General features: G+C 31.8%; 22 protein-coding genes and 2 non-coding genes across 46 annotated transcripts; 10 read left to right on the forward strand and 14 right to left on the reverse strand.

The window, feature by feature from the left end:
• Positions 1-7,861: 7,861 nt before the first annotated feature.
• LOC109799824 (tobamovirus multiplication protein 2A) lies at positions 7,862-12,807 on the reverse strand. Its single transcript, XM_020360459.3, has 7 exons — positions 12,651-12,807; positions 11,924-12,242; positions 10,850-10,949; positions 10,621-10,701; positions 10,438-10,542; positions 9,165-9,374; positions 7,862-8,273 (listed from the first exon to the last, which is right to left on the reverse strand). The coding sequence occupies exons 2-7, from the start codon at positions 12,163-12,165 to the stop codon at positions 8,166-8,168; spliced, it is 846 nt and encodes a 281-aa protein (XP_020216048.1). The 5' UTR covers positions 12,166-12,242; positions 12,651-12,807; the 3' UTR covers positions 7,862-8,165.
• A 3,098-nt stretch (positions 12,808-15,905) lies between these two features.
• Positions 15,906-22,705, reverse strand: LOC109800124 (two-component response regulator-like APRR2). Of its 2 annotated transcripts, none has more exons than XM_020360828.3 (12): positions 22,480-22,705; positions 21,607-21,810; positions 20,769-20,848; positions 20,332-20,398; positions 19,853-19,899; positions 19,660-19,737; positions 19,027-19,569; positions 18,125-18,265; positions 17,705-17,974; positions 17,508-17,576; positions 17,287-17,364; positions 15,906-16,820 (listed from the first exon to the last, which is right to left on the reverse strand). In XM_020360828.3, the coding sequence occupies exons 2-12, from the start codon at positions 21,734-21,736 to the stop codon at positions 16,647-16,649; spliced, it is 1,677 nt and encodes a 558-aa protein (XP_020216417.1). In that variant the 5' UTR covers positions 21,737-21,810; positions 22,480-22,705; the 3' UTR covers positions 15,906-16,646. The 2 variants fall into 2 exon arrangements, with proteins under 2 accessions (XP_020216417.1, XP_020216418.1); XM_020360829.3 differs by lacking the exon at positions 22,480-22,705 and adding an exon at positions 21,954-22,424.
• A 12,661-nt stretch (positions 22,706-35,366) lies between these two features.
• LOC109799826 (Man1-Src1p-carboxy-terminal domain protein) lies at positions 35,367-40,198 on the reverse strand. The gene is made up of 10 exons (XM_020360461.3): positions 39,873-40,198; positions 38,871-38,998; positions 38,679-38,750; positions 38,403-38,542; positions 38,193-38,307; positions 38,028-38,108; positions 37,335-37,472; positions 36,515-36,602; positions 36,193-36,303; positions 35,367-35,793 (listed from the first exon to the last, which is right to left on the reverse strand). Exons 1-10 carry the CDS (start codon positions 40,117-40,119, stop codon positions 35,771-35,773), a joined length of 1,143 nt encoding a protein of 380 aa, XP_020216050.1. The 5' UTR covers positions 40,120-40,198; the 3' UTR covers positions 35,367-35,770.
• A 2,282-nt stretch (positions 40,199-42,480) lies between these two features.
• LOC109800734 (vacuolar protein sorting-associated protein 55 homolog) lies at positions 42,481-45,222 on the forward strand. 2 transcript variants are annotated; one of them, XM_020361589.3, is made up of 5 exons: positions 42,481-42,641; positions 43,846-43,980; positions 44,083-44,122; positions 44,230-44,311; positions 44,744-45,222. In XM_020361589.3, the coding sequence occupies exons 2-5, from the start codon at positions 43,882-43,884 to the stop codon at positions 44,934-44,936; spliced, it is 414 nt and encodes a 137-aa protein (XP_020217178.1). In that variant the 5' UTR covers positions 42,481-42,641; positions 43,846-43,881; the 3' UTR covers positions 44,937-45,222. The 2 variants fall into 2 exon arrangements, with proteins under 2 accessions (XP_020217178.1, XP_020217177.1); XM_020361588.3 differs by having other exon boundaries at positions 42,482-42,641; positions 43,819-43,980.
• Positions 45,223-46,515: 1,293 nt separating this feature from the next.
• LOC109801400 (allyl alcohol dehydrogenase-like protein) lies at positions 46,516-47,055 on the reverse strand. Its single transcript, XM_020362456.3, has one exon. The coding sequence runs from the start codon at positions 46,953-46,955 to the stop codon at positions 46,623-46,625; it is 333 nt and encodes a 110-aa protein (XP_020218045.1). The 5' UTR covers positions 46,956-47,055; the 3' UTR covers positions 46,516-46,622.
• A 410-nt stretch (positions 47,056-47,465) lies between these two features.
• On the forward strand, positions 47,466-52,015 carry DRT101 (phosphoglucosamine mutase-like protein). The gene is made up of 8 exons (XM_020361388.3): positions 47,466-47,854; positions 47,954-48,073; positions 48,541-48,683; positions 48,798-49,049; positions 49,605-50,008; positions 50,104-50,279; positions 50,955-51,051; positions 51,650-52,015. The coding sequence occupies exons 1-8, from the start codon at positions 47,525-47,527 to the stop codon at positions 51,802-51,804; spliced, it is 1,677 nt and encodes a 558-aa protein (XP_020216977.1). The 5' UTR covers positions 47,466-47,524; the 3' UTR covers positions 51,805-52,015.
• A 2,822-nt stretch (positions 52,016-54,837) lies between these two features.
• Positions 54,838-59,180, forward strand: LOC109800143 (pentatricopeptide (PPR) repeat-containing protein). The gene has a single exon (XM_020360858.3). It carries the CDS (start codon positions 54,979-54,981, stop codon positions 57,175-57,177), a length of 2,199 nt encoding a protein of 732 aa, XP_020216447.1. The 5' UTR covers positions 54,838-54,978; the 3' UTR covers positions 57,178-59,180.
• LOC109800144 (haloacid dehalogenase-like hydrolase domain-containing protein Sgpp) lies at positions 57,606-59,771 on the reverse strand. 13 transcript variants are annotated; one of them, XM_020360861.3, is made up of 7 exons: positions 59,661-59,765; positions 59,389-59,547; positions 59,074-59,114; positions 58,685-58,799; positions 58,368-58,519; positions 58,027-58,288; positions 57,606-57,945 (listed from the first exon to the last, which is right to left on the reverse strand). In XM_020360861.3, the coding sequence occupies exons 1-7, from the start codon at positions 59,736-59,738 to the stop codon at positions 57,769-57,771; spliced, it is 984 nt and encodes a 327-aa protein (XP_020216450.1). In that variant the 5' UTR covers positions 59,739-59,765; the 3' UTR covers positions 57,606-57,768. The 13 variants fall into 13 exon arrangements, with proteins under 13 accessions (XP_020216450.1, XP_020216449.1, XP_020216454.1 ...); XM_020360860.3 differs by having other exon boundaries at positions 58,685-58,802; XM_020360865.3 differs by lacking the exon at positions 59,074-59,114 and having other exon boundaries at positions 58,685-58,863; positions 59,453-59,547; positions 59,661-59,771.
• A 1,102-nt stretch (positions 59,772-60,873) lies between these two features.
• LOC109801038 (Haloacid dehalogenase-like hydrolase (HAD) superfamily protein) lies at positions 60,874-64,055 on the reverse strand. 2 transcript variants are annotated; one of them, XM_020362008.3, is made up of 5 exons: positions 63,925-64,055; positions 62,064-62,178; positions 61,750-61,901; positions 61,391-61,652; positions 60,874-61,304 (listed from the first exon to the last, which is right to left on the reverse strand). In XM_020362008.3, the coding sequence occupies exons 1-5, from the start codon at positions 63,954-63,956 to the stop codon at positions 61,122-61,124; spliced, it is 744 nt and encodes a 247-aa protein (XP_020217597.1). In that variant the 5' UTR covers positions 63,957-64,055; the 3' UTR covers positions 60,874-61,121. The 2 variants fall into 2 exon arrangements, with proteins under 2 accessions (XP_020217597.1, XP_020217596.1); XM_020362007.3 differs by having other exon boundaries at positions 62,064-62,181; positions 63,925-64,054.
• A 6,046-nt stretch (positions 64,056-70,101) lies between these two features.
• On the forward strand, positions 70,102-71,984 carry LOC109799868 (expansin-like B1). The gene is made up of 5 exons (XM_020360509.3): positions 70,102-70,319; positions 70,415-70,521; positions 71,000-71,181; positions 71,279-71,411; positions 71,539-71,984. The coding sequence occupies exons 1-5, from the start codon at positions 70,118-70,120 to the stop codon at positions 71,743-71,745; spliced, it is 831 nt and encodes a 276-aa protein (XP_020216098.2). The 5' UTR covers positions 70,102-70,117; the 3' UTR covers positions 71,746-71,984.
• On the forward strand, positions 70,737-70,859 carry LOC114916062 (U6atac minor spliceosomal RNA). Its single transcript, XR_003804364.1, has one exon. It is a non-coding gene; the product is annotated as a U6atac minor spliceosomal RNA (small nuclear RNA).
• Positions 71,985-74,285: 2,301 nt separating the features above from the next.
• LOC109801305 (BON1-associated protein 2) lies at positions 74,286-75,139 on the reverse strand. The gene has a single exon (XM_020362344.3). It carries the CDS (start codon positions 75,055-75,057, stop codon positions 74,542-74,544), a length of 516 nt encoding a protein of 171 aa, XP_020217933.1. The 5' UTR covers positions 75,058-75,139; the 3' UTR covers positions 74,286-74,541.
• Positions 75,140-77,458: 2,319 nt separating this feature from the next.
• LOC114916061 (U6atac minor spliceosomal RNA) lies at positions 77,459-77,581 on the forward strand. Its single transcript, XR_003804363.1, has one exon. It is a non-coding gene; the product is annotated as a U6atac minor spliceosomal RNA (small nuclear RNA).
• Positions 77,582-79,889: 2,308 nt separating this feature from the next.
• LOC109800983 (GTP-binding protein Obg/CgtA) lies at positions 79,890-82,986 on the reverse strand. Of its 2 annotated transcripts, XM_020361930.3 has the most exons (7): positions 82,962-82,986; positions 82,733-82,831; positions 82,262-82,481; positions 82,060-82,150; positions 81,566-81,648; positions 81,406-81,468; positions 79,890-81,284 (listed from the first exon to the last, which is right to left on the reverse strand). In XM_020361930.3, exons 3-7 carry the CDS (start codon positions 82,394-82,396, stop codon positions 80,142-80,144), a joined length of 1,515 nt encoding a protein of 504 aa, XP_020217519.1. In that variant the 5' UTR covers positions 82,397-82,481; positions 82,733-82,831; positions 82,962-82,986; the 3' UTR covers positions 79,890-80,141. The 2 variants fall into 2 exon arrangements, with proteins under 2 accessions (XP_020217519.1, XP_082922332.1); XM_083066206.1 differs by lacking the exon at positions 82,962-82,986 and having other exon boundaries at positions 82,733-82,943.
• Positions 82,987-84,050: 1,064 nt separating this feature from the next.
• LOC109800055 (ras-related protein RABH1b-like) lies at positions 84,051-89,254 on the reverse strand. The gene is made up of 6 exons (XM_020360736.3): positions 88,984-89,254; positions 87,862-87,932; positions 86,996-87,084; positions 86,439-86,550; positions 85,648-85,738; positions 84,051-84,412 (listed from the first exon to the last, which is right to left on the reverse strand). Exons 1-6 carry the CDS (start codon positions 89,098-89,100, stop codon positions 84,272-84,274), a joined length of 621 nt encoding a protein of 206 aa, XP_020216325.1. The 5' UTR covers positions 89,101-89,254; the 3' UTR covers positions 84,051-84,271.
• Positions 89,255-90,687: 1,433 nt separating this feature from the next.
• Positions 90,688-94,748, reverse strand: LOC109800054 (ras-related protein RABH1b). The gene is made up of 6 exons (XM_029271794.2): positions 94,514-94,748; positions 93,824-93,894; positions 92,839-92,927; positions 92,304-92,415; positions 91,476-91,566; positions 90,688-91,149 (listed from the first exon to the last, which is right to left on the reverse strand). Exons 1-6 carry the CDS (start codon positions 94,628-94,630, stop codon positions 91,006-91,008), a joined length of 624 nt encoding a protein of 207 aa, XP_029127627.1. The 5' UTR covers positions 94,631-94,748; the 3' UTR covers positions 90,688-91,005.
• A 3,729-nt stretch (positions 94,749-98,477) lies between these two features.
• Positions 98,478-99,464, forward strand: LOC109800056 (Cytochrome c oxidase, subunit Vib family protein). Its single transcript, XM_020360737.3, has 4 exons — positions 98,478-98,711; positions 98,827-98,915; positions 98,996-99,077; positions 99,237-99,464. Exons 1-4 carry the CDS (start codon positions 98,568-98,570, stop codon positions 99,288-99,290), a joined length of 369 nt encoding a protein of 122 aa, XP_020216326.1. The 5' UTR covers positions 98,478-98,567; the 3' UTR covers positions 99,291-99,464.
• A 3,424-nt stretch (positions 99,465-102,888) lies between these two features.
• On the forward strand, positions 102,889-115,846 carry LBA1 (RNA helicase). The gene is made up of 29 exons (XM_020360734.3): positions 102,889-103,622; positions 106,663-106,914; positions 106,998-107,168; positions 107,288-107,338; positions 107,507-107,599; positions 107,708-107,803; positions 108,291-108,341; positions 108,427-108,545; positions 109,014-109,122; positions 109,854-109,976; positions 110,068-110,139; positions 110,221-110,292; positions 110,406-110,472; positions 110,946-111,088; positions 111,207-111,278; positions 111,351-111,479; positions 111,655-111,810; positions 111,995-112,108; positions 112,200-112,298; positions 112,378-112,455; positions 112,585-112,719; positions 112,975-113,049; positions 113,199-113,319; positions 113,548-113,921; positions 114,019-114,081; positions 114,168-114,239; positions 114,411-114,542; positions 114,636-114,755; positions 115,025-115,846. Exons 1-29 carry the CDS (start codon positions 103,107-103,109, stop codon positions 115,145-115,147), a joined length of 3,798 nt encoding a protein of 1,265 aa, XP_020216323.2. The 5' UTR covers positions 102,889-103,106; the 3' UTR covers positions 115,148-115,846.
• A 7,578-nt stretch (positions 115,847-123,424) lies between these two features.
• On the forward strand, positions 123,425-141,859 carry LOC109800778 (MraZ). Of its 5 annotated transcripts, none has more exons than XM_020361650.3 (24): positions 123,425-123,600; positions 124,995-125,046; positions 125,139-125,986; positions 126,546-126,661; positions 127,729-127,937; positions 129,235-129,354; positions 129,499-129,627; positions 129,743-129,862; positions 131,419-131,474; positions 131,583-131,682; positions 132,116-132,233; positions 132,378-132,587; positions 132,795-133,119; positions 133,400-133,493; positions 134,498-134,606; positions 134,690-134,955; positions 135,074-135,198; positions 135,853-136,087; positions 137,000-137,188; positions 137,308-137,591; positions 138,491-138,698; positions 138,779-139,018; positions 140,075-140,160; positions 141,413-141,859. In XM_020361650.3, exons 2-24 carry the CDS (start codon positions 125,041-125,043, stop codon positions 141,570-141,572), a joined length of 4,353 nt encoding a protein of 1,450 aa, XP_020217239.1. In that variant the 5' UTR covers positions 123,425-123,600; positions 124,995-125,040; the 3' UTR covers positions 141,573-141,859. The 5 variants fall into 5 exon arrangements, with proteins under 5 accessions (XP_020217239.1, XP_020217236.1, XP_020217235.1 ...); XM_020361647.3 differs by having other exon boundaries at positions 123,426-123,718; positions 129,743-129,868; XM_020361646.3 differs by having other exon boundaries at positions 123,426-123,600; positions 129,743-129,868.
• Positions 141,860-142,893: 1,034 nt separating this feature from the next.
• LON2 (lon protease 2) lies at positions 142,894-153,031 on the reverse strand. The gene is made up of 17 exons (XM_083066444.1): positions 152,694-153,031; positions 152,294-152,406; positions 152,085-152,193; positions 151,607-151,776; positions 150,320-150,411; positions 149,809-149,988; positions 149,641-149,724; positions 149,104-149,231; positions 148,763-148,964; positions 148,466-148,672; positions 147,483-147,613; positions 146,782-146,995; positions 146,017-146,316; positions 145,430-145,624; positions 143,999-144,244; positions 143,628-143,729; positions 142,894-143,351 (listed from the first exon to the last, which is right to left on the reverse strand). Exons 1-17 carry the CDS (start codon positions 152,798-152,800, stop codon positions 143,268-143,270), a joined length of 2,664 nt encoding a protein of 887 aa, XP_082922570.1. The 5' UTR covers positions 152,801-153,031; the 3' UTR covers positions 142,894-143,267.
• A 6,466-nt stretch (positions 153,032-159,497) lies between these two features.
• LOC109800004 (pleckstrin homology (PH) domain-containing protein) lies at positions 159,498-237,287 on the reverse strand. 3 transcript variants are annotated; one of them, XM_020360679.3, is made up of 63 exons: positions 236,973-237,285; positions 235,749-235,852; positions 234,120-234,254; positions 233,971-234,021; positions 232,974-233,068; positions 232,759-232,876; positions 232,246-232,347; positions 231,279-231,467; positions 231,033-231,193; positions 223,267-223,437; positions 222,391-222,483; positions 221,961-222,282; positions 221,750-221,854; positions 221,569-221,664; positions 220,605-220,672; positions 219,527-219,647; positions 219,250-219,444; positions 218,970-219,173; positions 218,748-218,857; positions 216,900-216,996; positions 216,699-216,797; positions 215,816-215,977; positions 215,665-215,739; positions 215,097-215,591; positions 214,543-215,016; positions 213,390-213,503; positions 213,126-213,310; positions 212,817-212,925; positions 212,488-212,631; positions 212,032-212,322; positions 204,302-204,946; positions 204,005-204,196; positions 201,769-201,872; positions 195,257-195,546; positions 195,080-195,164; positions 194,660-194,989; positions 194,010-194,369; positions 193,409-193,898; positions 192,083-192,246; positions 184,487-184,649; positions 184,117-184,386; positions 183,779-183,976; positions 182,486-182,528; positions 182,135-182,259; positions 181,539-182,036; positions 180,007-180,777; positions 179,825-179,898; positions 179,320-179,668; positions 179,140-179,238; positions 178,905-179,060; positions 174,315-174,496; positions 172,290-172,802; positions 170,181-170,358; positions 169,923-170,059; positions 168,161-168,287; positions 167,006-167,227; positions 166,584-166,943; positions 165,339-165,497; positions 164,970-165,254; positions 164,681-164,899; positions 164,510-164,562; positions 162,958-163,066; positions 159,498-160,428 (listed from the first exon to the last, which is right to left on the reverse strand). In XM_020360679.3, the coding sequence occupies exons 1-63, from the start codon at positions 237,067-237,069 to the stop codon at positions 160,090-160,092; spliced, it is 13,071 nt and encodes a 4,356-aa protein (XP_020216268.2). In that variant the 5' UTR covers positions 237,070-237,285; the 3' UTR covers positions 159,498-160,089. The 3 variants fall into 3 exon arrangements, with proteins under 3 accessions (XP_020216268.2, XP_082922567.1, XP_082922568.1); XM_083066441.1 differs by having other exon boundaries at positions 204,005-204,946; positions 236,973-237,286; XM_083066442.1 differs by lacking the exon at positions 178,905-179,060 and having other exon boundaries at positions 204,005-204,946; positions 236,973-237,287.
• Positions 237,288-246,436: 9,149 nt separating this feature from the next.
• On the reverse strand, positions 246,437-247,927 carry LOC109800901 (FCS-Like Zinc finger 2). The gene is made up of 2 exons (XM_020361817.2): positions 247,428-247,927; positions 246,437-247,033 (listed from the first exon to the last, which is right to left on the reverse strand). Exons 1-2 carry the CDS (start codon positions 247,712-247,714, stop codon positions 246,847-246,849), a joined length of 474 nt encoding a protein of 157 aa, XP_020217406.1. The 5' UTR covers positions 247,715-247,927; the 3' UTR covers positions 246,437-246,846.
• A 12,356-nt stretch (positions 247,928-260,283) lies between these two features.
• LOC145953554 (serine/threonine-protein phosphatase 7 long form homolog) lies at positions 260,284-262,294 on the forward strand. The gene is made up of 6 exons (XM_083067530.1): positions 260,284-260,698; positions 260,789-261,215; positions 261,300-261,384; positions 261,587-261,682; positions 261,773-261,868; positions 261,950-262,294. Exons 1-6 carry the CDS (start codon positions 260,284-260,286, stop codon positions 262,292-262,294), a joined length of 1,464 nt encoding a protein of 487 aa, XP_082923656.1.
• A 20,993-nt stretch (positions 262,295-283,287) lies between these two features.
• On the reverse strand, positions 283,288-285,585 carry LOC109800722 (BOI-related E3 ubiquitin-protein ligase 1). The gene is made up of 4 exons (XM_020361574.3): positions 284,903-285,585; positions 284,719-284,813; positions 284,316-284,611; positions 283,288-284,121 (listed from the first exon to the last, which is right to left on the reverse strand). The coding sequence occupies exons 1-4, from the start codon at positions 284,947-284,949 to the stop codon at positions 283,624-283,626; spliced, it is 936 nt and encodes a 311-aa protein (XP_020217163.1). The 5' UTR covers positions 284,950-285,585; the 3' UTR covers positions 283,288-283,623.
• Positions 285,586-288,358: the final 2,773 nt, after the last annotated feature.

Raw genomic sequence — 288,358 nt, forward strand, 5'->3', positions numbered from 1 at the left:
TAAAATTCTTCAAAAATAAATGTAAAGATGTACAAAACGCCTCTTTTCTTAGTGATAATGATAAAAGCAGGAAACATAAGAGGTAGAGGCATTATGTAGGTGGTTTTCAACCATTGGAATTGGACCCACCGACAATACACGCGAAAGAAAAAATGAAAAATAGAATTCAATAGCTTTCATTACTCAAGAAGGACAAATATCTTAAATCATTTTTAAAATATAAAGTTGTTAATTTTTAAATTTATTTGGATCATATCAACTTCTTTTATATATCGATTTCGTTTGATGTATAATTATATTAAAATATAAAATTATATTGACTTAAATATATATTTACTTCTCATAAAATAAATAATTTTTTATTTTAATTCTTGTAAAAAAAAATTATCTTAAAAAATTTATAAACTTTGTTTTAATTATTGTAAAATGAATAAATTTTGATTTTCATTATTTAATATATTTTTCTTTGATTTTTATCTTTTTTAAATTTAAAATCGTTATTTTTTATTTTTACCGAACATTTTACCTTTTAAAGATTATAAATATATAATAGTTATTTTAAAGAGAAATTTTTTTTAAAAATTTCAATAGTTCCAATAATATTGTATGTGATAGATTGAGTAAGTATACTCATAATCTGAATGATGATTATTGAAAAGTATTTTTTATTATCAAAATTTTAATTAAAAATTGTGATATGTAAAATGTTAGAAAAATCTTATAGATCCTTTCATAAAAGGATTACCAAGAAAAATGTTCTAAATATGTCGAGGGGATGATTTTAAATCCATGAGTAGAGGAAAGTATGATAGACACCTAATTAATGATCAAACAAAGTCCTATGGACACTCTAACACACTATATTTTTCATCCCTATGATGTGATAGTGCTTAATGTAAGGTTAAGTTACGAACTTTTAATAGATGTACAATCCTTGATATGGGTGGTGTTATAGAGATGCACTTGAAGTATCTACCTACATAAATGTGATTGTATAGACTACCTCTATGAAAGACTTTGACTATCTTTCTATAGTACTCATGAACAACCCAAGGTAAATATACATATAAATGCTTAAAATATTATGAAAAATTTTAATGGTAAAATTGTCACATTTTTAAAGGTAAAAGTGTGTATTGTGGGAGTTTCATCTTAAATTCATTAAGTTCAAGAATAATTCATTTTGAATATAAGTTGTTGTTTCAATGCACCATGTGTTAATTTAATCTTATAGACATTAATACTTAAGCACAAAAATCTTTTCTCACTCGAAATTTGTTTTTATCTCTCTTTCACTTATATCTCATTAGGGAGAAATTATGAAAATAATGACATATATTAATTATTTTAATATTACAATTAACATATTAATTATTTTTGTTATTGTTAGTATAAAAAATATATCTTTATTATTTATCAATAGACTAATTTCTTTTATATTATATAAAAAAGAGAGTAAATCTTAAAAGAGAGATGATTATCTATTTTTTTTTTATATTTTCTTTCATACTCTATTGTTGAGAACATGCTTAATCTTGAATATATAAATTTGAACATGTCATTATCTAAATCTTGAAGAAACAAGCCGATAATTAAATTACATTAGAAATATGTCAAAAATTTGCTTTCAAAATAATAATTTTTAGCGTGACACAATTTTATCTTTCATTCTTTTTTCTAATATTTTGTAAAATACACATCATCTACAAAAGTTACCCAATGCTATATTGAATTGTTCAGTCCAGAGATCATATCCTTGGATCTCGACATAAAAAGGTTATCGTAGGAAGGTTAGCCCAAAGATATCGATGGGTAAAAAGTTTAGCTTAAAACCTTAGAGAATATAATTTTCAAAAACAATGTAATGTTGTTCTTTTTGTCGACGTTGATAGAGATGTATTACATTGGAAAATAGTTGTTATTTTTTTTAGTGTCATGTATTCAAACAGTGAATGCCATGTCTCTCAGCTGGATGAGAAAACAATATTACATTGTTTTGGAAAATTAAAAGATCAAACTGATTTTTTAAAAGAAAAAATAAACTATATTTCAATAATATAAAATAGTATTGTATCATCATTTAATCTATTACTATTATATATAATGAGTGAGTTTATTAATTGTTTTTATTAAAATGTAATAAGATTCAAATATGTAAATCTCTAAATTTTTTTATGGTGACATTATTGAGATTTATCTTTTTTTTTTTTTTTCTTTCTTGATCTCCTTTGATTTCAATCTCCTTTTTTAAGTATTTTTTGGAAGAAAAAAAATAGTTAGATACTTGTAAAGTAGACTCCAACTATCAAGTCTAACAATAATTTATTAAAATTTGAGATTCTAAACTGAAAATTAGTTCATACCTCTTGAATCTCTTTATTTATAATAGTCTTATTTTATTTTAGTGAGAAAGATAATTATCTATTAAGAAGGCAATTATTCTTATGAAATTAACAGTTAATCAATTATTAATACATTAACTTTTATGATAAATAATTAAAAATTCATATGAAAAATGATTTGTAATTGATTGATAACTGGTTCATAGCTATTAATCTATTTTATTAATATAATTATTATATTAAACCAATTAAATAAAAAGAAATAGAAAGTAATTTAGGCATTAAGTGACTTTCATCTCAAAACTACACATTAATTAGTGGGTTATGAATGAGGGGTAGGTGAGGAAAAATCAAAGTTGTGATGTGATTCTTTGGATAATAGCAATAGCATTTGGCATTTAGCATCTTAGTTGTCAAGTATAAAGACCTCTCATTAAAATCTGCATTGACTCAGTGCTCAACCTTCCTTTTTCCTTTTTTTAAATCTTAGTCCGTTTTAGAGATTGCAATTTGTGGAGAGCCGTTCTAGTATCACCTTTTTTTTTCTTCTTTTTTTTAATTATCAAATAATATTGAGTACACGGATAATTTTCCTCAAAAGATTTAATAAATATAAAATAGGTGAGTATCTCCTTTTAACTTGAATTTTTTCTTATAAAAACTGAAAATTGAACTTTGATGATTTAGTTAAGTGACATCTCTTGCTACTTGTATCAATTCACGTTAATATATGTGTAGAAGTACATACATATACTAATTAATGAACCCTCAAATACTCTATTGAAAGTGGAAGCCGCTGCGTTGGCTTCATTTGATTAAGTACATAGATAACGAAAATTCATGCATATTAAATATCGTTTTTAAAATTATTCATGGAACAATTTTTGAAGTAACTAATTAAAACATAATTCAACTTAAATGTAAATATTATGTTATTATTTCAAAATATTCATCAATTTTGTCAACTGATTTCTATAAAAAAATATATATGTTAATCATATTTTTTTTATATAAACAGAAATCGAATTTAATATTAAGGGCTATAATAGCTCACGTAAAGTGTTTAATTAAATAAATTAAATCTCTTTTGTTGTTGACTTTTTTAGTAAAATTTCTCTTTTCAATTATTTTTTTTATTCATAAAACTCAAACTTAATATGTTGTCTAAAAGAATTAAGTCAATCAACGATTTGACCATAAAAGTAAATATTAATATAATATTAATTTAAATATGTTTAAATTATTTTGAATTAGCTCGATTTTCAGATTATTATTTTTTAATTTTTTTTTTAAATTATTTGATTTTTTTTTTAATTTAGTACTTGACGTTAGTTTTCTCTGTTAAATGATGACGTGACAGTCTGTCTGGCACGTCATCACTTAATAGAAGGGGACCAATGTTAGGTACTAAATTGAAGAGAGAAAAAAATAATCATGTATTTAAAATAAAAAAATAATAAATTAATAGATAGTAATCTGAAAACTGACCTAATTAGATGTAATAATCTGAAAACCGACCCAATTGAAGGTAATAATCTGAAAACCAACCTAATTGAAGGTAGTTTGAACATATTTAAGCCGTACTTAAATTTTTTTTTGAAAGTATCTTAATTCATGGCACAATATAAAGCATTTGTTGCTTTTGTTTCTAGTTACAGGTGTTTTATGTCTTCATCTTATTAATCTTCACTTTTCTCCACTTCTTCATTGTTTACTATCTTTGTTGGAATTTTTGGTCCATTTTTTATGACAAACCAAGGTTTGAAGTCGATGAATTGTATGAATATTCGCATACGCTCCTTTCACTCAGTGTAATTTATGCAATCGAAATATGGTGGCCTCAAAATAGGTTGTCCTTTAGTGACAATTTTCAGATTACTACCTTTAATTAGGTCGGTTTTCAGATTACTACCTCTAATTAGGTCGGTTTTCAGATTACTACCTATTAATTTATTATTTTTTATTTTAAATACTTGATAATTTTTTTTCTCTTCAATTTAGTACTTGACGTTGGTCTCCCTCTATCAAGTAATGACGTGGCAGATGGACTACCATGTCATCATTTAACAGAGAAAACTAACGTCAGGTACTAAATTGAAAAAAAAATTGTCAGGTAATTTTAACAATTTTTTTTTATAAAAAAGTAGTAATCTGAAAATCGAGCTAATTCGAGGTAGTTTAAACATTTTTAAGCCTATAATATTTAATGTGGTTATTATAATATTTATATTTAATTTTTCTTATCATATTTTATTTTTTTAAAATCATATGTGATTTCTATCATATTGTGTGTTATTAAAGTAATTTGCTAATTTTTTTTCTACCTAAATTAAGGCACTTTAGACAATGATCAATTTTTCTTTAGTTTTTTTTTTCTCATTATTTAATATATTGTACTCCTATTTATCTTTATTATTACACCCGTAATTATATCATAATCACATATATCAATAAATAATATATATATATATATATATATATATATATATATATATATATATATATATTACTTTTTTGGAGATGTAAAATTACGATACAATTAATAGAAAGTTGCCCACAATTAGTAAATGTTTGAAAATAAGGGATGCAGGAATCCAATCAAGATATTTATATAACCACAATTTAATATTGAAAAAGTATAGTCAAGCATCATTAGAAATATTAAACTTAATTCATCTTCTATTTTTCTTCTCTGTTAAGTTTTCCTATATATTTTCTTTTTCTTTTGAAAATATTGTCTTCCACTTGATTACGGTTTTGGATGCTAGCTAGCAACCTACACATAAAGAATACTGGGATGGGTTTCAGAGATAAAATTCTCCTCTAAAATAAATTTAAAATTATTCCAAAGATGCAACAAAATATGGACTTAATGCAAGTATTATTCAAACCACATAAATTAAGGGAGTTTTCACCGTTACACACCTAATAAAAAGTGAGCATCTGTCATCCTCTAACTCTTAGAAGGAAGAATCCAATAACATAATTAAAGAAGCTTAAAGAAAAATTAACTAGAAAATAAATATATTGTTTCCATGTGATTCGTAGCTTGAGTTACGTGAATGAGTTTATTAGTTACATAGTAATAAATATTAATGTATTATGCATGCCATGGGACATATGATGCATGTTTCGCACAAAAATAATTAAAAATGTGACAACGCAATCGTTCAGCATGATTGATAATATCTAAACGAAGTGCAATTATCTATATTTTTGTGCATTAAATTGACGTACGCAGAAAGAGACAAGACCGAGATGTTTAGAATAATAACCAAATAACGTTCCAGAGCCTTCTCAGACATATTTAATTTAGATTGTGTTTGGATAAATTTAATAATAAACATTTACAATACAAATAGAATAAGCTTTTTCTTTGTGAAGTAAAGTCAAACTTATGCATAACTTAAAATCAATTTTATAAAAGTTTAACTTTTCTAAAAAAATAAATAAAATTAATTATTTTTAGGTTATAAAAAAAAAGTTTATTTATTTTATTTTTTATTATTTTTCCTAGAGAAACTTGTCCAAACAAAGCCTAATTTATAATTAAAAAAACCTATCTGATGCCAAAATGTCTAACAAATTTGCTTCTCTTTATGGGCAGTCATTTTCAACCTCATATTATTAATAATATTTTCTTTTGACTTACTTTTGTATTTTGAGATTCTTGCCTTTTGAGGTTATTTCAAAAAGATTTGGTTTCACATTATTTGATTTTGGATGCTTCTAATTCTTATATATATATATATATATATATATATATATATATATATATATATATATATATATATTATTTCTTTATTTTTATCTTTGAATGTTATGTATCAAAAGCCAAGTATAGTTCCAACCATTTCTTTTTTCACGCTGACAAAAATCTCCTTCTACAAGTTCATCAGATCTCAACCTAATAAATTAAATATTGACCCAGAAGTTGCCGAGAGTTTGTTTAGATTAAAAAATAAAATAAAATTGATAAGCACTTGTAAAAAAAAATAAGATGAAAAATAAAAATTGATTTATGTATAAATTAATTTGTAATTTAAATATTTTTTAATTCTTTAAATTTAGGGTAATTTTATTTTTGGTTTCTCGAATTTAAAATTGGTCTTTTTAGTTCCTGTAATTTTAAAATATCTTATTTTAGTCTTTATATTCAAATTTTACAAGAAAATCTGTTAAATATTATCGCATTAAATCTACTTATTAGTGTTCTATTAATGAAAATATTACATTAAACTCATGATATTGTATAACTATCCCAATTTATCACTTTCATATGTTATTGGTGACATGAAGGATTAAACTAAAATTTTTGAAAATTATAAGGACTAAAAATAACAATTTTAAATTTGAGGAATTGAAAAAAATAATATTACATATTTGAAGCGTTAAAAATATATTTAAGTTTTAATTTGTATAAATTTTTTCATATCACATTTAAAAAAAAAAATTATGTTTAACTTGTACATATGCTAATTTATCTAAATTTTCTCTTTAACTTTTCTAAAAATTTACTTTTAACTTGTGAAAATTTTATTTCATTTTTTACCTTCTATAAATAATTACAGGGAAGTTTATTTAAACATGCCCCTAATCTCCTAAGAGTCGATCATATTGCATTGCAATGAAATTCAAGGCCAGATTATGACGGAGGAAAGCTGTGGCTTAGTTCACTCCAAATTAAGATGCTATAAAACAGAAGATACACAACAAAAAAGAAAATGCAACCACTTATAAGGTTAGATTTCACAACAAAAAAGCAAATGAACAAAAAATGTAATCATTTCAAGGTTAGATTTTACATAATTTAAAGTCTATCAAGACCAGCATGGTAGTGAAATATTGAACAATTTGCACAAAGTCTTAGATTTAAACTATTGTTATTTTTATAATTCTTATTAATAAAAGATTTTATTGCTATCATTGTAATCCTACTGATTAAAAATAACATTCAATCACTCTTATCAGGTGAGAAGAACTATATATTTGTTATGAAAAATTTAATGTCATGTATGAAAACCTAACCGTGTGAGGCCTATTTTATCCCTTATAAAAATCGATCATTATCACAAACAATTAGCATTTGCTTCATCAACAGCTTTGTACTACATATTATATTTGTAAGCATGTTAACGTGAATTTTTTTTTAAACGTCATCCTAAACTAGACTTTTTGTGACAACACGCAAATATGAAAAAGCCATCCAGGTGGCATATTAGCAAATAGCCCCTCAAAAAATAACTAACCAGAACTAAACATTCATTCTACTTTTGAAAAGATTGGATTATCACTTCTCGTCTTTTAAAAATTAAAAGATAGATGACATCAATTAAGTCCATAATAGAAAAAGACTTCATGAACACCATTATCGGTACAAATTGAGATTGAAAAACAAAATAATTTCAATTTTCTACAGTTAGGGGACTAAACTAAATTGATGTTAATTTTTTATTATTAAAAGACTGAAGTGACGTCAAATTTTTTTTTAGAAAATTAAATCGATGTTAATGATCATGTAGGAATCAAATTAATGACGATCAAATCTTTTAAGGACCAAATCATAGTTTTCCCAACTGGCCAGTGATGGCCAAGGGCCACTTCAAATCAAGGGAGACGAAAGACATTGGCTTTGAAAGCAGCAACATGGGCATCTAATGACTTCACTTCTCCCCCTAACTATGAACATAAGCAACGCCACAGTAAACTTTGACGTCTCATCACAATATTACACACTAACACGAAGATGATGTTGGTCATGTTATGGAGTGATCCAGAACAGAGTGAGTTAGTTGTATGTATACACAAACTCAGCAAAAGAGATCACATTATGGTGCAGCGGCTCTTTTCCTCAGTTTGCTGTGAATTTACTTGCTGGAACCTGTGTGACTCAGATGGGTTGTATGTAAATTCCGAAGTATCAAGCCCATACTGAGAAAGAACAGCAATAGTGTCAGACAGTAAAAACCACATAAAAAGCTATAATTGTCTTACAAAACTAATAATAATGTGTGCTGGCGTTTGTGTATTTTTGAATGATTCCTAGTACAAAGATTTGACAGTCAAAAATATAAAAAATAATTGAATATTAAAGCAAAAAGCAACAAGATGCTATTCGCTAACCGACGGAGTTGATTGCATGTAAGAAAATGTCCTGCTTTGTGCTTTGTGGGACATCAGAAAAACATTAGATAGACAGGTTTAGCCAATCTTATAAGACATGAATTCAACAGAATGATCTAGATTGAAAATTTCAAATGGACTTCAATATTCTTCTAAAAAATGGAATAACATTGGAAACTTATTAAATTAAAATGCTCAACCGAAGAAACTACTATATATATGTGCGTGTGTGTGTAAGTGGATGGTCAAAATTAAAAATAAATTAATAATCACATGACTACTTGATCAAAATATGTATATTTATCTTTTAATATTGACCATTTAAATTAGATCTAATTAATAGTCATACTTTGTTTTCATTTCTTATAATAAACTAGTATTATTACCTAAATAACACCTATATGTGCATGCATGTGTGTGTACAAGTATTTATGTATAAACATCTTGAGTAATGATATCTATTGGCTCTTAAGACCTCAAGCCAGGAAGCCAAAAGTCAAAGCCAAATATCTGTTTTTGTATGTAGGAAAATGTTTGGTAACCACATGGCTAAGAGGCCTGGATTGCACCAGACCCACACTAGTATGGTACTATTCAGGAGCACTCAAGTGTGCACACATACCTGTTAAGACAAAAAGACAAACAAAAAAACTGCATAACAGAATTAGATAAAGTCAACTGATGAGAAAAAGATTGCACCTTCTCCCTCATCCGTGTACTCCATGCATCATTTCTGCTTGGACGCTGGTCAACTGTCCCAGCAACCGGTACCCCCGTTGCTGTGCCTGCTGGTCTGTTGAGCAATGGTTGCCGTGCTTGCTGCCTTGGATTAATGAACTCCTCATCACTATCATAATCTGCTGGCCTATTTGCAGCCCTAACAATAAGGGCTAACAGGAAAAGAATGGCCTGCAATTTCATACACATTCCTTAGATAATATATGATACCAAATTTTAAGTTCTACAAACATAACAATGGGTACATTACATCACGGACATGTATAAAGCTTTCATTACTATAGGGCCCATCCCCTCTTGTTCTGTTGGTAGGCAAGTCTGGATAGAACAGTAAGGTACTCAACTACATTTGAGAACTAGAAAACAAAGAAAGTGAGGCTTCTCAGGGGAAAATTGTTTCCAAAATGTAATGCTAAAAACAGACTATTTTGAGAACACTAAAGGTTGAATATTATTAAAAACCACAAAATTTTGTAGGTCTCACACACTATTTAATGAACTTCACTAATGATTTTGTAGTTTTCAATAAATTTTAACCAATAGAAGAGAGTGTGTTAGAGAGTATATTGCTAACACTCGTTTTAAGTTCCTAAATTTCAAAGTTGATTGTTACTTAACTAGCATATTTCAAACCTCTCAATCCTTGATATTCTCTTTACTTTGTCTCTTCCAGATTTCTCTTTGTCATCTAAATATCTATATCAATCAGTATCAAAACTGCTTTTTTTTTTTTGTGTCAAGAAATTAAGCACCCCAGGTATACCACTTCTCATCAATGAAGAAGCATTACAAAAAAGCTCACTAATGAGTACTAGGCCAGATCCTAAAATCCAAGTATCCAAGAAAGGGGGAGATAGCCAGGGGAATCCTATCATTGATGATAGTTGACAAGTGACTCCCATGAAATTGTTAGCAGGATGGAGGTAATAATCAATTCATTTTCCTTGTCTACCTGGTCTCTAGAATCTAGATGTTTCTATCAAAAACAAAAACAGTGTATTCCCCTCATCAGGATTACAATATTACTTTTAGTTCTCAAATGAAATTGTTGAAAATTACTTCAAGAGTTCAAGTTTTCTCAATCTTTTATTGGCCCAATCTAAATTAAATTCTTTACAAAATGGATAGATTGATTATAATCCTAGAGATTATGTGGGTACATGCACAAAAACAAACATAACTGCAAAACAGTATGGCTTTCTTTCAAATGCCAATCATAAAACTTCTTGCTTACCTGAAAGATAACAATTCCAAGAGCAAACCATTTCACAATATTCCAATTCTCTCTCAGAAATCCATATATCACATCAAAATCTCCAGTTTTGTCTGTTGGAATTTCCTGATTGAAATATAATTATAAGATGGCAAATATATCTTTAATTTCATATCACAAATTACCATAGGAAATTTTACTTACTTCTTTCCAGTTTTTGTCAAAGAATATAAAGGCTGCACATCCCAGCTCTACCAAGATCAACAATACCACCAAAATTGAATACTTTTTTGAGTTAAGGATATTAATAACAATTCCTTTGATTAGCATGGATTAATGCATGTATATATGCACACATAGCTGCACATATAGACAGAAATTTATGAGACCATGAAATTTTTTTATTGTAGCATAATACATTCTGATAGGATACACAGCTCAGGCAGCATCCATTTCGTGTTGCAGCTCCAATACAACCAAAACAAGAAATAACAAAGAGAACTACTCCAATGCCAATAAATAAGTAAATAAACCTGCCAAACATGAAATGAAGAATTAGAGTGAGGTTGGTCTTTGTCATCTTCATCGAAAAGTAATGATATGTGTAGTGTACTAACTGTACTGAGCGAAAAGTGGGACAGTTTATTATATAAATGTAAAATATCAGCCATGACTCAACAATGAACTAAAAGCCAAGCATTGGGATACAAAGCTCCATCAATTTACAACAATAATAGGAAATACAAATAAAAATAAAAGGGCAAAATACGACGTGTGGTATTTTATTGGTGATTTTCTATTTCTTACACAAATACATTAGTCAGTAAAAAAACACTACACCAGATAAAATAAAAGTTAATTCAAATTTACATTTTGTGCACCATTCTATAAAGCGCATAAAAGTAAAGTTTATTAAAGTTTCTTCACTTGATCAATAGCAAGAGTAATCAAAGATGGATCAATTATACCATCAAATGAAGGTGCTTAGCCTTAAATTTTACCTTCTGAAGCTCTAACTATTTCATAACCACAAGCTCACGATCTATTGACCAGCAATTCCAAAAGTTCCACCATGTAGATCTCACTAAACGTGACCAAAATCAAACAAAATGGCATAGTAAGCACCTAAAACTAGAGGCTATGTCCTAGATTCTAATAGGGAGGTTAATTCCAACTCTAAAACCCTATTTATGCAATTCCAACTCTGCCATAAAGTACTGAATGCATTTGACCCATAATTTTTATAAAGCAAGTTAAATTGTTTTTCAACTTAGCTATCCATTTCATACAATATTGATTATATTATAGTTACGCGCCATTGAAGCAAAACTGCCCCAAGCCCCCAACCCATCAGGTAAAAAAGCTTTGTCAGCATGAATATAACCTGCGGCAAAACTAGATAACAGATAGCAAACTGATGCACCAAAATATTACCAAACCTTTGGAAAGTCAAGAATAAACATAAATTATGCCCCAAAAGTGGGAAGAAAAGAAACAATACACATACCATGCATTGGGTAAGTTATCAAAGAAGCTGTTGGATAGAGACACGGCCAGAAGCATAGGCCGGCCAAGTTGAATCAGAGAAGAATCATCACTGACAGGAGAAATATCCGGAATGTCATCATCCGCAGCTTTAGAGAATTCCACAAAAAGATAGATTCCATAGCCCACAATGCCCAGACCAGCCAGGGTCAGTATGAAGTTCAAAAGCTTCAAAAGGCACTCCCAGCATCCCCTACATGCCATCCTCTCTACCTATAACTCTACTTCAATCCCTCAACCACAATTCAAAAACAACACCAATAATGCCCTGTATATATTTTCTGCACAAACACACAAACACTTCCTTATAGCACCAGATAAGAAATACATAAAAACCATCACAACAACGATAACACATGCACTTCAGTTAGAATTTTATGCTAATTTCAACTTGTCCATTAAACCTTACTGTCTCAGAAACAAAAAGACAGAAATTAATAACAAGTCAACAATAATAACTTAATCGATTGATTTACATAAGACAGAAAAGCATTTCCAAAACGAAAAAAGTGAAACGTTCTAGCCAATTTTAAAAACAATAAACGCAAATTTATATCCCTAATTATTATTATAAAAAAAAAATGGCGATGTTGCTTAGAATGCAATTGAGCCCTATTCGCAGTAAAGTGAAGCTTCGATGATTTATCAAACGAAAAATAAATAAATAATAATAAATGAGGGGAACTTACGAAAGGAATCGACGATTTGGAGTTGCAGATTGCGAAAGTTGGCTTCCAAATTGAAATTGAAATCAGCCACAGAGAAGAGAAACGAAGACACAGAAAAAGTGAAAAATGCCACTCTGGCATGGACAGTATCGTCTACAGCCACCATAAAATTATGGATGATCCACACCTTTAATTGTTTTAATTTTACGAAAAAAATAATTAATAAATAGTGCTTAAAATTTTTGGACCATACGATCTATTTGGACTGCGCGATTCGTCCTGGCACTGGTTGCAGCCAGCCAGCCCCCGAAGTTGCGCTGAGATGGACATCTAACGAAATGACAACTATGCCCTTCTCTCTGTCCTTTATTCCTATTCCTATAAGAGCAATTTTATTTGAAATGACATCTTTGCCCTTTTCTATAAATGGAATTTTAATAATGGACTTAAAATATATTTTGGTCAATTTTTAGTCTTTTAAGAATATTTTTTTAAGAAAATTACAAAAACTGTTTTGATCTTTATTAATTTATTTTAGTTGAATTTTAATATTATTTTAAATTATTTAAAAATAAAATAATCCAAAAATTATACATATATATATATATATATATATATATATATAAAGAATCACTTTTATATATTGATATAAATTTAAAAATAAAATAAAAAAAACTAACTCAACGACCAAAATATCATAACGTTTACAAATGATATTTCCATTTTTTTTTTCTCTTGGCTCGCAAAGAATGTTATCATTAAAAATGATTTAATTAATAATTTAGTCAGCTTTCATGATTATGTTCCATTACTTTTTCTAGTTTTACAAAATCTTTATAATACTGTTTAGATATAAAATAATTATTTGACAAGATTAAAGTCTATCAACTTCTAAAGTTCAAATTCTTTATTATTGAAATCAATTATGTATTTAGGGCTTAAGCTGTGGCTTTGACTAGTAAAGTTACGCATGCAGTCATGACATTGTCAACATTCATTTTTATTATTTAGATTGATTTGTACCTTCTTACATCCTTGTAGTTCTTTTGATTGATAACATCAAATCTCCATCCAACAAAATATTTAAAAGCAAAATAAATATAAATGAAAAGCTTTATCACACGTGTAAGAGACATTATATAACAGGATGATAATACAAAGTACAAACACTTAAAATAGGATTTTTATTTTTTTATTTTCAAGAACTCGTTTCATGATCAAACTAACGAAAATTATGTACTTTTAGCTTTTAAGAAACGAAAAAAAAAACTCATTATGACTTAATATGTAATTAATTTTTTTTTTTAAAAAGCAGTGAATTAACCTACTAATTTGTGATGATTGAATCAGATTAAAATATTTCTAATTCATCATAAAGTGAGTCAAATTAGGGAAACAAAATGTCTGTTTTATTAAATTATCCTGACTTATTTTAATATGAGTTATTATATATACAATAATTTGTATAATATCATTCTTGTATTAATTTATTTCTTCATTTTATTTATTACATTTATTGATGATGAAGAAAGATAGACATAAATTATATAAGATGTACGTATAATCTTTTTAGTATTGGTACATGCTTAACCCTAATCGAAAAATGTAACACATGCATCATGCATGATTTGTGATTGATGAAATAAAAAAAGTTGCTGCAACTTCAAATATGTTTTGTCAATAAAGCAGGGAAATTCCCAGCCCAAAGCCCAAAGGATGAAGCCCAAAAGAAAATATCTTGTACATGATAGCAAAGTCCAATATATGTATATGCGTGAGAAACTTTTTTTTGGTCTTGTAAACCCAAAATTATTTATTGCAATTTTTTTTAAAGAAATATGGTTACAAGAAAAAATAAATAGTTATATCGTTCATATGTGTTATGGTGAAAATTAAATGTTTGAATATCTTAATTTGAAATGGTTATTTTTTTTCTTTCCAAACACTTCTATTTGAAATGTTATGGTGTACAAAGTTATTTTTCCTGAAATTACAGTATTAAATTTTAGATAATTATTATTATTTTATAAACGACGAATAAAATAGATCAACGCTTTAAAAGAAATTAGTATCAAACGAACATGACACCCACAACGGAGCCAGGATTTCAATACTGGGGGGCCGAGAATTGGAATGATCAAATGAGGCGCTACATTTTTTTTAAAAAAAAAAAATTCCAAAGTGATACCACATAGCAGGCCGTACCAGAAGTCCAAAAGTTGAATAAAAAAATAAATTTGGGTTATTCATTTAATTATACATATGAGTTTATATTAAAAATAGGGGGTGCCATATAGTAATATATATGTATATAAAAAAAAATTAAAATTGTTGGGGGGCCGTGGCACCCGTAGGTCCCCCCTTGGCTCCGTCCTTGACAAGCACAACCATTTTGTGACGATGTTAGCCTCCGGCATTGGGTTTCTCTCACATTCTTTTCAACGCAAGCTTTGCTAGAGCAAGTTGATTTTAAACTTATTAAATCTTCCAATTCATCAAAACCAACATAAAATAAATTTATATAATTAATAATAAAGAGTATGTCATTATATTTTCTCATGCAAAAAAATCGACCGTAGAAATCTCCAAGGCTTAAAATCTTAGGTTCAAGTTCCTAAAAAATACTAATTTAAGGACTTAAGAGAATGCAATCATAGATTTCATATAATAAAAGATTATTAATTTTTATAGTTACTTTACAAGTCATATTGAAAATGATTTTTATTATCAAATAAATTCATTTCAATTGATTGAATAATTGAACATATAAATAATAGAATATAATAGAATAGAGTATTCAAATTTTTATATTTCATTTTTTTATAGGTTATTCGATTTATTATATTATTTGAATTTCATTGTTTTTTTTAGCTTCACAATATTCCATCATATAAGTACAAGATGTAAACTTTTTCCAATAGAAGAAGTTTGACCCCTCTCTAATGTGTTATAGGAGTTACTATAAACTGGATGACAATCAAAATGCGCTACCTACCAAGAATTTGGTTTGGTTTAATTGGCTGAAGTGTGTCTAAATCGATGACATGCATGTTTAGTTCCACCTCTACGATTTAGGATTAGACAAAAATTACATCAAAATTAATGCAAAAACAATTAATTGTTGCTTCCATCAATCCATATTTAACTAAAATTAATATGAATCCAAATATGCACCTAAATTGTAAATTCTTTGGTATTGAATTCTATTATGATGTATTAAAAAAAAGGAGAAAAAAAAAAAACTGACCAAAGTGAGTGTTGTTCTGAATTCTGAACTGAGCTGAAGAAATTGAATTGAAAAAAAAAGTTAGCATCCACCAAAGCCTGGACTCATCTTTATTCACAACATTATCCTGTGTTCCTAAGTATTACCTTTCCATTATTAAACACCCCACCTGGGCTAGGCCCCCTCCCCAACAATACCAACAGAACCAGAGTCCCTACCATGCAATGCAATTCTTACATGGACCCCAAAGCTTCCCACTAACAACCCAAAACCCCCACCACCACAACCATCATCAAAAGTCCACATTATTATCTATTTTCAGCCACAACATTTTGCATAATTCTTCACAAAAGGAGCCATGTACTGCATTGAAACTGCTCACTGCTGAATCTGAGTAGCTTTAACTTATTTTTTAATGTTATTTTTAGCCTTTTGTTTTGGCTAGTGGCAATAGGATCATTGCTTTGTCCATTTGTGTTGCATCATGGTGGTGTATGACCTGACCTGACTCAACCTGATATCATATCATGTCAAGTTTATCAACCATCAAGACTCAGCAGCTTGAGGAGAGACATCATGAGTGGTGGATGGTGTAGCGGTGGGGGACACGAGGCAAAGTAAATGGCCCCAACTTCCAGCTAAATCTACAACTGTAGTTGTAACCTGAGGGAAATTTGAAAAACAAAATAATTACAAGAGTCAACAGGTAGTTGATATGTGACTGGCCAACACCATCATCATCATCAAAACTATTATTATGTGGGACTTGGCGGTGGAGCCGGTCGCACACATCAGCGCGGTTTAGAAGGGGAATAACCCTTGTTTCCAAGAGGGATGCTGGATATGCCTTGTTTGGAGAGCTCAGCCAACACACTATCCATGGAAGGAGGTTTGAGTCCTAAGGGCAATGGTAGCCATGGCTTGCTCATTGCTTCCTTCACAACCTTGTCTACCACCTCCTCTGCCTGCATGCATGCATGGAACCAAGGCATTAGACTAGTCCATTCCCATGCAAATTCAGTTACAACAATCATGTGATTCAGCACTCAAAGAACATTGATCAAAATCTAATACATGTCCAATTAAGCACGATTGGTCACCTGGTACTCTAAAGAGTTTAAAAGAGCTTTCAAGAGTTTTTTTATTGAAAAAAAGGCTCTTTATTTTTTATCCTCAAAATTTCTTTTAAACTTGTATTCAAACAGACTCATAGTACTTTGACAAAAAAATTATATGACTATGGTTATTTTAAGATTACACATACTTGATACAAAATACTTGAAATATTTTCTCATCTATGTACCTTGCTAGGTATTGCAATTCTGTCAAGTAAAGAGCACTAAAATTTTCTTAATATTTTTCAACTTGTGAAACAATTTGATGATGACATGGTAGAAGGAAACTCAAACTGAAAAGAATGTACAGCATTACCGGATGATGCTCAAAGGAACTTCGTGGCATACCAAATCTATAATCCACAGCTTTAGGATTGTGCAATCCAGGTATATTCTGCAGTTTGATGAGAACATTTAGTTAGCATTACTCTGGCAAATAATTTAATTAACTAGAAAAGAAATAAACACAAGTGGTTATGTTAACATATAGAAATAGCATTGAAACGGAGTTCAAATGTTCAATTCGGTGATACATACTTGATTGTAAGGAAAACAAGGAGCTTGAGGAGGTGGAAACATTGGGCATCCCCAAGCATCCACATGCACCTGAAACATTAAGTTACTAAATATCAAATTGCATAAAATAATTTCCACATAACAGACCACAAAGCAACTTTGTTAATAGTAATACAAAGGAACTTATATCCTGCTTTGATTCCGAATAAAAAGATTACCCCTGGATAAGGCTTCCAGTGCCAACTTTCTGTAGGATGCCACAAGGGATAACTAGGAGGGCCCCAAATTTGTACACCAGCTGTTTGACTGCCAGGTTGTCCCCACATAGGATATATAGGAGCTGGAGAAAGGGTGTGATTTGTATGATATGGAGGGTAAGCCATTATTGGTCTTTGCATATAATAGCTCCTTTGCATAGCATCTCTTTGATTAGGCCATTTTCGATCATCATCTCCAGGTGCACTTTGTCGCTTGTGTATTCTATATTTCTGTTCAACATTAAGCTGTTACTAAATCATATTATGAGGACATATTATGGTTTTTCTTTACTATCAGAAAGGTGTTGAAAATAAAATAGTTGTTCTACTTGTAGCATCGGGATAAAAACTGATATCTATAACCAGCAAGAGAATGAGGACCTGGAGATGGCTCGCCACATTGTGCCTTGTCAAGCCGTCCACTTTCATGATCTCCAATATTCTAGAAGGAATGGCTTGATCAATACCTAGTTGTTCAACAGCCTTCACAAATTTTTTATGCAGCTCAGGCGTCCAGTCTACCTGAAACCAAAACCGAGTACCATAACTGTATTTAGATAATCATACCAGTGGGTGATTTGTACAGCCTTAAAAAAATGGAAAAATAAGGATAAGCAACAAATAATGCAAAAATATATGATTTTACAGAAATTACTGAAACTGAGACAGATTGAAGTCTCTCAGGTGAAATAAGAGTTATGGATAAGATGCGGTTGAAAATTTTAAAAAGTTCAATAACTATGCCATTTTCAAGTTTAGTAATCATTATGGATACGTAGATTATAAGTTAATGATCCAAGCTGCAGAATTTTGATCTAACCAAACAACGCATTCTATTTAAAACTGAATAATAGGAAAGGTGGTGAAGATCAGATACATGCTGCTTTATCAAGCTATTTCAGTAGGAAAGTCCATTGGAATTGTCCATTTAAGACTGACAATCATAAACCCTAATATTTGACAATTTCATTATAAAATTTCCTTTGCTCACTTTGTAATGAAGGAGAGATGTCCGGTAGATATGCTTTCATTAATAATTCAAAAGCATGCAGATACATCATGTTTGGAAGATTGATGGGTTAACCAAAATTTTGAAATAATTTGTAGTTGCATGTGCCAAACAAGTGCCAGTGACATCAACTTTATGAGAATGCATAAGAAAATTGCATAGGGCAAGGAGGGCAAGGGTAATGTCAGTGTCGGTATTTTGTAACTCCAAGGAAAGAGGTTTACATCATATAGTCTCGTATATGATAAGAACTAATAGTCATGATTCAACTTACTTTCATCTTCTTCCGATTAGCTTTAATCTCACACGAATCATTAAGTACACCCGTCTTATTTGGAGATGTATTGTGATCGGCATTGTTGAGAAGCTCTTTATTATGCGGATTCAGTGGAACAGTGTTTTCACTCTTGGAACCATTGGCAAAATCCTCTTCCTCCTTAATCAGAGTCTTATCAGGTTCCCTTGGTTGAGGAGAACTTTCAGCATTCAAATTGTCACATGAAGTTTCGACAGATTTACATTCACCATCATGCTCTCCACTTTCTTTTTCTGTTGAGCAATTAGTCTGCTCATGGCAATCTCCATCATCCAGTAACCTTGTCCCATGTTTTAATTGTGGGGTCGAAGGAGCCGGATATTTATCGCATACAGCAGACTGCTCATGGTCATTATCACTAAACCTGGACACATTCTCTAAATCAATTAGTTTCATGCTTTTATCTTGTTCACTGTCTGCTTGGTGCTGCAGCATGGATTCTACAGATTCTTTGACAGGTTTTAGTGATTCAGACAGGACATTTGCCCCAGCATTAAATGCCTGCTTGAAATTCAACCACATTAGGATCTACTTTATTCATAGTATTTTTTAATAATAAATGACATCATAAAGTTGTCAATACTGACAAACCTTGTGAACAACATGCTGCCAAATATTTTTGAGCTTGTCCTCAGAAAGTGGTTTACTGAGGAACTCAACTGCACCAAGCTAAAAGAAAAGAAAATGGATCACAGATTGAAGAGGTATGCATCAACAATGAGGAGTATATTATATAATCAGATATTAACCACATATATTTGGGATGACTAAACCAAAATCTTACCGCAATGCACTTCATCATGGTATTCAGGCACTGGTCCTTTGAAGTCACTACATGAAGAATAGAGAGTATCACTGGTTAGAAAATTTACACCAAGAATATGATAGCCTTAAAGTAAGCTTCTCATATTTCCTATGTCATGCTCCCTAGTAGATCATTCATCCATTTCAATTGATTAAGCTTAAATGGAGAAAAGAAGTTGCCAAATTATATGAAACAAAAACAATCAACATTCACAAAACAAACAAAAGAGTTAAAAAAATTGCAAGTATTACTATTTCTCTAATAAGTAAGAATTAAAATTGGATTTGAAAGAAACAATGATTTTCCTTCTTTTAAGAAGTAAATTTAGGTTGGCCTGCATACTAGACTGTTGACTTGTAAACACCATAAAAATGGAATTGTCCTTTTTTTATAGGAGAGGAGGGTGGTCATGAAAAATACAAGATAAAACTGCCAAGTTAGGCTGGTTCTGCACTTACTAATGGTAGGCAAGTCCTTTGCATTTTCAAGAAATTTGAAACCCCCAAGGCTACTGCTTGAACTCACCTACAATTCAGATAAATGCGCGTGGTTACAAATCACATCATCAAAAGCTAAATTATTTTAACAATGTAAAAGAGATTAATTGCAAGTTTAAGATATGACAACAGTAAGACAAAAAGTGTCATGATGATAAAAGTTTTCACTAATTATTAGCATTTTACAAATTGCAAGATAAATGACTCCTCTAATGAATGTATGTTTTACATTCTAAAGTTTGGAAGCACCTAACCATAATCAAGAAGAGATCTATCAACTTCTCAATATTCACCCATAAACTAGCATACTGACAACATCTAATTTTGTTTATTTTCTGTCCAAGTTTTAAAACTATAACATATGGTTTGTCATATATGCTGAAAATAATGTTCATTACCTCCACTATGGCAACATGGAAGCCTTCAGGACTACTCGAGATTGCTGACAAGGCTTCATTCTCATCGAAGAAAGTAGAAACTGTACAGAAATTCTGAGGTTTACTTAACAAATTAAAGGAATAAACAAGAATGTACAGTAAACAAGGCTGTGGTAGTAGACAAAATGAATTCTGTGGATTTAATTATATTACAGTCAAATTATACTCGGGATGGTTCTTGAGATTTAATTTCAATTACACTTGGATTTGTGGAAACTTTGGTTCTTGAGATTGAATTTCAATTACACTTGGATTTGTGGAAACTTTGGTTTTCCATAATAAATGGCCCATCTTAAGCAGCCAACTAATTCAGATTCGCTTGGAGATTAGGAGCCCATCAAAATCCAAATGCACCAAAAATAGAATAGATTCAGTAGTTGATAAAGTAAGATAATTGGCCATTCTTTTATCCTCAATACCTTTAGAATTTGGACCACTTCCAGTTTTCAAAACACTTAGGGGCATATAGCCTAAAGCACAAATGAAAAGTTTTACACCTTAATAAACCATCTAAAGAAAATACCACTTATGATAACATCAAGCATTGAGAAAGGGCGCAAAATCTAGAAATTTTTCTGACCTTCAATGAAATAAAATCCCAGGCCACAATTTTTCCCAAAGAACCAAATAAGGGCTATCTAAAGCAGTGCCACTTTACTAGATGCCATTCTACAAGATGGGGGACCAACTTTACCCACTAATTAAGGAAAGTGAGATCAGCTAGGCCGTAATGTCAAGTGGATGAGGAATTGAAGCATGCCAAAAAAACAAAATTAAGAGGGGATCCAAAACTTCTCACCATTATAGTCCATGGCCTCAAGTTGTTCTTTTATCTCAGCAGCAGAACTACTATCTCCTTCAAGCAGAAGAACCCTAAGTCCTTTTGGGAAATCTTTCCATCCTTGTAAATCATTGGCAGTGCAAACCATAGCTGGTTTGGCATCGTCACTCAGTCCCCCACTGATGTAACAGATCAATATTGCCTATCAGCACCGAATTCCTTCTGCAAGATCCATGAGATCACAAGCTTGAATTTTGTCTCTTCCACAGAACCCAGAAAAAACAAAGAAAAAAGAGAAGCAGAAAATACACAGAAACTTAAACTTGTTCAGATAGTAACAAAGCTTTCAAATGTGGAATGCTAACATTAACATGACATCTAAACTCAGAAGTTAAACCCAAAGGAGGTTCAGTTTGAAAATCATAACTTCTGATCATTCTTGAAACAACTCCTAAATCAAAAAAACAACAGATTCCCACTCAATTTTCCAGCACATTTCCTCCAAAAAAAGAAAACCAAAACTTGTACTTCTGCTTTATAAAGATCTCATCTGCAAATGAAATGAAACCTTCACACAACAGTTAGCAAACAAAGACAAACGGTAAGATCTTCAATTATCACTGGAAAACTTGACAAAAACCGCGTCAGGTAGCAATACAAAACCGTGAACTAACCCAGAAAAGAAGTAAACAACCCAAAGTGACAAACATGACATGCCATGCATATATTATAATCCAAAAAAGGCAAAGAGAAAAGAACACAAAACCAAACCAAACCAAACCAACCAAGTGAATTCTCAAAAAAAAAAAAAAAATGAACACATGAACCGAGGGAGAATCAACATGCACACAAAAGTGGTTCTTTTCCAAGCCTTTTTTCTCGTTGTACTACCTTGGTTTAAAAGAAAATGCCCCACCAACTACTCTGGGCAAAGTTGTTTTCTTTCTCCTCGTATTTCATTGAAGACAAACAAAGCAAATAGAGAGAGGAAGAGAGTAAGGAGGTTTAACTACGGTCGTTGAAGGGGGTCTGTGACTACTGAACAGTTGCCATCGGTGCTTAACAACCACATAATATGCAGAAAATGAGTCTCTCACAAAGGTCAATAAACCATTCTGCCACTGTTTAAAGCTTCATATTCCAAATCTACCCTATTTTTTTGCCATTTTTTCTATCAAAACAAAATCATGTCATTTCCTATTTTCAGTTCAAAATAATACATTGTTTTCACAAAATTTGAGACTTCTTATGTTTTAAGTTTTAACTCAAAACGCTCTTTTCTTAAATTATGAAATTTAATACTGTTTTTGTTTCTTTAAATTTTGACGCAGAAATACTTTGTTCCTGCATGTGCAATAAATTTTGTCTATCTACCTCTTTCTGCCTTGCATCATTACGACATAACCATTAACATATATTTTTCTTTCATTTTCTAATAATAATAGATGTATGAATTACAAGTAATAGGTTACTCTTGGAATTTTGTTCGAGTGCATTTTGTCCTTTATGTCATCAACAACAGGTATATTCAAAACTTAGTTTTTCGAGGAATACGATCAAAATGAATTGTAGTTAAAAAATCAAAAGGAATCAGAATAACACTGAAAGATTTATATAATGATTAATGAGAGAATAAAGCTTAATATAACTTTCATACTTAAAAATTAATTACACGATAGATACATTTTTTTTTATTACATCTTCCGGCCATTTAAATAACTAATTATTATGAAGCGGGGAAAATAAGGCAAACAATTTTTTTTTATAATTACTTTTAAACTTTGTACAAGTTTTTCAATTTTATCTTGCATTTTCCTTTTAATTTTATTCTTCCTAGAAAAAACTTTTTTTTTTCTTCATAGTTTTTTAAATATAATTTTCATTATTAATGTTTTTTTTTCTACTGCATTAATGTTTAGCTGTTTAACTGGCATTAGAAAATTGGTGAAAGCTATATCAAAGGGCTTTGTGGTATCAATATGCAAAGCAGGGCGAGAAAATAATACTGTAAAATGTTATAGCACAGACAAAAAGTTTTCAAGTCAAAATTTTATAACACAGAGAGATATGGTGTATTTGGAAAAAATCAACACATTGTTAACTGAAAGTTAAAATCTAGATAAAGCTCAAAGTTAATATGTTAATTTTTTTTTAACATAAGAAGAATGAAGAATAATTCTGTGTCAAAGACATCTAAATAATTTTTAGCTGGTTTTATAGCCAAATAACAATAAGGTAAAATGTCAAATTTCATGACATATGTATAGAGAGAGTATGTGGGGGTGCGATAAGCTTAGGCTAAAAACGGTAAAAATAAATAAATAAATAAATAAAGATAAATTAATTGAAAAATGATTTTAAAATATTTAATTTCATTTAGATATAATATAAAAAACAGTTTTTATATAGTAAAAAAATCATTAAGAAATTATGAGTAATGTTACACATACTGCATTTATCTCTCTCCGTCATTAATAATATTTTTCTCTAAAGAAAGATGGACACAAAAAATAATATTATATAAATTATTATACAGTTTTTTTTATTAAAAATAATCATAAATTTCAAAATTTTAACTTCATGAAAACAGATTAATTTTCAAGAAAAAAATTATTTACAAATTTAAATTATTATCCTAAACATACGATTTTTTTAAAATAACTTTTATCTTAAAAAAAAAAAGAAAAAAAAAAAGAGCTTATTCCTCCCAAACACCCTTTTAGTGGATAAGAATTATGATTTATGAGTCGTTTAATTGTGAATCTAGGTAAGGTGATTTGCGAAACTTGGAAGTTTGGGGAATTTAGTCCGCAAGTTTGAGGATTTGCATATTAAACTATTTATTTGCATTAAAAAATTAAAAATTTGCTATTAGTTTTTAACTTAAAGATAAAAAGTAGTTTTAAATTTTGGATCAACACGCAAGTAAGATACTTTACAGGAAATAATAGGGGGGAAGTATACAAATTAAACTACAAGTTAACCATGTACAAAAAAGAAAATACAACTTAACCCGTTTAAATTCAAGTAATATTTTTATCTTAGCAATTTGAAATGAAAAATGGCAATGATGCAAATTCAAGTACAAGATACATAATGCCCAGCATTTCTAGCAATCCAAATTAAGAATTTTATACAAAATATTCAAACTTTTTTTTTTTAAATCATGATATTCTTAGTAAACAATTAAAGATTGACTAATCTCTTAAAATATTAAATTCATTTAAAAGATTGACTTCTTATAATAAATATTTTTTCATACATCTTTCATCACATTCTTTAGGAGTAAAATAAATTTATTTATCAATTAATACAAAAAACTTGTTCATCACCCAATACACATGATTCTTCTTTTTTTCTTTTACATGGTTAATTACCTAAAAGCAACGTACATTACACAGCATTAAGTTTCGTTGTTTAGCCATTGATGTAAGGTGTTTAATTACCAACTCCCAAATTGAATTTGCCCCACCCCCCAGAAAGGTGCAAAAAAAAGATAATATTTTTAGCTGGGTACAGTGTTGTCCTCAAAAGGCAATAATCACTAATTTGTTTCCACTAAATGGATGAAACAATAATTGCAAAAAGAAAAGAAAAAATGATATGACTTTTGACCCAACTTAACAGTGTTTTGCTATCCTATTTCGTCCCATGTGAGCATCATGTGAAATTTCTAGCAAGGGACCTTTCCCCACAAAACACCAGCAGACTTTTCTTGAAATCCAATAAAACTAATCACGTCTCATAGACCAATATCAATGTACAAATTTGACTCTCAGGTGCACATGTTATTAATCTTGAAATTGATGGATATGACACATGATAAGTTGTGGATAAATGTTATATCAGGAATTCGAATCCTGCTTTATTTTGTGTATACAGTCGTGTTAAATTTTGGGGTCAGCTATCTCATCCTTTAAGGTGTTCCCAACCTAATAAGAAGATTATTCATTGTTATCGGAGTAGATACTCTAGGAACGAACCAAAAAAAATAATATGATATTGTAAGTCAATTAATTAGGGAAATACGGGACAAACATAAACCTGTTTTAATGTAATTTGTAGTTTAATTACAAGCTTACTTGTCAATTGTCATGGGTAGAATAAGGGCATTTTGGTAATTGAACGAATGGCTGCTACTTGCTAACCCAAACTTGAAGAGTTGCTTAAGCATGTCTAATGAGTTAGTTCGTTAATTAGAATATACGTTAATTGTAGTAATCACATGCACCGGCTTCCACTTCACTTATAGAAACCAATCACAATAAGTTTGTAGTTGAAAGTTGAAGGTTGAAAGTTGTAAGTTGTATCCATCAAAAAAATTTAATGTAGAGATTATAATTATGTGACTTTGTTACCCTATTTTTTTTATTAACAATAAAGTCACTAAATTGAGGGGTTTAGCTTCTATGATATAAAGTTGATTTTCATAGGTAAAAAAATATATAAAAAAGTCTTTCTAAATTTCATGATTTTGTTAGTATCAAATGATGATGTAATAATTCATGTGGTGCTTACATTATGGTATTGTGATAATGACGTGACATGTTGAGGTGATGCGCAAAAATAGAAAAGAAATTCATAAAGTAGATGATTTTGTTGTCTCAAATTTTTGTGATCAGTTTAAAATCAAGTTCATCCAAATTTAATAGATGTTATCAAAATTACTTAATGATACGATAATATATATATATATATATATATATATATATATGCTGTTTATTTAAATTTAAAAATCTGTTTAAATTAGTGTTTAAAAAAAATCTTTAAGTGACAAATAGAAGTTGTTTCTTATAAAAAACAGAAAATTTCTTAATTTAAAAAGAAAATAAACAAAAACATAAAAAATAATTATTAATTTTATATTTTATTAAAAAAAATTAGAGAAATCTTTTTAAACAAATAAATTCATAAAAGAGACATATCATAGAAAAATAATTTTTTAAAGTAAAGATAATAATGTTCAATCTTAACCTTTAAATTAAAAAAAGTATATCATAATTATTTTTATTATTATTACTAATACTATTATAATAATTAACACATCATTATCATTATCGTTATTATTATTATCATTAATATAAATATTTTTACCGTGATTGATAGTATTAATAATAATGAAAATATTTAATAATTATAATCATATTTTTTTTTTTATCAAAATATGGTTGTAGAAATTATTTTTTGAAATGCACAATTGTTTTCTAAAAATATTTTTAAATATTACAAAAAATTTTAAATTCTTATTTATATATGTGGACATGAAATATCATACAAGAAAGAAGGGATTGCGTGGGAGGGATGGGTGAATAAAAAAGAAAGAAAAAGACTTATATTTGAAAAGAAAGCACAGAATGTGATTCATTGTCCTTGAAATAGATGATGAAACAAAAAGAGAAGCATGATTTTTCTGGTTTGATATAGAAATTGGCAATAGCAATATGAAGCTACGTGTTCATGATCCAAGTCACAAACAGTCATGCCAATTGAGGCACATCCATTGTCGGTATCACATAGACGTACAACAAAACCAGAAAAAGATAAATGCTGAACCATGACTCAGTCATCGCCCACAGTTTGCAAGGGTACATCAAAACAAAGGGTTTTCCTTTTTATCTTCTAGGTAGTGCAAGTCCCACATACATGATCATTCATAGATTTTTGTCTCCTCCACCTCCCATTGCCTTTCTTCAAAAACATTGTCAATGCCTCAATCATTTTCTCTGTTTTAAGAATCCACACCATTCTAGGACAATAGCCCAACACCCACAATTCAAATTCCTGCCCAATTAAGGAACGTGTCCTTCTCCTCCCACATGCTTCATTAATAGAATTTCAATACTTTATCCTTTCATAAATATTTATCAAATAAATTATTATTAATAAGTTTTTTATTTAAAAAATAATATTTGATTTCATGTCTCTAAAATAATATTTCATTAATAAAAATTACTCTTTATGAATAGATATTAAACTTTTTTGTAACATACTTCATAAATTATGTTGATGAAAAAAAGTATCATAGTAATAATTTAACGTCTAGTAGATTGATTTTGTTGGCAAATCATTACTCTGCTTTTACTGGGCTCTTAATTTCAACTTCTTTTTCCACTTTGCTTGAGAACCACATTTGACATTGCCTACGGGGATTTTTTATCTCATGTTTGGTTTCCCTTTTGTTTGTTTCTATGAGGAAACAATCTCACGGATCAAACCAGTCATTATTGGTTTAATACTGATTCAGTTGATGATGTTAGTAATATATAATGTACAATTAGTCTAGTTTTTTAAAATTGATGATTTAAAATGGATTAAGATCAATTTGGATAAAAAAAATTATAATGCAAAAAAAAATTAAAATAATTTTTTATAAAGTAAAACTAACATATACATGAATAACATTTTGAAGAAATTAACAAGAGAGTGTTTTCACTAGCTTGTGAGCAAACTAATTTTGACTTATGAGAAAATTATTTAATTTTTTTTATTTTTCTTCTAAAAGTATTTTTAGAGAAGTTTAATTGAATAGATCTATAATTAAAAACTCTTACCTTAGGGAAATGAAAATATATGAATTGTTTTAGGGAAAATTGTTATAATATCTCTTTTGAAGTTTGTCAAAATGACATCAACCTCCTTTTTATTTTATTAGTTGACATCTACCTTCTTTATTTTATATTTTAACTTTCATATATCACTTATTTTTATAATGTTATTTTATTTACATATTAAAGTTTATTCTTTTTTTTTTATAATTGAAAAAGTGTATAGGATTATTAATGCATATTATTATTTTTGTCTTCGTTCTATTGTGACATAGTACAAATATAAAAAGAATGTTATTTATTAGTGGACTGCACAAAAATATAAATGCTTAATTATTCTCATTTAAAAATCTTATCAATGATATTGATCATTCACAATTAAATTTAAGAAGCTTGAATAACTCTAGATGTATCTATTAATTAAGGATGTGACTTTATAGTTCCAATAATATTTTTTTTGTTAAATATCAAAATCACCATAAGAACAATTATGCAATATTTACGAAAGATTTAAATATGTTTTTAGTATCTTAAATTTAAGATAAATTTATTTTTAGAATTTAAAATTATTATTTTTAGTTCTTATAATTTAAAAAAAAATTATTTTAATCTTTATACTCAAATTTTGTTAAGAAAACTGTCGAATACTATCACATAAAATTTATTTATTAATGTCATTGTTAGTAAAAACATCATATTAAATCTAGTTGATATTACATAACTATCTCAATCCATCACTTTCAAATATGTTATTGATGACTTAAGGGATTAAAATAATATTTTTAAAAATTACAGAGATTAAAAACAAGATATTTAAATTTGAGGGATAAAAAAAATTTACTTTAAATTTAAAGAACTAAAAATATATTTAAATTTTTACAAACAACTAAAAAAAACCTATAAAAAAATTGCTTAAATTTAAGAAACTTAAATAACTCTAGATGTATGTATTAATTAAGGATGTGACTTTATAGTTCCAACAATATATTTTTGCCAAATATCAAAATCACCATAACAACAATTATGCAATATAGGTTTAAATATGTTTTTAGTCCCTTAAATTTAGGATAGATTTTTTTTTTGGTCCCTTAAATTTAAAATTAAGGTTTTTAGTTCTTATAATTTTTTAAAAAATTATTTTAGTCTTTATACTAAAAAAATTTAGGAAACGGTCAAATATTGTCACATAAAATATATTTATTGGTATCCTTGTTAGTGAAAACATCACATTTATTCCAGTTGATATTACATAATTGTCCCAATCTATCACTTATAAATATGTTATTAGTAATTTAAGAGATTAAAATAATATTTTAAAAAATTACAGGGACTAAAAATAAGAAATTTAATTTTGAAGAATTAAAAATAAATTTACTTTAAATTTAAAAAACTTAAAATATATTTAAATTTGTACAAATAAATAAAAAAAATAACTTAAAAAAATTGTTTAAATAAACACACTGAAAAGAAAAAATAATAGCAAAGAAGAAGTATGTTAATAAATAAAAGAAAAAAGTCATGCACATATTTTTTACCTAGACAATTTTATAGTTTTATTTATAATTTAAGAAATTATGATAATCTTTGTTTTCCAAAAAATTAGAAGAAAAGACAATGCAATTTCTCCATTGTTTTATGTTTTAACAAACTTATTATAGAGAAATCATTATGGCAGCTTCTATTTTGTGCAATCATTAACCGTTTAGATATAAATTTAAGTATTTTTGTGAGATTTTTTTTTTAAATTTTTAAAAAACACCTCTACCTTTATATCCGAATAAAGTTTAGGTTTGTGTAGTTTTGTGTCTACAGGAGTAGAAGTTAAGCAGTTGGATGTGCGTTTCTCCTCATTTCTTTTTTATATTTTGAAGAAATGTTTTTTTTATTCTGCTTATTGATAGGGACGTTTGTTTCGAATTATTTTTTCCTATTTTTAAGAATATGAAAATGAATATTTTTATTCTCACATTTGTTAAAAAATCATATAATAATTTTTTTTAATATCTTTTATTCTTGATAAAATAATATTTTTATGAGTAGGAAGGTTTTATTTTCTCGGTGAAATGGTGGATAAGTGATATTTTCATAAAAATATTAGAAATTATTTTTTTTATAATTTTTATTTAAACTATAATATTAATATGAATTAAGCATCTTCTCTTATATTTCTACGTAAAAATAATATTTTAAGTTATATTATTCTTAGGAATATAATTTCTAAGAATATAAACTCTTAGAAAAAAAAAAAAAAAGAGTAAACAGGTAAGTTGAGTGTCTCTAGTCAAACCAGCTGAAACTTATAAACTCTTGGTGAGTTGAAAAACGAAAATTTATAAGTTAACTGAATTGAAAGTATTTAGTTGATTAAGTGAAAAATTAGTTAATGAATATAAAATAATATAAAATAGCATATTTAGTTATTTTGGATAAAATAATGTTTCAAATAAATTAATAATTTTTTTTTTAAACATAGTAACATATAAACCAACTTATTTTAATAAATTATTCAAATTTAAATAAGGTAAATGCTAATAAAATAAACATGTGTACTAAACAAACTTATTTTTATCAAAGTAGCTTATAAACTAATCAAATTAACTTATTAAAATCATCAAATGTTTTGTCAAATACATTCAAATAATGGAGAAAAAAATAGTTTTTAAACGTATTTGGATTGAAAAAAGTAGAAAAAAAATGTCTATTATAAAGACATATTTGTCTTAAAAAATATATTTATATATTTCAAATTAAAAAAGTGGTGCATTACTCTTTGGTTTATAGTTTATGATTTTTTTTAGAAACTTTTACTTTGATTCTTGAATTAAAAAATTTGTAATTAAATTCCTCATCTTTTTATATTTTTTGTAATATAATCTTGTAGTTAGAAATTCATTTAAAATTCATGAAATTTCATTAAATATTTTTAACATGTGCGTTATTATTCAATGTTATCATCTAAATGCATAAAAAATATTTTTGTAAATTTTCATATATTGTTAAAAAAAATTCTAACTCCAATAACTAAATTATAAAAAAAATAAAAATAGATGTTCTAATTACAATTTTTTTTTTTACTTTAAGACCTAGTTGAAAAATTATAAAAAAAAAATTCAAAAACCAAGTATTAAATATTATTTTAATATTAATAAAAATTATAATAATAAAAAAATACATTACTTTGTGCTTACTATTTACTAATTCCAACTCCTACCACTATTTTATTTTTTTGTTTCTGGACTTTTTCTGCCAAATCTCTTCACTTTGGGATATTCTTCAATACTTTCCCTTCTCAAATAATAGAAATTCTGACGTACGGTGGTTTACAGACATGCACACATTAGGAAAATGTGCACAACAAAAGTGGAATTTCATATTTGAGTGAAGATTCTATCAATGTTTCAAAATTCAAATTAGGTTTCTTGACGCTAGTTAGCACTTTTTAGGTTCATGCGACTTGCAATTGCGAGTTGTTTAGAAACACGGCACCACTTGAGACAGACACAGTGCATGCATGTGGTAGTAAGAATATCATTTAAAACTCAAAAACAATTATCAAAGATGAACCACGTAAAAGTCAATAAAAAAAATACTAAATCCTCCAAACTGAATTTTAAAATACCTTCCGAATTGTTAACTTTTTTGAAAAGTCAAATGTGTAAGCTAATCAACGTGAATCTTTCAAGTGTTTGAAAAATTTTTCGAGCGATTATTTCGAAAGATATAACATTACTCAAAATCAATACATGACTTATATACCAAATAGATAAACTAATTGATTATAACTATTAATTAATGTAAAAAAAACATTATTTATAAATTAAATATGTATAACTCCATCTATAAACTAATAACTAACCCAATTATTCTATAACATTTTTTAGGGTAATTATAATATAACATTAGTTTGATTTTGTTTAAGTATTTATAATTGGTGATTCATAATAATAGATATAATTAATGGTTATTGGGTGGGAAAACTTAGTGATAGGAAAGATTATAAAAATAATAATAAAGTTTAAATTTGAAATTTAGTACTTATTACATCAACATCTATCCATAAATATATATTCCTTGATTTTTCATCTTATTTTCTAAAATTGATGCAGAAGCTAAACACACTTTCTTCTAAATATTCACATCATATTGTGTTTAAAATAGTTACCAAACATAAGTAATCTTGATGGTTCAATCCAGCTCTATATTGAGTTAACAAGTCAAATTAAACTTAGATAAAATTAAACATATTTCATAAACTCTTCTACCCTCTTTATAAAATTCAATTACCTAATATACTATAATTAAAAAAATTGGTTAATTTAATTGATAGCATTAAATTTGTTTTAAATTTATAATTTTGTAAGGAAAATGCTAACTAGTGTCTTTAAGATATTGGTTAATAAATCAAAAGTAAAAAATAAAAATAAAAAATTATGGTAGCTTCTCCCTTCTGCATGCAACAGAGTTTATCTTGTTTTGTGTCCTAATGGATAAAAGATTGATGATGTGTGTTTGGAACTGTTACAAAACCAAGCTAAGGTGTCATGGAAGCTACAATGTTGTACATGTAAATTAAAGTATTAATTGACATTTTTTTTTTGGATAAGAAGGTCATTTATTAAGCCGAAAGCTTACCCTCTCTCATGTCCCAACACTAAGGTCACGACACAAATTTAATATGATATCAAATTTCATCTCTAATTAAGAAAAAATCTGAAGTCTAAAACAAAAAAGAAAAGAAAAGAAAATCTAAAAAGGCCTAAAGTAAGGGGGGAAAGTCAGGCAAAAATAAAGGAACACATGGGACTTTTGTTGCCTTGGCTTTGAAATTCAAATCAATAATCATAAAAGTGGGTTCATAAGTAGTAAGTGCAGTGTTGGCTTTCAAATTCAGTAATATCTAAAAAAGCCCACAAGGTCAAGAGCTTGTCAACTTGTCATTTTTTTAATTCAAATATTTATATTTAATCGTGTAACTTAATCTATTCATGTTATAGTGTTGCGATTTACTACAATATAAATTATGTTTATATTAAATGTCGGCATAGCTCAATTACCATTAAATTAGTGTGACAATTTTTTTGGTTAATTAATTGTAGTTTTTTTAAAACTATTTTAGGATTTTTAATGTAACAAGACTTTCTGTTAAAAAAAAAAAAAGTTGTAATTTGGTCGGAAAAGATACAAAATATTTTCTATTGGATTCTTAATTAGACTTGTATGTTCCGACTAAGTAGATGAACTTAATTGAAAATGTTAAAATAGCTCACGGACTAATAGCTCAAAGATATTTAAAATATTGTAATTAAGAACATCATTTAATTGAAAGAAATATATATATATATATATATATATATATATATATATATATGTTGGAGATGGACCATGAATAAGAGTATGTTTAGATAATTTTCTTCAAAAATATTTTTATGGGAAAAAAATGAAAAAAAACCCAAATATTTTATCTATATTAAAATTAAAACTAGTTTATGTATGATTAAAATAAGATTTTAAAGAAATCAATAGGAGATAACTAACACATTAGTTATAAAAAAAATTTATTTTATTATTTTTTTATAAAACTGTTTCTGAAAAAAATTATCCAAAAATATTTTAAATGAAATAAATTTTCTATGAATCACGTAATAAATAAGTGAGTGAGAAAATTTCGTCTGTTTAATTTTGAACTATGTCTAAAAATGTTAGATTGTTTTTTTTAGAATACCTCTTCTAAATGATAGTAATCACAGACTCGGTGTCAAGATCGAACTTATGCTCTAATAGTTCGGGAAGATGTCTATTAACTACAAAGCTATGCGACAAAGTGACAATACTATATGCAATGAATTTTTTTGTTTTATTCTTTATAAAACTATATAAAATAATATATATATATATATATTGTAAGGATAAAAAAGAAATTAAACTGCGCTTTTTTAGTTAAATGCGCAATTTTTTTCTCAATCCATTATTTAGTTGTACAACTCGTATTTTAACCTATATAATGCTTATGTTAAATATTTATTATATATAATTAAAATTTAAAATAAATTATAAATAAAAATAAATATTATGTTTGAATATATTAATTATATATAAAATTTAAATAAATAGATATTTTTAAATATATAAATTATATTTTAGTTTTACAATAAATAATTTATATTATAACACAAAATTATTTTTATTTATTGATATTTTTTAAAATTATTAAAATATAATTCATAAATAATTATGATAAATAAAAATTGAATTATATATGATTTTTAAAAAAATCTATAAAAGCTCTCTCTTCAAAAAAAAAAACCTGTAAAAATGTTTTCGTGTAATATAATCATTTATGATATATATATATATATATATATATATTGATTACATCATTGTAAATTAGAGGATGTCAAATTGCGATCATTTTCATCAAAACATTTATATTTAATTGTTTAACTTACTTTATTCATGTAATTCATGTTCTATTGATTGGCTTAAATTCTTTACTTCGAAATGGGCCTTTTACATTTTCCACATACGTTGTAAAGAAGTAAAATAATTTTCACTTCGTCCAATCGTGGCACAAGTTTGGCTTCAAAATAATTATATTTGGTTTAGTTTGAAATACATGTTTCATTACATAAATATATTTGATATAATATTACTTTAATAATAAAAAAATGACTTAATTACATTTTTATCCTTCCAATATTACAATTGGATGATTTTGGTTCTTAATATTTTTAATTGAATAATTTTAATCTCATTTATCACAATTATGTAATTTTAATCCTCCTATATTTTAATTAAATAATTTTAATTTCTCAAATATCATAATTATACGATTTTAGTCTCTAAATATTGCAATTATACAATTTTTAACTTATATAAGTTAGGTATATAACAATTTTTATTCATGTATTACATAATATATATTTATTATTACTAAAACTACTCATATATGTAACTTAAATAGATAAAAATTTGTATAATTGCTATACTTAAAAAAACTAAAATCACACAAATGCAGTATTTTAAAAGTTAAAACTGTCAATTAAAAATTTAAGAACACACAATTGTAATATTTAAAAAATTAAAATTACTCAATTAAAATATGATGAACTAAAATCACACAATCGTTGATGAATGATCGAGTTAATATAAAATTAACAGGCAGAATACTACACAGGTTAGATTATTAGATTATGTTAAGGGGCCGAATTCATGTACAATCTAATCACATCCATATGCCTCAACTTCACTACAATATATTTATACCATTCTTTGTATGCTTTAATGTATTAGATTGTCTTTCAAAAGAAAAAAAAAATGCTTAATTAACTTTAGTTAGCTCTACTACATACCTAGTTTGTTAGCCGTCAATCGAGATCCATGGATTTAAGGAGTTTCAAGGACATGATTTTCCTACCTAAGGAATCTACACTTATTTTGGTGAAAAATGCTTAATAAAAAATGCAGGCCACACTTACAACCGATGCCGCTCATATTGCCCTCTGCTGCTGTAAACATAGACAAGATAAGTTTATCCACGCTTAATGCGAACGAGATAAGACCGCACTATAGCTGTGACACGAGTTTAGGACGCCATAAATTACAAGAGAAAGTAGTTACTGTTCGGAGGAGTCTCCAGATCAAAAAACTGGTTCCACAGACTCTGCATCAAATTGATACCACAACAAATCAATTTTAGTACATCACAAAACAAGCATGATGTAAAGCATATATTATTAAGGATTGAACATCTTTTTCGTCCATATAAATATGCAAAAGCTTCTTTTTAGCCTTATTTTTAACATGTGTCACATTTTATCTTTGTCACCAACTTTACTCTATTTAACAATGATGTTCAGTCAACACTACAGTTTTTAAGCCTTTAAATTAGCATACATGTATGATGTGTTTGGTGACTCATCGTTATTCGTTACTATTAAAATAGATTAAGAGAATTTGCAACGAGAACAAAATTGTTATACTTGAGGGACTACAAACCAACTTTTACATATTTATAGACACGAAAAAGATATTTAACCCTATTATTAATATAATCACTGACCTGTTTTCATTGCAGGGCGTTGTTGATGATTCAGGTCCATGCTTTCATTGACACTCGTTTGGCTCGCATCTTTTCTTTTCTTCATCTTTGAGGCGCTCAGAGAGCCTTCAACTGTAGAGTATAGGGTAAGAAAAATAAATAAATCACTAGTAATACTTATATATATATATAATATAAATCCTAGTAATACTTAAGACAAGTAATCGGAATGTTAGATGAAAAGACTGACTAGCAGCAATTCATAAGAATCTTGTCAGTATTTTAATTGCACATATTACTCGATGGAATAGAATTTCATTATATTGCCAGGACAGCCATGTACCTTGCCATTCCCATACTACTTTTGATTCACCCTTCACCAACTTCGGATAGCGATCTATTCGAGAATCTTCTTGAACCAAATCTTCTACCTGTAATCCCAAACAGTTATTACAAAAGCAACCATCCGTTGGTAAATTTAAAATTATCCATTGAAATATTTAACTGTAATTACAGAACAAAAGTGATTTCATCAACAGCACCTCTACAAATAGTTGAAGTCAAAGATACCCTTCATCAATCATAAGTGGAATGAAAAAAAAAAGAAAGAATAACCAACTATGTTGATTTACAAGGATGTGCCATAAGAAAGTATGACTTTGTCCTTACTGAAATCCAATGACTATTTTCCGGTGAAAGGTTAAACAAAGGACAAATCAAAACCAATGTCCTAAGGGAGGTCACTAGTTAAGGAAACAAACGTAGAAAGTATTTAATGAAAATGAAAGTAGTAAAGCACTTATTGCATTGAAAACATGAAAATCATTTTTAATATTTTTTAAGTAATTGAAAACATTTAATAGGATATATTAGATATTCCTTAAAAAGTTCCCCTAGGGCACTCATTAGCAGAATCCTAAACAAAAAGTGGGTGAGCATAGAGAATGAGAAAGCAGGATCTCAGCACATAAAAATCCCATGCTTAAACTTAATTCTAAAATCAGCCAATGAACAAGTGTAACTTCTGCAGAAGCCCAACTGAAGCATAAAGTCAACTAATACAGACAAAATGAATCATTTTGTTTTGCTTTGGTGCTTGATTAATTACTATTATGATAAAAGGTAATATAGTGCAATGAATTTCAAAATAACTTTGAAACTACCTTTTTCCATAATAAAGGGTTTTTCCGCTCTCTTGGCAAAAGCAAGTGATCTCGTAACCTAGAAGCAACAACCCAGGGTTCACATTCACCATTTGCACTCTTTGATGTCAACGCATTATCTTCGAGTATTTCACAGACCTAAAACATCAGCAGCAAAGAAGTTTTAAACACAGATGGAATCCACATAAAGATACAATTAGTTTGAAAGAACCTATGCACAACAGTTGGAAATGTAATTGTAGTTAACAGGAGACAAAAGTCACAAATTTATTTATCTATTTATTCAAAGAAAAACACACATAATAGCCTTACTTTACCATCTGAATTATCAGCCCACACCGCATTGATCAGAATCCTAGTTTAACCAAACACCACTAATAAAAATTAGGGATTACTTCACAAGTCTAGGTCTAAAGAACTGTAATACATATCAAATTGTACAAGTGGGGCATATGAACCATATGGTCACTGCACACAGAACTTCCCTCTAACAGATGTCATACTATTTTATGAACTCTAACTAACATACGTATTTTATCAGAATATATTTATGATTTTTTAAGCATCCACACATTCTTAATCAAAGGCATTTCTCATCACAAGTTAAAATCACACTTGTGGAAAATCATTAACGAAATGCATAATAATCACTTGTGCCTGTGACTCTTAGTGTGTATCCCACTCCTACTATACCTTATCATAAAGCTCCTCAACTCGTCTTGACATGGATAGTTTCTTTCGTATGTTCCAGAACAAAGCTGTGCATCCAAAAAGCTGTTAAATCTGAACACAATTAACATGTTTACTCATTGATGACAGAAATATATGCATTACAGTATGCCTTTAGGAAAGGGATACCATGACACAAATAGGCAAAACAATTAGAATATGCTGTGAGATCCACTGACGAATACAGCAGGCGTATGACTTGTAATGCTCTGCCAGCAGATCTGGACACTTAAACTCCTTCATCCTGTATAAGACATAGGCAGAAGTTTTAGCCTCTCAAAAAACATGTAACTAAAAGCCACTATTGACTTGATTAAAAATCAAGAGAAAATGATATACCCACGGGAGTTGTTGAACCTTGTCTCCAGTAATTTATCCATTGTCTCAACCGCCCGTTGTTTTGTATAATTATAAAGAGTATTGTCCACTTTGACATTTCCCGCTGGCTCAAAATAATTCCACAAATCATCCTCACAAACCTGAGACGTGAATACACAAAGGAAGTTGACACCAACAACACTAAGTAAGAACAACTGGGCAATAATATATACAGCCAAGCGTTCAATAAATACATGTAAATTGCATAATCCAAGGGTTAAAAGGGAGAAAACTAACCCAAACTGTTCCAATCCCAGTGCACAAAAGTTTAGCATATTCTTCACAAAGGTGTTGTTCCACTCTCTCCACCTGTGGTCAAATGCCAATAAAAAAGATATAAACAAAATACAAAGAAGATCAAGGAAAAGATAAGAGAGTAATTATTTCTAGAACTAGTAAACCACAACAAATCAAGTTTTAGGGACACACAGTCTTTCGAGCTGATTCATTAATATCTCCATCTTCTACACATAAGTTTCCATGCCTTTGGTAACCCTGAAGACATTGCAACTTGCCATCATTGCATTCTCCATTACTTGGACAAGGTTCACAGACATCTGTAACAATTCCCAGTCATGAGAAATTACACAACAAACAAAAATTTGCAGAAACATACACGTTGAGACTACAATATTTGATTGATAATACAAGGCAGGGAATGAACTTACAAAAAAAAAAATATTAGAGATAATATGAAGCAGACAAACATCAAGGGGGGAAGGACTTGCATTAGAGAGTCATCTGTATCCCACCAAATTAAATAAGAGAACAAAATGTATAACAATTCAAAATAAATACCAAATACATAAGAAATGGAACGCCCATGCGCATGCACAAAGCCATAATATAATTCAAAGAAAAAAGGAAAACAGATGAAATTGTTGGTCTTTGTTCTGCATCAGCTATCAACTTCTTTATCCTTACACTATTAAGTCCTGAAAGAAGGATATGTTACTCTCATTTTCCTCTCCTTTTTGGCGGTATTCATTCCCTCTTTCAAACATATTTTCCTCTTTAACAGAAAAAATAAATAAAAATAGAACAAAATTTCACTTTGATGAGTAATATTGAAATAGACCTCAACCTCATTACCAGAAAATTCAAATGCACAAAACCGCCAACGAGAAACAAATAAACAAAATAGAGATAATGAAATAAAATCATCCTGAGAATGCAAGGAGACTAGGCATGTTTGATTAATCGTTCAGCGGCACGAGAAATTTGCTAAATCAAAGTTGAATTGAACAAGCTAGACCTAGTGGCTTGTTGAGTTGTAACATTACTTGGAAAAATATCACAAATCAAAACATGGAACAATAAGTCACCACACAACTAGGCATAACACAGTCATATCAAATGTATAACACTCACAGCAACAAAAAAAAAAAAAAAAAAAGTGAAGAAAAGTATAGAAGCAAATGAAATAGTGACCGGAAAAGTAATCGAGAGAGTGGAAGTTGGTATCGCAAAAGGGTTTGGAAGGAGGATTGAGGAGAGAGGTGTAGAGGAAGTTGCAGGTCCAAGCAACAAGCGATGCGAGTGCAAGCACCGCCACCAGTCTGGGGAAGTCGTGTTTGGAGGGTAACAAATTCTGAGGGGGTTCTCTTCCCACCATTGATTTCGCCCAACCTTCTGAATTCGAATTAGACAAACACTCCCTTCGCCGATTCTGCTTCATCTTTCCACACACACGACTCTACAAACAAACTTGTACCTCTTCTTCCCTTTCTTCTTTCTTTTACGGTTAACTTAACATTGTATCATTGTTTATTTCATTTATATGATTTGCATTGCGTAAATGTTAATCCCTTGTCATGACATAATTTTAATTTATATAATTATATATAAAATAATAAAGAGTTCTATCTCTAATAATTATAAATAGATATAATATTAAAAAATTATTTATAATTATTTAGATAAAATATTAAAAAAAAATACATATAAGAGATATAATAATTTATTAAAAAATAAAAATAAAAAGTGATTATATAGATATAGATGATTCTATTTTTATTATATTATTATTTATAATGTAATAAGATGAGTTAGGTATAAACAAAATATCGTATATTAACTGTGATATCAGAATTGTGTAAAAAAAAAGTGATATGTGAAATCAATTAGAATGTTTGAAAAAAAAAAACTTAAATTATAAAAATTTCAGCTTTTTTTAATAAAAAAAAACCTTGTATGTTTAGAGCAAAAGTTTAAATTTGAAGTTTGCATTAAATTGATTTACTATATAAAATAATATTTGATTAACATAATTTACGTATAATAAATAAGTATAACAAAAATCATATATCATAAACATAATTTGTGATTTTCAAATTTTAAAACACGACACAGATTATGTTTATGAAAAAAAAAGTAAATTTACAACATAAAAAAATATTTATTTATTATGTTGAAATGAAATTAAATATCTTAAAACTGTTTGTTGTCAAAATTATATAAATAAAAACTTATTATATTTATAATCAATTATACACTTAATCATTTATATTATTCAATAACTTTTACGATTATTTTCCAACACATCATATGTATGGTAAATATGTGATTCTACTTTGTTCACAAATCTTCGAATTATATTTATAATTATGTTATCTTTATTAAATATTAAAAATATTGGTGAAAAATAGTTGAAAACTTTTTTAAAATATCATTTTTTTAAAATTATCAACCAAATAAAAGAAATTTCCTCGTCAATAATATATTAAAGAAGTTTTTAGGGTCAAATTTTGCATCAATTTATATGATTTAATCAATCTTATGAATTATTTGTTTTTTTTTATTATTTTGCATTAAGTCTGCCAACTTATTATGTTTTATCTTTACCTATTTTTTTATATTATGTTTTATCCTTTAACATTTTCTATGTATGTTATAAAAAGTTTTATATTTAATAATTTTATAATATATGTAAACATAAATAATAAATACTTATAAAAAATAATTATTTATTTCATGATTTTCAAAAAGATCTTTGATTTCTTCTTTTAATAAATGAACATTCAGATATTTAGAGATGACAAGTAAAATTTTAATTATAAATAATATTTGAACTCGCCTCAACTTTAATTAGAAATAGTTATTTTGATTAAACACAATCACAGATGATATCCAATTTTTTAAGTTAGTACAAAAATGAGAATATATACTTACTTACCCATCGTTATCCTCACTTTAAATTTCTTGAGATTTAATTTATTTTAAAAAAAAATTTACTTAATATTTATGTAATTTATAATGTATTTTAAATTATGTCAAATAAAACTTAATTGTTATCACTTTATAATTTAAATTTAATAATGTTATAATACAATTTTTATTTTGCATTTATTATGAGTTATAATGTGTCAACCTTTTATTGAATAGAAAATTTCTTATTATCATTAGTTAAAAAAAATTATTTTAAAAAGCATAACACTTATTAATCGATTCTATAATTATATATGACTAAATTTATCTATAATTATCAAATAATTTTTGTATTTTAAACATATAGTCATAAGCCCAATTCTTAATAGATGTATATATAAAAATTTGTTAAGAGATTAACCTCTCAAATAAATGTTAGTACGATTACACTAAAAGATATCTTAATTTTTCAAAAAAAGAAATTAAGAAAATATTTTAAAACACTTTTATAAAAGGAAATAAGGTAAAAAGGCTTTGGTTAAAAATAAACTAAAAATATTATTATTTAAAATAAATATTTTAATTTATATAATAAAAAATAGCATTCTTTATAAAAAAAATTAAAAATTAAAAATTAATTAAAATGCATAAAACATTATTATTAGTATGGATTGAATCCCTTAAACAAGATTTTAGATCCTAGCATATATATATATATATATATATATAAAATATAACTATTTTTTATCGAAAAATTAAAATAATTAATCAAATTTTTTTAACTAAAATTAATTATCGAAAAAGTCACTTCTTACTAATAACATAATTAAAAAAAATTATATTATTACGATATTAAAAAATGAAAAAGAAAAAGGAAAGAAAAGGAGAGAAGGAAGATGCTAGGTCTGTATATGAGGCCTGAGTGGCAGATCCGCGCCGATGGTGTGACCCTCTGCTGGTTACAAAATATAAATTTAAAATAGAATTAAAATTTAAATCTTGAGTTTGAGCGAAAGCGTTCCAGTTCCAAGGGCACAAATCAAAACCATAGAGGTACAATTTTTTCAACCAATTCTCAATTCGATTCAACTTTTCCTATCTCTCTCTTCGTTCAATACCATCCCTACGCTCTCCGTTGCTTTATCCCAATCCAATTTCTTCGTTTGTTTATAATATTAGAGAAATTAGCATGTTTTTTCTGTTTACCCTCACACTAGTTATCTGTACGCTTGGATGAGTCATGAGCTTCTAGTTCAGGGCCTTGCATCTCTCATTGAATTCATCATTTATCAAATTAATTGTTTGATCTATTAATTTCTTAATTTACTTACGTATAGTATAAGGCGAGCGTTGCTGCTGGTGCTGGTTATAGTCTAATAGAGCATTGTATGATAAATATATTTTTTGTCGTCTATTATCCAATTAATCAAACTGGGGAGATTTTTTTTGATTCTGGATATGATTATGTAAAACACTGTTATGCTGGCAACTGGCAAACATATGCAATATTGTGTACGTTTTGGTTTGAGCCTTTTAGGTCATTTGATAATTTCTGTCGGGTCTTTTAAAATTTTCAGTCTCAGATATGCTCAGGCTTGTACAAAAAATGGTTAAATGCAATTGGATTATCTAATAGGGGTGGTATCTTGTATGCCAAATTATGGTTGAATCCATGTGTTTCTTACACAAATTGGGACTGCTTTTACTGATGTTGGTTCGTAACAAAATATGGCTTTAGTTTTCTCTTTTTTATTAGTTTACTTCTTGTTGTTGTCGTCGTCGTCTAACATGGTGTTTGACTAGCTTGTTCTTGATCTTAAGTTGTGTACTCAATATGATCGATTTGTGAATTGATTGTGATATTATAAAGACAAACTTTTTGAGTTCGTGTTTACAAAATTGATTATACTTAAAATTGATTTTGAAGTGTAATGATATTTATGTTTGAATGTTTTTATTCAGAAAGCACATTAGTGGTAAAACACTATAAATGTAAAAGTTACTTAAAGTTGTTTCAAATCAAAATCATTTTTTCAACATGAAACTAAACTAAACATACGAACATTTATTTAAAATTTCGTTGGCTAGTATTTCAATGTGTATTTAAAACATATGAACATGAATCCAAACATGCACCTTGTCATTTTTATTTGACTCCATCACATTTATCGTGTATTTGTTAGAATTGCTTCTTCATTTAGTATTTTCTTCTGATCTAATGCCCTTGTAGCTTTGTGTCAACGAATTTTGGATTCAGTTATTACTCCCTATAACATGAGGAGGTGACTTGGAGATGGCAGACTTACCAGGGCATATACGTGCCTGTTTGAACACAGGGAAGCTTGCCTCCTTGGCAATTTTGGTCTCTGGAGGAATCGTCTTGCAGATTTTGGTCCGTACTTCCTTTTTTGTTCTTGATTTGTACTTGCATAAATAGATGACAACTTATTGGTAAAAAATTTAAGTGTTTACTTACATCTGTGTTATGTGTCAGGCATGTGCCTTGTATAATAATTGGTGGCCGATGCTAAGCGGTGAGATAAAGCACCATTGAAATTTGATTTCTGTACTTTATGGCATTCTTTTCATTGATTGGATTGTTATGTGACAAGAACATCCCCATGGTTCTTTTCTCTTGCAGTGTTAACGTATGTGCTTCTTCCAATGCCTTTGCTGTTCTTTGCTGGGTCTGATGGTTCTGTATTTTCTGAATCTGATAATAGGTAAACTGTTATGCTTTAGTCTAAAGTAAAAAGTAAGATTATTCAACTTTTATGATATGACTTGTTAACTTAGTTTGATCTTCATTTAAGTAAGATCTAAATGTTATTAGGAAAGAAAAAAAATAGTTACTATATAGTACCTTTATAAATTGAGATGTTCTGTAACAACCGATTTATAGACCAATAAAAATAAAACGAGTATTGTATCTGAGGCAAAAACCAAAAGATTATCATTTAAAGCAGCGAAATCCTTTACAATAGGATCCTTCTCCACCAGTCCCATTGCTTTTTTCATTCTTACTTTCAAAATCCCTTTCCACAAACTTGATTCATATTTTGTTAAAACTCATACAATGAACAAACGCTTTCTCATTTCATCTCAAGATGGGGGATTAACTATTTGTCTTTGTGGTCTTATGAATGATGGAACAGCTGGGTGAATTTTACCAAGTTCTTGACCGGAGCCTCAACCGTTGGAGGCATTGCCATTCCGAGCATATTAAAGCATGCTGGGGTTATCTGTTGGGGAGCCTTTGCAATGGAACTGTCGTCCTACTTTGTGTTTGGATTATCTGTATTATGTTTCCTTTGGATGAGTGATGATGATGATTACGGTATGCTATGAGAAGGGAACTTTACTTTAGCGGGGCTTGCTTCTTCATTGCGAAAATGGATTTATTCCTTTCATGTGCTATTGATTTCCTTGCTTTTGTGTGCTTCACCTCAGCATATTTCTTTTCCCATTTTAAATATTGGCAGCCTCGACTAATTGTGTTTAACAATGATTTCTCGAGGCTCTCAATTGTGAAGGAGCTTTCAGACATTATACGGAAATTGTATGTAACTGGACTTTATTACTTTAATATCTATTCTGGAATGAAAAGGCTTTATTGCTTATTGTGTAAAATAAATTTGATCTTATTTAAGTATTTTGGTAGCATTGGTGTTCTTTTGTATACTAGGAAGGAAGTGAAAAATTTCAAATACTTCTCAAAATTTCGAATTGAATTAGTGTTTTTTTTCAGATAAATAAAAATTATCATAAAATTTTTCAAACGTGCACCTACATTTAATAAATAAAAGGTTCAGTTGACAAAATTATTCTTCTTGGATACTTTTTTTTTTTATAATAAACTTTAACGTTGTATTCTCAAATCCATTTCATTAAAAAAAAATAATAAATAAAGGAAATCGGATTAGCAGAGTTCAGTCAGTCTTGCAGCGCTTACAATTTCAGATCAATAAAAATATGCAAACTTAGTATTTGTTTATTGTTTGCTTATCTCGTTAGTCTCAAGAAATCATTGGTCCTAGTCATGGATATCGTCAATGACTTGTATTAAAATAAACAAAAATAAGTTATAAGAAAACCATCAACTGCTTTAATTTTAGTTCTGATGTTTATTTGTTATGATAAGCCTAAATAAGTTCTGAAGACTAAAAACTCTTTCACACATCCTCTCCCCGCTGCAAGAAATTTAATAAATTTCTGGTAGGTGCATACAAAGGACTTGTATACTAAATTTAACATGCTAATCCCTGATCTGGTAGGTGAAAGATACAAAAGAAAGTTGAATACTTTTTTTTAACATACTAATCCATTTCAGCGTGTATGTCTCTTCTACCGGAAGGATCCAAACATCTAGAACCCAAGAACTTTGTTGGTTTGGTAAAAATAAATATATTTTTATTTTATAATTTACTAACTTTATATTTTCAAAGAATTTGAAGTTAACGACAAAAACAACAGACAAAAAATACAGAAAATGGTTTCCTAGTGCAAGTGTGCAACGATTGCCTAAATCTAAACATCATCTGTTGCTAGTTTGATGTGTTTGCTACAAAATGAATTTCAAGAACTGGTATTCCATTTTCCAGCCACAGTAAATCTAGAAATCAGAAAATGAACTCGATTATTAAGTTTTGACACGAAAAAATCATTCATTTCCAACCAACCATCAATTATGTTCTCCATTTAAAGGCAGAATCCGTTGTTCATCACACAACCAAACTATTATTGAGATTTTTTTTGGCAAGAGATTTTTTTTTCCCCAAACGAGATAGAGCAATTCGAACCCGTGTCATAGGTATTTTGGGATCCTAATTCCATTGGGAGCGTGGTAAAAAAATGTTAACCCAAATGAGAATGCATAATATCCCGGTTATGCATCAATGTTAATTGTTTAGAAAATGAAGAGAAAAGATAAATAACAACAATAAGAAATAGGGGAATTTGGCTTAAACGTCATACAGGAAAAAGTAGATAAAAATAAATGCTATAAACGGCATAAAAGAGAGATGAAATGGGGTATCAGAAGACTACGCGAAACTGGGGCGCGTTAGACTGAACCGCGGGGAGAATCTCCCAGCGGCAGGGCTCGAGGTCTTCAGAGACAGGGCAGTAGCCGGCGAGCGTGACCCTGTCGTTGGAAGCCGCCACGGAGCCGAACTCGAAAATCGAGACGGTGGCGTTTGCTGGCCGGGGAACCTCCACGGCGCCGTTCATCCCTGGGGCCTCCACCACGGGCTTCGTCGTGTCTGCGCCGTTCATCGACGACGATGATGCTGACGGTGACTTTGCTTCGGGTTGAGGCTGAGGCTGAGGCTGAGGTTTGTTCCCCTTTCGCCACCACAGTAGACCCATAGCTTTGGTTTTGGTTTTGTTGTTGTTGGCTAAGGTTGTCTTGTGTTATGCCTTCTCTCTTTCTCCTAACTCCTAAGCTAGGGATTTCTCTCAACCCGCCACATAACATTATGTTTATGTAACACCAAATGACTTCATTGCCCTTTTACTAACTTGTCCTTTTCCCAGTAACCTTATTTTATACACAGGACTTATTTTATTATTTTTTCTGACTTAAATAACTCCAATATATAAAAAAAAAAGTGTCGATTAAAAAACACTTAATTTTATTTTTTAATAAATTCTTAAATTTTTTATTAAAATATTATATAAAATAAAATACTAAAATCAAAAAATCAATTAAATAATATGTTTTAAAAATAATATTACACTTGAATATCAATTTAAAATTGCGCTTTAAAAAAATACACATAAAAAAAATAAAAATTTGTAAGTGTATTTCATTTTTTTTTTTTTTAATTTCAAGTCACACCTGAAAAAAAAAAAAAAAAAGACATAAACATTGGTAAAATGGAAAGGGAGGCATTGAGAAAGATCTAACAATCTGTGTCTGTTCGGTTCCTTCCGCCATGACCATGAATGAAGAACAACACTCTCTGCTTCTCAACTCGTCCTCTCGCTTCATACCCCCACAAGGAGTCAAACTATCGTACGGCACCGCCGGCTTCAGAGCCGATGCCTCGCTTCTGCCATCGACGGTCTTCAGAGTCGGAATCCTCGCCGCCCTCCGATCGCTCAAGACCCGTTCCGTCACCGGCCTCATGATCACCGCCTCGCACAACCAGGTTTCCGATAACGGCGTCAAAGTCGCTGACCCCAACGGCGGCATGCTCTCTCAGCACTGGGAGCCCTTCGCCGACGCCCTCGCCAATGCCCCTTCTCCCCAACACCTCATACTGGTTGGTTAGCACAGTTATTTTCTTCCCGCGTTACCCTTTTTCGTTTTTGAAATCGTGTTTGGTCAATGTGGTTGTGTGTGTGTGTGTGTGTGGTCACAGTTGATAAATGAGTTTGTGGAGAAAGAAGGGATCTCGATGGATGGAGCTGGGACGCTGGAAGTGCTTTTGGGGAGAGACACGAGGCCAAGTGGAGATGCATTGCTTCAAGCTGCTAAACAGGTATGAGAGTTCTAAATTACTGTGCATCTTTTGAGGTTTGTTTGGATAAGCTTTAATAAGAAAATAAGGACATAAAATTGATTGAACTTTGGCTCTGATTGAATAAACTTCTCTTGAAGAAGTTCTAGGAGAAAAAGACTAAGACGAAAAAAATGAAATAAGTTTATTCACAGTTGTGTATAAGCTAATTTGTGGAAGTTTTCATGTGGGCTTCTTAACTCGTGCATTTAGCTTATAGAGAAACTTGTTATAGTTTTCTTTCTTATTTTTTGTTCTTCTTGATGTGTTTATGGAGAAGTTTATCCAAAAAGATCCTTATTCAATAAGCTAAAAGCTGAGATGCATAAGTTGATTTTAGTTTAACAAAGAAGCTCAATTTATTTACCTTCTTATTTTTATAGAGAAGTTTCTCGAAACCTTGTTGTGTTTAGCTGATTTTAGTTACATAAAATTGGATGAAAATGAAGGGGGTCACTTCAATTGTTGGAGCTGTTGCGACAGACTTGGGGATCTTGACAACTCCGCAATTGCATTGGATGGTTCGTGCTAGAAATAAGGGCATGAAAGCCTCGGAGCAGGATTACTTTGAACAGCTTTCAAGTTCATTCAGGTTAGTCTAATCCAGATATTGTTATGGTCATTGCTTCGTGTTTTTCTTTTCTTTTCTTGATGTTTAAGTCTTCTTTGAACACATCCTTTTAGGATCATTATGTGATTGGATCAGGTGTTTGGTGGATTTGATCCCAACTGAAAAAAGTAAGTTCAATGGGGTGAATGACAAAGTGGTTGTGGATGGAGCCAATGGGGTTGGTGGAGTAAAACTTAAAGATTTAGGGAAATTATTGAATGCTTTGGCTATTGAGGTTCGGAACAGCAGTGAAGATGGAGGTGTACTGAATGATGGAGTGGGTGCTGATTATGTGCAGAAAGAGAAGGTTGTTCCACATGGCTTTGGTTCGAAAGATGCTGGGATAAGGTTAGTCTGCTGATCATCTTGTGTTAGAGGTGAAGGCCACACAAGCATGTTGCTTGAAATTTCTAAACTATTATGAACTTATGAAATTTATATCTACATCCCTGTAATTTTCCAATCAAAAAGTTGTGATTATCTTTCTAACCAAAAAATGTGCACTTTTTATTTACTCTGTCTGCATGGTCACTGCAAGTGTTTCCAACCATGATTGTAAAATGGAAAGATTGTCATTCATTGAAACTTACAAATTTGTAACTGTGAATTGTAGTTGTTAACATGATCCTTGAAATAACATCACTTAAAAAAATAATGAACAAAAAGTATTCAGCTTAAAATAGCTAGGTTTCTCGTCAGTAAGCCGTCCCCCCCCTTTTTAATTGGTGAATGGCGTCTGTGACGTGGGTGGGTTAGGGAAAGTTGCAGTCAGGTCTTACTGAAAACTGGAAACTTAGCCCTACCATTTGATTTAATAGATGTATTCTTTTAGCATTGCCATATTGGTGCTATTTATTATGGTCTTTTTTTTTTTTTCCTGATGGAGCTAGTTCTAGTTTGTAGGTGTGCTAGTTTGGACGGAGATGCTGATCGGCTTGTTTATTTTATTGTACCACCGGAAAGCAGTGGTAGGATTGACCTTGTTGATGGGGACAAGATACTATCCCTGTTTGCCTTATTTATTAGGGAGCAACTAAGCTTTCTTAATGAGAAAGAAGACATAAACCAAGCCCGTCTTGGTGTTGTGCAGACTGCTTATGCAAATGGGGCTTCTACTAATTATCTTAAACAGTTGGGACTTGAAGTCAATTTTACTCCAACTGGAGTGAAATACCTGCATGAAAAAGCTGCTGAATTTGATATTGGCATCTACTTTGAGGCAAATGGCCATGGAACTGTCTTATTTTCAGAATCATTCGTAGGGGGTTTGGAGGCTAGAACTAACAAGATTGCTTCAGGATCCAAAGGTTTATTCAGTGGTTTATGACTATTCAACCTTCACTTACAAGTTGCAAGATTCAACTGCTGAACAAAGCAGAAATTGTTTGATTGTTTGTTTCAGGTTCAGAACGGGAAAAGGCTGCTTTGAGATTATTGGCAGTCAGTAAGCTAATCAACCAAGCTGTTGGAGATGCATTGAGTGGATTGCTCTTGGTGGAAGTCATATTACAGCACATGGGATGGTCAATACATAGATGGAATGATCTTTATCATGATTTACCCAGCAGGCAGCTCAAGGTCAATCATTTTTATCATTTATCTTTTCTGTAACTAGAATTTTTGTCCTGCTGCTAGGAGCTTCATCTGGGGTCCATAATATTTTCCTATTTAAGATGATAATTTCTTTGCATAGTGGGGTCCTACTATACCTGAAATGTTGATTATAATTTCGATTATGCTAATTAAATGTTTAAACTTGACTACCTTTTAAGTCTTTGTTTTAAGAGAAATACTAATAATACACTCTCTAACACACTCTTTTAAATACATTCTTTTTAATTGACTGAAATTTTATTGGAAAGCATAAATTTTGGTGGGTCTCACACCCTATTTAATGTTTCTCTTTCTTGATTTTGTAAATTTTAATCAATGAGAGTGGGTGTGTTAAGAGGAGTGTGTTGTTAGCACTCTTCTTGTTTTAAACATGGATTTGGTTCAATTCATGCATTATCTTTTTTGGTCTCAGTTGCCAGCATTTGCAATTTGATGACTCTTCTTTTAATGCAAAATTTCACATTTCACCTTGGTTGTGAAGTTACTGTTCAATTAAAATATTTTAATCTTCCCTCCCTTCTTAACATATGCCAACTTTTGTTGTATATATGATTATCTTTCTAGTGTCAATTTATTTGTTCTAATTAATTCTTGACAATTCTGAAATGAATGCTTGTCTTGGCTTTTTTCAACTGTCAGGTTAAAGTTGCCGACAGAACTGCCGTGGTTACAACAAATGCAGAAACTGTGGTTGTGAGCCCTCCTGGTCTACAAGAAGCCATCAATGAAGAAACTGGTATCTTTTTCTCTTCCTTTTTTTTTTTTAATTTTTATTTTTGGTATTGTTTGTTTGAATTACCAATGTGTTTTACCAACTTTCACATCGAAGTGAACAAGTTTCTAAGGTTGGTGAAAACAAAGATGTTGAAACTTAGTATGGCACCACTCCTTCTGATACTGGGGCCAGTTGCACTCCCTACCGATTGAAGGCGGAGGGAGGCGAGTTTGAGGCATTTAGCCACACACCAATTTTGCAAGATTTGTTTGAGGCTTATTTTCACATATGCGTATATATTGCATTGTTTTACTCCAAAAGCCTAGTGCATTATTTTTTGTTTCACCATTGGTTGCTTGCTTTTATCTGTGAAACCATAAACCGCTTATTGTTTCCTTTTTTACCAAAGGAATAATGGGCAGAGTGAGGGAGGGGAGCTAAGAAAAACAGAAGAATGTTAGCATAGATAATTCCTGAAAAGTTGGTGTCCTGTTGTTTATGTTTATCTTATGGCATTTTCATCCATCCATTAAATGCTTTTTAGTGCGTAGATTAAAGTGAAGAATTTCAGTTTACTAATATTGCATCTTGGTACTCTTTTCACCTCTGGGTTTTACAGCTAGGTACCCCCAAGGAAGATGCTTTGTGCGACCATCTGGCACTGAGGACGTTGTTCGTGTATATGCCGAAGCATCCACACAGGAAACAGCTGATACACTTGCCAACTCTGTGGCTAGGCTTGTGGACCAATTCTTAGGCTCCAACAGCTCCTGACACCTTCTGCGTCATCTTTTTGATTTCCATTTGGCATTACAACAGAATGGACCTAGCTTTTAAAGTTATCTAACCATCGAGATTTTTGAATAAAATTTCTCTTGCATTTTACTTTTAACTTTTTAAGATGGTGGACCTGTATTCTATTCCTATTCAGATGTACTTCTGTATATTAACATCTTAAAATTGTGAAAACAATTAGCTTATTGTACTCGTCATCCCACCAATATCTGAAATGTTTCCATTTGAATGCTTATGTTAGTATCAAGCAGGACTAGTCCATAAATAAGCTATCATATTGATGGGTCAAGAAGTATCTCGAGATATTCTACTTCCACGCGTCTTTTACAACCTTGTAGAGATGCAAAGGGAATCATAGAAGTGTGGGATCAAGATAGAACAAAAATTATACAAGTCTTGATATTTATAAATTCTAGTATATTTAGAATTTTTACTTTAATACGTGTTTTTTTTTTTTTTTTTTTACAGTTGTTTAAGTACAAGATTGAAGAGTGATACAATAGAAAGTGATAAAGATTATATATATATATATATATATATATATATATATATATATATTAAAAGTATAGTAAAAAAAAAAAGAATAATATAACTCATCCATATATGATTTTTTATTTTCATTTTATAATATACTGTATTCAATTAAAATGAACCGTTAAAAGTGGGTTATTTATTTATTTTTTATTTTTTATATTTTCATTTCATTATAAAGTATTATATATATCATAAATTTATTAATTTTCATAATAATTTTAAATTTTATATAGAATATGAGTTATGATTAAATTTTTACCAGAATTATGCATTTATTTTAGTTTATAAAAATTATAATGTCAGACAACAACATATTTTAAATTTATAATTTTATACATATTATTCTAACTTTTAATTGCATCAGACTCAACTAGTGCATGACTATATTCACATATGATCATTCAAAATCATGTGAAATTACTGGCATAATGTTGAATAAATATATTCACATATTTTATTTTGCATTCAACATTGACAATGAATAATTTTATCATAAATAAAAAAAGGCTAAAACCCTATTTTGGTCCCTTATAATCTTTTTTTGTTTCAATTTAGTCCTTCATTAATTTTTTGTCTCAAATTGATCCCAAATTAATTAATTGGTTTCAATTTAGTCCCAAATTAATTAATTAGTTTCAATGTGGGACTTCCGTCTAAATTATTTAAACGGAGTTAACTTTTGGCTACGTGAATGCCACGTAGATGCATACGTGGCATCCACGTGGATGAGAAAATTCTTTTTAAGACACCTGGACCCGGAACGGCCCGTTCTGAAACCGGAACGAGCCGTTCTGGTTGCAAAAATTAAAACACCACCAGTGAAGCAGAACGGGCCGTTCTGAAATCAGAACGCGCCGTTCTGCTTTCAAAACGGGCCGTTCTAAAATCAGAACGGGCCGTTCTGAAACCAGAACGGCCCGTTCCAGAACTGTGAATAAAATATTCTTTACTTAATTGTGTTTTTGATATTATAATTATGCAATTTTAATCTCTAAGGTTTTAATTGAGTAATTCTAGTCCTTAAAAGATTATAATTGTGTAATTTTAGTCTCACAATTTTTAATTGAACAATTTTAATCTCTCAAATATCATAATTGTGGAATTTTAGTCTTTCTCATTAAAAATTTAATAATTTTAAAATTTTAATATATATATATATATAATGTTTTAAAACTATATAATTGTTTGTTTATTTAAATTAACGTATATTTTTTTTTAATGTATCAAATGATATATATTTACTATTACTAAATAAATAAAATTTATATATTATTAGTATTTTAATATTACTGATAAATTAATATCAATAATATTTTTACCCTTTTTATAAATAAACTAATAATTTGATAAATATAACTTAATATATATTAATATACTTTTACAAAAATATAAATATATAAGATCAGATATATATTTCTAATTAATATACTTATATTTTTGTAAAAGTATATTAATATATAACAAGTTATATTTATCAAATTATTAGTTTATCTATAAATATATTAATAATATTATTGATATAATATCGAAAATTATAATATACGTTAATTTGAATAGATAAATAATTATTTAATTTTAAAACATTATATATATATATATATTAAAATTATTAATTTTTAATGGGAGAAACAAAACTCATACTATTATGATATTTGAGGGACTAAAATTGTTCAATTAAAAATTGAAGGACCACAATCGCGCAATTGCAATTCTTTAAGAACTAAAATTATGCAATTAAAATCTTGGAGATCACAAAACTGCACAATTGTAATACTTGAGGGATAAAAAATGCAATTAAACCAATATTCTTAATTAATTTTATTAAAAAATATAATAATTAGTAAGATAAAAGGAATATCACTTTATAATTTTTTGCAACTTATTTAAGATTAAAGGAATAAAATGATAAAAATTAATAAGATAAACATAATAAAATAAAATATAAAAAAATATTAATATATTTATTTTATTAGATATAATAACATAATTAAAATATAATTAATAATATATATTTTATAAAATTATTAATATTTTATATATAAAAAAATAAAATAAAACCGGAACGGCCCGTTCTGAAAGTGGAACGGGCCGTTCTGGTGCATTTTGGGTGTGTTAATTTTGCACTTGGAACGGGACGTTCCGGATGCAAAATTAACACACCAAAAGTGCACCCAAAACGGCCTGTTCGTTCTGGGTCTAGGTGTTTTAAAAAAATTCTCATCCACGTGGATGCCACGTATGCATCTACGTGGCGTCCACGTGACCAAAAGTTAACACCGTTAAAGCAATTTGGACGGAAAGTCCTACATTGAAACCAATTAATTAATTTAGGACTAAATTGAAACCAATTAATTAATTTGGAACGAAATTGAGACAAAAAATTAATCAAAGACTAAATTGAAACAAAAAAAAATTATAAGGAACCAAAATAAAATTTTAGCCATAAGAAAATTTATACTAAAATTTAACTTCTAAAATATAAATATTCAAACACATGTTAGCCGAATTCTTAACAAGAATCAATAGAACAATTTTTTCAATCGCGTAGCCTTATAATCTTCTTGTGTGATGAATAAGTAAAGTGGAATAGAATGAGAAAGTGCGTGCGGTTTCTGGGGCATGCTTCGTCACCACCATTCACCAATCTTCCCGCGGATTTTGAACTCCTCATTTGGCAGCGTGCAGCATCAACATGTTCACCGCAGCAACCATCCCCAACCCCAGAAGCCCCAATTTCCGTTTCCTCCAAAACCCGAATGCGACGAGTCTCTGCTCCTCCACTACCTCTCCAACGGGTTGCACCACGAGGCCCAAAACCTCCTCCAAAACTCCTCCGAAGGGGACCTTCACACGCGCGTCGTTCGCTGGACCTCCCTACTCTCCAGCTTCTCCCGCCACGGTCATGTGCCCCAAGCACGCGCACTGTTCGACATAATGCCCCACAGAAACCTCGTCACTTTCAATGCCATGTTGTCCGCGTACCTCGGCTCCGGCATGCTCCACGAGGCTTTCCGCTTCTTCCGGGCCATGCCGGAGAAGAACGTCGTATCCTGGACCGCCATGCTCGGTGGGTTAGCCAACGCGGGCCGGATCGACGATGCGAGGAAGGTGTTTGATGAAATGCCTGAGAGGAATGTCGTTTCGTGGAACACCATGGTGGCGGCGTTGGTTAGGAGTGGGGAATTGGAGGAAGCGAGGGTGGTTTTTGAAGAGATTCCTTTTAAGAATGTGGTTTCTTGGAATGCTATGATTGCAGGGTATGTTGAGAGTGGGAGAATGGATGAGGCAAGAGCCTTGTTTGAGAAAATGGAATTTAGGAATGTGGTTACTTGGACTAGCATGATATCTGGTTATTGCCGTGAGGGGGATGTGGAGGAGGCTTATTGTTTGTTCCGGGCTATGCCCGAGAGAAATGTTGTTTCTTGGACTGCTTTGATTGGTGGGTTTGCTTGGAATGGGTTTTATGGAGAGGCATTGTTGCTTTTTCTTGAGATGGTGAGAGTTTCTGATGCGAAACCCAATGGCGAGACCTTTGTTTCACTTGTTTATGCTTGTGGTGGTTTGGGTTTTTCTTGGCTTGGTAAGCAGGTGCATGCTCAGGTGATTGTTAACAGCTGGGGGGTTGATGATTATGATGGTAGGTTGCGTAGAGGTCTTGTTAGGATGTACTCTGGGTTTGGTCTTATGGACTCTGCGCGCAATGTGCTTGAAGGTAATCTGAAAGACTGTGATGATCAGTGTTTCAATTCCATGATAGATGGTTATGTTAGAGCCGGTCAGCTGGAAAGAGCTCAAGAGTTGTTTGACATGGTACCTGTTAGGAGGAACAAGGTTGCGTCGACTTGCATGATTGCTGGCTATCTTAGTGCTGGGCAAGTATTGAATGCTTGGAATTTGTTTAAGATGTCTGATAGGGATTCCATTGCGTGGACTACGATGATTTACGGGTACGTGCAGAATGAGCTCATTGCTGAAGCGATCTGCTTATTTGCTGAGATGATGGCTCATGGTGCTTCTCCTTTGAATTCTACATATGCTGTTATATTCGGAGCCATGGGTTCAATTGCATATCTTGATCAGGGCCGGCAATTACATGGTATGCAGTTGAAGACAGTGTATGAATATGATTTGATTCTTGAGAACTCTCTAATTGCAATGTATGCAAAATGTGGGGAGATAGACGATGCATATAGGATATTCTCTAAGATGACTTACCGGGACAACATTTCTTGGAACACCATGATCATGTGCCTTTCAGATCATGGGAGAGCCAGTGAAGCTTTAAAAGTGTATGAAAATATGCTTGAATTTGGAATTTACCCGGATAGCCTTACTTTCCTGGGTGTCCTGACAGCATGTGCTCATGCGGGTCTTGTTGATAAAGGGTGGGAGTTATTTATTGCCATGGTTGATACTTATGATATTCAACCTGGCTTGGAGCATTATATTAGTATTATCAATCTTCTGGGTCGAGCAGGAAAGGTGAAAGATGCAGAGGAGTTTGTCTTGAGGCTACCTGTTGAACCAAATCATGCCATTTGGGGGGCACTAATTGGAGTGTGTGGATTGAGTAAAACTGATGCAGATGTTGCTAGGCGTGCAGCCAAACGACTATTTGAGTTGGATCCTTTAAATGCACCCGGCCATGTGACCCTCTGTAACATATATGCCGCAAATGATAGGAACATAGAGGAGACATGTTTAAGAAAAGAAATGAGGATGAAAGGTGTGAGGAAGGCACCTGGATGTAGTTGGATATTGGTGAAGGGGACAGTTCATGTTTTCTCATCTGATGATAAATTACTTCTGACAGTCTAAGTTAATGAAGAAAATTAGGCATGAAGACTTGTTAATTGTTATTTAGTTCTGGTGCATTTGGTAAAAGAATTAGGCTATCATTGCGTTAGAATTGGGTATATAGAGTATAAACTATATTCCACTTAGTATTGTAATCTTTATGGCCAACATTACATTATTGTCATCGATAATCTTCTATGTAGACCTCTGCTAGCGGTCTCAGCATGTCATTTTGGTAATATTGAGAATGTCTTTCTGTCCTATTGTTTTTATGTACAAAAAGTACAAATAAAATAAGAGTATTTGTCATTTGTTCTAAAGCAAGATTTTTTTTTTATCCATAGGAATCACAATGATGATAATAGGACTCAAACTTAGTATCACATGTATATTATCTCAACCACCATCATTAAGGTAAATCCTAATAATGGTTCCCAAAGCAAGATTGATTGTGGATTAATATATTTTTTTTTATTTATTCAAGGACTAGTATTATAATGCCCCCCAGAACAAAATTATTTTAGGGAAGCCGGGAATTTAATATGAAACTCCTTGCTACATATTTTTATAATTTTATGAAGAAATTCTGTCAGTCACACTAGTAATTCAAATTTAACGCGCACCAGCTTTGTCAAGTTCTTCCAAAGCTGCCCACAGTTTTGGATCCTCATAATCCTTAATCAGAAAGGCAGGCTTTGCTTCCATCAGCAAATGCTCTGGGTTTCGAGTAGCTAAACCTATAACAGGCATCCCAGCTGCTACCCCGGCTTTGATCCCTGAAACAGAATCCTAAGACAGAAAAACAGAAAGTAGGTCAAAAGCAGATCTAGAGCAAGTTATTCTCTATTTAGGCATCACAAAAATGCAGACCTCAAATACAAATGCATGATCCTTTGATGCCTTCAGAACTTCAAGAGCTTTCAGGTAGGGGTCTGGGTGAGGTTTGGCATGTTCACATTCATCACCAATAATTACGGCATCAAAGAAATCTAAGAGACCAAGTTTTGAGATCATGAGTTCTGCATTTGCTCTTGGAGCATTTGTAACTGCAGCTCTCTTCAGACCATGATTTTCAACCCATTTCCTCACTTTATCAAGGCCTTTCAAAGGATTCAGTTGATCTGCTGCCACTCTGTATAGTCCATCATGGAATTATCGTCTGAAGCTTCAAATGGATAACATGAGAGAGAGAGAGAGAGAGCATGGTTTACCTCCGGAACATGTCTTCCTTATCTTCTACGAACTTCAAACCTCGTTCCAGATCACCAGGAAAGACAATCAAGGCAGTATCATCGCTGTGTTTGCCAGAAAAAGTCTCAATAAAATACTCCTCTGTTATTGGAGCACCACCATTAAAACCAATCTGACAACCACCAAGTTTCTTGTCAGTTTACCAAGAGCCATTCATCATGTGATTATTAATGTTGTTTTGTAAATACAACTGAAGAAATATTGCAACAAAATAGCTATAATTATTTTTCTAAATATTTAAGCATTACAACTTTTCTAATAAGAAAAGAAACTGTACCTGTTGGAGCATTTCACGCAAAGCATAGTAGTGGAGTGGATCAGAATCACAAAGAGTTCCATCTACATCAAAGAGCACTGCCTCGAGTGGAGCCAGTCTAGTCAGAGAACTCATGCTGCTGGCACAACATGATGGTAATGAGAGACAAGTTCAGCAAATGATCAGGATTTGCCTGTGCCCTGCATACTAAATTTTCCCTTTTGAATTGAAACATAGACAGCATATTAAAGACCTACCTTCTGCTGAAGTTCAGCTTCTATTTAGAAGAATGGGGATAACAAGGATAGGACTTTAAATTACATGGTTATAAAAGCTCCAATACATTGTCATTAACCAACTATTCAAAAGCTTAAGTTAATGGGAGAAGGCACATAAAGTAGTTCATATACCTTTTGTTTGGGCACAAAATCCAACCTCGTTTTCCCTTGTTCTACATGATTTTTATCTCGACCAGAATATAAAAGTAAAAAAAAAAAAAAAAAAAAAAAAAAAAAAATCCATTATTTTGCTTAAAACAAAATAGGGTGGGCGTGTTGATGCATCCATCAAACATGAAAGGATCATAAACTAAGCTCTTAGTGTATTGGAAATAATTGATACAATGTGTACGAAAACTAATGGAGGTTTCTGAATTATGGGTGGTAGCAACTAGCAACCTTAGCATATACGAAAACGAACATACAAGATATAATACGATGAAGAACCTTGAAATTCGAAAACTTCTCCCAGCTGCTATAAAATAAACAACGTTGCAAATGATGTAAGCACCTTTCGACGCAATTCTGAGAACAAGCCTTCGTGACTGTTTGTTTAAAATTTGTTTTGACGCAAGCGAGGTGAATTTGTGGAGGACAAAGTTTTACCTGCCACGACACGTTGTTAGGGGAGGAAGGGAATCTTGACAAGAAGCTAGTCATGGAGATGGGTAACGAAGGGAGTGGTGTAGAGAAAAAACAAAGAGAGATGAGAGAGTTACTTCACGAGAAGAAGCATAGTACTTATCGAATCTGCCAAAATGAATCTCACTGGCTACCATCCGTTGTTTCAAGCTCATGAAAAGGTACCACCATTGCTCTCTTAATCAAAATATTTAGTGTTTAAATTTTGATTTTGATATGACAGATTATGTTGAGATTTTTAACATTAATTTAATTTTATCTTCTTATTGTTAAATTGTTTAATTTTAAAAATGATATAATATTACCTTCTTCTTTTTTTTTTATCTAAATGAGATTCATAATACATGATACAACTAAATATTTATTATAAATATTAGAAATTAACAATTTTAGTGTCAACTACAAAAATGACAATATTATGTCATTTTTAAAAATTAAGAACTAAATTAATTCTTTTAATAATAATACAAATAAATTGAAATAATTAAATGATAAGAGGGAAAAAAAGTAATTTAACATTTTCTTAATATAGTTAGAGAAGCCAAAATTATTTAGAAATCTTTTATTAGTTCACTACACTAAAAAATAGAAATTGATTTCTTATTGTTTAATAATTTTTTAATTAGTTTATTACGGTTTCAAACTGTAAGAAAAATAACAATTTTTGGTGATTTTATTAAATAGAAAATTGTAATTGAACCTTTAGTCTTCTACAATTTTTGTGGTTAGATTTCTAGAGTTAGCAAAATCATTACAAAATGTTATTTTTTACCACTTCAAGCCACCTTAATTAACTCAAGAAACCCAATTACAAAATTGTAGAACGTTAAGTATCTAATTACATTTTTTTTAATACAGAAATCTAATTAAAAGTTCTCCCAAAAAAATTAGGAACTTATAAATGTTTTTTTTTTTATGATGGACCAAATATAATTAAAGAAACTTTAGTTTTTTCTTCCTTTAGTTTTTTTATTTTATAAAACATTCATTTTAATTTTATATAAAATAATAAAAATAAAATAAAAATTAAATTAAATGGATTATTTAAAAAAAATTTATTAAATTAAGAGTTAAAATAACCAACATTTACCATCTGGACAATTAAAATCCAAGTAACAATACATCCAAAAGAAGGGGGAAAAAGCAAATAAGAATATCATTTCATACTTTTTGCATTGCTAACTAATGTAAGGAGTCCTCTTATTTCACTGCACTCTCGTCTAACAAATATGAGCACTTAATGTAAATTATATACTCTAAATTATTTGCGAGGGATTGGATTCTGTAAAGTATAAAAATGTTACACTCGGACACTGCAATTTCATTGGCTAGACCCACGGGTTCATAACTAAACAATGACATTATTACAAATACAAATAGAATATAACTGTTTGCTCTCGGTTGCAAAGCAACAACAATTATGGACTAATATTATAATGTGGCCCACCTACAACAAAATTATGCAGGCGAACCTGTGAATTTAATATGAATCCTTCTACTTGTTTTTATCATGAAATTCTGTCAGTTGCACTAATAATTCAAACCGAAGGGGCACCAGCCTTGTCAAGTTCTTCCAAAGCAGCCCACAATTTTGGATCATCATAATCCTTAATCAGAAAGGCAGGCTTTGCTTCCATCAATAAGCTTTCTGGGTTTCGAGTAGCTAAACCAATAACGGGCATCCCAGCTGCAACTCCAGCTTTGATCCCTGAAACAGAATCCTATGACCAAAGAAACAAATAATGTGTCAAAAGCAGATCCAGAAAAAAAAAAATATTCTTCAAAAAGGCATTATAAAAATGCAGACCTCAAATACAAATGTGTGATCCTTTGATGCCTTCAGAGCTTCAAGACCTTTCAGGTAGGGGTCTGGGTGAGGCTTGGCATGTTCACATTCACCACCAATAATAATAGCCTCAAAGAAATCTGAGAGACCAAGTAGTGAGATCATGAGTTCTGCATTTGCTCTTGGAGCATTGGTAACTGCAGCTCTCTTCAACCCATGATTTTCAATCCATTTCTTCACTTTGTCAAGGCCATTTAAAGGCTTCAATTGCTCTGCTGCCAATCTGCATAATCCATCAGGGAATTATCTTCTGAAGCTTCAAATGGACCACATGGGTAAAGGGTGGAGACAGAAAATTAAATAAAGTAAGCATGGTTTACCTCCGGAACATGGCTTCCTTATCATCTACAAACTTTAAACCTCGTTCAAGATCACCAGGAAAGAGAGCCAAGGCTATATCATCATTGTGTTTACCAGCTACAGTCTCAATAAAGAATTCCTCATCTATAGGAACACCTCCATTAAACCCAATCTGATAACCATAAAAGCTTTAGATTTTTAATAGCTATTTATCATGTGCTTAGTTATAGTGATTTATAGATACTAAAAAAGGAATATTGCAACAAAAAGAAGATAATATTTTTCTTCTTCAATATTTTGCCTTGAAACTTTTCAATAAGAAAAGGCATACTACCTCTAGAAGCATTTCACGGAAGGCATAGTAGTGGAGCGGATCAGAATCACAAAGTGTTCCATCTATATCAAAGAGCACTGCTTCAAGTGGAGCGAGTTTGGTAAGAGAACTCTGGCTGCTGGCACAACAAGAAGGTAATGAGTGAGTGACAAGTACAGCTAATGATAAAATAGAATATGCCTATATGCTAAAATTTCTATCACGAAGCATGTCAAGAACCAAGTAAGAACTAAGCCAAAAGCATAATCTATTGGGTAATATCTGACATATCCCTGAAAGAGTCCTTTTGATTTAAGACATAGTTAATACACTGTTACGACTTGGGATAAAGAATAAACGGAATCAGAGTAGTTACTACTATTTAGCATTTAGGATTTAAAATTTAGAAAAGTTGGTTAATTAGAGGGTATCATAGACTAGGCCCATCATATCTATAAATAGGAGGATACTATGGTAGAGAGGGGAAATTCAGATCAGTAAACCTTTGTAAAAATAGAGCAGTGGCTCAGTTGTAAAAGGGGAAACTCTTGAAGGAAAGATTTTTCTCCTATTCCTTATCTTTTCATCCTATTTAATAAAATTGTTATTTTCTTTTCAATTCCTATTCTTGGTTCCTAACAAGCACAGACTACAGAAGCATTCTATGTAGAAGAATAAATATAACAAGGATTGAAGAGGCTTTAATACATGCCATAGGCTAACTGTTTCAAAATCATAAACTGTTGGGTGAAGGCACATAACGTTTTTTATGTCTAACAATGCAAGCCATATCTAATCTATAAAGTATGCCAGCCCTTTGTGGGGCTGGTCAGGTAAACAAAAAAGACAGCAATGTGAAAATAATAACAAAGAACTTGACATATCACACAGGATACATTCACTAGTTTGGGCATTAAGTGTTAATTCTCACAGATGTAACAGTAAAGGCATGTAAACGAATGCAACAGATAATCCAGTAATTGATAATTCAATACATCTTTGAAAACAAAACTTAGATACAATATCATAGGCACTAAAGGTGGCTATTGGTATTCTAGCAAGCCACCACAGCTCAAATCTGCTGCTGTGGCTGACTCTAACCAGATCACCACATTGCAAAACTACCTAAAACAGGATGTAGCAAACAACTTGGACTTTGTCCATGTTAATGACATATGGCCTCTTCACCTCGTATGGGTATCCAACATCCAGACAGCCACATGCTCCTTTGCATAACCCATGAGGCCAGTTCAAGGCAGACCAAACTGGATTCAGACATTAGGGGTAGCAAACTTGCTCTAGGTTTACCCTTCTAAGGTTACATTACTAGTAGAGTTTGTCAGATCCTAACATCAATGGACTTTCTGCACCTGCCACGCAGGGAATTGGGGCAGTGAAGTATCTTACCACCTCTTAATATTACAGCAGCAGTGCAGCACCTTAGTTAAGTTGTTGGCACTTAGCACCTATGTGATAAATCCAACATTTATGGTTTTTTCTTGAGGTTCAAAATTATGAACAATCTTAAAAAAAGGCTCTTGTTTTAACTTTCAAGATGGGAAAAGGTAAATACTCAAAAAGCATCTAAATTTTTGGGTGAAAAATCCAACCTCCTCTCCCCTTTGCTCTATATGATTTTATCTCAACCAGAAAAATGACCACAAATCCATCCATCCATCAAATATATTTATTTGTAAGAAAGGATCGATCCATCTGAACTACTGATACAATTTACAACAGAGTAAAACCGAAGTGTGAATAACAATTGCTTATGACAGAACGATAAGTGATTCAAAAAACAAGTTAGGTTTCTGAAACACATAGGATTGGGACATAAAATGTCACAAACATTGCAATAAAAGAAAAATAAAACGATGGGTACCTTGAGATGCAATTTTCAGAAGAAGCCGTCATAGATTTATTGGTGAAGGCCGTGCCTGTGGTATAGAGAGAAAGAAAAAAAGAAGAGGCATATATATTTACATAACATCACTCCTCATGTTATTCTTAATGGAATCGAATCTCCCAAAAAGCATCAAAAAAGTACATGGCCAATATGCCACGTGCCAAAACCTTAACCAATAAATCAGAAAAAGAAAAAAATAAGAATGCAAAAACTTTAATTTTGAAAAACAAATTTAAATAAATGTTTAAAATTATTAAAACAATTAATTTGATCATTAATTTGAACCTTGACTTAAAAATAAACTAACAACTAAAAGCACCACTTTTTTTTTATTGGAGTTAAAAATAAATAAAACGTATATGAGTAAATTTGTAAGACTAAAATCTTAAACTTACTTATTTTTCAAGACATCTTTAAAATTGATATGAAAATATATTAATTTTTTATGGTATACAATATAAATATAATTGAAATATATACTAAATTATATTTTGTTATTTTTTATTTTTAAGATTTATTATGATTTTTTTGTTTTTCAAAGGATTCATTTTTATCTTTTTATATTTTAATTTGTCAATTTGATCGTGTAATTTTAAGATAATTTTTTGATTGAAGACATAAAACTTGTCTAATTAAATTTATTTAATTAATTTTCAAACTGAAAGAAATTATAAGTATATTAAAAATTAGATTTTTTTTACTAAATTATATTTTATTATTATCATATTACTTAATTATTCTATTTTTATTATATTATTAGTCAAATTGACATATTCTTCACATAAAGATAAAGAATCTCAAATATAAAATTTAAATAAAATATATATGAATAATCTAATAACAATAAAATAATAAGTGATTCAATTAGATTAATAATAATCATTAGAATAAATTTAAATATTATATAAAGAATATGAAATTTGGACGTAATTTAACTTACAAAATTGATTTAGAAAATGAAAATTAATCTCTCTTATATATTAAATATTTATCATACAACCTATTAATGTAAGATTCGACAATAATTATTTTAAAAGTTAAATTATTATGTAATCATTTATGATTTAATAATAATTTGATTTTTTATATATTATCCGTGTACAAAATATTTGCTCTGTTGTGAAGAAAACTGTCGGGAATTTTATTTTTGTTATTCTAAAAAGGTGTTTATAAAACAAAATTTCATCAAAAGATGACCCCACTTTCTTGGTAAGCAAAGAAGGTGTTTGCTTAGTCTTTTATTTCATAAAAAGTGGATGGTGGATGTTTTTTTTGAGTTAATTACTTATATATTATTAGTATAAAATTTTTTCATATTAATAATTAATCATATTTTTTAATAATGTTATATCAGTTGTTTATTTAATGAAATAAAAATAAAATAAAATAATTTAAAAAAATTAATTAATCTCCAGCGGTCAATTTCGTGCGCCAAATGCCATTTTTATATTTTAGTAACGAAGTCTTTGTTTTCCGCCACAAACTAACACTATTCAATATATAAAGAAAGCAAACTAAAAAGTCATTTTCTCTGTATCCTTCAACTTCCAACTCAGCTTGCACTAATCAAATTCAAATTGGCCACGTTTTCACATGATATATAATAATAAAAAATTATACTTATATCATTTATATAACATGCGAAATCAGTAATCTAATTTTTAAATTATTTAATATTATTTACATGATTAATAATATTAAATACAAAATCAATCTATCTAATCAAATATGGCGAACAACTGGTTTTTTGATTCGCAAGAAATTTATAAACTTTATTTAATTTATAACAACTTTCAATAACTTTATTTAATTTATAAAAACTTGCAATTCAGTAGTTTTATTGATCAGTTTTATCAGAAAATATGTGATGCCTTGTTTAACAACATTATTTAATAACAGGCTATCATTTAAGGTAATATGTTAATTTTTTTATTTTTCAAGTATGATAATTATATAATTTTAGATCTTTAAGTTTAATTTAAACAAATTAAGATTTTAAATATAATAATTGTGTTCTTTTGATCTCTTTGTCAAATTTTGTTAAAAATCTAGTAATTTTAATTGATTTGACACCGATTAAGTAAATGATACAATGGTTAACATAACACAATGATATGTCATGTAAAAATAAATTTTTATTTTCTTATAAATATCATTTTATTCTTATAAAGGATAACCTTATGTAAAAATGTTATATCAACTCATTAAACAAAATAAATTTTAAAAATTGTCAAAATGTAGAAGATGAGAATTGAACTCTACATATTTACCTATAATAATAACATTTAACTAGTACACTAATAAATTTATTTAATATATAATTAAAAATTATGATATATATATATATAATAATTTTTATCAAATTGTATTATTCAATAACTTTTAATTAAATATAAATTTTTAAAATCTTACATTTAAATTAAAAGTTTTTTATTCTTAGATCATATATACAAAAATTTATTTTAATCTAAGATGATTTGATATCTCGTTCTTATAGAATAGTATATATATATATATATATATATATATATATATATATATATATATATATATATATATATACTATAATATGAAAATTTTGATTAATTCAAATTATTGTTAAATTTCAATAAAATTTGATATACACATACAATATGATATGAAATTATAAAAATCAACAAAATTCATATTTAATTAAAAGTTATTGAGTGGTATAATAATTGATAAAAATTACATTAATGTCATTTAAATAATTCTTATACATACATACATACACGCACATAACACACACACACATATATATATATATATATATATATATATAAGGAGGGTTCAAACGACACTTTGATTAAATATATATATAAATAATCAAACCATTAGATTGCACATATATATATATATATATATATATATATATATATATATATATATATATAAAAGGAGGGTTCAAACGACACTTTGATTAAATGTATACATAAATAATCAAACCATTAGATTGAAAGTTCATATCTCTTAGATCATATATATCAAATTTTATATTAATCTAAGATGATTTGATACTTCATTCTCATAAAACAAAATTGACGTAATATATACATTTTAAAATATACTAAAATATGAACATTTTGATTACCTTCAAGTTGTTGTTCAATTTTAACAAAATTTGACATATATGATCTAAGAGATATAAACTTTCCATCTAACGGTTAGATTTTTAAAATTCACATTTAATATAAAGTTATTGAGCGGTGTAACACTTAGTAAAAGTTACACCGGTGTTGTTTGAACCCTTCTCTCTCTATATATATATATATTTATATATACTAATAATATTTTATAGACAAATTAATATTGTATTAAATATAAATGAATGTATATAAATGTATTATATATGATATAAATATCAATTAAACTAAATTTTGAGATTTTTTTAATAAATTTTTATATTTTATTTGCATTCTTGTTATAATTTTGTTATCAATATCTATGGTTATTAGTATATACGAGATTCAACATTTGTACTCATTATTCAATAAATTCTATCCTTGACTTTGGTATAAAGTTATAATTGAAATATCACTTTACTTTTACAGGAATCCATATAGTGAAAAGGAATTATATCTCTTTATTGAAAAAAAAATAAAATCATGATCACATAAACACTTCTAAATTTATGCTTCTAATATTTATTAAGCATAAAACACATTAATGGAAGGGATACTTAGATACACACAATTCGGTCAAACGAGAAATATAATATAAGTGTCTTAATACTTTTATTTATTTTTCCACTATAACTTTTTTATGGTCATGTTAATATTAAGTGCATTTGACAAAATATTTGAGAAATTTATTTATTTTTAATTAATTTATAAGCAAACTTGACTGACATAAACTTGTTTGATACTTGAGTGTATTTTATGAGCTTATAACTTATTTTTCATAATAAAGTGACTTATAACTTATAATTATTCTCTTCTTTTCTTTCCTTTTTTTTAATCTTTATTAATTTAATTTAAATTATTTTCACCCTATGTAATTTAGAAACCATCTTACTTAAATATTATTCTCTCATTATCAAATAAATAAATATGTTATTAATTTAACATTGAGTAATTAATTTTATCAAACATTTTAAATTTAATTAGTTAATTTATAAATTTTGAACTTTTCAACTCTTAACTTATTATCTTATAATTTTTTATAGTTTATAAATAAATTTTACCAAATACACCATTATAACATTATTATTCATCCTTTGTTTGGGAATAATTTGAAGTATATTTTTCATATATTATATTCCTTTTTTTTTAGAGAACATATATTATATTCCTGAAACGTGTTTTATTCGTAGCTTAACTATTTTTTTTTTGTCTGTATGGGTATCATATTTTTTTAACAGAAACATGTAGCAAAAAATTTACTGTTGTCTTGAGGTCTACATTTTGCGTATAGAAAACAATAAAATAAATAAATAATTCACATTTAAAATAATTTTATACAGTTAAATAATCACAATTCATATATGATAATTTGTAACCAATACTATTAAAATCACGCGCACACAATCTTAAATAAAACCTACCTCATCGGTAGTCTTAAATTTGAGTCACGTGTGTTCTTAAATGTTTAGAGAGCTTTGCCACAGTGAAAAAACGCTTCACTCTTCAATGGTTGTCTATTTGGTTAGGGTCATGTGGAAAATGGAAATGGTATAATCAAGTGGGACTCTTTTGCCTATCACTAGGAATAATAAGATATTCATAATAGTTGTATGCTACATTTTCATTTTTTTTCATTAGAGATGACCTGGGTGGAATCATGAGTTATTTAATTTTAAGTAACCATATCTTATATAAAATATTATTTATGTGAGTTGCTTATAATAAAAATAATATGAAAATATGAATATTTTTTAAATTGTATAAAATTGCATTATGAAAATAAAATATAATAAATTACTTAATTATATAATGTGATAATATGTGACTCGATAAAATAAGAGTTAATCATTTATACACTACTAGTATAAAGATAATTAATTATATTTTTAATTATATTATATTACTATAAATATATTTATTTTTAACAGTGACATGGCATAATTAAATAATATAATTAATTATTAGTGTAATTTTTTTTTAATATTAATAATATATAGGTGATTAACTTATAAAATAAAGTATATGATGTGAATATAAAAGAAATAAATAATTTTAAGTCGGTGATAATTGCCACGCAGGTCTAAAGCCTCAAAGTGGTTTCCATGTCAAAGTGATTTCCATGTCATAGCCGATGTGGGTCAACTGGTCAAGAAATATTTCTCGTACCAATCTTTGTGTGGACACAGAGCATGCATCTTTTTAATTCACCAATACACAGTTAATATGATTTTATACTTAACAAGTTTCCATTTTCACAACATCATTCTCTCTTTAATGAAAAACTAATGAAGACGAACCTCAGCAATGTTGTTTTTCCCGTCATTTCAAGAAAGTTTGTTCCTTTTGCATTGTGCAAGTTAGATCGATATTTCTCATGCTCTTTCTACATAGTTCCTTCCATCATGTCCTCTCATTATGTGGCCAAGTGGGAACACTAGAATATGCCATGTAGGGTTACTATATCAAAGTGCAGAAGGGCCTAACTTTTCTGCTATTACTACATATTCTCACATTCTGAACAATTGAGTCTTTGGTTTTACCCACCTCATCATGTAGTTAGGTGTGCAAACTTCAACTCCCTCTTCTTACAGTCAAACATCTCTACCTTTGGCTAATGCCATTTTAATAGCATTAGAGTTTCTTAAGCATTTTCCTTTCAAATTTTAAAATAAGCCACCCGAAGCAGCTTTATTTTGTTAGCTTATCCACTTGGGTGAGTTGAGTCTATACCAGGATTTCACCTTAACAAACAATGTGGAAACGGAAATATCATTTCTAATTTGTCAACCAAAACTAAATAGATCATATAAAAATACTGATAATTAATATTCCGGTTTTGAAAGGTCAGAAAGTGGTTTCAACTTCGTATACTCGAGTATGTATCTCGTAGTCTAATTAAGCAGGTAGCTGAGAAACAATTACATTTCTCATTCAGAATTCAGAATGTGAATTGTTTTTCTTATTGTAATTTCAAAGTTGGTAAGCTGACCAGATTCTCTATAAATACTAGAAATGTTGCTGTCTCCATGCATCACCTAAATATATCCATAATCTCTACTTGTTCATTTGCTTCTTCCCATTCTACACGTATGGCTCTTTATCTATTCTGTTGTCTTTTTGCTATTACTTTGATTTTCATGCAAACTCTCGCGGACACTTCATGCACAGATTGTTTCATTCATTCTCGGGCAGCATATTATCCGAATTCTGAAGAACACGGGACAGATGGTAAGAAGTTAAACTGATAATAAGATAACATAAAAAATAAAAATAAAAAAACACTAAAACTATTGTCTCACATGTTGTTGTTGAATTCATTTCAGTAGGTGCATGTGGTTTTGGTTCCTTTGGTGCTACAGTCAATGGCGGGGATGTATCAGCTGCATCTTCTCTTTATCGAAATGGTGTTGGCTGTGGAGCCTGTTACCAGGTGAGTACCCTATGATTAGTGCATTAAGTTTGAAGAGAACTAAACTAATGCGATGAAATTCAATTATGTAGCTCTACATTGTGATTCTGGGCGTAAAATTATATGCATGTTAATTATCAAAAGAGAGGGAAAAAAAAAATTCTTCATAAAGTCCCACATCGCTTAATAAACAAAACATTTTAGTCTTTATAAGTGATTTTTGGCGCTAATACAATGTGTTCGTGAAAAGGAGAGATGGTTGGCATCTCCCCTAACAGGGACGGAAACAGCCTTCGGGCTTTCCTATACACATCCTGTTAAGGCTTCCCACTTCGGTGGATCTATAACCCAATTTTTTTCTTACCCTCTAATTTTTAGTACATTAACACATCTTTTGGAACCATTTCATTTTCTGCACAATTCTCGCAGTATTTTTTTTTGGTTACTTGTGAAAAGTACTTGAAGTTTGAAACTGATTTATTATCTTACTACTAAACAGGTGAGGTGTACCAACAGTGCCTATTGCTCAGAAAATGGTGTAACTGCAGTCATAACTGACCAAGGTTCAAGTGATAACACTGATTTCATTCTTAGCAAACATGCCTTTAGCCGGATGGCTCAAACCACTGATGCAGCTGCTTCTCTATTAGCCCTTGGCGTGGTTGATATTGAATATAGACGGTAACATTAAGAAGATCATTTCTTAACACATGCATAGAGTATCAATATTATTTGGCTTTTTACCTTAACTGAGCCTTTTACTTTCATCTCTCTTCAGTGTTGCATGCAGCTACCCATCTAAGAACATAACATTCAAGATAGATGAGAGCAGCAACAACCCTTATTACTTGGCTTTTGTCATTTGGTATCAACAAGGAAAGAGAGACATAACTGCTGTGCAGCTCTGTGAGGTAGTAATCTGACAATTTTTAACTCCTTGTCTTGTGAACACTAAACTAAAGATGATTTACTTATCAACAATGAAATAATCATATTTTCAACTACATAACAATTGCTTGTGATAATATACTTGCGCAGACTAAAAACTTAGTGTGCAAGTTACTGGATCGGAGCCATGGAGCGGTGTGGACTAGTGCCTCTCCACCAAGTGGACCTTTGTCTATAAGGATGTTGTTTAGTGATGAAGAAGAGGGAGAAGAAACATGGGTTGTTCCTGTTAATAACATACCCGAAGATTGGAAGGGAGGAGAAACATACGATTCAGGAGTACAAGTGAATCAATAGAGAAGGCAGCATAAGCATGCAATGAGAGAAACATTACATCAAGTTGATAATTTGATTAATTTATTATCCCCCACCCTTCCCTTATGGTATTATTTTTCTCCGAATAAGAAGTGATGGCATACTATGGACAACACATACTATGCATGTCACCCGATTCCATTGTATTGATGTTATTATTTCATTTTTACATTTGTACTCGTACAAACTTAATAACAATGTTGAAATGTCTTGACAGATCACTTGTTTTCTCATGTAGCATTCATTTGATACTGAGCCTCTAGCCTCTAGCCTCATCATAGTATGATTACCAAGAGAAACGAAATGAGTGTCCATTATCTTCAGATTAAAACTAACCTCCGCAACGAGAATTGGTGAAAAATTAATGAAAGGCAAGGTTTTTTCTTTTTGTTTATAAAAGTTTAAAAATATATAGCTCAGTCCTAAGGAGTTACGAATATTGGAAGCTCAAGTAATTAATAATTTATATCTTATATCAAATTTTAATGATTCAACTATTCAATTTAAAATTTTTAATATATAAATTAAATCTATAAATTTTTAAAATTTGAAAATCATTCAATATTTCTTTTTATTAACTCAAATCAATATATAAAATATTTTTATAATTATCTATCAATTTAAATTAATAAAATAAAATATTAAATAAATTTTAAATTTTTTAAAGTTTATATACTTAATTTATATATTAATAATCTTAAATTTAATTGTTAAATCGTTGAGATTTAATGTAAAACATAAATTATTGGATAAAATAAATTTATATTAATTTATTGTTGAAGTAAACATATATATATATATATATATATATATATATATATATTATTTTCTATCTAGATTACATGTATCCTCAACCGGAGATAATCCTATCTGAGCCAGATATTAAATTATGTGAATTTAATTCAGATGAATTAGTGGGTGTTTGGTCTCCCCTACCTATCAAACGCGCGTTACTTTTGCTCTAACTATATCGTTGCACATGTTTGTTTTCAATTCTCTTAATTGATTCAGTCCCCAAAATCAAGTCTGGGTTGCTTTTACATCAAAGAGAATCTATTTTTCTTTTTAGCTTTGGCAATTTTTCATCTTTGCCCTTTCTATGATGTCTATTATCTAATTTTTACGTTAGCATAAAAGGTGCACTCAAACTATTTGTGAAAATGATTATACCAGTGGGATTTCCGGCTCTAATTGTTTGACTCAAAAAAACAAAATCCCAGTGTTTCCCTTTGCCAACAACTGTTTATCAGCCATAAACAATTGCAGGTTCCTCGAAATAACAGTGCCAACAGTGGTCTATACCATCATTTATAATTTCCAGTTGTGTTGCATCTTCAGATGCATGTACGGGCATCTCTAGCTGGCTTTAACAATCATGATGAAGAAAGTGAATTTGCTAATGTTTATAATTCAAATATAAAATAATAATAATGAATAGCCAACTAAACAACCAACTGTATCAATAATTCAATATTAGTTCTTCTATTTGTTTTCCCATAAAATGCTGTTTAAATTATAAAACACAGAGAACCTTTACAAATCTTAAAAATGCACATTTCAAAACAAATAGCACGGAGCAAAAAAGATGCAGAACTTCAAGATAAGTCACATTCAGGAAGCACATCCCCCCAATTCAGGTTGAGATAGATGACCACCAGAAGATCTTTAGTTCACATCAACCATTTCTTCTTGTTTTGTGGAAGATAGTATTTCCATTCCAGGTTATGCAAACAGCGATTTTTTGAAAGAGGGAGGGCCTAAATATTGGTTTGACATGTCAATACACAATAAGTCAAAACCAGGAAATATGTTAAATCATGCATGCAAATGAAGGTAATCTGATAACTTTCCATTTCTCTGTAAAGACTTGCCTATAAACTCGCCCAAATAATATTGCTCGTAAATAAAAGGTCACACCAGAAATGAACATCTGAATGGAAATTTAAAAGAACACTACATGCCATCAGAGCAGCAGCATAAAGTAAACATGGAACATCTCAAGTGTCAAACAATTCAAGCAATCAAATCCTAGGAGCAAATCTAGCCGCCATCTCCTTCAAAGGACAATCACATAATCAAAGGATATAGTAAAAGTGACTAGCTGACACATTTTTAAAATGTAAGCAACATTCTTAGAACACTGGTTAGGACTTGGGAGAATGAAGCATTTTCCAATTTCACCAAGTCAGGAAACAACATTTTAACAAATCTTTCCAGGAAATTGAAGCAACCACACTCAAATGAGAAGAGGCCATTTTAGATAAAAATATGTTAAAAAAAATTTTACTGTCCTTTTTCCATATTCCCCTAGCTAAATCTCTCTCATGTGCATATATATCTGATAATAAATATACTGAAGAGAGGAAGAGACTACTACAGGTAAATTTCTTTTCTCTGTTTATGTATATTTAAAATAATATAAATAACATTAACTTCACATACAATTTTATTATATAATTTTTTAATTCTTATTATAATCAAATATTAAAAACACATTTAATCCATTAACTTATACACACATATATAGTGACAGTTTTAGTTAATAAAAAAAAAAACATCGCAATTTATTCCCTTATCTTCACACTGTATATATATACTACTAGAAAAATCATAAGTAGTAAGCAATTGAGCTAATAGTTTGCCAATACTTGCTCAACATTTATTTGAATTATTCTTTTGTGAATCCCTCTTCAATCTTAATGCTATTGGTCAAATTTTTTCCACAGCAAATGGAGAAGGAAAACCAATGACTTCTTCTTTTTTTACAAATCAAAGCCTTCAAATATTTGTTTGGTAGTTTAACCACAGAGCTGGAACCCCTCTAACAACCCCAGTGGAGCCATTAGCAGCCACGGGCACCCCAGTCACTGGCATAGAAGAATTCGCATTACAAGAATGTTCCACTACTTTGACCCTCACCGAAATATTTATAACCCCGTTTCTCCTAACTTTACCGTCCCACAATCTATAGCTCAAGAAATGCAACTGATTTTCGGGCACGTAGCCTCCAATAAAATCGGAAACGGGTATTCGCGCCACGCCAACGCTGTTAGACCCCGACGACGACGTTTTGCACCTCACCTCAACGGTTATGAACCTTGCATGCAATGGCACGTCCATCACAACCTTCTCATTCCACGAAGGGTAACTTCCACCCTCCGAGTCCACTCTCGTGGCACTCGTTTCGCTGCTAGCGTCGGATTGAACCGTCACAAACGTGTTCCCTCTAACGGGCCTTCTGTTCATTTGGAGGTTTTCGGCGGACAAAATTGTCATCTCCACAGCTCTCGACATGGTACTGTGTTTCTTAAAACAAATGTGTTATGTGTTTTGTTATGTGTGAATGTTTGAGTTTGAAACGTTGAGATGAGAAGGAGAAAGAGGGAGAGAGTTAAATACGAGGTTTTGGGAAGCGTGAGAGAAAGAAGAGAGAAAGAGAGAGGTTGTTTCTTTTAATGGTTGAAGTAGTTTCGCGTGTTTTGAATATCAGCCGTTATGGCGCGTGCGTGGTTTGGAAGGTTGACGGAGTTTGACAGCGCCAACGTTATAAAAAGCCTGTCCGCTTCTACCACGAACTTTCACTCCTGTTGGCACCATTTTTCAACATAGTTCCCATATTTTTTAGTTATATTATATTAATTAATTATTATATTTTACTACACCTCAAGGTTGAAGGTTGCTTTATTCTTTATTTAGCTCAAGAATAAAGTAAAATTCTAAGGTTGGTAAGACTTGATTGAAATTTATTAAATAATGTTTTTAATTTAAGCAACTGCGTATGATTGTGTAACTTTTATTTTTATGTTATTTACTATATGATTATGCGATTCATGTGCTGTTTTTTTTTTTAATTATTAATTTTGATACTCTCAAATAATTTTTTTATATAGAAAACATCGTAAAGAAAAATATGATAGTGAACTAACAATATTTATTTTTAATTATAATATGCTTTTTGAAGATGGGTGAGTTTTTAAGGAATAGTCCAAAACCGTTGATAATTCATATGGTGGCAGAGCACTTGTTTTTAATATAGTCCAAAATCCCCTTGCTAAGTAAATTCCAAGGGAGAAAGTTCCAGGTTTTCGTTTTCCTTTAATATGGGAAGTTTCTTTTGAGTAAGGGTTGTTCCAGACCAAGTCAACTAATCCTGTTGTTAGGAAACACAACAGGCTTGACCTTTTCTTTTTATTTTTCTTTGTGGACAAACGAGGGATAGGTAGACAGAAATACCCGGAACCTTACTTTGGAGCATGATTTCCATTTTCAAGGGATTGGGAGAGAATCTGCAATTGCTGTACCCAGCAAGAATGAGTGGAGAATTTAAGTAGAGAGATGCTTAAATATTTGTGATATTACAGAAAAACTTTTCTCTTCCATTCCACCGAGAATAACTAGTAGTATTAAATTTTTTGGGTGCTAGAAACCAAATCTATATAATAATTAGATAATAATTATTATCCCATTGTAAGAAAAAAAAAAAACTAAAAATTTCTCCTTTACATGACCTATAGCAAATTAAAGGTGCTGTATGGACACATGGAGAGGAACCTCAGCAATTAGCAATCGTGTTCCCGTGTGATGTATCTGGAAACAAATGATCTAAATTTCATTCATATTTCTTATGCAATTTCTACACTGTTCTATGTCCTCTATGTCATTAGTGCAGAAGGGCCTAACTTTCCTCACATTCAAAACAATTGAATCTTTGGTTTTACTCACCTGATAGGTGTGCAAATATCAACTGGTTTTCGTAGTCAAAAGTTTCTAGCTTTGGCATATGCCATTTGAAATGGCACTAGAGTTGCTTGTCAAATTTAATAACAAGCCACCCGAAGCTGCATCATCGTCATTTTGTTAAGTTAGCTTATCAACTTCCATGAATTGAGTCTATACCAGGATTTGACCTTAAAAAACTACGTGGAAATGGAAATGTCTACTTCTATTTTGTCAACTAAATATAAATAAATCATGTATCGAAGATGAAAAATGTTGTTTTGAAAAGTCAGAAAGTGCCAAATTGCTTTTGGTCATATAAACAAGTATATATTTGTAGTCTAAGCGGGGTAGCTGAGAAACAATTATATCTCTCTAAATGTGATTTTTCTTTAATTTGTAAAAGTTGGTATAAAATTGACTAATTTCTCTACAAATATAGTAGAAATGTGGTCTGTTCCATGCATCACTAAGTGTCCTTAATCTCCACTTGATCACTTGCTTCTTCCCATTCTACATACAAGACTATCTTTTCTATCATCTTACTATCACCTTGATTTTCATGCAAATACTTCGTGCACTGATCAGCATATTATCCAAATTTTGAAGAACCCTGCACAAATTGTAAGAAAAGATAAAAATTAAAACTGTCATCTCATATGTTCTTGTTGAATTCCTTGTAACTTTAGTATGTGGGTTTGGTTCCTTTGGTGCTACAGTTAATGGCGATGATGTATCAGCTGCATCTTCTCTTTATCCAAATGGTGATTGCTGATTTAGCTAGACAATTAAGTTTGAAGAGAACTAATGCCATAAAATTCATTTATGTCCTTAGCTATACATAGTGGTTCTAGGCCGTAAGATTATATGCATGTTGATTATCAAAAGAGAAAAAAATTGACATCCTTCATTAAGTCCCACATCGATTAATTATAGTAATATTTTACTCTTTATAAAGATTGTTTGGTGGCAACAGGATGTGTTCGTGAAAAGGAGAGATGGTTGGCATCTCCCCTGACAGGGACGGGAACAGCCTTCGGGCTTTCCTATACACATCCGGTTAAGGCTTCCCACTTCTGTGGATCTATAACCCAATTTTTTTTTCCATACTCCACCATCATTTTCATACATTATTACATTAGCATCTTTTGGAGTTATTTTATTTTCTGCCTAAATATACTTGATCATCCTCAACTTATACATGTTTTAGTTTCTCTGTTTTATTCAAAGCAGACTTTGTATTCTCCAACACTTTTTCTCCCTTTAATTAGGTTGGTTTGTTTGTTATTTTTTTTATTGTTTAAATTTATTATTCATATTGAGCTTTTTCTCAAGTCTGATTTTAATTTTTTAGTTTGTCTGCACTTAGGTTTCTTAAGTTTCGAAGACCTCATTCATTTTTTTTCCAGTTAAATATATTGCTAGGCCATTAGAGTTTGATTCAATTAATATAATATTAATTAGTATCTAGAGACGTACAGTAAAAAAATTTAAATAATTTCAAGTTCTTCTATAATAAATGACATTTGATTTTAGTCCTATAATTTTTTTTCATCTTTCTGAAATTAAAAATCTTTTTTCTTCTTCTTATAATTATGTAACATTTATTAAACATTTATTAGCTAGTTTGGGAAATCGTCTAATACTAGTTAAACAGATTTTTTCATCTTTTCAATGTAAAAATATCAAAACAACTAGTATGTTACTTTTGGGTTACATTGAACGTAACTCTAAAATAAACTTACACTTGGTGTTTTATTTTGAGTAATATTTGTCGGTATATATATATATATATATATATATGACCACTAGGGTTAGTCTAGTGGTTGGGTGGGGAGAGATTAAGGTAGTTAGAAGCACGAGGACCTACGTTCAATCTTAAAAAAATGTAAGATTATATTATGTGACACTTAAAAAAATTCATATTGTCTATGATTTATGTTATTGATTCATCTTAAAATAAATATTAAAAATTTAAATTAGTAAATTTTAATTTTGAAGGATAAAAAAAAGTTACAAAAATCAATTTCATTTTTTTATATAGAAAATTAAAAATTTTAAAAATATTTTATAGAAACTAGAATTTAAACCCATTTATCTTATTAAAATTAAAAACATATGTTAGTCGAAAAAATATTACCGACAGTAATAATTTTTTTTGTTACTATTTTTCAACCTATTCGGATTTCGATCCCCTACAGTTAGGAAAATAACAGCATGTGTTGCAGTTCCATCCTTCACCAAACATTTCCTTTTAATTTGAGACACTTCATACATTTATTTATTTTTATAAAAAATAATAACTTTAAAAACAATTGTGTAATGTTCAGTTACTGAATGAAAGTTTTCATTTGTAATAGAATATAACATACAATTGTTAAAAGACAATGGTAATTATTTTTAAAAAAAAATTAATAATAAAAAGATAAAATGGTCTACCAAATATGAAGATAAAAAATAATTATTAAAAAAAATATTTCTTTATATATTACTATAAATATATAATTTTTTATCAAAAAAATTATTAATTAAAATATTAATTGATGCCTGAGATTGATGCAGTTAATTTGGAACCGGAAGAGATGTTTAGAATTTCTAGATATTTGTCTCAATTATAATACTGCCTATTGCTCAGATTACGGTGTCACCATAACTAAGGTTCAAGTGATAACACTAACTTCATTCTTGAGTCTTGACAAACATGCCTGATATGAATATTGACAGTTAGATAAAACTCGGTATAAACAATGCATAGTTAGAACATCCTTCCTCAACATATTAATATTTGACTTGTCAATGTGTCATATTTTTAACTAAATAACAATGTCTTGTCATATTGAAATCACTAGAGATTCTTAATCAGTGAACTATTTACAAACAATTCGACTCTATTCCTTTCTTTTATTACAAGTACAAAATGTACGTCAGTTCTAGTATTCATTTGATAGTAAAATTATATAATAGTGGATGATTATTAAAAATGTAGATGATTATAAAGTGAAATTTACAAAAAAAATAAATAAATTGTAATTTATAAAAAAAAAACTCCTTTATTAATAATATAGATAACACAGAAAGTAGACCACTGAGAAAGGAGGTCATTGCTTGAAATACTTTTCAATGTCATTTACCAAAAGAAACAAATAGAATCCTATCGGGAAAAATTAATGGGAGAGACTAGACTCTAAATTTCCTGTCAGTTCATTCAATCATTCTCGTAGATTTTGCCCTTGCTCATTGTGCTATCACACTGGTTATGATCGACAATTAAGGACATCAATAAAATCTCATTGCATTCAAGTTTCTTATCCAATTTCTATCAATCTCCAACATACAAGAAACTGTTTATCAGAAAATTTTAACTTGACTAGCAGAAACAACCAACTCTAGTCGACCTTATCAACATCTCATTAGAAAATGACACCTACCACAATAGCTTATATGGATGAGAGCTACAATCACATTCAAACCATATACAGCATCTATCCCATGAGATCATGACAATACAGGAACTTGGGGACATCACATCACGCATAAATCACATTTTTCCATTCTATATTTCCTCGCCTTAGGACATCTTGACTAACAGTTACAAGAATTCTTCAGAAAATAAAAAAAGGACTTACAGTTACAAAAGGAGTTCTAAATAATGAATTAATAATCTAAGCAAGCAAAATCTGATCTAGGGAAAGTCTATATGACGTTTCAGCATTGACAAGCATTTTAAGGCCTGCTTTAAGATCTGCTATCCCTTCCTCCAAAACAGCACACACAGGAAAGATGGGAACACCCTGGACCCTCCTCTTTAACTCTTTATACACTTCATCTGCACCCTCCTCATCAATCTTATTAGCAACTATCAAGGATGGTCGATTGGATAAACCATCTTGATGGTACTCAAGCTCAAGAATTAAGTCTTTCAGTTGTTCCCATGGTGGAATTCCCTTTCTTCCATTTAAAGCAGCAGCCAGGTCTACCACATAAGCAAGAACCTTTGTGCGTTCTATGTGGCGCAGAAATGCATGTCCGAGTCCACGATTTTGGTGTGCACCTTTTATAAGTCCAGGAATATCAGCCACGGTTATTGAGAGATCATCAAAGTTTAGATTTCCCAAATTTGGCCTAAGAGTAGTGAAGGCATAGTCACCAGTAGCAGGCTTTGCCCTTGATATAGCCCCAAGTAAAGTGCTTTTACCAGCATTAGGCATTCCCACAAAGCTCACATCAGCAATACTCTTGAGTTCTAATATAAGAACAGTCTCAGAACCTGGTGAACCTTCATGCAGAGAGGAGTGAACACTGTCAGGGTCCTGAAGATTAGATACGTGTTGACATGCCCCTGCCTTCATACTCACAGGCTTCCTTGAATCTTTGGAACAATATGCATTGCCCAGACCACCCTCTCCTCCCCGAGCAATGACAATTTGTTGACCTTCTTCTGTTAACTCGGCAACATTGTATAGTATCTCTTGTTTCTCCCCTATTTCCTCTGTACCAAATTCAGGAGCTCCATTAGAAGTGGAGAGTTTAGAAAATACATCTGTTGATGCAACTTGTCTTGATTTTTCAGATTTCTCAACATTTGTTTCTTCGGCTTGTGATGAGGAACAGCTAGTAGAATGTATTGCTTTGACTTCCCCACTTGTAATACTTGAGGTTGAACCATTGGCAGGGTAGGGAAGATCTTCAACAAGTGCTCCAGGAATCTCCCAAGGGTCTACATCTGTTGAGGATTGAATTTTAACAATAGAAGGAATATCACCGTTAACAAGATGAAGTACAGTGCCAATTGGTACGCGGGCAACCTGTTAAATAAAGCATATGATTTTGGAACGAGCTTAGTTCTGTATTACAAACATGTCCAGATAAGAGAAAAGAAAACTATGAATTGTTTTAAAAGAAGAAAGACAAGTAAATACCGATTACCTTATCAGCACCCGTGGTGCCTATCATCTTTTTTGATGATCCAGGTCCTCCTTTCTCAGCTATCTATGGGACACCATTAATGATTAGTGTGACCAATCATTTAGAAATGAAAATTTCCATCATTTCACAAAATATTTTGGCAGAAGATACAAGAGCATACCAAGTGACGCTGCAAACCACTGAAGTCCCAAACTCTGGGAGAGCATTCCAGAATCACATCACCGCCTCTCCCCCCATTGCCACCTACATTAAACACAGACACCAAAGTATCATTGTCATCAGCTTCATTGCATCCCATCCACATTTCTTAACATCAATCTGATAATAGCACTCAAGATAGCACATTTCAAACAGCTGAACAAATACATTATCATAAAATGATGAAAACAACAAATCTGATACCACAAAACTCTCATAATTAAAAATAAAAAATTAAACTTTGAACAAACAATTATGCTAAACACATAGTTTCAAATTGTGGTCTCCAACCACAATTACAGCTGCAATATTTCAGTTTTGAAAGTCTCTACTACCTATCTGTAATCCACAATTGCAGTTGCATTGGACCGCAAGTTCTGTAATCACAACGCAACTGCATCTGAAATTCAAAACCTTGGCTATACATCATAATAAAGAAAAGTAGAGAGAACACACCATCAGGTCTTCCCTTGCGTAAGCTGGAGCAACCATTACCTCCATCACCTGCTTTTGCAAATACCTTACACTGGTCTATCATTCTTCTCTCCTAAAAACAAATGCCAAAAACCCCAATGCAGTTCTCAGAAACTTAAAATAAATTACAATATGTCCATTTTGTGAACTAATCAAGTAGTAGAAAAAAGAGTTAAGGATCAACCTGCAAAGGTGCAAGCTTAGACTTCTTATGAGGAGTATCAGAATAACGAGCATAAAATGTAGTGGACCATCTAGATATAAACCTCTGAGTAACAGCTTCCATGCGTTTAATGCATTTTGCTTGAAATACCAACATTTGTGAATGTTGAGTTATATTTGCACAAACTAGTAACTTCTAAGAGTGGAACCAGGTTGGTCCTCTGTGTTTTGAAGCTTCACACCTTAAAATATGCGCAAGATTAACGTTAGAGCAATAGCACTCAGTGAAGAAAGTTATTTCGCATAACATTAGTTAGTCGACAAGATTTAATTAGTTAAATTTATGGGATTTCTCGTTGCGGAGTTTTGTCAAGCAAGTTTCGTGCATGCTTCGGCGCGTAACAAAAAGATGGAGTATTGATGATAATTGCATAGTTTACTAACTCGGTGTCAGTTATTTTGAGAATGTAAAACGTGATTGAGATGACGAAACCTTAATTGAGAATGATGCAGTGCAGAAGGATTTGAGACTGCCTTCAAAGAACGAACGCCAATATCTTCGCCAACAACACTCTTCTCAGTTCGGTAGATGCTGTCATGGGGATCCAAGGGAAAAGTATATTGAAATCGATAATGATACTAATTATTCTAAATATCACATTAAAATTAATTTTAATTACTTGATAGCTTAGAATATATATTCTTTAAAGTTTAAACTCTACCTATCATTCCTTCATGATCCATGAGATCATTAATTCATAGTGTTCACTGAAACATATTATATGTTAATTTAAATTTCTATAATTAAGTACCAAAATATTTTCAAATTATATTAAAAAAATTGTATATTAGATATATAATAAAAAAATTTAATTTAATGATTAAATCATTAAAATTAAATACATACTATGAATTATTAAGTAAAATAATTTTATTAAGTAAATAATATTATTCATATTTTCAAATAAAGAAAAATAATTTATAATTTTTTATGTTTAATAATGTCCAAGTTCAAGAAACATGTTGTTAATCAGGATATACAGTAATTATATATTTATTAATTTTGATATATATTAAAAAAAGTAAATATCAATGATGTTGTAGTTATAAAAGATATAATAATATATATGCAACAATTCACTGTAATATTATTATTTTTATTTATTTGTTTCTCATCATTAACAAATAAGGTGTTAAAAATATAGATACGAAAATAATAATATACGATTTGTTATACAAATATTAATTTCCTTTCTAGAACTACCGTCATAGGGATTGAGATAGAAATACGAGAATTTAGGTTTCATTTCCGTTGTATGAAAAATAAATAAAAAAGACTCTTTCTAAATACATGCATAGAATATCAATGTTTGGTTGTTTGTTTTTTTTACATGACTGAGGTTTTTATCTTTCTATCTCCATTTTTGCATGCATGTAACAACATAACATTCAAGATAGACAAGATCATTATAATTGGTAGAGCAGAGAGAAATGTGGTCATCGATCACTTGAAATACATGTCAACATCATTACTAAATAGAGTCCTATTAGTGGAAAATTAATGGGAGCAACAATTTATTTATAAAGGTTAAAAAATATATATCTAAGGAGTTCCAAATATAGGAAGCTCAAGTAACGTATAAGAATAATGATTTAGTTTCTTTCACAGAAGCATAAGTGATTCTGGAATAAATATCTAATGTGCCTATAATTGTTCGAATATTAGATTATTTAACTCAGCTGACTTCTTCAATAGTTCTTTGCATCTTCAGATGCATTTATGGGCATCTCTAGCTGGCTTTAAGCAATCATGAAGAAGAAAGTGAATCTGTCAATGTTTATATTTCAAATTACAATCATATTAAAATAATAATGAATAGTGAACTAAACAATCACCCGATTGTATCGATATTAGTTCTTCTCTAACTTTTTATCATAGAATGCTGTTAAAAGTCAAACATAATGAACCTTTACAGATTTGAGAAACGTACATTTCAAAATAAATAGCACAAAGCAAAAAGATAAGGCAAATTCAGCAAGCACATCCGCCAGACTCAGGTTGAGATTGATGGCCACCAGAAGATCTTAGGTTCACGTCAACCATATCTTCTTGTTTTGTGGAAGATAGTGTTTCCATTCCAGGTAATGCAGCAGCAATTTTTCGAAAGAGGGCCTAAATGTAGGTTTTACAAGTCAATACACAATAAGTCAAAACCAGAAAATATGTAAAATCATGCATGCAAATGAAGGTAATCTGATAACTGAAGCAGTTAGCCTTTTAAAATTTATGACAACCAAAACAAATATATCTCTGTTGGGATGGGAAGGGCCCTGTTAGTTAGGTCTTGTCAGTTGAGAGAAGGCCTTAAAATCTGTTAGAATAGGTCATGTAGTTAGGTTGTTATAAATAGAGGTAGAAGATGATGATGGGGTGTTTTGTATTTGTTTTGTAGAAATATATTTTTTTAAGAAGATCGCTATATAATTTATTCTTATAGAGAAGTTATAATACAAAAGTCAAATATTGATATCATCATATTCTTAAAAATAAGGAAATAAATTTTAAAATAATTCAAACAAATTAAATTTAAACATTTAAAATATAATTAATAGATTTCTAACAAAACTAATTTATTCTTTTCTTTTTAAAAATTAAAGATATATAAGCATATTTTCGATAGATGATAGGGGAGGGAGTAAGGTCTTAGTTGGATGAACTTTTCAAATAAACACTTATAGTAGAAGAAATTAAGGTGGTAAAATGAATTAAGCTTATATGCATAAATTAAAATCCGCTTTGGAAAAGTTAAATGAAATAACTTTTATGAATTAACTTATGCATAATTTTAACTTATAGGAGATTAATTCATTTTACCTTCTCATTTTCTTTTCTTATAAGTACCTATTGAGAAGTTTATACAATTAAAATCTTAGTGAGTGAGGATTAGTTTTGGATGGAGAGTCATTCTTGTAGATTTTTCCCTTGCCCATTCTGCTATCACACCGGTTAAGAGTGACAATTAGGTATTTGATTGATAAAATCTCGTTTGATTTAGTTTCTGACCCAGTTTCCATCAATCTCAACATAAAGGAAGGTAAATTTTGGAAAAGTCTATGTCTAGTAGAAATAACCAACTGTTGTCAGCACTGTTCAACATCTCACTAGAAAACGACACCCAGTCACTTACCACAATAGTTTATATGAATGTTATCTTCAATCCCACATTTGAACCATATCCAATATATATCCCAAGACAATGCAAGAGCTATAAAGTTAATGGTACGAGAAAAATAATTTCCAAGTATTTTTCCAAGGTTAATCGGAAAGAAAGTACATGTGTGCAGGGTTCAATGAGGCTAGACAAGCAAATTATTGCAAAATTATCATAAAAGAAGGGGGAGGCTTACCTTTATATTAAAGCCAGCTTTGGCACTAGCTTCAATGAACATGACATTTAGTTCACGAGACTTAGCTTCTCCTTCCTCTGTAGAGACTTGCCTATAGACTCGTGAAATAAAAGGTGACACCAGAAATGAGAAGCAGAATGGGTATTTAAATGAACCCTCTTAGGAGACATCAAAACAGCATCGTAAAGCAAACATGGAACATCTGAAGAACAAAACAATTCAAGCAACTAAAGCCAAGTAGCAAATCTATACCTTTCCTATGATATGACAATCACATGATATAGGGCTGTGCTAATTTCTAAGACTTTAGCTTATATGGTATAGTAGCAGTAACCTGCTGATATATTTTTGAAATGTAAGCAACATTCTTAGAGCACTGGTTAAAATTTAGGAGAATGAAGCACTTTCTTAGTTCACCAAGTCAGGAAACAACATTTATTTTGAAACTTGTGTTCAGCTAGAATTAAAAAAAAATCACATTTTAACAAGGTTTCCATGCAATTGAAGCAACCACACTGAAATGAGAGAAGGTCATTTGGGATAAAATATGTTGATAATTTTTTTACTGTCCCTCTTCCATATTTCCCCAGCCCCATCTCTCTCATATGCATACATATCTGATGAAAAATATACTTAAGAAAAACAAAAGACAAAATACCCAGAAAATGATGAACTAATAATTAGTCAAAATTGAAGAGGTACTAGTTAATAGAAAAACAAAAGAACCAGGCCATGAAACAGCCCATAATAAACCATATGATGAAGTCATTCTACATTTCTACCATTATTACCTCTTATCCACGAGATCAGTTTTGTTCCCAACAAGAACAATAATAACATCACTGCCTCTCTCACTGCGCACCTCTTCAATCCACTTTGATGTGTTTAGGAAAGTTTGACGGCCTATTTCATAAGAAAAATGAAAATTATAATGCAACCTTCTAAGTCTTCTAGAAAATGCAGAAAAATTTTATGCACAGATGATTGAAATCATGTAGAGAGATCCAAGAAGGTGACACTGGATAGTAGGCTGAAGCTGTCAGAGAAGGTTAATTTTCTAAAGAGTTTAGGTTCTTTACAATGTTTCAGTTAATTGACACAAGTAACTTCAGACTCTGAGGAACATGTCTTGTTCAATTGTGTTCCAGGTTTTAGGAGTCCTAGTATAGTTAAAGAAACCAGGAGGAGAGGGATTCTGCTTCCTTGGATGTTGAAAACTAGCATTTGGCTTCTTTCCAAAATAATGATGTTTCGGACACATATTCCCTTGAGAAACTTAAGTACTATTGTAATGCAAAAGCAGCAAAAAGAAAGGAATAGGTGAAGAGAAACACCCTAAATAGCATACTTGCAACATCATAAGCAATGACTGCAACAGATGAGTCCCTGATGTAGCTTGGAATAAGACTTCTAAATCTTTCCTGTCCAGCTGTATCCCTGTTGTCACACATCACACATGAAGAAAAAAAATAAAGGTTTTGTGGGGAAAAAAGATTAAAAATAAAATATTAAATGATGAAGGAATCCTGTAGTGCTAATATATGTAAATGCAATTAAACACATGAAACTTCATGAACCCTCACTCTGATTAACCAATACGCAGCAATTTTTAACACTTGAAGTAACAAAGCTAAACAAGATACAAATAGTAAGTGATACTTGAATTCTTTAGACTGCCTGCGAGAATTCCTGTCAACCCCTAAGAATTTATACTGATTACAAGTCAATTACCTAATTAAAGATAACTCCTAAACTGTAGGGATATGATATCAGGATATTATCCGTATACCAGAAAGTTATAAGCACCAAATGTTTCTGATTCAAAGACATTTGAATCGTGTTTAGCATTGAATCTATCAAGTTGAAAAAGGCATTTAACCAATGCATGTTGGTACAAGTGGCAAGGATCTTAATTCCACTTAAACAAGATCTTGAATTTAAGCCTTGCGTAAGAATTAAACAGACATTGCCTTCTTAAGTGAGTCTACCTAGCTTGCTTATGAAGTCTTTCCAAAATTTAGCATGGAAAAATTATATTGTTACGAAATAACATTGACACTCCCCTACCTCTTTCATTTAAAATAAGTAACCAAACAATGGGAGAGATTGAGAAAAGCTACCCCACGGTCCCCACCCCTCTTTGCCCTTCCATTTTATTCCCTAATATCACTATTTCCCCCATCCTGGTGGAATTTCCAACATGCCACATCTTACCATAGCTGCAGCCGAACAGTTCGATCTTCAAGATACATAGTTTTGGATAAAAAATCAATACCAATCGTAGCCTGTTTGAAAAGATAATAATAAGTTTAAGTACAAGAAAAAGACATAGCGACTAAATGTATAATCCATTTCAAAAATGTATACGGTGCAAAAAAACATTCAAGCACATTATGCTTATGAGACAACCTAGGTGAATGATAACCTTATTGAGAAGACATGCACATACACAAATGAGGAAACAGTTAACAAAAAGGTGTTTAATAACGCAGATTAATTGAAACATGTTCTGTATACTATGATCAAGTTGAATAACTGGATCACGCTGACATATATAACATCTAAATATATATTGCTAGTGGAAAAGAAAGTAGAAGTAGGAGAATACATGTATTATTTTGCATCATTATAAGACGAAGTGAAGAGAAAGAACCAAAATTTTCAAGTGAATCCTTTTCTTATATCCTCATATAGGCATTAAGAAAAGACAACCCAGACAAAAATAGGTAATTTATTGATAAATTATAAACACTTAAGATTGAGTTTCATGATATAAATGTTCACGTTACTGCCTTACTAAAATACAAAAATCAAAAACACAAGTCTTAGACATAAAGTCGTTCATGGGCTTCTACGGTTCTACCTAACAAACTTGAGCTTTTATGAGAGTTATTTAACATGGTATCAGAACCGCTCAGCAGCTATAAAGTTGAATTTTGGCATATTAGAGATATAAAACCAGCCATTCATGGGTAATTCTACCTACCACCTTAAGGATTTATTCATTGACAAAGAAAAAGGTCACATTTTCCATCCAGTTAGATACCATAATTGAAATTATTCTCTCCCTAAAACTCTCAATTATTTCACTTTTCTGTCCTTGCATTACCCTATAAATTAGCAATATCTATAGAATATCATCAATTATGATATATCTACATCATAATTGATCCCACAGGAAAACCGTGATCTATTAAAACTACTTTCAATACCAAAAACACGTATGATATATACATTCAGATCAATGATGATAATGGTAATTCAATGATGAGGTGCAGCATTTTATTTTTCATGATCATAGCAATGACATTGAAAGTAAAAAGTGGATCTGATGACCTGATAAGTGTTGTCAAATTTGTCATACATGAAGCGAGTGATGATGCTGGTTTTGCCCACAGACTGATCACCCAAGAACACCAGCTTGTACTTTGCAAGAGCCGACACTGGCGCCATTTTCACAACACAACACAACACAACACACCTCAATTCAACAAAACGCCCTTCTCATTCAGATTTCCTCCTTTCTCTCCATCATGCTCAACATTTTGTGTTACTCAAATTTAACCAAAAATATACTTTATAGGTGCACTACTACAAGTAAATTAATGTATTTTTTTCCAAGTGTGGATTTATTATATAAAGTAAAATTTATAATAAATTATATATAAATAAATAATACAAGTGAATATATAAATTATATTTTAAATTAGTAGAAATAGATATTTTAAATATATAAATTATATTTTAGATTTATAATAAATAAATAAGTTATTTTTAGTAATCTTTTCTTACCAAAATAAAACTTATTTTAAAAGAGTTAGAATCGTTGACATCAAACATTATAGAACTCGAGACGTTAATACGGAATTCGAATTTTCTACACTCAATTTATTAACCTGTTGATTGTCTGTCCAATTTTACATGATACAGGTAATCATTTTAAGGAAAATTAAATTATTATTAGATAAATTAATAATTTATTATATCATTTATATTTAATCATTAGTGCTGCAAATACATATAGATAATTGTATAATTATTTTCATTTATTTTTAACCACTTACGAGATAAATATATAAAATGTAATTTCCTCTATAAAATATATAAACCCTAAACCCTAAACCCTAAACCCTAAACCCTAAACATGTTCAATAACTAATTTGATGGATTTTTCAATAAGGTTACCTGTTAGGATTTCTAATACTTGAAATATTAGTTATGTAATTTTCTTATTTTAAAGACTATTTAAGAGGGAGAATAATACTTTAGAAGGAAATAAAAGGTGTTTTCAATAAATTTAAGAGTATTAATTTTAGAAGAACATTTGTAAATTTAGAATGCTCGTCGGGAGCTTTTGAATAATACTAGTTTGAGTAATTTCAATTTATAGAGTATTTGATATTGAACTAAAGGAGTACTGCTCTCCATAAAAGATGTATTTAGATTGCTTTCCACCTCTTTCTCATCATTTGTCACTAATAAACAGTATTTTTCACAATTTTTTTTCTTAGCAAACTACTATTTGAAATCTTGTTTAAATTTGGTATTTGTCTAATCTTTTGTTTTATTTTGGCCTTTCATTATGTATTTCAATTTATTTGGTGTTTCAATTTGGTCTTTTTATTAATTCCGGTGATTTTTTACTATCATAAATTTTCCTAATTTTTAGGACACAGTAAAATCATATTAAGGTATAGCACAACCAATACAAGAAAATCCATTTGCAAATTGTTAGAACACAAGTGCACAAACTCAACTGAGAAGCGTGATGATAACCGAAGGTTTTCCGAACATAAAATGTTACCATGTTCGCCAAATATGCAACTACAATTTGGCAGAATACTTGATAGACATTCAATGAAAATTGTTTTGGTTATGTATTTCCATATTTTGCAGAGGGGCTAATTGCTAAGAACATAATAGATCTAAAACTACTAGACTCGGTCTTCCCCGGCCACCATTGTCAGAATTATCATTATTGTTGTGGACACTTGGCTAGAAAGCCCTAGCAAGATGGAAAATCATGGTACCATGAACAAGTAAATCCAAATGAACAAGTTAAACAGAAACATATGTCACAATCCAAATGAACAAGTTAACTTCTAATCTTATCACACGTTTTATAGGGTACAATGAACATAATTCAATTCTTGGTTGGCCAGCTTTACTACTCTCTAGTACATTATCGCAGGCATAATCAACTAACAACAACATTCTAGACAGAACTTGTATCAACCCCTACCCTGCACCACTTGTATATTCTTTCATCTTTCATATAATGCTGTAGAAGACTAAAGTAAAACCTGCATAAAACAAAGGCATGACACAAAAAGGTGCACCGCACAATATAAGGCATATTTAACAAGAACATCCACTTGACTGGGGTTGAGATTGAGAACTGCCACTTGTAGACTTTAAGTTTACATCAACCATGTCTTCTTGTTTTGCAGAAGATAATGTTTCCATTCCGGGTAATGCTGCTGCAATTTTTCGAAAAAGGGCCTGTACAGATATCCAATAACAAAATACATGGTAAGTTGTAAGCAAGAAAAATATTAGAACCATATAAGGATCTCAGAAGTTATTTTCAAAAGAGAGGGGGAGGGAGACCATGCAGAAACCCCACGGGTTTAAACAAAATTCATATATGCAAGCAATTTGAAGCATATGATTAAACAGTAAAAAGTAGTTCATCATGTTGATATTCGAAGGTCCAAATACGTGTGTAGAGTCCAATCATCACATTTTTTATGATTCATTTGACTCTGGTCAGAAACAGAGCATTCAATGAAAATGTAGAGAAAGAGAAAAAGTTGGCAGTCAGTTACCTTTATGTTAAACCCAGCCTTAGCACTAGTTTCAATGAACATGACATTGAGCTCACGTGCTTTTGCTTCCCCTTCCTCTATAGAGACTTGTCTGCAGATTCACACAAAGATGGTTGGTAAAACAAAACAGTTAATTTCAAAGTGTGACACTAGCAAATCTCCAGAACTATATAGCAAGAACATACTATGCCTATGGAACATCTTTAAGGTCAAACTAACCATGCAGCTAGAGCCTGAAAAAACCTTAAATTTCTTTTATACATCCAAAACTAGATAAAGGCCAAGACTTGTCTTCTATGGTAGGTTTAACCTGCATGCAGCACATATTTAAGACTTTTAACTAGTAAGCAATATCTTAATTCTTAATCGTAAGCATTCCTACATCCCACACGTTGTCATCTTCCTACCCCAGACCAATAATTTATTCCTTCCCTACAACTTTATGTATGCAGTTGTAAGCACTTAATCCGTATATCAAATGGGTAACGGGATAATAAATCAGATAAAAGAAGGGATAAGGAAACAAATAGGTAATTGCCTAATGGAATTGTATATTGGACAAAAAAGGAGGTAATAATAGGAAAGAAATAAGATAAATAAGCCACTGTAACCAGATTGATAATGTCCTAAGTGATTCATATTACAAATTTACAATTTAATATTCTAGGTAGAAACAGTTACAGTTTAAGAACAATTAGCTAAAGTGGTCAGTTAAGTCAGTATGTGTGGTTTGGTTAATTGTTCTTGACTGAAATTAATTTTGCCAACAGTTCCCAATTTGATTCTCCCTAAAATCAATCTGACATTCTTCTCTTCATTACTCATTACCTTTTTTCAACAAGATCAGTTTTGTTCCCAACAAGAACAATAATGACATCACTGCCTCTCTCTGTTCGCACCTCTTCAATCCACTTTGATGTATTTAAGAAAGTCTGCCGACCTATACAACAAGTATATGAACTTTATCAGAAAGCGTTCTTGACAGAGCTCTCAACAGACATTTCATCCAACAAAATATTCAAATCATGTAGAGAGATTACAAATGGAATTTGGATGGCATGGTTTGCTATAAAAGGCTATTAAGCAAGAGTTGGAGCTAAATTACTATATCATTCTGCTACTTCCTATGGCCTAAACAAAAAATAAAATGACATCCTGCTTCAACAGCACATAGTATTTAAAATAATGTGAAGTCCATAAGTTAACAGTCAAACTCAAAGTTATTCGATAAGTAAACAATAAGAAGCTATATTAGCAGCTTCGATCAGATTAACTACAATTAAAAGGCACAAGCCATGTAAGAAGGCATAAAACAACGGGCAACAATAAAAAGTGAATAGAAAGCAAATCCCAAATTACGTACTTGCAACGTCAAATACAATAACAGCTACAGATGAGTCCCTGATGTAGCTTGGAATAAGACTTCTAAATCTTTCCTGTCCAGCTGTATCCCTGTCAGAACACATGAAAAGATGAGCATTTGGAAAGTGGAAAGCATCCACGCTGAGGAAACAATCACATAAGCACGAGATAGAAAACCATGAAGTATGCATGATATCTCAGGTTTAGAAATAGAAATATACTCGACTAAATAAAAAATATTTTATTTCTGTAGAATGTAGATATAAATTTTGTAAAAACTCAAGAACAAGGTAAGTTAAAAGTTAATAACAAAAAAAATACATAATGAGATGCAACAGGATATACAATATGAAGGATAACACTCAGCACATGATGTGAAACATTGAAGGCAGATTGATTGTAAACTAAAGAAACAAAGAGAAATCTCAAGAATTCATGCATGTATAAATTCAGTAATCTAAAGAGAAGTAAACTCTTTTGTACAATGGTCCTATTAATCATTATATAATTTCCAGGGAGAGAAGAAACTGATGAAAGACTACTTAATCTCTCCCTATATGCCCACAAATTTAAAATAAGTTATTTTTGCTCCTATTTGGGATGAACAGAAGTAAACTTAATTCATGTCAGCAGAAGCAAAATATGAGCATTGAGATCTACTGGAAAGTGAACCCTCGCATTCAGGTGAAATTTAATTATAATGTCATTATTATAAAGTAATTCCGCTCATCCTATTATCGCCTGTATAATAAAATTGGGGGAACTGTCCCATCCATGCTTTCCCTCCTCTTCCAATCCTTTCCTAAAAACCCAGTCGTTTCCTAACCATTTTAGAGCTTGTTTGTATATAAGCTAAAAGTGATTTTAAGAGTTTCTCTAGAAAAAAACTCTTTATTTTCATGTTTTTAGTAGAGAAATTCTCAAAAGGTCTTCTAAGTTTGTATCCAAATAGACTTATATTGTGACACATTAGTCCTGGATCTTACCACAATTGCAGTCGAACAGTCCGGTCTTCAAGATACATAGTTTTTGATAGAAAATCAATACCAATTGTAGCCTGCACGAAGGCAAAAATCAAAATCAATTAGCATTCAACAAAAATATACTAGTAAGATCAAGTTAAGGAGATGAAAATACATACATCCAAAGAAGCGGCATGCCTATTACACTTAGAAAGTAATCTAAGCCTAAACTCAACCAGATTACAAGCACACAACGAAAACACAAGTATGCATATTATAATCCTCGTGACGAAAATTGAGCGCAACAAGTCAGTAACAAGATCAAACTAAATGACAGACTAAGTAAAGATATATGGCCGAAATAGACCGCTAACTCATTTTCTTATTGAATCACTTTAAACTAAGATTTATAATCAAATCTATAACACAGAGTTGAGTTCTTCTACCTTATTATTTTAAATAAAATATTAATTATAATAATCACTCAGCATAGCAGTTTGATGGATAGACTATACCGAAAGGAAAGGCAAATCCCATTCAGAAGCAGGTATAAATCTAAATCCAAGCAAGCTAACATCGATTTTCTTTTAATATGCATAAAAAAAACAAATAATCAAATCAAACACCGAAGAATGAAGGTTTAAGAAGTGGTTTTAGGCTTAAGGAACTAAGTTGAGAGTTTTTGACGATTGGATCTGACGGTTAGGGACGAACCTGATAGGTGTTGTCGAATTTATCGTACATGAAACGAGTGATGATGCTGGTCTTGCCGACGGATTGGTCACCCAAGAACACAAGCTTGTACTTGGCCAAAGCTGAAACTGGCGCCATTTCGAAGCGAAAGAGGAATCAGAAGAAGCCGAGAAAAACCCCGACGAAGGCAGGGGTTGATCTCGGATTCTCGGCGAAAGGAACAAGAAGACGCGGAGAGATTTAACTATTGCACTTTATGTCTTATTTAATGGGATTGCATCCACGCAGCACCAAAATATTAAATAAAATGAAATTCAAGCCTATCTCAACAATATTTTAAAATAGAGTTAGTTAATAATCATCCTACACATGTTAATGTAAAGTTTTACATCAATCATATTTTTTAAAATTGTTTATTTTATTATTATTTTATCAAATAAGTAACTGACATGTCACTATTAAAATATATGATTGGTTGTCAGTGTAAAAAAATTTTACACTGACAGTATATAGGTGATTAACTCTTTAAAATATATATATATATATAGACAGTAGAGTTCAAACGATACTGATGTAATTTATATTAAATATTTTTAAATTCAATCATTGAATTATAATTTCATATCATTTTATATGTTTATATCAAATTTTGTTAAAATTAAACAATAACTTAAAAATAATCAAAATGTTCATATTTTATTATATTTTAAAATATATATTATGTTAATTTTTTTTTGTAAAAATAAAGTATCAAATCATTTTTTATTAATATAAAATTTTATATATATGATTTAAGAGTAAAAAAACTTCAAATTTAACGGTTGAATTTATAAATATCCTTATATAGGACTTCCAAGTTGTTTTAAACTATGTTTGATACAAAGTGGTCACACATAAGATTGTTACTTCATGTGAAAGGCATTACACATCACACAACTAATCTTGAAAAGTGTTTTATTAGGAATGACAATGGGGTAGGTCAGGACAAGTTTTGTTCTCCCCGTTCTCACCCCCATAAAAGACGAGTTTGAGTATAAATTTTAAAGAGTTAAGCTTATATTTTTAAAACAACTTGGAAGTTCTATATAAAGATATTTATAAAAATAAACAAATTTCAATCTAACAGTTGAATTTATAAATATCATTATATATGACTTTTAAGTTGTTTTAGATTATGTTTGATATAAAGTGGTTTAGGGTTTATGGTTTAGGGTTTAGGGTTCAGGGTTTAGGGTTTAGGGTTTAGGGTTTATACATAGATTGTTACTTCATGTGAAAGGCATTACACATCTCACAACTAGTCTTGAAAATAATTTTATTAGGAATGACAATGGTGTGGATCAAGATAAATTTTGCTCTCATCATCCCCACCTCCATAAAAGGCAAGTTTGAGTCCAAAATTTAAAGAGTTGAGTTTATATTTTTAAAACTCATTCCCATCTTCATTAGGTTTTGTTAGGTTTAGGTAAACTCATTGGAAACCTATCACTTTTTTAAATGAATTTTAATTTACTTAAACATTTTAAATAAAAATAAATTATAAGTTAATAATTATATTATAATATAAATAGTATAGAAAAAAATAAGAAAAGTTATACATAGAAGATTTAATAATCAAATTATATTTTTAAATAAACATATAATTTTAAGTTTGTTACTTAAATATTTTTATAGCTTAAATTATTTAATTATGAAAAATAAAAAAACTTAACTTTAATATATATATATATATATATATATATATATATAATTAAACACCTATATACTGCTAATGTAAAAATTTTTTGTACTGGTAACTAATTATATTTTTTAATTGTGTCATGTCACTATTAAAAATAAATGTGTTTATAGTGACATGACACAATTAAAAGATATAATTGGTTGTCAGTATAAAATTTTTTTACACTAACAATGTATAGATAATTAACTCATATATATATATATATATATATATATATATATATATATATATATATATATATTATATACATATTTTTTTGCTGTAAAAAAAAAAAAGGTCAGTAGGGCAAGGCGGAGATTTATATACTCGAAATCAAATTTTCAAGTTAGAGAAAATTCGTACCGGATCAAAAATAAGTTTTTCTTATCAAAATCAATCAAAATTAGTTGGATATCTAAATGTACGCAATTAATTTAGTTGTTATGGCTAAGTTTTATCAAAAGAGAAAGTCTTGTAACTAATATATATTTCCTCAATATCATATATTTTTAAAATGTTTCATACTTTTTCTCTTGTTCTAAAATCTTTTAAGTTTTATATATTTCAAGTGATATTAATTATTTTATATATATACTTTTTTTGATAATTAATATTTTATTGCATAATTATAAATTTTTTTATTTTACATACTCAAAGATATTTAATGAGAGTATTTTAGACTCAATATATAAATTATTAAGTATTTCTTAAGAGGTTTGCAAAAGTTTACAAAAAATTTGATTCGGAATGAGTATTTTTTATGTGAGATTTATATTTTACTTATGCACCATTTTGTGTTTGATTTATATTAATTTTGGACTCTACTTTTGAATCGTGTAATATTTGAGTCCCTTGTTTTATTTTTTCAATGATTTTAATTATGTCATTATTTATGTGACAATAATAATCTATAAGTAAAAATTTGCAGCATTTTTAATTAATTCGTGAAGTAAAATATATTTTTTTAAATTAAATTAAAAAATATAAATTTTTAAAAAATTTATTTCTAAAGTGTTGAATATAATCAAATGTACGAATATATTTTTAGAAGAAAAAAGTTTTTTTTTTTTTTAAATACACACAGAGGTGTGTTAGGGAGGAAAATTTGCAAAAAGACTAAGTCACAGACAGGAAAGTTCAATGTATGGCTTTCGGGCCTAACGTTGGTTTTGGCCCAACTTCACCAACTGTCCCCTTAAAGGTTACCGTATTCTACCGTACCTAAAGTTTAGCCTTTTTCTTAAGAGAATAAATTATTCGCATAAATATGTTTTAAATTTAGGATATTTTTTTTATCCTTTAAATTTAAAATTTATTTTTTTAATTCAATTAATTTTTAAAAAATTCTCCTTATACTCTACTTTCACTAATAAACTTGTGAAAAATTATTGCTCAAAATTCACTTACTAACACCTCTATTAACATTTTTATTAGTAAAAAATCACATAAAATTTAACTGAAATTGCATATTTATTTTGATCGATCATTATTAAATATGTTATTTATGTCTCTATGATTAAAATAATATCTTTTGATATTATAAAAATTAAAAGATTAATTTTAATTTAAAAATAAAAGTAAATTTAATCTAAATTTAAAAAATTAAAAATATATTTAAACTTAAATTCAATCCATAGCTATCACCATGCAATGTATTAAGATGACATCAAAATTTTACTTGCCTTGTTTTAAAAAATATTTTAAAACTGGTTTTAATATAAATCATCTAAAGAAAATACATTATTCACCGTACAATAAAGCTATAAAAAGAGATGTACACTATTTTCATGAGCTGATTTTGTTTTCAAAAACAAAAATGCTCAACTCGTCAATTACTTTATTTGAGTAGTGATATTTATCTAAAAGAGAAAAGGAAAAAATATTTTAAAACATAAACACTATTGGGTAGGAAAATGAAGAAAATTAAGATCATGGCAGCCGTCTAACTGTGTGATTGGTTTCACGTTTCCCGGCTTAAATCGCGTAAACAACACCGCTATAAATTTTTACTTTCGCGTCAAATCGGGTTAAAACGTAGATCGGTTACGTGAATCCAGATATGCACTAAGTTATTGTAAAGGCTCAAAGTTACAATAATATTATTCTTGTGTGGTAAAGTAATGGCTGACACTCAGTGTTGAGTGTTGACACGAGTAGCCTGCGAAAAAAGCCAGGTGTCATTACAGTGCCACGTGTCATTATTAGAGAACCTAGAAATTAAGTAGACAAGTTGTGCATTACTTAACACCTATATACGTTAAAGTTGAAGACTAAGGTGCATATGCTTATGCTGTGTTTGTTTAGTTTTATCATTGTTGAAATGCAAAAGCACTAGACAGAGATCATAGAAGAAACATGTCTTCAGCGCAGGTGGATCCGCATGACAAGATGAGAGCCAGGGACGTTAACAAAGTGGCGCGAGGTGAACAAGCTCCAAGGCCAGCTCACCAATACGGCACCGTTTCTCCACCCCCTCCAACCTCTTCAGCCAACAACAAGGTATATTAATGCAACACTTAGTGACTTAGCTTAAAAAATTTATGTGCACCTGTCAGTTTCTAAAATGGATACCAGCTGATACAAAAGTTTTTATGTACAAACTATGTTTGTGCAGAAAGAGGAGGAAAAGCTGCAAACAACAGACAGTAGTAGTAGTGATTATAAAATGCGACATTGTTATGTAAAATATGTGGAGTATGAGAGGTAAGTGAACATGTTTTTGTCACACTTAGAATCATAATTTAAAACCAATTCTAATTCAGTAGATTGTGTGGTGCAATCAGATGCATTACGCAGAAGGGCGAGAAAGCAGCAGAATGCGAAAAACTTGGCATACATTTAAGGTCTTTCTGTCCAACCGAATGGGTGAGTTAGAACAAATCCCAACTAAAAACATTTTTTCTCAACTTATATTAATTAATAAAAACACTTTTTCTTGGATCATTGTGGACTGAGAATCAAAAAACTCTAGTGTTGACACGTATTTTAAGTCATGGCCGGTTAATTTTATTTTATATTTTGCAGATTGCTGAATGGGATAAAGAGAGAGAAGAGGGGAAGTTCCCTGAACAAATATAGGCTGAAAACAAACCCAACCCTTTTCTAATAGGAAAAAACATTGCGAATTGGCCATTAACAAATGAGTTAAATAACTCTACTTAGCCTTTGATGCATTATGTATTTTATTTTCTCTTTTTGTTTCAGGGTAAATGTCTTACTAATACTATAGTATAGTGATGCACAACTTTCTAAGCAAGAGTCTCTTGTGATTAACCGTTTAATTAATTAGATAATGAATAAAGTTTACATCAATTAGATAATGAATAAAGTTTACATCGAGTAACCTTTTTTCTTTTACAAAACAGAATGATACAAATGTTAGGAGAAAATTAAAATGAACAATTAATGTTATCAGGATTGTTTGGCAATCGCCCATAAGTGGAATATCAGTGGGTGATGTACCAAAAGATAATTTTAATGACTTTTTTATTTATAAAATACATGTAATTCACTTATCTAATAATTTTATTAAAATTATTAAAATTTTTCATAATTTTATTTTCTCTCTTTCTCTTCTTCTCTCTTCTCATGTATTTCTTATCATATATATATATATATATATATAATATGTTTGTTTCTCTTATTTATTTATTTTTCTCTTTTTCTTCTTCTTTTTATTTTCTCTTTTTTTTATCAATTAATATCTTTTTTAAAATATCTATCAATATGATTTATTAATATTTATTTTTAATTATTAAATATTTAAAATTTATAAAATATCATATATTGCTAAAATTATTAAATTATTAAAATTTAACAAATACTTGATTTCAATTAAATTTAATATTATGATATCAAAATTTTAAATATATATTAAAAATATATTTTGATTATTTTATTTATTAATAAATATTATAAATTTGAATATATTGTTAAAATTTAATAGTATGAATGAAAAAATATAAATATATAATATAACAATTCGAAAGGTCATTACATTTGTTGCTGATTAAATACTATATAGTAGAAGATTAAACAACGTTGAAATTTATAATATAACAAGTATTAGTATAAACTACATACATATTAAATATAAAATATCGTACTAAGTATAAAATAAATCTAAGTGTCAATCGACGTCTATACAAGACATGATTACATTTGAGTGACCATTAATAAGACTAGTTATTTCTAACATTACTTTTTTTCAATTATCCCGCTAATTTTATCATGTGTTTTATATTAAATATGATTATTATATTAAATATGATTATTACGGTTTTAACCATAAAAAAACACAAGATAAATTTATAAGAAGAATTCAACGTAAGTATCTCATAAACAACATGTCAAATATAACAACTTACAACAAGATAACATCATCGGTATTACAACTTAACATCTTACAACATGTTTAACATATTAACATATACATCACATTAAATGCGTCATCACACATATTAACTATATATATATAGGTATCCTACAATATATATGATAAATAGTTTAAGTAGTTAGACCCTACTAAATTATAACATGTGGTATAAAATATAATTTCATCATTAAAAATAATATGCAACCAAGAAAATCACCAAGTTTTTACCCAAAAACACTTATAAGGAACCAAGTCTTAATGAATAAATTCGTTAGAGGAAAAGAAGTGACTTTGCACATAGCTTGAAGTTCCAATCTCATAACTCGAGTTCTTCACCATCTATACTAGAATCAATTGAGAAAATGGTAGAAGAAATAAGGAATAAAGAAGGAAGAATCTCTCTATAACTTTAGAAAACTTGAATTATGAATTTCTTTTCCAAAACTTTCCTTTTATACTTTCTTAGGCTAACTCTTTTGTCTATTGTCTAGCCTTTTTGAGATAAAATTCTCTTAAGATTTCCCAATCTTAAAGCTCTTAATAGCAACTACCAATGTTACACTTAAAAAATTATATGTAAAAAAAAATGCTACTTAAAAATATATGAAATTACAATTAATTATTTATTAAAATATTGAAAATTTTATTAATTTTATTTTTTTATTCAAACTTTGTCATTTATGTAATTTTTATTATTAATTATATTATTTTCAAAAATCATAGTATTCTTTGAAATCTAATAAAGTTCTTTCAAAATTTATAAATCTTGATTTAAAAAGTCTTTTAAAAAATCTTAAAAGTTATTATATTCTTTCAATTTTCTTTTTAAAAATAAAAGTCATTAAATTTTTATAAAACATTTTAAAATTCAAAAGATTTTTTTGTACTATTTTTTTTTTAATGAAATCCCAATCCAGCACACTTCATTCAAATTTAAGATTGTTTAGTTTTAATAATTTCATGATTGTTTGATGTAATGCAAATAAGGTTATTTTATTTACCGTTAATACTGGTTATTTATTAGCGAATCATGTGAGAAAATATTCTTAAGCATAAGTTGTAGTTAAAATATAATTAGAATTTTGTTAGAAGGAAATGAAATTTAGATTTTTTTTAGGGATTAATTATGGATCTCTTTTTTTAAACTTAAGAAATAAGCGTTCTAAGTAAATGTTAAAAAAAGCACAATTCTTTAAGATGTAGTTGAAAAAAAGTGATTTTTTTTAGTTTTTAAAATTTAAAAGTGATATTGTAGTCTCTTAATTTAAAAATAACTTATTTCGGCGTGATGGTGACTTTGTTAACATTTTTTTTTTCAAACTTATAAACTTTTAATTGTTTGACTGATGAAATTTTCTTTTTCCTTATTTAACAAACAGAAAAATGTTTTGATGATAATAAAATATAAGTTTTAATATTAAAAAATAAATTATAAGTTCTAAGTTCGAAAAAATCTTATGAATATTTCACTTGATGGAATATTATCTTGTGATTTATGAATATTTTATTATTTTTATATTTTTATTATTAACATTAATTCAAAATATTAATTTATATTAAAGAAAAAAGATAAAAGAAAATTTCATCAGTAATTTTTTTTAATAAAAATGGAAAAATTGATTTGATATAAAGTTTAGAATAACAAAAAAAAAACACGAATTTGCATTTATGTGAGTGCAAATATTCATAAATTATCCCATTCTTAAGATTAAATTTTAAATTTTAATAGACATATGGTATATAATAAACACTTTTGCTATAATTGATTTCGATATATTAATTAAATATTAATTGAAAGGGCAAATCGATTAGTGATGGCGACTTTAGGAGTGTATTAATTAACATATATCATAATAAGTAATTTAAGACATGTTTAAATAAATGGCTTAAAATTTTTGTTTAATCAAACTATTGTACGAAAAATTATATCACATAATTTTAATTCAAAGTTTTCATAAGTCTTACCACATTAAATGTGTCACTGTGGAAGTGCATTGAATAAAAAAAATAAGAAAGAATAATGATTACTAGCTAAAAATATATTTTTATTTAATTTATATTAACTTTAAGTTATATCGATACAGTATATTTAACATTAACATTTAAATACATGATGATGTTTATAAATATATATTTTTGAAGGGTTAAATTATATTATTTTGATATATTGTTATAGATAAATTAATGGTGCATAGCACGTGGGAAGTGAAAGGACAGTGGAAAAGTCACGCGAGAAGTGAATTCGTATGACATTGGAATAGGAATAGGAACAGGAATGAATACGTGTGTAGAGTATACGGTAATTTACCCTTGGCTCTCTACTTTCTCAATCTTTCACTCTCTTTCTCTTCTCTCTGCCCCTAACATCTATTTTTCTCTTCTTTCTCCACACCCAACCCTAACCCTAAACACCCAAATTCACAATCCCTTCCACCTTCACCTTCCACATCCCAACGCCCTCGCTTAAAACCCTTACTCAGACACTCCAAAGATCCAACCCCAAAAAACCCTACCCAGCCATGGACTCGCAACAGACCAATCTATTCGACACCGCTTCGCAACCCGACACAGGCAACGACGCCTACACCTTCCTCGAATTCAACACGCAGGGAGAGGATTTCGACTACCCGGAGTACCGCGACCCGATTAGGTCGCCGGCGGCCTGGCCCACGCCGTCCGATTCGCTGGCGGACCCGCCGGAGCGCGGCGGGGGCCCCGGCTCCGATCACCAGTCCGACGCCTCGCCCGTCTCGGCGGCGCCCGGCAGCGCCACCAAGGGGGGGCGGTCCGGGAGCAGCGGCGCGAACAGCCAGATGGTGGATGCACTCGCGGCTGGGATGAGCGGGTTGAATTTTGAGGACACTGGGGATGATGATAACTACGAGTATGGTAAAGGGGATTTCACCGAACACGCGTGCCGCTATTGCGGGGTTTCGAATCCCGCGTGCGTTGTGAGGTGCAATGTGCCTTCGTGTCGTAAGTGGTTCTGTAATTCTCGGGGGAACACTTCGGGATCGCATATCGTGAATCACCTGGTTAGTATTCGTCACTGCATTTGCCGTTTCGTTTTTGTTCTTTCGTTTTTCGGGATTTTCTTGTTGTTCCTTGTGTTTGGGTTAGTGGTGGGCTTGGTGAAATTGAGGAGTAAGGGTGTGTTGAAGTGAAATTGGATGAGGTGTTGTTCTTTTTATGAATCACCTGGCTTAAGGGCATATTTGAAATTTTGAGAATTTATAAGTCATAGATATGTGGTTCTTTTTATGGTTGCATTCAAATTACGGGAAGGGTTGTAGTTGTGGATATTCATGCACTATTCCAAATTAGATTTCTTAGAAGGAATCCTTGATGTTTGGTGACCATATTAGAACTGTGGAACGGTTGGCGTGCATGTTTGTGGAAGTAGGGCTCAATCTTTTGTTTTATTTCATATCCTAATCAAGGCTGATGAAAAAAATGAAGTTGCTGAAAATGGAGAAATTCGGCCTGTGTGGCGTTGGTAACGTACCATGTATGAGGCTTGAGTTGAGAGCTCTTTTCTTACCTATTGGGTTCACAATATGAGCTATGAGCATGGAAAGATGTACCCGCTCCCCAAGTTTAAATGGGTGGTGCTTGCTTGTTTTTGGCATCTAAGGCAATAATTGATGCATGGATCTATTCTGTCCAGATATTGGATAGTTAATTTGAAAACTATGGTTATTTGAGAGGTGCATATCAAATTTTGATCAAACACTACAGATGATTTATTTACTTCCTTTTTTTTTGGGAGGGGGGTTATCAAATTGAGTGATTGGTGTTTGATTATAATCAATTTAGATGAATGAATCAACTTAATAGGTTCGATTAGCACAAATTGAAAAACAACTTGAAGTTTTTCCCAACTTCATGAATTGTGTTAAATTCTTGACATGGTCATTGCTTTGCAGCTAGAGGTTAGTGCTCATTATTTTATATGCAGTTTATCTGTTTTTATTATTATATTCACTTTTGTGCCTTTTTCTATTCTGCTAGACTGTTCTCCTGAGCATAGTTGTCATGTTGAGATATATCATGTCCAGAATTTGAAGGATTTTTTTATCTGGTCATGAATTATCATAATATATATAATAAATGATAAATTAGTTTTACAATATGTAAAATAAGAGATAATACTTTATGCATAGTAGTCAATAGCGGTTGTCGCGGCCGCAATCGCGGCGCGTCGGAGCGGAGCGGCTCCGTGCCGCTTCAAAAAGTTTGTTGCGGAGCGTTTTGAAGGAGCGGTCGGAGCGGCCGCGAAAGCGGCGGAGCGTGGCGGCGCGATCGCGGGTGGGCGACGGAACTTTTCTTCTTTTTCCGGCGGATCTTCGTCGATCTATCTTCTCCGACAGCGGCGCTGTCTTCTCCGACAGCGGCTCTGTCTTCTCCGACAGCGGCGCTGTCTTCTCCGAAAGCGGCTCTGTCTTCTCCGACAGCCGCGCTGTCTTCTCCGATGGTGGCTCTGTCTTCTCCAGCATCTACAGTCTTGTCTTCTTCTAATAGGAGTGGCAACACGTGACGGCTGCTTGAGTCTCACAATTAGAAGGAAGGTGGAAAAATAATTAGGGTTAGGCCAAATGGGCCAAATGGGCCAAGTTTTATTTTATCTTATCTTTTGATTTGATTAAGGACCTTTTACTTCACTATTTTTTTTAGAAAGTAACTTCTCTTTATTATTAATTCAGATAATATTTTAAGTAATAAAAAATTTAATATAAGACTTTAAATATTTTGTTTTCTTAATTTTTTTATTTTGTTTACTTCACTATGAACTTTTAATTATTAAAAATGTTTAATACATGAATTTAAAGTTATTTTTTGTTTTTTTAGCTTTTATATATATATATATATTATTAATTATTTAATATATATAAATTAATATTAAAATAGCGGTTATCCCGCTCCGCGTCATCCCGCTATCCCAGTTTTAGGGTCGACCGCTCTGCTCCGCTATCCGGGATTGACTACTATGACTTTATGTAACATTGTTAATAATGCATGTAATTCTGAATTTATCATTGTTGAATTCAAAATTAATAGGAAGTCATAAATAAATAACAGATCAAAGATTCAATAGATGTAGTTGGACAGTTGGTATTTTAGCATTTTCTAGGTTCAGTTTTCACCCACAAAGATCGATATTTGTAGTAGATTTTCTGTCTTGACCTTTAGTATACCATGCCTAGCAAAATCCCAAAAATTGAGGTATTTTTCATTTGGATCAGCCAGATCCCAACTGGATCTGTTGCAATTCAACATCAAATAACCTGTGAAATAGGTATTTTCCAAATTGGCTGAGTTGTTTTTTGTTATTCAGATGCACTTTTTTGTGTTTTAGGGTTTAGGGTTCAATGTCATTATGCTATTCTCTCTGTAATTAGTATTGCCTGGCAGTTGTATTTGTTGCATTAGTGTGTGATTTCAATAACTTCGGTCTTGAATCATTATTCAAGTTCGTTACTTTTGTAGAAATTTTTATTTTGCAAAAATCAAAGGAAACAACTGTGTAAATGAAAAAAAAGGAAATTAATCTATGCATTTGCTTGTAGTATGCCACTTAACTATCATGTTTCTTTAATTTGTTTTAATGAATGAGGGAAAAAATATGCTCTTACTTATCTTTTTAAATGCTTTTAAGCTTATTTTAGTCTGTCTTAACAGCTAAAAGTATGCTTATGAGTTGAGTATACAGAAAAAGGGGTGGGGGGTGATTGGTGCCCCACTGTGGAAAGCCAGAAAAAACATGAAAGTAAAAATCTGTAGCTGTGTATGTACTATCTCTTTTGGAGTTTCTATTTTTCTCTCATATTCTATTTTATCTATCATCCTGCCTGATTTTCTTAAGTTTGATATTCAAAAGCCTATGGATACTGATTGACAATAAATCACTTTACTTTTAGGGTCTGATATGTTTATGAATTATGGATTCAAACATGATCATTTTTGCTTTCAAACAAATGTATTTATTTGATTGATAATTTTCTTTTGTTGCGTGTAATGACTAGAATATAAATGTTGCTTATGTTTTTTATTTTTTATTTTTATTTTTTAATGTAGGTTCGAGCTAAGCACAAAGAAGTCTGCCTACACAAAGATAGTCCGCTGGGAGAAACAATTCTTGAATGCTACAATTGTGGATGTCGTAATGTGTTTCTCCTAGGATTTATTTCTGCAAAGACAGAAAGTGTTGTTGTCCTTCTTTGTCGTGAACCTTGCTTGAGTGTTAATGCCTTGAAGGACATGAATTGGGACCTTAGTCAGTGGTGCCCCTTGATTGATGATAGGTGTTTCCTGCAGTGGCTTGTCAAGGTTACTACTATGCTCCTTTGTGTTAATTTAATGTTATATGTTTTGTCCATCCATCTTTGATACATCTTGTTTGTTTGCTGCAGATCCCATCTGAACAGGAGCAGTTAAGGGCTCGTCAAATAAGTGCACAGCAAATAAACAAGGTGGAAGAATTGTGGAAGACAAATCCAGATGCTTCTTTTGAGGACCTTGAGAAGCCTGGTGTAGATGATGAACCTCAGTCTGTGGCTTTGAAGTATGAAGATGCATACCAGGTGTGCATTCAGGATGGCTTGTTAATATTTTGGATTTGTAATTTGTAATATGGGGAGGATTTCACAATTTTATGGTTTATAATTGGGTCTTATTTATTACATTTTTTTGTTTGTCTCAGTATCAAAATGTATTTGCACCTCTTATTAAGCTTGAAGCTGATTATGATAAGGTAATATTTCTTCTTTACTCCATTTTAAAACATTCTATCATATTATAGCTACTTTTATTTATTTTTTCCTGTATGTTCTTATGGATCTTCTCCAACCAGAAAAATCTGATTTGTTTATCTTTTGCTCCCGTCATTTGTAATGTTCTGTAACTTGCTATGTTGATGTAGATGATGAAAGAATCACAAAGCAAGGACAATGTCACTATTCGATGGGATATTGGTCTTAATAAGAAGCGTGTTGCATACTTTGTATTCCCAAAGGTACTATATCTTTTGCTTATGTTCTTCATAGTTACTTTGCATTCGGTGTTTTATTTATTATTTATTATTTTTCTATTGAATGATAAACAATGTTGTCACATATTGCAGGAAGATAATGAGTTGCGGCTTGTACCTGGTGATGAATTACGATTGCGTTATTCTGGTGATGCTGCTCATCCTGCATGGCAGTCAGTGGGTCATGTGGTATGTGTGGATCTTATTTTTCTCTATTCTCTAGCATTAAGAAAACAAGCCGCTGATTGTTTTAATCTTCACTTTTTTGTTTCTATGCTATCGCTTTTTATAATTTTGTTATTCTACTTTAAGTAAAAAAATTTCTGATAGAATAAATGTGCCAATAAATATAATGAAGATACTTATTTTCAAACAATGAAACTTGCATTTAATTTGTCTCTCCAATATCCTCTTCTATCTCATACTTAGATCCAATCATCTTTCAAGTTTCAACCTCTGCCCAATGCCCATTATCTCCTTTTTAGAAGTAAAGGATGCACTGTTTGCTGCTGTATGTTATTTTGTTTAATTGTTCACTTGTTTAATTTGTTAATCATTTAATGTATGCCATGCTACTTATATGGAATGATATGTATGATTTTATTAATTTTATGAATATATTCTGTTACCACTTTCCATAATATGCTGTGTAAGATACTTTATATTCTATTTTCAGATTAAGCTAACTGCACAAGAGGAGGTTGCACTGGAGCTACGTGCCAGTCAGGTGAATTTAGCATTAGTTTGTGATGCTTGTATTGTGCCTTCATACTCTATCTGTACCTTGTGCTTATTGCCCTTGTTGGTTGCAGGGGGTTCCAGTTGATGTTAACCATGGTTTCAGTGTTGATTTTGTCTGGAAAAGTACAAGCTTCGATAGGATGCAAGGGGCTATGAAAACATTTGCTGTGGATGAGACAAGTGTCAGTGGGTATGTAGGCCCTAGATTAGTTTTGATGGTATTAGTTGGATGCTTTGAACTTCCTTCTTACCTTTTTCTTTATATATATTTTTTCCAATGTTTTTCACAGATATTGAAGATTTTCATGCTCAGGATTGTATTTCTTTTTATCATACATGACAAGGGACATGACAGTAGTTCTATTAGTTGCTATTATTCAGAGTGTGTTTAGGAGTGGGTGGGTTAAGAGGCTATAAGTAGTATATTTGTCTTTTGTGAAATGTGAGCGAGTGTTGCATGTTTTTTTGGGTGATTTTGGAGCCAATTGAGGTTGAAATTATACTGCAGCATATTGTAAGGGCACATCTCTATAATGGAAATAGTATTGTAGTTTTGTGCCTGGATTATGTTTGTTTCAACTAAGAAGATTTTGATATTGTTGTAAATGTGCTACATTTTGTTTATGTGAAGTTTTGACAACATCTGATTAATATGCAGGTATATTTATCATCACTTGTTGGGTCATGAAGTGGAGGTTCAGATGGTGCGTAATGCCCTGCCTCGTCGCTTTGGTGCACCTGGACTTCCAGAGCTGAATGCATCTCAAGTATGTCATTGTTTTTTCAGATATATTTTACTCATGTATTATGATTTTCTTACTAATATGTTTGATATTGAGCTGTGTTTTCCTGCTGTAGTCGATGGAAGTAGGCAGATTATCTGCTATGCTTTAGGAGTTGTGAGGGGACATTTTTGTGAACAGGGTAGTTTAAATAATGATATTATCTTTTGCCCGTACTTGGATTTTGAATTCAACAATGAAACATTGCCTTAAATAATAGAAAAATAAAATTGTATGATAAATTTCTTACTGATAAACTTTTTTATTAATTATATTTTAACAATGTTTTGTGAAAGATGTATTATGACAATGATACTTATGTAAAACATAAATATTATTTAGGGCATAATAGTTACTTGGTCTCTTCAAAACCTCTCTAATTAGAAAATTTTGGATGGTTAAGTGTAAATATTTTATTTTTCCCTTACCTCCTTTAAAACAAGGTGAAAACATCTCTTCCCTTAATCTCCCAAGCTTCCCTTCCCCTCCATTATCTGATGTGGCTTCAACATCTAAACAAGCCCTCGAATGGGGGAATTTGTTACTTTTGTTTTAGGGAATAATATTGTTTTGCATAACTTCATATTTTGAAGGATCAAAAAACCTGAGTAAAACTGGAGAAATGCCTTATACCTTGCTGTATCATTCTGTATGAGAGATCTAACATTGTACAAAAGATCCTCTGTTCACTGATCACTGATCACCTACGTATGTAGGTTTTTGCTGTCAAGAGTGTTCTTCAGAGGCCTATTAGTTTGATTCAAGGACCACCTGGAACTGGTAAGACTGTAACTTCTGCAGCACTTGTATATCATATGGCCAAACAAGGTCAAGGACAGGTATGTTCTTAAATTTTTTCTGGATATCATCTGTCTTTATCTTGTTCTTCTGTTTATTCACTTATTCCTCATCCTGTCAACTTATTTTCAGGTTTTGGTTTGTGCACCCAGTAATGTAGCTGTGGACCAGTTGGCTGAAAAGATAAGTGCTACTGGATTAAAGGTATAATCACTGTTTATTTTGTTCCGGAGTTGGTTATATATTAAAAAAGAAAACCTGTGTAATACAAATCTTTCATTCAAGGTTGTGAGGCTTTGTGCGAAGTCAAGGGAAGCTGTGAGTTCTCCCGTTGAGCATTTAACTCTCCACTATCAGGTTAGAGTTGCATTTCATTCTACTAATATTCTTTTCATATCATGGCCATTTCCATTTGCAGTATACTTGTCATCTTGCATGATGTGTATGATTGTAAATGGTGTCTCTTGCAGGTTCGACATCTTGACACATCTGACAAGAGTGAACTTCATAAGTTACAACAGCTGAAGGATGAGCAAGGTCTGGATGCCTTTTTTTCTCAAGCTACTCAAATTTAGAAATATTATTTGCTTGACAGACTTCGCATGGTTGATTTGCATGCATTCCATGTTATATCCGTAATCAGTTTAGTTAAATTTTGTTCATCTCTTTTTATCCAAGGAATTCACAAGCCTGTTTAAGCATGGGATTATGAATTTGGTGTTGTCTCTTATCTAGTTTTTGCATAGTACTACATCTCTGTATGTTTATCTAGGACAGAGAGCTGCCATAAATTTATTTACAATTGTTACTTTATCTGTTGTCAAAATATATAGAAATTGTACTTTTACAGCTAGGTAAATGAATAATGATCGAGTTTTATTTTTGTTATCAACTTGTAAAAAAAATTCTCTCTCGACGTTCTATTGTATGATGCAGATTATGCTATGTTTTAACTATTGGGCGATGCTAGTATATATGAGTTAAAAATGATACGTTTTATCATATTTCAGGTGAACTTTCCAGCAGTGATGAGAAAAAATACAAAGCACTTAAGCGAGCAACTGAGAGGGAGATTTCTCAGAGTGCTGATGTTATCTGCTGTACCTGTGTTGGTGCTGGAGATCCTCGGCTTGCAAATTTTAGGTTCCGTCAGGTTGACATATGTGTATATATATATATATATATATATATATATATATACTTGCAATGTTTAATTGCCATATTCTTGACCACTTTTTACACTGTTCATTAATGTTATATTTTTTCCTCAGGTACTCATTGATGAGTCTACTCAAGCAACTGAACCTGAGTGCCTCATACCTTTGGTTCTTGGAGCAAAGCAGGTATTTGTCAAATTCTCATGCAGTTGTATGCTCCTTGATTGTTGATGATTTTAACAAGTTGTTTCTGTTTAGGTTGTTCTTGTTGGTGATCATTGTCAACTTGGTCCTGTTATTATGTGCAAGAAAGCAGCTCGTGCTGGGTTAGCGCAGTCACTTTTTGAACGCCTTGTTCTACTCGGTGTGAAACCAATTAGGTTGCAGGTAAATGATTCTATAGGTTTCGTATGGGAATGAATGATTGTGTTGTGATATCCCTACCTTAGGCTTCTTCATTAATTTTATCGTGGCTTGGAATATCCCATGCTGAGTCTGTTTTGTTTGGCTTACTTTTGCTAATTCTTAGTTTTTTTTTGTTTTGTTTTTATCCAAACATCAGGTTCAGTACCGTATGCATCCATGTCTTTCAGAATTTCCCTCTAACAGCTTTTATGAAGGCACCCTTCAAAATGGAGTCACTGTTAATGAGAGACAATCTTCAGGAATTGATTTTCCATGGCCAGTGCCGAACCGTCCCATGTTTTTCTATGTTCAGGTACTGTTAGCACATGTATAATGTTTGTGAATGTTTTCTTCTGTCGCAGAAATATTTCTTTCAACATCTACTGACAATGTATCAAGTTTTTTGGTTCTTTTTATTTTGGCCCCTTATCCTATTTTTTGTCCCTTGTTCTTTTTACCTCAACTTTCACTTAATTGTTTACCTAACTGTTTTCTAGATGGGACAAGAGGAGATAAGTGCTAGTGGAACATCTTATTTAAATAGGACTGAAGCGGCAAATGTCGAAAAGATTGTTACTACTTTCTTAAAGAGTGGTGTGGTTCCAAGTCAGGTAATCAATTGAACTGTTGATTAAACATGGGTTTACACTAACACTGTTAATGGTCATATTAATATTAATATGCTTTTAAAATGTTTAACAGATTGGTGTGATAACACCTTATGAGGGACAGAGAGCTTATATTGTGAACTATATGTCAAGAAATGGTGCTCTCAGGCAGCAGCTTTACAAGGAGATTGAGGTATGAGACAGATTTCTTGATTTCTATATGCAATCTTTGTCCTTGTCGCAGTTGCTACATATTTTTTTCTTCTCTTCAGGTTGCTAGTGTTGATTCCTTCCAAGGAAGGGAGAAAGACTACATCATTCTGTCTTGTGTTAGAAGTAATGAACATCAGGTTGGTCAACTGATTCTTAGGTTGTTTATGGCTTCTTAAATGTTTGTATGCTTCAAATATCTACATTTTTGCCATTATTAAGAATTTGAGAGATCAATGATTTACTTGACTTCTATACCCCATTTGTAGGGCATTGGATTCCTGAATGATCCTAGGAGGCTCAATGTTGCTTTGACAAGAGCAAGATATGGTATTGTTATTTTGGGAAACCCTAAAGTTTTGAGCAAGCAGCCTCTATGGAATAGTTTATTGACTCACTACAAGGTAGTCTTTGTTTTTTGAAGATTTTACTGCTGGTGGTGTTAATATCTTAAATGTACTTGCCTAAGACCTGGAATTTAATTTGACAAGCCATTGCTAATTGTAGAATTATGATTTTTTTTCTTTCCTTTTATGACATTATTATCTGTCCTCCCATGGTCCCATGTAATATGAGTGATTTGATACTGATTTCCTTTTTCTGTAGGGTTTTTAAGTTTTCTAAATAAGCTGCACTTTTCTTCCCCATTTTCTATACAGGAACACGAGTGCTTAGTTGAAGGGCCTTTAAATAACTTAAAGCAAAGTATGGTTCAGTTTCAGAAACCCAAGAAGGTAGGTGGTGTTAAAGAATTGGATAATGTTGATTTATGTGCTTATGGCAGAGCGCTGTTAATGCATTCAGTGGTGTGCTTTTTTCACGAGTCATTTGTTTGTTGAGAAGATTGCATATCTATGTCATGGTTGGCCTTATTTTGATGCAGATTTACAGTGAACGAAGGCTATTTTATGGGGGTGGACCTGGAATTGCGGCTAATGATAATTTTGGTTCTGTTGGATCTGGAGCTGGCACAAGTTCAGATCGGAGGAGCAGTCGAGGAAGGGGTATGTATTTATAATCAGATAGGGTCTTTTTTTTTTTGTTTCTCCTGAATACGCTTTTAGGTTATGCTTTTGGTCTTGGTGTGTTTTATGTCCCTGTCAAATACCTGTGATGTTGAAAATTTCAAAGGTCTAGTGGTTTGTTTCAAGTTCTTTATATTTTCGTATACCTTCTGGCTTTTGATATTTTTATCACTTAGATTGTATGACATCTTTTTCTGTCAACTATAGGATCTTATATACCTCCTGGACCACCAAATGGAACTCATAAGCCTGGAGTGCATCCTGCTGGATATCCTGTTCCAAGGGTTCCTTTGTCTCCTTTTCATGGTGGTCCCCAGTCGCAACCATATGCCATTCCATCTCGTGGGGCTGTTCATGGACCTGTTGGGGCAGTTCCTCATGTTCCATCCCCAGGAAGTCGAGGTTTTGGTGCTGGGAGAGGCAATTCTGGTGCTCCAATTGGCAATCATCTTCCACACCAACAAGGCACCCAACAGCCTATTGGAAATATTGGATCTACATTTAATTTCTCTGCTCTAGAGAATCCCAACAGCCAGCCATCTGTTGGTGGTCCATTATCTCAACCTGGGTTTGCCAACAATGTACGTACTCTCATTGTGCCAGTTTCATATGTTCAATCTTTCATGTCCTTGTTTTATTTTGTCTTGGTGATGACTATATTTTTCTTGTGGATATTAGATGCCAGTTCAAGGGGCTGGCCAGTCATTTCGTGATCAATTTTCTATGCCTGGAATGTCCCAGGTACTTATTGTGACTTGGTCAAAACTTGATGTTTCAAATGTAAAATTGGCTCATTTTTGTGCATTTTGTTTCAAAATTACCATCAGGACTTCTTGGGTGATGACTTCAAAAGCCAGGGATCTCATGTTCCTTATAATGTCAATGATTTTTCTACACAGGTTTGTGGACTACTGTTAATATTATATAATTATATTATATTTGTTTGATTGAAATTAATCTTATCAATTTGCAAAACAGGGTACAGGGCTTTGTTCTTGTTGATTAATCATATAACTTAGATATTCATGTCTATTTGTTTTTTTCCCTACTGACACTTTGACCACCTCAAGGCTTCTCAAAGTGGATATGCTGTTGATTATGCTACACAAGGAGCACAAGGTGGATTCCCAGGGAATTTCCTTAACCAGAATTCTCAAGCCGGATATTCTCGTTTTGGTTCTGGAAATGACTTTATGTCTCAGGTTGTTAAAGTTGCTAGTAATGAGCATTTTCCCCCTTTGATTTGGGTCGTTTTTTCATTCATGTTCTGATTTTTTCTTTCTTTTAATTGGAAGGACTACATGGGCCATGGATCACAAGGCCTTTTCACCCAGGTGGGATTCAGTGATCCCTTGCAAGATGATGCGACGCAGAGCCATTTCAGTGTGGCGAATGCCAACCCTCTTCAGTCCCAGGTTTCTTGTAGTTCCAGCCTTTTTATTATAATGAAAATATTAAGAGAATTGATACACTTAATTTACAACAATTTGTACAACATTTTTTTTAGTATTTATATCTCTTTTCCTTACATCATTTATTACATCTCAATTTTACAAATTGTTGTACAATTAACATATCTCATTACAAAGGCCGTGATTGTTTTACCACGAGATTTAATGATATATTTGTATTTCATTCCTGTTTGATTTACTCAACACATGCTTTTCTTCTGGGTTCTTGGCAGATGAATTCTCTATACTCCCAACCTTTTGCTCACTACAACACGCAGCCAATTAACATGCAGGCTTCCCAACAGCAGCCTCAGGCTCAGAACTCCCAAAATCAGAAAATCCACTATAACGGTTGAGGAATTTAGGAGTTTAATATGGCTTTGATGGGTTATAGTCTTTGCAATCAGCAACTGGGTTTGTGCCTGTGTTTTGTGCTGAAATACGTTTGCATGAGACATCCGAAGGATTGCCTTGGGATAGCTATACCGAAGGGTTGGTATATATGATTTGAGTTGATGGAATTTTGGGGCACTACGAAGATACAAACAGGCGCATCCCGGGCTGAAAAATGATAAGATAACCCCCTTTACCTTACTGAAGTTTTGTATTGTTTGGGATTAAGATGAAATTGTTCGAGAATGCATTACATGGAATGGTTTTGTCGAAAGGGTTTCGATCTTGAAGCACAAGGGGCGGTTTACAATGTCGGTGAAATACTGAATATAGTAATCCATACGGCACAAATCATCGCCATGGAAGTTATTATTGTACAGAAGGCAGGGATGCGGTGAACCCTTTCAGCTCTTCCTCACATGTAATTTAAACTCGATCTTATAAACACAATGATATGTTGGAAAGTTATATTATGCAACTTGTTGCCACTCCGAATTTTGTGGCATATAAAGGTGTGATAATTGTTTTCCATGTAAATTAGTTCTTATAAGTGCAACATCCAATTCTGAGTGCTGTGCTTTAAGTAGTAATTACGCAAACCGCTGTTGGAAGTTACAAATCTGAGTTCCTTTTAAATGAATGCAAGTTAATTTTCTCGAATACTCCAAGGCTCTGTAGAACAGAATTTCAATTTAGTATGAAATATGATTAGCAGCACCAATAACTGTATGCCAAGTGTTACGAACTTGTGAAATCAATTATGTTTAATGTTCTAAATCACGGCAAAATCAATTTTATCCATCTTTATCGACCATGTACCCAATAAGAGTTTGACTTGGTCAATTTTTTTAATATAATTTTGACCCATGTACATCTATGATTGCTCGAGGTTTAAAGTGTATGAATGATGACCTCCTCTTTTATTTGCTAAGATGTCGTTAATAAAGGTTGTACCTACCAAAGATACCAAGTGTGGCAACTCACCCATCACCTTACAACTTGAAATCTTCTTTCACTTATCTTAAAATTAAAATTAAGATGTTTTGGTGAGTGTAGATAATTTTGTTAAATATTGTTTAACAATAATAAAATAATTGTGTTAATTTTAAATACAGTAAAAGTACTGAGTTATTTTCTCAAGAATGTTATATTAATTTTTTTTTCATCTAATATTTGTTATTTTTATTATCGAGAAAAATATTTTTAAAGTAAAACATTACCTTCACCAAATACTTTCAAAGGATGAGTTGAACCCAAGACGAGAACGTTCAAAGTGTGTGTTCAACCTCTAGATTTTGGCAGCACAGATTTTTACCTATAGCCAACGTGATTTTATTCAATTTGGATATTTGGGAGGTGGTTTTTTAAGAATGTTTCGAACCCTTGAACATGGTAGACGATGTCATCCTTGCTTTATTTTTAGTGAGAGTTAAACATTGAGATCACTTGTGGGGATGTCGAAAAGATAGCCTGGGTCTTGACCATTATAGATAAACCTGGTATAACAAATCACAAGTTTGTGTGAGGTCGGTTATAGTAGATTTATTACATATTTTATGTAAATTTTAGAAATAAAAAGAATTTGTACAAAAATAAGATGATAACAAAATTAAAATAATTTATTTTACACTTTATTAAAAGAGAAAATAGTATATATATACACACAATATAAAATACTTTCACTATTTTTCAATCTTAAGTTGTTATGTATGATAAATTTGTTAATTTTGACTAGTTTATATTTTTAATTAATTGGAATATATAAGTTTTCACACTCACAACGATGTATACTCATTTAATTCTTATTAAAAAATATATATCAACTTTTATATTCATATCAAACTTTTGTCATTTATTTATTTATATTTTTATTACAATGGTTTGAAAAAACATACACGTAGCGGCGCCAAAGGAATAAAATAAATGTGAAAAGAAAAAGAGAAGTAGTTGGGATTTTCTTAAAGAGCTTGTCAAAACAAATAACCATCAATAGTTAATTAAATAAAATTATAGTCTCATTCAGTTACTAAAACACGCAACACAACGCGTGAAACTGTGAGTCTCTGAGAGAGCGTGAGACTATTTGTCTTCCACATCCTTTTCCATCGTGTTTCCACAAAATAGACAAATAATTATTATATTTTTATTATTAAATCTCATTTCAGCACTCATGCTGCTGTCCTACATGCACGTGTAGGCACGTATGCAATGCAAGTAGTAGTTAGTCATCAGGTTACGTTTCCAAAACAAATGGAAAATTTTACATTTCAAAACACCATATTGAGATGGAATTTTTTCTATTCTTTTCATTGAACATAGCTTTCTATCTGAGAACTGAACAAACATCGAGTAGTAACTTCATTTAATAGATTACAAGGATCTTTTTTATAAGAGAGAAACTTGATTGGATTAAGCATTATTATAATGAGTAACAATTTCTCCCCACCAGTATTTTACGAAATTTCATGTAAAAATTCAAACTTTATATTACTTATTAAACTATAACCATCTTGTGTTGGTTGATTCACATGTATGAAACGCACACGCAGATATATAACAAATGCCACATATACTAGTTCTTGAAACTAAGCAAATTTTGAACAAGTTATCAAAATCTCAACATATATTAATATATATATTTTTTAATAACACGTGTTAATATTATTACTCTCATACTTGAATTAACGATTTTATAGAATAAAAAGTGAGGTTAGTCTCTGATTTAGTAGATTATAAATCTTTGTGATTAGACAAAAAAAAAATTACTTACCTCTCATTCATTTTTTATTTATTTATAATTTTGGATCAATGTAATAGGTGGATGCATTTTCAATAACTTATTTAATTTTTAGAGACTAATATGATAAAATTATATATTATTAGTAGGTGTGATAAAACGAGTCACAACTCATGGACTAGTGCGTTAGTCCATCAAAAATTGGTGAATAGGATCAAATATTTTAATTTGTAGCTCGCCAACATTTTTTTTGTTTATTTATTATTTTTAATATAAATTTAAGTAAATTACTTCATATATTTTTTTAAAGAAAATTACTTCATATTTATTTTATATATAATCTATGATTTATTATACAATTTTATTGTGCATTTAATTTATTTTATTATATGTAATTTGGTATTTTTTTATTTATCATTTAGGTATACTAATTTATGTATGTCTTTTAGATATTGGTAAAAAAAACATGTTAGAAAAGCAACTTAAAAAATAAATATATGATTTTTTCCTTTTTTTTTTACTGATTCACGAGGCAAACTAGAACTTATGACCTGTTTTCTTTTGACGAGTCGGCCTAGCTCGATCCATTTTTGGTAAACTAATAACAAATCGAGTCTAAATAGATCAAACCGACATGTTTTACCATATCTAATTACGATACTTTTAATGCTTTTAATACAGATCAAACCGACCTGTTTTGTCATCCCTGATCAACATTAATTAAATAGTACTTTATTATATTTTAATATTTTATATTAAATATTATTTTTGTACTACTGTATATTAAATAAAAAATTACATAATGTTAATAATGTCCTATTATTAAAAATTATTCTATATATAAATTAGAATAATAATCTTTTAAATAAAAATATTTTTAAGGATCATTATTCAATATTTCTTCATATTTTAAGATGATTTAAAATAAAATTTTAGTTTATGATTGCAATTTCTCTTCATACATTCATGAAAAATATTTATTCTCAATTCTCATGTGATATATTATATATATAAAGGTTCTACAATTATGACCGGAAACGTTTTCTTTTCATATACGGTACGTACAAACTATTTAAACTCAAAACTGTTAGTTAAAATAAATAATTTTACGCCAATTTATTTAGGCGCTTGGTTAAGGTTGTCTTAATTTAATAGACTTCATATATATATATCGATCAACATGTATTACGGACATATTATTTTATATGCTGAATTATAATGTATTGTAATTTTTAATCACAATTACCTTTAAAATATTATTTTTATAGTACTAAATACTCAAAATAAATTAAAATACTAATTGTAAATAAGAAACAGAAACAATACAATATACCATAATTGATGAAATATTTAAAGAATTAAAGAAATATTTTACAGCATTACATTAGTAAAAATAAGTTAATTTGATCAATTATTATGTATACATTAAGTTTAATATCAATAAAATTGATTATAAATTACTGCGACTTGGTGGTGGAATTGTGCTGAGGTTCAATTCTTATTATTCTGCTTATAATATTATTTTATTAATAAAAAAAGTTAAACATTTTTTTCTCATAAATTTCTAAAAGTTTAATTTTAGTTTTTCATATTTAAACGTCAAATTTTAGTTCTCTTTTTGTTATAATGTGTCAAAGTTCATTCTTATCACTAACTCGAATTCAATTTAATGATGATGTCTAGTCACACAGACACATCATCATATACTCTAACCCTACTTAAGTCTTAATTTAAAAAAAAAGCCCGTAAATGTTAAATATTGAATTAATGAAATTGGTGATATAATTAAACTTTGACACAATAAAATGAGTACTAATAGCTGACGATTTTAAAAAATGGAGGAATAGAAATGAGCTTTTACATATTTATAGATGAAAAATATGTTTAACAAAAAAATATTATTTTCAGAATTAAATTAACTTTATTTTGACCGAATATATATTAACTATTTTAAATTATATTCTTTTATCATAATAATTAAATTTTCATATACAAATATATCTCAAGTGATATTAATTAATTATTTAAATTATATTCTTAGTTCTTATATTTATTTTTAATATTCAATTTAATTATATTATTTTTAAATGATTCAATTTGATTATTTGATTTTAAAGAAAAAATATACAATGTTATTCTTTCGTCTAAAATCACATTAGCGGTGTTAATAAAATTCATGGAAAGATAATATTAAATATCGTTTAAAAATTAGATGTTCAACTTAAATCATTTAAAATATTCAATTTAGTCATCTATATTTAAAAAAATGTTAAATGTTGTTATTTTATTGAATTTTATTAAAGTCGTTAATATTAATTTGGATAAAAAGATAATAAACATTTTTTTAAAAAATTAAAAGGTCAAATTGAATCTTTTAAAAATAATAAAACTAAATTAAATCCTAAAAATAAACAGAATGTTAAGCATTTTTTAATAACACTTTGATGAATCCTGATTTATATTATCATTATTATTATTTTTTTATGCAATATTTTTCACTTATTTTTGTATTTTTTTGTGAGACCCCCGCAACCCTTTTCTCTTTTTTCTCCTCTCCCTTACTTGCATTCTCTCATATTCTCTTCCTCTCCCGTTGACTTACTTTTCCCCATTCTCTCTTCTGATTTTCTTCTATTCCTTGCTCTCTCAAGGTGTTGAGTAGTGGTGTTGGAGCTTGCTGAGGCGCATACATCCTTTCTCTTCTCCGTCGAGGTAAGGGAAGCTAGGTTTTTGGTTGAATTGGTTGGAAATGAGTTCAAAAACTCAGGTGTGGTTGATTTTCAGAAGATTGATGAGCTGTTTTGATGAAAATCCATTTTTCGGGGTTTCGGGGTATGGTGAAAATTTGGGGTTTTTCTATGTTTATGATTGCATGCTGGAAATGATTTGGTTTTCATGTTGTTGGATGAAAATGTGGTTCTTTGGATGGTTTGTATGTGTTTGGGCTGTTGGATTTTTGCAGGTTTGGGGGAAAATTTTCAAACTTGGAGAGTTGTTGCTTGGTAGCACGCCGGGCCTAGTTCTTGGCACTGGGCGCGTGACCATTAGAGGGCTCTATTGGACAAACCCGCCGGGTGCAAGGTTGTGTGCGCTGGGCAAGCTTGAGAATGGAAGCCCCTGGATGGCTCACGCTGGGCGTGCTTGGACTGCGCTGGGTGCGAGATCAGTCAGAGACTCACCTTTTTGGGGTTCTGGTGTGGCGCCGGGCGTGACTATGTCTCGCCGGGCGTGGAAACTCCTTGGGAGTCTCTGCTAGGGGTGGCGCCGAGCATAATTGGTATTGCGTCGGGTGTGAGACCTTGGGGAAGTCTCTGCCTTCCCTACGCCGAGCGCGGGTTTGGCACGCCGGGCATGTGAAGTTCCTTGGAGTCTCTACCTCTTAGCCTGCTGGGCGCAATTGGATTTGCGCCGGACACGTTTGAGCCTTGGAACTCTTTGGTTGAGCCACGCCGGGCGCAACCATGAATGCGCCGGGCGCGAACATGTACTTTCTTTATATGCTGATATATGTTGATATATGCTGATTTAAGCTGTTAATGGTGAATGTTGTTGAGCTGAGTAATGATTGTGCTGTGCCGTGAGATGTTCATGCTGAATTATGATGTTTGAGCTGTATTGTTGTAAAAGTTGAGCTGTGCCGTATGCTGTATGCTGTTAATGCTGTTATGTTATGCTGTGCTGCATGATGATATAAACTATTATAGGTCGTAAGACTGAGCTGTTGTAGGCCGTAAGGCTGAGCTGTTGTAGGAGATCTCTGAGCTGATATGCGTGACGACGCATTGTTTGTTTAATATTGATTTTGCTGAATAATGTGAGCTGTATATTGATGTGTTATATGCTGATCTTGCTAAACTCAATAATGTGCTGATAAGCTGTAGCTGTTTATAATTTCTGTAATTATATATATATATATATATATATATATATATATATATATGCCGATTCTTTTCACTAGCTTACCCTTGTTGTTTCCATGTGGTTTGGATTGCAATGATCTTACTATGTATGAGAGCAGAGTATGGATAAGTTGGTGTGTTGAGGCAGGTGTACAGCTGACAGATGAAGTTGATGCTTTTGATATTTTAATGTTTTGGCTACTTAGTGTAGCAATTTGGCTATATTTTGTATATTGATTTCTTTTTTAGCTCCAGGCTAGACATATGTGTATATATTCTATTTTATATATGTATGCTCTATTTTGCGTGGTGTTGTATGTTGTGAAGCGACTAGGCAGGTTGTTACATTTTTTCCTTATTGAAAGTTAAAAAAGAACAAACACAATTTTTGAACAAAATAAAAAAAGAACTTACTTTTAAGTGAAAGATTTATTTTTCTAAGAACAAGACTTTTTCAAGTTAAATATTATGTTTCCTTTTTGTATTTATTTATCTGTACAAAATATTTATCAACTTTATCAATGTTTAATTTTGTAATTTTTTGAATCATTTTAATACATTTCTCTCTTCAATAATATTTTTTATTCATAATTCAAAAACATTATTTAAAGATTTCACCTCCATTTCTTTTGGATTCATGTGCTGCATCATTGTTGAAAGCTCTCGTGTTACACTTCTTTGGTGCATTGGAACGAAAATAAACGCAAAGAAAAGCTAAATCAAGTGCCCAAAAAAATTGTTGCTAAACAACAATCAAAGTTATAATAATTATTTTTCGTCTTTCATTTTGTTAATAACGTGCAGTTAAACTTAAAAATGTAGAAGCTCACTTTTGGTGCTTGATTCTTTGTACTAATATATATAATTAAAAAAATGTAGGAGTTAACATATATAATTTAAAATCTACCGAAAAAACTGACCGCCATTTTTATTTCGGAAGCTTCGTTATCAATAATTTCTTTCACCGACGTGACTATTGGATTCTATTGGATGAACTTTTTTGGGACCATAAACGTTTTTTTCTTTTTTTTAATAAAAAGATCATAAACGATAATATAAGTCACTTTAGTGACACTTTTAAGATAGATTGATCTTTGATGTACAATTTACACCTGAAAGTGAATTTTACCAATTAAATAAAAACAAGTGTTGAATGCAACGGATGATATTTTCTTATTTTGTGAAAGACATGTCTGTCCAATGACCAAACCAAAGCCAGCTTCAACACGGAAACGGGAAACAACCGTGAATTCGATTCCATAGGTGAAATAATAATAGAATTTAATCTTAATGTTTAAATCAGCTAACTTATGGATAGATATATAATAGATGAAATACTGAATGGCAGTAAAAGCTTTATTCTTATGGATTCAAACCAAAGAGACTTTTGTTTTAAAAATAGAAGGTGTGGTTTCCAAGAAAAAAGATAGTAAAGCGAAAAAGGGGTAATATGGAAAATAAGAAGAAAAAGGAGGGTAGATGGAGAGAGAGGTGGAATGATTCAGAAAAACTCGCGTGAATCTTTTGATCAGAGGTCAGAATCCAGCTACACACACAATTACAAACGTAGGTTGGAGTCGTAGTACAGACAGACTCCAAACTCATTTCTATTTTTATTTATTTATTTATTTATTCTATTGCCAGCCAGCTTCCATTGTTAATTATTATTAAGCAAAGTAAATATAAAAGCAAAAGAAAATAAAGCGATGCACAGTTGCTTCTTATGACTTAGACCAACACCTCCCAAAGATTCAGCGCATTTTTCACTCTCTACTCTTCGGTTAGTTACTTCACTCCATTTTCCACTCTACCGCTTCCACCATTTTCCTCTTCTCCTTTCTCTTTCTCACACCTATGCCTTTTAATTTTCGCCTCCTTCTTCAATTCATTAATCATTAGTAGGTTTTACGCTTTTTTTCCTTTTTAATTTCTTCCGATAGCATTGCGTGAGAAGTTGTTTCGGAGCTTGTATTTTTTTTTTGTTTCGCATTTTGTGAATGGATTCGCGATCGAGTTGCGGTAGTGTGATCAGTGCAGTTGAATTTCACTGCGTTGATTGAAAGCGGTGTAGGGGACTGTGAAGTGTGAATTATGCGTAATTCGTTGGAATTGTTAGGATTGGGGAGTAAAGGAAAGTGTGCAAGTTAAGAAAATATTATTGTGGCACTGGTGAAGTATTTATGGCTTGAAAAATGAGACGCAAGGTTGTCAGAACAGAACATGCATGCTTGTTATGTAACAAAAGGATTTACTACAAACATGTTGCTGATGATGTTCACTTTTGTATTTTTTTTTATAGAAATTAAACGCCTTATCAGATGTTAACAAAGTGTAGAGCCTCTTGTAAAATCTTTGTGTAGTGTGTTTTATTCTAATTAACGTTGATGACTGACTGTGTTGTTCATACATGGAAACATATTTTTCTTGCTGGAATAATGCAATATGAAGTAATTCATTGCACATATATATGTTGTGATGTAGATAATCTTATGTGAGCTTTTGTGAAAAAAATAAGGTTATTGATAGATTTAACCATACATGACAGACTGGCAGCAAGAGTCATTATTAGGTTGAGATATGTGGCACCTATGCTATAGTTTAAGTTGACAAGTCGCCATTTTTGGGATCAAAATCTTCCAGCTTGAGATAAGGTGTTCAAGAATTTACAATGACTACGGTGGTTAATTTAGATTTTAGTCATTCAACATTATGATATTGTTGTGGATATGTGTATCCATACTACTATTTTGCATTTTATGCATCTTAGGGCAACTTTTCAACCTCTGTCTCTCTCTTTCCCTATGTGTCTTTGTGTGCCTTAAATAATATAATTGGCCTGCACATACTCTTATGAGGCTTGAGTGCAGTGATACCGTTTATCATTTTTCATTAGATATTTAATTCCATGGATTGCTAGCAAATTTCTTTGTTGGAAAAGTTTCTCAGTGAAATTTCTGAAGTATAATATAATTTCCTTTGTGAACATTAAGAATCTAACTACTTTTACTAGCTTCTATATACCACTTTAGCTGCTTCATGATACTTGGCTTCTGTATGTAGATAGAGCTTAATAAGTAATCCCTAATTTAAGCTATGATGTATGTAAAAGTATAAAAGTTAAAGTACTCTATCTTCCTGTTTTCATTATTTATTGATATTTTCTTTGTATTTTAGTTGCAGAATAAATGTATAAAAGTGGCTTCCTCGAGGACCAGTCTCTATGGAGGTAGCGTTGAGAAATAAATTTATTGATAATTTCAGCTGAGCTGATTGAAACTTTACATTTATTCTGATTTCTACTGAATATACTTGGCATAGGTGGTGATGCACTTTGTGGTAATGCATTGGAACCTCTGGTGCTGCATTCTTTTAGGATATCTTCATGTATCTTGTATTTCTCTTAGTTCAGGACATCACTTGAATACGAGTACTGGCTTAGAAAACTGGCTGGGTTATTCTGGGTCACTTGTGGGAGTTGGTTCTCAACTCCATGATTCTGCATTTGTTGAAACATCAACTTCATCATTCCTATTGAATGAGTCAGTTTCTTGTGAGGACTTGGAAGGTGTAGGATCTTTTAATACCACGTGCTTGCTAAGCTCAACTCATTATTTAAAATCTGATATTCACATTTATGGTGTTGGAAACCTGGAGATACTCTCTGATGTTTCACTCTTATGTCCCGTGGAAGGGTGCATGATAACAGTCAATGTGTCTGGCAACATTAAGCTTGGTCAAAATGCATCTATTGTTGCTGGTTCTGTGGTTCTATCTGCAGCCAATCTGACAATGGGATACAATTCTTATATAGACTCATCATCTTTGGGTGGATCACCACCTTCCCAAACTAGTGGCACACCTGTTGGCAACGATGGAGCTGGTGGAGGGCATGGTGGGCGTGGTGCATCATGTTTAAAAAATAACAAGACAAACTGGGGTGGTGATGTTTATGCTTGGTCTACATTGTCTGAACCATGGAGTTATGGGAGCAAGGGTGGTGGAAAATCTACTATCAAGAAATACGGAGGGAATGGTGGGGGGCGTGTTAAGCTTCTAGTGAAGGACACTTTATATGTAAATGGATCAATTACTGCAGAAGGAGGAGATGGAGGGTCTGATGGCGGAGGTGGTTCTGGTGGAAGTATATTGGTTCATGCTTTAAAGCTGTGAGTATGAATTACTTGTTAGTCTGAACTTATACCTGTTTTTCATATGATGGCTGTTAATTGACTGTTAAGGGTGCCTGTAGCTATTAATTGAAGAGTGAAATGCAGTTTTGTTTTTTGGCATATTAAGCCACTTCTATTAACCATATAACTAAAAGTTTTATCACACATTAAATGGTTTTGAAATTTAGATGTTGAGACTGGAGACAATTAGCTGACATTTGTAAGTTTTTTGATGATATTACTGGCAGAGAATTGTGTGTGTGTGTGTGTGTTTATTATTTTTTATTGATGATGACATATTGTCCAATATTCTCTTTACATGGATCTTCTTAGGCATTTGGCCCACTGTCATTTAAATTGCATGGTAGTATTCATTTGCTCTTTGAAGAATGCAGAGGCTTTTGGAAATGTGTTTCTTGAAGGTTTTTGAGTTGTTTATAGTTTTTAAAAGTGCCTTGTCTATATTGAAGGTTTTGTAGGGAACTAATACGTGTTATCTAGTGAATTGTGTTTGTAACTTTTCTTTTCAACTTTATTTTTTTCTTGTTGAGTGTAGGAAGGGATATGGTACCATCAGTGCTGCTGGTGGGACAGGATGGGGTGGAGGAGGTGGAGGAAGAATATCACTTGATTGTTACAGCATACAAGAAGATTTAAACATTACTGTTCACGGTTAGTTCTAATACACTCCATTACATTGGTAGTTAAGCCAATGATGACTCCTTGATCTTTTTTTCTACTGTAAGGGTGTTAAGCTTAATCTAAACGAATCAGAATACCCAAAAAATGAAAAAATATCGTATTCTGAACAAATAAACGTTCAGCTTTCAATTTGAGCATAGGCAAAAAACCATTTTTTATATTTAAACAGTTAATCATCCCTATACTGCCAGTGTAAAGTTTTTTACACTGGCAACCAATCATATATTTTAAAGTTGCTTATTTTATTATTATTTCATTAAATAAGCAACTGACATGTCACTATTAAAAGATATGATTAGTTGCTAGTGTAAAAAAACTTTACACTGACAGTGTATAGATAATTAACTCATATTTAAAAATGAGCATAGGTAAGGATGTGATACCTTCTTCTATAGAGGAAAAAGGAAAAGAGAGTTGTATAATACTAACATACCTACAGGCTACAGTGTGATATGTGCATCATTGAAAAGGAAAACATTCACTTTTAATCAAGAAACTTGTCCTGTTTAAGTTATTACTTTTAAGGATGGTGTCCAGAACCAATTCAGCAACAAAATCTCTCAACTTCAGGTTTTTCATGGAATTTTGAAGTTTTTCTGAAAGGTTGTTCACCTGATTTAGATTCTGGAATCTATCCATTATTATTTCTGATTAAACTTCATTTTTATTTGATTGGCTTCTGTTCCAACTTCAAGTCTGCTGCATTTTAGGCTCATTGTGTTGGAGGTAATATTTGCTTGGCATCTTTGGGGGCCTCACGATGAGTTAAGGGGAAAAGATGTTTATTAACTACTTTTGGTCTCAATTCCCTAGTAATGTAGGATGCTAACATTTTTTTATTGCAGTCTAAACTTTTTTGGTGGTGTTGAGACTATGCATTTGATGATCTTAGATTCTTCTTTTAATTAAAAAAAGTTGGTTGACATTGTTGTAGTTGTATCTTCATTCTTTCCAAATCAAGTAACATACAAGGGTGCCTTTTTTAATCTGGATTGCATGAAGGAGCTTATATGCTATACATGCATTTGTTGTGACAGGAGGTTTGAGTATTGGCTGTCCTGGAAATTCTGGAGCAGCTGGCACATATTTCAATGCACATTTACTAAGTTTGAAAGTTAGCAATGACAATGTCACAACAGAAACAGAGACTCCTTTGCTTGACTTCTCAACCAGCCCTTTATGGTCAAATGTTTATGTGGAAAATAATGCAAAAGTTTTGGTTCCGCTTGTGTGGTCGAGAGTTCAGGTAGCAAATTATACACATTATGTACTATACCAACAAACACATGATCATGGGCTCACCATTTTATAACTTTTTTTTCTTCTTTTATATTACATATGTTTCAGAAAATTCTTTATATGATAGAGAACTACCTTCATAACAGTTTGATCTGCTGAAGCATTTTATTGTTCGGACATTTATAGAATCCATTATCTGTTTACGAAAGTCTTCTTTTGGTAGCACTAATTGTTGTAATTATTTTCCTAGTTCCTTGTATCATTCATATTCCCAGGAAATAGTGGATTCTTGTAAGTAGGCTATATCATTCATGTACCTAGGAAGTAGTATTTTTATTATCTTGTAATCATAAACTGTATTTATACCCAGCCTGCTGAGTTTTGTTTAATCAAGCAATTCAGAAAATTCTGTTTTGTAATCATAAGCTGTATAAACATCCAGCCAGCTAAGTACCTAGGAAATAGTCTTTTTAAGTGTTACCTTTTTACTTTTTTGTTGCCTTTAATAATGATATTAATGGCACTATTTCAGCATGTAATACTTGTGTCCTGTTTCCCATTTAATTACTCCCAACTGATGTGAGAAGGATATATGAAATTATGAATTAGCTGGAAAGCTCATGTTCATGTTTTTGTCTCTATACAATCATATATTATGTATACTGCTCCCCTCTTTTTTGGGCTTGAAGTCTAGGAAGTTAATTATTCATTCTATTTCTGTTTTAATGCATTACATTTGAATTTGACTATAAAGTATTTGGAAGTTACATATATTTCCCCACATCTTGTTATGATGGTAATGTAGACATAGGTGTTATATCTCTTCTTTTAAACCTCCTTTGCTGATAGCCATCTTCCTGATATCATATACCTCTATCAGAAACATATCTTCCAATTTGAGCAATCTTACTTATGCATACAGGTTACTCACATTCCTTGTTAGCCACTTGATATGAGCTGGATCCTGCTTAAATTTTCTGAATGTTTCATATTATGAGCACATCATGACATTCATGTTTAACAAATTACTCTTACAAATTGTAAATGCATGCACTACAAGGGGGGTTCTCATACTGTCATATATGCAAGTGCCTATCTTTATAGCAATGAAGTCTTCTTGCAGGAAGGATAAAAATAAATAGATGTTGCCTGAAGTTTATTTCTTGTAATATTACTTTTTGTTTTTGTCTTCAAAAACAATTTCAGTGATATATTTTATATTTTTCTTTATTAATCATTGCAACGTTTAACCGTTGAACTGAAGCCAAATGTTTGATATTTGTTTGAATTCTCTAATTATGAAGGTAAGAGGCCAAATTAGTGTATACAGTGGAGGAAGCTTAATCTTTGGTTTGTCTGACTATCCAATTTCTGAGTTTGAGCTTGTTGCAGAAGAGCTTTTATTGAGTGATTCTATCATAAAGGTACTGGATTGTGACTCAGTGTTTTTCTGTTATAATTTTAGTTCCATGCTCGATCCATATAGATGTCACTTAATTTTGAACTACTATTTCTTTGAATTATAGAATCATCTTGTAATTTAACAATTTTACCTTTAATATATGAAGGTTTTTGGTGCATTTAGAGTTTCTGTTAAAATGTTACTCATGTGGAACTCCACAATCCAAATTGATGGTGGTGAAAGTACTGTTGTGACTGCTTCAGTACTTGAAGTGAGAAATCTGGCTGTTTTAAGGGTATAATAGCCTTTATTCTTTATTCAAAGTTATGCAGTATTCTTGGTTATAGAACCATATCTTGTTCTTGGTGGGTTGGAGTTTTCGTTGTGATTGTGATTTCTTGCCTTTGCAGCAAAATTCTGTCATTAGTTCAAATACAAACCTGGCTTTATATGGTCAAGGACTGCTACAATTGACTGGTGATGGTGATGCAATCAAAGGCCAGAGAATATCTTTGTCTCTCTTCTATAATGTAACTGTAAGCAATTATCTTTACAAGAAATTTTGTAGTTTTATATTTTTAAGGTGGTTACAAGAGATTTAAATGATTTTTAGGGAACTCCCTTATGCAGGGATGATAATACCAAAATAGTTGATTGAAGCAATATATGCTGTGAAGTCTCACATTACTTGCCTCAATTCTTGGGGTGTGACTTATATACTCCCTCCATTTTTTGTTTGTTTGACGTTTAAGGTTTATGCACAAGAATTAAGAAAATGATTGATATTTTAGTTTTTCAAAGTATATATTACTTATTTTCCTGGTATATCCTTTAGGTGGTTAGAGAAGAAATAAGTACATTAAAAATAAATAAACACATTGTTCAGTAAACATACATTAATTATCAAGGGTAAAAATGAAAAAGAAAATTAATAAGTCATTGATTTTAGAAAAGTGACAATGAAAAAAAACAAAAAAATAATGCTGAAACGATTATGAATAAAAAACGGAGGGAGTATCTATTGGGCAACTTCACTTGATGCCAATTGGTTTTAAGATGAAATTTTACAATATATTCTTTTGATCATTTTGCTGGCAGAGTGGAAGCAAATATCTACATAGATACAGTGTAGATGAATTTGAACACTGGTTTTTTCATGCAATGCATGTGTTCTATAGCTGTTCTCTTTCTGAGGCTTTAATTCTTCAACTGATTTTGGTTTACAATTTGGTTATCTTAGAATTTATGCTTTGGTTCTAACTCAACCCCTCAAAATTAACTTATAAAGGGAGGACTGTTCAAGCTTTATAAGGACTATATTAACCATATCTGGTGTTGGTGTGGTGTGAGGTCTCAACCCCTTCATGCCTAGAATTGAACATTTGGATTGTGGAAAAATGTGAATGACCCAACAAAAATACCCTCTTACACCAAAGAATGGACCCATAAAGCATAGACAAATACAAATGTCCTAAGAACGGATCTAGGATATATTGTAATACCATCTTAGAATTTGGGCTTAGAACTTTAGTTAACCCCATAAAACTGGCTTTAAAGGTGAGGGCTGTCCAAGTCTTATAAGGAGTAAATTGACCATATCTTTAGTTGATGTGAAATTTGAACACCCCCCTCATGGGACATGCCACGTCCTAGACTAGACATCTAAAGTGTGGACAAGTAGCAGATAGCCCAATAATAACATCCCCTCATGCATAGGAATAGACATCTAGAGCATAGACAAAAATTGGTGACCTGATAATGGATCTAGGGTGTCATCTTAAAATTTATCTTAGAACTTAACCTCACAAAATCAACTTGTAAGGTGAGAATTAATAATAATCAAATATGCTATCTTAGAATTTACATAATGTAGAAAAGGTCTCTTAAAAATATGCTCTCTTAGAATTTACATAATGTAGAAAATGTCTCTTAAAAATATGCTATCTACATAAATAATTAAATACAAATAAAATCTGATATAAATAAGAACAAAGTCAAGTAAATCTGTATCATATCTTTGTGATATCTCACTGTTTCTCAAATTTTGGGTGCTTCATTTCAAGTGACATTGGTCCTCTTGTGACAGGTTGGTCCAGGTTCTTTACTTCAAGCTCCTTTGGATGATGATGCTAGTAGAGGCACGTAAGTATGAGTATGACTGCTTTCTAGTCGTATTGCTTGACCTAAATTTCCATTTGGCCTGCTTGGAAACTCTAAACTTAATCCATTTTTTTTATTTAATGTTTGTAGGGTGACAAAACATCTCTGTGACACACAGAGATGCCCAATAGATTTGATAACTCCACCTGATGATTGTCATGTCAATTATACTCTCTCCTTCTCACTTCAAGTAAGATTTGTTAAGTAATATGAAAGGTGGTATTTTTAGATGCATTTCATTTTAAAAAGTGAAACTCTTGCCTATTTTTGGTACCTAATTTTTTTCTGGGAACTAAGTTCGAACCAATTTTTACCCCACCCTCCTTTTGTTGCATTTAATGCAATTATCTATTTTTTTGAAAAATAAATTCTTTTTGGTAGGCATAACTATTTGACTCAATATTGGTTTTATTCATGTTATATTTGGTACATATATTTGTGTATCTTTAATGTGTGGTTATGACATGAGATTGGAGAATAACATATTTCTATCATTGCCACCATCATTTCCAATTCAATCAACTTCTTTTGTTGGGCATTGTTTAGTGGTTGGGTGTACTTAAGAAGAACAAAATATTTTTGTTCAAGTTGACCATTTGGTGGATTCTTCTGAGTTTTTGCAGATTTGTCGTGTTGAGGATCTTCTTGTAAATGGCATTATGAAGGGAAGCATAATTCATATTCACAGGGCAAGAACTGTGATTATCGATACTGATGGTATTATTACTGCATCTGAATTAGGTAATTAAAATGTTTAAGAAACCTTTTTTTTTAATGATTTTTCTACTTTCTGCTGTTCCAAGTTTACCTTGCTAGTAAAAATGCTAATTACCGCAAAAGAATTGTACAGTTTTGAGATTTTGATTAGATAGGGATCTTTTTCAGGTTGCACTGAAGGTATTGGTAAGGGAAACTTTTTTAATGGAGCTGGTGGTGGTGCTGGACATGGTGGAAAAGGAGGATCTGGATATTTCAATGGGAGAGAGAGTGTTGGTGGTAGTGAATATGGAAATGCTATTCTTCCATGTGAATTGGGTAGTGGAACTGATGGCCCTAATGAGTCATATGGGCATGTTGTTGGAGGCGGGATGATTGGTAATTTTTTTAAACACCTTTGACTTTATATGTTTCATCATTCATGTAAAGTATACTCCCAAGTTTATTTTTGGCTATCAACATGGATGCAGATGACTATAAATGCTATATCTGTTTGTGCCTCTATTTGTTATATGAAGGGAAACATCTATTTATTTTTTAATGATATTCTCTGATCACTGTAATTTTTTGTTTAATTTTGGCTAGTGATGGGATCCATTCAGTGGCCACTTTTGAGACTTGACCTTTATGGATCCTTGAGGGCTGATGGTGAAAGCTTTAACCAATCAATAGCAAGCAGTGATGGTTCTTTGGTTGGGGGTCTTGGTGGAGGTTCTGGTGGAACAGTCCTTCTTTTCCTTCAAGAACTTAGGCTCTTGGAGAATTCATCCTTGTCTGTTGTTGGGGGCAATGGTGGCCCTGTTGGTGGTGGTGGTGGAGGTGGAGGTCGAATTCATTTCCATTGGTCAAAAATTGGTATGGAGGAAGAATATGTTCCTGTTGCAAGTGTTAGTGGAACCATGAATAACAGGTATGCATAATCATATCTCTGCTAATGGCTTTAGAATTGGAACATAATAGATTATTACTGCATTTTCTTGGGCCAAAATACTACTTCTGTAGTTAGAGGACTAATGTGGCAGCTCATAATTTTTGGAGGACCAAATTGAGGGCTTTCTTTTTTAAGGAACTTGAAGGTTGAAAGATAATTGTAAATAAATTCATCACTATTGTGAAAATATTATAATGTATATTTTTTTTAAATAAACTTTGCTGAGAAACAGCATCTCTTTCTTCATGATTTTAAACAGTGGAGGTGCTGGGGACAATAATGGCCATCATGGACAGGAGGGCACCATAACTGGGAAAGCATGCCCTAAAGGCCTTTATGGAATTTTCTGCGAGGTTTGTTCCCGTAGTTTCTTTTCCTTTTTTTCGTCTCATTCAATGGTGGAGATATGTACCTATCTTTCCACCAACTACTCACTTATTTTTACTTGAGTGTGGGCTATGCAACCAATGAGCATATTAGTATTAATCTTATTGATGGGATATTAGATAAGCGCTTTCTTGTCCAAATATATATATATATACACATATATTTATATTAATTCTTAATCTATGTGCATTAACCTTAAACCACTAAAGAAATGGGAAGGATGGAGTAATTTACATGTCTGCTTCTGGCTTCTCTGGTCTTGTTGGTATCTGTTTGTAATATAAAATATTACTGCATTTAAGCTGTTTGCCTTTTTCATAATTTGTTTCCTTTGTCTGGATGGAAAAACAAGTATTATTAAAAAGTGGATAAGTACCTTGGGGTAATGAATATTAGATAATTTGAAGGTATAATTTAAAGTGGGTTAAGACGATAAGTTCATGAGACACTCTAATTTTAATTAATGGACGATGCACTCTTACTCATACACTTTAGAAATAAGAGTTTTAGAGGAGCTTTTTCAATTCTCAAGAGCTGAGGAGAAACAAAACAGAACAACGTAAACAAGGAATGCTGTAGGGCATCCCAAACTCTGCAAATTGTTAGGTAACCCCATTAGCAGTTAGTTTGGCTAGTTTCCCATTAGTTAGTTACATTGTTGAGTTGGTTAGATAGTCTGAATAAGGCTAGATGCCTATAAGGAGAGATAGATCATCTTATCATTTGAGAAAGGATTAGACTCTTAGTGGGGACTGGGGAGAGTCCTGGCCTCTCAAATATCAAAGGAAATCATTCATTTAGCTTAAGGTTTCTACCACTTTGGCATAACAATTGGGATTTCGGGTTCATCAATTAAACTCATTCTTTCCTTTAGATTTTGAACGAGTTCTATCACAAATCTAATAATTCTTGTACCTGCACTGGATGTTTAGTTCTGAAGATTTATTAAACTGTGCAAGTGATTTTACAGGAATGTCCTATTGGTACTTACAAAGATGTTGATGGTTCTGATGAACATCTTTGCATTCCTTGTCCTCTTGATCTTCTTCCAAATCGTGCAAATTTCATATATAAACGAGGTACCTTTGAGGATATAACTTTGCCTTACATGCCTAACACTACGGTCTATCTCAAATTTTTAGGATGGTTCTTTTCATTGCAGGGGGTGTTACAAGACGGTCTTGTCCATATCAATGTATATCAGACAAATATCGAATGCCCAATTGTTATACACCTCTAGAGGAGCTCATTTATACATTTGGTGGTCCCTGGCCATTTTCAGTAGTATTGTCATTCATTTTATTGCTTTTGGCTGTCCTAATTAGTACTTTAAGAATCAAATTGATCGGCTCTGGTTCATATCACAGTTCAAGTTCAATTGAACACCATAATCATCACCGTTTTCCGTATCTTCTTTCGCTTTCTGAGGTATATTCTGATAAGAAATTTTCCACTGTTTAATTAGTTCTTTCTGCCGCATTAATTGAGCCTTAACACATTATCTCAGAAACTTTTGATGCATTATGTTTTGTTGTTTGAAAACTAGGTCCGTGGAGCTAGAGCTGAAGAGACTCAAAGCCATGTACATAGAATGTACTTTATGGGTCCTAATACTTTTAGAGAGCCCTGGCATCTTCCTTACTCACCTCCCCATGCTATAATTGAAATTGTGTAAGAGAAACTACATATTCATTCATTCATGTCATGGATTCTGATGTCATTTTGCCTTATACGTGAGGCTATGTGCTATAAATACTGGAAACTATTTTAGTTTAAATCATTAATCTCCAGTTTTACTGAAAAAACAAACCTACTTGTTAACATTATCCATTTATATTGGTTGAAATCATCGATCTTTGATGCAACTGAAAATCACACCTAGTTATCAATTGTATCCATTTAGATTCATTGAAATCATCAATCTTTGGTGTAACTGAAAATCACACCTACTTGTTAACTGTATCCATTTAGATTGAGCATATCATATTGTACTTTTTATATTTACCATCAAATCTCTCTCTCTCTCTCTCTCTCTCTCTCTCTCTCTCTCTCTCTCTTTTTCCTATTAGTAGTTTCTATTGTAAAAAAACGTCTAGGTAAATAAAAATTCTACATCAAGCATCTGCACATATTAAGAAACCCAGTTAGCATTCTAATCTAAGATCATATGACTATATATCATAATTGTTAGATATAAATTTTATATAGATGTAAGATAAGACCATTTATGTTTTCACCTTTTAGCATAAACTTTTAGGACTAACTTTATATTACTACTCTAATAATAATTATGATTGAGTTAGATTTGATCCAACTGTGATGCAGGTATGAGGATGCTTTTAATAGATTTATTGATGAAATCAACTCAGTCGCTGCATATGATTGGTGGGAGGGATCAGTGCACAGTATACTTTCAGTTGTTGCATATCCTTGTGCTTGGTCCTGGAAGCATTGGCGGCGGAGGGTCAAAATTAGCCGCCTTCAGGAATATGTCAAGTCTGAATATGACCATTCTTGTCTACGCTCCTGTCGGTCACGTGCTTTGTACAAAGGGATGAAGGTTTGACTTGCAAAGCATTTAACATGATGGAGTAATTTTCATAAATTCCTAGTTAGTTACTTTTGTTAATATAATTATTCTTCTAATAAGAAGTCACTAGAAAGATGATGTATGGCAGCACAGCAGTAGCCGTAGGATTTAAACATGTCACATTTAGGGTTTTCCTATGGGTATCAGTAGTAATAAATATGCAGCCTGAAGGTTTCTTAGGAGTGTGTCAGGATAAGGGTGATTTGCAGACAATTAGGGTTCCCCACTTAATTAAGAGACACTTCTGAATAAAAATCCTATCCAAATAATAGCTGTAGACTTGGCCTGACCAATAGAGAATTAAGAAAAAATAAAAATATTAAAATACTCCTAAATTTATATAAAAACATCTGAATGGCATATGTTCTGAGTACAACCACCATAGAAGCACGATAATAGAAATTTGAGCTAATGTATTGTACTCACCCTTAATTGTAATCACAAAATGTTTCAGCTTCTAAAATAAGATTCCTTGCTCCCTAGACATAAGAATTGTGTTTTGATTAGTAGTGTAAATACCAGGAAGCTTTCTTTTGGTTATTTCTCAGGGATTATTCAGAGTTCCTAGAAGCAATAGGTGCTTTTATATTCATCTGGCAAGTTACAACATGGCTATATAATAGTTCAGAAGATGTTCTTATGTTTATCAGATTTCATTTCTGTATTTGCTCACAAAAGCAAAATAATGTGATATAAGCATCGGTATTAATTTTATTTATACATGTTATATAAAAGTATAGCACACATGCATGTCCAATTTGCAACTTTTCTGTTTTCCCTTCCCTGTATTAGAATCTAAGACCTTTCAACAGAGGTTTCCAGTGTTAAATGATGCAGTGTCATTCTCTTTAATCTCTCTAATTTGAGAAACAAATGATGCAGGTTGGGGCAACTCCAGATTTAATGGTAGCATACATTGATTTTTTCCTTGGTGGTGATGAGAAGCGATTAGACATTGTATCAATTATACAGAAGAGATTTCCCATGTGCATAATTTTTGGTGGGGATGGGAGTTACATGGCACCTTATAATCTTCACAATGATACACTGTTGACCAACCTCCTTGGTCAGGTATCTAAATTGTTATTGTTGTATTTTTTTTGACAGCTTGTTAATGTTGTTAATATTTTAGTCAATTATGTTTTCTCTATACGTAGCTGACATACTAACCCCAAACATGATATCTGCAGCATGTCCCAGCAACTGTTTGGAATCGTTTGGTAGCTGGACTGAATGCTCAGTTACGGACAGTGAGGCATGGGTCAATTCGTACTGCACTTGGTCCTGTTGTTGTTTGGATAAATAGCCATGCAAACCCACAACTTGAGTTCCATGGAGTTAAAATTGAGCTTGGATGGTTCCAAGCAACAGCTTCTGGTTACTATCAGCTTGGAATCGTGGTAGCAGTTGGGGATTATTCACTTCTTGAGTTGCACCAGTCTGATACTTGGGCAGGTGCTGATGAAGTTATGAGGTAATTTATGATCCTGATCAAATGCTGTATACATATAGACCATAGCCTTTGTTTTCTTCTGATTAATCCTATTAACATGGCAGGAATTGGGAACAATAATTTTATTTTGTCCGATGAGAATTGATAATGCCAATTGAAACCAAATAATATCAAAATGAATGTTGGTTAATGGGTTTCACTTGGGAAATGTTATTGGAAAGAAGTTGGTGCTATTCAAAATGATGGGAAATCAGTTGAAGGAAATATATTTTTGTTTTCATTTTCTGTTTTTATTAATAATAACTAATATATCACCTTGTTTTCACTGATATTGTGGTTTTGACCATTTTTTTGTACAAGTCTTTGGAAACATGATGCAAACTAAAAACTTTTTTTAGTAATCATCAGTAAACAGAAAATACATTCTTAAACCGAACAGGTAATTGTTAAAAACAGTTAAACCTGATGTTGTTCATGACTGTTGCTACTCCTTATATAACAGTGATGATAATTCATTATACTTGGTTTTAGAATTTTGATCTGATTAGATTTGATGGATTAGAAAGAAGTTGCAAAAAGTTTATTCTTGGGTCCTTGCATAGTAGCTTAGAAACTTAGCTTGTATTTTTCTTTGATATGATACAAATGTGTTTGGATTTGATTCTTGCTTCCCGTGCTTAAGTTGATATTGAGATCCAGCACAATGTATGATGTTCTTATTTGTTGCCGCTTAGCAGATTCTCTTACCAGGAGACATGTTGGCGGTGCAAAACCATTACTAATTCTTTGCTTTTAGCCTTCAAGTTTCATGGTTCCTTGATATTGTTTGTTTTAATACCTCCTAGATGAAGATTAACAGAGTTTGTTTTTATTCCCTTGTGTATTAGGCTTAAAAAGTTTTTTTATATTGCTTATGACAGGAAAAACGTGGCACATGGAAGAAAAAATCTTAAGCAGCTGCAGCATAGTTGGCCATACATGAGCAATTCATTATCTCTTAAAAGGATAACTGGAGGAATTAATGGTGGCCTAATAAATGATGCTACCTTGAAATCATTGGACTTTAAAAGGGACTTTCTATTCCCACTTTCTCTGCTCTTGTGCAACACTAGACCTGTTGGTCGTCAGGTAGCTAAATTATTTTAGGTGCTTCACCTTTCCATAACTATAAATTGAACATTGTCTAATACATGACATCTTTGTTTCAGGATACTGTACAGTTGCTGATTACTTTGATGCTTTTAGCAGATCTCTCTGTCACTCTTCTCATGTTGCTTCAGTTCTACTGGATATCTCTTGCAGCTTTTCTTTCAGTTCTTCTAATTCTTCCTCTTTCTCTACTTTCTCCATTTCCAGCCGGTCTGAATGCATTATTCAGTAAAGAACCTAGAAAAGCTTCACTTTCTCGAGTATATGCACTGTGGAATGCTACTTCTTTATCTAATATTGTAAGTTCTGTCTATATTGTGATACCATCTAGTATGACTGTTCCTTGTACAAATAAGTGGCAAACGTGCCTTTCAATTATAATATATTCGGAGCTTATTGGACCTTAAAAAACTGAGTTTTATAATAAGCATTTCATTATCAGTTGCTTGCAGCAAATTGCCCTGTCATGCTTATGATGCATAGCTTTAATGTTGTTATTCTAAATTTCAATTTCAAGTATAAATGTATAATAGGTACAAGCGTCCAAAATAGTCTGGAATTCTCAAATTTTCTTATTCAACCTTTGACTGTATACTACCTCAATTGGCTTTGTAGTGAGCAACCTGCTATATAAATAAATATTGTAAAGAGGTAATTACTGAAAGATACTGTTAAAACATTTCAAAAAGCTCTAGTGACTAAAAGGCAATGACTTGCTAAAGAGCATTGCTACAATGTCCGAAATGGAAGCCGAAATTTCGTCCGAATAATTAAAAAATTATTATTTTTTAATAAATTTATTACAAAATAATAATTTTTTAATTATTCAGATGAAATTTCGGCTTCTCTTTTCGGACGATACAACATTTTTCCTTGCTAAAATATATCAAAGTTGCTAATGAGGATTGTTTTAAACAGTAACACTTTTTTATTTGAAAAATACTATATTCAGTGGAAAAGTATTATTTAATTTTGAGATATAAGGATTTATTTTTTTATTTTTATTTTGTTTAGTCTGTATGCAATGTCCAATACAATAATTCTTCCCAATTTTTTACTAACACTAGAAATCATGATACATTTTGCTTCTAAAACATTAAAGCCTCCGATCTATCTGAATATTAATGATGCCCCTTACAGAAACCGATTAGTAGAGCCCTATAATGCCAAGAAAATTACCTTGAACTTCAGAATTTGCAAGGCCCTGTAACATACTATTGCAGGTTGAGGGAAAACAGTTATGGAACTCTGGGCATATTGAATTTTTAACTTTTTAAGATCCATACAATTATGCAACCATTTGAACTATATTTGATGCTTTTATCTAACACTTGTGTGTGTATGTACTTGTGTAGGGAGTGGCTTTTATTTGTTGTCTCCTTCATTATGCATTATCCCACTTTCACCACCCTGACGAGACAAGTACACGTAATATAAAGAGGTAAGGTTGTCAACTTTTAAATTGCATCAATATCTCAAACAATAATTGCATTATATTATATTACAAACAACTTGCATTTTTTGTTTAAGGTTTAAATACTCATTTTATCCCTATAGTTTCATAAACTTTGTCTTTTAGTTTTTATAGTTAAAACATTTTATTTTAGTTCCTATTCATATTGTTTTTGTTTCCTTTTAGTTTCTATAGTTTTGTAAACTTTAAATCTCTATGATAAATAGATGACAAAGATTAATAGTTAAAAAAATAGTATGTATAAAGACAAAAATGGGAATATCTTCAACTATAGGAGGCAAAGTTAATGAAATTATAGGGATCAAATTGGTATTAAAACCTGTTTAAATTTACTTCTGTAACAGTACAGTAAAATATCAACCCTAAAGAATAATATGTGTTGAGGTCTCTCATCAACTAAAGATATGTCCAATGTAGTCCTTTTAAGACTTGAGCAATCTTCATCTTATTAGCAAGTTTTGTGAGGTTATGTTAGGCTCTAAACTTAAATTTTTGAAAGATACGAGAGTCTATCCTAGTTATGTTATTGGCTACTTGTATTTGTCTACACTCTAGATGTCTATTCCTAAGTGTAAGGGGGTGGTTATTTGGAGTGAGGCGGTGTATTGAAATCTCACATCAATTAAAAATACGATAAGTTTGAGTTCAACCTGCCCAAATTCTGAGTATAACATTATAATATCCACGAGGCATGATTATAGTGTTAGCCCATCTGATTTACTTCATAATTGAATTCTGCTTAATCATTGTACTGCCTCTTTCCACGGAGTTCATCCCAGGTACAATCTTTCAACATTAATATAGGAGATTGGTTTTGCAAAGGATTTTTGGTTATATGTATTCAAAGTGAAAATATTCTTAATGTGACAATCATGTAAGGTAGAACGATTTAGAGTTCTGGAAAGGCCTCTAGCAAAGAGGTATGTCCTACAAATGTCTTACCAAAACCTGATACAAGTGCCATCCCCTGGAAGTGTGACAATTAGTCTGAAAGAAACACCCTGAATAATGCCATTTGTTTTATGGCAGTTACTATTAAGAATGGAACCCTATGCCGCTATACTAATTTTAGCTGGTTTTGATGATTTTTCTGTGCTTATTATAAATTTTAGTTGCTTACTCGCCTATGGGTCTTATTGGTATTTATTTATTTATTTTTGGTTAACTACTTCTTGGTGTTCTTTATTTTAAAGTCTAAGTACATAAGATTCTCTTGCAGGGAAGATGATAAATGCTGGCTTTTGCCTATTATCCTTTTTCTATTCAAGTCGGTACAGGCCCGTTTTGTGAATTGGCACATAGCGAATTTAGAAATTCAAGATTTTTCTCTATTTTGTCCGGATCCAGATGCTTTTTGGGCTCATGAATCTGGTTTATGACAGAAGCATTTTAATGTGAACCTGGAATGGATGTTAAATTTTTGATAAATCCAACAGTTCAAAAGGATGCTTCATTTCAGCGTGGTTCAGGCAACACCAGCCTTGCCTTGCCCTGTGAATATATTCAGAGATGTACAGGAGAATGAAGTACAGTACAGTATTGCACCTTTTTGACTTCTTTGTAAAAAAATATCTAGTGGTTCAAGTTTTTTTTTTTTAAATTTTAATTTAAATATTTCTCAGGACGCTTTCACACGATCAATAGTAATACCACTGATGCTTCACTACTTCCTTCTTAGTCCGTGTATTTCGTCGTAAAATTTAATTTTGTTAATTTAAAGCAATTTTTTCCAATAAAGGCTCATATGCACGAGAAGCCTTTATCATACCCATCTTTTTGAAAAATAAAAAAGGCTATCTTTTCTTTTTTAAATATCATCGTCTTTAGTTCTTATTTTTCATTAAACTTTACAAAATAAGAAAAGGGTTGGGGGGGGGGGGGGGGGGAGGGGGTGTACATGGGGCGAAGCACATTATGGGGGAGGTCAAATTAGTAGACTCAATTTATATAATTAATTAAGTTGTTATTTTCTTAACTTCACGAGCTGATTTATTTTTCTTATTATTGTTAAGGTGGACAAATTTTGTCTATATGACTCGAGGGGTTTGAATGAACTTGCGGGTTAGTGTAGTGGCCTTGCTGATGTGTCAAAGTGGGTGTTCAAAAAAATATTGCAAGGTGTGCACACAATGAATTATGGACAAACTGGAGGGGCTCCGGACTTGCATGCTAGGTATTTGAGATATAAATATATTTCTGGGAGGAGTTTTATTTTATATTATTATAAGAAATATTACAATAACCGCGTAACTACTGGTGGTTCTCTAAGGAGGAATTTAACTAAGAAAGGAGAGGATTTCCTTTTTGAATTTTTTTAATCGTTAACGAGACTAAATGAATTTTTAATGTCCATGCAGAAAATAGAGATTTGAATGCCATTAAAGTTTTACAACCAAATCAAAGTGTGCATGGTTATCCTTTTCACATTTAAATGAACTCAAATAGAAGAGCCTCTCGTATTTGAGACAAGCGGATATTTAATTGATGATTCAACCCAAGTCAAACTAAACAATATACTGATTTTTTTGTTCACATCACCTAGTCAATTGAATTGACTAGTAACTTTCTAATCATATTTCTATTTACTTTATAAATGAAAATTTGTCCAACTAGTAAACTCCTCCATCTAAAAATATCCTTAGAGGCACAGGACAAGTGATAACCAGGCCAGGTAACTGGCGGTAAGTCGACAAAAGAGAGAGAGCTGAAGTGCTTCCTTACATAAAATAATGGTTTATGCACAATAATAAAATTACAGTGACATGACAGAAGATTATTAAAATACAGGGGGCCAGGGAGTGGGTGCTAATGGGGAGTGAAAAACATCATTTGCTGAACTTGGATAAGTTCAGCTGATTGAAAGCAAAAAAAATACTTAAAGGAGTGAGGGCTCAAGAATACATGTAGATATCAGCTCCCTATCAAGCTGTGTTGTGCTCAATCATGATCCGTTGAAGAGATAAGTACTCACTCCCCAATGACACAGTAACAACATAGATCAGGAAGGGGCCAGATGTTAAATGAATACATAAGCCACCAGGGATTGCCACATAACATGCAAGTCAAGGATGGTATTACAACTTTGAGTGTTGTCTCCAAGGGCAACCACCGTCAAAAGCTTGCTCTAACACGTCTTCCATACGTTTTGCAAGCAGTATCTGTTTAGGAAAATCAAAAAGGAAACTGTGATCTTGTGTTTCATTACAGTAATAAGTTATTAAGGACCTCGTTTTAAGCACCATAAGATTGTAGAACACAAAAATACGCAGACAGAAAGTCCATGGCGTCTTTGAAAAAGTACTTACTATAAGACTGGACAAGCAAAATAATGATTATATTTTTTGGGGCCAAAAACATGTTTACATTAGTACAAACTATGCTCTGCTCACACTAAAATTGAGCAAACATGCTGGAATACAAGGAAACCAAATTACCTCCAAGTTGGCCAGGACTGATGATGGTACTTCAACCAAGTCCTTCATGTTCCTTTCAGGTAGGATGACTCTCTTAATACCACATCGATGTGCAGCTAATATCTGTGAAAGATATATAACAATCAGATTATGCCACATTTTTATAACCTTAAGCGTGTTCTAATACGCAAAAACATCTAATTGCAGAACCCTATTTCAAGGACCCAATTATAAATGATTTACAAGTTCTAAGACTAACAAAGTTTTAAAATATAAAGACCTATATGAAAATTCCTAAATAACTCGGACTTTAATTTAACCTATTTAATAACCCACTAATCCATTGACATCTTTTAGAAAATTTTCACTGGTCATTAAACATAAGAAATTACCTTATCCTTAATACCACCCACAGGTAGTACAAGACCCCTTAATGTCATCTCCCCGGTCATAGCTGTATCTGATCTCACTCTTTTCTGACTGAAAAGTGATACCAATGCTGTTACCAAAGTCACACCAGCTGAAGGCCCATCTTTGGGTACAGCACCTGCAGGAAAATGTATATGTATATCACGGCCCTCCAACAGATTACTGCCTTCTGCAGCAGCTAGCCTAAGTTCAGCTGCTCTTGCCCTTACCTATAAATGAATCAGTTATAGTCAATGAAATGAGTCTTCAATTGATACAAACATATATACCGGTGAGATGGCAAGTGTTAAATGCACACAAATAGACAAACTTGAGTTAGCCAATGAACTTGATACGATATGATGTGTTTACAAAAGAGTTATAGTACTAACCTATATATATATATATATATATATATATATATATATATATATATATATGAGAAGGGATCCGTTCATTTTAGGAATAAGTTTACCTAAACTTACTCCGTTCAATAATTCATGTTCTACATCAAATTTCAACAATCCAACTGTTGAATTTAAAATTCTTAATACATAGATCAAGTCTGCAAATTTTTAAAAAATTTGAAAATCATTTGATACTTTATTTCATTAATTCAAATTGACGGGTAATCATAAAATCATTTTATATGATGATTTGAATTAATAAAACGAAGTATCAAATTATTTTCAAATTTTTAAAAAATTTGCAGAGTGCAGACTTGATCTATGCATTAAAAACTTTAAATTCAACTGTTGGATCATAAAAATTTGATATAGAATAGAATATGAGTTATTGAACAGTATAAGTCTACCAAGACTTATTCCCGATATAAACGAATCCCCCCCCCTTCCTCTCTCTCTATATATACACACACACATACATACTAATACTAGATCACATACCTAATTAAATAAGAAAAAAAAGTTCATGATATCATATAAGGAATTATGAAAACCAATGCCAAGAAATAATAAGGGAATAGGAAATTAATCCTAATTCCTAAGTGATAATCTAAGATGTAATCCAGATACTTTTTGATATTTGTCATTCATTCTAACTGCCCCGTTTGTTTTCTAGGGAATAAGAGAGGTCGTAAATTGATAATGAATTATTAAGTTTTTGTTCATGTTCCATACAATTAAGATGCATATCCTTGTTTTGTAAATCCTTTCCTTATATTACAATGCTTTGGCAATTGAATGTACAAGAATAACATAATATATGAGTAGAAGGGCATAAAATCAACAATAAGGAGAACAGGATAATGGCAAACAAGCACTTAGGCACATGCATGTGGCTATTAGCCTGTTACATGTAACATGAAACATTTTGAAGTGAACCTAAAGGAAAAGATTCAATCAACAGAATCAAGATAAGGGTGGGTTAAAACTCAATCAGATGTTAGTGGTTACCCATGTAAGAGCAATCTGAGCTGATTCTTTGATTACATCACCCAGTTGTCCAGTAAGATGCAATTCACCCTTCCCAACCATTGCTGTAGCCTCCACATACTGAACTTCTCCACCAAAAGTAGTCCAAACCAGCCCAACAGATACCCCAGGATTAGCAACACGATCTGCTGCTTCTCTTCCATCAAACTTTGGGGGCTGCAGTTGACAACATTAAAAAATTAGGCATTTCTCCCCTTTAACCATATTATCAAATTAAATTTCCATCTAAGATTTGTTCGAGATCACTTTGAAGATGACTTCATAAACAAGGTACTCATTCATGTTATATATCTGACCTATACTTAAGTATATTTTAATTTAGCCCTCACTGCATTCTCAGGTGCCAAGGGGATTATATACCTAAACATAGAGACTAGCGTGCATAGAAAACACAATTTCCTGATGTACAATACAGAATTATATGGCAAGCTTTGAAAGCATTAGATTCCAGTTGCGGAGGGACAGACAGCAACTTTTATATAATTTAATCCATCAATTATTGTATTGGAAACTTCAACTGCTAACACATAAATTTGCACAGCAATTACCCCAAGCACTTTTTCAATCATGGCTTCATCAACAACCAACGGAGAGGTGATCCGGAAAGTGCTTGAAATGTCACGATTGTTGACACCCATTGGTATCACTTCCATTTCAACTTCAGCACCATCAGCAAGTCTGTTTTCCAGAAGTGGGGCAGAAAGTCCCTGTACCCCTTTGTTAAGTGGAACTACTTCTTGCTCTGCTACTCTTACAGCAGCAGCACGAGCCAAGGCAGCAAGATTCCTTTCCAAATTGCGTACACCAGCTTCCCTAGTATATTGCTGAATAACAAGTTGCACCATCCCCTATATCAAAATAGTTTCTGTTTAGAATCCAATACCAAAAATTTCTTTCTAAAATAAGAATCCATATGGATTAGAGTATTTCTGTGCATCTATAAAGTATGCTTTACATGTTTTATATAGTTTTATAGTAAGTAGAAGAGCAGGCAACCCTAGTTGCAAATTACTAAGGAGGACTTCTAATGCTCAATTAACAAAATTTTTACAAAAGCATCAAATTTCAAATATCAAGCAGAGTTGGAAAAGAGAGATGCAAGAACAAGTAGCTATCGTCTGGAATTTCTGGAACTATACATATACATCCAGGTAAAAACAATAATTCGTCATGTATTTCCTATGTTACTTTCATTGAAAGATGTGTAATGGAATATAATTTGTTTGTTTATATAAACAAGGTGGCACCCGAACTATTTGCACTTCCCCAGAATGAGAGCAAACTTTTCATTGCTTTAAGAAAAAATTCAGTACCTCTGGAATCTGAAGAAACTCGGAACTCAATCCATGTTGATCCAAAACTCTTGGAATTAAATGGCGCATGGCTATTTTGAGCTTTTCCTCGGGTGTATATCCAGGAAGCTCAATGACCTCCATCCTGTCTAGGAGAGGTGGAGGAATAGGTTGTGCTCTATTTGCTGTAGCCACAAAAATTACCTTGGATAGATCAAATGGAACATTCAAATAGCTAGCCAACTTAAGGAACGACATTTGATTATTTATTTATTCCATTAGAGGAAAAAATATGTATTGGTTATGGTGAAATGATGGATATATCAGCATATAGAGAATATTAACATAATTTCCTTATAAAAACTCTTTACTAAAAATTCATCCTCGAAAATAATATAATTAAGTTCAGTTTCCCATCCAAATGGGCAATGCATGTGAAATCTACACAGATATATTGCAAGCAAGATATAGATCAACATTAGAAACTTATTTAACTATAAGAGACTGAGTGGCTGACATTTGGACTAGCAAACTGCTAGTAAAAATGCAGAATAACTGAGTCACAGATCAGAAAATAGATGTTGATTCCTCATTACTTCATTTGATCGTTTCCATATGTAAAGAAGAAAACACAAATGATTTTACAGCATAAAAAGATACCATAAAATATCAAAACACATTTACTAAGATAAGGAAAAATTATCATGAAGAGCTTAGGATACTGATCATTGAATGTTTTGTTTTGTTCTGGATCAAGAACCTCCAGCAATGCAGAAGCTGGATCTCCACGAACATCAGAACCAGTCTTGTCAATTTCATCAAGCAGCATGACAGGATTGCAAACAGCTACTTTCTATAGGTCAAATACAAAAGCAACTATCAGTCTGAATCAGACCCCAATGAAAAGCGAAGCAGCAAAAAAGTATTATGGGTTTTTATTTGTTTGGTGCAATCTTATTGCATGCCCTTGAGAACTTCAAGCATATGTTACTATGCATATAGAAAAGGAAAAAAAAAATGTATATATATATATATATATATATATATATATATATATATATTAATGTAATGAGATGACTTCTCATCTCTATCTTCATTTTTCTTTTGCATACATAATTAGCAAATGGGCAGAAAGTATTCCACGTATTTGATTCTGATTTCTGAAACTTTATTATAGAAATGATGAAACCCATATAGTAGTGATCTCCCTCATGTCATCACCTATCCAAACAATAGCATAGTTTTCTTTGGATCTTTCTTTGCCAGTCCGTTACCACATATCTAGCACTCCCTTCTCATGTTTCTTCAATTAGAAATTCCAATATTATGGCTCCAGTCATATGTATCAATTTCTTACAAATGTATTCTTCTCTGCAACCATCTTTTCAGAATCCAATTTTAAAAATTGAGGAACCAGAATCTAGTCTTTGTCCCCGTACAACTATACTGCACAAATATTTAAAAGCTAGAATCCAAAATTTGCAAGTAACTAAATCTAGACTGTACTGCACAAACATTCTGAATCTAGAGTTTGTCTCCTTGCTTCCTAATTATCACTCAGCTCTAGTCTATTTCACTAGGACAACTTCAAATGGAATAAAAAAAATAAAGATGTCAGTCCATGAATCATAAAACCTACAACCATTTGCAAATTTTGTAAGAATCAGATAATGTTAGTGTTCAATATCTAAGTTGGATTTTGAACCTTTAGTCCATCTATAAGCCTCCCAGGCATGCTTCCAATGTATGTTCTCCTATGGCCCCTAATATCAGCTTCATCCTTGACTCCACCAAGGGATATACGCACAAATTTTCTGCCCAAAGCAGCAGCAATAGAGGATGCCAATGATGTCTTCCCAACACCTGGTGGTCCAACAAAACACAATACTGGACCCCGTGCATCTGGCTTAAGCTGCAATGCATACACTTATATATCAGATACACGTTAAGATGCAGACTGCAATATATTTACAAGGAGGCAAAGTTACAGGGTGTTGAAAACCTTGCGAACAGCCAGGTATTCAATTATCCGTTGCTTGACCTTCACTAAACCATAGTGATCACTGTCCAGGCGCTCCTGTGCAGCTCTTAAATCCAGTTCAAGCTCTTTGCTGGCTTTCTGCCATGGCAAATCAGCAAGAAGTTCCAGGTAAGCCCGTGAACTATTATACCCCGGTTGCTGAGGCTGCATTTTTTTAAGTCTCCTGGGATAATTAGGATAGAATCAACTGAGTTGTAATATGATAACATCCCAATTTAATTCTTATTGAAATTTATGTCAAGATATTCCCTCTCAAAGATCAGTAATTTCCATGTACAACAACCGTTTCCAACAAAATGTACCTTAACTCTCTGTGAGCATGCTTCCAGATATTCTGTGGCATTCCTGCACTTTGCATCTTTCTTTCCATGGCAGCCAGGTCATCCTCGTCATCATCATTATCACCGAGTTCCTCTTTTATAGCCCTCATCTAAAATATATTTTACACCCAAAAGAATACAAAAAAGTCCAATTAGCTAAAATCTTACACAAGATAATACTTATAAACAGAAATAAAATGCTCTTCAAGAACTGAACTGCCCAAAGAGTCCAAAACCTTTAAATTCTTGCATAATATTAATATTTAACCATTTTCAAGCTGCTTACATAGAACCCCCTACATATGAATAGGAAGTCCCAAAATATTAGAAGAGTCAAAGCTTGGGCTATGCCAAGGGAATTGCTCAGAGGAATTTTCCATCTGGGTCACTGTCATAAACTTTTGGCATGGAATATGTAATTTAATTTTAGTTAAGGTTTAAATCTTTATCGATATTTCCCCTATACCCTTGCATTTACATTTCAAGTATATATCAAAAGGATGTTGCAAGAAAGCTAACCTGCTGTCGAAGAAGAAATTCTTTTTGAGATTTTGACAATTGTCCTTCAACCTTTTGAGTAATTTTCTCAGCTACGCGTATTGACTGCATCCATGGACAAAAGTGGAATCAGAGATAAAAAAATAGGAAACCAAACCCATATGAAGCATCATTAACAATATTTCTTACCTGTAAGTGCCTATCTACCAATTCTGTCGCTTTTGAAAGCCTCACTTTAGGGTCAACTGAATCCAACATTGATAGCTGTTCTTCAAAACTTATCTCAAAGCTAGCAACAAATATATCAGCCAACTTGTGAACTGGAACAGTTTCCAAAAGAACTTTTGTCCTTCCACCAGTTTTTTGTTTCTATATATACAAGAATACAATATAAGCTACGCTCATACAACATAGAAATTTTTATATGCCCATAAATCATAAATAATTTTAATATATAACTATAACACAGTAGTTCACCCCAACTAATTCATTAGAGTATGAACAAGCTGTGAAGGTAAAGGTCCATAGGCAACATTTCATATATTTAAGAAATACTTTATACAAGCATAGGATAAAATGTTATTCCTCAACCATCTATAACAGCAGGCTAAGGGATTTTAATGATCAATGCTCAAACAACATTTCCATCTTATGTTAGTTGAAGAGGTATTGTTGTTATTATATTGTTACAAGCTTTTACCTGTTCCAGAACAGAAATAAGCTCCATGGCAGTTGCTTTAAATTGGCGAGATAACATTATGAAATCTGGGTCTTGCTCCACCTGTTCCATCTCTAGATTAGAAAAATAGAAGCAACTCAGCATCTTCAAAAATAAGAATTAAGTATCCATAATGATAATATCAAGCAAACTGCTCTATATTTTTTAATTATTATTTTTAACGATAAAATGTAACAGTGTTTGTTAAAATGAAAAAAGGAAATTGAAAGAATAAAACTACTTTAACATGCCCCGACCTCCCATTGTTTGTTGTAATTTTAGTTAAGAAAATGGTCTTTATTAATCATAATTACATGAGAGAATTATATAGACACAGATGCCTAGAAGAAATCCTAATCACCCTGATTACAAAATAAATATAATGATAAGATAAAAAGAAAATAAAAGAGAATCAAATTAGATTTGAATAATATGATCTTGATGTTAACTAACTAAATGTACTATATAACAAAGGAGAATAAACTCAGTACTTTCAGCCGTCAACATTTATTAAAATAAGTGGTAGAAGGTGATAATTAAAAGGTATGTAGCTGAAAAATTGAATATTAAGGTGACTTGCCAACGACCCCCTCATGCCCAAGGCTACCGGCCAAGAGTGTGGCAAAAGCAGGAGATCCAACAATGGATATAAGATAGACTCTAATATTATCTTAGAATTTGGTCTTAGAGTCAAAATCAACTTCACAAAATTAGTTTATAAGGTTAGGACTACAGACTTCCCAAACTTTATAAGCTCTATTTAAATCACATCTCTCATGAATGTTTGACTAAACCACCACCTTGAGAATGCACTTTAGGCTATACCCTAAAAGAGGCCGCAACTAAGGTGACCTAGGGGTGAATGTAATTAAGGTGGATTTCCAACATTTAGATAAGCATATGATTGGATCAAATAATTCTTTAAACTTTCTTAGATAGCAATCAACACTTATGAATCAATAATTTGCACATTCATAGCAAGCGGGAAAAAACATTGTTCAGAATATTAACATCCAGAAAGAGAAAGAAATAGATCTGCATCTAATAGTATAATTTTACACAATAAGATAGTCTTAGGCGGAACCTATTACTAAATCTATTCATTGTTTAATTATAATTGTGATAATTGATAATTATTATCATTATTATAATTGTTTGCCATAAAGTTAAACAACCAGAATGAAGTTTGAAAGTAACATGACATCCATAACATAAAAATATACATTTCCTATACAAAAACTGATGTTAAGTAAAACATGAATGATTTACCAGTCTTAGTCATCTCAAGGGACGAGATCCTTGCAGTATGGTATGTTCCTCTTGTGCTTAGTTCCTGGACACTAAATCTGCACAGACCTTCAAGAACCACTATATATGTGACTCTTCCACTTGGTTTCTCCACTCCCCTCGATAAGTGTAATGCTCGAGCAGCTACCCCCCTGGAATTGAATATCCATTAAAATCCACCTCCATTAAAAAAATAAAAATCATGAGATAACTTATTCACTTCATAGCATTAGAAAATTGAGAAAGTTGTGGTATGAAAATTTAAAGGTAGAAATATGAAAGAGGAATCAATTTAGCAGAAAAGAGAGAACAAATAAATCAAAATCCATTAGAAGAAAAATCTTTTGGTGATACAACTTTTTGCAGATGGTCTGATGAATTGTTAGAAATTAGAATGTTATCAAACAATTCGATCTTTAGATTCTTAAAGTGACACAAAAGATGTTCCCTCCAGCTATACCTGTTATGCCAATGAACAACATCATGCTGATTTTTCACATCAAGCTTATGAGAATCTGATGAACCACTTCGCACTTTTGAGCTTTGGTCTATAGAATCAGTTCCTTCACCTACAAGGAAGAGGAATATAAAAATAACTATCAGAGGCCTTTTTCTTATTGTTTTTTCTTTTAAAAATGCAAAAACTACAGGTATGATGAAGTCTATCACCTTGAGACATTACCGGAGTCACAGGCTTAATTTCAGCAGCATCACGCACCGGTAAGATGCCAATCAACCCCTTCTCTTCTCGCTGCCAAAGTTCTTGTTCCACCAACTTTACACTGCATTCAGCAAGGAAACAGCCACATGTGTTTTCCAACTTTAAAGCAAATCAAAAGCCTAACTAAGCAACTACAAACTAATGCCGAAAAATGCAGCGCTTGAGTTCTGTTTCAAGTAAACTAACGATTTTAAAAAGGAAGACGCAAGGAAATCAAATTCACAAGTTTCACCTATGCCATAAATTTAGCGGTGCTGCTATGAGAAATAACTGTTGATTAACTTCCAAAGGAAACAAACTCCATTATAAGATTTAAGGTCGAAAAGTTAAATTTGAATAAGAATTAACCTGCTTGGGGAAGTGCAACGAATTCGGATGATGGCGCCAGGCAAAAGAACTTTGTTCCTGAAAGGAAGGATTGCTAATCGACTCGGAAGTTCAATCGATTCCGCCATGTTCTCGATGAGAGAGAGAGAGAGAGAGAGAAAAAACCTTCTCAACTCTCTCGCAGTGGCATCGCAATTTGGGTTGGGGTTTTGATTTGTATTGTGTTGACGTGGAAATTTATGCTTATATCCCTAACGCGTATGGCTATAATCTAAACTCGTCTACGACTGGCTCCTTGCTTTTGTTGTGGTCCCTTTCCTACGTACCTAACTGATTTACTCAAGTGACCGGTATAACACGTTCACCGCTGCTTATTACTTATTCACATCTCTTCAAAACAACTCACTCACTCAAGAACCCAACAAACATAGAAAAGTCAGTCATAGACCAAAAATACAAAACTCAATTGCTTCAGCTTGAGTATGTATATATATTTGCCTCATAGAACACCAGAAAAAAATAAATGTTTGTTGAGACAACTATCAATCACAAAAATAAAGCCGTATAATTCAAGAATGTTGCCAATTAAAATAATTACAAATTTAATGGTCACATAATTAAATTGTTTTAAAACAAATTTAAGAAACTTAAAACGTCATTTATTAAATCAAAGGTTACATAATTTTTTTAATATTAAATTTAAATTAAAAAATAATTCCATAAATAAAATACCCTTTGAAATATTATAAAATATACATCAAAAAGTAGATAGGGAACTCTTTTTCTCATCAAGTTATGCATAAAAGAAAAATATCTTAATAAACACTAGTTTTTTTTTTTCCTGAACTAGATGTTATTGATTGAATCCCTAGACGCATGTTGTAGCGCCTTTCCTTGAATCTTGTGGGAGGAATCAATTCTATGTGATAAATAAGTTTTTGGAAATATTTTTAGATGTTAACGTCAACTATAGGCTCATATCCAAGGCGTTCATAGAGAGCTTGATGTTGGGTTCTCTTCTTCTCGTATCCCTGGAAAAGGTGCTTCAAAGATTATATAGAGATTTTATGGTATCAAAAGTCTAGAGAGAAATGGGTGAAATTTGATAACAAAAATACTAAATTTTTTCACACCCAAACAATCTTCAGGAGACGGAGGAATAAAAGTTTCAGTCTCGTGATTGATGGGAATTGGTGCTCACAAGAAGATGTTCTAAAAAGGGAGGCTCAATCTTATTTAAGAGTATTTTTCAAGTTCATCAGAATTGCCAACCTACCAGTTTATTTATTCAAAAACATCCTATCTTTGGATCAACAACTTGTGGAGACTTTGGTGAAATCAGTTACTATTAAAGAAGTGAGATCAACTGTCTTTCCTGTGGGGCCATATAAGGCCCCAGGTGCTGCATCAGTTTTGTAAGGTCTCATGTCTTAAAATTAATTTGCAGTAGTCTATATTCTTGATCTTTCCTAATATCTCCATAGTTAAAGTGGATAAAGTTGTTAGTCTTGTGGGTTTTCATCATACCACTAACTTCGACAAATACTTGGGATTCTCTCTTCTGGCCAGTAAAGTGAAAAAAAAAGGGATTTTGATTATATTTTGGTTTGCATAATAATAGGGGTGACCATGGATTAAATTTTTGAAAATTTCAAATCGAACTAAACTAATTTATTTTATAAAAGTAGATTAGTTAATTGATTATTTTTTATAAAATAAATCAGTTCAATTTTTTAAAAATATGAATCGTGTTTTTTAAATTAGATTAGTTTGATGTAGTTCGGTTCAGATTTTTTTTATAAAATGGATTGAATTTTTTAATGTGGATTGATTTGATTATGGATCAATTCGGATTAATTTAAATTTTTAGCACACCCTTATCTAAAAGCCCGCCTTGCTCATTGGAAGTCTGATATACTTAGTTGTGCAAGAATGGTGACTTTGGCTAAGTCAATGCTAATTCCATGCCTATTTATCCTATGCAAAACCTTTGGTTGTCTAATGGTGTTTGTAATGAAATTGATAATCTTACCAAATAATTCATATAGGGCTCTTCTTTTAATCATTGGGTCAAGTGGGACACCATGTTAAACCCAAATTCTACCGTGGCTTAGGTATTCAAACTCCTAAAGAGGTGAATGTTGCACTTCTTGAAAAATATGTTTGGTCTTTGGTTAATGAGACTAACATGTTTTGAGTTTCATTGCTGATTAACAAGTATCTCAAAGGGGAGTATATTCTCCACACATATGCCAATCCTGGAAATTCCTATTCATGGTCCTCAATTATTAAGGCGGCAACAATTCTTTAACATGACTTTTTGATACAGAATGAGTAAGACCATCTCTCTATTTGGTTTGATTGGTAGAGCACATATAGGACTCTTTGTCAAATTGTTGACTATGTCCTTGTGAATGATTTAAATTTCCAGCTTCACCATGTTTACAATAATGGGTTGTTGCATTTGAATTTATTATTAACACCATATATAGATAAGGTCAAAGCTCTCATTAGTAGTAGTTTCTTGATTGAAGACATGTAAGATATGATTATTTGAGATTCTTCTTCTAATAGACAATACACTACCAAATCTACTTAATGATGGATTACACAAGCCTAATTTACTCATAATTCTTTGCTTGATACTGCATCCTATGTGTTGTCTACTCCTTTTCTAGAAAATATTAAATATTATCTATGACTTGCTAGTCATAGCTCTCTTCCAACTAAAATTTTTCATTGTTATAAGCATTTGTCTATTGACTCTTCCTGTAATAGGTGTGGAGATCCCAAAAAATCAATTTTGCATACGTTGAGGGACTGTAATAAGGTCAAGATCGTATGGAACATTCTTTAATTCTTATTCCATGTAGATGACCCTCAAATAATTGTTACTACTTGGTTGCAAAGTCATCCTACTAGCCCGAGAAGGATTCATTTTGTTGCAACATGGTACATTTGGAGGTCCAAGAACATTGAAGTATTTTAGGATATAGTTTGGTAACATTGATTTATTATCAACCAAATTCAATGCTTGGTTAGTGACATTAGCAAAATGGTTGTAGTTTCATCTTCTCAATATTAAGACTTCATGATAGGTTAAATTCCACTTGCAAAACACTTTGTTAAGCTGAATATAGATGGAAACTTCAAAGGAAACCCTGATTTTTCCAATTTTGGAGGAATTTTTAGAGATCTTCAGAATTGGATAGAGGCATATGCAGACTCGTGTGGTTTCTCTTCAAATATAAATGCGAAACTATTAACAATTTTTTTATGATCTATTTATAGCTCAACAACTTAGTTTTTGAAATATAATGTGTAAATCAAATTCATAGGTGACCATTTCTCTTATTAAAGAAGGAATTTTATTGACTCATCCTTATGCTCCTTTATTTTCTAAAATCAAAGTCTCCTACAGTCTTCCATGAAGCCTTTCTTTCCATCATATTTATCACGAAGGAAATAGAATAACAAACTTTCTTGTCAAGATTGAGAATACCTTGTCTAACACTTTAGTCATTTAGCCTTTTTGTCCTACTCATATGTCTTTGTTATTGTTGGAAGATATGATATAGACCTTATATTTAAGGAGTAATTAGTTTGCTTTCTCTTCCCTTTTGTTATTTCTTTTTTCCACTAATCAAAAAAATATCCATTAACATAAATTATCTATTTAATGTATAAAATTATGATTATAAATATTTTTTTAAATAAAATAATTGAAAAAAGTGATTGATGAAAAGAAAATATAAGAGTGTAATGAAGTATTGTATCTCCTGTACAATCACATTACTATTAAAGAATGATCTAGAGTGGACAATTTATTTAATATGTAAAAAGACTAAATTTAACAAGAAGGATTGATATGATAAAGAGAGCTTTTAAAGGAAGTGGAGAAAAGAGAAACCAAGATAATTCACCACTAAATGCTCAAACTCCTCGTACTGAAATTAACATAAAGATTGATTAAGAGAATGAAATTTTTTATTTTTTTTATATTCAAAAATCATGATTCTTAATAATTATAAATTTTAGAAATTGTAATTCTTAAAAATAATTGAAATCAGTTTAATTATAATGGAGGTATCATCATTCAATTGCAAAAAAGGATTCATGCCACTTCTTTCATTCTCAAAGGATGTCTATAGTAACATTTTCCTAAAGGACGATGACCCAATTATTATAACACTTGTTATAACAAATGGTGATTGATAAGAGTTTTTTTATTTTTATTTTTATTTTTTTATTTTTTAGTTTTATTTTATTTTTATTTTTCATGATATAAAAGGGGCTAAAAGCCCGTGAAAAAACAATTACGCATGAATAGCACCCCCTGGATTCCCCTGGTGGCAGGTCTCCCCTCTGTTCCGAAGCTACAACGCAGGGGATAAGGATTCCGATTATTTAAGAGAGTGGTACCTCGGAAACTTCGCAAGCTGGGGACTCCTTGTGAACTGGTTCTCCAACCTCGAAAGGCCTTATTTTGAGTTTCTTAGAAAGGAATTGGGCCACGATCGGGGCGAGCACGGTGTTGGTGAACGACGTCGTTTCGTGGCTTGACAGAATGGAAGAGAGTAAGGTGGTGTATGTTTGCTTCGGGAGCCGGATCAGAAAGAGGCGATTAAGTCGGGGTTGGTAAAGAGCGGGGTGCATTTCACTTGTCAATTAAAGAAGAAGAAGGTGGGAAGGGAAATGAAAATGATGATGGGTGTGGTGATTAGCAGGTCGTGATTTTGACTTTTGAGGCACCGTGCGGTGGGGGGCGTTCTTGACGCACTGCAGGTGGAACTCGGTGCTAGAAGCGGTGGTGGCGGGAGTGCCCATGCTTGCGTGGCCCATCAACGCCTACCAATTCGAGTAGTTGTTTTGAATTTATCAACGGAGCTTCAATTTCTCCTGAGTCAGAATGACAAACAAAAAAAGTGATTCACCACAACTATGTTAACTCTGGTGTGTTTGGACGAGAAATTTTACAAATTCAAGGAATTTTACAAATTCAAGGAATTTTAAATTCTTGGTATTTAAATTATTTTGATTTCAATTTCTATCATTCTTAAATATTTTGTTTGGATGAGTCAATTCAAATTTCTTAAATTTTAAATTGTTAGGTTGAATATGATAATTTGATTCCATCATAATAAAATTGATTTTAAAAATATATTTATATGATGATATTTTTAAATTAAATTTTATAAAAATAAATATTAATTCATTTTTAAATATTTAATAATTTAAAAATTAATATTAGATAATATTTAATAATTTTAAAAATTAATATAAGATAATATTTAATAATTTTAAAAATATTTTTAAATATCCAATAATTAAAAGAATAAAGAGATAAGATAAAATATATAAGTGAAATAAGAAAAACAAATATGAGGAATTTCAAATTCTCCCATTTTTTAGAGAATTTGAAATTCTACTATTTTAAAGAATTTCACAAATGCTTGGATTTCAAATTCTTTGGTAAATTCCTCATCCAAACAAAACATTTCACCTCAAGGAATTTGAAATTCTTCAAATAAATGAATTACCCTATATAAATGGTGTGTTTGGACGAAGAATTTTACAAATTCAAGGAATTTTAAATTCTTGGTATTTGAATTACTTTGATTTTAATTTCTATCATTCTTAAAATATTTTGTTTGGATAAGTCAATTCAAATTTATCAAATTTTAAATTATTAGGTTGGATATGATAATTTGATTCCACCATAGTAAAATTGATTTTAAAAACATATTTATATGCTGAGAATTTTTAAATTAAATTTTATAAAAATAAATATTAGCAAATTTTTAAATTTTTAATAATTTTAAAAAATTAATAATATAATATTTAATAATCTTAAAAATATTTTTAAATATTTAATAATTAAAAACATGAAGAGATAAGAGATAAGATAAAATATATAAGTGAAATAAGAAGAAAAAAAATATGAGAAATTTCAAATTCTTACTTTTTTGGGAGAATTTGAAATTCTACTATTTCAAGGAATTTCACAAATGCTTGAATTTCAAATTCCTTATAAATTCTCCATCCAAACAAGGTATTTCATCCCAAAGAATTTGAAATTCTTCAAATAAATGAATTACTCCATTTAAATTCTCCATCCAAACACACTATAAGGGATAATCGTGTGAATAGATGTTTACTTAATTTATTTTAACCCTTTAAATGTCTATTACTGTATGAACTAGTCCTTATTAATTTGACTACGGTGACCTATGTAGTTAGATCACCCAAATCGTGATCACAAATAAATAATTTATAAACTTAATATACTTTATAAGAAATTTCTATTCTACAAAATAAGAATCATTCAACAATGATATCGACAATTTAAGGAATTTATAAATATAAAGCCTGTGAATGCCATTAATTTTAAAAGATATAACTATGTAAAATTAAAAACAGAAAATGAAAGAAAGAAAAAAGAGAAAAAATAAGCTTTCGAACTATTCATTAAACACCACAAAATGTAAATTAAGAGATAATACGCTCTAAAGAAATTTCGCACAAATATAATATCTATAGAAGACATAATTAACTAAAAGTTCAAGTATTAAAATAACTTTAATACAAAATTATTGTTTTAATATTATCTTAAATGTGCTTTTATACTCGACCAACAGTATCTATATTTATAGATCTTTTGCACATAGAAGATATAAAGCACAAATCTTACATCTTAGCTATTTTGATAAGATAATGGCGATCTTAATCATAATTCAAAATAATTAAATTAAAATTCAATAAAATTACATTAATAATCTTGTCTGTAAATTCAAAGAAATAACTTATTTGGATAAAGTCAAAGAATTAGAAAAGAAAATTCATATCCAAAAACATGATCCCATTCATCTAACAGTCCAAATTAACTTCCGAATACCCAATGCAGGAGGACCCAAAAACAGATCGCTTATTAAACAACTTGATTATTTTAATCTACAACATGATTTATCTAATACAAAAACATGATTTAAGAATAAAATCAAGCAAGAAAAGGCTATACACACAATTTTTGTGCACAGTCTGTCAATTCTGCCACGAAATTTAATGTTCGAAGTACGTCATAAAATCTGCGAATCTTAAAATAGACCCCTGTGGCGAGTCTTTGTTTAGGTTACCAACCATGTAATATTCTATCTCTTGGAATCACGCAGGTGGCTTTTGTAAAAGAAAATGCCAACGCATCTTCGCAGCACAAACACAAAGGATATGTAGATAAACTGCATGTGCGTGGGGTTTTCCACCTGGTGCTTTTAAGACAATGTACTGCAGAATCAGAGAATATACATCATCCCAATCCGAGTTCCATCACTGTCTTCCCGATTATCAACCAACTTACATTACTGTCTTCTTTCGAATGGCACACTCCAAGAAATCAGAACGGAGGTTAACACTTTTCAGACTATGGTGATGGCAACTGACAGTGAGGGTCATCGCAGACCCTCTTAGGCTTCCAGTTGGAATCTTCCTTGCTTTGTCGCAGACCAACAAAATGCAAAGCATCACTTTTTACTTGATAAATATGACAGGTCCATGGATATGAGTCAGGTGCAGACCAAACCTTCAAATCTTCAAATTCTGTTTCCTCAACAAGTGACTCGGCAACACAGTACACAAGATCAGGCTCTGGTTCTGAATAACCAGCAACGGCAACACATCCAGGAGCCACAAATCCATCTGGAGCCCGTGGGTGCCAAATTGATACTGAAGAAACATAATCTTCCGAACAATTTCGCCACACCTGCAGAGAGTGTCAAACCATTCTTAGGTGATAAGGCATAAAACCTCATGATTACCATTGTCTGTGCTAGTGCAAAACATTTTGGAAAAACCCAACAAGAGGATATCAAATGGCAGTAAAACACTATATACACGCCATTGGAAACAGCAACGTAGATTAAAAATAAGCAGAACATAGAGGACATTGTATTACTCAACTCCTTGTAATCTTCTTTCCATTAGTCAGATAACACATTTGTTAAATTGTTATGTAATCCTCTTGAATGTTCTGTATTCTAAGATCTGCAGACCAAAATGTGCTGTACTTGGTAGGTTTCAAAGTTCCAACAACATCCGAACTTCTACAGTCACTAGTGTTTTCTTTTCAACTTCATTGTTGGTTCGATCATCCATCTTTAGGATTTCTTAGAAAATTATGTGCAAGTTAGATTCCATGACCAGTCTATTTTGTGAATCATGTCAATTTGCTAAACTTCATAGTAGTGTTTATTTACCTCGTTTAAATAAAATAGCTCAAGCTCTCCTTGATATTGTTCATTCTAATGTATAGGATCCTTGCCACATAACTTCAGAGTTTGGATATAAATACTTTGAAACTTTTGTCGATGACTATTCTTGTGCAACATGGTTATAATCTATATTTAAATTATTCACTACATTTTGTCCTTTTGTGATGAAATTCATACTAAAAATGCTAAAGAATATTTTTCTACACCATTTCGCACTTTCATGAATGATAATGACATGCTGCATCAATCTTCTAGTGTTGTCACTCCACAGCAAAATGGGGGTGACTGAGTGTAAAAATTTTAATCTTACAGAAGTTGCTCAAGCCTTGTTTGAGATGAAGGTTATGAAGAGTTTTTGGGAAGAAGCAGTCCTTACTGCTGCACATTTTAATTAATTGCATGCTATCTTTTGTCTTACATGGTGCAATTCCCTATACTCCATTCTTTTTCTTGTCATTCTTTGTACCCCTTCCCCCAAATTTATTTATTTTGGCTATACATGTTGTCTATGATGTGCATTCGCAGGCAACCAAGTTGCTTTTCTCTAGGCCTTGGTCGATACCTTATTTCTGAAATGTCTTTTGTTGAAGATTGTTTGTTTGTTTGTTTGTTTTTTTTTTTTTTTTTTTGTTGAGTCTGATTTATGGTTGACAAAATTGCATCCCAACTCGTAAAATTGAATGAGTTTGTGATTCAGTGAAGTAATCATGCATGCGCATAATCGTGAAAATCCTCGCACTAACTCGTAGGAGTGTCAATTTTTCTTTGGTGGGATGTATTTTTATTAGGTTTAATTTCTCTTCCCCTTCTTTTCATTTTGGGTTCCAGAAACTTGGCCCATATTGATATAAATCAAAAAGCCCCAATAATAGTCAAAACCCAAAGCCCCAAAGCCTTTTTTTTCTGCCGTTTCTAACCCTATGTTGCATCCAACCACACGAGTGAGAAGTGATGAAGAAAATGAGAATTGTAGCCAAGTGAGAACATTGTGCCATCAAGCTTCTCACTAATGGTGTAGGATAAATTGACCAGAGTAGCTGACTGGTAGCAGATGCACTAATGATTGGTGGTTCTCCAGTGACAACTTGAAAGATCGTTGGCCATGGTATCAGGCTTTTTAAAGCTTTGGATACCATGTTGAAAAGCCATGCAGAGAGACATTTGAGAGAAAACTGAACTGAAAATTTTAATTGAATTGAAATCATATTTTGAGTATAGAGATCTCTATTTATAGAAGCACTATAGAGAGTCTAACTAACTGACCTATAACAAAATTCAGGTGTGATAACTAACTACAGCTGTCATGCTACTGGCAACAGTGACTAGACTAGGCTATATTACTATTTTATGCCCTAACATATACAGTATTAAAGTGGAAGTGATTCTTCTATCTTCTTCCAAGCAGAAAAATAAAATCAAAACTTTTTCAACCCAGCCCGTTTCAATCCCCTCACAGTTCTCCAACCCCCAAAATCAAGCACAGCCTTAATGTTTAATTTTGATTGCCGAGATATTGGGTGAGTGGTAAGCTGTTAAATTGGCTCACAATGTTTTGAGGTTTTTTCTTTGTTTGGCTAGACCTATGTTTCTTCACTATTTTAAGAGTTTTCTCAAAGCTGGATATTTCTATTTTCTTAGTTGTTCACCCTTTCCCTTTTACCTTGGTTGAACAGAACTAAGGTGTTATTCACCCTTTCTTTTACCATAGTTCAACAGAACGAAGGCACAACAAATAAACATCTCGTCTACAATGCAAACAATAGTTGTAATGTTTAACAAGTTGCTTCCATGTCACTCTCCATTCCACATAAAAATCAACTGAAGCTTGTCTTTCTCAAATTGAAGAAAATAGCAATCACCGAAATTTTGCATCATATTTACATTGATTTTCTATTATTTTTGTTGGGAGGAAAAGCATTAGTCTTCTTCTAAAATGACTAGTGAAACTTGATTTGCGATCATATGAAAGTATTAACTCATAACATGCCAACTTGTATTCTTAACATCAATTATAACCTTACCAGGTCATATCCCATCGGGAGAGCAAAAAACCCATCAATCTTGCGGTAAACAGCAGCAACATTTGGAGGATGGATACCAACACGAGCAATGTCTCCAATATATATATAACTGGAAAAGAAATTACTTACATTACAAATATGTACAGTTTCACTGACACAAAGGCATGTCCTTTCAAATCTAATTAATTCAATTAAACAAAGGGCCCAAGAATACAATTTATTAATGTAAGAAAATGGCTTTCATCTTTCCAGTTGACTTGATCTTACTAATTCATGTTTGCAGCAACTCCAAGGTGAGAAAAGGAATCAACAAAAGTTACAGAGAACATCTCTTTTTTTATTTCTCAGGAAGAATGAATGAACCTAACTAGATCAGTGATGGGGTTGCCTCCAATGCCACATCAAATTGGGAAAATAGCATTGGTCATGAACAGTACTAATCTTCTTTCAGAAAAATTCAGAGCGTGAAGATAACTTGTGATACGTGCCAATGACATTTCTTAAAATTGTTGAAACAAATTAGTATAGAATAAATAATGCAAGCTCAACCTTTAAGACTCCCAAGACATGCATAAAAATAACATTCAAGCAATAGCAAAATATTTGGTGATTAAGTTAGTAGCATTATTGATTAAATACATAAATTAAATTGAATTAGCATCAAGACAAATAAAGGATAGCAAGTCAACATGCGCACAAAGATTGGAGGAGAGGATGGAGGTGGGGGAGTGGGGTGGGGTGCTGATACAAAAATGCTAGTTTTAGATGAAGTAAGAGGTATACTTGAATTATAATTTTATATAAAAAACCATCATTGCACAACTCCAAAGTTTAAATATTCTTTTACCTTCTTTTCATTTTCTTTTAATTTATCTTCTAGCATGAAAATATCTATCATTAAATAATAAATTAATAAACTTAAAAAATATCAAAGAAGATATTTGGTAATGGGTAAAAAAATAATGAAACCATAAAACAAAAAAAGCTAAACAAGTTGAGCTTAAGCTTAACATTTTTTAGGCTTAATTGCATTTTTTGTCACCCATGTTTCACGATTTTGTGAATTTTACAAATCTACTTCCGAATTTGCATACTTCAACTCAACTTTCAAAATTTTGCACATTTTATCACCATAGTAGTTGATCATTTGACACCATCAGTGAATTGTTGATGTGACACATTAACCGCTGTCGTGGATTAATTATGTGACATACAAGTGATGAAGCCAACAGTCAATATGTCATGTTAGTAATCAATTAATGAAATGACAAAATGTGGAAAATTTTGAAAATTTGGTGACAATGTGCATATTCAAAAGTTAAGTGGTAAAATTCGTAAAATTGTGAAACATGAGTAACAAAAAGTGTAATAAAGCCTACTTTTTAATAAACTGAGCTAAATGTTTAAATTGGACTAGTCTAAATAAATAAGCCTAGCATGAGCTTCAAATCCTCAGCTTACTTGAATCACTCACACTCCTTACACATGTGCAACCAGATAATTTAATAAATTCAAATAATGTATATTCATTGAGGAGAAGAATGATAATTACCCGTCAGGACACACAGGTCTCCAAATGCTACATATTCTGGCATCTTGAGATATCTGAAAACATAGAATACTTGTTACATTTAACACCATTAACTCAGTTGAACAAACTCTAGTCCCAGTGCTTGCTTAAGCAACATGAACAAGAAATGAGTAAAGTAGAATAGTAAAGCACCTGTTTTCTGCTGCATAATGAGCACCGACCTTTGTATTCTTGTTCACTGCTCCAAATCTTTGAAAAAGTAATGCTGTGTCTGACAAAGCGCCTGTCATCAGATGCAGTACTGTATGATGACATATCTCTAGAGCTAATAATGGCCTTATTGTGGGTTCGTGGTTCTCTACTATCCACTTCAGTCCAGGAAAAATACACATGTCTCTGACTTGAAGGAACCTAGAAGTGATGATTCTATAAAAATTCTGTTCCACTTCCAGAAATGAACCAGGTTTTGAATACCACTTACCTTCAGAATCATGCTTTTCGCATTTGACTGATAAGCTTTCCATGTTCTATGCACCACTGAACATATCTTAATGGCTTGGGGTTCTCTTCCTTCAAACACTTCCACACTATTGCATTTTATAACTCGCACAAAATTTTCAGATCTGCGGAAATGTTTCAGATGGAGGATCAAGAAAGAAGGTTGGGAACTGCCTGCTTTTGCCAACTCTAGTGCCATCAACTCATCCCATGGTACATCCCAAATAATCTTGCAAGGTTTTTTATCCATCTTGTCAGGAGCAAGACACTAGACAAACAGAATAGGCAGTTGAGTCATTTTCTGTAAGAGAAACATAATCCCTAATTCCTATGACTAAGTTTTTGGACTAACCTGCAGAAGCATGATTCGTTTATTGGTTACTAAAACAATTCTCTGATGAGGCACAGTAAAATGCTCTTCATAATAATCAGACAATGCAAATTTTGAAGGTTCCTTGAAAATCTCAGTACAGCCAAATTGTCGACTTGCCTCTCCAAGGTAAAGCACCATCTGAAACAAAGCAATAAAAATGGAGAAAAGAAAACTTACGTAAGGCATTGCATATGATAGCATACATGCAATTTGATGACTAACAGGCAGAAGATTTTACATACAACAAAAGCAATCAGATATCTTGCTTGGTTGCAGGTCATAACGAAATCTTTTCCAGTGACTGGAGGTACTCTTTCTCCAAGTCATGGTAAGAAAATAAAATAAAAATATGCCTCATACAGTTGGAAATTAGCTTAGTAGAGAACCCCTTTGCCCGAGCATTTAAAGCAAAATTTCTGGTGTATTCTACAGAAATGACTATTAGGAACAAATGAAAATCCCCCCTCCTGAAAATTGTTCTCACTGACGAATGAATTTTATAACAGCAGTGTTTGTTCCAAGTATATTTTGTTGGAGAAAATATAATTTATTAGTGATTCATGGTTAAATTGATATAATTGTGCACTTTGAGTGCATCCAAAGTAAATGGTATTGTTGTCTTTCATAGTGTAGTTCATAAACTGGGGTATAAGGTCAGTATTTAGTATTACAATTACTCACTCTCTGCAAGAGTATTTTACAATATATTAGCCTGAATATTAGTATAATTAAATAGGATCATTGAGTTAGCATTTTGTATCACATCATTACACACAACATCAATATATTCTTCTTATACCGTGTATTCTTTTTTTCTCTTTTTCTTTGCACCTATGACCTATAATTTCAAAATTATTAGTGAAAAGTATTTTCTTGTGTCCCTCTATTGCCTTGTTCCCTTCTCCATCTAATGATTATTTCATTTCTAGTATTTCATTAAGGGCAAAATCATTCAGAAACCTTCGTAGGTTACACGGTAAAACTTGAAAATGGTATCATGACATGAAGACACATTGTTTTAAGTTTAGAGAGGATCACTTTTCATGTATTACAAATGTAACTCCCTCAAGTAGTTTGAAATCATCCCAAGTAGCTATGTAGACAATACACTCAAAACTTAATGGGAGCAAATGGGAAAGTGTCCCACGTTTCCCCTCCTTCCCAGAAAATATAACCAATTTAAATGATTCAGTGTATTTGTGGAGATGCAATTAATTAACATACCTGCCCAATAGCTTCTCTCTCACAATATTCTCTTAGTATCCCATCAGAATGTACAGCCCGAGGATTTCTAATTCTGTGGAATGAAGTCTTGCTGTTGAAAACCTCAAAGCATTTGGAACAACTTGCACCAATTCCATCAACAGTCAATGAGAAAAAATCAAGTGCCCCGCTTACAGGTTGCACAATGAAACCTAAAAAGGCACGTCCGAGCCCATGAGCCAATCCTAGAATACCATTCTGTCGGGCACTCTCAACAGGCTTTCTCACTACGCCAGAGACACCAAAGGCAACACCTTGGGCAAGAGCTTCTGTTCCTTGAATGATGCCATCCCCAACCCCAGTGATTCTCCTTGATCTTACCTGTTGCCATGTTTTAACTCATTTTGGATCACATGCAATTAAATAATTATGGTATGTGTTACCTGCTTTGCTCGTAATTGTAGAAATTGTCCATCTGTGGAAAGCTCAGCAAACCCTCTGCTAATAGAAGCCAATGTTGAACTTGTCATACCTAGTACATCCACTGAAAATATTAAATGTAAAGGATTATGAATCAAGTCTCTCCAAATACGATTTCCAATGGCTGGAACAATAGAACTTTTCCGCATGAATCTGTCTCTGTGCATCACCCTCCTCAGATGCACCTAAAATAATAGGTCACAGTTTTATCAGTCATGTCATTCTGGTAAAGGAAAATGTCACAAAATGATGTGATGAATTATGGATACTTAGGCATAACTAGAAAATTTTAAAGCCCAGATGCACTCAAGTATTCACAATGGTACAAAGAACTTGCAAAAAAGATGATAACACGATCCTTGCAACACAGAAAAGCAAAATGCTTCTCTTTGAAATCAGGAGTAATTTCAGGCATGCAAGAGACTTGACATCCTTGTGTACATTCTCAGTTTTTCCATGCTTCTTTGTTCTACCTTGTTTTACAAGTTTAGAAAGATACTCAATCTTCCCTTTAGTTGTAACTTTCCTAATTTTTTTTTAATTTATGTGTGGGCCATGTGCAATACTGTGATAGTGATTTCAGCTTGAGTGATTTGTTCATCCAGGCACTTTGGACACATCACCCTCATGCTTATGTATCCTTTTTATTGGTTTCTAATCCACTAATGTGGGACTTGTTCTCTAAAAGTTTTAACATGATCAAATAAAATGGAACAAAATAGTTAGGGAAAATAGAAAATGCAACAGAATCAAATAAAATGGAACAAAATAGTTTGAGGAAATTGAAAATGCATGGTTGAGGCATCAGAATATTAAGGATAGAATTACATGCTATAGTAATAGAAGAACAAAATGACATTTGGATAGGGAGTATGGCCCTTAACCCAGTCAAGGTTTTGTATCTAAAGCCAGATCGTCAACAAACCCAAATAGCAAATACCATGATAAAAACCCGGCAGATATATGAGACTTGTGTTCATCCAAGTCTACATACTATCAAAAGTATGATGCAGGGCAACATAATTTAATCGAATATAAAAAAGAAAGGAAAGAATAATAAACTGCAAATGCCATATTGCAATTGAATGTAATTCTATGTTATATATTACATAGCTCACCTGGATCTTGAAGGCATTTCCCACAGCTGAAAGTATAGGACTCCATATGCCTAGGACCCCATGAGGCCTTTGTCCTGGAGCTGTCTCCAGTGAAAACTTCAACCTTACTTCTGAAACATCTATTAGGCTGCAAAATTAATGGGATCAAAAAATAAAGTCACATTCTTTTCAAACAAAATCACTAGCTAGTAACATGTATCCAGTCGGATAAACTTATCATTCTTCAGGAAACAGATCTCATCATAAGCAGTGCACAACACTTGAAGCTGGCTGTATTTAAGTAATTCTACTTACCCAGAAATTTGCAATAGGATGTGCAAACCTAAAACCTAATAATAATAATATATAAGTGTTGGACAGGAATCCCAAAATTTATGGGATATTATTATGTTGCAGAATTTCAGGGATTAGGATCTACAATTTATTCTTTATTGCTGTTACTGATTTACAGGGATTCCTATTTAATTATAGGAATTGCCTATTATTTGTTTCCTTTTTTATCTCCCTATTTTACCAATTTATGTACTAGACCAATCATTTGAATAAAATAAGAAGAATGATTTCTTCCGCTTCTGATAATAATAAGAACACATTCCAACCAATTCCAAGAAAGGATAAATCAGGTTTGTCAAGTAATCTGTTACTAAAAGCTTAAGCTGTAAGGAGTAGCCCTAGGAATATTTATGCTCTCTAACACACCATGCAAAAGCCCTTGGGACCAGAAGCATGGACAAACGATCATGCTCATCACTATACCCAAATATGAAATAACTTAACCAGCAAAATTGAGATGGCAAGGATTGAACTCAGCCACCTCGTTTCAAAGTTCCCTATAAATACCATGTCAACTAACCAATCATCCTAACAGCAAACGAGCCTTTTTTTCTCCACAAAGGTTCTCAATCACGGAATTTTGAATCATACTCCATAAATAACATAGGATGTACTTTTGAAGGAAAAACATGTATTGAAAATATTAATTGGGGCCTTATGCTTTCAAAACATGAGTTCTCTACCAAAGAAATCCACAAAGTCTCCCACTTGACAGACTTGGAACATAATTCATTTGCCTTTGAAGTTTTAGATAAAATGATTTATCAAAAGAGGAAAAGTACAACACAGAAGGATCAGGAATCCTCCATATGGTACAAAGTAAACTAAAAAAGGGGAGTGTACATCAGAACAGAGGATCACCCAGTCCCTTTGCAAGTCTGACACAAGAATACCCCTGAAAAGCTCAGATAATGTCCCCTAAAATACGCAGCAGAAGAATGCAACACTTGGATGCACTTATCCTAAAATTGACAATAACTGGAGTAGATAGGTGTGACAGATGCACATTTCTGATACAAACACAAACGCGAGACAAGAAGAAATACAACATATTATTTTCTGCTTTGTTCATCAGCTTCTCTTGCACCTGCTAAGAGATTATTAGCATGTTTGGAAACGCGTTAGAAAGTAAAAAATCACGTCAATTCATCCTAAAACGTGGAAGTAATAACTATTCGCTTCTGAATAAACGTGAAAAACCGCATAAAAAACGTGCAACCAAACACACTATATATATAGCCTTCATGCATGCTTCAAATTGTCAATACACCGCCAGAAGACACATTCGTTTAATTGACAAGCAAATTGGGTTATTGGTGCTGATGGTGAAAATAGAAAGCTCAAAATAAGTGCAGCCACATATAAAATACGGAAAATTTTGAACAAAAACAAAATTACATTTTGAAAAAGTAAAAAGAAAGAATATTACTCAAAACGTATCTCTGGATCAACTTCAGTGACAGTTGAACTTTTGGGTAAGCGATCTAGCTGCAGGTTGTTGTAAAAGTCCATGATAGCCCAAATAATAGGTTCATGAATCTCAAGCCTCCAGCACTTGTCAGTTACCTAGAGTGTCCACCAAATTTAAAGGGATTATACATGATATTATTTAAATATTTGAAATTTTACTAAAAGAAAATCAGAATATCACAGATCACATCTTTGCATAACATTTAACAGAGCATACTCGTATATAAACATATGGGTAAACTTGAATTCCATCTTTATTCTCGTTCTGCATGGTGATTGTCATCTTGAATACCGGGTGTTGCACATCAGAGATCTGCTCTGGTGCCAAGAGCACAGGCATCAATGTTAGAGGGAGCTGGTTGTCCAGTTGCAAATAACCAAATATGAGCTTGAACCTGTCAAAAAAATGCCTCTAAATCAATTTTCTGATGTATGCACAAGTAAGCTTACAAAAGATGCGATAGAAACCAGAAAAAAAAAAAAAAAAAAGTTATACATGTAATAACCGGGATATTATATTCTGTAGTCATTAGTCATTCTGTCATAAAACTGATAACTCATCACAAATGAGAGGAACTACCAGGTGGCCTATAGCATGATCAAAAGAGAATCCTAAAAGGTCATCAACAATATAAAGCAAGGCTAGATCATATAGTGTTCTGATATATAATCTATTTACTATTAATTAAAACATTGCCGTCAACTGAACATGTTGCTTCCTCATTATTTTGATTTCGGGCCTATTCCCTCAATTCCATCAATGGCTAGGGCAACTAACTGGCTATCATTTTCACTTTTGCCAAGGAAAAGCTTATGTCCTCTAAAACCCCAATTCATTCATACAACATCACTTCCTGGTAATTTGTATGCCTTTGGTAATAGGACGAAGGCTAAGGTGGGAGAGTTAATCATGTCTCCCACTTTTTATCCAATGTATCAAATGGGTTTAAGTGACAAAGACCTATAAACCTAATGCCTTTAAGGTTTTGGGTTAAGATGTGGTATCAAGTTCACTTGTGTGGTTTGTTCATGGCCCATTGATGGAGTTCTTTAAGGGTGTTTTATTCCCCTCATACTTGAAGGGGAGATTGTCGATGTGCAAGTGTGAATGAGAAGTCCTACATTAAATAGAGATAGGTATGTTGAGTAATATCTATGTGAAAAAGACCCATAAACCCTATATGTCTTAATGATAATGATTTGGATTAAGATGTGGTATCAAGTTCACTTATGTTGTTTGTTCACAGTCCATTGGTAGAATTCTCACCGATATGTAACCCCTTCTTATTCTTGTTAGATATAGTTTTATCTTATGGGCCTAGACCCACTACTTTGTATATAAACACATCTTTTGCTTTGCAATACACAAGGAAATGCTTTATTCCATTTACCATTTCTCTCAATATGGTATCTAGAGCCTAATCCTTGACCTCCCGGTGGTCCCACTGTTCTTCGGTGCCCGGAAAACGTGTCTCATTCCGTTTTCCGGCAACCACCTCGCCGTGACTCTTTCCGGCTGTTTTCCCTCTATTTTCCGGCGTTTTTCTTCGCTGTCGCCGCCGTCCACCGCCACCACCGTCATCTTTCCGGCCGGCGACCCACCCACCCGGCTCGCCTTCCTCCGGCGAACCCAACGCCACCAGTCGCGCGGCAAACGGAGGTCGTACGCGCCCACATGCGCGACTCCGTGCTCGCGCGGTTTCTCTCTCCTCCCCGTCTGCCGCCGTGCGTGGCGGCGCATCCGGCCACCGTTCCGGCAGTGAGCCCCGACGTCCTCTACCCTGATCTATTATTTGTTTTGTGATCGGACCTTCTTTACCACGGATCTCTTCTTTCTCGGACTATTTTCTCTCTCCTGTTGCTGTTTCTCTCTCCTGTTCCAGCATATATGGCTTCTCCTACTGCTGTCCGGCCCGACTCCTCTATTTTTACTAACTATGTCAAATCATATTTTTTTAATTATTTTATTTTATTTTTATGTGATTAAATGAGCAAATGACATAACATTATTAAAAGATAGTTGCTAGCATAAAATTTTTTTACACTGTGAGTATATAGGTAATTAACTCTTATTATTTTTACATGCATAAAAAAGAAGCGACCCATGTACTCACAAGGGTCAACTAACTAGTAACACATTAAAATAAGGCTCGAGAGAAATTATGGGTAGACTTCAACACCATGGAGGAAAAGAGAGATAAAAAAGCCCCATATAAGCAACTCAAAGTATCATAAAATACAAATATTTTAAAACAGGAAAAAAATGCATTTTACATATACGCCTCATATTTAAATGATGCATCTTATGATATGATAAGGCTGTTACCTGCTTGTCTTTCCACCATCATAGCCAGTTGAATATGTTAAGAACAACCTTTCCAAGTATAAGTAGGATAGCTCCTTTGGTCTATGGTCCACCAAAGAAATTCCAACCACCCCTAACTCAATCAAGAACTCAAAAGGAGTAACACTGCTCTGCATCTCAGCTTGAACACCAGAAGCTCCCCCTTTGCCAGCAGACATTAGGCCTCTAATTTCTTCATATGAACTTGAGCTTGGTATCCTATTATCAGTAAACTTTGCAATTATTACATCTCCCCTATCTATCACATGGAATTGCAATCCCAATTCTGCAGAAGATAATCCAGTCCTTTCCAAATCAAGTTTCCAAATTGTATTGCTATCATCATCACTAAGTTTAGCATCTAAAAACTTATTGCCATATGGAGCTTCCCAAGAAAAGTTAGTTGTCGATAGAGGTTGCAACTGAATCCAAACATCTTCACCAAATCCAGACTGACGAATTTTAAGTGCCTTGTCTGCTGTTCTGTTCTCAATCCTGTTTAAAGCTAAGTAAGCTACCCTCCATAGAAATACACTCATGCAAGATTGAATCAGATTTAGACAGACAATAATGACAAACACTGAATCTATTATGTGAAACCTACAATTAGTTAATTTGTTTAAAGATTGTCCCATTAAGTGACAAATTACTTTTGAAAAAATAAGCAAGTTTGTTCAAATGAAAAAATACTTCAGATCATTTTGAGAAGCTACTTTGAGTAGTTTCTAAGAAAAAGAAATAATATAAATAACTTTAAAAATAATTATAAATGAAATAAAATTCAGTTAGTTCAATACCATATGTACATTAATTATATGACAACCCTATGAAGAATGTGTACAAAAATTTATAACTCGTTTATTGCTAATTAATTTTGTCCATTTTCCTCTTTTTAAAATAAACAGAATTACAGAAGCACATATAGAAATAAAAATAAAAATAAAAAATTCTTTTTCACATTATAAGAAATATATTAAAAAAATTCATTCATATCCCTTCTCCTTACAGCTTAACCTCCTGGGAGAATTGGCTCATGATACACCTCTAGCAATCAAACCAAATAACAACATGAAATATGACTCGAGTGAAAGAAATAATATCCAATCTGAATTTGGGCCAGCACTTGCTCAATCTGACTTGTGAATCTCAGACCAGGCTGGCCTGATACAGAGAAACTTCAACAGATGACCAACTGCAATGCTTATAAGCCCATCTCTGAATTCCCACAAATGCTTGCATCCCATCCATAAAGTGAAAACTAGTTAAATGAACTAATAGTGTACGTTATAATATCCAAGAAAATCTTGAAAATATATTATATCTTTAGAACTTTTGAACATCTATATATAATATATGTATGGAATCAATTAGACCTCTAATTAAGCACATAATATTAGGAATATTTTTCCTAATAAATGATGGGGTTTATTTATTTAACTAGTATTTTAGCTCCAAGACAAATATTTATTATTAAATAATTAAAATTCAAAATAAATAAATTTTAAATATATAAATTATATTATAATTAAAATTTATTATAAATAAATATTCTAAATATATAAATTATATTTTAAATTTAGAATGAACAATTTAAACTGTGAGATCAGGTTATTTTTATAGACAATTATTTTAGAAAACTATTGAAATTCAATTTGAAGACAGAGATAAGAAGTGGTAAATTGAAAGAGATAAATGGAACGGTTAAGAAAAGGAGTGTAGTTCAAGATAAGAATATGAGAATCGTTCAACTAATAAAAAGAATTAGATCTAGTGCGTGTAATATGTCCTTTTCTGTTCACAAAATGTTCATAACCAAAAGGGGCAATGAGAATTTCAAGCTGAAAAGCTGTTTTGTTTAAGCATGCTCCTATATGTTATTATTGTTCTTACTGTACAAGAGATCTTATGAGTTACTGGCATACCATATCAGAATTATTCCACCAATTGTGATAAGAACTAGATAAACACAATGTCTTGCTTACAAGGATAATATAGGCATATCAGTACCTGATAGGACCATCAGTTGACCCAAGGCGGAATACAACAATAAAACGGGATCCTTCTTCATATCCACGAATTTCAGTCCTCAAAAATTTGATAGTACCATCATTCATCCTCAAAACAAGGGAGATTGTGTCTTCTTTTACAATTTGAAGAGGAAATGACCAACTGGTACCATCTAGTCTTACCTAAAAGTAGAAAGAAAAAATGTTCAAATCATTAAAACTCAATCAGATGATGAGTCCAGACATAAATTTAAAAATAATCAAAATGATGAAAATAATTCTAAATCCTAAGTGGACAACAACAAATAACGTGAAAACTTGTATCCCCCACATCTCACAACTTAGTGACTTGCAGTCTCACAAAATGTTTGCATCCTTCTCATGGTCTGGTGTTTTTTGTTTTATTTTTTACTTTCTAATTATCTTTAGATTATTAAGTAAATGTCAACTATCAAATCATGCTTCATAATTAATTTTGAAAGCGCTAGTTATAGCTTTTTAGTAATTTGAAGTTGACCTTTCTGGACCCATTTGTTTAAATTTATTTTCCCTAAAAAAGCAATTTTTTTTTTATAAAAATAAGTATTTTTCTAGTTTTTTGATGTATTTGTCTAAAATGATTTTTCTTACCAATATAAAATGATTTTTTAAAATAAGATTTTGGAAATAATTTTATTAATTTTAAACAAACTCACCTATATCATAGTTATGATTTTAGTTTATATCCTAGGATCATTATTGGTATAACATGTTTGTAAGCAGTCACTGTTACTTGGAATCGCTACATTATTCCTAACTACAGGAGTGAATAATATCTCACTGATTATACTTGATTAGCACCCCAGTTAGGAGTCTAGTGCAAGGTTTTTAATTTGTCTCCAAAGTAAGAGTGCATTAATCTATGACTTTGTTCATAATTTTGAAAAAAAAAGGTTTAAAATGGTTCAGTTCTCAAAACTAGTCCAAAACTTGTTTAATTCCAAAACTGGTTCTAGACCAGTTTTACACATGTTCATAAAAGTATTTCAGATTTGAACCAGTTTACTAATAAAATAGTGTGGTGCAGTGCAATTCAATGTGATTTGTTAAAAAATTGAACCATGCACACCCCAAGGTTTCACAAAAAAAAAACGGATAATAGAAGGTCTGACTGAGCTCTGGAGTGGTCAGAACCCTTCAAACTTGATTGGGTACCAACTGATGTCAAGATTCCACCTGTTGACCACCTTTTGACAGTCATCAACCACGTTGCGATTCAGTTCAACTGTTTGCCCAGTTTTTTCCCTGAAATTGGATGGCAAATGAGTGTCTCACTCTTGGCACCAACTTTGCCCTCGGGCCATTTTTTCTTCATTGACACCCCTGGACTTATTGCAGGGGCTAGTTTATTGTGGATATCTCAATTCTTGGGTAGTTTTTCTTGCCCCTCATTTGATTGACAGTAAAGAGTCTACTAGTTCCTATGGCAACGGAGAAACCATCAGTTCATGTACTTTGGCGTAAAGTATTTATTAACAGCAGTTATTGTGTATTTGAGAACAAGGATTCAGGGAGGACAAATGGACACGCAAGAGAAGTGAATGGTCTTCTCTACAAGTAAGAATCAAGTCTTCATCACAGCCAAAAACATCCTGTCTCACTAATTCATGTCAGAGTCTATACTCACTAATAAAAATAAATCCTCTGCTTTACCATTGTTGATTAGGACATCCCTCTTTTGGAGTCATCAAAAGTATGTTTCCATCTTTATTCTTTGGTTTACAGATGACTTTCTCAAGTCACTTGGATTCGCATAAAGTTCAAACTGTTCTTTATTCTTCCATAGTATGTTTGCCTCAATCCCAACACAATAGTACCACATGTTGGGAAACACAGACCAAAAACAGTCATGGTGAAAACATTCCCACCATCAAATCCAAGCAAAAAAGCATAACACCGTGATAAAAATTACCTCTTGTAGTGTGCAACCTCAACAGAGTTTGTGTTATCAATCACGTAGTCCAGTAGAAGAGAGTCGGACCTCTTTCAAATCCATGCAAGCAGCTACCTCGTCGATTCACAACCAGGAGAGAAGACAGCAGTGCTAGCTAAGCACAGGATCAAAACAAATGCTAGGGTTTTTCACACAAGTATACCGTGTGGTTTTTGTAAAGCGAGCACTCATTTTGCCTTGAGCAATTTCTATTTATAGGAAAACAATAACACTCACATTCCTCTTCATGATTCATTCTAAATTCAATAACCAACTTTACAATCACCTTATTACAGGTGATGTTTGCTGGTATTAAAACATAAAACTTCCCAAGTAGGAATTGTAGTGATTTCATGTCTAAGGACTTTACACACTATAGTTATATCAAGAATCGCTTGAGTTATGACACAAACATAGCTTTTTATGTAGCATTCTCATAGCGGGTCACTCCAGTGCATTACACTAATCATTTGCCTATGTGAAGACTCCACATCTCATCCAAGGCAGTCATCAGTCTATTCTCATACTAACTTTAATGTATTATTGTTGTTCTTATCAACAATAATACTTGACTAGAGATATTTAAAACTAGTATAAACTATTCTATGAACTTTATCATGTTCCAATACACACATAATAAACTAAACACCTTATTTCATTAAAACTGAGGAAGATACAGATGTAAACCACAGAAAAGTATTGGCCTCTAGAGCTTACACCAACACCTCATTCTTCTGATTGTTGCAACTTTGAATTCTGCCCAAGACAGTTCGGGCATATCCCTTGAATCAAGGTATAACCTTGCCTCCCATGGTTATCACTATTATCCACAAATTTCCCACTTCCATCAATCCCTTCAATTGGAAATATATCTTAGCCCTGTTTGACCAGCCAAATGTGTCTTCTCCCAAAAATAGAGGAACCTTGATTATCCTCCACCATTATTCTCTGAAACTCATGTCCCTTGAACTGATCCCCATTTCCTGTCTATCCATATCTATTTTTTGAGTGACCCGCCATGTGCCATACCCAGTCAACCCATTATTAGAATTTCAATCTGGTTGAGGATTTTGTACCCGTTTGGCCACCATATCATCTAAGTTCTTCATTTTGGCTTATTGCAATTCACAATCTCTACTTGCATGAATCCAATCAACTTCAGTTTGCTTCAGCCATGCTTCAAAGCCTTCCCTATCTTGCCTTTCTTGAATCGAGTCTTCCTCAACCAGTTAGTTTCAACCAAGATTCAAAACTGCACTCCAGTTTCTCAAGTCTTACCTCCAGATTTAACCATCAGGAACTCCCTATATGAGAGCTCCGATACTAATGTTAGGGAACTGGTAAACCAGCATAGGCAAAGAATAGAAAAGAATCTTTCATTGCATTGTATCTTTCTCCTCAACAACCAAACTACAACTCCCGAAAAAAAGAAAAAAAAACCTCTACCCCCTCCTAAATTTTCGTATTTAGAACAGCTACAGTGCTACTAATTAACTTCCTAAAGAAGCTTCACCCAGTAATGGGTTTACTTACAATGGGACATTTTGTATTTCTCCTATAATAGATATTCTTAATAGAAGGTTTAACATGGCCTAATCAAATCGATACCAATATCAACATAAGATACATAAGAGTAACAAAACCCCATGATTTCATATTTATTGACAAAATCACAAATATGTCAATAACAATACCTTTGACAATTGATAATATGAAATTTCTATAAATTTTCTTCTTTATGTCCAGTAGAAGAAATGTAGAAGAAACTAAGGGTCTGTTGTTTAAACATTTAAAAGAACATTTTTTTAATAAAATAAACAGTTTTCTGCTTTTTTTTTATGTAGCAACTTCCATATGCATTGTTAGAATAGTGGATTAAGCCTAACTCAACCCTACAAAACCGGCTTGTAAGGTGAGGGTTGTTTTCCACTTATATACTATTCAATTGCCTAATCTCTAGTCGATGTGAGACTTGGGTTTTTCCCAATACACCCCCTCACGTCCAAGCACTATTGGGCTTGGTACGTGGATAAATAGTGGGTGGCCCTTTTTAATGATCTAGGATTGGCGGGAATTAGGTTTTTCTCAATACATCCCCTCATGCCTATGAGGCATGCATCAATGGTGGGTGGCCCATTTTTAAAGTGAATCTAAATGGCTCTGATACCATGTTAGAATAGTGGATTAAGCCTAACTCAACCCTACAAAACCGGCTTGTAAGGTGAGGGTTGTTTTCCACTTATATACTATTCAATTGCCTAATCTCTAGTCGATGTGGGACTTGAGTTTTTCCCAATACACCGCCTCACGTCCAGCACTATTGGGCTTGGTACGTGGATAAATGGTGGGTGGCCCTTTTTAATGATCTAGGATAGGCGGGACTTGGGTTTTTTTCCCAATACACCCCCTCATGCCTATGGCACATGCATCAATGGTGGGTGGCCCATTTAAAGTGGATCTTAATGGCTCTGATACCATGTTAGAATAGTGGCCCATTTAAAGTGGGACTTGGGTTTTTCCCAATATGCATCTTTAAAAATCACTTTATAAATTTTAAACAAACTGGCCCTAAATGAGTCAATTATTGCAGCAATATATCAACTATGAACTATAGCCAACCTGGAGTTTTTCAGGTCCACCAATTCCACGACACACAAAGTATACCCTTGAATCAGAAGCATGCAAAACCTTTGGTTCATCTTCAGTGCTCAATTTGATAAATATATCTTGACCAAGTCTATTAGTGAAAGTCATAAACGGCCGAACAGAAATTACCTGCAGAGACAATCACAAATACAAGAGTATTACAACCTAACTGCCTAATAACATACTAAGTTTGATCTTCTGTAACAACCTTTGTCGGAACAGACTGATAGGGGCATGGTTTTGTAGAAATAATAAGCCGCAAGCAATTGCCATCACCATCATATGCATATATATCCAAAGAGCCATCCTAAGGATAAAAAAAAAAATCAATTTTAGAAAATCATATGCGATTACTTATAGTTTGTCTACATATAAATCTTGACATTACCATATCACCAAGAGGAGCAAGATCTGTAACAGGTCCAAAATGCTCATTTCCTGATTGGGCAATAGCCACTGAAAGGGCCAGCATATTAAAGTTTAGAGCAGATGCAATTGTGTAACCATCATATATTTCTTCTTCAGTTATTTCTTCAAGGATTAATCCATTTTTCTTGTTAGTCTGAAACTGAGCAGCAACCTTTGGCATATGTCTTTTTCCTGACATATCTAGAATCCTAAATGTAAGTGGAGGACATCTAGCTATTTCTAACCAATAAGGAGCATAGACTCTAATTGTTTTAGCCAGCAAGGTGTGCTCTTTGTCATAGTTCTGCTCAAGAATGATTTGGATCACCCTGCACATTAGGAGGAATATAAGATGGGTTGATGCAAATTAAGTTGTCAATCAAAAGTAGAGGCCAAAAAAAGTTTCAGCATAATTTATAAATTTAGAAATAATATTGTAATAGATTGGGAAATTTCTAACTATTCCACATCCAGAACTGTACAACCTTCCAGATATCGAACTTCTCAAACTAATTGTTTTTGATGGATTCTCATGAGGATGGGATATAAGAACGGCTTCCTGTTCAGGAAAGGGGAACGGTGAGATTTTAATGGCATAATACATTATAACAAAAATGACCAAGTAACTAAATCACAAAAGGAAAGGGTATTTACAGCACCATCTTACATGTATGGGAAGCCAACCCCTCTGTGGAAGCAAAGACAAAAACAGAGGGTTCCTAATATCAGCATTGTATATCTGTACAGTTTTTCCTGATAAAAATACTCCTCTAGAACATGCAAGAAAGTGGCCACTTGATTGCATTTCAAGAACAGAATATTCAGCAGCAAGGGGAAGAAAATTGCTAATTGTTAGAGGTGACTTGACCACTAAACACCAATCCTGAATGGCATCAGAATGAATATCTTTAGCAATTTCAGTTGCTTGTATGCTTACACAAAACCACAACTTATGGGAGCCACCAGAGGTGCCATGAATCTCACTGCAGCACAACAGTTCCTCCGACTCTGAAAGAGCTGAAACCCACAGATTTGAGAATTGACCTCCCCTACCAACATCTTCTGATTGCCTAGGTCTGTCCACTACAGTACTCCATGAGTACTCACACAAGGTTGGTGAAGTTAAAGGCCTTAACTGCAAGAAATATTGTACAGATTGTGTCAAACCAGATAGAGGAAGTGGAACAGTTTCTCCTGGTTGCAGTTGCCCAACAGATATTTCATGCTTAAGATCCTCTACTATTAGCTTCCTGCTTCTTAGCCATCTCCTCTGCCTGGCAGAATTAAAAGATTCCTTTGGACCAAAGGATTCAGGCCATCTCAAACTCTCCACATCAGGAGCATAAATCCATCCATCAGAAGTATTGGGAGATTTTGTATCCAAATGCCAATCATCAATCCATTCCCAACCTGGTGGTAGATCAATTCCAGGAAAAACCTGGATTGTAGAAAATTAAAAAAAATAAATAAAAATTAAGACAACAAAGAATAATAAAAATGCTACATCAATCCAAACTGCCGATCACATAGTTTATGAATATATTTCTTGTTTGATTTTCCTATTGTTTATCTTTGAAAACATATGCACCTTGCCTTGATGCCATACAAAATTTAGTTTTATGTTTTGCCTCAATATTAGATTATTGTATGATGAAAATTGAAATCTAAATCTAGTGTTTATACACCATTTTCTCTTGGAAAAAGAGTTTTCAATAGACAACCAAAAGGTTTTCTAGAGAGCCTGTAAACAACATTTTGATATGAAAGTTTACAAGCTTAGGGTTTGTCAATTTCTTATTCATGATAATCATTCTACAACTTGATAGCAATTTCTAGAGCAATGTTTGTGTCTTAACATGCATGAAAAATCTTCTATCCAGAAAACAAAAACAAGCAAGAAATGTGATTATAAAGACATTATCATATGTAGTCTAAAATAAATTTCAAGTCTAATCCTGCTCTAAGGCTAGTATAACGGTAACAGCACAAGTGTTTGATCTGTTTTGAAATTTCCCAAGCACCCCACATATCACTGATCCTCTAAAAGAGAGAAGTCTGAGAAAAACTATGAGCATTTTATGCAAATATCAGTTTGTACCTTCATCGATAGAAAAAAAAAATAAAAGGTCAGGCATATGAGCGATACAGGAAGCAGATAGAAAATAGTTCCCATGAAAAGTGAAAACAACTAACAGTCACCTGCTGAGATTTTCCTCTGTCTGACATGTGATTCCCAGAATAGCCTGAACAACTTACCCAACCAATATGTGGAGTTAACTCTTCAGTCTCAAAAAACTCATCTGTCTGAATTCTGTTGCTCTCTGTTTGGATAGATTCAGAATTACTTGAATCTTTAAGCAAATGCACCTTTTCTGACGAAGTTTTTGAAGTGAGGCATAAGTCAAGCACAAAATTTGTGTTGTTACGAACAGAAACCAGAGATCGAATATTCACATATCTATTGCCATCCTTGACACTAGCTTCACTGGCAACAACAACATTGCCTAACCGCCAGCAAGCAGCAGGGGCAGCATAGTTTAGCCTCACAGTAGTCCAAGGACCTTCCTTGCTAGGACTAATTTGAATAAACCCAGATTTGTGGGCATCATAATTAGATAGTTCATTGTTAATCTCGACCTCAGAATTGTGCACTAGTATGGCACATTGTAATTTGCAAGGCTTCTTACAATAAGCCTCCTGAAATCTCAGCATGACACCATTAGGATAACTACTTAGAGAAAAAAAAAACAGGAAAAAGAGAGAAAGAGAGAAGCCAAATAATACACAAAATTCACCTTGGAGTTTTCTGCAGACAAATCTATCCAGTTCAACTTATTGACAAAATTTTGGGGATGTGAACTGTCCTCAATAGTTCTGGCTATCTCATTCAAGGAAGCTGAAAAGAATCCAACAGGAATGCCTAGAAGAAAGAAGAGAAGAATGTTACAAAAGAAAATTGTGCAGCCTATGTTGTTTACAACACCAGGGGTATATTCACAAAATTAGAAACTTTACATGTCCTCAAAACAATTGTTATATTCCCAATTCATATCTATTGCAGACATCTGAACCAAAATTAATTTGTTCACACTTTATTCATAAGTATTTAATGTCAAATAGGTCTGGATGGAATTTCAAGGAAATACCTTTACCCATATCTGTTAAAATTAATTCTAAAGAGTGGTAATCCTGTAAAAAAGTATAGAAGCCAAGTTTGATGTTAGTTTCTCCATTGAAAACCAAACTGCAGACTAAAAGCAGAAAACGATACACTAAATTTGAAAATCAAATGTAAATTCCACAGAAAAAGTGGCCAAATGCATTATCAAACGAAGCATTTAAGTTCTACATCTTAAAAACAAACTAAATCATTCTAATGACATCAACAAGAATCAACAAGCAAATTAAAGCATGTATAAAGTATACTACATTTAAATGGACATGGTTCAGTGAAATAAAAAATGTTACAAACTTACAATAAATAAAATAAAAAAATTTTTAAGCATTTAAAACTATAGTGCTAGAATGATGAATTAAACGTAGTATGTTAGATACCTTTTTTAAGGGAATTTTACAACAGAAAAAACGTCTTGTTTAAGAACATCAAACCTCTCAATCAATCAATCAAGTAATTATACTTGAAAGAAAGAAAAAAAGTAAATAAAAAAAATACTATACATCCTGTTGTAATAAAAATAAAATAAAAAATATTAACTGGGGAAAAAAACATAGGTAAAGAACTAGAAATCAACTTTTAGTTTCTAATAAAAAACAGAAAGGTTAATCACCCCTAAAAAAATAGAAGATTACTCTCCAAAGAATACATCAGGAAGTATAACACATCACATTGACCAATGTTGTTGTTCTTTATTACACATATACTCACTATGTTCTTTTTCATTTTGTACATTGCCATTTACACTGTAATTTTTGTCTAGTCCTTTTCTTTTACAGAGTTAGTTACTTGCAGACTTAGCAGTGAGTCATAAGCTTAGCTATATAATGCCGTACTTAATTTTTATATGAAAGAAGTTTTGTTACTAAACAAAAATAAGGAAAAAACCTTGATGAAAGAAAATAAACGAGTATTGATATCCCTTAGCATATCTATTGAAGAAAGCCATGAGCTGAAACAGCATGAAGAAGCTACAAAGATAATCCTATGGCTTAATAAAATATCTCATAATACTCCACAAACATAGTGACAAAGTTAACCATATCCAATCTAGGGACAAAAACTTCTAGGACCATGATATCTAAACCAATTATTTAGAGCACAGTGGTCAAAATTATAAGTAAACATTCAGGACTGGAAAAATATCAAAATTTACTTCAAAAGAATTTGAACATTTGGAAATACAAACTTATTGGGCAGTAATTTCAAACAAAACTTACCTAGAGCAACAATAAATAAAAGCAACTACGATAATTATTAATACCAGGGAATCAACTTTGAAGAAAAATATCTCATTCCACTTGACTAACTCAAGATCAGAAGGCAATAAATGATGTGCCCTTCTTCCACGTGTGCGTGCACTCTGTTGATGAACCAATGCATCGCTAGGGAGGCTCTGATAAGGAGAAAGGCGTACAGCCACTGTATATTGCTGGGAATCTGAACCTTCAACTCGGGGAAACTGCATTAGAAATATGCAAAGAAAAAAAAAATATGGGAGCTGAAAAATAAGCATGATATGACAGGTATTAAAGGTTACCTGAAAACTGAGATTGCCAAAATTAAACACAAAAAGCAAACTAAAAGCAACTGAAATCATACCTGTGCTTCTGCTATGATGATTGTAACCATTGTTCTAATCTTTCTACAGAGTTTACCCTTCAGATGAGATTCTAGCATATTTTTGGACACCGGAACTCTCACAGCCTTCATATCCCCAGATGGCATCCGAATTATATTATGGAGACCCCTAGCTTCAGTAGCACGAATAAAAATGTCCTGACCAAGTTTGTTTTGAGGGATTATATAATAATTTTTCTTATGTAGTGTGTCAATGATAGAGTTTCCACCATTTGTTGGAGAAAATGTATCCTGGTAAGAGAAAACAAATGATGTAAAAGTGGACAAAGTAAAATACAAGAGAAAAGCAGAGTTCAAGTAGCAAAAATGAGAAAGGTTAAAGAAACTTTACTCTGTTTTTATAACATTCGTGAGCATGGCTAAGGTTGTTCCAGCTTGCATAAGCTTGAATGATCATATTAGCATTGGAAACTGAAACATTTAAATTCAGATCCCGAGTTGATGTCAAACGTAATTGAGAGGTTGCAGCCAGGGCATTGAGGTCATATTGGTACCTACAGGTAGCTGCAATTAGGCAAAGAACAGAAACTGGAACTAAAATATAATTTTAATAAAAGTGAGAGGTGAAGTGACTAAGTGTGTATCAACTGTTGAACTAAAATTACTTAAGATTGCAAAATTCTTTAATTCAAGTAGATAATAAATGCATCCTTACTTTCACACTATACACATTTGTCCTAAAACATATTCTAATAAAATTAAGAAAACATGAATGATTAAGTGTGCATCAACTCGGATAGATTCATGTGTAATGACTTCTTCCTCTCTCTCAATGGCAGCATGTTTCAGGCCGTGTGTTGCTCAGACTCAGGTCTGATCATCATCCAATTCTTTTAACTGCATTCAATCCAGATGATACCCATGCACTCTTTTAAATTTTTGCCCATGTGGTTGCAGCATCCAAAGAGTAGGGATATTGTTGCTAATGCTTGGAATTTATCTGTTTATGGTAATCCTATGCATATTTTAACCAAAAGCTTAAGAATGTTAAATCTCACATAAAAGCATGGAATAGGAATAGTTTTGGCAATATTCATGAGACTGTTAAGTCTGCAACCTCTACCCTAAATAACATTCAAACACTAATTTCCACTTCTGAATATTCCGATACCTTGATTAAAAAAGAACAAACTATGATTGATCTTGAATTTGCACTTTCTTGTGAAGAATCCTTTTTTAAACAAAAAGCCAGGATTCAATGGCTTACTAAATTCTTTCATAGGAAATTTAAGTTGAGAGCTACTGTTAATCATATTTCTTTTTTAAGGTATGGTGATTTAATTATGTCTAACCCAACTGATTCACACTCATGTTTTGGATCACTCCAAATCCCTTTTTTCTCATGTTGTTCCTATTGCTGACTGCTCTGAATTTTTAAAGGTCATTCCCAAATCAATTACTCCTTCTGATAACATGAGACTTGCTATCCTTCCAACTATGGAGGAGGTTAAAAATGCAGTATTTAGTCTCTCTCCTAATAGTTCAATTGGTCCGGACGGTTTTCCTAGATCCTTTTTTCAACACTTTTGGGACATCATTCGCATGGATGTTTACAACTTTGTACTTCAATTCTTTCAACAAGGAATGATCATTCCAAATTATAATTCATCTCATGTTATTCTAATCCCTAAAGAGTCTGGTACTGATGAGATTGGAAACTTTCACCCTATTGTTGTATCTAATTTTAAATATAAGATCATTTCTAAAGTCCTTTCTGATAGACTTTCTTCTGTTATTGATAAAGTCGTTTCTTCTCATCAAAGGGGTTTTATTTCTGACAGAAGTATTACTGATTGTATTGCTTTAACCTCTGAGGCTATAAATTTGTTGGATAAAAACATTTATTTTGGTAACACTGCTTTAAAGATCGATATCCGCAAGGCTTTTGATAAGTTGGATTGGAGTTTTTTAATTAATGTATCAAAGGCTTTTGGTTTTTGTGATGTTTTTTGTCACTGGATATCTGCTCTTCTAAGGTCAGACGAGCTGTCTATCCTTGTTAATGGTCAGCCTATTGGATTTTTCTCTTGTTGTAGAGGTGTTAGATGGGCGACCCCGAATCTCCTATGCTTTTTTGTATTGCTGAGGAGGTTCTTAGCAGGGCCTTGTCGGGTTCCTTTTCCTATTCATGTTTTATATACCAATGATATTAAGATTCTTTGTAAATGCTCCCTTCAAAATCTTTCCAATATAATGGCCTTGTTTCGCTGTTATGTAATATAGCAGGTCAGCATATTAATTTGTCCAAATCCAAATTTTATGTAAAAAATTCTATCCCTTTTAGGAGGCTTGATCATATTAGTCATTGTCTTGGTTTCTCAAGAGGTGCTCTTCCTTTTAATTATCTTAGGGTGCCTATGTTAAAGGTAAACCCAAAACAGAATTTCTATTGCCCATTGTTGATAGAATAAAATCTAAACTTGCGATGTGGAAAGGTGTTCTTCTCTCTTATATGGGATGTGTGTTACTTGTAAAATTTGTCCTTCAAAACATGTTAATTCATAACTTTCAGGTTTATAAATGGCCTCTCTCCTTACTCAAGTTGATTGAGTCTTGGTTTCGAAATTTTATATGGTCTGGTCCAATCTATCAATCTAAACTTACTACTGTCCATTGGCATATTGTTTGCTCTAACTTTGATGAAGGTGGCCTCGGTGTTAGATCCCTTATGGATATCAATAATGCATACATGTTGAAACTATGTTGGAATTTTGTTAAGAAAGATAGCAATTGGGCGTCTATGTTAGCCAGTAAAGTTTATAAGAGAAGTGGTGATGTTATTTATTATCTGGCCTCCACAATTTGGGCTAGTATACGAGATATGTATTCAATTGTCAAGGATAATTCTACTTGGAAAATTGGAATTGGCAAGAAGGTTAATTTTTGGATAGATAGGTGGCTTTCAATGCTTATTATTGATATTCTTAATATAGATGTCTCCTTGCATCCCAAGTTGACATCTACTGTGGATTGTTTCATTAGAAATGGCTCTTGGCATCTTCCTCCCTTTCTTCAAAATAAGATTGGTGACCAGGTCTCTAGCATTGTCCTTCCTACTTTTGAGTGTGAAGACTCTTTAAAGTGGTCTTTCTCTTCTAATGGAAGTTTATCTTTTAAAGAGGCTTTCTCTTTTATTAAGAGACCTAAACCTAAGCTTAATTGGGCTAAACAAGTTTGGAATCATCATCTCCCCCTTCCAAATTTTTTGTTCTATGGAGACTTCAACATGATAAGCTTCCCTTTGAGGATCTTCTCCGTAGAAAGGGGGTTTTCATTACGTCCGTATGTTCCCACTACTATAATGCCTATGAAACTACTACTCATTTGTTTTTTGAATGTCCTTTTGCCTTAAGTCTTTAGGATTGGTTATCTGGGATTGTTGATATTAGATTCAATATTAGAAATGTTTTGGATATTCTTAACAAACCATGGAGAAAATTAGTTAATATTGTGCTTTTGGCAACTGTTACTTTTCTTGTTGTTGAGATCTAGCATAGTAGAAATCAAATAAAATTTAAAAATTCTACAAAGCTTGATTTTTTGAAGAATAAGATTTTAGCTTTAGTTAATTCTTATTTCTCTTTAACTTCTTTCTCTATGAAATCTAACATTGTGGAATTTAGACTATTGAAGGCTTTTTTGGTGCCTTGTAGGTCGCACAGAGTAGAAACCATTGCCGAAGTTCACTAGCTCCCCCCTCTCCTTGTTGGATCAAGTGCAATACAGATGGAACTTTTTCTATACATTGTTATTCGGCTGCTTGTGGGGTTATCTTTAGAGATAACTCTACTAACTCACTAGGCTACTTTGCGAAGTCAATGGTAGTCAGGTCAACTTTGGAAGCAGAAGTCTTAACGGTCATTCGTGAGTTCAACTTGCTTGTGATCAAGGCTGGATGTTTCTTTGGTTGGAGTCAAATTCTCTACTTGTCATCAAGGCACTCCATGATCCATCTTTAGTAACTTGGCACCTTCATGTACAGTGGCTGAATATGCTTGAGTTAATTAAATATATGAGGTTTAGATTCTCTCATGTTTATAGGAAGGGTAATGGTTGTGCTCATAACTTAGTTGGGTTTGGTCTTAAGCATTCTGGTTCTTTTTGGTGGTTTTCCGTTCCTCCTTGTATTGTATCGTCTTACTCTAGAGAGAGGTGTGGTCTTCCACACTTCAGGTTCTCGTAGTGAGAACTGTGGATACTTTTGTACTTGTTTTTTCATTTCTTTTTAGTGTTATATAGTATTTTTGATATACTGCAGATGATTGTTGTGGGGTGATGTGCTAACCTAGTTAGAATGTGCTCTTCCACACTTCAGGTTCTCATAGTGAGAATTGTGGATACTATTGTACTTGTTTTTTCATTTTTTTGTAGTGTTATATAGTCTTTCTTATATACTATAAATGATTGTTGTGGGGTGAGGTGCTAACTTAGTTAGGATCTCTTCCCCACATTGGGATGCTTTAGCATATCTATCTTTTTTTCCAAAAAAAAAAAAGTGTATCTACTGTTGATCCAAAGTTAGTTAAGATTGAGAAGTACTTTGATTAAAACCAATAGTAAATGCATCCTTACTTTCACATTTTACACATTTGTTCACTTTAGAGAAGTTAAATCCAAATTTAATACATGATAGATCCACAATTTAAAAACTTAAAAATTGTTTTCAAATTATTAAACTAATAAATGTCATATTATATTTGCATTCACATAAAATACGAAAGGGGGAAAATATAAAAAAGACGCATAGCCTCCAAACAACCTTTTCTTCTCTCTTCTTCAAAAATTTAACTTTTTAATTGATGGAGGAAATTTTATAGAGAAAAAAGAGGAAACTACAACTAGGAGAGGGTCCATTCAGGTATCAAGAACTACATTAATTTAAGACCAGTCATCCCCGGATACCATAAAAACAAAAAGTATATTTTTGTTGCAGTTTAGTTCTGTTTCAGCATTAGTTGCTGTATCATGGCTACTATTTGGATACACTAGCATCATTGATATATTAATTGAACCAAATCAATTTATTTCAAGACATCTTTGAAGCAATTTGACAGTTCCTTCAGAGCCTGATTTGCATTCCTGATAAGTTTTATGAAAAATTTAAGGTCTCCTAAATTGAAATCAGGGTTATTCTAGCCATTTGAAGCTTCCATTAATCTTTTCTGGATAAATATGAAGCAGTTTTAGCCTTGCTGTGCATGATGGATTCCATGAAATTTCTTTTGCATCTTTCAAGCATTGCCACCCAGATACAGGCTTAGATGCTATTACTTCTGCTGCAGGACAGATCTCTACCCCTTATTTTGATGCTTTTCTTGCCTTATCCCCTTCTGATAGTCTCAACTGGATATGACTCGAGATCAGATAAGTTCACAGAAGGCAGGTCAACTATTGGTCCTACCCCCGTGAAGAACTGCTCTTCCAACATTTTATTTATCAGCACAAATAACTAACTAGGACAGTAGGACCTGGAACCCTTTGAAAGTTTGGCATTGGTTGTTAGAGCATGATAATAGTTAGTCAATGTTAAACTGTTAGAGCAGCATTTTGCATGTCTGCAGTTAAAACTGAAGATCACAATTCACAACAATAGAATAACACTAGTTTAACCTTTATCAATGTTATCAAATAACATTTATGGTACCGCCATAAAGGTATAACGTGGCATTTTTGAACCCCTCTGCCATTCACTATCCTTTATTTCCCGTTATATAGCGGTGTCCACCATATCTGCCATGGCGCCCGCCATATCCGCCATGGCGCCCGCCATATCCGCCATGGCCATGGCTTTATGGCGCTCATGGCAGATGTCCTCCTCATCCTCTTTTTTTTTCTCATCTTTTCTCTTGTGAAGCTCCTAAATTGTGAACAAACAATTACGGTGAGCCTTCTTAGGCCACTAGCCTCGCCGACGACCTGAACCATAGTGGCCTAAGCTCCAGAAAGTTTTCCGGCTAACAAATCCAGTGACCCATAAGAGTTCTTTTTGTTTTCTGTTTGTTTTTTCTTCTTCCTTCCATTTATTTCTTTTTCTTCGTTTTTTTTCATCTATTTTTCATTTCTCCATATGTTCATCATCTCTTTCTCTTTTTTTTTTCTCTCTCTCTCTTTCTTATTTTGTGAGTGTTCTTGTTCTTCATCTATTTAATGTTTTTGTTCTTGGTTTTTCAAAATTTAGAATTTAGTTATCTGTATTTTAGAATTTCATTATCATGTTCTGTTATGTTGTTTTCTATATTAAACCTATAATGTGGCTCCCAATTTTGTTTCACTTATTGCACAACGGTAAGCAATAAGCACCCAACACTAAAGTCATGCATCCTAAAAGTCTTTTTTTTTTTTTTTTTTGGTTTTGATTTTAATATATATATATATATATTATTTTTGTCCCCCATGGCATATGCCATCTGGCATCTGTCATATGTTTTTGCCAGATTTTTGGCTTACCATTATCTGTTATTGATATGCTCTCTTAAAGATTATCAAAAAAACCGTTATAATGCCGTTATAACGGTATGGCGGGCGGTTTTGGGCCTCCCCGCCATTCGCCATCCGCAAAATGGCATTTTGTGGCAGCGTCCATCATTTCTGCCGTGGCAGCCGCCATTCCGTTTTGACCCATAATACTATAAAGGTGATAGCGGACGTCTGGGCCAGTTTTGGGCTTCGAACTAGGCCCAACAAGTATGCCCTAATGGTTTTAGGGTTCAAGAATGAGAAGCTACGACAGCCACCCACCCAAACGCAGCTCATCTACCTTCAACCCGTCTCCGGTGACGTTCCTCCACCGTCGCCCACCACTCGCCGGTCACCTCTCCGACCGGCGACCTGAACCGCGGTGGTCCACGACTCCGACGACCTGAACCACGACGCACGCGTGAACAGGACCTACGAAATTCGAAACCACCTTTGATCACCATCGTTCACCATCGCCCACCACCCCTTGGTCACGTTTCTGGCAGGCAACCTGAATCGTGGTGGTCTTGCACTCCGGCGAACAACTCCGGCGAGCAATTCCGGCGAGTAAAACCTAACAGTTTTTTTTTCACCAGTTTTAATCCTCCTTCTTCCTTTATTTTTTCCTACTCCTTTGAGTCCTTTCTTAATTTTTAATGAGTTCGTTGCTGCATGTGCAACAAGAATTTTTTTTAATCTTAATTCTTCTACTAATTGGTCAATTTAAATTTTTTTTTCTATAAATTCTAAACTAATATGGAGTTCCTATTTTATGAAGTGAATGATTATATTGAGGAAGACAAGGAGAATGATAATGGTAATTAGATTAGCAAAATACTTCATGTACTCTTATTTTTCTCTGTTTTTTTTGTTGTATTTTAATCAATTATATTATGAGACTTAATGAATTATGGTATTGTTGTTATGATATTTAAGTATTTAAGTTGATATTATGTTACTTTTAATTTAGTTTTGTTGCTTGTTATTTATTATTTTATTATTTTCTTTGTATATAATATATAAATATTTTTATTATTATTATTATTATTTTGTCCACCATGACTTCTGCTTCTGCCATTAGAGGATTTTTGACCTCACATTTTCTCTTCACATTTTGTCACTTTCTCTGTCAGTCCTTGAATGCTAACAATAGTGTGCAATGTAAATCTAATCATTTCCACCTCTTGGCTTTCCCATTCATCCCGGTTTTGCAAGTACTTTTATCTAAAGGTACAATCTTACAACTCCAGGGAGAAATTTGAACAACTCCCCGTTCTTACTGCTCCAATATTCCCACATCTTAACAGGAACTGTCACAAAGAGGATGTAATTACCGACCGAAGACTTACTTTTTTAAGTCAGTTCTCATTTTCATAAATCAAATTAAACTACTTCTCATAAAAGCCTAAACTCCCAGTCATGCACTCAAGGATTCTACCAAAGGCAACATGTAGCAAAAGCAAGCAATTACCTTAAAAATCCATCTACTGGCTCAACAAGAGGCTCCCAGGCTTCATACTTATCATTATATGACCTGGCAGCCAAGGAGAAACCAACAGTGCAGTTTAAATACCCAGTTCTTCCGTGCAAACTAAATGTTATTCCACTCAAAGATATATTGAACAAAGGAACCATCTGTCAAATTTAAAGAAAAGCAGTCAATACAGAAGTACGGAGGATTATAATGATTAAATTTCACACAAGAGTAACAGCAATCAATGATTATTCATGTCAAGGATCAATCAACAGCTAGAAATTGTTCATGCATCCCATAGGCCACAACAGAGTAAAATCCCACAAAATCTTCAAATCTAAATTTCAGGTTGGCAAGAAGAGAATACAAGGTCAGTATATAACCTAAACTAGTATAGCAAGAGGACCGAATCTTGGAGTCCATCTTCTATTATTACATCTTCGAAGTGTAAAAATTAGAGTAAGGAAGAAACTGGAAAGAAAACAGACAAGAACAAAACTTCACATAATTTTATACTGAACAAGTATAGAGCTTAAACTCTAAAGATCTGTCAGGAACAGACCCTCCCAAAACTTAAGCTGACAGGTGAAGGCTTATAAATAGTTTTATATCTATTGCATTCCCCTCCCATGAGCTCTTTTGGGCTTGAAGTGTGGAGAATACAAAGTTACCCTACTTGCACTGAAATTCAACTTTCTATTGAGTGGAACAGGGACTGCAAGGATCCATTACAAACCGCTTAGTAATACTTCCATGGAGGCTCTAGTACCTTGTCAAGAAGTAACTCATCCAAAAAGCTTAAGCAGTTAAGTGAAAGCTCATCAATGATTTTATATCTAACTGTAACAGTACTGTTTAAGAATTATATCAATAATAGCAAAAAGAAAAATAAAAAATAACATCAACTCTTTCAATGGTCAATGAGGCACACTAAAAACACTTATTAGTCACATAATTTAACAAAAGTTTGTACCTGTGAACCAACCCCCCAAGGTGAAATAGTGTAATAAACTTATATTAGCTAGGAAAATCTCTGGTATTGCTAAAGGGTTCATTTCCATTCCTTCTATTTTCACTAAACAGTTCAAAATATTTGGTGTAAATAAAGGTATACACATAACTATAGGTTACTCGTGGTCAACAGCACCTCTTTTTTAAAATATTAAATCTACTAGAAGCATGCAACAATTAGCAATTCTCTAGCTTTGGAGAATACCTATAGATATAGGTCCATTCATAATAAAAGAGCTTAAGCTCCAAGGAGATTAGGCACGAAATATTATTCTAACAAAAGCTACAAACTACTAAGCATTTTATTCTCACCAAACCACTGTAATCGTCAAAAAGAGCCATTGAGAAGGTCCCAATTCCAGCATCAATGACTGTAACATCTGAGCCACTCGGCACATTAGAATCTGCAAGCTTTAAAGCAAACCTTCTAGGGGGTCTTTTAAAACCACCACGGACTATAAAAGTCCCCAACTCATTGCCAACAGCCCATATGCTAAATGGTTCGGTTACATGCTTGGCATCAGATGTATCCCACACATTTTCTTCCAAAAATTTATCCCCTGCGACCAAATCACTTCGCATGCATCTTAATGTGCTAAAATCATTTTGCTTAGGTTTCCCTTTACATGCAACACAACCCAAGGAAACAAAGCCAGGAGGAGCTTGTGGAAGCCAGAATGATATACTTTCCATTCCCCTCTGCTTTTTTATTTGTCCAACAAGTTGAAAATCTAGTGGAGTTTTAAAAATATCTTCATCTCTGGAATCATGAACAACAATGCAGGTGTTCGGAGGCTCATACCTAGAAGGCAGAAGATTGCATCAGTTCCCTATTAATTGTAAAGAGCAAGACAATAAATCACCATCTAAACTTTTATGATGAAAAGAAAGAGAACATAGGTGTGAAACACACCCTTTAACAGCTATATCACCAAAATATATCTTTCCCATTGGAACAACTGGACGCCAAATGGATAACTTCTTTCTCGAGTTTGATCCCTGATTCCACCACACTAACTCAAAGCTAGCAACAGGCTCATAACGCCTATTAGAATTTGCATCAATAGACTGGTCAGGTTGCAAGGCTTGATGCCCAACAGAAGGAGCATGGGAATCCAGACTACTTAATGCTGCTGAGGATGGCTTCAAAAAATCATATTTAATGCAACGCAATTCATATGCTTTACCCATCAAACCAAGTGAAATAGGATCTACTGGCAAGAAAGTGCCAACAGAATTATCCACTCGCCAAAATGCCACACTGGATGGTGATCTGCAATCAAGACAAACAATATTTTGTTTTCAAAGGAAAAAAACACCATGATCATTTGTCTGATCAATAGTTAAATTTGAAAATAAAACACCCAATAATTAAAACAAAAATGCCATGATCATATGTCTGATCAATAGTTAAAAGCCATATGGATACATTTTAAATCATTACCATATAAATAGCAGAAACAATTAACCTCAACACTAATTGATAAGTTTGGTAAGTATAAAATTGTAAAACGGCCTTTCATGTTACAACTTACAACAGAACACAAGAAAATTTTCACTTACATATCAGAAGTGCCAATTGTGATGCAATCCCTTAATGAACATGGGGATACAAAAGAAGACGGGATGCAAAAAGCAGAAGACAGTGGGGGTGGCGTCTTTCCATGAGTAACAATACAGCCTAGAGCAACATAACCTTTGGGAGCTTCAGGGAACCAAATGGAACAAATGGCATCTGCCTCAGCTTTCCATAACAATTCAGAACTGTCTACTTCTTCAGCTTTAAAGCCCACAGAAGTTAAAGGTGGCCAAATCAATCTGAAACTAATAGGTCGTTTAAGTGATACAGAATTGGTATTTAATGCAAGAACTCCTTTTGTCGGTGGCTTGTCTCTGTTGAGAAAACACAACATATTAACATTCAAACCGGTGGGAATAAATGCATCAGTCTAGACCAGAAAAATATTAAGAATTTTCACTGACAGTGGTGTCAGGTAGTCACCAAGTACGGCAAAACCAGGAGGAGCATGAGGCCTCCAAAATGCATAAGTTTGATCAGTATGATGATCTGCATGTGAAATAAAAATATGAATATGACTAGTCTTGCACATTTATTAATATATTTACCAAAATGAAAGCAAATAAAGAACATCAACATACTTTTTATTGTTCCAACTTTGTCAAAGTGAGAGCAAACAATTGTCATTTTCTTCGATGTCATCCTTAAAAATGCTAGAATATCATCTTCCACAGCCATAAATAATCTTAGGATACTGAAGGTGAAATTCATGAAAATATCGGAAATAGATAAATGTATATTGGTCCTCCCTGAAGCATTTGAATACTTCAAGGATGTATCAAATGGTTCTAAAATCCTGATTCCATTACTCTCCATAGTCAACCCAAGTACATCTGCACTCATCTCAGTATTGTTACCCTTCATAACAATCCTAGCAATGACAACACATTAAATGTCAGCTAATCCCACATTATCAATTTCCAGCATGTAAATTTCTGAAGAAAAGAATAATATGTGAAGATTCAAGAAATATATTATGGACATGATATACTCTACTTACTTCATAGACAAAAAATAAATATATCATAAGTTGTTGACTCTAGAAAGTCATATTAACATTTCCTTGCAATATATAGTGCTCAAGCCAATTATTTGCTCAAGCCAATTACAACAAATAAGAGGAATAAAAAAAATAGGCTTAATTGTACCTTTTGCCCTGAAGTTACGCAATCTTGTAAATTTTACCCCTCAATTTTTTTTTTGTAAACTTTGTTCCTTAATTTACAAAATATCACGAATTTCACTCCCATGTAGGAAAAACGTCACAATTAAAAATATTTTGTGAGATTTTCCTTTAAATCATCAGAACTTTCTACATGGGGACATAGTTTGCAATACTTTGAAAATTGGGAGCACATTTTGCGGAGAAAAAATGGAGGCAAAATGTACAATTAAGCCAAAAGACTAACAACAAAAATATGATAATCTAATAATATAAAAGATTAATATTTTAAAAACTATATGCAGGATGCGGCATCCTATATAACAGCATAACTGTCACATGGCAGAGCCCTACATCCTACACCCTCTTCTGGAATGTACTTTCCAAACAGGAGGAGGGTTATTGGACTATAGAGTGTCATCACACAGCATATTCCAACAGAAACATATCAAATTGCTCCACCAGTGTTCCCATTAAAGCCCCAAGGTAATATCAGCAAAAAAGATAAATCAAATTCCAAAGGACCAAATTTCTGAAAAAACTTAAGCTTCTAGATGAAGTCAGCTCAAGACTGGTTAAATATCTCTAAGACACTCTTTGGACTTAAAATATGGACAAGGCACAAGCCACTCAACATTACGCTGAATTTTAATTTCATGAACCATAATTACAAGTTAGGTTTGGTCTCCAAAACAATTGATTATATTATCACTCGGATAGGCTTGAATACAATTAGAGAGAAAATATATTTGTTTTCTATTGCTGCTTGTAAAAAAAATAAAGATGATCGAGCCTCTGTTTACAAGATATATTTATACAGAGGCTCGGGTATAGAAGCAGTTACAACAGTGTAACTGAAACAGTTACAACTAACTAGAGTTACATGACTAAGGTTTAAACCAAACCAATATAGTAAAGAGTAATACACCCCCCCCCCCAACAAACCAAACTCAGGGAGGCTGAGAAACCAGAGGGAGCTCAGAAACATCGAGTTTGTAACAGAGAAATGAAAATCTGGAGGAGGATAAAGGTTTAGTAAGAATGTCAGCCCACTGATCTTGGCCAGGAATGTGTTGGACATGCAGTTGTTTAGATACAACCTCCCACAAACAAAGAAAACATCTAACTCCATCTGCTTTGTTCTTGCATGAAGTATAGGATTGTGAGCCAAATTTACAGCACTAAGATTGTCACAAAGAATTTGTGGAGCATTATGAGAGACAGAGAGCTCCTTGAGAAGAGTTTGGATCCAAATAATGTCAGCTGTGGCAACAGCTATACTTTTGTATTATGCTCCTGTGCTAGACCTAGAGACAACAGCTTGCTTCCTAGACCACCAAGAAATGAGATAGGGTCCTAGAAAAATAGCAGCTCCAAAGGTTGACTTTCTATCATCAGGATCATTTGCCCAATCTGCATCACAAAAACCTCTAATAGCAAGAGGTTGGTTAGGAGTAGCGGGATGTAGCATGAGATCACAGTGTAAAACACCTTTAAGGTATCTTAAGATATGTTTAATGGCAAGCCAACGAGTATCCAATGGGGAAGCCATGAATTGACAAAATTTATTCATAGCAAAGCTGAACTCCGAATGAGTGATAGTTACATATTGCAATGCTCCAACAACAGATCTGTAAAATGATGGATCCTGTAATAAATCAGTGCCATGTTTGGACACCTAGCAACTGAAAACCATGGGTGAAAAAATTGACTTGGATTCAAGCATATTTGTCTTTTGACCAACAAGTCTCTTATGTATTTTGTTCGAGTCATGAGAAGGGAACCAGTAGATAATTTGGGAACCTCAATACAAAGAAAATAGTCAAGTGTGCCAACTGCCAAGCTGTTTAAGAAAAAATAGAGTTCAACTAATTAATAATTTTCTGAACTAGTATAGATGAGCTGCCAGTGATGATGATATCATCCACATACACCAAAAAATATACAGTAGTGGATTTGCAGCTGTATACAGACAAAACTAAACTGCAGGAAAGTAGACCTGAGTCTTTCAAACTATTGGGGACCTGTTTAAGCCCATAAATTTCCCTACTCAGCTTACAAATCAAGGATTTATCAGCACACTCAAAGCCTTGTGGCTGGGACATGTAAACTTCTTCTTGAAGAAAGTCATTAAGAAACACATTAACATCAATGCAAATTTTGACAGGCTTAATGACTGGTGAAAATGTCTCATGAAAGTCAAAGCCAAATTGCTGATTAAAACCCTTGGCAAACCTGCCTTGCTTTGCATTTATTTATAGAGCCATCAACATTTTCCTTAACTCAAAATCCATCTGAAGCCAATGGGAAACCTATTAGGAGGTAAATAAACCAAACTCCAAGTGTTATTTTTCTGAAGAGCAGAAAATTCATCAGTCATGGCAGCAAACCAGTTGGGATCTTGGAGACACTTTATAGCTCAGCATGAACCAAGAGAAGAGTTGGATGAATTCTAGGCTGAACTAGCCATTTTGCCATTTTCTGATCTTGTCACACCATAGGATGAGTATTGGCAAGTCTGATTATTTCACCAGAGGGAACAAAGACTGTGTTTTGACAATTTTGTTGAGATGAATCAGATGAAGACTCAATACTGACACTAGGAACACATGAAGTGGAATTTGATACATGTGACTGATTAGGTTCAGGAGGGAATGTCTGACCAGAAGACAGATGATGAATTGGATATGGTGACCTGTGGAGGAATTAGGGGAATGGTGGTAGTTATAGGTGTAGTGGTGGTGGAAACAGATGAATTGGGTTAGTTAGGAAAAACAGATGAGTAAGGAAACCTTTGTTCATTAAAGATAACATCTTTTGATACAAAGATTTTTCCAGAGGGAGACATACATTTATATCCCTTGTGACTGGGTGAGTATCCCAGGAAAACAAGCTCGGTTGACCCAAAATCTAGTTTGTGAGGAATGAGGATCATAAAGCATGAGAAAGGGGAAGCATGCACACCTGAACACTTTTGGAGCACTATAATCAGGAGAGACATGAAATAAGGTGAAGTAAGGTGTAGAAAACTGTAGAGGAACAGAAGGCAATCTATTGATAAGATAGACTGCTATAATAAAGGCACGATCCCAAAAATGTAAGGGTAAATAGCCTTGGCTGAGTAAAGCTAAATCCATTTCTACTATATGCCTGTGTTTATGCTCTACAACACCATTTTGATGATCCGTATGAGGACAAGATAAGCGACAAATGATCCCCACTTCATGAAGATAATTAGTAAAAGCACGAAATTCACCACCCTAATCAGTTTGTAACATTTTGATGTGTTTGTCAAATTGTAATTCAGCCATAGCTTTGAATTGTTTGAAAGCAATGAAAGCATCGGATTTATTTTTAGTAAGTACAACTAGGTAAACCGAGAGTGTGCATCAAGAAAAGAAATATAATAGAGAAATTTGTTATTACATGCCACGGGAGCTGGCCCCCACAGGTCACTATATATCAATTTCAAAGGAGACTCATATTTAGTTTGAGATAATTGCAATGGTAAACAATGTGCTTTAGCTAAATAACATGTTGAACAGAAAGGAAGAACATCCTTATTAGGCATTTTTATATTACAATTTTGAAGTACAAGATGTAATACATTTGAGTTTGGATGCCCTAATCTAAGATGCCAAGTATAAGTAGTACTTTGAGTAACATTTAGGCTATAGTACAATCACTATATAACTATATTTTACAATTATTGACTATAGTAATGATGTTTATACGGAGAGAACTTTGAGTAACATTTAGGCTGGAAGACTTTGGTGATTGAGATGCAAACTAGGAAATTGGTAAAGTCCATGAGGACAAAAATACCCTTGTAGAAGAATCTCATTGGAATCCTGAGATTTGACAAAACAAAGATGAGCATGAAAATCAAAATAAAAACCATTGTCATGAGCGAATTTATTGACACTGATGAGACTTTTAGTAATATGAGGCACATGTAGAAGATCATGAAGAACCATTTTAACTTTAGAATCAAAAGTAGAACAAAACAAAGAGGAAGTAGAGGATGAAATATTCAGACATTTCCCATTACCAATGAAAATATGATCTGGACCTTCAAAGAGTGAGGTTTGCTTAATGTTCTGAGAACTGTTGGTAACATGATATGAAGCTCCTAAATCAAGGAACCAAGTGGATGCTGTTGTAGGATCTGTTTTGCAATCATGGATTGAGGTTTCTTGTTTCTATTAAATTGTTGTTGTGATTGCCATTGAGGAGGAGCATGATAGGGATTCAAACTGGACTGTTGAAAATTATTCCACTGAAATGGTGCAGGTTGGCACCATTGTTGGAACCAATTCAAACCAGGCATGTTTGATGCAGTAAAGGATTGAAACTAAGGATTGAACTTGTTATAGCACATGAGACGTGGCCATAACAAAAACAAACTTGGCACTAAAGTGAACTAAATCCACTGCAACCATGACCGTGGCCAAAACGTCCACCATGAAAACCACGATTGCTAGAACCTCTAAATTCAGTGTATGAGTGTGTTGTGATAGTTAGAGTTTCATCAGCCTGAGAAATCTCATTTGACAAATGATCACCATCACTTAGAGAAACTAGATCTGATTGAGTAAGGTTCACTAAAGGTGTAAATGAAGCAGAACTAGCTTTATTATACTTCTGAAGACACATCTGCTAAGCAAGAATGTGACCTTTTACTTCTTCAATGGTGATATAAGGTAGTCGACTTTCAACAAGAGCAATAACTGAATCATACTCTTTTGCAATTTGAAGCAAGATCACCTACCCAAGAAAGCGTTAATAAGAGCTTTAATGCAAAGAAGATACTCTTCAATGGTACCATTATCAAACGAGGAATGACAAAGCTCAGAACAAAGCTAATTGGCTTTAGTGCGAGTATGATGATGAAAATAGGTGTGGATTTTATCCCAAACCTCATAGAAGTGATTGGATCCAAGAATGCGCGGTAGCATAGAAGTCGAGAGAGACGATTGCAGCCATGTGAGAAGCCGTTGATCTTGCTTCTCCCAAATGCAATAGTCAGGGTTTATGCGATTCAAATCTCGGTCTTCTCCATAGAGAAATCACATGGGAATGCAAGGTGAAGTGACGAGTCGATGAAGATTGTGAGCCTTGATGACCAGTTCAATTTACTAACACCACAGCAAAAAAAAATTCTCATCAAGCTTTTCCGTGATTTGATGACAAAAGTGGTTGGAGCAGACACTGAAATGGTTTCTTCGTTCATGATAAAAGCCATGGAAGAGAATCAAGAAGCTCTAAATAACAAAATAGAGAGAAAATATATTTGTATTCTATTGTTGTTTGTGAAAAACACAAAGATGATTGAGCCTCTGTTTACAAGATATATTTATATAGAGGCTTGGGTTTAGAAGCATTGTAGTTGAAACAGTTACAACTAGCTAGAGTTACATGACTAAGTTTAAAACTAAACCAATACAGTAAAGAGTAATACACTCACAAATACCATGTCAAATGATCAACTCTTCTTAAAAATTGGGTTTAGGGTCTAACTCAACCTTACAAAATTGGCTAGTAAAGTAAGGACTATCCGATCCTTATAAGCACCATTTAAGTCATATATCTAGTCGATGTGAAATCTCAACTGCCTAAGAGCTACATCTAGAGACTTTACTTTATGACACTTAACCTTTTTTGGCCATACCTTCCATAGGTAGCCCTTTCTGACCTCGGAGTGACCAAAATTAAGGCAGCTTTCCAGCAACTCCCCTATCCTATAAATCTATTAGACAGAGGTCCATGATTGAACTTATATCTCAAGCACTAGGAACAAATAAAGTAGAACTAACAATCTAAATAAAATGATTGTATTCCAAAGTGGTTGAAATGGAAGCATAAATATTAACGTGGCGTGAAGTTTTCACATGTCATGTTGTAAATACCATTTACGAAAGAGGAATTCACCTGCAAAATGCATCCAATTGTGCAAGTAGAAGTTTATTAGACAGGTTTAATAATTCTCCTACATCTTTTGATGTGTTATAAAAGGTAAGCTCTGGGCCAACAGCCTGCAAAAAGATATTTAAGTCACATAGTAAGACATTATTTGAAAACGATACTCCTATTTACCACATGCATAAATCATACCATTACTTCTCGTCAAAATACAGTCTTGATGGAATATTTATATGAAAAGAACTGTATTATATGGCATGATGATAAAGTAAATGTCAAACAAACAACAAAAACCACCAATCCTTTTCTCACTAGGCGAGGTCAGAACATGGATGAAAAACACAACATTACGGGTAAAAAGTTTTATTGTTTTGCAAATTATATTAGAAACAAAACCAGACCTAACTCAATCCCAAAAGCTAGTTCAAGGGAGAATTTCCCAAGTATTATAATTTGTACTATGACCACATTTCTAGCCAACATAGAACACCTGAACACACACTTCACGCCAAAAAATGAATATTTAGAGTGTAAAATTTGCAAAACTAAACATCTATCGGTCATCCAGCATTAAGACCAGATAGGCTCTGATATCATAGAAATGGACCGAATCTAACTCACTCCCAAAAGCTACTTCAACAGAAGAGGATTGCCCAACTCTTGTAAGGAGCATTCTAGCCATAGTCCTCCTATAGCCAATGCAGAACATCTTTTAAAATTATAATCTTGACATCTAACAAACCAAAGATTCAACAACAGTTAAATCTTAACCCAAAGCATAATAAACGGAAGATTAAAATAAAAACAGCAGCTTGTAGACACACTTACAGATTAAATGTCAAGATGAACAATGTATCATGACAATATTGGGCTTGTTTGGGTAAACTTCTCCATAAACACTTTTAGGAGAGAAAAATAGCAAGGGAAAAATGAAATAAGTTTCTCCATAAGCTAGTTTGGACAAGCTCTCTACTATTACTTTCTCCAAAATCTTTTTTCTAACTTATGAAAAGGCTAGCTTTAATTTACAGAAAAACTTATTTTAATTTTTTCCCATTTTATTCTCGTAGAAATATTTCTGGAGAAGTTTATCCAAGCAAACTCTATAACTATTTACGTACCAAGGTTTCAACAAACACAATGCAATGAAATTAACTGAATTTTTGGAGAGGAAAAAAAAAGCGTAAAAGCTTATATGTAAAGGTTTATAGATTGCATTGTATTGACAAGGCATCTAGCCCCCTCAACCAAATTAAGATATTAATTCTCATTTAAAGAAAGAACGAAAGAAGTAGACTACTTTTATAAAATATCTATTGCTCTTATTTGCAACTTCCCTTTCTTTGGTATTTTTCCTTTTGCATGGATCTAATAAGCATTCAAGAAATTCCAGCAATACATTCTCTAACACACTTTTTCTAGAATAGTTTCTACTATTGGTTGAAGTTCATTGGAAACTATAAAATCATGAGTGAAACTCATTAAATAAGAGAGACCCACAAAATTTTATGATTTCCAATAAAATTCAACCAATAATAGTGTATTCAAAAGAGTGTGTTGCTAGCATTTCTCTAAGGGTGTGTTTGGAAAAGCTGTGAAAATTAAATATAATAAGATTATAATCATAATGAATTTTTGTTTGGATAAATTTGATGAAAAGCAATTTAGAGATATTTAATTTCATTTGGATACAACAAATGATCAGTTTTATGTAGTATATCAGCTTAAAAGGGAAAAAAAAACTGTTGAGAAATTATCATAAGCTTCAAATTTTCAACTTCACAAAAACAACTTATTATTAAAAAAAAACTATCTGCAAATTTAGGCCATTGTCCCAAACATAGAACTTATTTTACAAACCGTTTTAAGCTAAAAATAAAAAATAAAAAAACAGCTGAAATGTAAGATTAAAGCTTTTCCCAAATATGCTATGAGTATTTATTTAAAAAGAGAAAGAAGTAACACAAATAAGGAAGAGGTTGGGATATTCTCTCCCTAAGCAAGTTGAAGTTTCTCTACAGTAATTTCGGTATAATGTGAATAACATGTCAAAGCCCCCCCTGAAAATATCAACCTTGGGTATTAAATTAGACTTTGTTCTTGACCATAGGCAACAATATGTCGGTAAAAATGAAACTTACAGCCCCAGAAATAACAATCAAAGCTACGCCTAGACAACTCTTCCACCATTTAGAATCAATCATAAATATACATCCATGACTAGTTAACTGAAGCAACAATTCACCTGAAGTTCAATGATCAATTCTGTGGAGTTGTTAACTGCATTATTCTGATGTGGTACTTCATCCACACTTCCTCTCAAAGACCTAGACCGAGGACTTTCAACTAATTCTTCCAAGTAGACATGATCATCCTCTGTAGCTGAATAGCTACTGTTTGCTCCAAGAAAAACACAAGAATCCAAATGTTGTCCGCCCTGCAAAAATAAAACCAAGGTAGTTAGTTTTTGGGCATCCACCAAAAATTTATATTCATAAAGTACTTCGATAAAGAAATTCATAGCATGGCGAGAGACTAAGACCTTAATAACAACATTTCTGAATTGCAACTTCTTCCCATTTCCAACGTATATTATAGCCTCCAAGCTAGCTGTTGTTAGATTAAAACCATGTCTATCTTTTAAATATAATATTCCACCATCACCATCATAAATGAAATGATCAAAATTATCATCATCAACTATTAAAGGTTTTTGAGGTGATAGGGAAAATTCAGCACAAGTCTGCTTGTAGACTGATTGATCCATGATGATAGCTTCCAGCGTGGGAGACCTATTTTCTTCAAATGATAGCATACTGCTGACTGTTGGAACGAAAAACTCAACTACAGCAAGAAGAAAATCAAGTGCAACAAGCAACTGAGGCCTCTGGACACACAAAGAAACAAATGTTGAATCCTGACCAAATTTCACGTCAACAATGAGCATTGTTTGAACTAGATCAAAATTATTTCCCTTAATTATGCTACTATCCACTGAGTCCTGTTTTTGATTGTATGAAGAAGTATTTAGAGGACTGGCTCCAACAATCTCGGGCTTTCCTATTGCTAACCGAAATTCTTGTTCAACTCCCTCACGATCATCAAACACACTGAAACCTTGTAGTGTTGCAGAGAGGAATCCATTTCCTGCTGTACTGGACTTATACAGCAGCCATGCACTGCTGACCTGCACAAGAGAGAACCATGAGCTGAGCACTGCAAAGTTTTTTTTTTTTTATTTGATTTCATCTTTGAAAACTGTAATTTGCTTTATTAGAGCAAATTAGTCCCTAGAGTTTCCACTAGAAAAAATGTTTTTATCCTAGTTTTTTGAAGCCAATTCCCTAACCATCGTTTATCAATATCACCAATGTTAATGAATTGACATTTATGTTATCAGAAACAAAAACCTTACAGAAGTATATTCTTCCTTAGAAGGGCCAGCCCAAAACTCTCTGTTGAGAAGAGAAAGCAAGAGACACAACTGAATTCGTGTGCCGATGTACACAATGGAGTGTATAATGTGGGTAATAATTAGAGAAAATAATTGTCTAATTACTATAATTATGTAAATCCTAATTACCATAATTAAGGATATCTAAATATGTCCACCAAATACCTAATTACCATAATTATAGATACCTACAAAATCTAGCACTCTCCAAACAGCCAAATATATTAGGACTCCAAAGCTATAAAGCTACCCTACAATGCAAAAAGGAAGTTCTTTGTTTCAAAACTATAATGGCAAATTAGCTAAATATCAGCATAATTACTTTATTATGAGGTATGTAGAACTGTAAAAAGTTGTTCAAGTTCAAATTCTAGAGAAATGACAAGAGGAGAGAAACAAAACTGAAGAATATGATTTTATGTTACTATGTGTTGTGTCTCCCATTCATAACTAATAACTTAAGTCAACTACTTGTGTAGAACAACCAGTACTAGCCCAATAACACACGCACACAAAATAAAACAAAAAGAGAAAAAAATATTAAAACAATAATAATCTCAATAATCTAGCACAAGTCATTATTTTTAATTCTATTAGCAATGTAGCTCAAACAATATGATTTAACCTTGGCTTCAGTCCTTCCAAACCCAACAAAATGCAAGGGGATTTACAAGTTAGAGATCCTGAATTCCATCCACAGAAACCAGCAATAATTGAAAAACAACATGAAACAGGGATGCCAGCAAAGATACCAAATCAGAAACCTCCCCAATTATTTAAGTTTAAAAAGAATGAAAATTTCAAGAAAGGGGACAAAATTCAATACAGAAGAGAGGGAAATAAACATGAAAAAGCTAAGCATCAGAAAAGGAATTAGGTACTAAAGAGGGGGGGTGGGGGTTGGAAGAAGTCCGAAAAAGAAGAATTCCACAGCTAGCCACATCTCCTCTTGAATAAAATTGTTTAACTATACTGCAGGAAGTGAAGAAAAACAAGGAATGTAACTATGAAAAAATAATCTTAGATGCCTTAGGTGTTAGCTTAAGGAGAATATTCAGCTTAGTCTATTATTAGAGTAAACTGAAAATGTAATTCATTGATTGAAATTCTTGACACAATATTCTGAGTCTCTGCTTACAATCCTATATATATTATAGAGTCTCAAGGAGGAGAGGTTGTAACTGTCTAACAGAGACAGTTACAAATAACTGACTTACTAACCAAACATACAGACTAACTATGGTTACAAAATAATACTCAGCAAAGGAGTTTAACACTCACACCTATAGTTGAGGAAAGTTAAAATTAAGCCAAAGTATCTGGATGCTGGAAAGGAGACTATGCTGTATTAGAATTATATTAGTCTTGAAAACAGAAAGAAAGAGATCAGAGAGAAAACAGAGAGAGAGAGCAGAAATAATAGAAATGTTTGAATTATATTTCACAGGTGATAAAACACAATACAGTAATCCTATTTATATGTTTCAATAGCTTGAAGAGAGCTATTGAAGCAATGACCTGTTGAACAGGTAAAAGACAGAATCAGAAAAACAGAACCTGTTGAGCAGGTAAAAGATAAAAAACAGAGAAACCTAGCATAACCTCTGAAAAGATAGCCCTATACAATAACATATTTAATAGATATCTAATACGAGTAAAGATATACTCCAATATCCCCCCGCAAGATCAAGTGGGTTGAGGCGAGGAGTCAACCAACTTGAGCTTGGAACGAAGTTCACAAAACCGAGAGGGAGATAGAGCCTTAGTAAGGATGTCCGCATATTGATCAATGGCTGGGACATGAACAACATGAAGAGACTTAGCAGCAACTTTTTCACGAACAAAGAAAAGATCCAGCTCCATATGCTTGGTCCGAGCATGAAGAACAGGATTGTGAGCCAGAGCAACTGTGCTCATGTTGTCACAATAAACAACAGGAGTGTGATGAGAGACATGAAGTTCAGAAAGTAAAGTTTGAATCCATAAGACTTCAGCAGTGGCAAGAGCAAGACTTCTGTATTCAGCTTCAGCACTGGAGCGAGCAACAACGGTTTGCTTCTTAGACCACCAAGAGATGAGATTGGGTCCAACAAATATAGAGGCACCAGAGGTGGATCGACGGTCATCAGGGTCAGTGGCCCAATCAGCATCACAGTATGCACGGATGGACAAAGGAGAGTTAGAAGGAGCTGGTTGCAGATGTAACCCCAGGAACATAGTGCCTTTTAGGTATCTAAGAATGCGTTTGACAGCTGACCAGTGTTGTTCAAGGGGGTTAGACATGAATTGACAGACTTTATTTACAGAGAAGCTAATTTCAGGGCGAGTGATAGTGGCATATTGCAAAGCACCAACGACAGATCTGTATAAGGTCACATCAAGGAATTTCTCGGAACCGGTTTTAGAGAGTTTACACCCACTGACCATGGGTGAAGAGATAGGATTTGAGGTTTCCATGTTGGTGCGATTGAGGAGGTCACGAATGTACTTGCTTTGAGTTAAGGTGAGTGAGCCATCGGTGTTAGGCTTGACTTCAATGCCAAGAAAAAAATCGAGGCGACCAAGATCTTTGAGGGAAAAGGCAGAGTTGAGTTGAGCAATAATGGTCTGAAGGGTGGAAGAGTTATTTCCGGTGATAATAATGTCATCTACATAGACAAGGATGTAGATGACATTATTGTCATGCGAGTAGACAAATAGAGAAGGATCACACTTGCTGTTCTGAAAATTAAGATGAAACAGAGTAGCCTTAAGCTTATCAAACCAGGCACGGGGTGCCTGTTTTAGACCATAGATTGCCTTGTGGAGTTTGCAGACCAAAGTCTTGTCCGAAGACTCAAAGCCTGGAGGTTGGGACATATAGACTTCTTCTTCAAGATTGCCATTTAGGAAGGCGTTGTTGACATCCAATTGTTGAATTGACCAGTGATGGGTTAGGGCTAGGGTGAGAATGAGGCGGATGGTGACAGGTTTGACAACTGGGGAGAAGGTTTCATTGTAGTCAAACCCAAATTGTTGATGAAAGCCTTTTGCAACAAGGCGTGCCTTATACTTATTGACAGTACCATTTGAATTTTCTTTAATGCGAAACACCCACTTACAGCCAATGGCAGTTTTATTTGGAGGAAGAGACATGAGAGTCCAAGTACCATTGTTTAGCAGGGCATTATATTCCTGCTTCATAGCAGCAAGCCAGATATCACTGGCCAAGGCTTGTTTGGTAGTTTTGGGTTCAGTGTGGGTGAGTAAGAGAGTGGGTTGAAGGCGGGGTTTTACAATACCAGCTTTGGCCCGAGTAGTCATGGGGTGAATGTTAGTGATTGGAGCAGGGTCATGAGTGGATAATGAGGTTGAAGAGGTGGGGAGAATAGGAGAAGCCAAAACAGATGAGACGGTGGTAGGGATGGATTGGAGAGTGGAGTCGTGAGTTGTAGAAGAAGCAGTTTGCATAGGAGGCTGAGGATTGGTTATGACAAGAGGAACAGGAATTGAGGGAGTGAGTGGGTTGGTGGCAGGATCAGGAAATAAACTTGGATAAGGAAAACGGGTTTCACTGAAAATGACATCTTTGGAGATGAAAATTCTACCAGTTGAGGCTAGGCATTTGTAGCCTTTATGAGAAGTCGAGTACCCCAAGAACACACACTCTTGGGAACGAAATTGAAGTTTATTCTTGTTGTAGGGTCGAAGGTGAGGAAAGCAAGAGCAGCCAAAAACCCGGAGAAAATTATAGTCAGGTAATTGATGGAATAGTTTTCGGAAAGGAACATCATTCTGAATTGAGGATGATGGTAGTCTATTAATGAGGTAGACGCTGGTCAGGAATGCATGGTCCCAAAACTGCATAGGAAGATGAGCTTGAGCCAACATTGTGAGACCAAGTTCAACAATGTGACGGTGCTTGCGCTCCACAACACCATTTTGGTGATGAGTGTGGGGGCAAATGAGTCGATGTTGAATGCCATTTTGAGCTAAGTAGGAGGTGAATGAACGAAATTCTCCTCCCCAATCAGTTTGAATGGCTTTAATGGGTAGTTGAAATTGATTTTGAATCATAGCATGAAATTGTTTGAAAACATCTAGCGTGTGAGCTTTACGTTTGAGAAGAAATATCCAAGTGAATCGAGTGTGTGCATCAACAAAGGTAACATAATATTGATAACCATTATCCGATGTAATAGGTGCAGGACCCCATAGGTCACTATATATTAATTCAAACGGTGTATGGTAAACAGTTTTGGAAGAGTTTGAAGGTAATTTGTGCGATTTGCCAAGACAACAAGGAGTACAAAAATCAGAAGCTGTTTTATTGATGATGGGAAAATTACAAAGTCTGAACACAGATTTTATTACATCATTATGAGGATGTCCCAGTCGAGAATGCCAAGTGGCATAGGGAACAAAATTACAAGAAGCAGTATTAGCAGAGAGTGGGATTGCTGGTTGTTGTCTTGGCTGAAGCAGGGAGGGAAACTGGTACAGGCCATCAGGGCCAACAACTCCCATGAGGAGAGTGTCTTTAGTGTCCTGTGATTTGACCAAACAACAGGTTGAGTGAAATTCGAAGAAAACAGAATTATCTTTGCAGAATTGGCTCACACTGATGAGATTTTTAGTGATATTAGGAACATAAAGAAGATTATTGAGAGTAAGAGAGATGTGAGGTTTTAAAGGAGAAGGAAACGCAGTGAAACCTGAAGAGTTTATGGGAAGACCCTGGCCATTGCCAATGATAATCTGATCGGGACCTTCAAAGGGAGTAAGTTGTTGAATATTGTGGGACATGTTGGTGACATGATTAGATGCTCCAGAGTCAGGGTACCACAAATGGGAACTAGGGGAAAGTGCAGTCATTGCCATGGGCGAGGCCTGAGCTTGGTGGGCACCATTAGAGACTAGATATACCTGAGAAGAGTTGGAGTTGAGTGGGCGGGGACCTAAGAGACCGTTAAGAGAACTAGTGGGGCGCATGTGTTGTGAGGAGAGGAAAGAGGGATTGAACCCAGGTGCAGGGTTGGGAGTGGAGTCAGCAGCGGAGAAGGTATTATCAAATGGTAGTGTTGGGACAAAGTTGCTGTCAAACCTGTAGTAGCAAGAGGATGCAATGTGGCCGTATCGATGGCAGACTTGGCACTGAAAGCCAGCAAACCTGCCACGCCCACGACCAAAGCGGTTGTTGGGTCGACCACCACGACCAAATCGCGCACCAGATCTGCCACCGCGAGAGGAAGAGGGAAGCTGAGTGTCTTGGTGGGTGAGATTGGCTTGCGGTGGTAATGGGGAAGGATTAGAATTCGAGGGGTTTTCAAGGATGTTGACAGTGAGAAGGTTCTTTTTCTTGAATTTTTCAAGACGGGATTCATGGGCAAGAAGAAGGGTTTCAACTTCTTCTATGGTCAATTCATCAAAACGGCTGCTGATGAGGGAAACAGTGGATTCATATTCTTCAGGAAGTCCTTCAAGAACAATATCAAGATGTTCTTTGGAAGAAACAGGGTTGCCAATAGCTGTGAGGGCATCAACAAGGGTTTGGATATGGAAGATTTACATCCAATGATTCGTGTGAGCATTTCTTTGGACATGGATGATTGGAGCCAAGAGAGAAGTAATTGATCTTGCTGTTCCCACGCAAGATATGCCTCGGAGATACGATCAGCATCTCTGTCAGAAATTGAAAGAAATTTGGGAGGGATTTGGGGATTGACCAAGAAGTGGTGGAGGCGGTGACCTTTGATGACTGGTTCAACTTGTTGACACCAAAGAAGGTAGTTCTTGGTGTCCAACTTTTCAGAGATAGTGTGAGAGAAGGTGAGGGAAGGGGTTGAGGAGGGTTTTTCTGGTGCAGTATGGAAGTGAGGCGGGAATGTTGCAGAGGTCGATGGTTGTTCTTCAGCCATGAAGGGAGACAGGTAGTGTAGTCTAGCAGAGAGTTTGAAGGAGATAGGGATCTTTGGGAGAGGGATGAGGATCAAGAGCTCATGATACCATATTAGAATTATATTAGTCTTGAAAACAGAAAGAAAGAGATCAGAGAGAAAACAGAGAGAGAGAGCAGAAATAATAGAAATGTTTGAATTATATTTCACAGGTGATAAAACACAATACAGTAATCCTATTTATATGTTTCAATAGCTTGAAGAGAGCTATTGAAGCAATGACCTGTTGAACAGGTAAAAGACAGAATCAGAAAAACAGAACCTGTTGAGCAGGTAAAAGATAAAAAACAGAGAAACCTAGCATAACCTCTGAAAAGATAGCCCTATACAATAACATATTTAATAGATATCTAATACGAGTAAAGATATACTCCAATATGCTGAAATTCAGGAAAACTGCATAAATTAGAATCAGCATCATTCATCTTGACTAAATTTCTAAAGCTGACTCCATTGAGCCTTCTAATTAAATTACTTATTTATCAAGACTTTCATATTTTCTTACCATATATATTGAAACACAAAAAGAAGTCAATTTTTAAACACTAGCATTCAACCATTTTTACCCAAATGAATTTCTTGAAATACTCGACATATCAAGAAATTATTTCATGAAATATTCTCCAGTAGTCAACTTAATCTTATACTGTATATTTTATTCCATAGAAATCTACAACTCATAAGAGAACACAATATTAACAACAACAAGCACTAGCAAGTTTGCTTAAAATTCTTTTTCCAGAAGAAAAGAAAAAACAATGCACATATATAACTTATCTTCTTGGAGTTATCAAATAAGATTCCACCAGAGGAAAGGAGAAAAAAGGAAAAATATTCTCTGTTGTAATTACAAAATATAAATTAGTAAAAAAGACAATGTACCTGTACAGTAGCCAGAGACGCATCTCTGGTTAACCCTGTATATAAGCTCAACTCAACAAGATTTATAGACACAGATAGTTTCAGCATAACAGAGGCTTCAACATTTGTTGTCTCTGAATCAACACCATTTGTAACCTCGGGCACAATATCTCCTGATGTATCATTTAATGTCATGGAGGAATATTGATCCAGTGAGGGAGGAATATGTGGGACCTCGGAAAAGTTAGAAACAGCACACTCAGTAATAATTTGATATTCTTTGTTTGACACTTCCGCTTTCAACTCTTCAATCTGTAGAACCACAACATCCAATAGAAGACACATGTAAAGATAGCAAGCTAACGAAATAACCAATTATACTAGTAGTGGAAAGTAAATGAAATAGCAACATTAATATTTGAAAGTGAGGCAATCCAACTTTCAGGAAACATTACATAAGAAAATGAAATATATTACCTTGATTATGACTTCAATACTAGGAAATTGGTGAGCTAAGTCTCGAAGTGACCGATGAATAATCACAGATAGCCCATTCACATCCTGAATTATGCTTTCTCCTATGTCTGATCCAGTTCCAACATTTAAGTTGATGTCTTCAACCTAAACCCCAGTAATCAGTCATCAGTCATTAGTCATATTAGAAAAAAATTATTTAAAATGTGGTACACAATAAGCCCCAAAAAACATAACATCAAAATGAAACATAAGGCAGGGAACACTTCAAGATCTTTTCTAACCAAGTTTCTATAACCTGCAAATCACTCATTATGTGCAACCAATCTCACCTCAACCATCAAAGTTTCCAAGTGCACTGCATTGATTTCACTTTTACTTCCACCAATCCACTGAAATGTGTTCTTCACAGTTATATGAACAATGTCAAGTTTCAAAAAACTGCATCAAAGAAATATCAACAACTGATGTTAAAGGAATTAAAACCACACTTGAGCCATTAGTTAACAGCTTTTGTTATTACATTGGGTTCCCTATTAACATCAACTATACAGCACACTATATCTGATGCAATATGAATATGAAACCTAGTATTTAAAGAAGGTTATAAGAGAAAGGGAAAACTAAATTATTAGGCTTACTCAAGGCTATCTGTCCTCTGTGGCATTAATATTATAGGCTTCTTGAGAGAAAGATCAAACTTCACAGCAGGTGATCCTTCGATTTCACTAGCTGCAAACCACTTCTCTGAATTTGTCACTTGATCTGTTACTTTTATGACGCTTTTTGGGCTATTTGGAACAAGGCCCATAAAATAGCCTACAACCTGCATGCATTTAGACTCGATAAATCCTTATGATTAATGTGCATAAAATACAAAAACCTTGACCCAGTCAGTAAAATACCTCTTGTATGAATCGATTCAGATAAACAATGCGCACTTCTGAAAGCTCACCAAAAAGACTAAAATCATAACCTTCATAGTCTTCATCATCGTTGCTAAATGATGTGAACTCCAACTACATGGTCATTCAGATATTCAACAATGAAATGAACACTATATCAAAACCAAACATTGAAGGTTATAAAGTCGAGGGTTATTATCTTTTTCCCTTTTATGTCTATTAATAAGAACAAAATGCAACGAGTTACTTGTAAAGATTTGATAACTAATAATAACTAAAACTATTTTAGCCTACTAACAAATCTAATAGAAATGTGGACCAAATCATACAAAATATTGATTACCAAAATACCACTTACTATAAACAAAGAAACATCGTCAGAAGAAAATAAAATCTTTTTTATTGGGATAAATCATAGAGGAAAGATTACAAAGAGGGTAAGATATCTTCCTAAACAGAAACTATAAAGTGAACTTGAAATGCTTAAAAATGCAACCAAACTGTCCAATCCATTTGCACATCAAAAAGGAAAAATACATTAAAAAGACTTCTGTTCACAAATCACCAGGGAGGCCATGTATATAATCCTATCTCTTAACTCGATAAAAGATCAAAACTCTCTTCCTGTCGCAGTCCAAATACTATAAAATGTTGAAATCTGATGCATTTCATTTATTTTTCAGCCTGGGTGGAGAAAACCAAATGCTGTATTTTTTAAGGGATGAACGTGAGATCTAAGAAACTTTTGATTGGAGCAAGGTGGCAAAGAACACAATGATGCTTCTGTTTTTGGATAGAAGAAACACTAAATAAAGAAAGGACAAGATAGAAAAGATGCAACTTAAGGAATCCTATTGAGGAAACTAATTAAAACTAATAAAAAGCAATCTACAAAACAGGGGTTGAAAAAAGGCTAAAACTAAATAAAACAATCAATATAGATGCCTGCGTAAATAAAGCCAATGAGATTTGCAAACCATCCAATAAGAAAGCAAGTAAATGATCTTCAGCAGATCATGACTTGGGAAAAACCTTGCTTTATAAATCTGAGCATTCCCTTTCAACCAAAGGCAACAAAGTACAGCAAACAATGACACTTCATGCATGGGTCACATTCTAAAATATAACATGGGAAGGTAGGAGAAAGTGGTACCTCCACAAAAGATCTACCCCCTGGATTTCTCATATCACATGCCCAGTAATATAAATGACTGCTAGGCAGGCTGTCATCACTTATTTTTAGATTCCCCAATGCTGCTTTAATACTAAACGAGGAAGGGAACACCTTGATGTCTGTAAGCAAACTCTCTTGTGACAAACAAGCAAGCTTGGTTTCATTTTCCTTCATCAAAAGGATTTGGGCCTGTTCCATTTTTAATGTCAGATTGAACATAACTCTGGATTTCCCTTTTCCAAGCAAACCTTTAACAGTATGTTCCTCAATGGTAGAAGCATGTAATTCATCTACATCTCTTGATACATCATTCTTCATTATGGCTGTTGAAGATCTATCACTAGAAGTTGCAAGGTTCTCATCCTCAATATTAATAGAATTAATAAATTCCATAATGGCTAGGATTGTTGGTCTACGGCAAAAAAATGTCAAGGTAGCCAGAGTCACTATCACCTGAAAAGGCATATATAAATTATTTGGTGAGAAAATAAAATAGAACTATAGGCAATTTGTTAAAACCCATCAACACCCACCTGCTTGTCTATATTCCTATACTGAGCAGAGTTCTGGTCAAAGATAATCACTTGAGCTTTAACAAAACTCTCCAATGTTTCATTGAGTTCAAGCTCCTTCCTACTAGAAGGAATGTCACCAGGAAGAAGTCCAGTAATGCGACTAAATTTTGGGAGTTCCAGAGACGAATAATTAAATTGGATCTCACTGGCAGAACTAGATGGGTATTTCAATGTACCTCCAGGAGATTGCATAGGATAATCAACACTGTCTACTAAAGTCTCAGGTGCCTCATAAAACTTATCATCAGTTTCAGTAGGGATCACCCCGCCACTTTCAACATCTTCTCTCATGTTATTATAGAATAACAAATTTTCATCAGCAGTCCCAATATATGATCTTGCCAAAAAACAAGGCTGAGACCATCTTTGACTACGGCAAACCAAATCTTCTATTTCCAAAGACTTCAAGATAGTGCCAATGAAAATGTTATTGTCTCTAATAGAAACCTCCACCTGTTTAAATATAAATGTCTCAAATGGGAAGATCAAAGCATTCAGTTAAGAAACAACAAACCAGCTATTTTACCTGACCACCTATTGCTCGAAATTCAAACAAACGCTTTTCTTCATTTAAAAGAACCTTCATTAAGCTCTGATCAGCCTACAGCAAGACACACATTTAGTTCATGTGGAAATTCAAATTTGAAACGAAAACAAGAAAAAGGCAACAGTTTAACCTGACAACTATAACTGAAGCAAATTTTTAACTCATCAAGAACGCCTGTTACAAACAATCTTTCAGCAATTCCTACATCAATCATTCCATGATTATCATGATCTGATTCAGTATCATCATGATCGGATGAGGTTTCAGATAGGCCGGAAATAGGAGCTGTATTCTGCACAAATTTCGTGTAATATCAACATTGAGTATTCAAATACTCTAGCAACATAATCTACTATGCTCAATCAAACAATGGTTGTAGACTTGTTTATTTTGAAGAAATGGTTACTTTTCTTTTTGCAGTTTCCAGAGAGTTGTAAGGAGAAAAAGACTATTCCCATGATTAATCCATTAAGAAAAATCCACTAAGAAATTATGAAAGCTATTTACCAAAGAAAATGAAAGCTTCACATAGTAACCCAAAAAACCAATGTGTGTGTGTGTGTGTGTAGAGCAGGAGGGGGGGGGGGGGTTGACTTAAAACTTAAAGTTTTAAGTAAACTAAGGATTAATTTTAAGAAATAAACACAATGCTTTCCCCTATAAGTTGTAAGCTCGTGCAACTTCTCAATGCAGAGTTTATATTTCTAAAACTAAAATAGAAAATGAAATATTTTCCAATTATCAGCAAGGATCTTCACTGTTTACAAAGTTGTAAATGTCCATTGTACTATCAGGGAAACTGCAACAAGTGGGGAACAGGAATTAACCATAATGGGTTGCTAAACTAGATAAATTTAAATGAGAACAGCAAATCAAGAAGAATTGACAAGGGCAAATGATGCTGCAAGACCATACACGTTATTTTCCATTCACTTAAAACTATATCAGGATAACAAAAATTATAAAACCATCCTCAACACACACACAGAAAGATAGAAAGGAAGAAAACAAACTGATGCATAATAAATAGCCCTTTGTAAGCGACTATGCCAGGTTTTCCTTGAATCCTCAGATTCACAACGCATGATTATTGCATTTGAGTCCTCCACAACCTAAAACCATTTAGTGATTGATATTAATAGAAATTCACACCTTTATGGAAAGAACAGAAAGTTCCCATGCCTGGTTTTTGGACAACAGAAAAGAATGATTACCTTATTGTTGGATCGTGTAGGACTACAAACAACTAAAACATGTTGTACATTACCAACAAGCTCTGGTGGAACCTGATACACCTGTTTTCCTCGTAGGCTATGAAAATCAGATTAAATAGGCAGTTAATAGCATATATAAGCCGAGAGAAGATGCAGATAACAATTAAATAAACACTTCAATCAGATCCTTCAGAACCAAGGGCTGGCCCTAAGCCCACAAGTCCATCATGTGGCCCTTTTTAGCCCTGACCCATGTGTGTCAGGGCTAAGTTGGGTGGGGTGGGACATTTTTGACAACTAAGGAGGAAGTATGCCCATTGTCCCTTTTGCATCCATATACAGTAGCAACACTTGCTCAGCAATTCCTGGATCAAATCTATAGACTACATGGAGCACCAATGGAGATAATTAGTGGTGGGGATCCTGTTTCTGTGCATAACTTTAAGGAGTTCTTTTAAACTTTGAGGATTGAATAGAAAAGCAATTTTAAGTCCTAAACAGATGCTTGGAAACGTACTTAAGATGTATGTGTTGGAAGAATTCAAAAGAATGGAGTGGTTGTCCCTTGTTGAATCAATGGTTCTATAATTTCACATTCCAGACAGCAAACAAAAGCAATCCTTCATGAGCTCTTGCATGGGCAACAACCATTAAATATTCCCTATCTCCCAAGTAATTCAATGGTAGATGCACTTGACAACACATTTGCAGCAAGAGAAGAAATGACAGTTCTTAAACATCACTTACATCATGCTGCAAACATGAATGATGAAGCAAGAACGTCTGATAAGGAATTCAGGATTCACCAAGGTTCAGCTTTACTGACAGATTTCTGCCGCAGCAAGAAGCTCTAAAAAACTTGTTCCTAAGTACTATGGGCCCTATAAGGTACTGGAAAAGATGTGTCCAGTTGCCTACAAGTTGCAACTTGATAAAAATCTCTGATCCACTTAACTTTTCATGTCTCCTTATTCAATTCATGCCCAGATCCCTTTCTCCCATTGATTGCCCAACCATACCTAGTACTATGTTTCCTAAAATGATTCTCCAGAAACACATGGAACAGGAGAGGCTCACATCATCACAGCAATTTTTGTGTATTAGTGTGGTTTACCTGATGAAGAGGCTACGTGTGTTCCACTATTCAGGTTTCAATAACACTTCCCAACATTTGAGGGAAAAGGTCCTCATTTGGAGGAGGGATATTGTTATGTAAATATAAATAGGAGAAAAATGTTTCTTAGTTAATCAGCTACTATTAGTTAAGATTTCATAGCAATTGGGTAATTGCCTATAAATAAAGCATGGCTTTTGTGTTACACAAACAGTGGTCCTCAAACTTATAATAACACAAGTTAATGAAGAGGAAGATAGCAATGACAGCCACTTGGACAAAATTAGGTTGAGGTTGGACAGAGTCAAGAGAGAGAAAACTAGGGTACATACAAGTGTTGTACAAGTGCAGCATTTACACAAGTCCCCGTATTCTATGAGGGATATAGGAAACTTATGGTTTCAGGGTTTAAAATCTCATCTGAAATAACAACTACAGAACCCCTTTAAGTCTTAGATATCAATTCATAGCATGAAACATCACCTAAATAAAATTACAAATTATGCTTATACTAAAATTAGGAAACACAAAAAAATCATAAAACTTTGATCAACAGATAAAAAACCTTGTACAATACTCCTAACCCATATAAAATCCTGTTAGGAGTTCAATTCGATACAATAATAACTAAACTAAAACTAACTGAAGTAACTAACAGGGTCCTTAAATGTAATCCAGTCAAAGTCACGTAATCTATAGTGTCGTAAAAAGACACAAAAAGAGAGCATTTGCACCTTGTATACTGCTTGTAAGATCTCGAGTCAGGGCTTTCAAGTACATAAAGAAAAGGCCCAACTAAGCAGAAGTATCTCCGCTGCCACACAGCTTCCCTAATTCCCACACCCTATCACATTTTTTAAGAAGACACGTGATATAATATATCAGATTAAGAAGATGCTACATGGACAACAAATATAGCCAATAGCTAAGCTAGAGGTGCTGAAAGAGACCACTACCTTCCAAGTTAGAAGAGACAACCACCCCTCAAGGTCAGCCTGATTCCAAGGACGAAGTAACTCAGAGTTATCACCATCCTCCTCCTCAAAGATCTTTATTACATGCATCAGTCGATGATATCGAGCAGGTGAAAAATGAAAGGCCAATGATGGAAGCCTTACTGCAAGGCGTGTTGGAGGATAATATGGGCTCTCCAAACGAATCTGATCATAATGATGAAAAAAGTTGGAATGCTTCTTATCTTAAAAAAGATAAATTCCATCTCCTCAAGAATTTTACCTGTTGAAGCTGTAAGATGACTCCACACTTGTCAATAATTGGGAAGAAACCACTTTTAGTAGAATGGGCTGACTTATTCAGAGAAACTTGGCTCCAGTGATAGTCACCATCAAACAAAAACGCTGATACATCACTTAAGACCAAATCAAATCGCAGGTACATATTATCCTCAGCTGATTCCGGTTGATAGTTGTCCTGAATACATAATTTATACAGTTTTTAACAAATTAGACAAGTTTGAAATAAAGATACTACAAAACTTATCAGGAGTATGCACCTGTGTACGAATCATCAAGTTCCCTAGATCCAGTAAAAGCTTTGTAGCACGGGTATTGTCAGGACAAAAATCAGTAGGAATAGTAATCTTGGGAGCTGCAATATCCAAATCTAATGAAAACCTAATAGAAAAACAACAACTAGAGTTAGCAAGGAGCTTCTCAAGAAGAAACCCATCCGGTTTGAGGAATGATTACATAATGAAACAACAAACTATGAAAAGAAAAAAAAAATCTTAAAAATCAAGTATATCAATAGTCTATAGTCTATTTAGTAACACTAAGAACCATTATCAAATCATTCTCTCATTGCTTGATGCGGGAGCTTTACCACATCTCACACTACTCAATGTCAGCAATGTTAAATTCTAATTATGTCGTTATAAAATGTAATCAGAAGCTAGGACCAACAGCAATATCACATTAGGGCAGCATTTGGACAAATTCTAAGATATCATTTCCCAACATTTCCTTATTTATATTAGATTAGAATCCGCCTCTATATCATTTTATCAAGAAATAATATTTCAGAGATTATTTTTCTTTTTCAAGTAAACAGAAGGAACTGAACAACAGCAGTGTGAAGGATTAAACCACTTATACCACGTCTAGAATCAGAAAATAATTGAGGTAAAATTTTGTGTGAATCAGCCCACACCGTTATAACACTTTTACCACATCTAGAATCAGAAAATAATTGAGGTAAAAATTTGTGTATCAACCCATGCAGTTATATATATACAATGTACATCATAAGTTACAAGAGGATCTAATCAGCACATGTATAATGAGTAATATCTGATACTACTCATCAGACATATGCTTTAAATCTAAATCATTTTAAATTATTATATTTGACAATAATCATAACAAGGAAACTTCCTTTAAAGCTCAAGGCTCAAACTCACGTAATAGGGCAAACAGCATAGGACAGTTTCTTACTCAAGGCTACCCACATAATAGAGCAAGGCAAGAATAGGACAGATTCTTACTAAATCTGTCATACTTCGACAACAGAACAAGAAAGTTTCTTACTCAAGGCTAGCACACATAATAGAGCAGGACAATAGAGAAAATAACCTAGCATGATCCTTTAATGCTCTGTTCATTTGCTGCTGGGCAGTACGCTTCACTTCATCAATTGTCATCTAGGAACAGTGATAAAGCTAATGAGAACATCCTTTTACACAAGATTAAACAGCAGAACTATCTAACGGGTCTAAATAAATTCCATGTCATTAACGTAAGAAAATATATTAAAAAAAGAGAGAAAAATATAACTGTAAAAAAAGAAGGAAACAATTCAGGAGAGAAAAGATAAATACAGATAGTATGATAAAAGCTTACATAGAGACTTGAAATATAAGGAAGCTAGTGAGCTAGAATCTATTTTGGTTTTACTCAATCGAATGTTCATCTCAGCTTACTATCATTCCAGATAGTTTGGACTTCAGATTTATCTTCTTTTTTCTCTCCTTGTAAATCCTCCTTCCGATTCCTACCTCTTTTTTCTCTCCTTGTAAATCCTCCTTCCGATTCCTACCTTGCTCACCAATCACTAGATATTCCTTTTAGATAACCAAAGGTCCCTCTTAAGGTAAGTCATTTGTCTGGACACCAGTATTTCATATGTAAACAGAACTGATCTGATGCGAATTTGTAAGCATCATCCTACTGAATCTCCCGATTTCATGATGTGCTCTTCAAGTTCAGAATCTATAAAGCACTTATTCTTGTACGACAAGGCAATACCTATCTTATAAAAAATTTGTTGGGGTTACAGTGAGATTTAGGTATATCCTACTTATGAAGAGTCTCTTGAGGTTAGGTTTCAAGGCTTTGGCAAAAAGGAGGTAAAAGTTCTATGGCATTCATCATGAAGTTTATGGCTTTTTGCAGATGCTCATGTCTATAACAAAGGCTTGGCTCTTAACCGTCCAAACTAATATACTAAGTCCTGGTATCATAGTCATAGTTAATATAGAATTCCAGCTTTGAAAATTAGCATGTCCCCAAATAGCAGGGATGTCAAGTCAAATAATACCTGCACAGCAGCTGCAGTTTCTAGTGCTATGGTCTGACTGACAGCAGTATTACTTTCAAAGAATTTCACAATTTGATCAATGCTGTCCTTCATATACTGTCCAAACTCCAAAGACAAATCAGTAAACGAAACAAATAAAAACTCAAATAGAGGATGAGGACAAAAATGAAAAACAGCATACAGTCATGTAACATGGAGAAGCTTTGGCAACCATCCTCCAGTCCACCTTGTCATCAAAAGGTTTGTAATGGAAGACACCAACTAATGAATCATGGGAAGTTGCACTCTGAAAGGATGTGGAACATATATTCAAGATATCACACATTCCATTTTGCAAGCACAAAAACCAAAATGCAGAAAATTAACATCAATGATAAGGAGTATAGTCCAACCTCTGCAAGAAGACCCTTTGGGGATGATAATTTATATGAGCCCAACTTAATGTCAAAGACCTTTGTTTCTGGATAAAGCTTTATGGAGCAACTGAGGTCTTCACATGATAATTCAGCAACCGACTCTTTGGTTTCCCCAATAAGCTTTGAAGCATTATGATTCATGTGAACTACCAGGAAAGTATGAATAACATCTGCCTTGCTATTTACAGCCAATTGCCCATCATCACTCTCCTTATATCCTATTATTTTATTTAACTGGTTCCAGTCCTCTTCACTGAAATTAAACTCCTCACTTTCCTCTTTAGGGGATTGACTTGTCCTAGGACATAGTACATGATCATAGGTGAGAAACGCAGTAAAAAATAAAATAAAGTCTCCATTATTTTGTTACTGAGACATGAAAATATTTCAAGACAAGACTATTCACCATCCAAATGACCACCAAGACTTCTGAGCTTTCTGTTTCCTCATGTTATGGTTTGACTCTGCTGATTTTTCCACAAACTTGTGAGCCAACATTCTGCAAACGCCATGAAATATAAATACTTTGAGGTCAAAGAATAAACAAGAGGGATCCAAAGTCTAATATATCTGTGTTATATATGAATGCATATATCTTTCAGTTGAATCCAAATATATGTGGACTGCAAGGTTGTAAAAGAGCATGTGAAGGTAGAAATATTTAATGCTCATACAATGAAGAAAAAGAAGCATCTAGATCTTTCTTTTTAACTAGTGGAGGCACTACATGCATTCGTTAAAAAAGAGAAGAAATAATAAATCTGTCCAGGTAGTTTGTACAGTTATTAGAGGTTACATACAGTTATTAAAGGTAAAATAGAAAAATAAACATGGACACCAAATGAAGGAATCCCTTTTATTATTAGTATAGATTATTAGTATAGATACATTTTCAAACCATACACACCAATAATATAGTATGAACTATAAAGAATCATCATGAGAGACTCGGACCAAAACTCAACAGTGTACTGAGTCAAAAAGAGAGCTTGATGGCTTGAATTACTACAAGTCATTCTTTTGATTAAAATAAGCCAAGATGCTTTTACTAACTTTTAACACAAGATTCATTAAAAAATCAAACTGATCTAAAATGTTCCACCTTCAAAAGTTGAGTTTATCATCACCATACAATTAATACCAGAAAAACTGTATGCAGGATGTACAGCTAAGGCTATGATATTATAGTTGAATCAATTATAGACTACCTCACATAGCCTTTTTTTCATATGATTACTTCAATATCAATATTAAATCTAACATATCAAAACGAACAATATACCTCCATTGCAGTATAAGTTCAATATCAAGTTCTCGATCTAGGTCTTCAATCTCTTTGTTGCCAATAATTGTCACCTGAGTGGGGTCAGATTTAAGTAGTGAAGCATACAGAGAGATATATCTCTTCCGCAAGCTTGCATATCTTAAAACTTGCTCCCATGACATTTTTCCACTGACAGAAGCACAATATCCATAGTCAATGAAGTATAAACATTAAAACATGATAAATAAAGCTCATTTATCACCATAGATCCCACAAAGCACTAATATAAATTTCAAATTGTACAACATTCTGAAAGTTGAAACAGCAAGTTTAAGAGCCTCATGAGAACATAAACCAAACACCCTCTAAACTTGTACTTATAAAAGCTGAATGAAGGCTAAGGTATTGAAATAGATGGAAGAATACTGAGCAAACATCTTAGAACAGCATCTTCTAAACATCCCTTGAGAAACTACACTACCCCTTCAAATTTGAAAAGCACCATAAAGAGTTAAAAAATATACAATACAAGACAGTTTGATGCAAGAGTTATCCACGAAAGTTCCAGCATTACATTACATGCACTTAAAACACCTTCCCCCTTTTCCTTCCAAGACCCCTAATAAGATTGAGCAGCAATAGCATAATATTTTCATCTAACACACATTAGATGCAACTAAGCATTCCACATGAAATTACTGAGTTTTAAAATGGCAAAACAAATGACAGAAATGTTGAAAGATGAAGTTTTATCTCATCCATGATTCCATACATAAATTTGTTAGGTATGTAACATTGATTATTATTGACTAAACAAATGCCCAGATGAAAAGAAGAATTAGATCTCCACAATTACTTGGAATTCATCTGTCCATCTCTCATTTTAAAGTATGGACAGTAAATAAAGGATACTATATCTATTTTCACCCTTTCTTATTTACTCTCAGAGAAGCAAATATATATTCATGTTAACTTCACATTCCCATTCACATTTGCTAAGTTCACATCTAAGAAGCATATGCAGTGGCCTTACCCGATCAAAATTAAACAGAAAATGACATCATGCCACTAAGTATATATAATGGATTTGATTTTATGGTGTTTGTTAAATCTTCTTTATGGTGTGCGCTCAGCATCTTCTTACCTAGCAATGATGATGCTATTTACTCATTCTTTGTTTGGAGTTGTTTAATCAGAGTTGAGGCTTTAGGAAATATGAAAAGATACTCAAATGCAAAAGAACAGAGTGCATGTTACTCTGTTTCATGCACAAAAAAAGGTGTTTGTACACCCTATATATGTAACAAATAGGAAAAAAAAAACACACGTAGATTCCCTTTCTAACTCTTCTTTCAACCTTTCTAGACAAACCTATTATAGGTAGCCCTTTCCAACACATTGACAACCAGTTCTGATAGACCGCAGTTAAGGGTGACTGCCATAGGCAGATCCAAGTCAGTGGGGGCAATTTATTATAATAAAAAAAAATAATAATTACTATTGTCATGAAATGAAATGTAAGATTAAATGAAATATCTAGCTAAATAAAAGGTAAAGTACCTACAGAGCTAAAAATGTATAACGTGAATAACTGATGACAGTGGGTTCAAAAACTTAAAAATATAGGGCACCATACAAAACTTCTATGTATATCCTTATAATTTTCTCAAAGTGAGGTGGTGCATTTGCACACCCTCACTTCAATGTAAATCCGCCAATGTTGATTGCAATTAAAGGGGCTTTAACACAACCCCCTCACACCCACGGCAATGGGCCTAGAGCATGGCAATATAGATGGACCAATAACAGATCTAGGATAAGCATTGATACTATCTTGGAATCAGGCCTTAGGGCATAACACATCCCCACAAAACTAACTTGGAAGGTGAGAATTGCCCTAACTTTATAAGCACTATTTAGGCCTTTTCTTTTCTCTAATCGATAGAAATCTCAACCCAGTAAGAGTTGACATCTCAATAAATGCACACTATGATGACACTTCACTTAACTTTTCTATCATCCCCTTTACAGACCTCCCTTTCTGAGACTTCAACAACCAACTCTGATAGGCTGCAATTATGGCAAACTAGGGGAGACCACAAATAAGGTGGAATAAGGTTGACTACAATTAAGGCAGCTTTCCAACATTTAATCACATTGAATTTGTGATTGATTGTGACAAATCAAAAATTATTGTAATTTGTATATTTGAATATTTCCTTATTTGGGTTGATAAAGTTTATCATCTTAGTCAATCTGAATATTTTATTTCCTTATTTTAGTGATTCTGTTTCTAAATTCTGATTATATAGGATTTGACTGGTCAATCACCGAAGTGAAAAGCTAAAGTGTGTGTTATACACTTAGCTCCAAAACATTCATATATATATATGTGCTTAGAGAGTACAAGATAAGACAGAAAAGGAGATACAGCAGTCTGATCCCTGACACAGCCACCAACATCAGTAAAAGTATGTCTCAAAAAGAAAGAAAGTAATAATTACACCTATAAAATACATTAAACTTAACACTCCCCCTCAAGCTGGAGCATATAAATCATATGCTCCAAGCTTGGAACATATGAACTTAATTCGAGGCCCTCTCAAAGACTTGGTGAGAATATCTGCTAGTTGATCATTTGAACTGGTGAATTCAGTACCAATCTCTTTGGATAATAGCTTTTGTCGAACAAAGTGACAGTCAATTTCTATATGTTTAGTTCTTTCATGGAACACGGGGTTGGAAGCAATATGGAGAGCTGCCTGGTTGTCACAATACAACTTCATTTGCTTAACATCGCAAAACTTTAATTCTTGAAGGAGTTGCTTAATCCATATTAACTCACAAGTGGCTGTAGCCATAGCTCTATATTCTGCTTCTGCACTAGATCGAGCAACAACGTTTTGTTTCTTGCTCTTCCAAGAAATGATATTTCCTCCAATAAAAACACAATATCCGGTAGTAGAGCGTCTATCTATAGGAGATCCTGCCCAATCAGCATCACAATAACCAGAAATTTGGGTGCTTCCCTTATCCTCATACAGTAGTCCTTGTCCTGGATTCTTTTTGATGTACCTGAGAATGTGAATCACAGCATTCCAATGATCAATATAAGGAGCTTGCATGAATGACTGACAACCCCAACTGCAAAGGAGATGTCAGGTCTAGTGATCGTGAGATAAATAAGTTTTCCAACAAGCCTTCTATATCTCTCTGGATCTGAGAATGGCTCACCATGGTCTGCCACTAACTTCTTATTTGGGTCCATAGGACTATCAATTGGCTTGCAATTAATCATGCCTGTCTCCTCCAGAATATCTAGAGCATACTTTCTTTGTGAAATAACAATGCCCTCCTTTGATTGAGCCACCTCAATACCAAGAAAGTATTTAAGATAACCGAGATCCTTGGTCTCAAAGTGGCTGACTAAATGCCTTTTCAGCTGGGAAATCTTGACAGAATCATTTCCTGTAATAACTATGTCATCAACATACACAATTAGATAAACACATTTTCCAGAAGAGGTATGACAATAAAAAACTGAGTGATCTGCCTCACTACGGTTGAGCCCAAAACTCTGTACAACGTGACTAAATTTTCCAAACCAAGCTCGTGGAGATTGTTTGAGCCCATAGAGAGATCGACGCAATTTACAAACTAATCCACACTCCCCCTGAGCAACAAATCCAGGAGGTTGCTCCATATAGATTTCCTCTTCTAAATCACCATGAAGAAAGGCATTTTTAATATCTAACTGATGGAGGGGCCAATGGCGAATAGCGGCCATAGCAAGAAAGAGTCGAACAGAAGTGACTTTGGCCACAGGAGAAAAGGTGTCACCATAATCAAGGCCATATATCTGAGTGTATCCTTTGGCCACCAACCTAGCTTTAAGGCGATCAAGCTTACCATCAGGCCCAACTTTGATGGCATAAACCCATCTGCAACCAACTGTCTTTTTCCCAGGTGGAAGAGGAACCAATTCCCATGTCCCACTACTTTCAAGAGCTTGCATTTCAACAACCATGGCTTGTCGCCATCCAGGATGAGCAAGTGCGTCATTGATATTTTTAGGAATGGTGATAGAAGACAAGGATGAAACAAAGGAAAAATATGAAGGGGATAAACGATGGTAACTCAAAAAATTATAAATAGGATGAGGATTTCGAGTAGATCGAATACCTTTGCGAAGAGCAATTGGCCAACTAGAATCTTCATCATTGGGAATCGTGGTAGGTGCAGTTGATGGTGAAGAACATGAAACAGATGGCTCTCCATGATGTGTTGAATTGTCCCTTTGTATTCTTCGTTGGTAAGTGATGAGGGGTGGTGAAGATGGTTCAGGTGGGTTGATAGTTGGAGAAGGATTTGGATCTATGTTTTGATTGGTAGTTTCAGGAGACTGGGTCAACACTGACTCAAGAAATGGAACAGGTAATACTTGTTGAATAGAATCTAAAACTTGCATGGAAGATGAAAAGAACGAAGTGTCTTCGAAGAAGGTGACATCAGCAGACATGTAGTATCGTCTGGTGTCTGGAGAATAACAACGATAACCTTTTTGAAGTCGAGAGTAACCCAGAAAAACACACTTAATGGCTCTAGCAGAGAGCTTGTCCAAACCTGGAGATAAATCATGGACAAAACAGACACAACCAAAAACACGAGGAGAAACGTGAAATAGAGGTTCATTTGGAAAAAGAATTGAATAAGGAATTTTATTATCAAGAGAGGAGGATGGCATTCTATTTATTAGAAAACAAGCCGTAAGAATTGCATCACCCCAATGATGGACGGGAACATTGGTACTAAGTAATAAGGTACGAGCAGTTTCAACTAAATGTCTGTTTTTTCTTTCTGCTATACCATTTTGTTGTGGTGTATGAGGACAAGTAGATTGATGTAAAATACCATATGTAGTTAGAAAGGATGTAAGATCTGAAGAAAAATATTCTTTAGCATTATCACTCCTAAGGACTTTTATTATTTTCCCAAATTGATTCTTAATTTCATTGCAAAAAGACATGAAAATGGACAGAAGTTCAGATCGATCTTTCATTAAATAAATCCAAGTACATCGAGAGTATTCATCAATAAATGTGACAAAATATCTGAACCCAAAAGATGTGACACGGCTTGGACCCCAAATATCTGAATGAATGATGGAAAAAGCAGAGTTACATCTTGTTTCAGTTCTTTTTGGAAATGAAGACCTAACATGTTTCCCTAGTTGACAAGACTCACACTCTAAGGCTTGAAGTTTGTTAAGGCTAGGAACCATTTTCTTTAATTTTGTCAGGTGAGGATGACCCAAACGATCATGCAAAAGTTTAGGAGTCGAAGATGCAAAACAAGAGACAGAGGGGCTAGTTTCAAAATAGTAGAGTCCTCTAGATTCATGTCCTCCTCCAATCAACCGACCCGTGCCACGTTCCTGAATAACAAAGGAATTAGCATCAAAGGTAACAGAACAATTTAATGATTTGGTTAATTTACTCAAAGAAATTAAATTAAAAGCACATTTAGGAACAAAGAGGACAGATTTTAAGTTCAAGGAAGGGGTGAGAGAGACTTGACCAACTCCTTGGGAAGCGACTTTGGATCCATTAGCCAAGGTAATGAAATGAGGAACTTTAGGTAAGGAAATAGAAGAGAACAAAGAATTATTACCAGACATATGGTCAGAAGCACCAGAATCTATTATCCATGGACCTTGACTCTCCGTGGATTGAGAAATGCATGCTGTTGAAATATTAGGAACAAAGGAAGATTGAGCTTGACTATTGGATTTCAACCGAAGATATTCTTGATATTCCTCCTCAGAAATTTTTTTATCAGATTTAGAGTCTTCAATTTTGGAGACATTGGCAGTTTTTTCAGGAAAGCCATGCAAGGAATAGCAAGTCTCTTGAGTATGACCCATTCTTTTACAATATGAGCACTGGGGCCGACCACTCCTGCCACCACGGCCTCCACGGTTTCCACGACCTCCTCTTCCTCGGGTAGAAACCATTGCTGAAGATTCAGTAGGTTCAACCAAACTTGCACTATTTTTCGAACTTGGAACACGAAGAAGACGCGTTACAAGGTTCTCCATTGAAGGGCTTTCTTGATCTGTCAAAATCTGGTCACGAATATGATTAAATTTAGAGTTCATGGCACGCAGAATCAACACCATACACAACTTATCAAGTTTCTTTTTCATCTCTTCCACAGAATCAGCTTCTAAAAACATTTTCAGCTCCTCAGCTGCTGATTGTGCTTGGGCAATGAAAGAGACCATGTCATCATCAGTTTGTTTGAGAGATGCTAACTTGTGAGCTGAATCATATAGACGTTGAATGTCATTGGCAAATATAGTTTGAGCTTTCTTCCAAAAGGAATGACAAGTTTTGAAAGTTCTCAAGGTTCCTAAAATGTTGGGCTCTACTGACTGCCACAGCAAAGCACACAGTTGAAAATCAAGCTTTTTCCACAGTTCTTGACTCTCAGAGGATATTTCAGTAATATCCTTCTCCAAATGGTCATGATATCCCTGCCCAAGAAACCATAACTCTACAGAGGCAGACCAAGACAGGTAGTTTTTGCCATTAAGTTTCTCTGCTGTTATTGTGGGAGTTCCAGAAATGGAAAAAATAGGGCCAGAGCTGGACATGTTGCTGAAATAGATGAAAAAGAAAGCCCAAAAGGAAGAGAGAAACAGACCCACTCTCCAAATAGACCAGAAAACAACAAAGAGAGCTTTGAAACAGACCCAGAAGGTGTCAACGAAGAACTGTTGGTGGCGTGGCCGTTTTCCGGTGGCTGCAGATCGGTACGTTAACAGTGCACGCCTGGTGTAGCAGCCCAAAGATGCAGCGCGTGAGAAGATGTGAAGAGGCTTTTGCCTCTGTGACCACTTGGGTTGGGTTGCGTTTGACAAGGCGCACCAACCCCTAGGGTTCGCCGGAAAATGGCCGGCGGCGGACGGCGGCCGGAGACGATGAGCGGCGGCCGGAGACGCGGACAGCGGCGGTGGACGATGACAGGCGGAGCGGGTCGAACCCGCTCTGATACCAAGTTGAGAAAACTGATGGAATATGAGAGAAAAGCTAAAGTGTGTGTTATACACTTAGCTCCAAAACATTCATATATATATATGTGCTTAGAGAGTACAAGATAAGACAGAAAAGGAGATACAGCAGTCTGATCCCTGACACAGCCACCAACATCAGTAAAAGTATGTCTCAAAAAGAAAGAAAGTAATAATTACACCTATAAAATACATTAAACTTAACAATCATCTTAGTCAATCTGAATATTTTATTTCCTTATTTTAGTGATTCTGTTTCTAAATTCTGATTATATAGGATTTGACTGGTCAATCACCGAAGTGACCAGAGCCTCTTCATTCTACTGTTCTTCCTCAATAATGATATATCAGAGTCACCATTATACTCTGACTTTCTACATTATTTTCTGTTTTATGCAACTCATTTTTGCTTCAAGCAGTGATTGATTCATGGGTTGTCAATGTTCTCACTTTAATACCTAGGTTTCTCATGGGCTGTCAGATTAATACCAAAGTTAATAAGTTATTAATGTGTTATTTGATTGTGTTTCCCATGGGCTTCAGTTAAAAACCAGTCACTAGTCTTATTTAATTGTAAATTAGGCTCTTAAATTGGGGCTACTTCTGCAAGTTACGCTCCCTATCAAAAGTAAATTAGTATTTATAAAATTTAACCTGGCAATAGACAAGTAATGCATAAGGCTGTGAACAGAATTGGAATGTGTTCAAATACCTTGCCTTCTTTATCTGGTCAGAAACAGCTCTGTAAGCATACTTCCACCAAGACCTGGAATCAGTTTTTACAGGAACCAGTGGACGATAATGAGCATACTTCAGACGTTGATTAAATGCAGCAAAGTTGTCTGCTAATTTCATGATATCACTGTATCCATCCTACAAAGACAAAAATGTAAAGATTATCCCTTAAAATAATCACAATCTACGGAAACAAGATAAAGAAAAAAAGTGTCAAAACAACCTTAGATAAGCTAATTGTAACATCATCCAAATTCACCACAGCATTCTGTAAAGGTTGTTTGCTATCAGTAACTTCACTTGACAGCAGCTTAGAGTACTTTGCTTTCCCAGTCACTGGTTGCAAAATATATGAGTGCTTTCTTAACAAATTATCAGCTGGCTTCCCATCTTTAGTCCCAAATTTAAATATCTGAAATTTTTACAAGAAAATTACTAAGAGAAACTAAAAGAAAAGAAGAGGTAAACTAATAAAATCATGATTCATGACGAAAACAAAAGAAAATTGCATGCCACCTCCAATGGAGTGTGATGAATAATTTTGTCAAAGGGGCAAAATGTCCCTATATATGGTTCTTTAAGCAGTTCTGTTAAGTCCAGATATATAGTGTTGCATCATAAATGTCACTACAAGGTACAAGGTGACTATCAATGAAAAGATAACAAAGAATCAAATAAGGTGGTTTCGATAGGTGCAAATAAGGACCATTAGAGGCACTAGTGAGGAGAGTAGAACACATGGTCTTAGCCTGTGAAAAGGGGTAGAGGGAGACCAAGAAAAACATTCAGTGAAATAATTAAAAGGGATCTCATGGAGAATAATACCCTAAGAATTTGGTTTTTTGGTTTTTAACCAAGCTCAATGACGTCATGTGATCCATGTAATAATGTGCCTCACCTAGTGGGATAAAGTTATAGTTGTAGTAATTTTAACAAGGAAATAAATATCAACATTCCACCAACCCCACCTCCCAAACAAAATAATAATTCAAAAGGATTAGGATCAAGACTATGAACAATGACCACAAACATCGTGTCATGATAACCAAACCAACTAGGATACCAAGCACATTCACTCCTTAAATAAATGATATAAATTAAAACATAAAAAGAATTCAAAGTTAAGGAAACAAATAACAGATCTACATAAATCCATCCTCCCTATCCACTCCAGTATCCACCATACATACCTGAAACCACTCTGAAGGAAGCAAATCTTCCCATGCTTTGTTAACATGCCATGGTATAATATCTGAATCTAAATAAACTGCAAGTCGATCAAGTTCAACAGACTGCAAAACAATGAGGAAAAAAGATATTAACAACAAAAGAACACTAACAAGTAGCAACAGAATTGTTTGACGGACTAAAAGTAATTACTTATCATAGACTGTGCAATAAGATTATTTTCATTTAGCAATTATGGACTTACTTATTGTTCCCAGCAATTATGTTTCACTGGTAAGTAAAAAGATACATTGAAAGAAAACAGTACAAGGGAATAGAGTTGCAGAATATGATCAACAAAATAAGCTTCTTACTCTCAAGCAAACACACTTCCAAGAACAAAATTTTTAAGATAACCTTCCTTTGTTGCAATGCCAAATATACTTTAAAACTTAGTCAAATTAACAAGCATCTGAATCAGTACAAAAGAATTTCATTGTTAGACAATATCAATTCACACCAAATCACATCAGAACCTTTTGAATGCGATCTAGTGCCCCTCCAGTAATAAATGTCTCTTTCCCAGTATCATCAACTGTCACAGCTGAGAGTTTGTCCAACATAACTCCAGCTGCAAATGGGTGCCCTGGATTGCTACAATACAGAATATGTCAGTTTAGAGAAGGATACAGAAAGAAAGTTAAGCGAAATTTAATTTACATTCACAAAACATTCCAAAAATCTCCTTTACCTCTCACCATCCTCATATCTGATGTGAATATTGGAAATTGAAAGCTTCAAATTTCCAATGATGGTGCTGATGAGGGATCCCAACCATGATTTATTCTTAAGATTAAAGAAAAAGATACATGAGTTAATATAAGGTATTCTTATTCATACAGAAACATGCATGCATATGTTTACAAAAGGATCCAAAGAGGAACTTGGAATGAATCACCCTAAACTTATGTATTGGATGCATAGGTATAAGAAAATTATATATGAAATGGCTTTATTCTAAAATCAATGAATAGACTTTACATGCTATTATCAGCATTTAGTTATAAGGCAAATTTGTTGGCAATATTTGTGTGAAATATCTCTTCTTGGGTTTAGGATGAAGCTGGGATTTGTCCTTCAACTTTGGAACAGTTTCTGATTGTTAAGATTTAAAGGCTTCAAAAGAAGGAAGCTAAAGTTTAGTAGCAGTGATGCAGTTTAGGCAGTCCTTTGATGAAACTTATTGGGATGTGTATTATATTCAGTGTGGGTGTACGGTATGTACTGTGCAAGTGTAGAGTGTTTGTGATGTGTGAACTCGGCTAATGACTTGTCGTCATGACAGTTAAGGTGAGTCAGCTACGTAGTTAGAACAGCTGTACCCTCTATTAGACAGCAAAAGCTTGAAGTTACCAAACTGACTACTGAGTATAAATATACTAATCAAATGTACAATGTAACTTTTAACATGTTCATAATAATATATTCAGTTTTCTGAAAATTCACTCCTACTTTCTCTTCAACATTTTCTACCCTTTCTCACTCGTGGTCGCATTCTAGCAAATCTAGACAAAGCAAAATGCTTTCTGTTTATGGGTTATTCTATCCAGTACTCTGCCATTAAATATTAAGGGGTTTCCATTTCAGACATGAACAGAAACTGGGTAGTTTGCAGAACTTTGGGTGGATAGATGGGCTGGACTCAAAAAAGTCCACTACAAAATAAAAATAAAAAGACAAGCTCATACCATTTCTGACTTTAACTGTTGTGCCTTCTCCCATAGTTTCAATTCCATCTCCTGTTGCCAAAAGTGAAGAAAAGTATGCTTCATCAAATAAATCGTCTTCAAGCCAAATTCAAGTACACTTTATCTAATTCTTCCTCCTGAGTTCTTACCTGTATTCGGCTCTTTTTAGCTTCTTGGACAGCATCCTCACTACATCTCTCAACTTGAGTTGCAGGTTCAGCTAGTAAGAAAATGCGATCCAAATATACTAAGACTGGATCTTGGCCAAGCCTACTCCATGGAACCTTAAAAGAAATACAAACATCAAATGTGACCATCACTCATGCAGAAAGGAATGTGTGACTTGATAAATCTGCTGAATGAGTGCATGATTGAAGATAGACTGAAAAGCATGCTTTATATGAAAAAATATACTTTATCTTAAGATAAAAAATAAACAAGTGGATGATAAGTTATCCTCCAAAAAAAAAGAAAATGAAAAAGTCAAGAATCCAGCAAGGTAGCCAAGTTAATCTACATTTCTGAAATGGATACCGATACTCCCTTGAAACACTTATGCAGAGAGCACCAAAAATATGACAGAAACTGAGACCCAACCCAGAACCAGTCTTTGAGCAAAACCCTTATAATGGGGGCATTCCGCTTTAATCAAAGTCTTAAACACAATAACATGGCAAAGAACAAATCAGCACAATGCCACAAAAATGGCCTCATTCTTCTAAAAAAATTTAACAAGAACCAAAAGAAACTTTCCCAACTCAAATAGCTTGCCCAAGCCAAGACTCATCCAGCACATGCAATAACCTTATTTCAAAGCACCTTATCCTACAATGTATAGACAGGTATCATAAAATAACCTAGATATTTCATCCTGAATTATAAAAATAGCATTCTCATTACACACTAAAAAAGGAGCTATTTCAATAATGAACTTCTACCAAAAACCATAACAACCCCAAAGGCCTGCAATCTCTGTCCATCTACAACCAATAGATAATAGAAGAGAAACTAGCTCTTACATCATTAGCAATTACAATATGCTCATAAAACAATAAAACAAAGAATGCAAATACGAAAAATCATTCCATACATACAATGGCCATGCTTCTGAAATAACCCCCACAGTCCCTCGCCCACTTAACATGACTTTATCCTTAAAATGAAAAAACAACTATGAAAACCAGAAACCAGAAAATATAATAAAAATTAGAAAAATGGGAAGTAAAATAGTTGGTTTAACCACAACTTAATCACACAAATGGGAGAATAAAGTTGGCAAAAGACAAAGTACACAGGAAAAATAATTGAAATATAATACTTTTAAAGTGCTACTTTATTGTGTAAATTAAAGCTATCTCAACTTTTCATTTCTTAACAAACATGAACAAGGTTCAAACTTCCAATTTCTTCGACTAAGCTCTTGATCTTTTATTGCTGTTTCTTTCAACCCATCTCTTTTTTTCCTTTATGTCCATCCTTGACCAAAGAGATTTGTAGTAGAGGGAAAGAAGACTTAGAGGAGTTAATGTTGCCCATTCTATCTTACATCAGTACTCAAGAATCAAGATTAGATTAAAGTAAAAATAAATCTTGGCCATCCACGCAAAGATTGAATAATCAAAAGAGCATTTCCTCTCGCCCAATGCATGCATACAAACATATGTACTTTACTTGCATGCAGCAATATCAATATATATATATATATATAACACACCACACACAACATATTATATTCATAAGTTCTGAGAAAAAAAAGAGTTAATCTCCCGCCAACCAACCTGAAGTTTCACTGATCCAAGAAAACCTGCCTTAACCTTCACCGGAAGTTTTAATGCATTTAAAGCCTCAGGCTTCAGCTGCATATTCTTCAGCTCTACATCACCTGTTTCATATTTCAGTTTCAGGAAAGAAAAAGATTAGAGTTATATTAAGAAAAATTACATGAGAGATAAAAAGCACACAAATGTACATCCATTAACTCAGTAAGGGTATGTTTGGGTGTTGAATGTAGGAGGGAATGGGAAGAGAGAACAATTTTTATACGTCAAATAAATATTCTCTAAATTGATTTTTTTTTAAAATGAAAAAAACAAAATGATGCATTAGCATAAATTGGTGGATGTGCTAATTTTTTTTTATTTTTGTAAATATTGTATGATTCTCTTCATTAAAAAATAAGAAAATTGTTCTCTTTCCTTCCCCTCCATAACCGCGCTCCCAAACCTACCCAAAATCTTTCAATTATGATGAGTAACTAAGATACATATATGTATTAGACAGATGGACCTCGCCCACAAATGCACATAGACCTCGGAATAACACACCACTAAATCAGGACGACAGCTAGAACAAATTATGCATTGCATTCCTCAACATATCTTGAGAAAGAGGAAATAAAAGAAAAAAAGAAGAAAAAAAACAAGTAGACATCCAATATAGCCAAGGCAAATGCCAATTGTGGGTGTAGCACTAGCAAAATCATTATCTAATCCCTTCTCCTCTCTCATTCAAAACTACATTTATACGAACTAGGACAAATTTTCACAATCACCAAAAACATCAGTTTCAAACACAATTAGCAACTCGAATCACTCATGCACTATTGCTAGTACGGTTGCTATGGCACAGTCAACAGATTGTAACACTTGAATTTCAATTCGATAAATATAAACGCCCGAAATTAATAACTACACCGAGTGGAACGATGCAGAAATTTCACAATCTTCAAAAACAACAGTTCCAAACGCAAATTGCTAGTCGAATCACTCGCGCACAGTCACTTCGGCACAATCAACAGGTAGAACACTAGAAACTCAATTCGACAAATATAAACGCCCGAACTCAACATCAACTACTAACTACATTTGAGAAGCAAACTCGTAGGCTTACTCTAATCTCAACTCAGCAATCGAGTGAAAAATAGGAAACAGTTAAACATTTCAGAAATTAATAGAAACTAGAAAAAGTAATTAAGAAGAGTAGTTAGTTAGGATTTTGAGAACCTTTCCAGACACTGATTTTGAGAGCTTCTTTGCTGAGACCTCTCACATAATTGCCAAGGTACCTCTGCAAGAGGTACGCCACCTGATCCTCCAGCATCTTGTTCCGGAGTGATCATATACCCCGCGCGACGGTGATCGCAGCGGTTACAAAACGAAAACGACGGTGATAATAAGATGTGAGGGATGGAAAAACTGCTCACGGAATGAGTGATTCGGAACTTGAAGGTCACGTTGTTTTCGCTTTGGCCCCAAAATATATATATAATAAAATGATAAATTATAAAATGAAATGGCAAAACGTCACTACTACTATCCTTGCTCTGGAAGGTGCAATGACAAGTATACATGGCATAAAATGAGCGTGTAAAAATATGGTACTCCTTCTACTATTCAAACAAAAGAGTTGACCATTTACAAAACAGATCACGTGAGGTCACGTGTACACTTACGTGGCTTAATATTGTAGAGTGTAGACAAACCGCACCGGAAATGGTTAAAATATTTGCCAATATCTGAATGTGGTTGCCGTTCCGTGTGACATACCTGCCCTTCAAGTATGCAATTAAATGAAATCGTGGCCTGATCTCCCATGCTGCCACGATTTCACAATTAAATACAACATGCATGTAGTGAATAATGAAAAACTTAGTATATACCTAGATTTCGCTTGCTATTTTAATAATGTTGAATCGATTTTAATAATACTTTAATGTTGAAATCAATTCTATTACATTTCAAATTAACATCATCACGTGTATGATTATTAATAAAATTGATTTTTAAATGTGAAAACTTACATCTTAAAAATAATTATTAGTAATTTTTTATTAAATAAAATCAATTTTAAAATAATTTTTTCATTAAATAAAATTAATTTTAATAACAAATTTTTAAGTAATATTCGATATGAAAATTAAGTTGACAAATTCATATCTCTTATGATTCAAACAAAATTCATATGTTATTTTTTATTCTCATTTACTCGAAATTAATTTTACAAATTTATGTTATTCAAAACTAATTATATCAACTCATATCTCTAAACATTACATTAACGTTTTATGCTTCAAAACGTAGTTTACAAATACTTAACTTAAAAACTTGTTTACACAATTTGTTGTGATGCTATTAATTAATTAATATAACACTTTCCAACATTACCAACATTAAAACACCGCATTGCATATTCAATTGATTTAGATCAAGTTATAGACTATAACATCTTTATAAAGTTCTCCTTTCAAAAAAAAATTATGCAATTATGTTCTTAAAATTTTGAATATGTGATTATGAATTAAGATAAAATCACTTTCATCATTGATTTATGTGTTTAATAATAATTATTTACAAAAGTTTAGCATAACTATAGTCTATTTCTAAATAATTTTGATTTAATCCATCAAGCATAGTTTAGAAAGTAAAATAATTCTATGGATCACTAGCGTAAAAAAAATTATATGATCATTCTGTTAAAATTTGTCAGGTATAATAATTTATTGATTTTTACACTTAAAATGCCTATAAGTCAAGCATATTATAATTTTAAAAAATTATACACTAATAATATAAAATAATCTTATACCATCATCTAATTACAAATTATCATTTTTATACGTTTATTAATTTATGCAATAATTATTTTAATAATCATATGAATGATGATTTTTTTATTGATTGACAAAGTAAAAATTTTTGAATTGACTTTTAAAAAAATTATCGAGTTTAATTAACGATTATCTGTTTGAAATAAAATCAAAAAAACACTAACATTTACACATTACTCAATTATTATCACAAGGAGTTACCAATTAAAAGTGTCCACCATATTAACACTAGCATACTCATCAACCAAAATTACAACTCCAACAAATCATCCAATTACATCAAACACTCATGCTGTAATTCAATCATAACACTTAACAATAAAACTAAATAACTAACAGTCTTTCAAAGTGTTTTGAACTCCTTCAAACGCATAAAGGTTTCTAAAAACACTTAATTATTTCATTACATGCAATTCAGTTCATACATATGGCAAGATAATATAGCAGAAATTTTAGGACGTCAGAATCGAAGATCACAAACCCACTTTCTTGATTCATGTTTTTGTTACTAGAAGCCACTCGAGAGTAATAAAGACATCTTCAAGTACAAGTTTGGTAGCTGCCCAAAATCTTTGTTCTTAGACCTTCAATATTAGTAGATGACATTCCTTGATCCAACACCCTTTTTAAAAAAATTGAAAATTTTCAACTTTCTATCGATTCTAATTATGATTCTTAAATCTAACCTCCCCTTACTGTTACAAAATATAATGTAAACAACAGTTTACTGTTAGTTAGTTTATTTTATCTTTCTCAATTAATTTAATTAATTACAATTAGTTAGTTGTTATCATTGTTTTTTTTTATATAAATACTCAGCCTTGTATTTTTATTTAGTGACTTTTGTAATCTTCTTTCTCTGTTTTTCTGCAATAAGAAATTTCCTTAGTTCTCTTCAGAATTCTTTCTTTTGTGGTTCTTAATCTACATACTATACCATGATTTTTCACATGGTATCAGAGCCCCTTTCCGAGGGGCTCTGCTGCGTTTCGTACTCTGATTAGAATATAGATGATAACCGTTTTTCGTTCATCAGGATTATTTGCGGTTCTTGATCAATTATTCTGCTTGATATTCTTTTATCATTTTTTTTTCAAGACCTGGTGAGTTCTTTGAAGTTTTTTTTTTTTTTCGTCGATGGCAAATCTTAACCCACTCATGGATCCGTTGAATCCTTATCATGTTCCTAATGGTGATAATGCAATTATTTCTATTGTTCCAATTGTTCTGAAAGGGAACAATTATCATGCTTGGTCACGGGCCATGACAATGGCTCTAACATCAAAGAACAAGATGGAGTTTATCGATGGTTCTTTGTCAAAACCAGATGTTGGTGATGCATTGCTACCTGCATGGAAGAAATGCAACAATATGGTGTTATCATGGATCATAAACTCTCTTGACCCAGAAATCATTCAGAGTGTTCTTTGGATTGATATAGCAAAGGATTTATGGGACGATCTACGAGATAGGTATTATCAAGGTGATGTATTCAGAATATCAGAATTACAAGAAGCAGTATATGCCTTAAGACAAGGAGAATTGTCAGTCACTGCATATTTTACTCAACTAAAGGGATTATGGCAGGAATTGGAAAATTTCAGACCAATCCCGAGTTGTACTTGTGCCAATCAATGTAACTGCAAATTAATACCAACCATGAAAGCCTACATAGAAGGAGATTACGTGATAAGATTTTTGAAGGGTCTTAATGAGCAATATTCTGTTGTGAGGTCGCAGATCATGCTCATGGATCCATTACCGACAATGAGTAAGGTTTTCTCTCTTCTTGTTCAACAAGAAAGACAGGTGAATATCATTAATGGTGGTCAACATGTTTTGACTGCATATAGTGGAACAAATGGCAGAGGCAACTTCAAAGAAAGGAATTTCAAAGATAATAATTTTCAATCAGCAGGCAGAGGCCGAGGTAGGGGCCAAGGAGGAAAGAATCAAAAAGTATGTTCCTTCTGTGGGAAAAATGGACACACTGTGGATACATGCTATAAAAAACATGGTTATCCTCCACATCTCAAGAATAATTATGCAATCAACAATTATGTGGCTGAGCATGATGATGATGCTGATGACAGACAAAACATGATGTCTCAAAGGGAGATGGGAGAAGGTTCAAGTTTGGAATTTACTCCTGACCAACATAAGGCCTTATTGGCACTTATTCAACAACCTGGAATTCAGAACAATCACACCATTAATCAATTTACCTCCACTGCACAAGATCTTGGTTCAAAACCATCAGGTATTGTTTGCAATATTTTCAATTCTTTGAATTCCGACTCTTGGATCATTGATACAGGAGCTACCGATCATGTGTGTAATTCGATTACTCAATTTCAAACATACAGAAAAATTAAACCCATTCGTATAAAACTACCTGATGGAAGTGAAGTTACTACATCTATATCTGGAACTGTTTTCTTTTCCAAAGACTTTTACCTGACAGATGTCCTTTTCATTCCCAATTTCAAACTCAATTTGGTTTCAGTATCCAAGATAACTAAAGCATTATCATGCAAATTCATTTTCTCTAATTCTATTTGTCAAATTCAGGAAATCAATTCTTTGAGGATGATTGGTGCAGCTGACTTGCAAAATGGTTTATATACAATGAATCCGTCAATGCAACCAGAGATTTTTGAGAAAAGTGTAAACAATTTTTACAGTCACAATAATGATGTATGGCATTTGAGACTAGGTCATCCCTCTCATGAGAAACTCGGAAATATACAAACTATGTACCCTTTTGTGAAATTTAATAAAGACAAAGTTCCTTGTGAAGTGTGTCATTTAGCTAAACAAAAAAGGCTTCCTTTTGCTTACAGTAGTAATACTTGTGACAATGTCTTTGATTTGATACATATAGATATTTGGGGTCCTTTATCCATTCCTTCAATTTTTGGTCATAAGTATTTTTTAACCATAGTAGAAAATAATGCTAGACATACTTGGATTTACTTTATGAAACAAAAAAGTGAAACAGCCTCTTTGATTCAAGCCTTGGTTGCTCAAACTCAAACTCAATTCAATAAGAAAATTAAAATAATCAGAACTGATAACGGTAGGGAATTTAACATGCATGAATGGTTTAAAGATAAAGGTATTTTGCACCAAACCTCATGCGTTGAGACACCTCAACAAAATGGCATTGTGGAAAGAAAACACCAACATATTTTAGGTATTGCTAGAGCTCTTATATTTCAATCTGGCATACCTAAATCTTTTTGGAATCATGCTGTTAATCATGCTGTTTTTCTCATAAATAGGTTACCTACCAGATTTCTAAAAGGAAAATCACCTTATCAAATTCTACATGATAAAATTCCTGATATTTCTTACTTGAAAACCTTTGGTTGTTTGTGTTTTGCTTCTACTATCCATTCTAACAGAACCAAACTTGATGAAAGAGCTAGAAAATGTATATTTCTAGGATATAAAGATGGCACAAAGGGTTGTGTTCTTTATGATCTTAAAACAAGAGAGATTTTCATCTCTAGGGATGTTTTGTTTTATGAACAGAATTTTCCTATGTTAGAGAAGCATAATCAGCAATCTAAAGACAATGAACATCAAACTCAGGTTCCTTCAATACAACAAAGTTTCTTTGCAAATGATCTTTTTCATTTAGATAATGAAAATGTGTTTCATACTAATGAACCTGCCCTTACACACATTGATGGTTTAAATAATAACAATCAAGTACAACAAGTTGATAATAATCATTATACTGCTGTGAGACATTCTCAGAGGGAGAGAAGACCTCCCTCTTATTTGAAAGATTATCATTGTACATTGGCCACAACAGGCAGCTCATCAAACCATCCAACTGTCAGGTATCCCATTTCTTCATGCCTTTCCTATAACAATTTGTCTTCTTCACATAAACAATACATTTTTTCTATTTCTTCTATATCTGAACCAAAAACTTTTGAGGAGGCTGTTCAACATAGTTGTTGGAGAAATGCTATTAATGATGAACTGCAGGCTTTGGATAAAAATCAGACTTGGATTTTAACCTCTCTTCCTCCTGGAAAAAAGCTTATTAAATGTAAGTGGGTTTTCAAGGTAAAACATTATTCAGATGGATCCATTGAAAGGCATAAGGCTAGATTGGTAGCTAAGGGCTTCACACAAACTGAAGGAATAGATTTCATGGAGACATTTAGTCCTGTAGTGAAGATGACAACCATCAGACTATTACTTTCAATAGCATCTGCTTCTAATTGGCACTTACATCAATTGGATGTAAATACTGCCTTCTTACATGGTCATCTTAATGAGGAAGTATATATGGAGCCCCCACCAGGTCTTGAATTACAAGATGAGAAGCTAGTTTGCAAACTTACTAAGTCAATTTATGGACTTCGACAGGCTAGTAGACAGTGGAATGCTAGGTTGACAGAGGTTCTAATTTCATTGGACTATTCTAAATCCAAAGCTGATTATTCATTATTCACAAAGAAATCATCTAAAGGCCTCACAGTTATTCTCACATATGTTGATGATTTAGTTCTTGCTGGTGAGGATTTAGATGAGATCAACAATGTCAAACAAATTCTTCATAAAGAGTTTGGGATTAAAGATCTTGGACAACTCAAATTTTTCTTGGGTTTAGAAGTAGCAAGGTCTGCTAAAGGTATTTGTCTCAATCAAAGAAAGTATGCATTAGATTTGCTTCAAGACACTGGTTTATTGGCTTCAAAACCTTGTTCTACACCAATGGATCACACTAATCATCTTCATAAAGCTTCTGGACCTATGTTTGAAGATGTTACGAAGTATAGAAGATTACTTGGAAGATTGATTTATCTAACCAATACTAGGCCAGACATATCCTATGCAGTTGGTAAGCTAAGTCAGTCACTTGATTGTCCTACTGTTGCTCACTATCAAGCTGCCCTTAGGGTGTTGAAATATATTAAAAATGCACCAGGGAAAGGTCTCTTCTTTCCAGCCGCATCAGATCTGAAACTTACAGGTTACACAGATTCAGATTGGAGTACTTGTATTGATTCTCGAAGGTCCACTTCTGGTTTCTGCTTCTTTTTAGGACAATCTTTGATATCCTGGAAGAGTAAGAAACAATCCGTTGTATCCTGATCTTCCTCAGAAGCAGAGTATAGAGCTATGGCTTTAGCAACATGTGAATCTCAATGGATAGTCTATCTTTTACAGGATTTTGGTATTTCATCAACATTACCAGTGATATTGTTTTGTGATAATCAATCGGCAAGGTACATAGCTGCAAATCCTGTTTTTCACGAAAGAACCAAACATATAGAAATAGATTGTCATACTGTCAGAGAAAAATTGAATCAGGCTTTCTTCATTTGATGCCTATCACCTCAAAGGAACAAGTTGCTGATGTCTTGACAAAACCCTTAGCCTCTGGTCCCTTCCAAGTTCTTATTTCCAAGCTTGGAATGTATGATATATACATTCCACCTTGAGGGGGCATGTTGCAAAATATAATGTAAACAACAGTTTACTGTTAGTTAGTTTATTTTATCTTTCTCAATTAGTTTAATTAATTACAATTAGTTAGTTGTTATCATTGTTTTTTTTTTTATAAATACTCAGCCTTGTATTTTTATTTAGTGACTTTTGTAATCTTCTTTCTCTGTTTTTCTGCAATAAGAAATTTCCTTAGTTCTCTTCAGAATTCTTTCTTTTGTGGTTCTTAATCTACATACTATACCATGATTTTTCACACTTACCTCTCCACGTTGTTTTAATATTCAGATTTAATATTGAATCCAAGATCGTTTTTCTTTTTTTAGTTTATTACTATCTACTGAGTGAAGATTTTTCCTTTTTTTTTTCCTTCATAATTTTTGTTGATTGGATTGGTTATGATTCTTTTGAATTGTGCACTTTCATTGTGAATTTGATTAGATGTGTGTATCTCTATCTTTGATGGGGGTGTCAATTGTTATGGTTATATAGCATAGGCAATACGCCTTTTGTAGCGAAGAATGTAGGCAAGACCGCAAGAGCAAATAGAGAGAGACGAAAACCAAGAAGAATAAGAACCAAGCTTCTTCCATGAAGGCTTTGAGGAGCAAAGAAAATAGTTCTCTCCCCAAAACAAGACCCATAATTACTCCTTTCGTACAGTGACTGTTGCTGCACTTAGTTGAACCTTGTATGGTAATAGGCTTTAATAGAAAAGAAAAAAAAAAACAATTTAACCGCCACAACGTTCTCGATAAAGAAAGGGGAAGAAAAAAATGAACAACGAAAGTATAAGTGAAGTTTCAAGTTTACTTACTTTCTTTCCACAAAGAAGGATCGAGAGAGAAGAGATTCTCTAAAAACTGATTTATTTTTTTTTCGTGAAGCTATATATGATTCTAATTTCTTCGTATAGTTTGTCACGAGTAGTTAGTTATCTTATCTTCACTCCTACTACTCCCAGTGAGTTATCATTTTTCCTATTGTTCTTTTTTTTCTCTCATGTACTATGGAAAAAAAAAAATGAATCAATGCAACGGTCTCTATATTAGTATCACACACAGAAAAATATATATATATTAGTATCACACAAAAGCTTCTATTTTTTTTATTCATTGTGTAGCAGGAAAATCTCACGAAACTTCTAAACTGTGCACTTATGTATATTAAATATTAATTTAATTAATTTGTATATTGAATACTTAATATTCCTTCCGTCCCAATGGGAGAAGGGGCATGTGATAGAGTCAACCATTTTCATTTTTATTCTTGTAAAGTAATAATTTTTCGCTTTTTAACCTCTACTTTTTACTTTAATTTTAAAATTCCGGTATATGAGAATTTCAAATTTTCAATTTTAATTTCTAATTTTATCATTCACGATATTATTAACAACACAGTTTATAAGAGTTTTTGAAATTTTAATTAGGAACACTTTTTAAAGGACAGAACCAATGTAATAAACATGTAGTGCAGATGATGTGTGATTTCAGTCTTTTACTCAGATTTTATTCTAATTTATTTTTTATTTATTTTAATTAAGTCTTTTTTTTATCACTTTCTGTTTACAGAAAAAACGTAAAACTCTTAAATATTTACTTTCCTCACAAATATTAGAAGTTAGAATAAACTTGGGAGAAAAAAAAGTGATTTAAAAGGTCTATAAGTTGAACAGTAAATCAAATTTAAAAGATTGTAATTAAAGTTTAAAGGACCATAAAAAAATTAATTTAAAAATATTATATTTTGACCGACAAGATTTAATAAAAGATTATTTAAAATAATTTAATTGAAAATGTGAATTATTGCAAGTTAAAAGATAAGATGGACTAGTTTTGAATAAAAAAAATAGTTACTAATCATATAATATAAAAATATACATATATAATGAAACGGCAAAAACATTATTAATTACATTTTTTAATCTTATAAAAATTCTAGAATCTCAAATAAAATGTAAGCAATAATTTTTTTCTTAGTCAAGAATCAAATATATATAAAAATTGTAGTTTTGGTCTTTATTGAATTTTAACTTTGATCTTTATTATTATTATTATAATCTTTCTAGGTTTCAATGTTCTCACCACCATAAAACAGAAATTCAATTATACATATTATTACAGTTAGAAGCTTAATTGTCAATTAATAAATGAAAAATTAAACGAATGTAGAAAATTTTTAGTATTTTTTATTTTCTATTTCTTCTCTATTAAGTTTGTTTCACTTTCACACCTCAATTTCCCAGTTTCTTAGCAGCATAGTATTTCCCGTCCCGCTACTGCAGGCCACAGTCATGGCATATAAAAGGCCGTCCATGTACCCTTTTCTTTCTTCTTCTAGATTCAATAATGTTATTGTTACATAAAAGGCTAAAAAAATGATACCAAGTGAAAGAAATAGCAATTCAGTGAGTATTCAGTTTCTTTGTTAAAACTTTGAAACTATCAAACACCACAACAACATATAACTAAAACGTTATATATATTTAAAAAAGAAAAACAAAGAGAAAAAAAAGGAAAAAAATGAGCCATTTGGGAGAGAGGATCCCACACGCAACGAACTTCTTCTCTACACGTATTACCATATACAGCTTCATGAACAAAAATTCTTTTTTCTGAAGATCTCTTCTCTCTTGACCCTTCCTTGTGGGAAGAAAGTAAACTTGAAACTTCACTTCTACTTTGTTTTGTTCATTTTGTTTTTCTCTTTTTTCTTTTTCCCTTTCTTTTTCGAGAAAGCCGTAGCGGTTAAACTGTTTTTTCTTTTCTCTTAATAGCCTATTACCATACATGTTTCAACTAGGCGGCAGCAACCGTCCCTGTATGAAACGAGTAATTCTGGGTCTTGTTTGGGGAGACCGATTTTCTCTGTTCCTTTTTTCTTAAAGCCTTCATGGAAGAAGAAAGGTTCTTGTTCTTCTCCTTGGCTTCGTCTCTTTCTATTTGCTCTTGTCTACACTCTTCGCTACAAAAAGGCGTATCCCCTCTGTGCAACATAAGCATAACAATTAACACCTCAATCAGATACACATACATACATACATAGAGAGATCTAATTAAAAAAAAAAATGCACAATTCAAAAGAATCATAAATTCATAACCAACCCAATCAAGAAAATTCAATAAAGGAAAAATCTTTACTTTTAGCAGATCGTAGTAAAAATATACAAAGAAAGGCCCAAGGGCATATCATATTGAATTGAATTGAATCTTGATATATTAAAACAATGTGGAGAGATAAAGGGGAGGTTAGATTTAACAATGATAATCAGAATTAACAAAAGTTGAAAAATTAAATTTGTTTTTGAAAGGGTTTGGGTTAAGGAATCTCATTTAGTAATTGAAAGTGTAAGATGAAAGATTTAGGGTAGCTAACGAACCTGTACATGAAGATGTCTCTGTTACCCCCGAGCGGCTTCTTGCAACGAAAACAAGAATCAAGAAAGTGGGGTTTGTGATTGTGATCTTGGAATCTGGCAGATCTTGGCGAAAAGATTGAATGGGTTCTGAGTCCTCGGTGGTAGAAAGTGCCGTAACCCAATGTTCTTGAAACGAAAGCGTGTTGTTGTTGGTAATGGAAGTGGGAATAGCCAAGGTCCACGTCAGCGAAAGAAGCGAGAGCATCGTCCTCTGGAGAGAAACAATGTCTCTTGGTATCACCGGCCATGAGTGAAACGAAATGTGTGTCTTGTGGAGGGCACAAAAGAGTGAAGGGGGAAATGAGAAGAGAAGAGAAGAAGAGAAACGGGTTTTATAAAGTGGTAGGTGAAGGTTTTTGTTTCGTTCGTTGAATGCGGAAACGAGAGGCCAAGAGGGCTATAAACAACGGCAGGTTACAACTTACATGAACCCGTCCTGGTGAAGAACCCACTGGCTCAAAAGACCTGCATCTTACTTTTCAAAAATAATTAATTTAAATTTTGCATTATTGGAGGGGCACTCGAAATTACGCGAGTGCCATGCAAAACTGGAAAAGCGGGTTATGACATCATTTGGTTGTGGCAGTTTTGTGGTTTGAAGGGAATGTGAGGGTTGGAAGTGAAGAAGGGAAAGATCTTTGTGGTGGGGCCCATGTTGGAGCAAATCGCACATGTCTCTCTCTTGCTTGTCAAATTGTGTTGGGCTGGGGTGTAAGGAAAGTCGGGGCCCAAACACGCGCCTGCGCGTAAGAGTAACGGTCACACACTCACACCGCCCATTGCACTCTTTACTCAGGAGCTAATTAATGGGGCCACGGGCCACTTGCCTCTCGCATTCAATTCTTACCCCCAACCAATTTTATTTTATTTTATTTTATTATTAACCTTTTTAATAAATTTTCCAATTAATCCTAGGGTACCTCTTGTCGAGTACCACTAAAACATTTATTGTGTGTTAAAGAGTACGAATAATATCATTATTTTTTATTAAGCTTGATTTTTATTAATAACAAAATATTTAATGATTTTTAATTTTTTTTAAATGATAAATATAATTATTTTAACTTTTCTCACTTCTCTCTACCATTTTAATGATAAAAAAAATTATTTAACTTTTGCTGTGATTTCCTAAACTATTTCTTTAATTAAGTTATAAATAAATCATTAGAATCAGTAAGATATTGAATACTAATTACATCATCTTTTAAATATATTGTTGTTCACATTGTAATTCGTTTAATTAATTTTTTAAAACATTTTAAAGACCAATTAAGTAATTTAACTTTAATATAATGTGTTGCCAAATATTTTCAATAAAATATGTCTGAAGAAAAGGTGGGGTGATAATTTCGTAAAAATCATATGCTATTTAGTTAAATTTTGTTGGTAAACCAAAAGAAATTATGATTAAGTAAGGTATAAGTGGCAAAATTCTTTATGTGTAGTATTCAATACAGTTCGATGTTAAATATTTGAATTTGAAACCGCGTAAAGTAAGGATGACTTTAGCTTCTTGATTCACAATTTCACATGTTTGTAATTTATACTCGATATAATTTAAATAAAGAATGATTTTAAATTATCGTTTTTTTTTTTGTAAATTCTCCTTTTTAAACTAATAAGATTAAAGCATTTTATTTTTTCATATTTTTTTATTTCGTTTAATATTTTATTTACAAAAGCATAAAGATGTATAGAAAGATTTGTAAGAAAACTTGCCATTACTCTTATGAAAATGAAACGTTTAATCGAGTGATAATAATTTACCAAAAAAAGTATTTTGTCCCTAAAAATTATAGTATTTTTTATTTCATAATTTTAACTTAAATGAATTTCAAAACTTTTCAAAACCAATCAATTTCATCTTCGTTTTAATATTCTCAAAAGGAAACAAAATGTTACCAATGAAATCTTATTTGAACAGAATTCATAAGTATGCTATGACAAATATCTAAAATATTGTTTTATGAGGTTTTTAGTTATTTTACCGTACCCTTTAGGCTTGAGGTTTTTTCCCCCTTCCCTTGAAATGTACTGCTACTAAATTATCTCAATTTTAAACACAAAATTAGTTTCAACTAAATAAGATAGTACGTAACTAGAACTCAGCAATTAATTATTTTGTCTCAAATATGTGAGGCGTTTTTTATTTAATTAAATAAGAAATCAGCAATTCCTTGGCGTATAACTAAATATTTCTTCCGATTTTTTCACGCCATTCAACGGTTGACATTAACCGGCGGAACCTTTTTTCTTCAGAAAAAAATGACCAATCAATAATTTCTTCCATTCACATTAAATAATTATTAAACAGAGGAGTTGTTCTGTTTTGTTTACTTTGTTTATTTATTTTTCATTTGAATAATACACGCTTTCCAAATAACAAACCAACCACATTTTAAATAGGAAGTGCAGCACGCTTGACGGTGAACAAATTTCATTTGCGGTGGGAGTTTGAATCCCTTGACTAGAAAAAACAAAAATGAACATTTAAATTAGATCGGCTTCAAAGTATTTATTTATCAGATATACTATTTTATTTTTAAAAAATTTAATAAAAAAGAGATATACTTTTTATTAAATTAAATAAATAATAAATAAAATTTGATACAATTAATAATTATAGTTTTGTTACATGTTAATCAGAATTTAATCATTTACTATCTATACAAGTGTTGTTAAAAGAGACAAAATTAACTTTAATAATTTTTATATACTTTTTTTACATGAATAAATTTTTTATACTTTTTTTTACGCCAAGGAATAATTTAAAAATGTAATTTTTTATAAGACTCCCTCTAAATATTGTGACGTGGTAGGTTGGTTCAAGGTTAGTGAATGCTAGACACAAGAGTATTTAAGGCTTTCTTTGATAACAGAGCCTCATAAGTTCATTCTCAAATAAAACTAGAGAGAGGTTTTAGAGAGAATGACTCTGATCCGTGAGCTCATTTCTCTCCCAAACTTGTCTAATTGATTTTTCTTCTCCCCTAAATCACTAATTCCTTTTTTCTTTCTTGAAATTCAGGCGGAGAAGCTTGTTCTAAAGAATTGAAGCCCGTGGACTTGGAAGAAAATCTTCCTCTTCTTATTTTCCTTGGCCGTTTTGAGTCAATTTTCAGGTGAGAGAAATTAGATTGTAAACTTATTGGTTGTATGTGAGTTTAGGAACTCATTTGGAGTAAGAATATTGAGAATCATTGTTTTATTTCAAGAATTTCTCATTTTCGGGGTTTCGAGAAAATTAGGATTTTGATGATTTTGATGCATTTGATGATTGCTTGTTGAAATTAAGCTTGTTTTTTAGTTGTATGAAGTAAATATATGTCATTTCATGGATTGCATGTGTTCGAGTTGGCTGATTTTCAGGTTTTTGGTTGAAATTTTTGAAGTTGTGAGGGTTGCTGTTTGAGTTCACGTCGGGCACAACTCTTGGCGTCGGGCGTACGTTCATTAGGGAACTCCATTGTCCAATCACACCGGGCGCGAGGTTGGTCGCGCCGGGCGAGATTAGGAATAAAAGCCTCTGGATGAATCACGTCGGGCATGGAGAGAACCACGTCAGGCGCGATATCAGATGTTTTTGGTTACTGATATGGCCCCGGGCGTGCTTTGAGCACGCCAGGCGTAGAGACTCCTTGGGGGTCTCTGACAAGGGTGACGCCGGGCGCAAAGGAGTGTGTCGGGCACGAGACCCTTGTAAGGTCTCTACCTGATTTTACGTCGGGCACGAGTTGGGCGTGTCGGGCATGGGAGACTCCTGGGAGTCTCTGCCTTCAAGTGCATCAGGCGTGGTGGTATTACGCCAGGCGTGAAAGAGTTTGAGAACTCTCGGGTTGGGTTCAGGCCGGGTGCGAGTTTACTTGCGCCAGGCATGAATGTGTTTGGTTTTATGATTAAGAAATGTTGAATGTTGTGGTATGATGAAAAGATATAGTTGTGTATTTGTGTAGAAATGTCGTATGTATGATTTGAATGAGTTGCTTTGTTGCTAAAGTCACCTTGCTAAACATTGTTGAGGAGTCGTTGTGATATTAAAAGTTGTGAGTTAACTACGTTGTTTAAGTTGGAAGTTGATTTAGATGATGAGTTGAAAAGTTGTGGGTTATTTAAGTTGTTGAGCTGAGTTGTACTCTTCTGTTGTAAGTTGATTGAGTTGTGATGATTGTTGATCACTAGGACTAGAGGAGATGTTTTTGAAGTTGTTCATCTCATTGTGTGGATTGAGATAGTTGTGGTGTTCTAAGAGTCCAATTTGTTGAAAACACTCCTTGGGAAGTTGCCTATTGGAGTGGATGATGTGTTGTTCTCCTCTAGGACTTAGTTGGTCCCGTGTGTGGGCAAAGTCGAGACACACGTGTACAAAGAGATCACGGTATAGGGGTCAGGTCGAGCTATACCGATTACAGGCGGCTAATTCAAGTAAAGTACGAAGTCGGGAACTTAGTTCCTAACCGAGTATCGGAGGGTTGTAATATTTGGAAGATAGTTAGGATCCTATAGGTGGCTTAGTTAAGCTAGCTAATGTCGTGGTAGGCCTAAACCCAATTGTCCTATCCTGACAGAGTACTATACTTCCTTGTTTAAGTGGTAAACTCTAAGAAATCGTTATCGTGTTATGGAATGATATCCGAATTTGCTGTTTACCTAACAAGCTCAAAAAGATTTTGTGTTGTCGGTTCGATAGGACCTAGCCACTTAGACTGCTCACCCATGTTGTAAGAGATATTTGAGTTGTAAATGCGTGACGAAGCATAAATTGTTGATGAGTTGAATTGATATTGATATAAGTTGTATATATGTTGTTGTGTTATGAAGTTGTGATTGAGCTATGTGTTGCCACGTGTTGTAGAATGATGATAGTACTGTTATGTTGAAAGTTACTTATTTAAAATATATGATTTTTTTCACTATCTTACCCTTGCATGTTTCCATGTGGTTTGGACTGCTATGATCATACTATGTATGAGAGCAAAACAGGGATAGGTTGGAGAGTAGCAGTAGAGCAGCTGGTGATGCTCGGAGTTGGATTTTATTTTTGTAGTCTCTCAGTTGTGGGTAGACATTTTGTGTAGACACTTGTAGGTAGTTGCTAGACGAGCAACATAATTGTGTACATATTTATATTCAGGAGATGTTGTTACATATATTATATTATTGTCTTCAGTATATATGTATATGTGTGGTTAGTATTGTGTCGTGAAGTGTAACAGTCATGACGGTCGTTACAAATATTAATTTCATTAAATTTTTTTATAAATTAAAAGAAAATAAATTAAGAGAATGAAATTTTATTAATTTTAAAAATCAATCTTTCTTAATAAATAATTTTTTCTTATACATCAACCAATATCAAACACCCAACTTATAATCCCTTTTTACCAATTTTTTTATTGCTTTGTTTATTTTATTTTATACAAAATATTTTATCTTTATAGATAGAAATTCGAAATTATAAAAGAAAAGACGATTACCCTTTTTCAAAATAAAGACATTTAAACGTTGTTCAAATTTAAAAATATAAAAATTAAAATAAGTTTAATTTTTAATTAAATTATAGTACTTTTTTTTAAAGTAAAAACACGAGAGAGAAAAAAGTCAAACAATTACTGCAACATTTATTAATTTTGAAAGCAATAGATCATTCCAATTTTCAGGTTTTAGAAGAAGTGAACAAACTTATTAATTGAATAACTTTTTTACAATATAAAATCAACAAAAGTATAATATAAAATTATTTATATATTTTAATATATTTAAAACAAAATTTTAGCAAAAAAAAAATAAAAAAAAATAATTATCTTATTTTGAGATGAAAAATTATTTAAGGTAAATTAGAATATCAAAGACAATAATTATTTAAAATTATATTTAAATATCAAAATTTGAGTTACAATTAAATAATTAAGTAAGTTTTATATTATTTTAAACTACAATAACATTTTGTACTTTTAACAATTACATAAATAGCTACATTTTATATATATATATATATTTTATTCTATCCTCTATCCATGTAAAGTTATTGTATAACTAAACAAATAAAAAAAAATTAACAAAAAATTTGAAGTAAAAAATATTATTTAAAAAAGTATATGTAAGGATCCTTTAGGGTTAAACTACTCACAGCGAAAAAAATTGAATACAAATATCTATATTTAACATCAAACAATTACAAGGATATGCGGGTAATAATATATGTATTGGAATAAAAAAGAAATCAACTAAAATTATAAAATGTTCAATAATGGAATTACACCATATTATGTGTGTACATAAAAAAAAAATTGAAATGTAAGCTTAAATTGTGATCAAGCAATACTACAATTACTAATTAGTTACATTAGGTGGCTCATCTTCTAACATGACTAACAAAATAAACTTTGTCTTCAACCTAACCCTGTCATGTTTCATAGAAGTTCAACTAAAAAAAATATGCAAGAAAAAACTAGTATGCAAAATAAATTAACATATATAAGTGTAAAAGTAAAATGCAACTATACTACAACATAAACAACTCAACCACACAACTAATTAATAAATATTTTAATCAATTAAATAAAAAAAATTGATTAAATTAATTTTAAAAATATTTTAATTTTGTATTTCTTTCTTCGTCTTCTTCTTGTTTTTTTCTTCTTCTTATTTTCATTATATTTTTTTATTTCCTTATTCTCTTATTTAATATATATGTATATAAATATTTGTTTTTATCATTTTTTCATCTTACTATATATATATAATCGCTTTTATATTTTTTAAAATTAAATTCTAAGTTTAATATTATTTTTATTCACTTTCTGTTTATTTTATTTATCACACATTTCTTTTCGTAAATAAACATGGTATTAGTTTTTTTAGTATTTAACGTTAACTAATCTACTTTTCAAAAATATTTTACAAAATTATCATAAAATAAAATAAAAATAGTTAAAGTTTATTTATATTTAATTTGTTTTATATTAAAAACTATTTTATAAAATTATCATTAAATAAAATAAAAATTAGTTAAAAATTAATTATATTTTGTTTTTTTATAATAAAAAACAGAATAAGTACGTTGATTTTATCTGATTTTACCTTAAACACTTAATCTAATTAGGTTAAATTGTATTTTTATTTCTTTATTTTAAAATAAAGATATTTAGTCTCTTTAATTTTAAAAATATAAAATTTTGATTCTCCAATCAAATTAATATCTATTAATCTCTAAATTTTAATGTATATTCATACTTAAGTAATACAACACTTGGTAACAAAATTTAAAAATAAAAATCTGAAAAAACACACAAATAAGATTTTAATTATTAAAATAAATATCAATCATTTATAAAAATAGATATATATGAAAACTTTTTTATGTTATTTTTAAATATTACCCTTATAAATGGCACTACAAAATATCATATTATTTAAATAGTGACAAATCTATAACAACATCAAAATTTAACAAACATCAAATTCATGAAAATACCAAAATTTCATATTTTAAAAAGGGGATTAAATATTTTTATTTTAAAATAAAAAGATCAAAATCTCAATCAATAAAAAATAGAGAGATCAAAAGTGTAATTTAACAATATAATTATTAAAGTATGAATAGATGTGGGTTCTAAAAGAAATAAAAGATCATTAAGAAATTAAAAAAATGTGTGTTTGAAAGAGATAGTTTAAGTAAAAATGTTAAAATAATGTTTAATTAACAAAAAATCATGTCTTGCAAATACATGTTAGTTATTAGTGGACAACTTTAAAACACTATAATGTTCAATGAATTTGGAAAGAAAATGTGAGGAAATTATAATGGATTGATGTGGATTTAAATTCCACTCTTTTAAAATAGTGGATTTATATGAATTTTTTCATTAAAAAATACACATACAACTATAAGACTACCCATATAATATTATGTAAATAGTTAATTAATAAAAGAAAAAATATAATTATTTAAATAATATATTTTTATATAAAAAAATAACTTTCAAAATATTAATTTCTTTCTATTTATTGTATAATTCCACCATGCTACGCAAGTAAAAATTCTATCCTATTTTCTATCCATTTGTTAATAAATCAATTCTCATGTATTGTCATTGATTCCCCTCACCTCTTCCCCCCTCGCAAAGCATCATCAGCAGCAACGTTCAAAGTTTCTTGGACAATGTCAATGTAGTTATGACACGCGCGTTAGGTGCGAGTTGGAAAATGTGAAACCACCTAACTGCCCAATTGTACGTACTCCAAAACCAAAACCAAAACCCACGGTTCCGCTTTTTCCCTTAGCCTTGCTTCTCACTCCAGTTCCCTAATGTCACCAACGCCCTTAACTTTTTCCCAGATTCTTTCGTCCTTTTCTTCCACAAACCCAAACGGCCCCCGTTTCGCTAACCTCGAAGCACCGTGGGACCCACCACCCTGACAATATAATCATATGATGGCGTGGCCTCTTTCGATGCTCTTTTCGGGATTTGTTTATCATTATTATTATTATTATATGCTCCTCCATGGAGTGATGCACCAAATATTCAAATCTAACACAAATGCTTTTCCCAAACACTAGTGCCTCCCTTTCAGGCTCAGCCACCCGGTGCTACCGTTTCAACACGTGTGTGCCACGTGGTTGAGCCTGACACGCATGACTGTTGATTTTCCGCCACGTGGTTGAGCCTGACACGCATGACTGTTGATTTTCCGCCACGTGGTTCTAACGGACATATGCGACTCTTCTCTCTTCCTCTGATTCATTTATTGGCAAATCAGAAACAGAGGACGCCGGTCGTAATCATCTGCTTCGCGAAACATTTTTGCCCAACCCGTTGACTACTTGACTCACTTATGTCACCGTCCGATTTTGCATCTTATTTCTCTTCGTATTTATGGTCTACGGTCCGTTCCGTTTGACGGGAAGAATATGGAAATAAATAAAAACATTTAATTTAAGAGAAATAGGGGAAAGATAAAAAAACAAAAAAAGTTAAAAGAAATATAATGAAAATAAAGTGAAAATAAATATATTTATTTTAAGAGAAAAGAAATGGGAAAGAAACATATAAATAAAAATAAATGAGAAATAGAATAAAATAAATTAATAAATATCGTCCTTTTTTATTCCTCTCGTTATATTTTTCATATATATCTTTCCATTTTACCTTTTTCTTTTTCATCGAACAGGTGGTATGCTTCAGTACAAAAAAAAAAAAAAAAAAGAGAGAAAGAAAGTAGAGGATAAGCTTTTTGGTCTGCGGTTGCTAACCTTTCAATTTTAAGTTTTTCTGTTACCTTGTATTTTGACTTTGAATCACGAAAAAGAAAAATGAACACATATTTTAAATTTTAAAACTTTGTTTACTTGATTGGAAGAAAATAAAATTATCTATTAGTTACCTTTATTTCCACTTTTCCTAACTAATTACTTGTTAAAAATATTATATGCATTGCATCGATTTCTATATATTAAATATTTTATGAGAATATTTTTAAATATATATATATTAAAAATTTTATTTTATTTATTATAATCATTTATAAATTAAATAATAATATTTTAAAATAAATATGAAAAATAAAGATAAAATTTAGTTGTTATATAAATTTTTATAATTTATATATTTAAAAATGTATATATACTAATTTAAATATAATATTTATCTATACATAAAATATTTATAAATTTTGATTATATATAATAAATATGCCTGTATATTATATAAATTAAAATACTAATTATTTAAAAAAAATTCAACACTATTAATCGATAAAAAAAAATTATTATATACAGTAATTTTACTAACATATGCAATATATTTTACAAAAAAATGATAGAATGCAAGTTCTGAAAATTATTTCGAATATTAAACTATTAATTTAAATTATAATATTACATTAAATAATTATTTTATAATAATTTTATTAAAATATTAATAATTTAATATTCAGAGGATGATTTGAGATCCATTTTTTTTTAAGGATGTAGCATTGTTTATTTTCCAATTGTACATAAACTCTGAAAAGAACGTATTAGTAATAACTTTGTAAAAACAGATGAACCAATTGTAAAAGTAATATATTTTGATTGATCGAAGACGTCAGATCTAAACTCTAACCAGCAACCAACGAAAATTACAGAACAATTATTGAGGGCGAGTTCTGACCACATCTTGAATGACGAAAGACAATTACTATAACTTGAATCAAAAATAACATAAATGATTGCGCCCTTCTCTTTAATGTTGAATACAATCATGGCTAAACGACCATTATAGTATAGTTTTACAAACAAAATATTAAAATGGGGCTGTTTTGAAACATTTTATACCTTTGGGACTCTTTTACTGGGTGTCGCTATGGCCCACAGCGACACCCATGACACGTGGCTTTTTTGGATTTGAATATAAGCCATGAACGCCATATTATATGAGTCGCTACAGCTGGTGGAAACCTCTGAAGAGTCGCTATAGCCTATAGCAACTGAACTCGGCTTAAAAAATGAAATATTATAAATATAAAAAATACATTATTATAAATATAAAAAATGAAAGAAAAAAAATTAAAAATGTCTAATAAAAAAGAAAAAAACAAACAAAATTTTAAAAAATATAAACTTAAAAAATGAACTAATATAATGAGAAATAAATTTAAAAAAAAAATTTAATAAATTGAGGCGCTATGGCCTACGACGCCTTTAAGACGTTAGGGCTCATAGCGCCTCACATGGCGTTTTTTTAAAGTATATAATATTTTGTAAATATAAAATATGAAAAAAAAATTTAAAAAATGTCTAATAAAAAAGCAAAAAAGAATTGAAATTTTTCAAAATTTTAATTTTTAAAAAGAGGTAATATAATGTGAAATAAAATTAAAAAGGGAAAAATGTCTGATAAAATTGAGGCGCTATGGCCTACGGCGCCATTAAGGCGTTAGGGCTCATAGCGCCCCACATAGCATTTTTTTAAAGTATAATATTTTGTAAATATAAAATATGAAGAAAAAAAAATTAAAAAAATGTCTGATAAAAAAGCAAAAAAGAATTGAAATTTTTCAAAATTTTAATTTTTAAAAAGAGGTAATATAATGTGAAATAAAATTAAAAAGGGAAAAAATATATATATAAATTGGGGGCGCTATGGCCCAGGGCGCCTCGGAGGCGTTAGGGCTCATAGCGCCTCCTCTAGCCCGTCATAAATTGACCGCAGGTTTGACCAATCACATAGTGACACGTGGCCATGGGCGCGTTTGAAGCGCCGGGGTTCATAGCGCCTCATTGATTCACCGCAGGTTTGCCCAATCAGAGGCTGACACGTGGCACTGCGGTTAAAAAATTCATTTTTACACTTATAAAAATACTGATGGTCCCCCCTCCCCCACTTTCACTTGCGTTTTTTGCTGCTTCTCCGGGTAAGTTTGTTTGTTTATTTTTTACTTTAGTTTTTAAAAATTTGTTTTATTAAATTTGTTGTATTTATATTACGTTTTGGTTAATAATAATTTATATTTTTGAATTAGGTAATTATTTATTTGGATTGCTGGATTGCTGGTGCCGGTAAGTTTCTGCATTTGAGGTAAAAAAAATTTTTAGTTTTTTTTTTAAATATTTAAAAGTCGCTATAGGATATTTAAAGTTGAATATTTTATTTACTTAATAATTGTTAATTAAAATTTAGTTCTTTATTTTGTTTCTGTGTTATTTATGCAATGTGTTAAATTATTTGATTTATCTGTTATGTTATTTAATTTAAAATTTGTAATTATTTTATAATTAATTTTTTTATTTGTTATGTTAATTGATTTAATTTATTGCAGTATAATTGATATTAATTAAAATAATTAATATATTTTAATTTTAAATTGATAAAATGATTTCTGTGTAATTTTTATTTATTTAAAACATAATTATAATTAAATTATAAAATGATATAATTAATTGCTGTGTAATTTATATTTATTTCAAAAATAAGTATATTTAACTTTTAAATTGATTTAATTTATTTGTGTGTAATTTATATTTATTTAAAACATAATTATATTTAAATCTTAAATTGATTTAATTCATTTTTGTGTAATTTATATTTATTAAATAATTAAATATATATAAATTTAAAATTGATTTAATTTAATTTTGTGTTATTTATGTTAATTAAAAAATATTTTGTTTATATTTGAAATTGCTTTAATTTATTTCTGTTTAATTTAAATTTTTTTCGTAAATAAATATATTTAAAATATAAATTGGTATAATTTATTTCTGTGTAATTTATATTTATTAAAAAGAAAGTTAAATTTAAATTTTAAAATGATTTAATTTATTTCTGTGTGATTTAATTTATTTTAATTCATTCCCTAAATATGTAAATATACCTTATTTAATATATAAATTATTTATTTGGATTTTGTGTTATTTATTTGGATTATGATTATAATTAGTGATTTAAATTATTTAATTGTTTTGTTTATTTATTTATAGTGAAAAGAATAAATTAATTTTTTGGATATTAAATTAATTTATTTGACATTTGTTATAACTGTTATTTTTTATTATTTTTTTCAGATTATTGTTGGTTTATTTGGATTTGTTGTTGTATTTCTTCATCTCAGGTATTTATTATTTTTAGTTTAAATATTTGTTTTTCTCTTAAAATTAAGTAGTTGGTATAAGCTTTATCAAATTATTTATTTAATTTATTTATTATTGTGATTTATTTGAAAATTATATATGATGTTAGTGTGTCATTATTTATTATTTTGGTATATTAATGTTAATGAAATTTAAAAAATAAATTATATGTTTTAAAATAATTAATTTTATTACATTTTGTTATAGATGGCATCATCATCATCTTCTACAGGTATGCGTGTGACATGTGGACCAGTCGACGATGATTTATTATCGTTGCAAAATATACATGTGTCACAGCATGTTTGGAACAGAGATGAAGACAGGAGACTAGCAGCACGACGTGCTGCTCCGTCGCGCAGTGGAATTGCAGGAGTTCCACCACAAATAATTCCGTTGCTAGATCAAGCTGGTTTCGGATGGATAGCGCGTCTAAATTATATTAAAGTTAGTCCTGGTTTGCTAACGACTTTGGTAGAGCGATGGAGACTAGAGACACATACATTTCACATGCCATTCGGAGAGTGCACAATTACTCTTCAAGACGTTGGCATGCTTGTTGGTCTTCCGGTTGACGGTGAACCGATAGTATCTCGAGGCGATCCAAATATATTGGAATTAGGTAATTATAAGTTGACTTTAAATTATTCGTAAATTTATAGTATATTGTTAATATTAATAATAGTTAATTTTTTGGTTTGATTTTATGCAGCTGAGGAGCTGTTAGGGGTTGTTCCACCACAGTCTGAAATAAAAGGACATCGCGTTAGGCTATCTTGGTTGGCAGCAATCTTTGGGGACATTGCTGATGACATAGATGATGTACATGTCTTGGCTCATTATGCTAGAGCCTGGATATTACGTTATCTAGGAGGAGTGCTTGTTCCGGATAGATCTTCAGCGTATGTGTCCTTACGATGGTTGTTGTTTTTGCGCGATTTTGACATTATTAGGGGTTATGCATGGGATGCAGTTGTGCTTGGATATTTGTATCGGAATTTATGCACCTCAACCGATTACAAAACCCCAAGCTGTGGTGGATTTACTCTTTTATTACAGTTATGGGCATGGGAACGATTCTCAACCATTATCTCTTCACCATTTCCACCTATTCCTCCAGCCAGTCCAATTGGTTTAAGGTACGAGCAAATTTGGAACTTTGTATTTTGACAATTAATCAGTTATTAAAACATTATTTAATTATTTACAATATGTTTTTTCAGGTGGTCAAACACAGGGACCAAAATAAGTATGAGCGATGATATAAAATATTATCACAAATACTTTGATCGTACTACTAGGAAATCGGTAAGTAATTAACGTTTTGTAGTTTTAAAAAAACTTTATAAATATTTATTGTATTTTAATTTTCTAATTACAAACTTTATTTTACAGATAATTTGGCAGCCATATCCCCCTGCTGAACAGATGCCCGCTGACTGCACAGGGGATGCAAATTTGGGGTTCTGTAATTCCCTTACTTTGTATGTGTATTTGTGAATGGCATCAGCCGGATAGGGTGATGAGGCAATTTGGTTGCCAACAACCAATTCCACATCCTCCAATGACTCCTGCAAATGTGCATGCATTGACCTTACGCGGCAAGGTAGACAATGACTGGGCTACAATATTAAGTCCAGCATTACAACATTGGGGTCATTGATATGAATATCACTTCACACTTACTCCTCCACAGGTCAGACTATTAGGTCCGAATTCAGAATATATGAGATGGTACCGGAGGAAAGGGAAGCCGCACATTGATCCAGATGAAGTTAAAGAGTCAGTTTTGGTATGTGTCGTTTAGTAATTATATTTGAATACAATATTTTGTCTAAATATAAAGTTCTTATGACATTTGTTGTATATGTAGGGAGATGTAGTTGAATGTCTGGCATACTTGACTTCCCCTGCTGGCAGAGATGACTTTTCGTTGGAGGCAGTCACAGAGCAAACTAATCGATTTTTATCGATATCTGATGACTATCTCGCCCGTGTCGTTGAGCCAGTTGAGGAAGCACCCCCTCCTTCAGAGTCATATGAGATGGGGACATTCAATGTTCCTCCATCCTCTAGGGAGGCAGCAGGATTAGGACGACGAAGAACGCCAATTGAGGCTGTGGACCAGATATACCCTGCCGTGCCAGACAGACCGGAAGGGATTTATTATGTTCCTTCACAGGATTTCACTTATCCTTCCGTCTCCCAAAACATGTAGCCGCAAATGAGCCAAAAACCACGACCACGCAAGTAATGTTTCTCCTTCCACCACAGCAAATGCCAGAGGAAGAACATTGTTATTACCATCCTGTGTTGTGCCAATAAGCAGTGTGCCTCGATACTTCCCATACAGATGAGTGCCATCAACTTGTATCAGGGGTTTACAATAATCAAATGCATCACAACACGGCTTGAATGTCCAAAATAACCTGTGAAACTGACGATAACCACGGTGACAACGATTACCAACGAAAAACTCATCATGACACAGATCATAAAAAGATCCAGGCGCAATTTCCTTCATGTATTTAAGCCACCGGGGTAAAAAAGCATAAGATTCTTCCCAATCACCAAATATTTTAACAATTGCTTTTTGTTTAGCCATCCAAGCCTTCCTATATGATATCTTAAACCCAGTTTGAGATGTTATTCTTTCTTGGATAAGGCTAATCTTGATTGCTGGATCTTGGTTAACCATTCCTACATATTAAATATTCAAAATCAGTGATATAACTTATTATTAATATAATATTATAAGTTGCAGTTGCAGAACTTACCTTGTATAAATGATGCAATTAGCTCAGAATCTAACTTATTATGATCTTGTGACAAAGACATGTTCAAACATGTATGACGTCCACCCCATTGAGTCACTTTCCACTTGTCAGATTTCTTTGACTCAATAGCTCTCATGTACCATGGACATCCATCATGCACATTTGGACATCTAACAACCCACTTTGTCGTTTTCGATTCAACTACATAAAAACTATGATGCATTCTCATTGCATTTTGCTTTACTGCATTTTTTACTGCATCTTTATTCTCAAACTCCAATCCAACATATAAATCTTCGCCAATAGACCAATTATTAGCCACATCCATCCCTGGGATTTCTTCTTCATCAGGATGACTCCAATTGATATTAGTATAGTGAGGTAAATTACCCCAAAATTGACTTCCACCTAATTTAATCATAGTAAATATTTTAAATTCAATAATGTAAATTTAAACAAATTTTTTTAAAGAAATAACACAAATTGTTGACAAATTTAATTTTCAAATGTTACCTTCAGTAGATGGATACATTGAAATTGGTTCAACCATTGGACTTTCAACAATAGCATCTGACTCCACGTGACTATCAGATACTTCACAATTATCGATTTCATCTTCATTTGATTCATCATTGCTTTCATATGACAATGAAACATGATAGTCTTCATCATCTTCGTCATCTTCATCTTCGTTTCTTGTCATCACCGGTGATCGTTGAATTGACAAATTTTCTAACGAAATTGTTGAAGATTCTAAGTTACCTATTTCAGCATATAATTCCATTATTGGCATCACATTCTGACTCATAAAAGCTTCTATCATGCATTGTGCATCATCATCGTCACTCAATTCCAATGAAGAATATCTGCTCTCACCATGCTGTGAAACAACAAATCTGTAAGTTACAGATAATATAACTTGATTTGACTTAAGATGAAATTTGTTGTGAATCATTCTCTTTAATATATCCAAAGTTAAACCTCGTTTAATACACATCCTTTTTTTTTGTCCCTCAAATGTTACACCACATTCTGGACTTTCATACATCCTTCCAGTGTAAATATAAGCGATAATTTGATCCATAATATCTGCAGAAAAATTAAAATATTAGTACAAATATATACAACTTATTTAAACTACAAAATATTTCAATCATAAATAACATTTTAAAACTCAACTTAACAGGAGCAAAGAACCAACCAGACTGATTTAGTGGATAAATAACAAATACAGTAACAAAAACAACAAATGAAGTAGAGATTTCGATGTGATTAAATAGAACGGAAGGGGGGTATATATACTACAAGAGTCTCCATCACCTATAGCGACATCTGCATAAATTATTTAATAAAAATTTAAAAAATTTCAAGTCGCTATGGGCCATAGCTCCAGTTAAAAAATATATATATTATTTTATAAATACAAAAATTGTTTACAAATTTATAAAAAATTAACAGATAAAAGGGAAAATAAAAATTCATATAATATAAAATGTAAATTTCAAAAAATAAGTAATATAATGTAAAAAAATAATTCATAAACGGAAAAAAAAAATAATTAAAATTTGGGGCGCTATGGGCCACAGCTCCACTCAAGCGCTGTAGCCCATAGCGCCAGTTAAGGAAAATATATATATTATTTTATAAATATAAAAATTGTTTACAAATTTATCAAAAATCAACAGATAAAAGGGAAAAAATTAATTCAAATTATAAAAAATGTAAATTTGAAAAAATAAGTAATATAATGTAAAAAAATAATTCAAAAACGAAAAAAAAAATTAAAATTTGGGGCGCTATGGGCCACAGCTCCACTCAGGCGCTGTGGCCCATAGCGCCAGTTAAGGAAAATATATATATTATTTTATAAATACAAAAATTGTTTACAAATTTATAAAAAATTAACAGATAAAAGGGAATAAAATAATTCAAATAATAAATAATGTAAATTTAAAAAAAGAAGTAAATATAATGTAAAAAAATTATTTAAAAACGAATAAAAATAAATAAATTTTGGGCGCTATGGCCCATAGCTCCTTTAGGGCGCTATGAGCCACAGCGTCAGTTTAAAAAAATACATATTATTTATTTAAAATTACTTTTTTATAAAAATTTGTTTTCTTTTTATAATTATATAATAATAACTTTCAGTTTATTATATTTATTCTACATTATTATTAATTTCGTTTTTTTTTTCTTTGCTTAGTGTCGCTATGGGCTATATAATATTTTTTAACCCATCAGGTGTGGTGCTTCAGCCTATAGCGACAGTGGTCCAGCCCAACCAAGCCAAAAATAAAAAAAAAGCCACGTGTCATGGGTGTCGCTATGGCCCATAGCGACACCCATGAAAACAACCCCAAAGGTGTAAAATATTTCAAAACAGCCCCATTTTGGTAATAAGTTTCTAAAACTGCCCCACAATGGTCGTTTAGCCTACAATCATAGTTAACCTGTCTTTAATGACGAAAGATAAATCGGTTTAGCTTGTTCAAGGCAAGGGTGTGAAAAAAAATTCACTGTGTTTAATTTTGAGAAGAGAAATAGTTGATAAATAAAATGGAGAAAAATAGAATAAAAAAAATAATAAATATGATGAAAATAAGTATATTTTGTAATATTTTTCTTTGAGTTTTTTTTTTCTTTTCACATATCTATGAGTGTTTGAGAACTCCGTGGTTGAATCGTGAAAGAGGAAAAACAAGTTGTGGTGGTAATGGGACACTACCTTCAAAGTTTGAAGTTGCCTCTTTTTCTTTCTTCTCCCTCTTTTCTTCATTCAAGTAGTTGGAGCTCTTGGTTATATTTTTCTTCCTTTTCGAAGAGCTCAAATCGAGGTAAAAGAAGCTGGAAATATTATATTTTTGTTAACATGTTAGGTTGTTGAATGAATTGAGACTTAAAATTGATAGAATTTCATAAAATTTGTAACTTTGGGGATGGATTCGAAGTGATTACATGTTGAAACTGAGGTTTTGGTGTTTTTGATGGAAGGTGCATGCATATTATTTTTTTTGTGATTTATGGGTTGCATGAACGAATATAATAGAGATAATGATTATAGATTGTGTTTTGGAGGAAAATTGGTGAAGTGCAGGTAAGGAACGAAGAGGAAAACCAAAAATGCAGAAAATTTTTGTACTCAACACTGTAGTCTTGGTTAAGTGTCGCAATTATGAAAGAAAATGGGATGGTAGAGATCCAAAGCTGCAACCATAATTGAGTGTTGTAGTGGTGGGGAAAAATTGGACTAGCAGAGATCCAGTGTTGTAGCCATAGGGATAAAACTGAATTGGTAGAAATTCAGCGTTGAAACGCTAAATTGAGCATTGCAGTAGTAGGGGTAGATGTCTGAATTTAGTCTTGATGTCTTCATGAAAGTTGTAGCCTTAGATGTTAATTTTTCAATGATATTGGAATCATCTAAAAAGGAGATTTAGAACTCCAATTATGACATTTTTAATGAGCAAAAGTCAAGTTGTCAATATTTGACAAAGTGTTATGATTTTTACAATTTTTAACATGGTAGATGATAGAATTAGAACATAAGTTCTTCATGAAATTTGTAAAAAAATATTCTTGTCCTTAATGTGAGATATATTTAGATAAAATAATCTAAATATATTTATTTAATATATTTTTATTATCTTAATTATCTCAGTTAATATATATTTTTTTATTAGTTATATGGAAACTAAACTAGGCAATATGTTAATAACAAGGGCTAAAATATAACATGATGAAAACATTAAAAATTCAAAAGTAAAATAAAAAAATTGTAAGAATCAAAATCAAATAAAGACATACTTATATAGATTTAATTAAGATATATTTAAATCTTATAAATATTATTAAAATTAGTAGAATTGAAGCATTTTGTATTTTTTATATTTTATTTAATAAAAATATTTAAAAATTATCAATATTTATTAGATCAATTAGTATTATATTTTGTCCTTAATATTAAATTTGAGTCTTATATTTATAAGAATAATTAATTTTTAATATTATTTTTTATTATTTAAAATTTTAAAAATATTTTTTTAAAAAAATGTACACCAACTATATTTTTATATGTATTATAGATAAAAATTTATATTATCAACCAATCAAAGTTCTTAATGTGGTTTTTGAAAGAATTGTTGTAAATTTAATAAAATTATTATATATAATAGTTTATTATTGAATGATAATATATATTTTTTCAACTATCGATACATACCCTACTTACTTTTTTATATATTTATAAAATACCCTATTTACACTTCATAATATAGAAATAAATACAGATGAATTGCTCTCGGATACATCAGAAAAGGAGATCATAAAGCAACTTTATGAAGATGCTGTATTTAGTCCATCCACTTGGCCTCGTGAGATTATAAATTGCTCATAGTTTCATCCCAGTGTTGAATTATTGGGGCAACACGAGTTGGAACATACCATGCAGTGATATTTCATATTTGGGAATTAATGTAAAGTTGAGGTGTTAACATCACGGATCTATACAAAACAAAATATGATAAAAGGAGGATGAAATCAATGATTTAAATGGTGCTGTTCTAAAGATGGGATCCTTCCATAATTCCATGATACTAGTAAGGTAGATGAATACAAAATATTCAGCAAAAGATAAAAATCATGAATACAAAACAGTAAACACGCATCTCAAGGGCTTAATTTTAATAAAGGTTTATGATTAAAAATAGTAGATAAAAAGTTGTTAATAATTATGTTAAATTGCATTAGAAAATAGTATAAAGATCTATTGAAATATAGTACTTTTTATTTTATTCTTTAATCAATAACTCATGAGAGAGGACAAAAAAAAAAAAACAATAAGGAATAAGATTATACAGCATTTGAGGCCTAATGTTTCCAATTTCCATAGGAAAACAATAACGTGGCATTCCGGGGGAATCTTCAAATGGATACAAGTTAAATATAATTAATGATCATAATAAATAATATCTATAAAATCATAAAGTCTCGAATTTAAGTATTCTAGATAGAAAAATTAAATTAAAATAAAATATCTCATAAAAAATATTGAGAGATTGTTTGAATACTTTTTATAAATACAATGAAAATTATATTTTTTTTATCAGTTAAAATTAATTTGTGCATAGGTTAATTTATTAAAAAAATTTATATTAATTTTTTAAAAAAATTAATTTAATTTATGAATAAAATAAGTTTAATTTATGAATTTTTTATATATATTTTACTATGTGTTTCTGGTAAAAATATAAATAATCTTATATATCAAATATTTCTTGTTATCTTTATTATAAGGTACAATTTAGAAGAGAAAAAAATTGATAACCATTTTTATAAAGTACTTTACAATTTTTATAAATTAGTAATTTTATTTTAATTTTTTTCTTTATTAATGATTGTGAGAGTACCTATTTTTCTCTCTTGCCTCTTAAATTCTTCAATTGACATCAATTATTTTTATTGGTATAGATGTATAAATTTTTATATAGAATAATATTTTTACTTCTCATGAAATTTTAATGATAAGAGAAAATAAAATTAATATATCATGATTTTAGTTTATAAACTCCGATAAAATTAACTAATATACTACATGTGTTTCAATATATAAGACATAATTTCTTAGTTCACCAAGATTATAAAAATAGTTATTACCTTTGTTCCTATATATAATATCAAATATCAAATTTAACAATATTAACAAAAAATAGTTAATGTAGTTGATAACAATAAAATTATCTTATTTTTTATAATTTTTTTTCTAAAATTATCTTTACACCGGTTTTCTCTCCTAATCAATACTCATTTTCTTTTAACCAATTAGGTTACATGTCCTACACTTCTTCTTTCTCCCGATTAATTTGTTTTCTCTCCTAATCAGTTAGATTGTATGTCATTTATAAAATCCACATATTTCAATAAATTAAGAGAGCATATTTTAAATAAGATTAGTTTAATTGAAAAATAGTTAATGTGTGAAACAAAATGAATTGTCTTATTTAAAGTAATGGAGTCAAGGGGCTTTGTCCTTTATATTCTATTTAATAAAAATATTTAAGAATTATTAATGTTTGTTAGATCAATTGGTATTATATTTGATCATTAAATTTTAAGGTTTTAAGTTAAAATTTTATATTTGTAAGAATATTTAATTTTTAATATTATTTTTTATTATTTAAAAATTTAAGAATAAAATCGTCTAAAAAAATGTGTACACTAAATGAGACTATCACCTTTATATATGTTATAAATTATAGATAATAAATAAATGTTTTAAGTTATGTCTTATATATAGGAATGATGGTAGTGATTTAGTTGATAACAAGCTTAGAGTTAATCACCTATATACTGTCAATATAAAGTATTTTTACATTGGTAACCAATTATATTTCTTAATTGTGTTATGTCACTGTAAATACATTTACTTTTAACAGTGACATGACACAATTAAAAGATATAATTGATTGTCAGTGTAAAAAAATTTTACACTGGCAGTATATATGTGATTAACTCATAAGTTTATTCTATTTTTTTTTCCTAAAACTACCTTTCTTTTCTAATTAAAACTCACATATCTTCTAACCAACTAAATTGTATGTCTTATACTACTTCTCTTGTCATATTTGTTCCATTTATTTTTTATTATAAGCAAAAAAAAAAAATATAAATAAATTTTAACTATTTTTATTTTATTTAATATTTTTTTTCTTAAAATATCTCTCTTTTAATACATGACATTTTAGTTGTATTACTTCTTTTAACATTTATTACAAACAATTTAAAATAAATATTATAAAATAAATAAAATTTAATACAGACAACTACTATTTTTTAATATTGTGATTTTTTTTCTTATAATAGAGATAAAAATTTAATTACACTACTTCTTTTGACACTTATTACAAGGAAAATTAAAAAAAAACATTAAAAAATTAATAAAATTTAATATTGATAACTAATTTATTTAATATGTATGAAATAAACTTTTATTTTATTTATAATAAAAAATAAAGATAATAATTATTTATCTCTCTTAATTATTACTTATTTTTTTTCTTAAGTGATTAAAGAGCTTATTTTTAAAAAATATATAATTAATGTATTTTTTCCAAAATTAAGAGAACACAATTGAATTAAAAAATATTTTAACTTAAAAATATAAATAAATAAGATCATATAAATTAAATTTTATATAAAACTAAATATTTATTTTATTTCAGATATTATAAATAAAAGTAAAGATACTAATTCCTTAGATTTACATGAATGATTCAGTTAAATATGTTTTATGAGGGAAGTACTAAACGGCAAGGTTTGGGTCCTGCCACATTATTTAGTTAGATTCTTACTGCATAATTAAAGAACGACACTCATTTGTGTTAATATCGGAGCAATTATTTATTGAAAGGTGTACTATTAAAAGGTTCATTAACGGTAAGGCAAAGCAATTAAAGGTAATTAATAAACGCTTTCCGTCTTTTGTCTTCCTTTTTTATGTTCTTGCACACTTTACCTTGTTGATATTTTTTAAGTGTAGTGCTGGTTTATTGGGTATCATGCCTAGAAGAATCGCATATGTCTGACAGCTTCACATGTGATTAGTGACATGACAACAACCAAATCACAACTTGAACTTTTACTATTCTATGCAGTTGGATCCCAAAACCATTTTCAGAAGGAGATGGAAACTCACGGCCACAATGTTCTTCCTTTTGTGGAATATAATCATGAATGTGGGCAATCTAATAAATCTAATAAAAATGCTAAAGACAGATCAAATATATTAAAATAATAAAAGCATTTTATAAAATATTAAATTGTTTAGTTAATATATTTGAAACATTTTTTAAAATGATAGTTCAAATTCTAAGCATATTACTGTGTTAAGTATTTGAAAGTTAATTTTTTTTATTTATAGAAATCCTATCCAATTCAAATAAAATAATTTTTCCAGTGAAAATATATATGTTGTCTTTATCAAATACAATAATAATAAGGTTTCAACTTTGTTTTAATTTGGAAAACCTGTTAAGGATCACCTAACAATTATTTAATATAATACTGTATGTTTTGACTTATTTTACTAATTGTATAATTTGTTTGATTAACCATTACTTTATTGTAATTGTTGTTGTTTTAGAGCTTCGAAATAAAAATATCTTTGAGAATTAAGTTGTTGTTGAGGTAGAAATAATGTATAAGATTTTTTTTAATACGCGAACCTCATAAGTTAATATTCTAAAAAAAGTTAGAAGATGTTAGTGAGACAAGCTTTAGAATCATAGGAACTTTCTTCTTCTACTACTACTTTAACTAATTTCTTCTAGTCCCTTATTTAGCTAGGCAACTAGTAGATTGTCGAATTCAAAGTTTGGAAGTCGAGAATTCGAATTGAGCTATGTTGAGTCTTTTCTATTCTTCTTCCATCTTCTTGTCCTCTTCTCATTTTCAAGCGTTTTGAGGTGAGAAAAAATTGTTGATCGAGAATTTGATGATGAATGGTTGTTGTTGCTGTCTGGAATCATTGAATTGGAGTTGGATTTGCATAAATCTATGAAATGAGAAGTTGTCTTGATTGAGTTAATAAAGGTACCTTGGGTGGGATTTTAGTGAATCTTTTTTTAATGGTTGCACGTTGCTTGTTGAACTAAATTTGAGTGGTTTATGATGTGTGAATGTTGAATTATATGTTGCATGTTGGTCATTTGTTGAATTTCATGTAGATTAAGCCAGAATGAGATTTTGTTAAGTATGAAAATTTTAGCATCAGGTGCACCTTCATGGGGTCAAGCATGGCTCAAGTTAGGGACTTTTTGCCCTAATCACGTTGGATGCAAAATTGGTAGTGTCGAGTGTGGATCAATGAGAAACTCTTTGATTTAGCCACGTTGAACGTGTAGTGCTAAGCGTTGGGTGTGAGTTAAGTTGAGAGTCTTTGCCAGAACGAAGCTAAGCATGAGTCTAGTCACATTGGGTGCTATTGACTTAGAGGCTCTCTACCTCATCCATATCAGGTGTAGGTAGATTGGTACCAAGTGTGGGTGAGCTAGAGGCTCTATAACTCAACTGATGTCATGCACGAGAAGGGTGGTGTCGAGCGTGACTTGTTGCATGTAAACTTGATGTTTTAAGTTGTTTAAGGATTGAGGAGTGATGATTCAATTATATTGTCTTTGTAGTATGATGATAGTTCATTATGCTTTGATATAGAATAATGTATAGTGGTGTATGAACTTGTTTGAGTTGTAAGTTGATAGTTGAATTAAGTTGCAAAATTGTATGATGTTATAGTTGATTAATTTGTTAAGTTATTAGGCATGTGGTGATAATACATGTCTTAGTTAAGATACATAAAAATTATAAGAGAGTAAAATTGTTTAAAAATTAAAGTATATCATTATATGGATATAAGTTATGATGTTTTAAAAGCTAAAGTTAAAAGCCTTTTAGTAATTTTAGTAAGTTAATTTTTGAATAAATAATTGTTTTAAGTTATCTTTTATAGATTTTATGTGAAATTGATATCAGGACCAAATTGAGTCAAACATATATAAAGTAACCAACTTAATAAAATATGAAATTAATGGATAAAATTCTTAATTAATTATTGAAAAAGTACATAGTATTTGAAAGTTAGTCAATGAACTAATCTCATATAATACTTAAATATGCAAGCTTAAAAGGAAAATATTTTCCGTTTGAATAAGCGTGTTTAGAAATTTAATAACGGGATAACCTCTTCACAAGATAAATTAAAATTTGATTTTTTTTTTATATATTGAGAATTAGTTTTCGGAGTTAGGTATTCTTTTTAAAATTTAATTCTGAAAATTATTCTGTAAAATTGGTATAAGTTATTTCAAAAAGTTAATTTTGATTTTTTATTTGTATGTGGACATATGGAACGCAAATACATTTATGAAAAAAGGTTGCAAATGAATAAAGAGGAATGAGTAAAAACAAAAAGAGATCAATGAAGTGAAAATTTATTTTAGAAGAAAGAAAATAATATTTAGGAATGCAATCTTTTCGAAAGGAGTGCAGAGAAAAAGAGGAGAATAAATGTTCTCAGAAGCTAGAAAGTTCGGTGAAACAAAAAAAATATTTTAAAAATTAAAATACTAAAGAAAATTTGCAAAAATTAGGAAACGAGGTGTGTTTAGTAAATAGGGAGCTGTATATAACATAAAGCAATTCTTAAAATCTTTCATACTGGGCCGACCTAGTGAGTGTCCTTAAAACATTTATTAAAAAGACCCATACATTTATTCCAAAATAAGGCTTTAGACAAACTTTAGCTCAGGCCATTCAAAATATACAAAGTTACATGTGCATGGCTATCTTGGAGATTATTAAAAAATACTTAATAAGTAGAAAATTTAAAAATGTAATTTTTTCTTTAAAAACTTTAGTTAAAAAAATTCTTACGAAGAATTTGATTTAATGCATACTTGTATTTTTTTTTAAACTGTCAAAGTCAAAATAAATAAATTGCGACACGTGTATAAATATCTTTTTTAAACAATTTATTTGAATTGATTTAAAAGTCGAGCGTTTGAAATTTGAATAATTTTGTAAACTATCATGATATTGATAAGAAATTTTATCATTTAGTAATAACTAATTCTCATCTAAATTCTCATCTAAGATCATGTACACATATAAAATGAATATTTTTCAACAAGTTCATAAATAGACAATTATTAGGTTGATATATACTTTTGTCAATACTCGTCTGTGAACATTAAAGAAACTTATTCTAGTTTGATTGGGGTGCAAGAGAGTCATGTGAAATTAACTAGAACAATAAATTGTCATTTTAGGGTAATTCAATTACTTTAATCATGCCCAAAAAGAAAAGTTGAAAGAAAAATGTACTTATAATCCGATTGAAAATTTAAAAATTTTGAAATTTTTAAAATTTGAATTACTTTAAAGTTTTTGCTGCTATTTTTAAGTGAAAATATTGTCAAAGTAGAACTAGTTTGATTCATACAAGTTGATTCACCATATTAAGAGTGACAAAGTGAATTAACGTATCATATTTTACCTCACTTTCAATGTAATTTTAAATGATACAAGGTGGATTGACTCATTAATGAAAATGGATTGATAACCGCAACCTCATTATGTTAGAGATAGACTAATTGATTTTCCTAACAAGGTCTACCCAATAAGTATTTAAGATATCAATTCATTAATTATTTTTTTAAAATTTGTCACTTATTTTATATATACTTGTAAAAAATAAACAATCTATGCTTCCTATTCTTAAAAAATGAAATAAAAAAAAATAAAATATTTGATATTAAGTAATAGTGGACAAATTAACGATCAAAGAGTTTAAGAGATATTTTAATAGTTATAGGGGTAGAATTGAGATAAAAAAAAAGTGTGTGCCATTATTATTATTATTATTATTATTATTATTATTATTATTATTATTATTATTATGATTTAATCATATAAAAAATACAAAATTGTTATATAAATACGAACTAATTTTACAAATATCTTTTTCTCTTTAAACATATTGAAAGTCATGTCTCAATGAAAATATCACAAGCTTAAAATTTTAAGGAGTTATTAATAAAAATTATTTAAAACATTATTTTCAAAGTCTTTAGTATTTTCTTGTGTAAAGTCGATAAATTAGGTCCCTTAATTTAAGTTTATCAAATTTAAGAGTGAAACTAGGTTAAACTAGTCAAAATTATCTTAGATCGAAAATTTGATGAGCAAACCAAATCAATACTAATTAAAATTAAATAAATATAAATAATGTGATTAATATACAAAATTATTAGAAATATATATATTTTGATAAATAAAGTTAAAATGATTTACCAAATTAGGCTAAATAGACTATTTTAGGAGCTTTTATGTTAGGAGTCCTACTCAATCTTAATTATAAGATGTTTTGGTCAACTCATCATAATAGGCTCAAATTTTTAACTCCACTTTTAAATAAATTAAAATTTTAAATCAACAAAATTTTAGGACTAAAAATAGTAAAAAGAAAAAAGTTCAATAACTAAAAACATATTTAATCCATAATTGAATTATTCATGAATTATTAAATACTTTTAAGACATGACTTAAAAATTGATGATTAGATAAGTTAACACTTTCAATCCACTAAATTAACAAGTCTTTTGGTGAGTTAGGTGGGTTCAAAAGATTGTGTTACCTTTATACATAGGTTGATAAATTTTCTTTTTACATAATTTAATACTTTAGTAATGAACCTCAAATTTTTTTTTTATCAATATTCAACATGTTGGGTTGATTAGGTTAATTCACCATAATTTAACTTAAAATTACAAAACTAGATAAAAGACTAAACAAATGTTCGATTCCTAAACAAAAAATTATATTAGAGATTAGGAATAAATTAAAGGCGAGTTTATTTTTTTTCCTCGATCAACCTAAAATTTTGATCATTTCATTCACTTAAATTTAAATCTCTTTTGGGATAGGAGTATAATTTATTCGTCGAAATTAATACGAAAGAATGTAAATATAGGAAGTAAATTCGAAAAGTGTACGTAAGTGCAAAAACTTAAAGAAACTTCATTTAATTTGAGTTTTTTTTCGAAGTGCTTCATCATCCAACACTTAGCTACTTTTAGCATTTTTCATTGCTTTATTTCTTCAATTTTTGTCCTCTATTCCTTTCTCAAACCTTCCACTATTTTGATAAAATACTTCTATTCGAGTTTAGACTGCATGCAATTTCAAAATATGTTCTTAAGAAATTTCACTGATGGGTACCTCTAATATGCATATGTACATGCAGTTTATACAAGTCCATCCTTAATTCAAGAAATTTCACTGTGGGTGTGAGATGTTGATCATTGAGATTATATGTATAATATATGGCAATTTGAGAGTCAGAAATTTCAGTTACGTCTGATATGATTTTCCAATATTCTAAACGTTAGGATAGAATCCTGAGGCTGCTAGGCCCAAGCTGTAAAACTTGAATGTCAATGGTCCATCCTAAAGAGATGCATGGTGTGACTTTTGATCTGTAATGCATTGGCACGATAGTATGACTAGTCATGAATTCCTCTTCCTTCTTTTTTTATTTATTTCCAAATATATAAATCTTGCAGAAATTTAAGAATCAAAAGTTTATAAATAAAATGTTAATGCATAAAATTATTAAAATAATGGTAGAGAAAAGGGGTTTTTTTTTTATCATTCTTCTAATTTAATTTTTTCTAGGCATATTATTTTTATTTGTCTTAAACATATTTTTTTAATTATTTATTTTTGGTCTTTATGTTAAAAAGTTTATTTTCAATCCCTAAACTAAAAACCACATTAATATATTTATAAAAAAAAAACTAAAGGAAGTAAAATTTAAATAGGAATTCAGTTTTAAAAAAATTATATTTTTAAAAACTAAAAAGTATAATTAACTTTAGCCATTAAAAGAAATACATTATTTTGGATTTATCACACTCCTGCACACGTCTTTAGTTAAGGACACTTGACATGAACCGAGGCTTATTCGTCTACATAGTGATAAAGGTGAGTACCTTCTTAAGAGATACATAGACTAAAGATGAATGTTAAAACTTTTTTTAGTCTCAAAGTAGTATTAAATCCTCTTTTTTTCCTTCTTTAAAGTGGTTTACCCTACAAGAGTAATACACTTGTTAAGTTTCTCTATTTTTAGTAGTTAAAACTTATGATCAAATTCAATTTCCTTTATATTTTGTATCTTTGGTTGGAGAAGTGATGCTTTATCTTGATCTAAATTTTTTTGCCCAAAAATACCAACTACACAACAGAGAAACACCATTAAGATCCCTCCACATAAGATAGCCACACCCAACTATTATTGAGATCATTCATTTGATCACCTTGCTAGAAATATTGCATTTGTGAATATCAATAACAATAATGATTTACTTCCTTTAATTAATTAGTCCACCACCCGTGGAAAGCTTCGACCTTATTCATTCATTATTATAGTTTATTATTGGTATCATGGTTTCTTGCTATCTCTATCTATACCTCACCTTCTGGATAACCATACAAGTGTCAAGTGTGCCGTTTATTATCCACACAGAAAAAGAAAAATTTTCACATTCATCAACTCACAGGAAAAATCTGACAAGGCTTTTAATATGGTTCACTGGTTAAGATTAATTTAAAGACAATCATCAAGATTAAATTTTACAAAAAGCAAATCATGATACCCCTTGAATGAAATATGGTACGAATCTGACATTGCCTCCATCCTTATAATACGAGAGACAGCGCAAATTTGTTTGATATGTAAAACTCCTACCCACTACCAACAATTCTGCATGTTACGTACTGTCACCGAAACCAATTTTTTCCTATCTTCCGTCATTAATTACATTTTCTCGTTTCAAAGTAATTAAATTGGTTTTGAGTTGGAAAGTCACAGTACACAGAATTGAAATTTGAAAGGATTCAAAAAAAGTTGATATTTGAATAAAACAAAATTACGGACAAGTTGCATTAGTATAATTAAAATTAGACATTTTTAACAAAAAAAAATACTTTTAATTTCTCAAATATTACTGTTAACTTAAGGAGAAGAATGATTTTACAAAAAAATTTGATAGATTAATTTGCCGGAAGCAGCGTAGAGAAAGTGGAGCTGGATCACATGTGTTGATAATCTGATAATGGCACTTGTGTACACGATAATATCCATACGAGTCAGTGCCATAATAACCACTCGGTATTATCAGTTAGTAGGAAAGGAATCATATAATAGCAGAATAAAATAGACAGGCCTAAGATCCAATCTCTTTTTGACCACGTATTGCATTATTTTCAGTCTTCTATGCAAATAATTGCTTACAATTTGTTATCAATTTGACTCCCATATCTTTGATAATTAATAAGACAAATACTGATCACCACCTTAAGCACTAAGAAATTAAACATACAAAGCTTCCATATTAATGTATCCTTATCCTTATAATTTGCAACGCATTTTTCAAGAAGAGAAGTTTTATTATTAATTCTCTAATCAGTGTGTCTTTATTTGAGGATGATCCTGAAGCTAGTTCAATTCTTTTGTTTGGCCGCATAATAATTCTTTCTCTTCCCTTCTTTCGTTTTCCTTTTACACTGAGCAAAACATACTGTCCATTTGATTTTCAAGAATGATTTCATTATTATTTTTAAAGCTTGGAAGTTGAAACTGTTTGCAATGGTTTAGCAGTATGTGTGCACGACTTTAACTTGCTTTAATTGGAAGGTTGGATCACTGTTGAAGCAAGAAAAAGGGAAAAGTAGATAATTAGTCATTATATATACTGCAAAAGGTCACTATATCTATAAATAGGTTATAATGATTAAAAAATATTTTTAAGATAATTTTTTTTAAGAACTATCACTAATTTTGTAGGCGATTAATTTTTTGTCGAAAAAAAAAATATAGTTAACTACTTTCAGTGAAATCGTTTTTTTCAATCATTTTTTTTACATATACAAAACATGAACATGGAAATTTATTTAAAGGATTCAGTTTAGTTTCACTTAAATCAATAATTTATTAATATAATTAAAGATATTTTAAGTCAATTATATAGGTTTTTTCTGAAATCATATTGTGTATGTATGTGTAAGTATATACGATTATTTACTATATTCTTAAAAATAACATTCGATCGAGAAGAATCTGAGAAGAATAGCAGAGAACAAGAAATGGAGAATTGTGATGGGGCCAATGTTCCTTAGACGTGTTCTCCAAACCCACATGGGCTTTTATTGTTCTTTTTTGGGCTTTTCTGCTCAAGTTAATATCTTGGCATCCACGCGGCATTCTTGCACTAAACGACAAGTAAATAGTATTAACTTTTATGACCGTTAAATGTTTTGAAAGTAAGCTTGATTGCTTTGTGCCTTACGTTCAAAACTTTTCTACTCAAGCTCCTTAATATATGATACTTTTTCTTTAAAAGAAAAACTTGACTTTTTAAAGTAGTTTCTCTTTAAAGTAAATTTTATAATTTATAACAGTTTCTCTTTAAAGTAAATTAGATAATTTATAAGATCTAAATCTTTAAAATATTATATCTTTATTATGTTGTTATTAGTAAAGTTAAATTTTGTGTCTTTAATAATTAAAATAATAAGATATTAGATGTTTGTAGGTAATTTTTTATAGAAAAAATGAAAAATAATTTTTAATATTTGATAAGTGACAATAAAAAATAGTTATATATTTTAATGTCTTCTTTATAATAAATATAAATATAATTTTCTTTTTGTGTTAAAAGTTTTTTTCTTGTTGAACTATAATGATCAACTTAATGATGGAAATTGGAATAGATGTATGAGAATTTTAATTTTTATTGTGGTTGTTGTAATTTTTTTATTGATAAAAAAATATTTTTCTGCATTTATATTGAGTTTTTGTAATGATTTCTTTATACAATTATTTTACCGCTATAACTAGTGTGCCTAAGCCTAATACACACATTGTACCAATTATTCGTGTCGTTGAGTAAACATTTGGATTTTAAAAGTGTGTCTAATATTTGGATTTTAAATAAATAAATAAATAACAGTTGTTTAAAGTCATGACGAGAAAGTGGTCGTGTCCCATTATGTAGTTCCACATTTTGGGTGGTTATGGGAAGATATGAAAAAGTTGGAAGTTGTAGGAGTGTGAATGCGTTGGATTTCTTTGAATTTATTATAAAATTAAATTTAAATTAATTATATTTAGTAGGTTTATTTAAACTTTGAAAAAAAATTTAATTAACTTAAATTAAACTAAATAAAATAAAATTGAGTTGATTTTGTTCGGATTGCTGAGTTATAAGAAAAATAATTATATTTTTAAAATATCTATTTTTATTCATTGTCTTTATATTTTAATATTATATTTATATTAAATCAAAATAGAAATATTTCTTGTTTTATAATTAATAATTATTTATTTAATTAATTTTTTTAATTATTCCTTAAAATGCATCATTAATTCATTTGTCAATGAGTACAAATTTTAGAACTCTCATTTTGAATGTGTAATATAATTGAACTCAAAAACACTTATTAAATTATAATAATCTTTTAAAGCTGATTCACGTGTGTTGTTAATTAATAAAATCTATTAAATTATATGTGTGTGAAGTGAAAAAAAAATTTCTCATCCATTAAACTAGATAATCATGTTTAAAATGATAAATTGTTTAAAATAAGTAATTTTTTATTGATAAAAATATTACAATGATAATAATGAAAATTTCTAAGTCTTGATTTTTTTTTCAAAAACACAATTAATTATTTTAATATTTTCATCTCTCATCCAATTTCCATGAGTATTAACATTTATTTTACTAATAAAAGTGTCTACCTTCCAAATACTTAATCTCATTATTATAATTGCTATTATAGTATTACGGGCACACACCAAAAAAAAAAATCCCTTAAAATTTAGAAAAAAAATTATTGTCCATGACTTAAACTCTCTACCTCCTGGGTTTATTAATTTTGTTAACAGCTTATTATTAATTTATATATGATCAGAATTAAATATTTTATATAAATATTTAATAATAAAAAATCATGCTGTCATTTTATACACATTTAATAGAAAAAAATATCACGTTATTTCATCATATTATAAATAAGATGATGTAACAATAAATAAATTGTATTGGATGTTTATATAAAAATATTTGATATTAAAAAAATCTTGCAGTTGTCTGTTGTCATCATAGAAAATATATGTTTTATTAATAACAAATTTTGATAAAATAAAATCACATAAAACATACTCAAATATATTTTCATGAATTACACAATAATAACTATTATGGTTAGTTTAGTGGTTGGGTGGGGAAGGCTTGTAATAATTAGAAGCACGGGAATTTATGTTCAATCTTCATTGCGACTATATTTGTAATCTTTTATATTTTTATAAAAAAATGAATTACACAATAATTATTAAATATTTTTAGAAAAAAGGACAAAATTAAAAAATGTAAAAGAAAAATAACTAAAATTATTTAAATTTGAAAATGAAGGTAATACATAAAGTTAATTAATATTAACTTGTGACGATAATTTTGGGTCTTAGACCTCTTTACTTAAATAAAAAACAAATTTTTTTTTGACAACGAGGTAGTAACACGGTATGCACTGTTTAAAAATCGGATCGGACCAGTTGAACCGGAAAATTGATGATCTAGGCGGTTTGAGCCTTGAGTTGGATCGGTTATGCATTTGATCCGTTTCAAATCATAGTGAATTAATTAATTTTTCGGTTCGACCAATGAATCGGTAGGTTAAACCAGTTCAACCACAATTTTCTTTTATTTTTTTTAAGGGACCACAAACCACAAAAATAACAATGGAAATTGAATCTTGTTAATGAAAAAACAAAGAGTCTTATTAAACATAAAAATGAATAGTTATAATGTATTTGTTTGTAATATATACAACTTAAATAATTTTTATAGTATATTATTAATTTTAAACTATATATTTAATAATATAATATCTATGTAGATATTACATATATTATTTTGTGACATCAATTGCAAGTATATTATATATGTTCATATTATTTATATTTTTAATTTGTATTAATATACAATTTAACATGTAATTTTTTTATGTATTTCTTTATATAAAATAAAAATAAAGATAATTTTAAATAAGATGGAAATTGAAATTTAAAAGAATATGAATTTATTGAAATTTATAAGTATAAAATATATTTAACATTATTATTTTTTTAAAAGAAATTAATAAAAATCGGGTCATACAGTTTAATTAGTGACCCATCAATTTAACCTTTGACCCACTGACCCAATACCCTAATCGGTTTAAAGACCGATCCGATTTTTAAAACTATGACGATATGAGAATTATGAAAAAGAGCTTAATTTTGAATTATTATTCATATAATTTATTATATTAATCAAAAGATATATTTTAAGTAAAAGTAAAGGGATATTTAGAATAAAATCTAATTTTATAATAGAATTAATTAAAAATAATCATATCAAATTTGTTTGTTCTTATAATATATTGTTGATAATAAGAAATGTGAATAGGACAGATCAGACTAAACTTTAAATATATAAGTTAAATCTATTATGTAAAATTAAAGTTTAAGTTTGACCTATTATTTATGATAGACTTTTTTTTATTGATTTGATGTGGCCTTTTTCAAGTTTGACCTGACCTATTAGTTTATTTAAAAAATCTATTTAAATTATTGATGTTAGTTAGACCAATAAACTTAATTTTTAAAAATAAACAAAATTATTTTTTTAAAACATAATTTATTTAATATTATTTAAATTTAAAATTAAAAAATATATAAGAGGAAAATTAAATCATTTCCTATTGAAAGAACAACTTCTGTGTAATCATGTATGTTGATGTACATTTAGGCACACATCCTAAACTTATAAATCTATAATAAAAATATAATTGTATAAAAAACATTTTAAATATTGATAATTTATTTTTATAAATTTATTTATTTATATTTTTAATATATATATATATATATATATATATTAATTTTTATTATATCATATAAATAAATAGGTTAATCTATCATATCTAATAAATTTTTCTATAAATTTATACATGATCTTTTTATATAAATAAAATTTTTAAAAATTTAAATTTAATTTTTTATTAAACATATTAGATTAGATCAGATTTTAAAAAATTCAAATCGTTTAAGATCTCAACTATTTTTTTTCCTAATTATAATTGAGATTAAAAGTATTATCTTATCTTCGGTACATAAGAAGTATTTGTTAATAATTTGTAAATTTTTGTTGAGTTGGTAGCTTTTGAGTCTTGTAAAGAAGTGGGTCTTTCTCAAATATTTTTTTTAGTTACAAAATAAAATAACTTTCAATTGTCTGTTTACAGTGATATAATAATGTGTTATTATGAATAAATATTTGAAAACACATTCGTGTTACTCTATCTATATAAAGGTGTACACAAATCATAAAATGAAAGATCAAAATTCAAAAACCGTGTATTTAAAATGACAAAAATATTTTAATGTTCATTAAACTATTTCCACTCAACAGTGGAGTCCATGAAATATAGACAGCCATTTGAGTCCGTTCAAAGATCAATTCGTTCCGACAATCCAAACCATCTTCTATTATCAACCGACTAGTAGAGCTTTATAATATTTAAAAAAAAAATGTAAAACTGTATTATAAAGTATACTTTTCAGTCTTCATGCTCTAGTGAAACGAGAAACAAATTTTAATGTATCATAATTCAACGCTACCCAACCAAAAATCCTTGTGCAAATAGGATCCATAGCCAAATTCAACTAAGCTTTTAGAAATTATTGATGATTCTGACATCAAAATGGAGACAACAACACAAACACAATGACATCCTGAATTTGAAAAGGCAGCACAGTCAAGTATTTATCCAATAAAAGAATATAATAAATAATTCAATAGAATTATAAAAATAAAAATAAAAAGTCACTCCCATGTGGCCATACACGAACCATGTGGCCATACACGAACCATGTACATCACCTACACAGTTAGCCTTGTTCCAGTCAAGAAACATAAAAAAAAAAAATTATAAAAATTCTCAAATCTCACGGCTAAATTACTCAAGTTTCTCATCATCATGTACAACAACAACAAAAAAATAGAGACTATAGAGAGAAAATAAAAATAAAAAAAATTATTGTTTAAGAGATTTTAGTTTTTTTTTTTTTTTTTCATTTGTTGGAGATGGACATGCATGTGAATTGGCACTAAGATAGAAAAACTTGAACCGTTGAATTTTTAACGGTTAGGCAAACTGGGCAGGCCCGAAAATTTGTGTCGCATTGGGCGCAGAAGCAGAGGTGGCGACACGGCAACACCACGACCGAAGCTAACCGTTGGGCGCACCCTCGGCATTTGGGCCCCACGCGATCTGGGTCTACATGTGCCGACTCTGCATCTTCCGCATCGCCCCCGGTGCACGATAGCCCTCCGCCGCCGCCCTCATCACCCATCATCGCCTGCTGCAGCTGCGCCTGCAGTGCCGCCGCTGCCGCCTCCTGCGCCTTCGCCTTAGCCTCCCAAACCTGCGCCTCCATGCTAAGCTGCGCCGCGCGTGCCTCCAACTCTGCGTTCCGCCGCGTCACCCTCTCCACCTCCGCCTCCTTCTCCCTTAGCTGCCGCAACACCGCTTCCTCCGCCGTCCTCACCAGCGTCCGATAATGTCTCTGCCTCTTCTCCGTCAAAGTCCGCCGCAATTGCTCCCCCTGATAAATTCATCCCAACCCACTATTTTAAATTACTAATAATAATTAAAAAAAAAACAAATTTTTACAGAGATTAAAAAAAAACAAGTATCTGGGCTTTAAGGAATTGGTCTATTCATTTCCACCCACTATTTTAAATTACCAATAGGAATATAAAAGAACGATTTTTTAATAAATTAAAAAGAAAAAATTACCTGGGCTTGAAGGAATTGATCTATTTCGTCACGCTGTTGTTTGATTTGCGAGGACAAATCTTCGGATAATAGAGATTCGAAGGCATTGGAGTGATACCCATGATGTTGTTGTTGATGATGCAATTGTTGTTGGTCTCCGAACGATAAGCGTAACCCGGTGGAGACTACATTATTTTGATTATGAAGTTGGGTAAGGTCTATGAGTTGTGGAGATTGGGATTGTTGCAAAGAGAATGAATTTACAAAGTTCGGAGCTATCCCTGTTGTTTCTCTTCCTCTCTTTCGAGAACTAGTGCCTGTTTTGATCAAAAAAATTAAATTAGATTTTTGATTTTTCACATAGTTTCATGACATGTAGTGTTGTGGTGGGTAGAAAAAACCAAAAAATAAATAAAAAATGTACCTCCCTTGTTGAATAACATATGGGATTGATGATGATCAAGGAGTTCTACTGGCGGAGATTGCAATGAATAGTCATGTCCTTCTTGGGCGTTTTTGCTGTTGCAAATGCATAAGTTAATATAAGAAGGAGGGTAGATTGAGATTTGAGTAATTGAAATGAAGAAGGAATAGAATGCAAAGGAAACCTGTTTAGGAAGAGTGCATTTGACGGGTATTGAGCTTGAACGGCCATGTTGGGAGAATATGAAGAGAGGGTGAGAAATGGATGAGGGAATTAAAGGTGTGAGCGATGCAATAATCAGAAACACACAAGAAGAATGAAAGAGAAATAAAGATGCTCCTATTGCTAAGGCGGAGTCTTCAATACGAGGGTGGACCAAACCAAAACAAGAAAAAAAAAATATATAAATGAGATGAGATGGCTAGAAAGAGAAGGAATCAGAAGAAATCATGTGTGTTGAGAAAGAATTAGCCAACACCAACACCAACACCATCATCAATCATCCTTGCCTTGCCTTTGTTTTCACCAACTTTGCCTGAGATAGATGCGTTTGAAGCGAATCAGTCCAAGAGAGAGACACACACTTTTTCTTTGCTTCCCTTCATCGCTTTTCTTCGCAACTAGTATGTTGCGTTATTATTGCTTTCTTTGCTAATGCCAACATTATTTAAATACCTTGTCAGAAATATATGTGCCAAATTTAGTCTTATTTTACTTTTTTTTTTATTTGAAGCAAACAGTCATGAACAATAATTAAATCATTAATCACGTAAAATAAATAGTAATGGATGCAAGAAATTAAGAAAGAGAGAGAAATGGTGTGTGAAAGAAGGAGGCGTTGGTAAATGGGTGATGTATTGTATTGTTGTTGTTGTTGTTGGGGTCTGCAGGTTTCTGCCGCTGGAATTGTTTGTATATGGCCCATGCGTCTCGCGTCAGCTTTGCTTTTCTTCACACCTTTTTTCTTAAACAAATTAAGTCCATCAAATTTTTAGCATTTTTAGACTAGTAATATAAAAGATATATACTCATTAATTAATTCATTTAAAGTATGAATTTTTTTTTTGTATAATATGAACATAAATATAACCACTAGTAATTGGGTGAGGAAGTACGAGGACCTAGGTTCATTTTTTATTGCGATCATTTTTGTAATCTTTTCTATTTTTGCAAAAAAAAAATATTAACATAAATATTTCTTAATTTTATCAAAATTATATTTAATTATATTTAGATTATTTTTTAATATTACTTTTTTTATATTAAATTTAACCCTCAAACTCATAACTATCCTAAAAATAAATCATATAAGTTTTCTTAATTTATTCACCCAAATCAACTTCTCATTGTTTTACTTAAATTAAACAAGATTTCCTCCTAGAAAAAACAATGTACTTAGTGTAGGTTTTTATTACAAATAAATCATATCTTCCAGATTGGTATTTTTCCTCTTGGATAATTAAGAGTTTACAGAACTTTTCAAAATAAAACTAGAGACTCAATATAAAGTATTATTTATACAATATTATTAAATTTGAATCCTGTTATTGTTATCGGAAATTATAACTTTTGTTGATTAAAAAAATTTGTTCTTGTACTTTTATTTATAATGTAAATAATTATCTTATTTATTATGATTGATTTATTCATAAAATATGTTCCTTATCACTATTCTTATAAACGTGTGATAAAAAAAGGGAAAAGAGAGAAAAAAAAATATAACTGTGTATAAATTTTTAGATTATATATTTTTTCAGCAAAAATATATTCAATCTCTATTAAATAAACTACTTATATATATATATAGAGGATGGTTCAAACGACACCGGTGTAACTTTTACTAAGTGTTACACTGCTCAATAACTTTATATTAAATATGAATTTTATAAATTCAACCGTTAGATTGAAAGTTCATATCAATTTATATATGTATGTCAAATTTTATTAAAATTGAACAACAACTTGAGGGTAATCAAAGTATTCATATTTTAGTATATTTTGAAATAAATATATTACGTCAATTTTGTTTTATAAGAATGAAGTATCAAATCATCTTGGATTACTATAAAATTTTGTATATATGATCTAAGAGTAAAGAACTTTCAATCTAACGGTTGAATTTATAAAATTCACATTTAATATAAAGTTATTGAACAGTGTAACACTTAGTAAAAGTTACACCGGTGTCGTTTGAACCATCTTCTATATGAGGAGGGTTGAATTTATAAAATTCACATTTAATATAAAATTATTGAGCGGTGTAACACTTAGTAAAAGTTACACCGGTGTCATTTGAACCCTCCTCATATATATATATATATATATATATATATATATATATTCAAATATAAACAAATATTTTTTAATGAGCATTTTGATTCTTAATTTTAAGTTATAATAGCTATTTAACCTATTAAATGTATTTTCCAACCGTTATCTATAAAAAAATCATTCAGAAAATCAATGCTGGATTATATTTAATATTTACTGCAACATGCATTTAATATTTTGTGAGTTTAAAGGAATGACTTTAACATACTAAAATTAATTACAATCACAGTTGTTATTTTTATAAGATGAAAGTTAGAATAGTTATTTATTACCTTATATAAAATTTTATTTATATTATTTTATATATTAATTATTTTCAGATAAATTAATCTTTTATATTTTCTGAATTTTATAGAATGTATTATTATTATTTTAAATGTATTCTAATTGGTTAAGAAAAAAAAAGTATTAATTAGAAGAGATAAATAATATAAAAAATGTACTCTAATTGGTTAGAAAACATATAAATATTAATTAGAAAATAAAAGTAGTGTAAAGATAGTTTTGGTAAAAAAAAAAACACTACCTCCATTTCTATTTATAAGAGTTAACTTAAAATAATTATTTGTTTCTTTATATAAGATCTAATTCATATTGTCTCACATGTTAATTATTTTTAAACTAAAATACCTTATTCTTTTTATTTGGTAAAATGTATTAATTAAATTTTTTTTAATGAACATGCACTCTAATTAGTTAAGAGAAATACAAGTATTAATTAGGAGAGATAAATAATATGGAACATATACTCTAATAAGTTAAAAGATGTATAAGTATTAATAAAAAAAAGTAATATAAAGATAATTTTAGAAAAATATATAAATAAGACAAATTTATTGTCACTAATTAAAGTAATTATTTTTCTTAATCTTAACAAATTAGATAATTGACTTTTATATCTACAAAAAGAGGTAATATATTAAGATAAAATTTATTATTATCAATTAAATTAACTATTTTTTTGATAAATTAGATAATTAGATCTTATATATATATATAAATGAATGTAGTATTTTAAATAATCATGGAAAAAAATGTAAAGCACATGGATTAACTATTACAAGATTTATTCAATTTAATTAATGATCCCCAATTCAAATCTTAAATATAATTTTTTTTTCACTCGTAATAATCTTACTCAAACATAATTATCTCCATTTAAATGACACATATATATGATCTATATAAAAAATTAGATGTCACTAAGCCAAAAATATCACACCAGGGGTTCAATCCCATAAAAGAACAAATATCAAACTTGAAAAATTATATTTCCTCGTGTATGAAAATTAAAAAAAAATCATAAAAT

Source organism: Cajanus cajan, chromosome 11, assembly GCF_000230855.2.
Source record: "Cajanus cajan strain Asha chromosome 11, NIPB_CcT2T_4, whole genome shotgun sequence".
Taxonomy (NCBI): domain Eukaryota; kingdom Viridiplantae; phylum Streptophyta; class Magnoliopsida; order Fabales; family Fabaceae; genus Cajanus; species Cajanus cajan.

What these genes read in the sequence shown, in the direction of transcription:
- LOC109800983 (XM_020361930.3), bottom strand. Translation starts at nt 82,396, where the DNA reads ATGTTGGTATTTCAAGCAAAATGCATTAAACGCATGGAAGCTGTTACT. An exon ending in ACGCAAGGGAAGACCTGATG is followed by an intron (nt 81,649 to 82,059) that starts GTGTGTTCTCTC and finishes TGTTTAATGTAG; the next exon opens with GTGGCAATGGGGGGAGAGGC. An exon ending in GCACCACGGGTGCTGATAAG is followed by an intron (nt 81,285 to 81,405) that starts GTAATCGGTATT and finishes TTTATTTAACAG; the next exon opens with GTTGCCCGCGTACCAATTGG.
- LOC145953554 (XM_083067530.1), top strand. Translation starts at nt 260,284, where the DNA reads ATGGCATCATCATCATCTTCTACAGGTATGCGTGTGACATGTGGACCA. An exon ending in ATCGTACTACTAGGAAATCG is followed by an intron (nt 261,385 to 261,586) that starts GTAAGTAATTAA and finishes GAATGGCATCAG; the next exon opens with CCGGATAGGGTGATGAGGCA. An exon ending in AAGTTAAAGAGTCAGTTTTG is followed by an intron (nt 261,869 to 261,949) that starts GTATGTGTCGTT and finishes TTGTATATGTAG; the next exon opens with GGAGATGTAGTTGAATGTCT.
- LOC109799868 (XM_020360509.3), top strand. Translation starts at nt 70,118, where the DNA reads ATGCATCACCTAAATATATCCATAATCTCTACTTGTTCATTTGCTTCT. An exon ending in TGAAGAACACGGGACAGATG is followed by an intron (nt 70,320 to 70,414) that starts GTAAGAAGTTAA and finishes AATTCATTTCAG; the next exon opens with TAGGTGCATGTGGTTTTGGT. An exon ending in GCTGTGGAGCCTGTTACCAG is followed by an intron (nt 70,522 to 70,999) that starts GTGAGTACCCTA and finishes ACTACTAAACAG; the next exon opens with GTGAGGTGTACCAACAGTGC.
- LOC109799826 (XM_020360461.3), bottom strand. Translation starts at nt 40,119, where the DNA reads ATGAAGCAGAATCGGCGAAGGGAGTGTTTGTCTAATTCGAATTCAGAA. An exon ending in ATGAATCAGCTCGAAAGACT is followed by an intron (nt 38,751 to 38,870) that starts GTGTGTCCCTAA and finishes ATTTGACCACAG; the next exon opens with GTGGAGAGAGTGGAACAACA. An exon ending in CTGGGATTGGAACAGTTTGG is followed by an intron (nt 38,543 to 38,678) that starts GTTAGTTTTCTC and finishes TTCACGTCTCAG; the next exon opens with GTTTGTGAGGATGATTTGTG.
- LOC109801400 (XM_020362456.3), bottom strand. Translation starts at nt 46,955, where the DNA reads ATGGGTCTACTGTGGTGGCGAAAGGGGAACAAACCTCAGCCTCAGCCT.
- LOC109801038 (XM_020362007.3), bottom strand. Translation starts at nt 63,956, where the DNA reads ATGACGGCTTCTTCTGAAAATTGCATCTCAAG. An exon ending in TCCGTGAAATGCTTCTAGAG is followed by an intron (nt 61,902 to 62,063) that starts GTAGTATGCCTT and finishes TATGGTTATCAG; the next exon opens with ATTGGGTTTAATGGAGGTGT. An exon ending in ATCACACATTTGTATTTGAG is followed by an intron (nt 61,305 to 61,390) that starts GTCTGCATTTTT and finishes CTTTGGTCATAG; the next exon opens with GATTCTGTTTCAGGGATCAA.
- LBA1 (XM_020360734.3), top strand. Translation starts at nt 103,107, where the DNA reads ATGGACTCGCAACAGACCAATCTATTCGACACCGCTTCGCAACCCGAC. An exon ending in GGCAGTCAGTGGGTCATGTG is followed by an intron (nt 107,804 to 108,290) that starts GTATGTGTGGAT and finishes TTCTATTTTCAG; the next exon opens with ATTAAGCTAACTGCACAAGA. An exon ending in GTGGTGTGGTTCCAAGTCAG is followed by an intron (nt 112,109 to 112,199) that starts GTAATCAATTGA and finishes AATGTTTAACAG; the next exon opens with ATTGGTGTGATAACACCTTA.
- LOC109799824 (XM_020360459.3), bottom strand. Translation starts at nt 12,165, where the DNA reads ATGGCATGTAGGGGATGCTGGGAGTGCCTTTTGAAGCTTTTGAACTTC. An exon ending in ATGGATGCTGCCTGAGCTGT is followed by an intron (nt 10,702 to 10,849) that starts GTATCCTATCAG and finishes AACTCAAAAAAG; the next exon opens with TATTCAATTTTGGTGGTATT. An exon ending in GTACACGGATGAGGGAGAAG is followed by an intron (nt 8,274 to 9,164) that starts GTGCAATCTTTT and finishes GTTCTTTCTCAG; the next exon opens with TATGGGCTTGATACTTCGGA.
- LOC109800124 (XM_020360828.3), bottom strand. Translation starts at nt 21,736, where the DNA reads ATGGTTTGCACTGCCAATGATTTACAAGGATGGAAAGATTTCCCAAAA. An exon ending in CCATGATGAAGTGCATTGCG is followed by an intron (nt 19,738 to 19,852) that starts GTAAGATTTTGG and finishes CTTTTCTTTTAG; the next exon opens with CTTGGTGCAGTTGAGTTCCT. An exon ending in GTTCCTTTGAGCATCATCCG is followed by an intron (nt 16,821 to 17,286) that starts GTAATGCTGTAC and finishes GCATGCATGCAG; the next exon opens with GCAGAGGAGGTGGTAGACAA.
- LOC109800143 (XM_020360858.3), top strand. Translation starts at nt 54,979, where the DNA reads ATGCTTCGTCACCACCATTCACCAATCTTCCCGCGGATTTTGAACTCC.
- LON2 (XM_083066444.1), bottom strand. Translation starts at nt 152,800, where the DNA reads ATGGCGGAATCGATTGAACTTCCGAGTCGATTAGCAATCCTTCCTTTC. An exon ending in CCTTGAGATGACTAAGACTG is followed by an intron (nt 150,412 to 151,606) that starts GTAAATCATTCA and finishes TTTCTAATCTAG; the next exon opens with AGATGGAACAGGTGGAGCAA. An exon ending in TTATTTCTGTTCTGGAACAG is followed by an intron (nt 149,989 to 150,319) that starts GTAAAAGCTTGT and finishes TTGTATATATAG; the next exon opens with AAACAAAAAACTGGTGGAAG.
- LOC109800722 (XM_020361574.3), bottom strand. Translation starts at nt 284,949, where the DNA reads ATGGCCGTTCAAGCTCAATACCCGTCAAATGCACTCTTCCTAAACAG. An exon ending in AATGCACTCTTCCTAAACAG is followed by an intron (nt 284,814 to 284,902) that starts GTTTCCTTTGCA and finishes CATTTGCAACAG; the next exon opens with CAAAAACGCCCAAGAAGGAC. An exon ending in ATCAATTCCTTCAAGCCCAG is followed by an intron (nt 284,122 to 284,315) that starts GTAATTTTTTCT and finishes TGAATTTATCAG; the next exon opens with GGGGAGCAATTGCGGCGGAC.
- LOC109800056 (XM_020360737.3), top strand. Translation starts at nt 98,568, where the DNA reads ATGTCTTCAGCGCAGGTGGATCCGCATGACAAGATGAGAGCCAGGGAC. An exon ending in CCTCTTCAGCCAACAACAAG is followed by an intron (nt 98,712 to 98,826) that starts GTATATTAATGC and finishes ATGTTTGTGCAG; the next exon opens with AAAGAGGAGGAAAAGCTGCA. An exon ending in AAATATGTGGAGTATGAGAG is followed by an intron (nt 98,916 to 98,995) that starts GTAAGTGAACAT and finishes TGGTGCAATCAG; the next exon opens with ATGCATTACGCAGAAGGGCG.
- LOC109800901 (XM_020361817.2), bottom strand. Translation starts at nt 247,714, where the DNA reads ATGGCCGGTGATACCAAGAGACATTGTTTCTCTCCAGAGGACGATGCT. An exon ending in AGAGACATCTTCATGTACAG is followed by an intron (nt 247,034 to 247,427) that starts GTTCGTTAGCTA and finishes TATGTTGCACAG; the next exon opens with AGGGGATACGCCTTTTTGTA.
- LOC109800778 (XM_020361647.3), top strand. An exon ending in TTGGTTCATGCTTTAAAGCT is followed by an intron (nt 125,987 to 126,545) that starts GTGAGTATGAAT and finishes TGTTGAGTGTAG; the next exon opens with GAAGGGATATGGTACCATCA. An exon ending in AGTACACGTAATATAAAGAG is followed by an intron (nt 140,161 to 141,412) that starts GTAAGGTTGTCA and finishes ATTCTCTTGCAG; the next exon opens with GGAAGATGATAAATGCTGGC.
- DRT101 (XM_020361388.3), top strand. Translation starts at nt 47,525, where the DNA reads ATGACCATGAATGAAGAACAACACTCTCTGCTTCTCAACTCGTCCTCT. An exon ending in CTCCCCAACACCTCATACTG is followed by an intron (nt 47,855 to 47,953) that starts GTTGGTTAGCAC and finishes GTGTGGTCACAG; the next exon opens with TTGATAAATGAGTTTGTGGA. An exon ending in CAGCTTTCAAGTTCATTCAG is followed by an intron (nt 48,684 to 48,797) that starts GTTAGTCTAATC and finishes TGATTGGATCAG; the next exon opens with GTGTTTGGTGGATTTGATCC.
- LOC109800004 (XM_083066441.1), bottom strand. Translation starts at nt 237,069, where the DNA reads ATGCTGGAGGATCAGGTGGCGTACCTCTTGCAGAGGTACCTTGGCAAT. An exon ending in GTATTGAAGTCATAATCAAG is followed by an intron (nt 212,323 to 212,487) that starts GTAATATATTTC and finishes GTGGTTCTACAG; the next exon opens with ATTGAAGAGTTGAAAGCGGA. An exon ending in TTGCTCCTCTTGGTGATATG is followed by an intron (nt 179,239 to 179,319) that starts GTAATGTCAAGA and finishes TTTTATCCTTAG; the next exon opens with GATGGCTCTTTGGATATATA.
- LOC109800054 (XM_029271794.2), bottom strand. Translation starts at nt 94,630, where the DNA reads ATGGCGCCAGTTTCAGCTTTGGCCAAGTACAAGCTTGTGTTCTTGGGT. An exon ending in ACTGATCTTGTTGAAAAAAG is followed by an intron (nt 91,567 to 92,303) that starts GTAATGAGTAAT and finishes GTGAATCTGCAG; the next exon opens with ACAAGTCTCTATAGAGGAAG. An exon ending in AGGCTGGGTTTAACATAAAG is followed by an intron (nt 91,150 to 91,475) that starts GTAACTGACTGC and finishes ATATCTGTACAG; the next exon opens with GCCCTTTTTCGAAAAATTGC.
- LOC109800055 (XM_020360736.3), bottom strand. Translation starts at nt 89,100, where the DNA reads ATGGCGCCAGTGTCGGCTCTTGCAAAGTACAAGCTGGTGTTCTTGGGT. An exon ending in AATTTGACAACACTTATCAG is followed by an intron (nt 87,933 to 88,983) that starts GTCATCAGATCC and finishes CTTTTCAAACAG; the next exon opens with GCTACGATTGGTATTGATTT. An exon ending in ACTGATCTCGTGGATAAGAG is followed by an intron (nt 85,739 to 86,438) that starts GTAATAATGGTA and finishes ACGAGTCTATAG; the next exon opens with GCAAGTCTCTACAGAGGAAG.
- LOC109800144 (XM_020360860.3), bottom strand. Translation starts at nt 59,738, where the DNA reads ATGAGCTTGAAACAACGGATGGTAGCCAGTGAGATTCATTTTGGCAGA. An exon ending in AAGGAAGACATGTTCCGGAG is followed by an intron (nt 58,289 to 58,367) that starts GTAAACCATGCT and finishes TGGACTATACAG; the next exon opens with AGTGGCAGCAGATCAACTGA. An exon ending in ATCATGCATTTGTATTTGAG is followed by an intron (nt 57,946 to 58,026) that starts GTCTGCATTTTT and finishes TTTCTGTCTTAG; the next exon opens with GATTCTGTTTCAGGGATCAA.
- LOC109800734 (XM_020361589.3), top strand. Translation starts at nt 43,882, where the DNA reads ATGGCAGACTTACCAGGGCATATACGTGCCTGTTTGAACACAGGGAAG. An exon ending in TTGGTGGCCGATGCTAAGCG is followed by an intron (nt 44,123 to 44,229) that starts GTGAGATAAAGC and finishes TTTCTCTTGCAG; the next exon opens with TGTTAACGTATGTGCTTCTT. An exon ending in TTTTCTGAATCTGATAATAG is followed by an intron (nt 44,312 to 44,743) that starts GTAAACTGTTAT and finishes ATGATGGAACAG; the next exon opens with CTGGGTGAATTTTACCAAGT.
- LOC109801305 (XM_020362344.3), bottom strand. Translation starts at nt 75,057, where the DNA reads ATGTCGAGAGCTGTGGAGATGACAATTTTGTCCGCCGAAAACCTCCAA.